This window comes from Opisthocomus hoazin, chromosome 8 (assembly GCF_030867145.1).
Source record: "Opisthocomus hoazin isolate bOpiHoa1 chromosome 8, bOpiHoa1.hap1, whole genome shotgun sequence".
NCBI classification, from domain to species: domain Eukaryota; kingdom Metazoa; phylum Chordata; class Aves; order Opisthocomiformes; family Opisthocomidae; genus Opisthocomus; species Opisthocomus hoazin.
In genome coordinates this window covers 3,907,304-4,180,220 of record NC_134421.1, presented here as the reverse complement: position 1 = coordinate 4,180,220, position 272,917 = coordinate 3,907,304, and the positions used below count along the sequence as shown (strand labels likewise).

At 47.1% G+C, this 272,917-nt stretch overlaps 3 protein-coding genes across 5 annotated transcripts; 2 read left to right on the top strand and 1 right to left on the bottom strand.

Moving 5' to 3' along the window:
* The first annotated feature begins 75,481 nt into the window (after positions 1–75,481).
* AMN1 (antagonist of mitotic exit network 1 homolog) lies at positions 75,482–102,569 on the top strand. The gene is given in 9 exon segments (XM_075428384.1): positions 75,482–75,764; positions 75,767–75,805; positions 75,808–75,910; positions 83,821–83,953; positions 87,849–87,993; positions 91,297–91,514; positions 95,174–95,230; positions 98,615–98,726; positions 99,386–102,569. Coding segments are annotated over 9 exon segments (1,149 nt in total). The 5' UTR covers positions 75,482–75,496; the 3' UTR covers positions 99,460–102,569.
* Positions 102,570–103,249: 680 nt separating this feature from the next.
* Positions 103,250–111,947, bottom strand: ETFBKMT (electron transfer flavoprotein subunit beta lysine methyltransferase). Its single transcript, XM_075428385.1, has 4 exons — positions 111,901–111,947; positions 108,010–108,461; positions 104,912–105,042; positions 103,250–104,150 (listed from the first exon to the last, which is right to left on the bottom strand). The coding sequence occupies exons 2-4, from the start codon at positions 108,327–108,329 to the stop codon at positions 103,786–103,788; spliced, it is 816 nt and encodes a 271-aa protein (XP_075284500.1). The 5' UTR covers positions 108,330–108,461; positions 111,901–111,947; the 3' UTR covers positions 103,250–103,785.
* Positions 111,948–126,694: 14,747 nt separating this feature from the next.
* DENND5B (DENN domain containing 5B) lies at positions 126,695–255,931 on the top strand. Of its 3 annotated transcripts, none has more exons than XM_075427878.1 (22): positions 126,695–126,824; positions 178,541–178,606; positions 187,167–187,276; positions 193,060–193,726; positions 206,912–207,099; positions 210,290–210,826; positions 212,225–212,456; positions 214,686–214,836; positions 226,219–226,312; positions 229,553–229,684; positions 230,763–230,915; positions 231,431–231,509; positions 232,759–232,840; positions 239,485–239,613; positions 240,971–241,092; positions 244,465–244,610; positions 246,100–246,218; positions 247,905–248,092; positions 249,719–249,801; positions 249,965–250,091; positions 250,890–251,064; positions 251,936–255,931. In XM_075427878.1, exons 1-22 carry the CDS (start codon positions 126,713–126,715, stop codon positions 252,117–252,119), a joined length of 3,876 nt encoding a protein of 1,291 aa, XP_075283993.1. In that variant the 5' UTR covers positions 126,695–126,712; the 3' UTR covers positions 252,120–255,931. The 3 variants fall into 3 exon arrangements, with proteins under 3 accessions (XP_075283993.1, XP_075283994.1, XP_075283995.1); XM_075427880.1 differs by lacking the exon at positions 126,695–126,824 and adding an exon at positions 135,997–136,048; XM_075427879.1 differs by lacking the exon at positions 178,541–178,606.
* The last annotated feature ends 16,986 nt before the right edge of the window (positions 255,932–272,917 follow it).

The window sequence follows — 272,917 nt, the reverse complement described above, 5'->3', positions numbered from 1 at the left end:
TGAGCCTTGAAATGCAAGTCTCGTGACAACACGGCACCCCGGAAGGAGTTCAGTCAGACAACGTGACTCACTTCTTGAACAACCTCATAGACACTTGGGCCAAGGAGCATTGCTTGAAGTGGGTGTATCACATCCCCTATCATGCATCAGCCTCCAGGAAAATTGAATGGTGCAATGGACTGCTAAAAACTACACTGAGACCAACGGAGGGTGGGACCTTCAAACATGGAATACACATCTAGCAAAGGCCACCTGGTTAGTTAACACCAGGGGATCTACCAATTGAGTTGGCCCTGCCCAGTCAAAGCTGTTACGTACAGTAGAAGGGGATAAAGTCCCCATACTGCACAGGAAGAACATGTTAGGGAAGACAGTCTGGGTTAGTCCTGCCTCAGGCAATGGCAAACCAACCCATGGGATTGCTTTTGCTCAAAAACCTGGGTGCACTTGGTGGGTGATGCGAAAAGATGGTGAAGTCCAATATGTACATCAAGGAGATTTGATTTTGGGTGAGAATACACAATGAATTAAATTGTATTATATTAATTGCTAAATAACCTTGCCACTCTATGTCATCACTACTACACTTGCTACATGCCATATCAAAGGTACTACAGTGAGACCCACCCAAACTAACGAAGGATGAACTTTCGTGAAACTGAGCAAAGTGCAGCAGTGATGGAACTAGAACTGGCTTCAGCAACTGGCATCCAGCAACCTTCTCAAGATCGGCATCTTCAACCTACAGACCGTGGGCGTGGGCCACACCAGATATGCCAGCTGCCAGCTCCGGATGCAGCATGCAGCAGTCCAACACCACACATCATGTCCCCTGCTCTGAAAGACTGTTATGACAGATAGAGCCTAAAGTAATGGATTAAATGGACTCAATGGACTTTTCAGAGGGATGCCCCACAGACTAAGGGAAAGTGATACCTGCAAATATGGATAAGAAGTTATGAATTCAAGTCATTAGAATCATTGCACAACAGATGTAACCAAACAAAAGTAAATTTTTATGAATATCTAGGACAGCTGCAAGATATGAAGTTCCTGAATAATCCCACTTTAGACAGCTCGGCCTTGGGAGAGCAGATGCGCGGAACTATAAAGATAAGAAAGTTGGAAGATGACCACAAGACCAGAACAAACTAACCTTCAAGGACATGGTATACATGATCCCAGAAATCAGTTCACGCAGAAGCAAAGGTCAGTTGGCAGACACCGTAAAGAAGAGTACGAGCCTTCATCTGAAGACCCCCAACAACCACCCAGAGGTGCCAGACATGCACGAAGGACATTAACATAAGCTAATGAATTCCCAGAAAAAAAACCCAAGAATATTATAAATATTTCTCAGAAATATAATGAATATGTATGTTAACGTAGTATAAATGCTTAGTAGTTACATCTTTTCAGCGGGCATATTAGAAGGAATTAACCCCTCTGCATCTGGTGCTGTAATAAAGAATGCCTGCTTTCTGAAACTGCAAAATTAAGTTTTAGAGAGTGAATTATTTTGCCACGTTCCAGTAACAGATTTAAAGATGTCTCTGTGTGTGTCTATATACCTCAAAGACAAGAAAATGGTGGTGATTAATTGGAAAGAGGGGGACCCACGCGTGACAGATGGTATAGAAGAAGGAGTGGATAATGTCCTGGTTTCTGCTGGGATAGAGTTAATTTTCACAAGAGGCTGGGAGGGGACACAGCCAGGACAGCTGATCCAAACTAGCCAAAGGGATATTCCATACCATACGACATCATGCTCAATATATAACTGAAGGAGCTAGCTGGAGGGTAGGGATTGCTGCTCAGGAACAGGCTAGGCATCGTGTTTCAGGCAGTGAGCAATTGCATCGTGCATCACTCACTCTGTATATTCTTTTGTCAGCATTATTGTTATGATTTTTTTCTCTTCCTTTGCTATCCTATTAAACTGTCTTAATACCAACTCACGACCCTTACCTTTTCCTTCCAATTCTCCTCCCGATCCCACCAGGGGGAAGGAGTGAGCTAGCGGCCACATGGTACTTAATTGTCAACTGGGGCTAAACCACAACAGCTGATAATGGTGCCAAGCATTTCACTTACAGGTGGAAATTTAAGTTAAAATTGTGATTTGAGCTCCCGCTTATTTTTCTTAAATCAAACTGGACATAAAAGTTCATTTATACATACATAGAAAAACCTAGGAATATAAACTAAGTATCTTCAACTTCACTGAGAGTATCTCCAACTTCACCTTTCTGAGTTTACTCATGTAAACTGTTAACCTGAACAGCCAGTACAATGGCATTACAAAGCAGTCTGTGTCTAGGCACTAGTTGTACACGGAGGGCTTATGCATCTAGTAGCCACGCGTACACTCAGAGCATGCAAAAACGAAACTGTTGTAGGGAAATTAGTTCAAATGGTGCTGTCACAGTCAGACCCTCTGCTGCTACCTACCCCATGGTGGAACAAGGTTCCGAGGCACAAAGTGAGGTTTATCGAGCTACGGCACTCAGTAAGTAGGTAACAGTTACACCATCCTGTGAGTGAGGGCTATCCTGCTTCTATTCTAAATTCCTTGTAAGCTGCCTAATAGGTATCACTCAATTCCCAGGAAAGTACCCTCACCCGGCATCCCAAGTTAGGGGAGATCACTGAGGTGCAGGCCAGCCATTCCTCAGGAGCACTCCAGGCATGGGACTCTCACAGAATCACAGAATCACAGAATAGTAGGGGTTGGAAGGGACCTCTGTGGGTCATCTAGGCCAACCCCCCTGCCGAAGCAGGGTCACCTACAGTAGGCTGCACAGGACCTTGTCCAGGCGGGTCTTGAATATCTCCAGAGAAGGAGACTCCACAACCTCCCTGGGCAGCCTGTTCCAGTGCTCCGTCACCCTCAGAGGGAAGAAGTTCTTCCTCATGTTCAGACGGAACTTCCTGTGCCCCAGTTCGTGCCCATTGCTTACTGCGGTCACTGCCTCGCAATGCCATTTTGCTGTTGCCCAGAGAGCCCAGGGACCCACGCTTGGTCTGGATTATCTCCTCACAGATGCCTACAGGTTTGGGATCTCCAAGGTCCTGGGTAGCCAGCGCACAGGCTTAAGGTCCAGATTCCCACTGAGACACACAGATCATGATAGTCAAACTCAAGAGTCTTATTTGACAGAAAATAAAACACAGGAGCATCCATATACAAGCATACATAGTTTGTTACAGGGCTCCTTAAAAATAGTTGGTGGTGTGTCAGAAATTATACTACTGAAGAATCGTATCTTTAGTCAGCTCTTTGAGAATCACTAACTAAACATCAAATAGGGGCTAATATCCCCAGAAATACCTCTGACAAAGGGGTCCCCCAGAACCTGGGAGGTTATCCAATTCCAATCTAAAGAAACTTACAGCAAGGAGGAGTGATTGAAGAGTGATGTCTCTTCACTTTCATTAAAAAGAAATTAAGTGTGAGAGAGTGGGAGCAAGCCAGCTTCACTTTCTCATGAGTGATGTGAGGAGAAATTTATACCTGTCCTTAAGTTCGTGGTGAATGAACTCAAGGTTCCTGGTGTGGGATTTGGACCTGCCAGCTCTCCTTCCTTCCTTCTGCTATTTACATTAATTCTTATTAAGCCTTTTCAGGTTTACAGGCATTACTAGAAAGGGATCCTTAACTTGGAAGCGGTGTTTGGGGGAGCACTAGCAGGCAATCAGGGATGGTGTCAGTCCTGGGCTGGTAGATGGCTGCTTGTCCTGGAAACAAAAGGGAGACAACCAGAGAGGGCAGGGGCCTCAGCAGCCGACAGCTCTTTCAGCAGCCAACAGCTCTTCCTAGCTCACTCCAGGCACTTGTGCCCCCAGAAGGAGACTGGGGTACCATGCCTGGAAGGAGAACTGCACCATGATGCATCCCCAGCCCATGTCCATCACGGGTGCTAGGATCCCTGAACTGCCAGGGAGGAGGGTCCAGCTGACTCAGAAGCACTTGAGCCTGATTGCCCATCCAGCCCATTTACTTTGCTCTTGTTGCCTACAACTCCTGCTCACTCACCCCTCAGGCACAGCTGGGCAACCCTTCCTGCTTGACCCCTGCTGCTTTGGATCCAGACTTCTGAGAGTCAGTGGGTTGCCTGGGAGCAAGCTGGAGCTCTGCACAAAAGCACACAAAATACACAAGACCAGCACCATCTGCAGTGCACTTAGTTGCATCACCTTCCTGTCTTCCCACCAGAACTCCGTAGCACAGTCAGGAGAGAGCCCAATTCTCTGGGACAACATCCAGTTTTAGCCCTACAAACTATCCTTCTACACCTCCGCTTTTTCAGTTTCAGTCATCCCGGATTTCACAATTCCCGAAAAGAACAGAGCATTTCCATTTCAAAGAGAAACTACAGACAAGGAGACTCCATGCCCAACCTCTTCTCTGCACCTGACACCCTTGGGGGGTGGGTGTAGCACAGCCATCAGTCCCGGCATTGCACGGCGACCACACTTTCCCTCACTGGTCATGTAGGAGGGGGTGGAAATGTGGGGCTAGTATTGTATCCTGTGGTATTTCTGAGCACACAAAGAAGCAGCACAGAAAGGAACAGAGGTGGGACACGATACCCGGTTAGCAAGTCCAGATAGCACTTCAGTGACTCAACAATAAAAACAGGACAGTCCAACCTGAACATTTTTAATTCCCCAGGCCCGTGGGCTGGTCGAGCCGCTCATCTGAAGAAGCCCTGCCCCGCTTCCTGCTGGTCCTGACTGGACCCCCCTTTCGGGTCTGGAATTCACCTACAAACTCTGTGTTCCTCAAGGGGAGGAAATCACATCAAGATAACAAAGGAACGACCAGGGGGATGGGGGAGAAGGAGATAAGGTCCCCAGAAGGTAACCTAAGGCTAATTAGCACACCCCTGGGAGTAGACCTTATATGTTGATGGAGGACCACCTTGTATAACGAACTAATCCTTAATCAGAAGGTGCGCAGGAGTACACCAGTTTTGTAACCAGAAGTTGACCAATGAGCAAGTATTGTGCAACTTCTTCTTTGCTGCAACCTGTACGAAAGCCTCCAGCTTCTCCAAAGAGGTGTGCTGGTTTTCGCGCATTATCGCCCAGCACCCCTTCCTGTACACAACTGCGCTCACGGTTAGAAAGTGGATCTCGACTCCGTGTGCTCACTGGCTCCAGCACACCGGGCACAATCCTATTCCCAGATTAAGGGACAATAACTCCAGCAGAAAATACAGACTACCTTTCGGGTATCACTAGCTTGTGCTCAAAGGTAAAGGCCCCGAGATGACCGAGACCCCCTGACTATTCCCTGGGCCATTCCCACGCATCTGGGATTAAGTACAGCTGGGCCGGTTATCAACCACACTTTCGATGTAGCCCCTGTGGCAGATGAAGCCCTACCAAGTTGACATCCCTCTGAGGTCCAGCAGCACCCACCAGTCCAGAAGGCTCCTGGTCCACTCAGAGCCCATTACTGTCAACAGGCATTAGTCTTACAGGCACAGTGCCCAGCAACACATGGCCCCAACTATTAGTAAAGTTCGTTTCTGCTATGCTCATTCCGCCATCCTCCCTCCTCTGTGAAGATGCAGCTACAGTTACCACCAAATGCCCTTGGGTCAGTTCGTTAAAAATCCCCCTAAGCCTGTGGGGGAAGCCTGTTTGGCCCCAGGCATTCCCAAACAGGCAGTCCACAGAGTCCCAACATGTGTTTTACTGCCAACAAACCTCATCATGCCACATCTTTTCTCACTAGAGCCTTAGCAAGCGCCCTGGTGCCTCTCTGTCGTGGTACAACGCCCCTGCCATCGACCACGTGGTGATCTTAGAACCAGTCCACACTGCATTACTGCCTTTGAACAAGAGCAACGAGCTGGGACAACTCACCATTGTCCTTGCCTTTGTGTAGGAGCAGTGAGTCGGGACGGTCAGGTGCCCCCCAACCGTACCTGCAGCTCCTGCTGCCCGTTTGATAAATGACAGAACTGCACAGTCTGGGGAGCACCGAAATTGTGCTGCTGTTGGCAAGATACCAGGTTTGCTTCACACAGATTGCAGCCAGGGTGGAATTGTACTGATGGCCAAGGTGAATCATCTTGAGACCCTGTAAGCAGCAGTACCCAGTGAGGCCCTCTGAGCTCTCCTGGACCACAGCGGGCTGTGCCCAGTATCTCCCTCTGAGTGAGGCATCTCTTGGAGCCCTTGAACTGTTCGAAGTCACCGTCACCGATGGAACCTGAGCTGAACTACAGGGATCTCTCACTCCTTGAGGTTCAACCTTCGCCTGTTGAGAAAATAACTGGAAGTATTTCGAGTGGAATTTTTAACAGGTACCTTTATCTATGCATATTGTCCGTGTGTGTGTGTGAATTCAAATCATAATATTCTACTGTTGTGGTTGTAGTGAATTCTTTTTAATCACTTTGTAAATGCTAAGTTAACCAATGATCAATTACTGCTAAATTCCTGTGATTCTCTCTCTTTAACTGTGAACAAGCCTTAAATTGCTGCTAGACATATCCTTTAGACATACACCAGTGTGGTCTGAGGCTGTCTGGATCCAGCCGCACCCAGGCTCCTCTCTGAGAAGTTTCGAAAGCAAGGGGGTCCATTCTGAACCTTGTGACTCAGCAGGAGGGTTTCCCTTACCCCTCACCTCCTTCAATCTCTGTATAAATCTTTCCATCTCAATCATACCTTGATCTTATATTCCATTTCTTTACTAAGTAATAGATTGGACTTTGTTAAATCAGCTATTAAAATCCCTTCTTGCAAATACCTTTGACAGTGATTCTTTAAGCAACCTAACCACTCATTTGCGACACTCTCGCACAACTTCATCAGCTGGAAACCAGAAAAACCCCAGTCCCTGGTTACCCAGAGTTATCAAACATACAATTAGCACCCCAAGGGAGCCAGCCAGAACCCACCGATTCCTCTCAGGCGGCACGGAGGGTGCAGCTTACAGGGATTTCCCATCCAGAGGTAAATGCCACCACCAAGGATGCCATCATCTGAGTGTCCTCACAGGCACTCAGCATTCTGCCTTCAGCTGATCACACCGGAGGGAACCACTTCCCTCGCCCTCTGCAGCAGCCCACGGGTTCCCAGGAGCCTCTTCAGCCCTTCCCATGGTCAGTCACAGGTGACCTCCCTAACAGACAGATGGCCCAAGGATCTGCAATTTTGGGGAGATTCTAACAGCCACTGTGGAGCAACCCAAATGCAGTTCTGGTCAGGTCAGAGCAGCAGCAGTTTATCACTGTAGCTGCAGGGGACAACACAGAGCAGCAGAGTGACACCCTCTGCTGACAGGAGCTCTGCCCCACTGGGGCAGCGACTGAGTTTATATACCCCTGGGGTACACAACTTGCTTTTCAAAGAACTACAGCTACGTGACAAATAAGCAGGATGTAGTAAGTTACCACAAAGAACAGTACCGTACAGATTACTTCAGATAAGCTCCAGACAGTAGATCCTTTTACAAGTATTTCACACCAGTACTTACTCAGCAAGTCACACTTACTCAGTGAGGCCATCACATAACACTGCAGATATTTCTTCACTAGAGAGGCCTGCAAATGTCTACGAGGCACTAGCTATTTTACTTTCACATACAGAACTACTCGGAGACTGGACTTTCCACGATGTTCAACGGAAGGTAAAGTCTCCTGGTATTTCTGAAACTAAATTCCCCCTAGTTCGGGCGCTCCAAGAAGCACCTCCTCTACCTCCAGTGACCCATGCCGTTAACACCCTGTGAACCTGCAAGCCTCAAAACTCATCACCTCCCTTCTCACAGAACTGGAAACACAGGGAGTATTCACTTGCACCCACTCGCCTTTGAACAACCCCATCTGGCCAGCACACAAACCCAGTGGGTCTTGGCGTCTGACCAATGACTACCAAGGCCTAAATTCTGCTTCCTCTCTGCCTCATACTGCAGTCCCAGTAGCTGCCAAAGTCATCAGTGCCATTTACTTTTCCTCTTACCTACGCGTAGCGGGTTTGGACATTGAAGACATGTTCTTCCAGGGTCCCATCCCCTTAGATGACCAAGCTCGCTTTGCTTGTACTTGGAATGGCATTCATTGTACCTTTACTCACTTACCTCAAAGCTACTGCTATGGTCCTACCACTGCTCATGGCATCTTAGCATCAATATTAGCTGAAATTCCTCCCACTCCTGATGTCTCTCACTATCAGTATACTGATGACATTTTCCTAGGCAGATATAGACAGGAACCTGTTACACAAGATATGATCCCAGATTTTAGCCCTCAAAGAACACCGGGAACTTTATATTCCTCCTGGCAAATGCCAGGGTCCTGCCCAGAATCGGAGGTGTTTGGGTTCTTTTCAAAGGAGTTGTCTTGTACGCCATTACCAAAGGTATTCCTGAAAGTGTCTTGCAATCTGTCTTCTTTACCCAACTTACTCCCTCCTCCGAAGGCAAACATCAGAGTCTCCTAGGCTCTTTAAACTTTTGTTGTGACAAGGCCCAGGTTTTAGTTAGCAAGCCCATCCTTGCACTAGACCAGGTTGCTCAGAGCTCCATCCAAACTGGCCTTGAACACTTCCAGTGAGGGGGCATCCACAGCTTCTCTGGGCAACCTGGGCCAAGTACCTCACCAGCCCCGCAGTAAAGAATTTCTTCCTAATGTCTAATCTAAATCTGCCCTCTTTCAGTTTAAAACCGTTCCCCCTTGTCCTATCACTACACTCCCTGATAAAGAGTCCCTCCCCATCCTTCCTGTAGGCCTCCTTTAAGTACTGGAAGGCCACAACAAGAGCCTTCTCTAGGCTAAACAACCCCAGCTCTCTCAGCCTGTCCTCACAGAGGAGGTGTTCCAGCCCCCTGATAATTTTTGTGGCCCTCCTCTGGACAAGTAGGTGCTTATGTGATTCGGAAAAAGTCATATGCAACAGCGACTTCTGGATCCTAACTGGTCCTTAAAACAGGCAGAGTTAACACTGCTAACCAGAGTATCTAGACTGAACCCAGTGTGCCCTGCGCCTTGTCTACCACTTACAGAGGATGACCAGCCTGGCTTCACAGCTGTACCCTACCTCAGGAGAACATCCCACACACAGAGACCTTACAGGCTATTCAGAGTGCTCAACAGTATGGGTGCAGAAGCCCCAGACAATAAGCTAGACACAGTGATCACCTCACTGCAAAAATCTTCACTTTCTCTTACAGTTACCATTACTTAAATTGGGATTAGGGCAGTGGTTGACCACAAACACTTTATGGGAATGTCCAAAACACAGCAATTGCATGTGATTACTAAACCTTTAGGGGTAACTCAGGTGTTTCCTCAGCTCTGAGTTGCCTTCAAGCCCAATCAAGGGTCCAAGCTGCAGCAGCTGTAATCTTAAGAGAAGGTGACAGCAGAATCCCACCGCTGAAGCTCATAGAAGTTTTCTGGAATAATGTCACTGGCACCAAACGACACCTGCAAGGCTGGCAGCTCTTGGTAAACTTTACATGTAACACAAACACAGACTTAGATGTTGCCTACGTATTGACTATAGGAGACGCTACTATACTGAGTGAACCTATCCTACCATATCCCTGGTTTTACACCAATTCAGATCTGTGATCCATTCCATGGATCATCGACAACAGGCCTGGCAGAGAAATACAGGACGGCAACAGGTAGACATTGAAGGTGGCATCCCTGATCCAGGATGGGGCTCTTGTGTGAGGGAATTCCTCTGGAACCTCCAAAATGTGCCTTAATTCCCCTAGGGGAGTCTGACTTTTCCCAGTACACCCCGATGAACATGCTGAGACAGTATTCATCTGTGTCAGCAATGCCTGTGTATATTTATGATTCTGAATGGTGATCAACAGCAACTGGAGCTTTGAATTTGATGTTACATCAAGTTGCAGTTTTGTCAGTTTTGACCTTACTGTGCTTATTGCTTATAATCATTCTGTATATCAAAGTTGGGCAAATAATGAAACAAATTGTGTTAAGTCAACACGTAAAACACATGCAATCAACTGATTCTGTATGTGCAATGCTATATAATTAGCATTAATTGTAACTCTCAAGCTAAGCAACTCATCAAATAATTGCACCCCTACCACTGATCTGCAATACGCTCCATATTCATGAGAGGCAAAAGGTAGTCGTACTACTACTCTATGAGTTGATAAAGTGGATTGACTGTAGTCACGGAGTGGAATGTGATGGATACTCTCAACTCCTTGACCAAATCAGTGATAGCTTGGTTCAGGCTCCCAAGGAAGTAAAGGCCTAGGCCATGACCGGGTCAAGAACTTGTATAGTTCCAACCTGTTCTTTGAAAATCCACACAGGAACAGGGTGACACTGTGAGCTTTGATGCCCATGAGCTGGGAAATCGGAACATCGATCACACGATTAACACATGAATAGCAGGTGGTTCTTCCAAGACTAATTTTTCAAAGAACAAATGAAGTTGTGGTACAAGGAGTCTCACGTCCACCTTTTCCAGGGCATGTAATTTGACTATGAGCCAACCACTTTATTCCATAAATATGACAGCCTGAGTGAGCCTTTTCAAGCGCTCCCTGCTAAGCAGCTCCCTGCATGGCAGAGATCTGCCCTCGAGGGACACCTCTTCAGGTTGCTCCTCAAGGTTAAGCGACCCTTTACAACTGCAAAGCTTTGGTAAGTGACCGATCTAACGCATAACCCCGTATCATAGGGCATTAAGATCTTGTATTGGCATTTTTGAATTATTATTTTTGAATTCTCCTCTGGACAGTAAATAATAGATCGAACCTTGCCATCAGACTTTCTTAAACCTCACTTGTACAACATCTTGCTTCAGTAAAACCACTTTACTGCTACCTGTGGCAGTGGTTCTTTAAGCAGTCTGAATCTCCCCTGTGACAAGTGTAACTGAGGCACTCACAACAGTTACAAAATATTCTTATTCCTTATTAAAAGCTTTCTTTCATTGGACCTAAACTCTAAACACCAAACATATGTATTTCAATAGCAGCCACTCTGATCTCCGTTGTTTCCCACCTCTCCAGGACACGGAGTTCAGCAAACACAAGCTTCCAAGAACTGAAAGTACAAAAGTCCAGCCGCGAGCCAGGATAACTTTGTTCCCTCGTTTCTGCTTCTGGACTCCCAGCAGCCAGTCTCAGTTAACAGAGTTGGGGAAGATATGCCCCACGCACTCTCACCAGCAGCCAGCACCAGGCACACGGGCTGTGACACACAGTCCCACGCCAGCCACCAGCGCTGAGGCCCTCGCTCACGCCCTGGTGAGGCTCCCACCCACCCCGAGTGCAGGCACCGCAGGCCAGGGGTGCCTGCACCCCCAGTCTGACCCCAGTTGCTGGCACCAAATCCACTCGTAGCTGGCACTCCAGACAGAAAGTCTGTGGGACCTGTGGAGACACTCCCAAGATAGATGGTCCTTCTAATTACCGATGCGGAGACACCCTCTCGCTCCAGTCGCTCGCGCCGCAACCCAGCGGTGCCTACACCTCCAGTCCAGTTCTACTTGCCGGCCCAGAAATCAGCTCACATTGGTGTCCTCAGTAGCTGGCACCTACTCCTTGCAGCGCTCACACACGGCTGACAGAGTGAGACTCCGCAAAGGCGTAATTAACAAAGGGCTTGAGAAGATCGGACTGGCTGCAGGGATCGGGCACAGGGCTCAGTCCAACAGACCTCACGGCCAGCCATGGTTTAGACACGACTGGCCCTTTTTACTCCCTCTTCTGCCTGTTCCTCCTCTGCATAGTTCCACCATCCTCTTCCTCTCACCAGCACCCAGGCTCACAGCTTTGCACTCTAATCAGTTTAAGTTTGCCTGCAGTTTCTCAACGGCCCGTTAATTAGCAAGACTGACAAGGTTTGTTTTTTCTGTCTCCTTCACATTTGCCTGTCAGGTTTGTCTTTCAAGTCTTGATAATTGCTTGCCTCCTTTTCCATACAATCCCATCTGATCAGTTAATGTCGCTGAAATGAACACTCTCCCATCCCACATACTCTTATCAATTAGTGTAGCTGAGGAGGTTTGCTTGTTATCCCCAGTATTGCTCGTCCATCAGGTCTGTGTCTCTGTACATTTGATTTATTCCTTCCCCTACTCCCATACTCGTGTGTCATTTGTGTACACAAAATTGGTCAATCAAATGATTAACTGCTAAAAATCTTGGCCAATTTTCTCCAGTTTATGCTGAATGTAAGATTTATAAGACAACAACTGATAAATTTAATGGGTGCCTTACACTACACAGACCTCTGCATACTACACTGCCCATAATGATTTAATATCCTTCAGACTGTACTAAAATTGTGTTTTCTTGTAGCAGGCTGTTAGTAACAACTTGAGAAATTACAATTACATAATTCAATTTTCAAACTTATTCAGAGATAATACAAATAACAAAAAATAAGGAAAAAGCACTCCATGGCACTTGGCAACGGACCTGATCCACAGTCCTACAGCTACAGAATCACACCCAGCAACACTGCCGCAAGAGTCACAGGAACTGCGGTCACAGCCAGAAGGGCAGCAGTAGAAAGGCCGTTCTTCTCACCAGGAACGAGATAACACAGATCAGCACCACGCCACATATCAACAACCGGAAGTGCAAGATACAGAAAAATCTGAATTTGCCATAAACAGCATCTAAACCAAGCTCAAAGAGACTATTCTGAAAGGCAGAAAGTGAATCTGTGCAAGCACCATGGACTCCAGGCATTTGGAAGAGCCACGCTTCACAAGGAGTTTTAAAATTCTAGTTCTCCATGATATCAAGCAACATACCAACATCAGCAAAAGAGACGTCACTGTTCAGAACAAAATGAAATCTTCAAAACTGTGTTTGATTGCTTAATGGTATCAGCCAAGTACTTACTGCTTACACTACCCAGAGGAAAAATTATGTTCACTTTTGACAAATAGCCATAAGCACAGGACAGCAATTTTTAACACAAAATCAGCAGAATTGCAGGGGAAAAGGCATTGGGAACAGGGATCAGATTGATCACGCAAATTAACATCTCCTAATATTCTATTCAGAAACCTACAGATGAAGGCTTTTCTAACACGAGCATCAGGCTCCTTCACATGGGAGTAACCTTGCCTCTGCAGATCACAGATACCATTGAAATACATACTTGTAAGTATAGAGCTGTAGCTCATGCTTTTTAGTTGTATTACGACAATGGAAGAAGTCAGCTAATGATAAAGCAGAAACCAAAGCTGCTTTTTCTTGAATGGAATGACATTTTTTGAAGACGTCTACACCCCTATGCTACAGCTGCAGATTTCTACTTATCATACTTCATGGAAACCACCGTGAAACGCAGAGCAACCATCAAACGCGCTTCAATCTCTGAAGACTTCCCAAGTTCCCTCCAAGTTTTAAGGCACATTCAAAGAAATGTCTTATGTCCTCAGTAGTTCTACCTCCTTGCTGCGTTATAAGGGATGGAGTAATTGCTTTCTGACTCTCCTCACCGGAGTGGGACGCTAGGTGCAGCTAGGTTTAAATTCTGGGTGACGTCCAATTTGCCACCACCAGTCCAGTCACGTTTAATACGTGTGTTAAACTACCACGATTCTGGATACACTCACAGCGGTCTGCACCTTCGGTCCAGTCGTGCTCATGAACTAGCACATCTGCGCTTAGGGTTCAGTCACGTTCAGTGAGAAACCGTGACAACTGGCTACTTCCAACAGTGCAGTTCTACTTGTGCAACAGGTATATGGGTTTTTTGAATTGCCGGTGATAGCGACTGTCTGCAAGAAAGCACGTGCAAATATGACGTTATTAAGTATAAAATGCATGAAAAGGTTATAAATAATACAGCCTGGCTATAAACGTTAGGGAGTAACTCTTTAGAGAGATTTCTAAGATTCCCAAGAAAAGCGCTTAGTTGAAGTCTCACCCCAGTCATCCCAAGGGGAGAGAAGCAAGGCTCAGCCCGTCGGCCGATCCCGGTAGTCAGAGGCAGTCTGAGGTGGAGTTTCCCTTGACTTGCTCACGGTGACATCTTCTCCAAAAATCCCCTATTTCCCTGGCTATTTTTATATCCTTTCCACATTCAAGGTGGAGTTTGAGTGACTGTAGTCATACATAGCTTTTATCATGATTGGTGTAAAATTCTCTCGCTTCACGTTTAAAGGTATAGTTTACAAAAAATCGAGGGTGCAGACTCAAAGAGGGGTGGTTGCACCTCGGAGGCGGGAAGCCTTCGGGATGGAGGTGTGTTTTGGTATTAAAACCACACTAAAGCAAGCAAAGTTCACAAAAGGATAGCACTTTGGCAAGGTCTCGAAAACCTGTTGGCTTGGGGGACCAGATGGGCTGCTTATCACGTCTAGAGAACCATCTCTTCCCGCTTTATCATCACAGAGCATGGCCACGGAGTCTCCACTCCGCTCCACCCTCTACGGTGTGTTGCAGGGAGTTGATGTGTTGGTGGATTCCTCGCACGCCTGCTGCAGCTGTGTCCCATCCTCAGAGCTCCTTTTGATGTTATACTTTTCCTCAATGGGTGAACAATGCTAGGTTTTCCATATAAACCTTAATTTTCAGATGTAAACCTTAATTTTACTAATAATTCCACACTCCTTTTACAAATATCTCTCTCCAATCATTCAACACCTAATGACTACTGATTGCAGAAAAGTTTGCAATCTATGCACAGAATACTGGCTGAAGTGCAAATTAGGAAGCTAACTGAATTTCAGTCACGGAGAATAATTGTTATCTTTCACCAGCACATACCAGGAGAGTTCTTCAGCCTATTTGCGCTTTATGGAGAACCCTTATAGCAGCAATAAGGCATATTACTAGCTTCAAGATCCTAGAAGTGTTTTTGAAAAAAAAAAGTATAACTGTGATAATGCCTTCCTACTCTGCTGCTTTGTCAGGTTTCCTGTATACTGCAAGCTACATTATCAACGCTTCCACTCTTTAAATTGTCTTTTTGCAATTCCCCCAAATATTAAATTCTGCAGCTTTTTTTGTTTTACATTTTCACTGCCCTTTGCAGTTTCAAAACTGTTGAGAACTTACAATTCTCACGTTTAAGCAGAAACACAAGTAATAGTCAGAAAGATCCTAGTAGTGCCTGGCAATCAAGTGAGTGAAAACGCAAAAACTCATTCCCTGTCAGCAATGGGAAAGTATTAGAGTCCTTCGAAAAACTGTGGCTTTAACAGTATGAACTATAGCTTAGAAATACTTTGAGTAGCAAAGCCAGGTTGAGAAGTTTACATTTTCCCCAAACTCATATTCTTTTTCCCACTTCTCCATCTTCAGTCTCACCGATGCTGCTATTTGTGGTGCTTCAGGATGGACCAGACTACAGATAACGAAACAGCTTCCATACTTGCAATTTTTTTTTTTCAAAAGTAAGATCACTTACTTCAACAATCCTGTCAGCGTGTCTCTGCAGACAGATGTGTAGCACCCACTGGAAGAGTAGGAACTCCTTACTGGTCTTTGCTCCTAGAAGGGACAACAGTCGTTAAGCTGCATGTGCTGCTTTTACAGAAGTAGTGATGACCTGTACCAACAATCTCACTGAACAGTCTCCAGTGTCCCTGATCACTCATAACACATCAGATCTCCTTCCAGGTCTTGAAATTCAATTTGCTGTGAAGCGACAGCTTCCTATTATGAGTGCCCAGTATCAGTTCCCAAAGGCAAAGAATAGCAATCACCTAACACTAACAACCATAATGTGTTTTCACCCTTTTTCCTCATTTTTTTTCCTCCTTTCCTCCTCCTACGACTCAGCAGCAGACTACAGTTTCTCACGAGCCCTCATAGTCAGGCTTGGCAAAGCATGAGTTGCTCTAGGAATTAAGACAGCCGAATGGCACATTCTTGGCCTTCTGCTCCCTTCACTCTTCCTTTGCTGTCTTCAGCCTTCCCTCCTGATCCCTTTTAAACCAGGAGGTGAGGGGTACCCATCTCCCTCCTGTGCCCACTTGTTGATTACTAATCATCAACAAAGAGAAGGAAGGCTCAGCATCAACCTAACAGGTTAATTATTGCACTGATTAGGACCAGGAGAGATCACAAACACTGTGACAGACATCTCCAACCCACTGACACGTTGCTTATGGTTGCAGCAAATGAAATTGAGTAAGCTCAGCACACGCAGGACTTAAGAAACCCCTCCCCTTGTACACAACCCACAGCCAAAAGTCATAGACCCAGGTGGTGGCTCAGAAGGTTGCAGCAAGCAGGCAGCTGGCCCCTCACGGGCAAAAGGCCTGGCAAGGGCTGCCTGAGGAGCACACACCCTCACCTGGCCAGGTACACAGTCCCACCTCTACTCCATCACAGGTGACTAAGCAAACACAACAGGCCCCTTCTGATCATTTTTCCTCACAAAAAAAGGCAAACAAAGGAGATGGGAAACATTGCTTCACGTAATTTTTAGAAACAGATACAAAAATCTGCTAGTACCATAACACATTTGCCTGCAGAACACATGCAAGGTAAATAACTTGCTGGCTTTTAAAAAGCTGCCATTTGAAGAATGGCATCACGCAGATCTGAGTATTTTACTGATCTACAATTATTTTTGTTGAACAGTGGCAGGAAGGGGGAGGAGTGAAAAAGCATCTGTGCTTTAAGTAGAAAGCAAAACTGAAACAACAAAATAAACGTTCCTCTAAAAACCTGGCAGACCAATGAACTGGAGAAACAGCTTCACAGAATATTCAGGGTTGGAAGGGACCTCTGTGGGTCACCCAGTCCAACCCCCTGCCAAAGCAGGGTCACCCAGAGCAGACTGCACAGGACCTTGTCCAGGCGGGTCTGGAATATCTCCAGAGAAGGAGACTCCACAGCCTCCCTGGGCAGCCTGTGTTTTGCCTGCTATTAAGCAGGCAACTAAAACATCCTGTAACTGACTTGGTAGGAAGCATGCTGGAATGCTTTCTTCTGCCAAAACATCAGACAATACACTATTTCCTGAAGCAAAAGTACTGTTTAAGCCTGAACTACAGAGAGGTCTTTGCCTTTTTAGTCTGCAGCACCACCCGACTCACCACCACGAGCCACACCAACAGAGCAGCAGGCCAACGGCTCCCGACGAACACCTTCAGAACAACCTCGGCTCGCCGGCTGAGGCCCCGCTTTGAGACTCAAGGGAACCTCCACACCGGCACAGCTACTGAGGGCAAAGGATTTAATTTTGTGGGCGGTAATACAAAAGCGATCATTAACACAAGTCCGCTTTCTCCGCCAGGAATGTCTACCCACGTATTTTGGGACGCTGGCTGATAAATTCAAGGAAATCAGGCAGTAGGAGACCAGTTAGGGAGCTTTTGATGTTAGGGACAAGCTTTACTCCCACCACTCCCAGATGCAAGAGCTAGAAAATATTTACCAGGAATCACGATGAGCTGGGTTTGTTTTGCTCTGCTTTTCAGTCGTCCCAGGAGGCTAGTTAAGAGCGGGGGAAGGCCCGGCGTTATCACCGAGCTCCTAGAAAGAGTTGAGTCAACCTCATAACAACTTCTAGGAAAACAACCCCTGGCATTCCTATGGGCTTCTGCAGCACACCCAGCGCTGGGAAAACCTACTCGCCTTGTACCTGACGCCTCTGGTTCGCACCGATACCGACTGCATCCACGGCACATTCCCCAAAGCGTAGGCAGAAAGGCGATGAAGACGTGTCGATGGGGTAACTGCCTTTTTTCCTCACATTTCCATCCGTCTTTGGGGATGGAATAAGCCAGGCAACTCGTTCAACTATGCTACTCGGACAGCCCAAAGCAGAAAATAGCGACCTGTACCTCTTTAAAAACATATTTTGTTTCCCCTTCAGTTATATAAACGGGTTGGTGGGTCCAACCACGGCACTCAGCTCCCGGCTCCCCACCGCTCGCCCCCCCGAAAGGCTGAGGCCAACACCGCAGCCAGACTCCCGATGTCCATCGCAGAGCTGAACGCAGCCGACAGCCCGCAGCCCTGAGAGCTGTTTCTGTTTTCTCTCCCCCTCCTTTTAATAACATCTTTCAGCCCCGTCTCCCTGCACTGCCGTGCCCTATGGAAGGAAACAGCACACCGCCCTCCGCGGGAGGGGGCTGCTGCTGGCGGCGAACGGCCCGGCCTGCGGGCCCCACCGCCCGCTGCACCGGGCTTACCCGGCTCGGGGAGCCGGGCAGCAGCCCCGCCGCCGCCCCGCCCGCGGCCTGCCCCGCTCCCCAAGGGCGAGCAGCCGGGAGCGGCCTCCCCGGCCAAGCCCGTGCCGAGCTCCTCCGGCGGCGGGGAGGGGAGGGACGGCGCGGCCCAGACCGGCGGGACGGCAGCTCCCCCCCCGCCCTGCTCGGCGGCCCCGGGAGCGGCTCTCGCACCGCCCGCTCCCTTCCCTCCCCTTCCCGCCGCCGCCTGTCCTCACCGAGCCCGCCGCGGCCGAGTCCCTCCGTGCGCAGAGGCGGAGCCAGCGGCCTCCGGCTCCGGTGAGGAACGGGAAGAGCTCGCGTCCGCCCGCGCTGCCGCTACCGCCGGCGGCCAGGGGCGGTGAGGCCGGCGGCAGGGCCCGCCCCGGGGCAGGGCCCTCCGCTGGTGGGGGGGGGGGAGGCGGGGCCGGGGGCGCTGAGTGCCCCGCTGCGGGCAGGGCCGTGCGGGGCCTGCGGGCTGGGGCCGCCGGGAAGGGCGGGTTCGGCGGGCGGGAGCAGGAGCCCGCCGGTGGTTTCAGCGGGCCGCCGTGCAGCGCGGTCGGGTTGGGCTTCGGGCCGCTGGATCCCTCCAGGCTGAGCCCTGCCCGCCTCCCCCTTGCCTCCGCGGGCCCCCCGCGAGCTCCCGCAGCTCCCTGCTGCGGCCGCATCCCACTCTCCGGGGAAAATACAGCGGTGCTTTGAGCCCCCGCCGGCAGCGGAGAGCCAGCCGGGGCTCCCGGGGAGCCGGCAGGGACGGGGGACGGGGAAATGTAACGGCTCCGTAGCAAAAACTAGGTAGGTGGGAAAAGAAAAAAGATACTGAACGTGCGAATAAAATGCGTGTAAGCAGTCCAGTACTTACAGATAAATTTCACATCACAAAGTCACCAGAAGGCTATGAACTGTTTAAAAGATCTGAGTTTAAAACAGGTGGCAAGGCTATGCTGAACAGATCTCAACAGGAGGAAGAACTTCTTCCCTCTGAGGGTGACGGAGCACTGGCCCAGGCTGCCCAGGGAGGCTGTGGAGTCTCCTTCTGTGGAGATATTCCAGACCCGCCTGGACAAGGTCCTGTGCAGCCTGCTCTGGGTGACCCTGCTTCGGCAGGGGGGTTGGACTGGGTGACCCACAGAGGTCCCTTCCAACCCCCACCATTCTGTGATTCTGTGATCTGAAGTTCTGTATGCTGAGTAGCGGTTTGGGGAGCAAAGGTCTTTGCATGTAGTCAGGGCAAGTGATTTTTATTAAGTGTTATAAATGAGCTGACCGCTCACTCACGCAAGCATCGGGGTGCACATCTCCAGGCCGGCTGGTGTGGCGCGTAGGATCAGGGACTGGCATGGGATGGAAGACGTGGCAGCTACTCGGATCCTCTCTGTACGTCCCAAGTTCCCCCCCACTGCTGGGAACAGACTGCTTTTGGATAGGCCTTATGTATACATATATGGCCTTTGGGAGTCAACGGTGACTGTGATCGCTCGTCTCCACGTGAGTTCTAGGAAACACGGCTGAGTCAGTGCTGTGCTTTTGGTTTCCCTTTCTAGCTACCTTCTGGCTCCGGGCCAGTTGTCACCCAACCCCACGGTGACAGGCAGGTTAAGGATCCTCGGCAGAGTGAGAACTGGCCACAAGTTTGTAGCTATAAGCAGAGCTTATGATTGTATAAAGATTTTAGCAAATCAGCGTAGCTTATTGTTACACAGAATTTCTAGCAATTGGCATAGATTTTCTATTACCTAAAATTTCAGTTAACTAGACTTTTCAGTCACCTGGACCCCCTCTGCAGACCGGGTCAAATTCCTAATAGTGAGTGCACAATACAACAGTCATAATCTAGATGCTGACTTTTCAAAGTACACGAGTCCCTGTGGTGGTACATTCCCCCCAGCCCACCCAGGACCACCCTCAGGAATTCCCATCAGGTCTTGGCCTTTGTGCGATGGGTTTGGCGATTCAGCGTCCCTTGACCGTACCAGGAACTCTTGCCTGGCCAACGTGGGAAGCAGCACTGACCGTACCAGGAGCTCCGGTTGCCTGGCTACAGTGGGGAACGAGAGTGGGAACAATCAGTCACCTCCTGACAGCCTTGGAACGTACCTTACCTGGATCGTAACCCATGTGGAACGGTACCTTACCACCCTGGATTGTGGCCAGGATGGAAATTTACTGATGACTAAAGCCAATCTTCTGGTGACCCCATAAACAGCAGTCCTAAGTGAGGCCCTCTGAGCTCTCCTGGACCGCAGCGGGCTGCGACCAGCATCTCCCTCTGAGTGGGACGCCTCTCGGAGCTTGTGAACTCGCAGGTTTGCAAAGTTTGGAGGACCGTCACTGAAAACCGACGATGGGACCTGGGCTGAAACCCTTCGCTCCCTGAGGCTTAACCCTCGCCCGTTGAGAAATGCTGAGACATTTGAAGTCAATATTTGACTGAACTTGACGGGAATTTTTAACAAGTATACCTTTATACGTTTATATATCTTTGTGTGCGTGCGTGTAGATTGATTTAGGTACCTGACAGCAAGTATAGTAGAAATATTGCCATCTCAAATCTGTAATTAAATCACTGTTGTGATCAGAGTAAACTCTATTAACTCACTTTGTAAATGTTAAATTAAAAGTTAATCAGTGATTAAGTGCCGCTAAAAATCTTGTGATCCACCTTCAAACTGCGAATAAGCCCTGTATAAATCATTCTAACTCGCTTCCAGCTCAATATTCCCATGTGTGCTCCATCCATGTAGTCAGCAATAGGGTGAACCTTGCCACCGAACTTTGTGAAGTCACACTTGTATAAATTCCTATTAGAACCACTTTTGCTAACACCTTTGAGGGTGAGTCTGTAAGTGGCCTAAACCACTCATGCGTGACACTCACCCACTCAGCCCTCGGAGGAAGACAAATGATGGAGGCTGGTACTCCAGCGGATGGTGAGAATGCCGGCGTTCCCTGTGCCTGTGGCGGACTGGGAAACATGAAGGCCTCACCAGTCTGGCTGCTGTTGGATCCACTTCGAAAACCTTTCGGATGAACTGATCTATTTATACCTCTCAGTTTGAGAGTATGGTCTTTACCGCTTCCGTTAAGTAGTGGATTCTGAAGAGGCTGCCAGAAAATCAACACGCAAGGATTTCAGCTGCAGGAGACAGCACGCTGCGGATGGTAGCGGCTGCATAATGATCTTTATCTCTTTCTGTCAAGTGCGTCCTGCGTAACTGGTGTTGCTCTGTCTTTGACCTAACGGTGCTGCTCCCATCATATATCAGGTCTTAGTGTTATAGAAAAGATTAGTTGAAATGTAAGAAGAGTCGCTGGTTTGTGTTCTAGTACTCTAGTCACATATATTTGCATAACTAACCTGCTTAGCATTAGCAGTCAGCTTCACAGAAGCCTTAGGCCGCACGCTGTCAGTTTGTCCCCTGGACACAGTGACCTTTCACTGAACCCCTGCCAAGCTCGGTGAAGGAGGGCCCCAAGGATCCAGACGCCACTAGAAGATAAGGCAATTATAGATCATCGATAGACAGCAGCAGGGCCTCTTCAAAGATAAGAGAAGAATCCTCAGTCCACCCAGGGATAATCAAGGGGCCCAATGAGGAATGAAAAGACCCCAGACCCAAATTGTTAGAGATTGATTATAAAGAAGATTGATTATAGAATAGAATAAAATCATAGAACTAGAACATAGATTCAACTGTGTAAACGCAGCTGTGTTAAGAAACCATACAATCGGTGTGTTGCAATTGGGATAGAAACCAATTGTATGGATTGTATCAAACAGAATTCACAAAAGAAGATGAAGGACAGACGACGGCTCCGAGACGACCCTGAAACCAAGCCAGGCCTGAAACCAGCGAGGGAGAATTCTACGAAGACAGAAGAACAGAAAGAACTTAATAAATGATGTACTTCAAGGAACGGAACGGTTGCTTAGAAACTTATGAAGATTCCAGACTTGATGTAATCGGTGTAATAAATGTCTATAAACTGGTCTAGCGAGTTAAGCTTTGCCACTCACTGAGGTGATGGCCCAACTCTGAGTTGTGAATAAAGCAATACCTAGTGTAACCCACTCGTGTGAGAATAAAATCTTCAACACAAACACTGTTGGATCATCTGCCATGTGGACACCATGAGGAGAACTTGTGCAGGGCACAAGGGTGTGATTGCCCAGAGATTTCTTCTTTTGGTGCCCCTCTCTGGAGGCACCCAGCTCAAGCTGTTTTACACCGCTGTACCACTCAATAAATCCATCTGGCATACATCAAGTTGGAGACTGTGCTTTGGGAAACCTAGGGTTGAGCCTGAGGGAAGAGGAAGTGCCTGAGAGTGAGAGTGTGCGTGTGAGGAGTTGAAAAGGGGCACCCGTGGCCTCACTGCAGTCACCCGCTGCGAAGGGACTCCGGTCCCAGCAGTTGAAGTCTCGGGTGGTGTCTGTGGGACTCCTGGAATGGCGTGTGAGTGCTTGGCAGCAGCTTCTCCCTTAGCATCAGCATGAGCTGTGTGTTAGACAAAACCTGGGCAACAGTTGATTGAGCAGTCCCTGGAGGCATCCCTGACCACCCATCACGGGTCTTGCCATCCAGGATATCTCACATACTGTTACGCTTCGGTGTTCCGTAACGGGTGTCACCATGTCCTGGCACAATCCTGTACCAGCTGTCAGGAGCAGAGGATACCAGCCACATGGCTTCATTTTCTTGCTGTCTGGTTACGGAATGAAGATGTGTGTAGCTTGTGCTGTGATCCAGCTGAGCCACTGTGGTGGTGCAGCTGCCCGGGGCCACTATGACACATCAGGATAAGCTCCACTGTGCCATTATCTGTTATCTTGATTACAAATGCGGTGATTTGGGCCTCAGGCACTCTGTGGCCACACTTGGCCATCTGCTGCCTGAAGGACCCATCAGAATAAGGCATGAATGCTTTGGGAAAAACTCCGGTTGTGAAGTTATCTTGGTCCCAACCGCAGTAGCCTGGAGCTGGGGTGGCCAGGCAACCCCCGGCCACACCTAGGCCATCTACCGCCTGAGTTGTCTGCCAGAACAACTGAGCACAGATAGTGGCCAGAAGTGAAAGTACTGAGCAAAGTCAATCATCTCGAGTTCCTCTAAATAGCAATCCGAAGGTGAGAGCCTCGGAGCTCCCTGGACTGCAGTAAGCTATGTGACCCAGTGTCTCCCCCCGAGCTGGGAGACCTCAGGGTAGGTTTCACAAGGATTGAAAGACTGTCCATCACTGATTTTACGAGGACTCAAAGGCCTGATTTCGCGGGGTTCACCAACCGTCCGTTGATGAATGCCGGCACATAAAAGCGCGTAATCCATGAAACTCATGGAAAGGGAAATTTTGATCAGAATTTAACATCTGCGTGTGTGTGCGCACACGCACAATTTGGTTGAGAACCATCTGCCTGTCTGCATGCAATTTGATTCAGAATTATTTGTCTGCCCGTATGTGTGATTTGATTTAACCTTCATGGGTGTATGCAACCCTGCTGTAAGTTTTGGGTGGCCCTTGCCATTCTTGAATCTTTAACTAAGTCACTATTTCGATTGCCACAAATTCCATTGAATGCTTTTGTTAAATTGGCAGGTGATGAAGTGCTGTCAATAATTATACCACCTAATCTTGTGATCTATCTCAAAAATATTAATAAGTCCTAAATTGCTGCTAAACCAAAGCTGTGCAACAAAATCCTATTCGTAACAACCACCTACCTCAGGTAACAATGCGTCATCCCCATTTTATTCAAAACAACCTCAAAATTTCTCTGACAAATTTCTATGGTCCCACATGCAAGAGGAAATCTAAGAATAGCCAGAGGCCACAGACTCACAGTAGGGGAAATGAGACCATGTACCACAGCAGGACGGTGATCAAACTCCCAGCACAACACAAACCATTTAGCATTTCTTGTGGTGAGACAAAGACCAGCTTGCTGGTTTAGCACATTTAGGAGACTGCTGATTTAACATCTGGAGGGCAACAGGGTAAGCAGTGTAACAATGCCGCGCTTAAGAAAGCTGCAGGAGAAGGGTGCAGTGACCCTGATGATCTCTGATTATCTCTGGGCTGGTTATACAAATTGTGATTTGCCAGGGATGATTAGCAATTTATCTAAAGGATATGAGGAAGAACAACGGGCCACACATCACAGAAACAAACAAAAAAACCCCCAAAAAAGCATTAAAAGGCTACTCAGAGACTGAGGTGGCACCAGCAACAGAGAATCAGCATTGAAGGCTCCACCATCTCATAGTATCCTTCTGGACAAAATGTCCAGCATACAGCTAGACAAGCCAATCATATGTTGGGTGAGCAATTGGCTGACGGGTCGGGCTCAAAGAGTTATAGGAAGTGGGGTTACATCAGGCTGGTGGTCAGCCACCAGTAGGCTCCCCCAGGGCTCAGTTTAGGGTCAGTGCTCTTCAATATTTTTATAAATGATCTGGACACAGGAGTCAAATGAGATGAAGTAAGTTTGCCACTGATACTAAATTAGGAGGAACTGTGGACTCCCTTGAGGGTAGAGAGGCATTACAGAGATATCTGGATAGACTGGAGAGCTTGGGCAATCACCGACCATATGAAATTTAACAACAGCAAATGCTGGATTCTCCACCTGAGACGGGGTAATCCTGGTTATATGTACAAATTGTGGGATGAGAGGCTGGAGAGCAGCCCTGTGGAAAGAGATCTGGGGGGTTGGGTTGATGACAAGTTGAAGATAAGCCAACAGTGTGCCCTGGCAGCCAAAAGGGCCGACCGTGTCCTGGAGTGCATCAAGCACAACACAGCTGGCCAGCCGAGGAAGGTGATTGTCCCACTCTACACTGCACTGGTGCAGGCCCACCTCAAGTACTGTGTTCACTTTTGGGCTCCTCAATATAAGAAGGACATCAAACTATTGCAGTGTGTCTAGAGCAGGGTGACCAAGATAGTGAAGGGTCTCGAGGGCAAGACTTAGGAGGAGCAGATGAGGTCCCTTGGTTTGTTCAGCTTGGAGAAGAGAAGGCTGAGGGGTGACCTCATTGCAGTCTACAACTTCCTCAAGGCGGGCAGTGGAGGAGGAGGTGCTGATCTCGCTCTGGTGAGCAGCAATAGGACACGAGGAAATGGCACGAAGTTGCACCAGCGGAAGTTCAGGTTGGACATTAGGAAAAGGTTCTTCACTGAGGGGGTGGTCGGTCACTGGGACAGGCTCCCCAGGAAAGTGGTCACAGCACCAAGCTGGTCAGAATTCAAGGAGCGGCTGTACAGCGTTCTTAGTCATATGGTTCAGTTTTAGGTAGTCTTGCGAGGAGCAGGGGGTCGGACTCGATGATGCCTATGCTTCCAACTGAAGATATTCTATGATTCTGTAATCTGAAAATCAATTGCTAAAGAAGTCAATATCCTTCTCCAGGCCACTTCAACATGCCAGGGAAGTTTCATGAGCCCAACAGATGCAATGCAAATGAGGAACTCAAACTTGTTTCTTTACTAAAACAAGCTCAATATCATGCTATGTTTCTAATCACCCTTGCACACCTCCACGTACACTCACGGGCACTGCATAACTTCTCATTACAGCAGAGAGATCACGAGTCTGTTGCAGCAGATGGCCTTGGGGTGCTTATCACTTATTGGTTTTCTTGTTGCCCAAGGCTTTATGGTTTATTTGCCACTCAGTGGTTGATCTTTCGAGGATCCTTGACTTTTGCCTTCTTGAGATTCGGAGCTACCAGAGCATGCCTCCCAACCTAATGCTGTTTGTGTGGCATCCCTGCCCCCTTCCTCCACTGTCAGGCATGGCCTCTCCTTGGCCAACATCTGGCTGTACTACACAAACAGGAGCTGCCTATAATGAGGTGTGGCCAGCAGGATGTGAACAGGATCTGGGTGTGACGAGCCTTGGTGTGTGCCGCGGCTGAACTACAGAGAAGAGAGCACTCAGAAAAAGTAAGGGAGTCAAGGATAAAGTGAAATCATTCTGTTTAAAAAGCATTGAACATAAATGAAACGTAATCACCATGAATTAAGTGTTGGAAGGTAGTGTCAGGATGCAAGCCTGCTCTGCTTGTAGGCTGACACAATCCAGCAATTACGTCAGTTACACTGCATTGGGCCAAAACTGTCTGGGTAACAGTGCTGAAAACACCAGGCTGAGAAGCACGAGTAGCAAAATTAAGGCCAGTGAGGAAGAAGTAATGTGGGGAGTGTTGTTTATTTGGGGAGGAATGTGGGCAGAGACAAGAAGGTATGTGTGGATGTTGTCCAAAAAGCGGATTCTTTACCGGTGTGTAGGAAGCCAACTCTCACAAACTCGGGAGAGACACTGTTTTACTCAGGGCTGAGTGCTCGGTGGATTTTCCACAAATCAAGCACATCCAATGCCAGCTTCTACATTACATTTATATATTGAAATAATGCATATTCTATCTATCTAATAAATATTCATTCTAATCTACAGGACTTGCATAACTATGTGGCATCATTCTTCACGGCTCCTCTTCAGACCCTTCTGCGCATGTCTTCCTCCTTTTGGGACTCTTTGGTGGTCCTTGGTGGTCTTCCCAGATGAAGTACCCTAACTCCTTCTATCCATATATGATCACATGTCACCTAGGGACAACTTAAGGCTACTTAATTCTGCCAACTCACAGAATCACAGAATCACAGAATCACAGAATAGTAGGGGTTGGAAGGGACCTCTGTGGGTCATCTAGTCCAACCCCCCTGCCGAAGCAGGGTCACCTACATCAGGCTGCACAGGACCTTGTCCAGGCGGGTCTTGAGTATTTCCAGAGAAGGAGACTCCACAACCTCCCTGGGCAGCCTGGGCCAGGGCCCCGTCACCCTCAGAGGGAAGAAGTTCTTCCTCATGTTCAGACGGAACTTCCTCTGCTTCAGTTTGTGCCCATTGCCCCTTGTCCAATTCTCCTTTGTTTCTTCCAAGAAGAGCATTTCTCCTTGATTAAACAGGTAGTGCAGATGGCCACGATATTCTGTCTTTAAGCTCAGGTTGAATTATGTTGAACATAATTCATGGGATCCTGGGGTGCATCAAGAGGAGTGTGGCCAGCAGGACGAGGGATGTTCTCCTTCTCCTCTACACTGCCCTAGTGAGGCCCCATCTGGAGTACTGTGTCCAGTTCTGGGCTCCCCAGTTCAAGACAGATGAGGAGCTACTGGAGAGAGTCCAGCGGAGGGCTACGAGGATGATGAGGGGACTGGAGCATCTCTCCTGTGAGGAGAGGCTGAGGGAGCTGGGCTTGTTCAGCCTGAAGAAGAGAAGGCTGCGAGGGGACCTGATAAATGCCTACAAATATCTGCAGGGTGGGTGTCAGGAGGACGGGGCCAGACTCTTTCCAGTGGTGCCCAGTGACAGGACAAGGGGCAATGGCCACAAACTGAAGCAGAGGAAGTTCCAGCTGAACATGAGGAAGAACTTCTTCCCTCTGAGGGTGATGGAGCACTGGAACAGGCTGCCCAGGGAGGCTGTGGAGTCTCCTTCTCTGGAGATATTCAAGACCCGCCTGGACGTGGTCCTGTGCAGCCTGCTCTGGGTGACCCTGCTTTGGCAGGGGGTTGGACCAGATGACCCACAGAGGTCCCTTCCAACCCCCACCATTCTGTGATTCTGTGAAAGGGACGCTAATTAAACACAGACAATACGTCTTCCTTGCAAGGGAGGAATTGTTCTGTTACATCGTGACAGAGAAAAGGTGAGCTCAGGGAAAGAGAAAATGGGTAATTAGGTATAATATGAGGTAAAGAACAAAGAAGGGTGGGACCTTTTGGCACTAGGACGGCAAGTGCTAATCGATGGTGGTGTTAAAAAATGGAGGTACCATGGACTAAACACATCCTGGTTTCAATTTCTACTCTGTCCTAGGGTCTCACACTCATTTTAATCTCAGTTCATGGCATGTTTTTTTAATGTGTTTCAGCTCATCTAGATGTCCAGATTCCATTGTAATTGCTCTGTGTTATGTCGATTTTAACAAGATTGAGTCTGAACAAACTCTCTGGGTCAGGTTACTATCATTTTTAGTCCACACAGAGTTCATTTTCTTCCAGACAAAAACCTCCATCAGTAACAGTGCTGTTCCCAGCATCTTGAAACAGAAACAATATTACTGACCCCTTGCTCTGACTTTCCATAGTTCTCAGAGTAGTGAAGGCAGATGCACTTGTTATTTCCATGTTCATCATCAATAATAGGTGCAAAATCTATTTTACCAGAAAGAAACAGGGTTTCTCTCATAATAGAGATACTGTCAAACTGGATCAATTTTTTCTTATTACCTAGATCCGTGTCAAGGACCTGAGGGCACCAGCAGCCCTGAGTGTCCCTGCCTAGCTCCCCAGGGGGTCCCCCTACCCTGCCCATGGCCCAGGACCCCACTTCAGAGCCCTCCCAGGGCAGACAGTCCCCACCCCAGTGACACTGCAGCAGGGCTGGTCTCCAGCTCCCCACAGCCCTGCCCTGCCCGGCCATGGGATCCACTGAGATGTGCCAACTCACCGGTTGATGTTCTGGCCCAGCCTTGGCCTGTCCGCAGGGCCCTGCCCGGCCATCCAGGGCTGTGTCTGACCGCTGGGCCTGACCCTGACCCCCATTGATGGGCTGATGTCCTGGCAGTGCCCAGTGCCGGGCACTGGGACTGCCCCTGCTGCCCTGCTCCCCAGCTGGGGTGGTGAGACAGCCCCAGATGCCAGTCCTGCCCTGCTGCCCCAGGGAAAAGCAGACAGTCGGGGCAGGCGCCCAGTTGAGGCTCACCTCAGGGATGTCCCTGCCTCCACTTACATACTCTTCTTTTTGACAGCAGATTATGTGTTATCAAGCTCACGTGGTTGCACATGAAACAATTCAATGTTACAGTAATTAGAATCTGGAGTCACTGTGGACTGCTGATTATCAGCAAGGGGAGGATGTTTGCTTTGTGAACTGGGACTAGGTCATGCACACCAAGCCATGTCCTTGACTCCTCGACAATCTTCCAAGTCCTCCTTGCAACGAATAACATTGCTATCTATGGGATGTAAACGAGCAGAATATTATTAGTCCATACATTTGAAATTTGATGCACGTACTCATTTTTCATTATGGCATTTCACTGATTTGATACGACAGAGGACCTGTCCTATTTATAGTTATAGATAGACCTTCACCCTCTGTCCTGCAAACTGTATTCTGTCTACAAATACAAAACTGTGTCCCCAGCCTCTACATATATTCATATTCAAAGGGGCACCTTCACTTCGATCATTCCTACTCTTTCAATCTTCTACTTTATTTTCTTTTGTGTCTGTGACCATTCCTGATGCATCTCTGTTATCCAGGTCAAAATATCTCCCTCTGAAGAAGTTTCTGGTGAAGTTAAGGGCACAATGAACAGCATCTTCATTCCAAAAAAAAGTTTGGCAGAACTAAATCCCAGATGCCGATCAACTGGAGCTTCCTAAAACTGTCAGGATCAGGGATAACTGGTAATTTCAGTCCTTCCCGCTCTTATTCACTATCTTCCATAATGCTTCAGTAACAGCTTGGTTTTTCATGCACCACTTTTGCAGTCAGGATGACTGAAGGTCACCCAGCACTTGCAACCTTTGCTTCATCCTCAGACCTTGGAGGCTAGTCATGGTCACTAAACCCTTGAAACAAAGGCCTCCAGCTGAATCAGTGACTTGTGGAGTCATGCATGGGGGGTTTGTTTCTAGTTATCATGTAATATATGTTTATTTATTCCTCCATCTTCTTCTCCCTTCCCTGTTTTCTTGATCTTTATGCTGCCCAACAGCACTGATATTTGCTGTTACTGATTCTATCACATGCGTTAGGCTGGCAATTTCTCTAACAGGCATATCTACTGTTCTTTCATTCAGTTTCCTCATCCTGTTCCTCCGACGAGTTTTCACATTTCTGATCCACAAATGGTTCCCAGACTGACTCATCCATTTATCAGTCTCTTTACATGGATCCTTATATATCTCAATAGGTGTAAAACTCACGGAGTCAGAAATGGAGATGCTGTCAGGAAACTATACGTTGACAGTCTAGCCTTGTAGCCCAGGTAAAGTGGTGTTGCCATTGCTGGTACAGAGGCCAGAGGCTGTGGTTTAGTTTTATACTGCTTCAGGGCTGGGATTTGTCAACAGCTGCTTTGTCTGGGCTTGCCTTGGCCTGCCTGGGGCTTTGCCTTAGCTTGTTTAGCTGTACCTGCAGTTGCCAAACGATCAGATTCCCTATAGAATTACCTAACCTATTTTAACTTTAGTTAGCTTTGTGCAGTTGTGTGCTATAGTGTTGTTATAGTAGTTTTGATGTATTTGTGTAACTTTAGTTAGTGAAAATAGGTCATTATTCTGTGTAGAGGGAACTGTCTGTGACCCAGAAATGCAGAGGAGTACAAGTGCAGAATGATAGCAGAGGCCTTGAAAGTACAGCACCAGATGATACCAGAGGCCCCAGGGTTATAAACAAATCACTGGTGGTCAATTACTGGTGACTGAAGGAATGCAGCCTTGGGAGCTGGATAAAACTGGTTTTAAGGATAACAAAGAGAACAAAGAGCAAGTATCCAGCATAATATAAACTAAACCACAGACAGTGAATTTTGTTATAATAAGGAACTGTGAAGCAATACAGAAAGAGGAAGATGTGGTGCATGTTACAAAATATCTAAAAATCAATCCAAACACAGACCCTAGAGTGAGGAAGAAGTCCCAACCATCAACATCAAATTCTTCCCAGTGAAGAACAAGGAGCACCAAAGAATCACCATAACTCTCCTTTTCAAGTAAGAGTTGTCACTGTCAACCTTTGGGACCAGAGGGGCAGTGGAAGGGCAAGTCTAACACCAGTGAACAGGAGTGGGTACTAGGAATTTTCTTTACGACTCTTTTAACTGTTAATTAATGTGGCTTTTTCTGTAATATGAATCGGACTATTAATGTTGTTAACATTATCACCAGACTGAAAACAATGCATTGCTGTTAAGACTTTTTAGTTATGCAAAAAATGAATTGCTTGTGCTAGTAAAGTGAATTTCTTCAGTCCACACAAACGGTATGTGCTGCAGCCTAATATTGCAGAAAACCAAAACCCTGCGATTCAAACATTGCAGAAGGGACGTGTAACTTGGCCATGCATAGAATCTGCTGAGAATGCCAGTAACTGATACCAGAACTAGAACCATCTTTGGATGTGCACCTAAGACTGCAACAACAACAGCAACGAAAAACACAGCCCACTAGCAGGATCAGGGCGGTAACTCCAATACGATAAATACGAACGGTGCGGGCAGCACTGCCTCAGAATCAGGTGCGGAATCAATCACCGCCATTCTACGGTGCGATGGAATTCAGTTTTGTCTTATTAAGGGCAAATATACCTCTGATGTTTGTGCTGCCTCTGATTACTTCCACACGAAGCCTGTTTTAATATGGATGCAGCAATGGGCCAACAGATGAGCTTTGGGAGTGTTTGCTGGTTCAGACAATACAAGTCTAAGAAACTATTTCCTGCCAATGATCCCGACAAGCTGTGCCTTAAAAGGGAATTGAAGCATCTCTGACAATATCTACCTGGAATATTTGTTCTGTCCAAACATTTCTAAACATGGGCTGTATAATCTGATTCAGTGCTGTTTGGGTTTTGGATTTGCAGCTGGGACCAGCCTGCCTTGCTGATGTTTTTCGCATCAAGGCTATTGCCTGTGCTGCTGGTGTGGTGGCTAAGAAGGAAGTGTCGAATCTGACATTTTTAGCCCTGCAGCTTGAAAAGTTGCCAATTTTAATTGTTTTACCGCCTTTTCCTGCCTTGGATTCCATTCCTACTCTGTTTCCTTCTTCAGCAATTGTGTTAGCAGATGAGCTATTCCTGTATATTTAAAAGTATGCAGGTGCAAAATGGTGGTGCAGCTCTCCCAATACCATTCCCAGCAATTTTCTACAGATACGAGCATTTCAAGCAAAGTTTCTAGTTTTGGTTTTGGTTTGGGTTTTTTTTTTAAATTGTTTAACGTTCCTGATGTAACAGTTGTATTTCCAATCATTTGACATCCGTCTGCACTAACTGAGCTTTACTTCAATTGGTTTTCAGTTTGCCTTTTCAATCAGTTCTAACACCCTGCTAGTCCTTGTTGATGCCTCTTGCTTTGTAGCTCCTGTAGCTCTGACTCTGCTAAAGCCTTACCTTCACCTGCACAGGCCTGTGCCCTAGCATAGGCTAATGACAGATGCCCTCGCCAGTCTCCCACGTGCCCCATAAACTTTTTAAGCTTACACTTACAGTTGTAGAGAATCTTTTGCTGATGTATAGGATTTCTACGTACATCATTTGCGGTGGCAGCCTGTCAGACTATTGTAAGAGAAGTTAGTGATCCACATAATACCTCATAATGTCTAATCGAGGTGTTTGCCCTTGTACCACGAATACCATGTGACTGTTGCTCAGCCCTAACAGACGCATAATTAACCATTGTGTAATTAATCAATGTGTCTAATCATAGGCACATGTGTAGTATATTGTTCTGTCTACTTGAAATATTGTGTGTCTTTGAACACCAGTTGCATATACCGATCCCAGGAACTGTAGGTTTATTAATGTGATACAGATATTAGGGTATATTGCCAAGGGACTTTTCAAACCTAAGTCCACATCCCAGACTTGATTGCTATTGGGGCTGATGAATTTGTATCGTGAGCAAAGCTCTACAAAGAGCGCAGGTGAGCACCTAGCTGGCCAGCCTCACCATGGAGGGGATCTGTACAGTGTGCCGTGCCATCACCAGAGGTCCAACCAATGCTGTGTCATCTCAGGGTTCCCAGCAGCAGAAGGGACGTGAGGTTTTATAACTTGCTATCACCTTTTCTGGGACATTAATAAAATAACTATTTTTCTTGAGCACGTTTGTGCCTTTCTTGCTGGGAATCAAAAACAACTGACACCTCCTGATACAAAACAGCCATTAGCTTTTTAAGAGAAACTGCTATTGATTTGAAAACATTGGTATGAAACTAGCATGAAAGTAGGATGGCACTGTCTTAACAGAGAAGACTTTCATGCAGTGAGGCAGCAAAAAGGAGTTAATGCATACATGGCAACACACTGACATAAAAGAAGGTAACCCCTGAAGAAAGAAAAGAAAAAGAAGAACCTTTTATCAAGAAACTGCCCTTCCCTGCAGGAAGACCAGCACCTGACTAAGGACTCATTTGGTTCGGGTGAAACTGATGTAAGATCTCAGCCTCCTCATAGCTTATGTTTTGCTTTACTCAGACACAGTGATATTATTTAGCAAAAATTCATTGTGCTTTATCTGTTGTAGTACCATCATCTTGGGTTTCTGTGGTCAACTTTTTACATCAAAACTGGCAGACTTGCCACCTGCAGTTCACTGTACCTGCAGGTCTATAACTTCATCTTGTATTCCCTGGTTTGGTACCCACAGAGTGCAATTACGACGTTGTATTTCCTATTTGACTGTCTCTGAGAGTGGGCACACGGTCTTTTCCTCTGAGAGGGAATATGCTTTTGTATAAGGCATAAAACAGATGCTATTTGCTTCTTTTAACTGATTTTGTATAAAGTATGATATCTATCTAAACTTTTCTCAGTGTCAGGTAGGGCTGCACTGTCTAGTCTCATTTTATAAGTCAAATGACTAGGCCCCTGCTCTTGAATTATCTTCAGCAGAATGGACGGGTGCTCAACCACATAACTTCTATTTTCTTTCCTTTATTTCTGAACCTATTTATCGTCAGCCAACACCTACAGCTGGTCTGCCCAGAGCTATCATTTTCCTTACCCAGTAAGCCACCCGTCAGTCTATGTTGCGGCTAATGTAGCAAAATGAGAAGGGGAAGCTGCTTTTTGTTTTAAAAAATACTGATTTCATTCATACTCATGCTCTTACAGCATCAAGCTCACAAACACTAAGAGTACCTGTAAAATTCAAGTCATCTTGGCCAGACCACTAAGAGGGTTTGTGGCAATAGGCCTATGCCAAGGAGGACGAGGGATACCACCTGGAGAGCGGTCATCATATCTCTCTTGACTGGGGAACATGAACTGGTTTTTGAATGTGCCTTTCACTCCACAAGGTGCTTCTGGAGTTGACAGTGGTTGTAATCTTTTGTCTTTTCATCCTGTCCAAACTTCCTAAACTAACTCTGCTGACTGACTCCTCTTTGTGTCTCCCTCTCTGGATATTTTATGGATCAAATTCTATTCTTTGTCTTCCTTTATCTTCACATCTTCAGTTCTGTCCTTCATTTTCCCAGTATGCTCACCAATGTTCTGGGATCTTGGCAGCAATCTGATCTCCATCCCACCAACACTCACGATTCTTTTAACCCTTCTGTTACTGTTTCTGCTGGTGCTTTCAGACACTTGTGTGTATTTACCAACCTTGTCTCACCTATTACAAATCTCTTCATCAATAGACCCAGCTAAACCCTGGCTTTTTTTCCTCTGTCATCTAAACTGTCAGTCGCTGTGTGTAGTTCCTACCTTTTTCCTTTTCCAGTGAATGGATCCAACCACTTCCTTTCACAACAAAGAGGCAATGGTGGAATGATTTCCTCTTGCTTTCCCACCTTGGATTCTCTGCCAACTAATGCAGCAGTTAATGAAACAAGACTCCCTGCAAGACCATGCAGATAGGGAAAGTGATTTTTACTAAACTTTGTAAATCAGCTGACTCTGTTTACCCACATTTTCACCCGCAGAAGCATCAGGATGTCTGTGTCCAAGTAATACAGCAAGGACAACATGTGCATGACATGTAGGACAAGACATGCCAATACTGAATCCTCTCTACATGTCTTAAGATCCTCTTCATTGCTGAGAACAATCTTCTTTTGGATAGACCTTATATAGCCTGTAAAAGTCAACAGTTACTGTGATCTTTTGCCTCCATATCTAGTTTCTCTCCACGTGAGTCTTAGGTAACATTGCTGAGTTAATACTCTGCTTTTGTTTTCCCTATCTAGTTATCTTCTGGCTCCGGGCCAGCTGCTTTATCTTCCTGTCATCTTATCTAATGGTTTCATTTCTTTCCTATTTGGTTATTAAATGAAACCATGCTGGGTTGTGCTGCAATCCAGGTGAACTGGCGACCTTTGATAATGCCATTATTTTAGTCCTTGTTTTACTGTTTTTTTCTCATGTTTCCACTTGCCCAAGCACATTTCCACTCTCACTTACTTCAGAACAACTGGAGTATTTATGACATAAATGTCTGCATAAGTTCCAAATAAAAGTTTGGAGTTCATTTGCAGATTAGGATTTCAAGTTGTTTTCTTTTTGTATGTTATCAATCACTAACATAGCATATGTAACTTAAATTACTAATTTTATTTGTCTATTCTGTTGGCAAACAAATTCTAGCTGGACTCAGTGTAGGAAAGCTCTTTGCTCCTGACGTGTTTTGTCTGTTTCTTTCCCGATTCTTCTGTATCTTCTTAGCAAGAACATTTCTGGTATAGGCTAACATACTGTCATAAAGCTTGCTAAGGCACATTCAGTATTTATGGACCTATCAACCTAGGATCGTGCAGTGTCTTAAGAGTTGAAGCTTATCCAATGCCCTAAAAGTAGGTGTTGTGCGTTTGCGTGGCAAGGCTTGGGTAGCAGGGGGCTACAAGGAGGTGGCTTCTGTGAGAAGCTGCGAGAAGCTTCCCCCATGTCTGATACAGCCAACACCAGCCGGCTCTAAGATGGACCCGCTGCTGGCCAAGGCCAAGCCAATCAGCGACAGTGGTAGCGCCTCTGTGATAACAGATTTGAGCAGAGGAAGGAAAAAAACTGTGATGAGATGGCAATTGAGAGAGAGGAGTGAGACGATGTGAAAGAAACAACTCTGTAGACACCAAGGTCAGTGAAGAAGGAGGGGGAGGAGGTGCTCGAGATGCTGGAGCAGAGATTTTTTCCCTGTAGCCTGTGATGAAGACCATGGTGAGGCAGGCTGTCCCCTGAAGCCCATGGAGGTCCACGGGGGAGCAGATCTCCACCTGCAGCCCATGGAAGACCCCACACCGGAGCAGGTGGATGCCTGAAGGAGTCTGTCACCCTATGGGGAGCCCGCAATGGAGCCGGCTCCTGCCAGGACCTGCAGACCCATGGAGAGAGGAGCCCACACCGGAGCAGGTTTGCTGGCAGGGCTTGTGACCCCGTGGGGGACCCACGCTGGAGCAGCCTGTTCCTGAAGGACTGCACCCTGTGGGAAGGACCCACACTGGGGCAGTTCGTGAAGAGCTGCAGCCCGTGGGAAGGACTCACGTTGGAGAAGTTTGTGGAGAACTGTCTCCCATGAGAGGGACCTCGTGCTGGAGCAGGGGCAGAGTGTGAGGAGTCCTCCCCCTGAGGAGGAAGGAGCGGCAGAGACAACGTGTGATGAACTGACCGCAACCCCCATTCCCCATCCCCCTGTGCTGCTCAGGGGGAGGAGGTAGAAAATCAAGGATGAAGTTGAGCCTGGGAAGAGGCAGGGGTGGGGGGAAGGTGTTTTAATATCTAGTTTTATTTCTCATTGTCCTACTCTGATTTGATTGGTGATAAATTAAACTCCCTTTTCTCCCCACGTTCTGTCTGTTTTGTCCGTGACAGTAACTGGTGAGTGATCTCTCCCTGTCTTTATCTCCACTCTCAAGCCTTTCATCACATGCTCTCTCCCCTGTCCAGTTGAAGAGGGGCAGTGATAGAGCAGCTTTGGCGAGCATCTGGCATTTATCCAGGCTCAACCATAACAGCAGGCCTACAGTTTTCTTGGCTTACCGCTCTGAAGAACACGTGTGTCATTCACAATGTTGCAGAGAGCTTAAAGTCTTACAGACTGTTTTGTGACAAAACAAGAGCAGAGCCAAGGCAGTGACTATCGGCTGCAACAGTCCCACGCACCTTTTGTTCAGCTCCTCCCCTGGGTTTCCATAACTTTCAGATGGAAGAGTCCCAGTCACATTACAGTCTGACGGAAATACTTCATCCCAAAGCTAGGCTGGTAATGCCTTGACTGTGCAGGGCTAGGTTCAGAGGTAACTTATAGATCTGCCCCTTTGCTGCCTTCAAACCCTCTTTAACATTCTTGATTTTCACCTGAATGCTAAACAGCGTGCTGTCTTACATGTGTCAGCCTGCAGCCTAGTTTATTTGCAAATTGGTCTCTCTGGAGAAGAATCTGAGGTTGTCTGGAGTACCGCAGCTCTGAAGGGTACCTTTGCCACTTAGTCGTTGATTCATACAGGCTAAGCTTGGCTGAAGCATTTGTAGGGGCTCAGCCTTTGGGGTCTGTGTCAATTTAAATGTTGCAGTTACCGTTTCCCTTCAGGTTTTTGTAACGGTTTGGTTTGATTTCTCTGCATTCCCATCAACTTGAGGATTATCTAGTACCACAAAGGTGTGTTTTATAACCTGTTATATACAAATCAGTTGAACTAGTTCTTCTGTGAAGTCTGATTGGATTTTACAACACTGAAAGTGCCTCGTTGGAAATGATGTATTCTGTCAGATACGGAAGTGCATAAACCTCTATGCTATCCTTTTCTGGGAAAGAGTTTCAATCTAGTCGGTTAATGGTATCGACAAAGACAAGTAGATAGTCATTTCTCCTTGCTGTGGCTTGCAGGAACCCTGCCTAAGTGATGCAAATGTCACGGTGATGACCATGGTTCTTGTGGTAATGAAGATGAATTTTTATTCTCCTTTGGCTCATTAAGGCTGTGGCATATCTGATTAATCGAGCCTTGGAGCATTTTCTTTTTTCTTTCCTGAGCATTGGTATTTCGTGCTTGTTTGCAGGATTTTCAGGATTATTGGATTAAAGCCTGCCCGCAATACAGAACGCTTCATGGCCAGTACAGCTAGCTTCCTGCTTTTGTATCGGGAGTACTGCTGCTTCTGCAAATTTCCTGCACTTTTCAAAGTGATGCCTTACGTGCACGTACTTCATGTCATATAGGAGTTCTTTTATATCATTTGACTAATCTTATGGTGTTTGTCACAGGCAAACTTAACCACAAAGCACCTACTTTAACCACATAACTTCATCAAATTACAGCAGTTATAAGTGATTTAGGCACAAAGTTCTGAGTAGACGAGGAAGTAGAGGTATGTGGGGAGAATATGGCAGGGTGCTTGCTGTCTCTTGCCACACAAGTTTGCATGAGAGATGCCTTGCTCTGGAGTCACATGAACATATGTTAATCACGGTCTGAAAGCGACCTCCTGGAATCCATAGTGACTCCTCTCTCCTCCAACCATGAGGTCAGGTAAAGTTATACAACTCTTGCCCCAGGCACTAAGCAATACAGGAGCTTCATGTTAAACTAATGACTGCTTAAGGTCACCGCAAACACTCGTATATAGTATCAACATAAACCATAAAATTCACATGACCCTTTTTCATTGGTTACTCAATCATTAAATATCTCTGTAGCTATACTAGATTCATACTATAAAGTTCCACCATAGACTGGCTTTTGCATGTAACCTTCTTCCTGTGCATAGCTAAAGCAGTAGATGATGTTTTTTACCATTTGCGTCCCACTGGAACACAGCCTTATGAGTAGCAGCGTGAATTCTGAGCTCACTCTCGGTTGAACATCATGATTCTAATTTTCTAGACACTGTAGGAAAAAGTCTTTTTTTGTGGGGCACATTTCTTTTGCAGTTCATCCTGTCCCCTTGATGTGCATTTCACCTGTGTCTCAGCTTTGTCTCAGCTCCATGCCATGAGGAGCCCTGTATATTGATTGTCCCTATGCATATTGCAGTTTCCACTTTAAAATCCACTGTTGGAAATTGGTTTAATACAGAGGGGGGTATTGTGGGGGGATGGCAAGGCTCGACCGAATTGCTTGTTGTAGAAAATCCATTTTAAGCTTAGCACACGGTGTCCTTGACAGAACAAGGAATTTAACAAATCAACTCTGTGGTTAGCAAGAATGTGAAAAACAGGATGCAGCTGGAGAAGAATGAGGGAGTATGGGCGGAGTTGACATTTAGCTGGCTAGCCAATAATGAGCTCTAACTTTGCAATATGTAGTAGCTAATTAATCACTCTATAAATTGTGTAACCAAACTGTAATAAACGAAGCTTGCTTATCACTCACATTGAGTTGGCTGCATTCTTCCGCCGTCTCTCCAGGACAGCAACCCTCGGGGTAGAACTTCGCCCCGACAGGTATTTACAACAGCAAAAATACCATGCCAAACATAAGTTAGCTAGCTGTTTTCATCAGCTCCCACTGAAACTAGAAGCAGCAGTGCAAGGGTGAGGTTGGCACCACATGGGTAGGAGGCAGGGTGAGGTCTGGAGGAGTGACACCTACTCCTATCCCCTCACCTCATCTGCTTGTGAAACCACAGCCAGAAGGTAAAGTTGCATGATAGGACTGAACCACTCTAACAGCTCATCATCACCTTTAATTTCAGGTTTATTTTGCTGTAAGAATATGTAGTGCATCTTTGGGCTAGGTTCTTCCTTTGGTAGTGTGGGGAACATGACTTCACAACTGCCAGCAGTTTTGCTTATCAGTTACGTGACTGAAAAATTGTGACAATACTTTTCATAAGTATATAGTTCTGCAGATCTTGCTGGCTGTGTGCATCTTTCTACCCCTTCACAATTTGTTTTTACAAATACATTAACAACAAAAAGAGGGCCAAGGAGAATCTCCATCCCTTATTGGATGTGGGGGGTAATATTGCCAAAAAGGATCAGGAAAAGGCTGAGGTACTTAATGCCTCCTTCACCTCGGTCTTTAATAGCCAGACTGGTTATTCCCAGGGTACTCAGCACCCAGTGCTGGACCATAGGGATGGAGAGCAGAATAAACCTCCTGCAATCCAGGAGGAAGCAGTTAATGACCTGCTACGCCACCTGGACACTTACAAGTCTATGGGGCTGGATGGGATCCCCCCAAGAGTGCTGAGGGAACTGGCAGAGGAGCTGGCCAAGCCACTCTCCACCATCTGTCAGCAGTCCTGGGTAACAGGGGAGGTCCCACATGACTGGAGCATCGCCGATGTGTAATGCCCATCTACAAGAAGGGCCGGAAGGACGATCCTGGGAACTACAGGCCTGTCAGCCTGACCTCGGTGCCGGGCAAGATTATGGAGCGGTTCATCTTGAGTGTGCCCACTGGGCATGTGAAGGACAACCATCGGATCAGGCCCAGCCAGCATGGGTTCATGAGAGGCAGGTCCTGCTTGACCAACCTGATCTCCTTCTATGACCAGATGACCCGCCTAGTGGATGAGGGAAAGGCTGTGGATGTTGTCTACCTGGACTTCAGTAAGGCCTTTGACACTGTTCCCCACAGCATCCTCCTGGAGAAACCAGCTGCTCATGGTTTGGATGGATGTACTCTTTGCTAGATAAAGAACTGGCTGAATGGCCAAGCACAGAGAGTGGTGGTGAATGGAGCTACATCCAGCTGGCAGCTGGTCACGAGAGGTGTTCCCCAGGGCTCAGTATTGGATCCGGTCTTGTTTAACATCTTTATCAATGATCTGGATGAGGGGATTGAGTGCTCCCTCAGTAAGTTTGCAGATGACACCAAGTTGGGTGGGAGTGTCGATCTGTTTGAGTGTAGGAAGGCTCTGCAGAAAGATCTGGACAGACCAGATCAATGGGCCAAGGCCAGCTGTATGAGTTTCAACAAGGCCAGATGCCGGGTCCCACACTTGGGTCACAACAACCCCATGCACTGCTACAGGCCTGGGGAGGAGTGGCTGGAGAGCTGCCCGGCAGAAAAGGATCTTGGGGTGCTGGTCAACAGCCGGCTGAACATGAGCCAGCAGTGTGCCCAGGTGGCCAAGAAGGCCAAGGGCATCCTGGCTTGTGGCAGGAATGGTGTGGCCAGCAGGAGCAGGAAAGTGATTGTGCCCCTGTACTTGGCCCTGGTGGGCCACACCTCGAGTACTGTGTTTGGTTTTGGGCCCCTCACTACAAGAAGGACATTGAGGGGCTGGAGCGTGTCCAGAGAAGGGCAGCGAGGCTGGTGAAGGGTCTAGAGAACAAGTCTTCTGAGGAGCGGCTGAGGGAACTGGGGCTGTTTGGTCTGGAGAAGAGGAGGCTGAGGGGAGACCTTATTGCTCTCTACAGCTACCTGAAAGGAGGTTGTAGTGAGGTGGGTGTTGGTCTCTTACCCTCACTAACTAGCAATAGTATGAGAAGCAATGGCTTCAAGTTGTGTCAGAGGAGGTTTAGATTGGATATTAGGAAAAAATTCTTTAAAGAGTGGTCAGGCATTGGACCAGGCTGCCCAGGGCAGTGGAGTCCCCATCCCTGGAGGTGTTCAAAAAATGTGTAGATGTGACACTTCCAGATATGGTTTAGTAGGCATTGTGGTGTTGGGGTGATGGGTGGACTTTTCCAACCTATGATTCTATGACTCTATGATTCACAGTAGTACAGGCATCTCACTAGGGCCAAGACAGGTAATGCAGAAAAAAATAAGTGAATCTAAATACACCAGATTATTGATAGACATTTATTGCCTGATCTGCATAGCCCAAGTACAGTATTAAAGAACTGAGAAATCATTAAAATCCTGACAACACTATTCTGGAGAGGCACCTTACTGGAGGGGAAATGAACACCCCCACAAAAGCCCTGGATGAAAGCAATTGCTATGTAATGCAGAGCTCCAGCTTGCTCCCAGGCAACCCACTGACTCACAGAAGTCTGGATCCAAAGCAGCAGGGGTCAAGCAGGAAGGGTTGCCCAGCTGTGCCTGAGGGGTGAGTGGGCAGGAGTTGTAGGCAACAAAAGCAAAGTAAATGGGCTGGATGGGCAATCAGGCTCAAGTGCTTCTGAGTCAGCTGGACCCTCCTCCCTGGCAGCTCAGGGATCCTAGTACCCATGATGGACATGGGCTGGGGATGCACCATGGTGCAGTTCTCCTTCCAGGCATGGTACCCCAGTCTCCTTCTGGGGGGACAAGTGCCTGGAGTGAGCTAGGAAGAGCTGTTGACTGCTGAGGCCCCTGCCCTCTCTGGTTGTCTCCCTTTTGTTCCCAGGAGAAGCAGCCATCTACCAGTCCTCAACTCAGCCCAGGACTGACACCATCCCTGATTGCCTGCTAGTGCTCCTGCCAACACCACTTTCAAGGTAAGGGCCCCTTTCTGTTAATGCCTGTGAGTCTGAAAATACTCCGCAAGAATCAGTGTAAGTTTCGCACATAAATATGGGGTCTCCACAGGGCAAAAAATTAACAGAGAGAGAGAAACAGAGAGAGAAGTAGAAGAAAAGAAGGGTGGAAGCAGAACAGGTGTGTCCAAACCCCACACCAGGGACCTTCAGTCGACTCACCACAAACTTAAGGGCAAGTATAAATTCTCCTCACTTTACTCATATGAGAAGGTGAAGCTGGCTTGCTCCCACTCTCTCACACTGAATTTCTTTTTAATGAAAGTGAGGAGACATCACTCTTCAGTCACTCCGCCTTGCTGTAAGTTTCTTTAGATTGGAATTGGATAACCTCTCAGGTTCTGGGGGACCCCTTTGTCAGAGGAATTCCTGGGGATGTAGCCCCCTGTCTGATGGAACTGAGAGCTGCTAAACTGACAAAGAACTGACTAAAGATATGCTGTTTTGTTTGTAGTAGAAATCCTGTTTTACCAGCAATGATTTTTAAGAAGCTCTGTAGCAAACTGTATGCTTGTACATTCATGTTCCTGTATTTTATTTTCTGTCAAATAAGACTCTGAATTTGACTGTCATGATCTGTGTGTCTCAGTGGGAATTTGGACCTTAAGCCTGTGCACTGGCCACCCAGGACCACGGAGATCCCAAAAACGTAGAGACCATTTGAACTAACTTCCCCAAACCGGTTTCATTTCGCACTCTGAGTGTATCTGTGGCTCTTAGTCACACGTGAAAGCCCTACACGTAACATTTGATGATCTGCTGGGGAAAGACAGAGCTCTGAGGGCTCGGTGGGACTCCTTGTGTCAGAGGTGGCCTCTTTCAATGAGCTCATGTCTCTTGTAATGCTAGAGATAGCCATGGTCTTGGCTGTGATTTCTAATGAGTAGCTCTTTTGCCTAAATATAAGCAACTCACTGAAGGCCAACTAACACAATTCATCCTTAAATGAGTTCTCAAAGCACAGTGTAAACTGTCCTGCCTTGATAACAGAAAAACAAGGTAGGGAGGCAAGGTCACGCAGAGAAGCTATGATTTACTTGTATCTCGTGGGAACAAACGAATAAAATCCCAGTGTTTTCCTAGATACATATTATCACTGAAGTAATTAGGGAGGCACTGCCATCAAAATAGTACAAATAGTACAAAACAAGACATTTTTCTCACACAAAGAGCATTTAGTCAGATCAGGTGTAAAGGAGAAGCAGCCCAACAATTTAAATGTAGATTAACTAGCCAATTATTCCATGCTAAACTGTTGTTATCCATATATCCACCCACCTAAACCTTCTGCAGCCTGTTAACCACTGTCATACATTCCCAGAATGCTTCGCACATATGCTAAAATGTAGATATATACAGACAGTATTCTCAGTCCTTTACCATCTCACTTAACCAATAAGCAAAATTACTGGCAGGTGTACAGTCATGTTCTCTACACCAAATGAAGAATCTATCCCAAAGATGCACTATATGTTCTTACAGCAACATAAGCAGAGGAAAAAAAGGCAGATGAATAGAACTTCTTTTCTCAAGGCCGAACTTTCAAAATGTGGAAAAGCTGCAATACAAAAATATAGAAGAGTAAAATCTATGGATCTATACAGGTTCACGCCTTTAGATAAGTAGTAACAGCAGGTTCAGCAATTTATATCTAATTTTGAAAAAAAGACAGCACCATCAGTTTCTCAGATGTTGGACCACCTGCCTTTTCAACTCTGCTGGTTGGTTCTCCAGAGTTACACTGGCCTGGGTTACCTGTTTCAGGCTGTAAGGGATAGTTGGTAGCATACGATGTCATGCTTAGTATATAAATGGGGGGAGTTCGCCGGCAGGCAGGGAACTCTGCTCTGAAAGGGGCTGGGCATCAGGTTCCAGGTGGTGAGCAACTGCATGGTGCATCACTCTATGTTCTTTTATTAGTATTATTTTTCTCTTCCTTTGCTGTCCTTACAATCTGTCTTTATTCCAACCCACGAGTTTTACCTTTTTCTTCCGATTCTCCTCCCCATCCCACTGGGCAGAGGGGAGGAGGAGCGAGCAGCCCTGTGGTACTTAGTTGCCAGCTGAGGCTAAACCACCAGAGCAAACAACCAGCAAGACAGGGTGTCCTGGGTTGGGCTGAGATAGGGTTAATTTTCAGAAGCCACCAAGTGGGCTGAACCAAACTAGACAAGGAAACAAGATATTCAACACCACCTGAGGTCATGATCAGTATTTAAGTGGGGAAGCTGGCCAGGGGAAGATGATTTGCTGCTTGGGAGTAAGCTGAGCATCAGACGGTGAGAAAACTGTGCTTTGTATATGGTTTTTATCAGTATTATTGTTGTAATTTTCTTCTCCTTTTGCTGCTCTATTAAACTGTCTTTAACCCAACCCACAACTTTTGCCTTTTTCTTGCGATTCTCCTCCCCGTCGTCCCACGGGGAGTTGAGGAGTGAGAGAGCAACCTTGTGGTTCTTTGTCGCTGTCTGGGGCTAAACCACAACACAGGGAGAACAGACACTGAGAAGTAGACAGACCTTGCCTATCTGTGTATTCTGCAATGTTTCTATGGTCAAGCAAGATTTACAAAGTTTTTGGGGTACATATGATGGTGACCAGCAACACTGAACGAGAAACCAAAAGCAGCAGAGACATTTCTGGATACTGCATCTAGAAATGGGGGGTGGGTCAGTGAAGGAGGGTCATTTTCAAGCTGTCTGTGTAGTTTCCCTAATACCTACTTCAAGCTACAGTGAAAAACAACTAATAGTGATGCTTGCTGTACAACCTTTCTTTCTAGCACGTAACAGGGTGATCAGATACAGTCCTTCTCAGCCAGAGAAAGAGGTTGAGCCCAGAAGAATCCATCCCTGATCTTACAGCGAACTCAGTATATCAGAAGATGGATTCTTGGCACTAAATCACTTCACTCCTATGATAAAGTTCAGACAAAAATCAATACAACTGATAGTTCTTCCCCATACTACCATATGTCAGTTGTTTGATTCAAGGTGACCTAGGCCCTACAGAACATGACTGAAAAGCAACTCCCTATTTTTAGCCATTGTTACTATACGTAATAACTGTTTAAAAACAACTGAGATACTTAGAAGAAAAGGACTAATTAAAACATCCGATAAACTCTGCCCTGCAACTCAATGGTTACAGTTCTTCAGATTAATCTTGCAAAACTTTTTCCAGCAAAGGAGAATAATTTTATTTTAATAGGTGAATAAAATGTCTAACTTCAGCTACTACCTTTATTGTGCTCACAATAAGTATCATGTACATCCATTTAGAAATGGACTGGCTAGCAAATCAGGTCCACTTTCCAAGATTAAGTAAAGCACTTGAAGATTCTGTGATGGAAGAGGGATGCACCTCACTCAAGAGAGAAGCAGTAATATGTTTTATTGAGGTAGATGAATGATTTGACATAGTTTGATGGAATTTGATGACAAAGTTCACCTTATTAATTACTGCATGGAGAAAACATACAAAGAAAAATTGAGCTAGAATGGCTCATACAGGATTGGAGGCCTGAAGAATAAAGAGGACCCTCCCACTGAGACATAAGGTTCAGAGTAGACCCCCTTGCTTTCTAAAAGTGTTTTTGGAGCCTAGGTGGAGCTGGATCCTTTCTTAGTCTCAGACTTGGTCAATGGTTCATGGCTAATGGAATTATTCATACAATGTTTAGAACACCTGAACAGCTACAGAGATTAGTAATGCTTCATAGTATTAATTCAGCATGCTATCAGTCACTTCATGAGGATCCCTCACAGGAAGGGGATCTCTCAACTGAGGTCTGAAATTGATGGGGATAAGCTTAACTAGTTTGCATGCTTTGCTAATCACAAAAGAACTTGCAGGCCTCATTAATCACTTATCCTCAAAGGAGGAACCAAAACAAGGAGCTTCAAGGACTGATAAAGGAAACATCTTGTTACAAGGAAAACTGCCTGACTGGAAGATTGCTACACCATGTGAAGTCAGCAGAATTTACAGTAACTGGGTGAAAGTCAAAGACTGTAGGGGGAGATTGCAACCACTGACTCAATTCAGGACCAAAAGACTCACCTCCCCACACACACACACCTCCCTTGACCCTGCACAGTAGATTGAAAATGCACTATAACTTTAAATTGAAGCAAAAGATGTATAGAACAATAGGAAACTGCCATGCATAACTGATTACCAACAGTATCTTTAGGTGGAGTTTAGAAAATGCATACATATGAATAAACATTAGACTTGTTCAACTGAGCTTGGAGCTGGATTTATGAAATACCACCCAGCTCCCAGCTTTGCACGAACTTGTGATAAAAGAAATACCTTGACCCCATGTGTTTTGGCTTGCATACTGGGTAAAGATCTCACTTTTTGGATAACAACCTCAAGGAGTAACCTTGAGAGGCATCCCTGCTCAAGGGAAGATGACTGCCGTGCTGCCTGCTGCTTCAGGAAGGAGAGCTCAAAGTTTTCCACAGCCTGGCCACATCTGTTATAGAGTGAAGCAGCTGGCTGCTGGTCAGTAGTATAGACAAGACAGATGTCTTGTTTTAACTCTGATATCTTGTTCTGTGCTTTTGGTTATCTTGTATCTTTGGGTTTTAAAATCACCTTTCAAAATACTTGTCAAGATACCTTCACTCCCTTGTACGTGAGCCAGGGGCTTTCCAGCTCACAAGGTCACCATGAGGGCATGAGGCCTGTTGCTTCTTGGCCAGCCTGAACCAAAGTATGGCTGGGAGTCAAGCGTGTCCGTCACATTTTCCCATTGCTGCAGGGTAAACCTGAGAATATCAATGTGTACTATATTTATGCTCTTGTAACTTAATAATACAAGTAAAATCAATATTTCTGCTAATTTTAAGACACAAATCACTGTAACAGGTAATGTGGCTTTGCACAATACAAAACTAGGCAGCAGTTAAAGCAAACTGTAAGGAAGTCTGTGGGTGGTTCCGAGTCATAAGACCTGACTTCTCTAAAATTATGTTGGCTGAATCTACTCTGAAGTAGAAGTAGCCTTTTTCCATTCGGTTTTTGTGGTTAGTTTTTGGTAAGCTACATTTAGTTCTGAAATTTTTCATTTGTTTTTATTTTCCCATGCCAAAGAGGAAGACACTTGAAAGAAATTCTTCTCATAACAGTTTCACTATTATATAACTATGTAGTTAACATGAAGTTTCTCCTGATTTAAGCTAAAATAGATTAGATTAATTCTTGCATATCTCATAGGTGTCTAAGCAGCCCAAAGCATCTCTTCTGTGACCTTCATTCTCACATCTCCAGTATCTGTGATTTCTTCCCATGACATACTCTGCTGTTGTCTCTTACCTGGTGTAGGACATACATGATTATTGGCGAGCACATCCCAACTGCTTTTCCTACAGCAACCATTAATGAAACATCCCATGGAAGCTGTTTCTGCCAGCTTTTCTTTTGCTTTAAAAAAAATATCCCAGAAACTAGTCAATGCTTTAAAAAGTTTGTGTTAACATCTGTCACAGAGTACATTCTTCTGTGTGGCATAAATGGGCAGGATCATCCATCTCTCCCTAGCTTGATGGTATGTTATTTCCTCAGCAGCAAGTTTGATGCCAACTTAATATCAACAAATCAATCTGGAAGCATGGTTGATGGTCATGCAATTTCTCTCAATTACATAACACATGCAGGCTAATGGGGTGTTGAAGGGGAGGACAAGGACAGGATAGCCAGGCTGGCAGTCTCAAAGGGTTAAGCTGAACCTAAGAAATGCTCTTGTGGCAAAGCAGAGAAAAGGGGAGACAAGTGGAGAAATGCCTGGTGGATGCTGTCATCAAAGCAGCAGTGAATTTGAAGAGCGTGTTTCTCTCCTTCACGTGTTTCTCTCCTTCACGTGTTTCTCTCCTTCACGTGTTTCTCTCCTTCACGTGTTTCTCTCCTTCACGTGTTTCTCTCCTTCACGTGTTTCTCTCCTTCACGTGTTTCTCTCCTTCACGTGTTTCTCTCCTTCACGTGTTTCTCTCCTTCACGTGTTTCTCTCCTTCACGTGTTTCTCTCCTTCACGTGCACACCCAGCATCCATGGCTTGGTCAGCCAACAGAATTTGCCAACAATTACCCTGCAATCACTTGTAGACTCTGGAGTGTCTGGTGAAAGTTTGGTTTATGTTAATTTTGAGCTCATTTAAAGAGCAGAACTGTATTTGCAGGAATTTTCAAGCTTTGTCATCTTTGACAGTTTCCAAATGAAGCACAAAAAGCGGAATGCAGAAAAGATTTGTTGCAAAGACTTCAGTTGCAAGTGAGTTATTTTGATCAACATCAGGTCCTCAAAATGTTTATTTTGCGTACAAAGTGAGCAGCATTCCCTTGCTTGTGTTTGAGACTTGCAAACCACCCAGAAGATCTACATTTGCTTCACAAATAGTTTCTGAACTGCTACCTCTTGTCATTCACAAGCACATGAGGAGCAGGGACATCTTGTTCAGCTGAAGTTAACCTGCTTCATCAACCAACCACTAGCACTTACATAGTGTGACTCCACTGGCAAAATTAGGCAGCATCTAGCCATATCTAGGCCACAGTTTAGCACACAAAGCTTTGTTTATTGCTCAGCACTGGGAGTTTATGTCCACCAGCTTTGCCCAGGACCTAAACAACCTCCTGCAGCCAGGGAGAAGTGCCTTGCCAAGCCACCCCCCTCGCGCTTTCCTGGTGACATGCACAGCATTCCCATCGCCACAGAGGCAAGGAGACACATGTCAACCAGCTCCAAGCCCTCACTGGACACCACAAATCTTCTAATGTTCATAGATATTCATCTTACACATTATCCCTTCTCACCTCTGTCCCATTTACACCATTTTTCTTCAGATTTGTTGTCCTTTTACACTACAGGCAATTACATTGTTACTCTCCCTGGTAAAGCCTTATTTCCTCTCCCTCTTGCTGTACTTCAAGATTTGACTGGTTGTACAGATCAACCCCCAACAGACAGGTTCAAATAAAATGTAAACATCTACAGTGCAGACCAGTCCTGAGACAGTGATAGTCGTCATCTTGCATGCCATCATTTCAGAGATACCGTCATTTGCCAGACACAAAATCAATGGGCTTGTGAATTAGTGGGTGCTCATGGAAATTAATTACTTCTTCCTACCTATACAAAGCAATTGAGCACTTCTAGCTATTTTTTGTGAATGAATTGAACATGTGCTCAAGGGAAGCAGAGCATCTTAAGGGAGGGCTACAGGATGAGAGGTGAAACACCCGTAAAATAGCAGGAAACAAGAACAGCTGGAAAATGTCTGTTAAAGAAGATGCACAAGGGTGATAAATGTTGGTTGGACCATTATGAGGAGATTATGCAAAAATACAGCATGTGTCCAGGACCACTGAGGTGAGCACAAAACTGCAGAAAGGAGTCCAAGGGCAGCACACCTCCCAGGTAGCACTGGGAAGACGAGTGAAAAGAAAACCAGAGAGAAAAGCTACTCCAGAAGACCTAGCTCCACCTCCTCTGAAAACATTTTGCCATGCCAACACCACTCACTGCCTCAGGGTGGCTGACCAGCTTCTGCCCCAGCAAAGCCTTCACTCACTCTGCTTGAGCCCTGCCCAAGATCTGTCTCAGTGCCACACTTCTCTGCTTTGATGCTGGTCTCATCCCAGTGATGCCGTGAAAAGCCAGAGTTGAATACTCAATAGTCAGAGGCTATTAAGCAGGTATTCTTTATTACTGCGCCAGGCACACAGAGATCTCTTCCAAACGTGTGCACCAAAAGGACACAATTACTAGGTATTTATGCTATGTTAACATACATATTCATTAGATTTCCAAGAAATGCTTATCATAGTAATGGTTTTTCCGAGAACCCATTAGTAGGTGTTAATGTCATTCCATCGTTGGGGGTCTTGAGATCATCTTGCAGCCTCCTTATCTCTGTAGCTTGCATACCTGCTCTCCCAAGGCCAAGCCGCCTAAAGGGATTATCCAGGAGTCTCTTATCTTACAACCGTCCCAATTCTTCACAAAGAACCAAGACTTGCTTTGCTTGTGCAATGATTCTGACTGCCTGAAGTGGTAACTTTTATCTACATCTGCTACAGCTGTTACATTTGCTACATTCACAGGTACCACCAGCCCCTTCTCCAGGCCAGCCTCAGCTCTTTGGCTCCCTGAACTATTCTTGCCCTAACTTCATACCTGAACTCTTAACACTGCAAGCAAGCCAGGGTTAAGCAACTCAGTAGTGCTTGGTTTCCTGTTGTCTGCTAGTCAATGATGTTGACCTAAATCCTTCCACATAAACCTGCCTTAAGTGAACTTGCAAAGCAAGCATGGACTGTGCACTCAGTGTAAGGGAAGCTTACAGTCACACATTGCTTAAAATCCACAATACTAAACAATGAGCACTTTCAAACTGCAGGCTTCTACACAAGGTTTAAAAACCTGCAGAAACTTGAGTCCCAGTGGCTTCATACTGGGATTGCAAAACAAATGTTACTTACTCAATCTGACTGCAAATTCTTGCCAGCATATTGAGCAAGTCTCTTAAATGACACCATCTAGCCAGCCCTCTGCAGCAGGTCGTCAAACTTCACGCCCTTAACTGAAAGCCTTACACCTTTGGTAAGGCATCTAGGATACTTGCTGGTTAGCAGACTGCTCATACTCATCCTTCCTGATTCTGAGCTTCTGCCTCCAGGTATCCAAAGCTGCCTCCAACCTAGATCTTGACAGTCTTGTGCAGAACCACCATTTTAAATAACACTTCTTGCTTCACTTCCAGGAGCCTCCTGCCATTTATCAACACCCATCAACCTCTTCAAGGCTTATTCCATCTACAATTTGCAGCTGAACATTTTTTATGACGCAGATAGCCAGTAACTGCGCTACTACAGAGTAGGCAGACTCCTCAGGAGCACAATGACTAGTCATTCAAACCAGCTTCCCCACTAGTCAAAGAAATACACTAAACACTGCTTGCCTTCAACACCATCATCTTCCACCTCAAATTCCAAATTATCACACTTCCCTTCTCCACATTTCCTCCCTGTATGAACTAACGAGGTCCTCATGCTCACTGACAGTTCTGCCTACTTTCTCTCTTTATGTAAGACCATTTCTGAAATTGCTGGAGAGAAAGAACAGGAAACATTGTTTTTGCTTCACCCACTACAGAATTCACTGTACCCCAGCATTGCTTGTGGTCACCTACACAAACACCACCTCAGCTCCAGCTCTGGAAGGGAGGCTGTACACACCATCTTCCCCTTACCTGCCCATTCTGTGTGATTTGGGCCCGCCACCACTCAAATCAGGAGATTAGTGTATTAACACTTTTCAATCATCCTTTGAAGGGACAAAAGCAGGACACAAGGTCTGCTCTCTTACTGACATGCATCAAGTCCACTTATAAGTGACAGAGTCCACTGATCAGGCACAAACTACACTGGCTAACATCATCAGATACTGTGTCCTAAGAGAAATACTACACTTGCAGTAGTATTACTTGTATAGACAGAGGATCTTGCAATTCATACAGGCTAATGAACTGGAAAGCAGGAACAGTTAGTGACTGTTGGGCAAAGAAATCTTCTGGCATCAGAGATAAAGCACATGCTGTACCCCTTAACTATCAGTAGTTGGAAGCCAGTGTAAGCCAGCCTAACAGAGCTCACCCACCAGTAGATATTCAAGAATTAATTGCTTGCTTAATTATGGTACACACTGCTGCCTTATTTTTAATTTACAGAAGCATCCAGGAACTGATTTATAAAATACATTATCTAACTGTCGTAAGCCATTAATACAGGAAATAAATGTAACTCAGCTCATTGAGACATTATGGAAGGGGAAGGTGCTTTTACTTGAAAGGTTATTTTGCTTCTACTCCTTCTTTCATACACTTCAAGCACCACAGATGTATGTATCAGAGTGGACTCACCAGGATCACCTGCATGACACCTGGAGGACAGATCCTGTAGGAGTCAGCAGTAATTCTAGCAAGAGCTATTAATTGCCTTGGAACCTTGCCCCCTTCAGCATCCCTAGGCCTTCAGTAAAGTTGCTGCCTATCATCTTTGTTTCCCTCTTTTGTCAGGCCTATCCTGACAAAAGCAGGAATATCTTCAGGGCTATAGTTTATCTTGATGTTGGTCTAAAAGGAAGGGAAAAAGTACAATGCAGCATGCTGTAAACTTGTTGCCATCCTCCTGCTGCCAGACTACATATCAGGAAGCAGCAAGGGCAAGGTGGCTCCCCAGGGCACAGGCACCCGGGGGATCCTACAGCCAGCAGCTCACAGCCCCCACCAGCCAGAGCCCAGGCCCACAGTACCTGAGCAACGGTAGCAGGCCAGACCTGGAGATGGCAGCCAAGGGTCCAGAGCACAAGCCAACATCACAACAATGATACAGGTTCAGGGTTAAGCCAGTCCATAGGTTGAAGGCTAGATCAAGGAGCTCCATAGCTGGGCATAGGTACACCTGTAGCTGAGCTGAAGATCAGCACTCCTCCAACACAGCTTAGACAAGGAACAAAGGCCCGGGGCCCAGCTTAAATACAGTCTCCAAGCCCTTGCTGTAGGGATGATGTCTCAGGTGAGGTTGATCAGGTCTATTAAGGCTTATTAGCATCCTCAGGGCCCTGACATTGCAGATTTTCTGCTGATAAGTTGTATGTGTCATGGCCCTGTTGGAGTGCAGGTCTTTGGCTGTGATACAAACAGCACGCTCGGTGCTTACCACTTTTATTGATGTTAATCACGTCCCTAGTTAGGGACCAACACAAGGCATTCTTTTAACCATTCCTCGATTGTTTTTCCTGCTGCTTTTACATGCAAATATTTCCATTCGTAATCCATTCGCATTGATCTTAATACTTTTACTACAAACCTCTGTGTTAGGAAGTCAGAGCAATAAACCTACATGTGTGTTCAGCTTATACAAGTAAATGTAAAACGGACTCTTTTCTAAAATCCCTACTTTTCCAAAATCCCTATGAACAGTCATTGTCTCAGTGGTAAATATCTATTGTTCTAGTGGACTAATGCTATGTCTGTATTGTTGTATATTGCAATAATAAAGAAGCAGGTACTTTTGGAAAGGACATTTTTAGATGGCCTTCTTTCACTCTTCATATCACGTGACCTTTCCTGCAGATTGTAGGGAACTGTAATCAACATTTTTCTTTTTCTAAAGAGAAAAGGCCTTATTATAGTGCTTGCTTTTTGCAGTCACTTCTAGGTGAGCGACACCTTTTTCAAAGCCCAAATCATTCATGTGGATTCAGTGGATGTAGTGTAATCAGGACCAATGTAGTTTTGCCTGGACCGGAGAGAATGTGGAGCTAAGTAGACATTAGAAGTGATAACGGATCAAGTTACGACACTGATACTAAGAGAGCAATTGTAGAGTCATAGGAAGTAATTAAGCATAGGGTGACCTGTTTGTACTTTATATTGCCAAAAGAAAACTAAGTTGCCCAAGCTAACTAGTTTTTCAAGCACTGTCTTACAATGATATTTCTAAGGATGGTGAGGATTGCCTTATCGATTCATCAGGCCAACACAGCTGCGGCCATGTGATTTGCATTGACAAGAACTGCGATGAACTATCCACAGAAGCATCATAAATATTGTGTGTGAAGAAATCAGTCGGACTTTTTCTTTTCTGCAATCTGGTTTCCTTTATTCCGACGCCAAGTAAGCAAGCGAGCAAGCACACAAGCGAAAGAAGCAGAACCCTTTTCAGCAGTCAAGAGCATATATTTATAACCACAGATACAGATCTGAGCTGAGGCCAAACAGGATGATTCCCTCCTTCCTAACACTCCCTAAACAGAGAGTTATTTTCTAACACAGTCATCCCTTGTGACTGTCTTCAGTCCATACAATCATCCAGATGCTTCAGGCGGTTTTCCAGCCTGACCCATTCATGCGTATAAGAACTGTTGTCCCGTGTGGCCTGCTGAGATCTCTGTATTCCCATGATTATTCTTGATTAATCTTCCATATGTTGTGTATAGCTCCGTCAACGTTGTCCCAAAAGTGGGATCGTTTACCTGGTGTGCGATATGCCAATATATACACAGAGCGGAGGTATTGTCTTTATTGCATGTTTGAGCAGATATGGGTGCCGGGTGATAATTCCACAAAGGTAGCACCCCGCTTAGCAGAGTCACAAGGACTATATACTCTTTCAAAACCAAAGAAATTACTCATTACTTGCTGATTGGTTCATCGTGTTATACACTCATCTTCACGGTATATTCCTTCTTTATTTCACTACGCACGCTCACAAGCTGGAGGGGTTGTAGTCTTTCTAATTCTGAATTGAGTCAGTGGTTGCGATCTCCCCCTGCCACCTTTACCTTTTGCCTACTTACCCCAGATTTTTGTCATCCTTCTCTGGCAATCGTCCAGCTTTCAGCGCCTTCTGGGCAGGATGTTCCCCTTTTATCAGCCTCTTAGCTCCTCTTCAAGCGCACAGTCGTTAGTAAGGCATACATTGTCTGCACAAAGTACTCAGGCCTAAATTAAACCTATGCCATGAGACCGCTCTGCTTGACATCAAAGTACATAATTGAATGTGTTGAAGTAGCTGCATCACTCTGAAGAACTCAGAGTGGTTTTATATGGGATAGTCCAAGAAAAATCTGAACTTCTATAGGAAATTAGAAATTCCTTAGTACATCTTATGGGCTAAAAGGCACCACGTAATAAAAATACTGTAATGTGTAGATAGTGAACAGCCACAAGATCTGTAGTATAAAAAAAATGGAAGCCATTCTGAAGGTTTTAAGTTGAGTGTGATAGACGAGTAAGATGTAATCTGCAGTGTAATAAGTCTACCAGTTGTAAATAAATAATCAATTGAAAATTACTTTGGGATATCTAAATGCATCTTCTTTGTGGTACCTGTAAATGTAAAATATCCACTTACTAGAGTGATTGTAATTAAACTAAAGTAGATCCTTGCTGTTCTGAGAAGACGGGAAATCTCTAAGATAAAGAGGCTCCTAAATAACACTACTTAGACAAACTTGACTTGCTGTTTTGGGGGGGACAGGAAAGCTCTAAGATAGAGAGACTCCTAAATAATGTTATTTGGACAGCTTGGCCTTGGGAGGGCAGATGCACCAAGCTACAGAGATAAAGAGGCACCAAGAGGGCAACAAGACCGGAGCAAAACAACCTGGAAGGACACGGTATACATGATAGTGAACACTGTGATGAGGAGTATAAGTCTTCATCTTAAGACCCCCAAAGACGCTAACAGACATGTGTGAAAGAATTAACATATGCTAATTAGGTCTCAGAAAGGTCATGAATATGCTAAGCATTTCTCAGAAATATAATGAATATGTATATTGTGATTATATTTAACCTGAAATGACAGGGTGTTTGGCACGCACATTTGGAGGAGAGATCCCCCTTGTGCCCGGTGCTGTAATAAAGAATACCTGCTTAATAGTATTCCAACTACTGAGCTGCCGAGTTTCAGCATCCGTGCAGGGACAGGAATGACTCTCACACACTGACACAATGCACAGTCGATTCGATTTATTGCTCCACTTGCGTGGTTATATACATTTTTCATATCTGCACACGCGATCACGCTTATTCGGATAGGCTACAGACATAAATCACGCGCTGTTCACGCACCCCATATTCCCTTATGATGGGCAGCTATGCACTAACGCTAATCGCAACAGACCGCCTCCGTGTCCTTGAACACATCTTGTTTTTGCTAACCCACATCATGTGCACTATCAGAACTTTCTCAATTGTTATTCTTAGCTGTCGTTTCCAGCGGCCTGTCCAGCTATGCTGTTTCGCTTAAGCGGCCTAGTCATGCTAACTCTCAAACTACATCGACCCCAACACTGAGCCTTCAACTCCGGCTTTTCACGGCATCATTTGCTACAAGGCTATTTAGCCAGACGGGCTTCTCTGTGTATCTTATTCCGAGACAGGAAATGATTTCACCCTTTACAATGAGGTATTCAAGGCACCCTGTATACGTGATGCATTAACTATGTCTGAAAACTGCAGTTTCTCACACAGAGATGTCTATACGGATCTGTTAAATCTGTCATTCTAAAGCTCTGAAGCTGCTCTGAGGTGGCTACAGCTCACCTCCCAAGATCTCCCACTTGCTTATCAGACTCAGAAGAGGGAACTGAGACTGTAGCTGTTTTTAGGAATCCAGGCCATCACTGCAATCTTGCTATCTTTCTCACCCTCACAGTTCTACTTGCTGGATCCCTTGGCTAAAGATCTGCAGCGTAGTGTAGAACATCTGCATTAGAAACCATAGCTGTTTCCTTCCTGCTCCTCCTTCCCATGGAAAGATTGACAGAAACCAGATGCTTCAAAGTGGGATAAGAAAATCAAAGGAAATGTTGTGTGTTCCTAATAATTACTGGGAAACAGAGACTTAGCTGGTGCTTCCATAGTGGTAAAGTGCTGTCACCTCTTGGTATCCTGTTCATCTGTAGATCACCCATCAAAGTACCTAACAGTCTTCATGCATGCTTGAGAATCAAGATAAGTTTGTTTACTTCAGATGCAGACTAAGAGTCTTTCTGATGTTGCATAGGTGTGATGTTTTTCCAAGTGTGGTTCCAGATAGCCCTATTACATTCTTTCTTTTGCATGCATTCTTAGTTTAGGGTTCCCAGATTTCTCAGAGTTCCTAGATGTTCCTATTACAGAAAAATGGAAAGCCCCTCTCTGCATACGCATATATACACGGGTGTATGGGTTTAAAATGCATTTAAAACTATTTATTATTGACATCCGTTCTTGCTACAGTGAGCATGCCTCAGTGCCTAACGAACTGCAGCACAAGTGTCCATGGATACATGCACAACACCGTAAGTACTGTGGTAAATCCTCTCCTCATATGAAATAATGAATTGTGGGTGAGGATAAATACGTTTAGTTGTGGACGGCTGTCAAAATTTTATCAAGTTAAAATCGAAACTCTGAAAGATGCCGTTCATCTGTCACTACACTTAAACACTTCTAAACTCAAACAGGCATTTTTTATGGTTTAGGCAGTCTCCCTTCCTTTTCTCTTTCTTCTTAGGTCTTGGACAAGAGAGATGGAGTAGTAGCTTTGTACACAGCACCAGTTGTTTTGCGAAAGGAGAAACAAAGGGAATTTTCAATTGTTTACTAAGGTACACATGACTCTGCTAGAGTTGTTCATGTAGAGGACATATTTTTGGAAAATTACTCTGGTATCTTCTTCAACACAGCATGTACGTTCAAAATACTTGAAAATAAAGTGCCCCCGAGAGAATCCTATCATCTTTTGTGCCTGGAGAACCAAGCCATAATGCTGTGTCACTAAATGGAATAAAAACACAAACAAAAACCAAACTGCTGTCAAACAAGACACAGCAGAAATTATAAAATTGTTTTACTGATATTTAAACTCATCTTCCAACCTCCTTTTTTACAGTTCAGTGACCTCCTGGCTCTTTAAGTACAAAACAGAGCTCTGAAGTGCAAGGGAAGCGAGATTCGTGATTACTTTACTTCAACATAAGTCCATCTGGTGTCACAACCTGAAGGGAATTGAACATTTAAGTAAACCTTGATAGATCAATGTGACAGCAACACTGCCATAATTAGACAAATGCTAATAACCAGTATAACGCAAAAGCATTGTGTGTGTGTATATATTTTTTCTTAATGAATTTAGCATGTGCAAAGATTGTCAAGATGCCACATCTGGAAAACTGCTTACGTTATCAGAAAGGCGTAACCTAAAGGACATCTAAGAAAAAAGGAACTGCCTGTTGGAAAATCAGCCAACCACTGTACAAGAGTCACATAACTTTTTGAACATGAATAATTGTATAACAACTGATGGAAACAGTATGATCTTTAGACTGTGTACACGGCCGCAACAAAATGAACTAGTCATGCGGGTGCCATTGTTTCAGAGCCAGGTATGCAGAATCAATCACTCTGGCATTCTTTAATGCTTTGTTTGCAAGTATTACCTTGCCATCATTAAAGAAAACAAACCACAAATGCTTGTGCAGGATCCAGTATCCCGCTCTTGAGGCCTTGTCGTAAGGTGGGTGCAACACTGGATTATGAGACATTGGGACTATGGTCTAGCTTCACAATGGATTAAAACGCTCTCTTACAGCTGCAGTTCTGATCTCTTCAGTTTTACCTAAGAACGTCTTCCAGAATCATGACCTAAATCTTAAAAAATGAAATGTAGCGACGACTTTGGAAACCAGGTTTTAATCAAATAAAATTGACCTCACAAAAGCTAGACACAAATCTCTGTGAGAAGTAGAGCAGGGTAGCCTGGTAATTGCTGATATCTTTGTCAAATAACATACTGAGTTCCTAGTTCTCAGAAAGAGGAAAGGAACACGAAACAACACAATGGACAAGTTCAATTAATTCAACAGCCCAAGCGATGGATAGGCCGTGCTAAGGAAAGCTTCTCACTCTCCCACACACAGACACAAACACACATCCCATCACCTGGGACGACCCCATCCGCCACTCTGACCAGACGGCGCGGTGGAGCCCCGGAGAACCGGCCACCCGCTCTGTCTGACCTGGCTCCCTGTCAGGCTCTCGGGCAGCAGCGCGGCTCCTGCTCCTGTTCCACCTTGCACCCTCTGCCTGTACCCGGTGTCAGACATCCCCCTAAGGATCTTCACTGCTAAGGGGGTTTTGTACCCAGGTGTCAGCGCAGACCGCCCGTCGGATCAGTTCATGACAATATTGCAATATACTGTTCCAGCAGTTTCAAGTACTGTTCTGTAGGAGGAATTTAAAGGCAGCAGGAGGTCACAGGTTCATGGTTATCGGAACCTTTGCACTGAGATGGTACAGTAAGCAAATTGTCAAGCAAGCACAAATATACAGAGAATTTTTGTGTTGAGACAATAACTGTGTCACTGATTTAGCATAAATTAATTGCTGGTTTAGGAAAAATGTATTCAGCATTTGGCAAGCTATATGGAAAATAATGTAACCGTTAAGTCAGCTGCATAAGGAAGACAGTATTGGATACAAAGGGACTGGGCATCTCCAGATCAGTCTCACATCATTCTCATAGCTTGTTCCTTACCAAATTAGTTCTCAGTCAAGCTAATACTGAGCAATAGCAAGATTTAACACCATTGTTAATAAAATTTAGCAGTCACAAAACCTTCCTTGGAAAGCACAGCTAAAAAAGGCAGTGAATAGTTGGTGCAGTAGTTTCTAGGCTCCTGCTTCTAGATCTTCTGGGACCTTCTTCTGGGATCACTGTCAAAAGACCTCTGGGAAGGCTTTTGGAAAGCCTTTGAGGAGCTTGAGGGTGCCTGCTGCTGTTGGGAATAGATAGCTACAGGAGGTCTTGACTTCTAGCAAGGTCTAGCAAGGCTAAAGAGCTCTGTCAGCTGTCCCTGATCAAAGGGCCCTTGGAGGTTTTGTTCCAGCTGATGCTGATTAGGGAACATCTGGCACTATTTCAGCCTGTGCTCAGAAGAGGCCTATATAAGAGCTGGGCCTAAAGCACAGGTCCTTGAGAGCTGTTTGTGCAGGAAGGCTTAGTGCCTTATCTTGTGACAGCATGTGTTTCCTCAGTAGTGGTGGGGGTGTGCTGCAAGGCACTGTCCTTAGCAGCTGTTGGAAAAAACTTTAATGTTGGAGCTCGCATCTCTGACAGAGCTTCAGAAGCAGAATGCTGGTCTGGAGCAGGGGAAGATCCTCCTCTAGCCTGATGGGAGATACACAGTTTCTGAGGTCTTTTATTAAGTAAAGCAACTGCAGGAGGAGGTCAGCATACTATGTGTCATCAGAGATTGTGAAGGAGACTGACTGGATCTTCTCTGAGACCCTACAGCTTCAAGAAACCATGCAGGTATGTACTGAAAGAGGGGCAGGCTGAGTCTATCGGGGTGAGAAGTAGAGACTCCTGAGATGGTGGAATCTGGTGACTCCTGGTAGTAGGAGGAAGACTGTTGCTCTGTCTGAAGACTTATAACTAAAAAATATGTTAGGTGCCATGGTCAAAGAAAAGATGCTGGGAGTTCTACTAAGTGAGGTATCTGAGCTGGCTGAGCCTGAGCCATGCAGGAGCACCAGAAGGAAGCACTGAGGGTTAGTAGTTGGTGACTCCTCTGCTGTAGGAAGCAGGCATGTCTGCTGATGTTAAGGGAGAAGCTGCTGCCTGAGATGTTACACACCATGCCAGGAGTCACACAGATACCACCCGAGACTTTAACTGCTGGGACTGGAGTCCCTTCACAGTGGGTTACTCCAGTGAGCCCACGGGTGTCCCTTTTTGCCCCTCACACACTCTTGGGTGCTTCCTCTTGTAACCAAGGTGATGGAATTAATTAATCATAAAGCACGAACAATGCTGCTATGTCCCTTGTACAGCCCTGCCCATCTGGACATTAGGTCTGGGAACAGAGGGTTTAGTCCCTAGGTAATCATTAATGTTAAACAATAATGGTGAAGGGGGATTTTTAATAGAAATAGCGTTACCAAATGGTTGCAGGTGTATTTGTGGTACCTATCTATTGTGTGAATTAATTGAAGCAAAAAGTCATGCATCTCCCCCCAAAGAAGTTAGTTTTAATTAAAACCAGCAGGTGCCTAGAACTGGTCAAGACGACCCGTGTCGCAGGGACAAGAGCCAGAAGAGGACTGAGTTTGAGCAGAAACTGTGATGAAGAGGATAAGCCTTCATCTTGGGACCTCTGACGATCACCACTAGGAGGCACTGCGCAAGCGCGGGTGGGAGGTGTGTATGAAAATGGACTGATTTGACTATGAAAGGAAGGGCTTATGTAATCAGATGAATATGTATATTTTGATCTATATAGACTGCACAGAAGGGGTATGGGGTATGCACGTTTGGTGGAATTATCCCCCGTGCATCCGATGTCGCAATAAAGAATGCCTGCCTTTTAACACTACATTGGTGTTACAGGGTTTATTCCCGGATTTTTGGTGACACTCTTCCCTCAGGTTTGACCCCAGGTTTCCAAAAGCAGAGTCTCTGACACAATGTTTACCAGATGAATTTGAGTGGTATAGTGGTGTAAAACAGCTTGAGCTGGGTGCTTCCAGAGAGGGACTCCAAATGAAGAAACCCCTGGGTAATTATACCCTTACACTCTAAGCTCCTGCCCTGCACAAGTTCTCCTCATGGTGTCCACATGGCAGATGATCCAATGGTGTTATCTGTGTCTGGGGTGTTTTTGTTCCTCATTGGGCCCCTTGATTATCCCTGGGTGGACTGAGGATTCTTCTCTTATCTTTGAAGAGGCCCTGCTGCTGTCTATCGATGATCTATAACTGCCTTATCTTCTAGTGGCGCCTGGATCCTTGGGGCCCTCCTTCACCGAGCTTGGCAGGGGTTCAGTGAAAGTTCACTGTGTCCAGGGGACAAATCGACAGCGTGTGGCCTAAGGCTTCTGTGAAGCTGACTGCTAATGCTAAGCAGGTTAGTTATGCAAATATATGTGACTAGAGTACTAGAACACAAACCAGTGACTCTTCTTACATTTCAACTAATCTTTTCTATAACAGCTGACTGTTGTCTGGGGGCCTTTACTGCTTTCCAGAGGCTCCAACTCATGATATCATGGAGCATCTGCAGAGGCTTCTCTGGCTCTCTGATTATTGTTCCGTGCTGCTTTTCACACGAGCATCAATGATATTGCAAGGGAGACTTGGAAAGTATCAAATATAATACATATAGCTATGGGGTGATGGTCAAGGGCATAAGGGCCCATCTGGTGTTTCCTCAGCCCTGCTGGTGAACAGCAATGGAGTTTTGGTTTCTATGAACATGGCATGCTCTGAGGACTGAATACTGCTTGGAAGAGCTGGGATCCACTGGGCTAAAAGGCAGGAGTGGGAGCGTCTTTGCCAACAGGATGGTCAACCTGGTACAAAGAGCTATAAGCTAGGAATGATAGGGGAAAGAGGATGACAATCAAGTGAGGAAGTGATGGCTCAGGTTATCGAGCAAAGGGTGTGGCTTCATGTAAACAGAGGGGACTATCATCACCTAAGCAGGGCTGAAGTGGGGTCAGCCAAGTACATGCATACAAACAAGTGCCTACAGGACAGGATTGTAGGGAATGCTTTCATACCCTTGCTAGAAAGTCAGTATGACTGGGTGTTTCTCTAAAGCATCTGTACACTAATGCATGCACCATGGGGAACAAATAGGAGCAATGAGAGCGCTGTGCAGTTATAGGACTACAATATCATTGGCATCATGGAGAGATAGCTCATATGACTGGGTACTATGATGGATGGATATAGGCTAGGAAGGTGAGGAGGGGGAGTTGCATTTTATGTGAGAGGGCAGTGAGATTGCATGGAGCCCTGCCTAGGGCCAGACAGTGAGCCAGAGGAGAGTTTGTCTCAGGATTAATGGGTAGACCAACACAGGCAATGTGGTTCATGTCTGCTAAAGGCAACCACTTCAGCATGGAGTTCTGGATGAGGCCTTCCTTGGGCAACTAGAGGCCTCATATTTGTGGGCCCTGGCCTTCATGGAGGATTTTGGCCACCCCGGTGTGTGTTGCAGTGACAAGTAAGCTAGCAGATTTGAGTCCTTTGATAACTTCTCAACACAGGAGATTGAGGAGCTCATGAGGGTAGATGTTCTGCTGGTGGTGATCCTTACAAGCAAGTTGGAGTCAGTCAGGGATGTGAAGGTTGGGGCAGCCTTCAAATGGACTTCAGGATCATGAAAGGATAGAAGGCAAAAACCAGGATCGTGGTGCTAGACTTCAAAAGGCTGGACTTCAGCCTGTTCAGGGATCTATTTGGATGAATCCATTTGATATGATACTGAAGAGAGGTCCAGGAAAGCTGGTTGGTTTGGTTTTTTCCCCCCAAGAATCACTTCCTAGGAGCTCAAGAATGGTCCATTCCAGTGTGGAGGGAAAGCTGCAAAGGTAGCAGGAGGACCTGCACAAATGAACAACAAGATTATGACTGAACTCAAGCACAAAAAGGAAGCATACAAGAGGTGGAAGCAAGGACAGGTGACCCAGAAGAAACAGAGCCACAGTCCAAGTGTGTAAGGATGGGAGTTAGGAAAGCCAAATCTATCTGGAGTTTTGAGTGGTCACAGGCAGGATGCAGGAACAACCACAAACCCACAGAAAATGCAAAGAGTATATTTACCTTTGTTACCTTGCCAGCCAGAGGATCCCTGAAGCAGCACCCAGACAGAGGCACACAAGTGGGGATGCAGGCACCATGGAACTCAGTCCATGCTGGATGATCACCAGCCCTGCCGTTTTTGCCTGTTTATCAAGGATTTATGCAGGAGTAGTTTACCATTGTGCTTTGATCTTCTCCGTAGCAGGGCAGGAATTTCAAGCATGTCTGACAGGGCGCCTCTGAGTCTATCATAGGCTGATGTTATCTAAACACAGATTTTCTACTTCTCAAACACAAAAGGATAAACAACAATTCATAGAATACACATTTTCTACATCCCAGCTGCAGGTCACTTGAGTGTGTTTATAATCCTCCTCAGCAATCTTGTTTTTTAACCCACTTTCCACACCTCAAGGGACTACTTCTGTTGGGGCTGGCAAAGCTGGAGTTGTCCATTTGGGTTTGTGGGGTGTAGGGCAGGGTAATTTAGAGGCATATAGTAAATGCATATAGAAAAAGGAATAAACATATCCCTACAATAATCCTTTGAACCAGGTGGCTCAGCCATTCTGTCAGGGAATTCAACCACTTTGTTAGCCAGGCACTGCCAGTAGATGATTTCATTTGATGCATTAAGTCCTGGAGATGTTGAATGTCATCCTCTACACTGGCTGATTCATCAGTTAATTTGAAGTAATGCATGCTTTCAAAGTTGGAGCAGCATTTATGGTGTTGAGGGAGACAGTCCACTGCCAATCACTTTTATAATATTCTTTGGTGTGCAGCTGTTACCTCCAAACTCAAGGCAACAATTGCCTTTGTCCAATTTAAATAAATCTTGTGCTAGAATACACCAAGTGCTCTATATCTACTACTGAATACAACAGCAAACCATGTGCTTCTAGTACAAGACTGCAAAGGATGATGAGCCAATCTGTGATGAGGGAGAACAGGAGTGTCATCTCCTTCCAGTAACATATACACTGTTGCTCCGGCTCCTTTAGCTAATATTGCTCCTGGTTTGATAACCTGATGTGGAGAAAGTGCCCACACAGATTGAAGAGCTATGGCTTGTGCTTTTTCAGATTGTACTTCAGTTCAACGTTGGGTTTGCAACACCAGTAACATCACTTCAGTGCTATCTCCTCTAGATAAGGCACTGGTATTCATCACAGATAGCTGAAATTCAAGAACTCAAGAATCTGATATCAACAAAGGATGTAAAATAAGAGGAGAAGCTGGGGTACATAACCATATGGCATTCTCAGGGGTTATCATATGAATCTTCATATCTAGACTAATAGGTCATGGTTCAACCACACAATCTGTCAGTGTAAATAATTCCATTTCCCCTGTAGTTAATATTTTGGGAGAGATACCATCTGGAAGAATTACAAAATATGCTGAGAACAGAACTGGAGGTGTTGTTACACAATCGTAGTGTGTTTGATTATGAATATTCTGGCTGTTTAATGAAAAAAAAACCTGCTTTAGTTAGATGTGAACTCCAATGTTGTAAAGTTTTAATACTGGTTAGCTTTTTAAATTGTTCTTTCAACACCTCATTCTTTCAATTAAGCCATTAGCTTGGGGATGGTAGGCAATGTGGAATATCCAATCTACCTCTACCCCTTGAGCTCAGTCTTGGAGATTATGTCCACGAAAGTGTGTTCCTTGGTCGCGTTGTATTTGGTTAGGAGGTCTGTATTGATGAGTGAGTTGGTTTAATGCTTCAGTTGTGCTATGTTGATTAGCATATTTGGTGGGTTTACCAAAAAACAGTCCTGACACTGTATCCACAGCAGTGAATACATATTGCCACCGTCTCAATGGGGGCAGGGGGCTCATGTAATCGACCTGCCAGATATTCAAGGGCCACTGATTCTGTTATATCTTTCCCCATGGCCTATATAAGGCCCCTAGTTGTAGCTGTGTGCAAATAGTACATTTATGTGCACATGCTTTATAAATATGTAATGACAGAGAGGTATGATTGTGAGCAATGTCCCACATGTGTGCAGTGTGAGCTGATCGATGTCCACAAGCTATATGCGCGTTTATAGCTTGAGCATGTACTTCGGCAGAGGTCGTATCATCTACTTCCCTATTATTTTGTGACTCAAGCGAATCATCTTTTTGATGAGCTGAGACATATCTTTCTTTTAAAAAATACCTTTGTATATATTGCCAAACTTGTTGCCGTATATCTGCCCCCATATAGGGTATTTTTGTACGTGCCACCCTCTTGAGCCCAGCGAGGCAACCACATTTTGAGGTTTTTGTATACAACCCAAGTGTCAGTGTATAAGTAACATGCCTTCCCTTCCAGGATGGCAAGAGGTGCTGTAATCAATTCAGCCCACTGACTAAATGCCTGTACGCCTGTTTGCCATAATATAGTTCCTGAAACTGGAGCATATGCAACTGCTCTCCACTGTCTTTGTCCAGTTGCCCTGTATGTTGCACTTGCCTCAGTAAACCAGGCATCTGTTTTGTGCTCTTCTGTTAACTCGTCGTGAGGGGGAGCTTCCTTCACAGGAGATGTAGGGAAATCTCCAAGGGGAAGAATTTCTCCTAGTGTGAGCATATGATTAAATGATAGTTCCTAGAGGAGTGGCATGTAGAGTGGTTACATGTGGTCTTCCCAGTAGAAATTGTTGTTGCAAATAACGTTTCCATTTCCCATGTGTAGCTGCCTGAGCTACCCCTGCATGGGCCCTAATGGAATCATCGATTACCCACCCACAGACTCACAGAATCACTTAGGTTGGAAAAGACCTTTAAGATCATATAGTCCAACCCTAAACCTAACACTGCCAAGTCCACCACTAAACCATGTCCCTAAGCACCATGTATACACATCTTTCAAATACCTCCAGGGATGATGACTCAACCATTTCCCTGGGCAGCTTGTTCCAGTGCTTGATAACCCTTTTGGTAAAGAAAATTTTCCTAATATCTAACCAAAACCTTCCCTGGCACAACTTGAGGCTGTTTCCTCTCATCCTATCACTTGTTACTTAGGAAAAGAGACCGACACCCACCTGGCTACAACCTTTTTTTCAGGTAGTTGTAGGGCAATAAGGTCTCCCCTGAGCACCCTTTTCTTCAGACTAGACAACCCTGAATAGGCACGGGTGTGGTACAGTCTCACTATCTTGGCCTGTGATTCTTTCAGTTTCCTGTAGTGCCCAAACTACAGCTAAAATTTGTTTTTCCATTGAGGTATAATGTATAGTTGAGCCTTGTAATTCCTTGGACCAAAATCCTGCAGGTTCTTTCTATTCTTTTGGCCCAGTCATCTGCCACAATCCCTATGAGATTATACCATCTAGAATTGTTACTTCTAATTCAAATGGATATCCTTGCCGAGGAGTGTTCAATTGTGCATGCTCAATGAATGCATTTTTGCAGGCATCAGAGGCTTCTTGTTGCTTGGTCCACTGCCAAACTATCTCCTTCCTAGCTAATTTCTGCAAAGGGCACGTTAATACTGCCAGATGTGGGATAATACCCTATCCCAAGAAGGTCCGTAGCTGTTTTACTGTGGTTGGTATAGGAAGTCACTGGACTGTTTGCTGTGGCTTGTTTGTTATTTCTCTAATCTGTCCATGCCAAATTCTTCTCAAAAATTGTACAGTAGTACCAGGGCCCTGTATTTTCTTTGGATGAATTGCCCAGCCTCAGTCCTGTAAATGTGCTTTCAGTGATTCAGTAGCTACCTCAATTTCTTGTTGTCACTGCCATAATCAATAGATCGTCAATGTAATGGTAAACTGTAATAGTACCTGTAGTACTGTTAGTGCTACATCAGCTGTTAGCTTTTGGTGGCAAATGGATGGTCTGTGTTTGTGTCCCTGAGGCAATACTTGGAAAGTATATTGCTTTGTGACAGGTAAAGGCAAACTGGTCTTGGCTTTCTGAAGTAATGGTTATCGAAAACAAAGTATTAGCAAGATCTATCACCACTTTCCAGAGGGTTGTAAACTTTCGCTAATTTTTTCCTATAAGAGTAACCACGTCTGGTATGGTAACTGCAACTGGAGGGGTGACTTTATTCAATTCTCTGTAATTTACAGTCATTCTCCAAGTGTGGTCTGGTTTTCAAACAGGCCAAATAGGATTATTAAAAGTGGTCATGGCTTCCTTAACAATTCCCACTTGCTGAAATGCCTGAGTGGTTTGAGTAATTTCCTCCTCTACCCTTGGAATACGATATTGTTTTACAGTTACCACCTGGGCAAGCAAGGGCAGTACAACAGGATCCCACTTCTGGAGCCCACACAAGACAGTTGTAGATCAAATAGCAAATCCTGCTTGTGAAGTCCTGAAGCAGAAGTGACCATTTAAAGTTTCAACTGTTCGTCCTGCCAACATATCAATATCCAAGATACATTTTTTAACTGGGGCAATTAACACTATCATGGTAAATGTAGTGGCATTTCCTATTGTTAAGGTAACCTTAGCTGGGAGGGCAGGGGCTGGATTTCCCCCTAATTCACAAATCTGTGATGTGTCATCTTTAGTATTACTATGTAATATAGTAACTTCAGTTCCAGTATCCACCAGAGCTAACGTATGTAAAATTTCCCCAGACCACTACTTTATAGTTAAAGGAACATAGAGGTATCAGTCCCCCTCTCACAGTAAGAGGTTACAGTGGCAGTGATTTTGGGGGACCTGCAAAACCTTCACTTCTGCTGTCTTTGTATTTGCCAGGTAGTGCCTTGCCTTGAGGTGGCGGGCAGCGCTGATGGTATTTGACTGTTCTTCTGTGTAGGCGCTTATTTTTGCTGTCGGCAATACATTTATGATGATGTTATCCCATTTATTTCTGATCATGGGACACTGGCTCGTGGTCATTCCACATCTGTTTCCTTGTCACCTGTGATGTAACTCCTTTCGGTTTTGCAGGGTTTCCTTTATCCACCACCCGCACAGATGGTCCCAAAGTTACAGCCCCAATTTCCCTCAAGGTATTTGCTAGGACACCTACGTTACCAGTAGCATTTGTGACTGCTGCTATATAATCAAGGGTTTTAGCGAGTCAGGCACCCTTTTCAAAAGCTGCATTTTGATACTTCTCAGTACTGCTACTCTGGATTGGATCCTGTAATCAATGTATGAGCCATCCCCTTGTGCCGCACTAAATTACTACCCTCTTCCACCGTAGAACAATTTCCGAGAGAGACAACACTAATTAGGCAGGTTCAGCATATGCTGTTAAAACTGCTGCACGCAGCCATTGATATAGCATAGGTGCAGTAAGATCTTGCCCATCTGATTCTGTGATATTTTGCAGCTGAGCATATCCTCATTGTATCTGATCATCACTGGCTATAGGGCTTAATAAACCCTTTTCACCCATTAATAAAGGGATAGATGCAGCTCCGCTATCCCAAGCTCACAAAATCCATGCCAGTATGTCCTCCCCACTCTTTTGCTGATAGATCTCTAAAGATTCCCTTAACTCTTCTGGGGTGTAAGTACGCATGACCTGCACTCCCCCATGCACTTGTTCCTGCTGCCCCTTCATTTGTATGAGGGGTCATGCTTCTAACACCTCCCTGCTTTGTAAATCCAACTCAAACTCAGCCTCGGAGTCAAGGACTCACTCCAGATATTTCCATCCTGTTCCTTGCGATCCCAGGAAAGTTTTGTGGTGAGAGCAAAAACTTGGGAAATCGAAACCTTGCTTTTTCCATAGCTGTCCCTTTGTTTATTAGCAATATGCACTACCAACCACTCTACAGTACCTTGCAGCCCGTGCACTGCTCTGCTTTAGTAATCACTTCTTGTGCAACAGCCTTTGCATCTTGTAAAGTCCCAGACTCCCTTTCCAACTCTCTCATTTTCTCCATAATGCAACAACTTCACGGCCAAGAGCTCCAAGACTGGTAACTTATAACCATCCCAATCTCCCTGCCAACTTGCGAGAAGACTCCAGTGCCACTTTCCATGGCAACCCGTGCATAGCCATTTCAATAGTCTGTGGGTTAGCCCCCACCCCGTCATCTGTTTCAGGCCATGCTTCAAGTGGAGCCAATGTAGCCAGGAAAGTGGCTGTGGGATTCCAGCACTCAGTACTGGGCTGTCCCGGAACAGGAGCAGTCACTGTCATGGACTCCCCAGTCCCTGACTTTTGTCGGCCATGGCATGGCTGTTCCTGGATCCTGCTAACTATGCCACACGTGTGAGCCGGCACAGGCAGGATGCAGGAACAACCACAAAACCACAGATAACAAAAATAAATACACTGTGTATTTTACCTTGCCAACCAGGGGATCCCTGAAGCAGCACCCAGACAGAGGCACACAAGTGGGGATGCAGGCACTGCTGAGCTTGGTCCATGCTGGAGGATCACCAGCCCTGCCGTTTTTGCCTGTTTCTCAAGGATTTGCGCAGGCGTAGTTTACCACTACGCTTTGATCTTCTCCGTAGCAGGGCAGGAATTACAAGCATGTCTGATAGGGTGCCTCTGAGTCTATCATAGGCTGATGTTATCTAAACACAGAGGTTCTACTTGTCAAGCACTCAAGGATAAACAAAAATGAGTAGGTTATATGTATTTTTCTACATCCCAGCTGCAGGTAACTTGAGTGTGTTTATAATCCTCCTCGCCAATCTTCTGTTACTATCCCACAGTGCTTTGACAACTTCTTAACACAGGAGATTGAGGAGCTGATGAGGGGAGATGCTCTGCTGGCGGTGATCCTTACAAGCAAGTTGGAGTCCCAGTCAGGGATGTGAAGGCTGGGTAGCCTTGAAATGGACTTCAGGATCATGAAAGGAGAGAAGGCCTTCAAGAGGATGGACTTCAGTCTGTTCAGGAATCTAATTGGGTGAATCCATTTGATATGATCCTGAAGAGAAGAGTGGTCCAGGACAGCTGGCTCCCACCCCCAGCAATCGCTTCCTAGGAGCTTAAGAATGGTCCATCCCGGTGTGCAGGGAAAGCTGCAAAGGTGGCAGGAGGACCTGCACAGATGAGCAACGAGATTCTGACTGAATTCAAGCACAAAAAGGAAGCATACAAGAGGTGGAAGCAAGGACAGGTGACCCAGAAGGAACAGAGTCACTGTCCAAGTGTGTGAGGAAAGCCAGATCTATCTGGAGTTGAATCTGGTGATGGATACAAAGGGTGACAAGAAGTGTTCCCACAAGAGAAAATGTGGGCCCACTGCTGAACAGGTCTGGGACCTGGTGAAAAAGAATACTGTGCAACCACAGAAGGCATTATAAAGAAGTGTGATTTCAAGCAGAACTTAGGCAGAGTTTAACTGTAGTTTTTGAAGGTAGAGATGCATGTGTTAGCATGAGCGACTGCTGAACTTGAGCATATAACATGACATTAGTATCTGCTGGTATTAGCAATGCAATCTGTATGTGCTCTTTATAAGAGCTTGTTCCCACGGGAATGTGTAAAAGCGTTAATGCTTTCAGCAAACCTAAGTGTACCCTCTAGAACATTTAGTATTGTACAAGTAAAAGATTGATGGCTTTTTTTTTACTTGGAAGGCTGCTGTAAAGATGTGATGAACAATGAGGCCATTGAACTTCACCACAGAGGAATTCTGCACAGCATCGGCTCTACCAGGAAGGACGGTCCAATGCTGTATTACTGCATGTTTTCCAGCATTGGAAGAGGCATGTAAGACTTCTCACTGTAACTTCTAAAAACATCTTTTTCTCTGAAGAGTCATGTGCCTTTTTCTCAAGATCCAACAGAACCAGAACCTCACACTGCAAAGCAGACACAGAAAATTCTGAGGTCCTCAATGCCTTCTTTGTCTTAGTCTTCACAGAATCATAGAATAGTTTGGGTTGGAAGGGACCTTTGAAGGTCATCTAGTCCAACCCCACTGCCACAGGCAGTGACATCTTCAACTAGATCAGGTTGCTCAGAGCCCCATCCGGCCTCGCCTTGAATGTTTCCAGGGATGAGGCATCTATCACCTCTCGGGGCAACCTGCTCCGGTGTTTCACCACCCTTGCTGTAAAAAATTTCTTATAGCTAGTCTAAATCTCTCCTCTTGTAGATTAAAACCATTATCCCTTGCCCTATCACAACAGGTCCTGCTAAAAAGTCTGTCCCCATCTCTCTTGTAGGCCCCCTTCAGGTACGGGAAAGCTGCTCTAAGGTCTACCCGGACCCTTCTCTTCTCCAGCCTGAACAGCCCCAACTCTCTCAGCCTTTCCTCATAGCAGAGGTGTTCCATCCCTCTGATCATTTTTGTGGCCCTCCTCTAGACATGCTCCAACAGGTCCATGTCCTTCCTGTGCTGAGAGCTCCAGAGCTGCATGCAGGACTCCAGGTGGGGTCTCACCAGAGTGGAGTGGAGTGGCAGAATCACCTCCCTTGACCTGCTGGCCAGGCTGCTTTTGATGCAGCCGAGGACGCGGCTGGCTTTCTAGGCTACGAGTGCACATTGGTGGCTCATGTCCAGCTTTTCATCCCCCAGTACCCCCAAGTCCTTCTCGGCAGGGCTGCTCTCAATCCCTCAGCCTGTATTGGTACTGGGGATTGCCCCAACCCATGTGCAGCACCCTGCACTTGGCCTTGTTGAACCTCATGAGGTTCACACAGGCCCACTTCTCAAGATTGTCCAGATCCCTCTGGGTGGCGTCCCATCCCTCAGGCATGTTGACCGCACCACTCAGCTTGGCATCATCTGCAGACTTGCTGAGGGTGCACTCAATCCCACTGTCTCTGTCATTGATGAAGATTCTAAACAGTACTGGTCCCAATATGGACCCCTGAGGGATACCAGTTGTCACCAGTGTCCATCTGGACATTGAGCCATTGACCAGTACCCTCTGCATGTGACCATCCAACCATTTCCTTATCCACTGAACAGTCCAGCCATCAAACCCACATGTCTCCTATTTAGAGAGAAGGATGTCATGGGGGGGACCATGTCAAAGGCCTTACAGAAGTCCAGAGAAACAACATCTGTGGCTCTTCCCTTGTCCACTGATGCAGTCACTCCATTGTAGAAAGCCACTACGTTGGTCAGCCAAGACTCGCCCTTGGTGAAGCCATGCTGGCTGTCTTGAAACACCTCCCTGTCCTCCATGTGCCTTAGCACAGCTTCTAGGAGGATCTGTTCCATGATCTTGCCAGGCACAGAGGTGAGGCTGACAGGTCGGTAGTTCCTGGGGTCTTCCTTTCTACCCTTTTTAAAAATGGATGCAATGTTTCCCTTTTTTCCGGTCACTGTGGACTTCACCTGACTGCCATGACTTTTCAAATATTGTGGAAAGTGGCTGGACAACTATATCAGTCAATTCCCTCAGGATTCTGGGATGCATCTTTTCAGGTCCCATAGATTTATGTATGTTCAGGTTCCTCAGGTGATCACAAACCTGCTCTTGTCTTACAGTAGGAGGAACTTTGCTCCCCCGGTACCTACCTTGTGATCCTGCCTTTACTGGGAAGACCTGCATTGAAGAATCCTGGGTCTCTGAGACTGGGGTGGAAGTCTAGAGAAAGGAAGACTTGTTCTTGGTAGAGCAGGATAAGGTTAGGGAATGTCCAAACTGGACATAAATAAGTCCATGTGACCTGATGGGATATATCCATGAGTACTGAGGGAGCTGGCTGACGTCACTGGGAGGCCACTCTTGATTATCTTTGAAAGGCCTTGGTATGCTAGAAGAAGTTCCTGAGAGAAGACAGCAATGAGGAGGAACCAGGAACTACAGCCTCACATCCATCATAATGGAGGAAATCCTCCCCAAAACCATTGCCAAACACATGAAAGACAAGGTCACTGGGAGTAGTCAGCATACTTTTATGAAGATTAAATTGTGCCTCGCTAATTTCATAGCCTTCTGTGATGAGATGATAACTGACTCAGCAGATGAGTGTAAAGCAGTGGAGATGTTTATTTTAATAAGGCTTTTGGCAGTCTCTGTTAACATCATAGAGAAGCTAATGAAGTATAGAATCATAGAATAATAGAATAGAATCATAGAATAGTTTGAGTTGGAAAGGACCTTTAAAGGTCATCCAGTCCAGCCCCCCTGCAATGAGCAGGGACATCTTCAACTACATCAGGTTGCTATCCAGCCCGGTATGGGCTGGATAATTCAATAGTGAGGTAGATTGGAAACAGCCTGAACTTCTGGGTTCAAAGGCTTGTGACCAGCAGTACAAAGACAAGCTGGAGACCAGTCCCTCGTGGCCAGTGCTAGGGTCTTACCACTTAACTTCTTCACTAATGACCTTGACAATAGGGCCAAGTGCGTGCTCACAAGTTTGCAGATGATCTAAAACTGGGAACAGAGGTTTATGTACCTGATGATGTCCCTCTGAATAGAGACAACTGACAGGTTGGAGAAATGAACAGAGAGGAACCTCATGAAGTTCAGCAAAGGGAAGTGCTGTCCTGCACCTGATGAGGAATAACCCCATGTACCAGTACGAGCTGAGGCCCGACTAAAAGCAGCTTTGCAGAGAGTCTATGTTCAAGCACTTCCCGAATCACCGGTTACAGCCTGGTGTTTTATCAGTACTGTTTCTCACCATGTTTAGGCTGATGTGACTGAAGTCCTTTCTGCAGCTGCCCGCAGTCAAATCCGTGTAAGAGCAGCATGTAACTGCTCCCTGAGATAGCCTGGTGCCAGCTGCAGTCTGAGATACAGCACGGATGTGGGAGGTTTGGCAGTTCCTGAGCTGCTTCAGAAGCAGCTCTTGAGGTGAAACAGTTAAAGACTGTCACTGGGCTAGTAACTGGTCCCAGCCCACAAGCTGAGGAATAGTAAACCTACCCTCAGCACAACCCTAGCCTCATTGCTACCTGCTAGCCTTTACCCATTGCCAGACTAGCTCATGGGAGAAGCAAATGTGGTTAACTGAAATCTGCGAAAACAGCAAGAGAATCGGTTGCTTGTCAGCCAGGGGTGCCTGCTGGTTAGGTTCATCACGCAGGCAGACAAAATTTCCAGTACTGCACAGTCTGCTGCAGCTTTACCGTGTCTCCTGACCCCAGGAAAGCAATCTCCAGGGATGCCTGCTAGCACTCCCTGCTCAACCCAGCACCTCCCACTGGCATGGGAGTTTCTGCCTTCCCAATGCTAAAATAAACATTTTTAATGTCTTTATTTGCAAACCTGTTTTGTTGGAAAAATGTTTTCCTAAACTGCCAAGAATCCCATCAATGATTTTGATGTAACAGAGTAGAAAGCCACAGCCTGCACATGTGCTCTGTGAAACCTCTCCTCCCCGTCACCCTCCTCGGAAGCATCACATCTCCTCCTGCTCGTGGCCGTGTCACGTCCTCGCAGGGAGCTGGCCCTCCAAGCCACCAGCCCCTCGGGGGACCTCTCGCTTGCGCCGTCGAGGGGAAAGCTAAAACCAAGCTCGCTCTGCCAGCTTCGCCTGCCTCCTGCTTTTGTCACAAAATTCATAACCGGCCCACGCTGACTGAATAGAATTACAATGGTAAATATTTATTAATGTGCATGAGGTGTCCCAGGCAAACCAGGCGCATCCGAGTGATTTTTCTTTAGGGATTTTATAGCTTACACTGTAAGGGTATGATATGAATCATCCAGTTACCTACTAATGCATGTTTCTAATTATCCAGTCATAAAAAAGTATATTTTGTAGGACTTGCAGCGTCACGGTCCACCCGCACCCTCACGGTTTACCTGTTAATCCAGGCGTTTCAGTCAGTTATCGGGCACCATCAGCAACCCCGTGCTTCTCTCCAGTACAGATCCTCCAGTTAATTTGGCAAGAACAGAGGTTTCCTGATCTCAGTCGATCGCCTGTTCTTTTTGGCAGGGGTAGGTGACGGGTCTTGGGTCTGCAGGTAATGACGCAGCAATTACACGCTAATAATATTATTAGCTCCTAAGGACTGTGCGGTCTCAATTTGTATCACATTATCCAGGCAGAAATGTAAAAAGATAGGGGGAGGGGGAGGAAAGCGAGAGTGAGGAAATGCAGTGCAGGTAGAAGGCTGTGGCAGACAGCGGGCTCTCGTCTCTGCAGAGTAATGGAGATCAGGAAAACCGGTGCCGTGGTGCGACTCCACCGAGGGCAGCGATGAGGGAAACCGCCGTTAAACCAGCCCTGCCCTGGCCCCTAACTTCACCAAGCTCCTCTCTGCTTCCTCCCGGCTTGGGCAGACACTCCGTCCCGAATACGAAGCGCTGGAAGCGGCGGGAGACAACTCCTTTGTGCGAGATTTGCGGGTTTGCCGAGCGCTTCAGGCCGCTCCATGGTGCGCTCCTGCCGCTTCCCGCCACAACGCCTGAGGCGATGGCGGGGGGGGCCGGGAGCAGGACTACATCTCCCGTCATGCCCGCCCGCGGAGGGAGCCGCCGCCATTTCGGCACCGTCCCCCGGTCGGAGCCGCTGGGTCGGGCCGGCGCCGCGTTCCCCGCTCCCCGCCACCGCCATGAGCCGCCTCAGCGGTTGGGACGGCGCCGGCGAGGGCGTGCAGCTGCTCCTGGACCTGTGAGTGCCGCCCCGACACCCTGCGGGAAGGCCGGCGGGTGCCGGGCCGGCCGGGCGGGTCAGGCCGCGGCCCGCACGGCGGGGCCCTCCCGTGGGGAGCCCGGACGGAGGGGCTGGCCGGGGTGACAGCGAGGGGACGGCGTTCGGCAGGGCTGCGGCGGGAGGGCAGAGTGAGCGGCAGCGTTTGGGAGCGGTGGCAGGGTTTGGCAGAGCCCAGCAGGAGCTACAGGAGAGGTGATGGGGTGGCAGAGGTGACGGGGTTTGATGGGGTGGCAGGGCAGGTGACGGGGTTTGGCAGAGGTGACGGGGTTTGGTGGGGTGGCAGGGCAGGTGACAGGGTTTGGCAGAGGTGACAGGGTTTGGTGAGGTGGCAGGGTTTGGCAGAGGTGACAGGGTTTGGTGGGGTGGCAGGGTTTGGCAGAGGTGACAGGGTTTGGCAGAGGTGACAGGTTTTGGTGAGGTGACAGGGTTTGGCAGAGGTGATGGGTTTGGCAGAGGTGACGGGGTTTGATGGGGTGGCAGTGCAGGTGATGGGGTTTGATGGGGTGGCAGGGCAGGTGACGGGGTTTGGCAGAGGTGACGGGGTTTGGTGGGGTGACAGGGTTTGGCAGAGGTGATGGGTTTGGCAGAGGTGACGGGTTTTGATGGGGTGGCAGGGCAGGTGACGGGGTTTGGCAGAGGTGACGGGGTTTGGTGAGGTGGCAGGGTTTGGCAGAGGTGACGGGGTTTGGCAGAGGTGACAGGGTTTGGTGAGGTGGCGGGGTTTGGCAGAGGTGACAGGGTTTGGTGAGGTGGCGGGGTTTGGCAGAGGTGACAGGGTTTGGTGAGGTGGCGGGGTTTGGCAGAGGTGACAGGGTTTGGTGAGGTGGCGGGGTTTGGCAGAGGTGACAGGGTTTGGCAGAGGTGACAGGTTTTGGTGAGGTGACAGGGTTTGGCAGAGGTGATGGGTTTGGCAGAGGTGACGGGGTTTGATGGGGTGGCAGTGCAGGTGATGGGGTTTGATGGGGTGGCAGGGCAGGTGACAGGGTTTGGCAGAGGTGATGGGTTTGGCAGAGGTGACGGGGTTTGGTGGGGTGGCAGGGCAGGTGATGGGGTTTGGTGGGGTGGCAGGGCAGGTGACAGGGTTTGGCAGAGGTGACGGAGTTTGGTGAGGTGGCAGGGCAGGTGACGGGGTTTGGCAGAGGTGACGGGGTTTGGTGGGGTGGCAGGGCAGGTGACAGGGTTTGGCAGAGGTGACGGGGTTTGGTGGGGTGGCAGGGCAGGTGACAGGCTATGGCAGAGCTGATGGAGTTTGGCAGAGGTGACGGGGTGTGATGGTGTGACACTGCAGGTGACAGGCTATGGCAGAGCTGATGGAGTTTGGCAGAGGTGACGGGGTGTGATGGGGTGACACTGCAGGTGACAGGCTATGGCAGAGCTGACGGAGTTTGGCAGAGGTTACGGGGTGTGATGGGGTGACACTGCAGGTGACAGGCTATGGCAGAGCTGACGGGGTTTGGCAGAGGTGACAGGGTTTGGAAGGAGTTACAGGACAGGTGGCAGGGTTTGGCAGGCAGATAACTGGGTGATCCCTGACAGATCTGAGCGCGGAGGGGTGGTTCAGGATCCCTGGCTTTGTCTGGTCCCAGTGAAAGCCCTGAATAGTGTTTTGCTTGGAGTTTTTCGTGATGTCAGATTCCTTTGTGTTTCGGAGGGAGTTAGAGACAGCATAGGGGTAAAACATTTGGTTTGACAGGCAGAAGAAAAATAACTAATAGTCAATACAGTCTTAGACTTTTATTCTTCTTTTAAAGCACTGAAGATGAGATTATAGTTGCCCTGGTGTAGCCAGTAAGTGTTTTATTGTTTCCTATAAAGTACAGTAACAGTAAAAACATATATAATTTAAATGATTGTTTAAACTGCAGATCAGTCATGTACTCTGAGAAAATCAGTCACCTTTTTTGAAAAGAACGTGATTAATCTTAAAATTTTCTGTCAAGCTAAATTTATAATTTTGTGGCAAGAGACCGTTAGATGTAACTAGAAGATTTGGCATGGCTTACCTTGTTTTCCATGTATCTACATTGGTTTTCAAGTATTTTCTGCAGATTTGAACTCATTAGTCAATCTAGATTTGCAGGTCCCTATTCAAGCATGGCTGCATTAGCCACTTAGTATCTTCAAGAGAAAAAAAATTATCGTACATTTGTACTAAGTTTTTTAGATACAACTGTTTTTATGTACTATAGCATATGGTGGTGACAATCTGCCTCCTTCAGGATGAATTGCCAGAAAAGTTCATTTATCCAGTGGCCAAAATGTAGGCGTCGTGATAAATAGGTGTTTAGCACATAACTGAAGTGCGTGCCCTTGTATGACAGAGGATGCTTGCCCATTCACATGGCTCAGTAGGCATCCATCATGGGAGAGGGAACAGTCACACCGGAGGTTTGCACATAGCCCACCCAGAAGGCTTCAGAGGTCTGTCTGACTCGCCCCAGCCAAGGGCAGGGTGCTATGCTGCACCGAGGAGGTGCTGGTGCGTTTGGGATCTCGGTAGGAAAGGCGTGGGGTCTCAAGGCTAGTGAACTGGTTTATTGCATAAAGAATAGTAGTAGTAGTAGAAAACGTGATAGCCATCTTATGTCCCTTCTGATGCTGAAGAGCCCAGCTATCACAGCATGAGACAAGCCCCTTGATGTTGATGGGCGTGCTGCTCAGATCCTGTCTGTGGTGAGGTTCACATTCATTGTGGCCTTCAGAGCTTTGATGGGATTTTTTTTTAGAAGTAAACAACTATTCATCATTTCTGTGGTCAAGTAAAGGAATATTACATGTAGAATACTCTGCTTAATCTCAAGACAAAGAATGTGGACGGTGTAATCTACTTGTACATGTACTGAGTTGGAGCTATGTACAGGCTTCTCCATTCCAGTCAGTCAGCCAAGTTCATCCGGCAGTCATTGAGTTTCAGCGAAGGAATTGCATTCTTACACATCTCCAGAGGAACGAGTTAAAGGCGATCGTGGTGTGCGCTCGGGCTATGTAATTGTCACTCATGCTGACATATGGGTTTCTGCAGCCGAGGCCTGTGGTTAAACTCTGCCCAGGTTCTGCTTGGAATCGCTGTCTCCTTCCAGTGTCTTCTGCAGTGACCTGCTACAGCTGCCCTTACTATGCTGTCCTAACCTTAGAGGTTTTTTTAATGTGCTTCCACACTGGAAATCTTGCTTCTTGCCTTGCTTAAATCTGTACTACACTTCAGATTATAGAGTCTTAATATTTTCACTTCTTGAGAGTTTTTTAATCGGTGTGAGTTTAATTTGCTGTGATTTGGTGGCGTTCTGGTGCCAGACAAGGTTCTGTTGCCAAGAAGTTTTCTGTAGGGACTCCAGAGTATATATACTATATACTAAATCTATTTTGGCATAATTGTAGGGTGCTGCTGCCCTCAGCCACTTGTTTTGGCAGAACGATTTTGTGACCTCACGGTTCTAGTCACGGGAATTTTGATTCAGATCAGATGCTGTACAGCTCGCTATGCAACGTGAATTTCAGAGCCAGCATGAGGAAGGCGCAGTACAGAGTGGCTGGGGAGACCAGGGGAGTGGAACTAGCCTTTTCAGTCTCTGGACATTACATGTGGTTAGAGTGGTGTGTCATGACAGCTGGGCTGCTAATAGTAATTAATTACAAGGGCTCTGTCTTGCTAATAACTTTTATCTTTTTGCAAAGCTAAAACAGTACCCATGAGTGATCTGTTAAAATTACATTTAAGACATGCATTACACTACATGCTTACGTTCTCGTGGTTAGCCTTGTATCTTAGACCTAGTAATTTCTCTTTACATGTACTGTAGCATTTGATACCATGAACAATTTCTACTTTTGATTGGTTACGAATCTTTTTTTACACTACTTTATTAGTACTGCTGCAGTAATTTTCTCTATTAATATAACAATATAATTATTACAGCAGTAAGATTAATACTTGAAACAAAAAATTACACAACTTTTTAACAATGTGTTTAATTTTAGTGTATTGTTTCTTGCGTTACACCAGTCAGGTGATTGCTAGGCTGCACTTTAAGTTTCTTATTTATGCTAACCATTAGACTTCTTGTTTAAGTAGCAAAACTTACAGCGGAAACTAAAAACTGACACAAATCTATTAGTGTGTGGAGTAGTTCTTTTGGAAAGGTCATTATTTTTAAGATTTCCAAACCTAACAGAAAGTGCATTTATTAAGGTGTTGCTGCTGCTTGATGGGATCTACTGGATGTCTGCCACTTGTTGGCCTTTGCCACCTGCTCCAAAAGAGAAATTAGCACTCCAAAGGTCACACAGACAAGAGCATCATATTGGAAATATTTGGAAACATTCTTTTTACTTTTTGTTTTTTGGCTTGTTACGTCTTATATTAGCTTCTGTTTCCTGAAGTTACTGTTCCCAAGATGAGAAATGACCGACTTGCACGTGCACTTGTAGCTGATGCAGTTTTAAGGCCTTAATACTGAGGTATGCCAAATTTGTAGATGGTTTATGTAATTATGCTTGGTTGCAAACTGACAGCATAGGAGTTGCAGGGCCTGCCAAATAGAGTGGATGCCTGGCAGCAACAGTGCTTGCTAGAGAGGTGGTGAAGGCAGCTGGGGCAGGTAACAGCTTTAGCTGTCAGTTTTAGGAGGCTGCTGTTACAAATCTCTCGGAGCCCTGGCAGGTGTTCTAGGCTGACTTGTTAATGCCCAGAGCAGTGCAAATGGAACATCAGATTTAAAGGTGTTTAAATTAAGATGGTCACTGGTTGATAAAGAAGTGTGGGCACATGTAAGTTGTCACGAGTATGTAGTTAGGTGTTTCTTAGGTTTGATTGTTCATGTGTCGTTGATAGATAGCCCCTGTGTAACAGATACCATTAACAGGTAGCCAGCCTAATGCAGACTAAAGTGTTACCTAACCTGTCAGTGTTGTGGAAAACTAAGGTCCTACACAGGCGTCAGAACATTTGGAGGTGGATACATCTGCATGAACAAAAACTGAGGACGGAAGTAGAACATCACTTTCAAAACAGAGCTTCCTTTTATGGTCTTGCTATGAATATAAATTATCCAACCCTAAAGAATGCAGGAAGATGTATCTATTTTGTTATTTGTGACTAAAACTATTTTAGTATCCGTTTTTCTGATGTATCCCACTTCTAACACCTGTTTTTCTGTTCTGTTTCATGTGACATGACTTAATATGAGCTGCACTTTGATGTAAGTTAGACTATTTGTAGTGTAATTAGTTATAAAGATCTAATTTCTGGTTTGTGTATTGAGAATATACACATTTGCTGTGTCATAAGGCCCTAACCTTGTCATAAAGCTTAAGGGTAAAGATTATAAGTAAAGATCATCATGTGTTCTGCACCTCTTGACACATTTGCAACAAATGAGTGTGCTGTTTGACACTTTGTAGGTAACTCTGAACTATAAAGAGCTGGTGTAATAAGTCTGATAATGTGGAGCAGTGAAAAAGCAGTTTGAGGTTTTACAAGAAGGAATGATCTTTTATCAGGTCCTTACGGGCATGAAGGACGACTCAGTTTTCCCTGCCCATGAAAAACAGGATTCATGGTTTTCTTTTGTTAAGTTAGACTGGGAAAAAATCTGTCTGGCAGGTGAACATATTAAACTCTTTACTTACCAATCTTAGTTATTGCTGTGTGTATCCAGATCACATAAAAGTATAGATGCCAACTACAGTAGAGAGAGTTACGGTGCAGTTATAGCAGCTGCTCCAAGTTTACTAGCAGGGTGAGTTAATGGAAAAACGTTGATTCCACAAAAGCAGAATGTTTTGTAGGACAGTAATGTTTTCTTTCAACATTTTGGATAGGATTAGAAAGAAAAGTTGGCCTAGGGAATCTAATTCAGGTAGCTATGATCAATAGATAATAAAACCTCCAAAGCACTCCATCGCTTATGCGGACTTATGTTAGGTTTCTAAGCAAGAGGGGAACAGTGGGGAGTTACCCTTCCTCCCCCATTTCAACTCCCTCCATTTTAGTTTGGCTGTAGTGTAATGCTTTTTAAAGTCTTGGCATTTCCTAGGCAACAGAATGTTACCTTTTCAGTTATCTCTGGATGTTGATTAGCTTCACTCTAGTTTATGTTCCTGATTTACCTTGGGACCTTGTTTTTTGATAATAAAATCTCCCTTCAGAAAGTTGCAGTTCCTTCCTTAAGGACCAGCGGTTGTCTTTTGGCATATTAGCGAGCGGTGATTGCTCTGAAGGTCAGTGTGCTCAAGATGCTTAGAAGCTATTAATAAATTCTTCCTGGAGTTGCCTCTGGTGTTTCAGTAAGCCTGGGATTGTAATTTAAAATTGCAGAAGTTGGGACATTAACATTTTATATATTCTATGATACATTAAAGTGCCTCAGGAATCTTAAAAAAATAGGATTACATGATTGGTGTCCCTCTATAGTACTCTGTATTGCGTGAGTACTTTTCTGTATATTTGACCTTGAAAAGCATTATTCCAAATGTTCCACCTGGGTCCTATTGCACATGTATCTGGATAGTACTGATCTCTTTGTTTCATTTTGCTTAAGTAAAGTTTTTAATGTTCCATCTGGAGTCTCATATTCTGACTGAAATGATCCCTTTTTCTTGCATTCATACAGATACAATTTTAGGATTTCAAATCCTGTCTTAAAACATCACCCAGCATTCTGTGATTCTAGCAGGCCTATTAATATTTATTTCTGCCTAGTCCTTCCTTTTCAGATGAACGCTGCGCTGTGTATCTTTGAGATTTGTTTGCAATTTCTCATGCAGCAGTATCTCATGGTGGAAACTTCGTGCAAGTCAAATTTCAGTGTCCGACAAAGGGAGCATGTTGCTTGGAACAGGGAAACAATTTTGACCCTGAACACAAGAGGTGCCCAGAGAGCAGGGTGTTTCTGATGTATAGAAAATGCAGTGTGTGTTGGCATTACTGTTAGTTCAAAATCTCTAGCCCAGTGTGTATGATAATCGGGCTGTTTCCTTCAGGTTGATAAATCGTTCTGATGAATAAGCATGTAGTGGGAAGGAGGCCTAAAGTACTGCCATTATAAGAAAAGAATGGCTATACTGAGTCAAACCAGTCAATGTTTCTGATTGTGATAGGATTTCAGCCAGCTGAACCTTCCCTTCTCATCCCAGGGCAGCTTAATTTCTTAAAGAACCATTGTTGATGAGGCTTTTTGAATGCCTTGTAAAAACCCAGGTGGATTTATCCTCCCGATATATTATATTTTCCATGTGTCCACTAGTTACTTTATTTGCCTGATCTACTTTGTAGGACCACAGGCTTGTTGATTTGTGATTTCCTGGATGCTACTAAGACGGAAGAATTTTTGCCTCATGTGAAACTCCTCTGCAATGAAATTAGGTCAAAAGGGTTGAGCTCAGGGTTACATAGCACAATTCCTATTAAAAGATTACTATAAACTAGATGGTTTATAAACAAAATACTGCATCTGAAAGTAACTCCTTAATGTTTTAACTGAGGTGAAAGAGAGGTGTCCTTCCTCTGGAACTAGCTGTCTCAACTAAAGATTTTACTGCCTACTGAATGGAGGCTCAGCTGGTGAAGGGGCTTGTAGAGCTGGCAGATGTGCTACCAGCAGACTCATTTTGTCAGCTGGGTTGGTGATTGCAGTGAATGAGGCTGCAATTTTTGCCTACAGTTGGTTGGGGAACGCATGCACAGAAGAATCAGCTGATTGACCCAAAAGGGCGATAACTGAACTGATGGTAGCGTGGAGCAGCTGGAACTGGCAAGATTTAAAGGCAGCGTAGCTGGGTGTGGAAGCTGATATCTTATGGCTTGATTGTTCTAGTTCTAATGTGTAATGCCTTTTTTCTGACTGTACTGTACCTTTCCTTTATTTCAGGAGCCTTCAATGTCTGACAAAGAACCTTTCCAGATTCACTGCGGATATTAAGTCATTGCCAGCCAACATAAAGGATAAACTGATTAAATTAATGAGTAGGCAAGGGCAGATAACTGATTCAAATATCAGTGAGGTAAGAACCCATTCAAAACTATTCTGTCAGTGGTAGTTAATACACAAGGATGAACTAAACGAAAAATGTCTACATGAGACAACAGATAAATTCGGGCCTGCTTACTCTGTCCATATATTGACATTTTTTTCTTAAACTCTATAATGCTAATAGTCCTCTATTAGTAGTAATAAGAGTATGTTTGTGGTGACATGTAAATTAAAAATGTGCTCCCTTCAGTGGTAATTGACTCCTGTGTCATCAGCTGACATAAATTATGCCTTTTCAGTATGGGAAAGAAGGCTCTTATTGCAAACCAGTCTCTGTTCATGAAGGTATTATGTTTCAAGAAGGTAGTGCATAATTTAGTAATTAAAAGATTTCAGGAACTTCTTAGATTTCTCTTACATTCTGTCGCCATTATGCACCATATCTCCATATAATTTATTTAAATCTTGGTTCTTTGAAATATGATGATGCTAGGGCTAGAAACTGGTAGTTCAAATTCTTTTTCCCTTTTGCTTACTGATGTCTGTCAGTGTTTCAAAATGAAACCAATTAATGACTTTTCTTTAGCTGTAAGTTCAGGGGCACATCTGTTTTGTTCTCTGTCTACTAGTTATCTTGTTTAGCCTCAAAGGGAGGAGTGAGAATTGAGGAAAACTAAAGGTTGGCCTTGGTGAAACAGAAAATGAATGACTCCCTGTTCATTCCTGCTTTGACCTATAACTCAGAAGAGGCAAATAGTATCAGTTTCTCAGAGTCAGAATAGTGAAGCTAAGACTAGAGGCAGAGTCGGAAGTACTGTGGAAAACTCAGAAACAAAATTTTTGATCTTTAATGTGCACCATTTTTTGATTGTAATAAAATAAATTTTAAGTAAAAATCAGAGTCTTAACTCATTTATCTTTTTTTGGCAAATTTGAGCTGACAAAATTTGATTTTGGCTTTCTTTTCAGTCAGTAATCTTTTCTAGGCATCCTAAGAGATGCATATAATTAAAATCATATGAGTGTGTGTGTAAATGCGTAAAACTTATTAGAATATCTTTAGTCTGGAAAGAAACTAGACAGTTTAAGTTACAATCTTTCCTCTGGCTCTTTGCAACTTTTCATCTGTCTTTGTCCTCATTCAGCAGTTGATCAGTGCCTTCTCTTGGAGCCTGTTTTCCGTCTGACACTGGGATATTCTGTTCCGGTTCTCTCTCTCATGTGTTTTTCGTTGCTCTGTTCCTGCAATTTCCTACAATTCTATCCTTAGCTGTCATCACTTTTCTTGGGCGTGTTATACCATAGCTTTCTTTGCTAGCAGTTTCCAGGTTTATCTCATTTGCATTTTAAAAAAAATGCTACTCACCTCTTGAGTTCTGAATTCATACTGTTTTTTCATACTGTTTAGCTCTTCAATTTTCCTGTTCTTTCATCTTGCGGATATTCTTGTTGCTTGGCATAGCAAAAATGGCTTATGTTGTTTAACTCTTCTTACTATTCCTGGCTCACATCATGTGCAACAGAAGTATTCTGTATGGCACTTTCGCAATGTCTAGTCTTCTGTATGGATAAGGAATTTTTTTTCTTTGCTGCTGCTTTCCTCCTCCTCTTTTCTGTTGTAGTCTCCACAGTATTGCAGCTAGACAGTGTATTCTATTGCAATTTTCCAGGCTATGCTATCTGATTTGCTTTCATGCATGTCCTTTCTTTGGTGTTGTTTAAGCATTGTGCTTAAAGTTAAATTTCTTGCAGCTGAGATTCTGTTAATCTGCACTTATGTATAAGGTTCTATTTCATCTCTTACCTCCCTGTTCTTGCACAGATTTGTGTTATCATACATTATTTTCCCTACTCTGCTTTTTGCTTGGAGCAGATTTCCATGACATGCATGCTAAACTCCTTATTCCAACTCACTTTTACCGTAAAGATCTATAAAGCCATTCAGCTTGTGTCCACAGGATAGAAGTCTATACTTTAATCTCCTGTACTCTGCATCCAAACCATCCTTACTCTAGCTGCAATTCCACCTCCTCTGAGATGGATTGGTATATGCATGCAGTCAATATGAGTCTGTGAATAACAACAGAAAGCAAACCTCTAAGTAATACCTGAGCTTGTGAACAATCATGGGCTAGGGAAGCTTAATACTCTAGCTGCTTTGAATAGGCAGTATTCTGATAGTACTGTTTGTGCTCATTTAGACTTCCTTGCATATAATGGATCTTTTTCTCATAAGATTTCTCATGTGGCTTCAAAATCAGCACTTTGCTCACTTTCATTGCATTTTGGGCAATTTGGAATTGGGAAAGAAAGCCAACAGTCAAGGAAGGCATCTTGAAAAATGTTACTGGTAACTTTGGCTATAAGCACGTCACCTCTGGGTTTGACTGTTTTTGGTCCTTAGGTATGACTTCAGAAATATGAGTGAAATAAGAGCTGAATGTTATCTTGTGAAAACTACTCAGAAGTGTATTGTGGGATATGTTCGTGGTTTTGTTGCACAAAGAGGCATATTTGAGACATTTAGCATTTGGGGGAAAAAAGCTGTTGAAGCTGTCTGAGGTCTCCCATTCATTTTGCAGAAAAGGTGCAATTATAATCTAGAAGTTTTTGGTTCTTTTTCAAAAGGCTTATTTGATTTTGTCAGTAAAGATTTTAGAATCTTAAGATATTTGCAAAACAGAAAAACAGTATTTCTTGTAGTATCTTTATTATACCTGTTGGAATGGTGAACCTGAGAAAGGAGCAGGCCTTTAACAAGCCTGTCAGCTATGCTGTTATCTTTGCTTGTTCGTGGGAATTTTCCGTATGCTTTTATCCTTGTGCGTTAAGGAAGGGAATGACAAGCTGAAGGGAGTGATACAAGGTAATGTGAAAATCCCATCCAACACTTGCCTATTGGTCTGAAGGACAGCTCAGCAAAGGTATAGATGTTTGCACAAGAGGGAGCTATAAACAGTATTTATTATAAAGTAGTAAGAATCCTTGAAAATTACATTAGAGGTAAGATATATGGCTATTGTTACTACAATCTGAGGCCTTCCATTGCTTTGGGTCTAAATTTCATAAGTGCCCTCTTGGGGAGAAGTTCACAAAAACTCCAGTCTGTGTTCCTGGGGGAGTGAGAGAGTCTATTTAATGAGCATTTGATATCTCCTCGTGGTATGATAATGAGATTGCTTGTTTATGAGAAAAAGAGTGTGTGTGTAGGTGAGAAAAATACTCTGGGGCAAAACGTCTTTCAAATCTTACCCTTGTCTGTTCAGTGGATTTAACTTTTGATCACAACGTGTGTTTACACTTCAGGAAGCATTTCTTTACTGAGAGGGTGGTCAAACACTGGAGCAGGCTTCCGAGAGAGGTGGTTGATGCCCCGAGCATGTCAGTGTTTAAGAGGCATTTGGACAGTGCCCTTAACAACATGCTTTAACTCTTGGTCAGCCCTGAATTGATCAGGCAATTGGACTAGAAGATCATTGTAGGTCCCTTCCAACTGAAACAGTCACGTCTAGTCTATTCTAGTCTAGCCTATTCTAGTCCAGTCTATTCAGATTTCTGCCATCAAAGTTGTGGTAGTAAGTTGGAGGGTATTATCCTTGATAAACAGACCTGTGCTGGCAGAAGCACTAGTGTTAGCAACCGTACCGTCAAAATAGTACTTCTGCTGTTTAAATAGTAGTGTTAACGTGCTCCTACTCTAGATGTGATCACAGAAACTGAACGTTCGTGCTGTACGAGATGAACTGTTGTGACAAATATACCGTATTTTCTTTAGAGTTTTTAGTTCCTAGGACTGATAACCCCGTTATCTAGTGAATATTTCCTGAAAATTCTCTGTGATGCCTAACGTGAAAAGTATTTTAGATTCAACTATGCATGTTTATGACATAGCAGAGTTTGACTGAAATGGTAGGTTTTCGTTACAGGTATTGCACCCTGCTCTAGAGTCTCTAGACCTCCGAGACTGTGATATTTCAGATAATGCATTATTGCAGCTTTATAACTGCAAGCAATTGAAAAAAATCAACTTAAATTCTTGCAAAGAAAACAGATTGGGAATCACTTCAGAAGGTATGTTATCTGTGTACAGATAACTGGGATTTTATTTCTGTTTTATTTTTCTTGTTAGATTGGAGTAAATTGTGAAAAATATCTAGGGTAAATATTGCTTAAAAAAATCCCCAGTGCCATACCAATACTAATTAAAAGTCACTTCAGTGGTGCAAATTATAGGCCTAGAGCACTGATTATCTTATGAAAGAGCGCTATCAGGTTACTCTCATGCTTAGTTTCTGGTAAACATTTGATCATATTTTCCACTTCATCTGAATTATTCCTTCTTCAAAACTTGTTTCTGAACCTTACCAGTACCACTGGGGTTGAAGTTTCAGGTTTGTGATTTCCTAAATTGCTTTCATCCCCTTTTTCAATTAAATGTATTTGTTATTGTATAAGCTTATAGCATCTTCTCTGATTTAAAAGACTTTACTTGCTTTAGGACTTCAGAATTTCAGGTGTTACTTTTAACCTCCAGTTTCAGGTTGTATCAGGAGCTATTAGCTTAAAAGAATTAAGCTTGCTGAGTTTTATTTCCCAAAAGTTTTATTTTGTCTTTTGATGGCACTTACTCCTTTGCTCCATCATTAACTCATCCTTATTGAAAATTGATGCAAAATATTATTTCAGTATTGAGTTAATGTCTACTGTACTTCAGATCAGTCTTGGTTTGTATTTTCTTACCACTTGTTTTGGTTTGGCCTGGATAAATGCCAGGTGCCCACCAAAACCACCCTATCACTCCCCCTCCTCAGCTGGACAGGGGAGAGGAAATATGATGAAAGGCTCGAGGGTCGAGATAAGGACAGGGAGAGATCACTCACCAATTACCGTCACGGACAAAACAGACTGAACGTGGGGAGAAAAGGGAGTTTAATTTATCACCAATCAAATCAGAGTAGGATAATGAAAAATAAAGCTAGATGTTAAAACACCTTCCCCCCTCTTCTTCCCAGGCTCAACTTCATCCCTGATTTTCTACCTCCTCCCCCCGAGCAGCACAGGGGGATGGGGAATGGGGGTTGCGGTCAGTTCATCACACGTTGTCTCAGCCGCTCCTTCCTCCTCAGGGGGAGGACTCCTCACACTCTGCCCCTGCTCCAGCACGAGGTCCCTCTCACGGGAGACAGTTCTCCACAAACTTCTCCAACATGAGTCCTTCCCACGGGCTGCAGCTCTTCACGAACTGCCCCAGCGTGGGTCCTTCCCACAGGGTGCAGTCCTTCAGGAACAGGCTGCTCCAGCGTGGGTCCCCCACGGGGTCACAAGCCCTGCCAGCAAACCTGCTCCGGCGTGGGCTCCTCTCTCCATGGGTCTGCAGGTCCTGGCAGGAGCCGGCTCCATTGCGGGCTCCCCATAGGGTCACAGCCTCCTTCAGGCATCCACCTGCTCTGGTGTGGGGTCTTGCATGGGCTGCAGGTGGAGATCTGCTCCACCATGGACCTCTGTGGGCTTCAGGGGGACAGCCTGCCTCACCATGGTCTTGTTGCAAAGGAAGACTCTCTGCTCCGGCGCCTGGAGCACCTCCTCCCGCTCCTTCTTCACTGACCTTGGTGTCTGCAGAGTTGTTTCTTTCACATCGTCTCACTCCTCTCTCTCAACTGCCATTTCACCGCAGATTTTTCTTCCCCTTCTCAAATCTGTTACCACAGAGGCGCTGCCACCGTCGCTGATGGGCTTGGCCTTGGCCAGCGGTGGGTCCGTCTTAGAGCCGGCTGGCACTGGCTCTGTCAGACATGGGGGAAGCTTCTCGCAGCTTCTCACAGAAGCCACCCCTATAGCCCACCCGCTACCAAAACCTTGCCATGCAAACCTGTAACACCACTGCACAGTGATACACTTATGTTTTTTTCTTAAGTAGTTGGTTAAACTTTTGAAAATCAATTTTATTTATTTTCAGTGTCATCTCATCGTTACACTTTTTGACCCCTGAGTTATACTTTGCGATGGTCTTCCCTCCATGCCTTTATCTGTCCACTGATGTCTAGTACGGTTCTTAAGGTACCAGCTCAGCCTGGAGCTCTTTATGTATACTTTTCATCTGTTTGGGTAGAGATTCCTGATTATTGTGCAATTAAAACTGGGAAGTCTATTTCTTTATTGGCACATTCCTAGTTCATCCAGCTTTACTGACTTTTCTACTTACAAGCTGAGAACCAATTATGAAGTCTTTAATTTAAGCTGGAACAGTTCTTTATCGCTCATCTCAATTCATACAGAAAAAAAGACCCAAACCCACCCCAGTTTAGAGCAGTGTTACCTTTTACTAATCCAGTGACAGGTGGGGCATTTTTGGTTGGCTTGTTTGGGGTGTTTTGTTTGGTGTGGGTTTTGTTGTTTTGTTTTGTTTTTTTTAAGAAACTTGTTGGCTACCACATCCAGAAATACCTGAGCCCTGTCATTACCAGGAAGCATTTGCTCTGTAGGTCACACATGGAGCGTTTAATGTCCTTCAATACAATGTCCAGTGGTACTTCTCTGTCATATTCAACTACCACTGCTGTCTCTTCTGTCATTCTTTGCAAAGTGGTTCTGACCCAAGCAACTACTATTTTATCCATCTTTCTTTGAAGCACTTACGTAGTAACATATCTTCATGACATTCGACTTTATCCAGAAGTGATGTGATTTTCTGTACAGCTGGAATCCTCATGTTTTCCGTCATCCTTGAAATAAATTCATTTCATGAACTGCATCTGTAGGTCATGGATTTTTGTTTTGTTGACTACCTCCTGACACTTCTGTGGGAAGATTTCGGTTATTGCTGTCAGGGCTCTGAGGGCACCAACGGACGCTAATGGCCATGACCTGTCCCACCTGCACCAGCTGTCTGTGGACCTTCAGTCCCGGCCTGAGCTGTGTCCTAGGTGTACCTGATTCCTGTCCTGCTTCAGAACTGTTGTTTTGGTTTCTTGAATTGACCTAGGACATGACCTCTTACTTTGCTTTTTGTCTGATATTCACTGCACCACCAGTGGGACCTAGGGCGATCAGTCTGCTTTCAAGCCGTTGGCCTTTTTTCATACACTTACTGAGATGATGCCTCATGTATATAATATCCCTCAGGTATCCCTCTGCAGTATGGAGGGCAATTCAGCATTTAGAAATTCTTGTCAGCTCTGGCATTGTTCATTGTCATTTTCACTTCCTTGAATTAAAAGAAACCAGCCACAAAATTATTTCCTTTTACAGAGTCTTGGTGGCATGGCATGAGATGAAAGTTGAGCAGCCAGTGACCAGGGGACAGCATACTGGATTCAGCATGGTGGTTATGTTAAAAAATGAAAAATTCTTTAAATTGCCCTGTTTCTTTAACAGGTGTCATAGCGCTGGCCTTATCCTGTCCTTACTTGCGTGAAGCGTCTTTTAAAAGGTGCTGCGATATAACTGACAGTGGAGTTCTTGCTCTCGCGCTCAACTGCCAGTTCCTACAAATAGTGAACTTGGGCAGCTGTTCAGGCATCATGGATGCATCTCTGCAGGCACTGGGAGAAAACTGCAAATTTCTTCACAGTGTGGACTTTTCGTCTACTCAGGTAACTATGGTGGCAATTGGCTAATTGACTTCTGTTTGTTTATTTTTTAAGACTGTCATGATAAAATTGAAAGGGGATCTTTTTTAGCTGTACTCTTGCAAGATTTAGGACTACAGTTCACTTCCAATTTCCTCCTTTCAAGGAAAAGGAAAGATGTATTTTGCATCTTGATAACCAGAAAAATACACATTTTGATATTACAGCATGTATTACGGACCAAAGATAAACTTTTATTAGAATCTACCTAATATTGGAGATTTTTTTCAGTATCTTTATTGAGTGCAATCATTTTCTTCAAGAAATAATCAAAAATACTTCATTTAAAGAAAGTAGAGTCTTGGACAGATTATTGCCCGCTTTTAGTTAGGACAAACTGACCTGAATAATAATAATATATGATGTCAAACAATGTAAGCCCCTAGTAGAACTAAACACTCCATAACTAGTTCTAGTTCAGGAGTGACTGGGCTTTCTGAATGGCTTGTCAGAGTTATGTTACGGAGTCAGCATGGAAAGAATGACATTTAAAATGTCAGAAAGGGCAGGTAAGAAGATTTAACAATATTTAGCATGAGAAGGAGGAAATCAGCTGCAGCAGCAAAACTGTAACATACTTCATAATTACAGTAAGATAATGAAGTGGGGGGAAAGGATTTTTGCAGTAGCATTCGGTTGACTGTGATGGTGACTGAGTGTGTTGAACGTGAGTCAAGCACAGAGCGTTCGTAATGAAGTGTCAGATTGGCAAAGAAGTAGCAGGTTCTTATTTTAGATGCTAATACTCTTTCAGTTTTTGCGGAATTAGGGCATCAAAAGTAATATTTATCTTTTCTTTGGTAATTTTTATTATTAACATTTAACTCTATTTCTTCAAACTGATTAATTTTTTGTTCCCTTGCCTTTCTCTTCCTTTATGTGAAATAGCAAAGTTTCCCCATATATGTTTTAGATGAGATGAAAGCTTCTTGAGTAGCTAAACAACTTCCACATTTCTTTTTTCTTTTTGATAATAATAACATGATGTTATGCTAGAATTCGCAATTTCATTTGACTAAAAATAAACAGAAACATTTATTAGATATAAATTAAAATAAGTTTAAGATGAAGCAGAGAAACTACGGGTGGCTTGTGCCTGTAAAGATCGCAAGGCCTAACCATATTCTTGTGTTTGATTGCCAGAATGCACAGTAAAATTATCAGCTGGAACTGGCAAAGCTGTGTGTAAGAGTAGAACAGTGAGAACGCTGGAAATAAATGAACAGGGAAAGAAGGGCCCAGCTCACTTGCAGGAGCAAGGAAGCAGGTGTGAGTTCGACTACAAAGGGGCCAAACGCCTCAAGGTGATGTAGCCAGTTAAAAACAGGCTCATCTAGCAGCTGCAGAGGTGAGGTACGGTAAGCAGAAGGTGTACAGGTGGTGCAAAGTAACAGGAACCGGGGCAGATGAGGCAAGGGGAGGGTTGAACTAAGAAGGAGATGTAGCTCTGTGTCCCCTGGCTGCACACAGAGAGCGTGAGTGGAAGCTTGGCCTGAAGAACTCTGCTACAATGGCCCAGGACCACATAAGGAAACTAATTATGTTTACTTATCAGCATGCATGTGTTACCATTCTGAGGAGGCATGTTTTATACATAAACCCTGTGCTTACTGCTCTACTGCCAGTGTGCTCCAAATCCCAGCACTGTTAACAGGTGGAAACACAGGCTGACGAGTCCAAATGCCTGCGTAATTCAACAGGACATTTCCTCTCTAGTGTTCATTGACTTGGTGGATGGCAAAAATGGTGGGAAGCGACTTGCCTGAAAGGGCTCTGTAGACTGCAGCAGTTTTCTGTGTAGGATGCGGGACAGTTTAGTTCTCTGCAAAATGTGTTGGCGAAAGCGGGAGTGTTGCGAGTTAGGCGTTTTATCTGCCCAGACGCTGCTCGTGTAGAACAGAGCTGGGTTGCTAATGTATGTGACTGGGGGTACTGGGCTGTGTAAGCCTTTGCTGGAGATGCGTACAGAGTTTGGTGACAGCTGCTCTGCACCGAGAAGCTGGTGCATTTGTGGCTTGGTACTGACTGCAGGGGGTTTATCCCCAGTAGAAGAGTGTATCCCGTGATGAGGATGGGCAGATGTGGCATTACAGACAGTGCACATAGATACTCAATAGAGTAGGAAGCAACACTGCAACACTGTAGTAATAGTGTAGCAGTGGTTACCGTGAGCTCGTGCAGGGAGGTGAGGGGGCTTTGTTTTAGTACAAAACTGGTTTCATGCTCTCACACTGTCATAACCAGATACTCACAAGCATCAAGACAGTGACATTCAGATGGTCTCTCCAGTGTTGAGGCACCAGCCAGGCAGTCTGGTCCAGGTTAGTTTTGATGACATGGAGGAGAAGGGACACAGGCTATCCAGTCACTCTGCTTGAGTTGGTCTTAGGTTGGTGACCATGCACTGGTTTTGGATGTGCCATTTTATACCCTTTAGGAACTGGCAGTGATTACTCCCTCCATTCTATCCCACCTATGGGAGTTATTAGAATTTATTCATTTACTGCCACTTGTCTCCTGGTCTGGATGTCTTGAGGAGCTAAATGTCCTGTCATCTTGATGACCTGCTAAGCTAGGTACTGCCAATACCTGCCATTCTTACAGGCCTTTGTGTGATACTTATTCATTCTCCATTTGTGCTGATCTGACCCTTTCTATTACAGTTCTGTACAGTAGACTTGCAATAGAGGGCCAGAAGGCAGTAAGACAATTTGTGCAATGGGAATAATCAAATCTTTAAACAGAAGTGGAGCTTGTGGTCTCTGGATTCTGGCTGTCAAACTGAGCTGAGCCTTGCTGTGTATATTTGATGACTACTATTCCTGCCATCTAATGTAAGCTCTATGAAAACACCTGTGTGACAGATGTGAAATCCAATCCAGCGTTTTGAACTGGGGAGGAGGTTTAATGAATTTGGTTCCCGGAAGCAAACGAATAAATTGGCCTTTCTTGCCTTTCTAAGGAAAGGAATGCCTTTTGTCTCTCTCCTCTCTCTTGCAGGCGAACATTGCTTTGTGGATGGCTGTAGCCAATCACTTTGATAAACCTTTTAGTGCGAGTGTGTGATGACTGCTGTAAGACTGCTTGTTTGAGGGATTTCTGTCTTGCATAACTGGTTTGCTTCAAGATAAGTAGAAGTAAGACAGCTGATGAAACACTGCTACGATTACTTTTTTTTTTTGCCCAACCTAAGAAACTTCCTTCAGGAACACCTCCAGCAGTCCTGAAAACGGGAGAAAAATTGGTCTAGGTAGAGCAGAAGTGCTCTAAGCCTTATAAATTAGAAAGTGCCGTGCTCTGACTGTAGTTGTGTATCCACTGTTAAATGAGACAAGGAAGCTGCAGAAATAGAAGTTACGCAGTTGGAAACATCGCGGTAGAAAACTAGGCTGGATCACATGGCAGTAAGATGCAGCAGTGTTTAATAGACTGAAAAAAATAGATACTTGGATAATTTTCTCTACAAGCTTAGTTGGCAAGAAAATACTGCAGTGTTAAGTGTATTCAGTGACTGCAGGGAGTGAATAAATGAATATAATTTTTTTTCCCCCCGAATAGCTGTGTTTGAAAAAAAAATGAGCTTGAATCCATTGTGTTCATAATGTGGTTTTTTTTTTCTCTAGGTAACAGATGATGGCGTTGTAGCACTAGTGAATGGAACATGTTCAAAGAATTTGAAGGTAACTTAATCTAATAACAAAGAAATGAGCAAAAGGAAATACCTGCATTTCTTAATTATTATTATCAGCATGACTTCTGAGGGATGTTTTTTACTGACTGACTTTTGCCTTTGTTTGTGTACACACTTGCCCTGATTTTGGTTATGAATTTAATATTTTCTGTTTCTCTGTAGCAATACTCCAGACCAGCTTTTTGAGAACCTTGGTCTTTTCAAAATGAGTTTTCATCTGTTGAATGTAGTTTGCTTATTTTAACTCATGTTGTTTAAGAGAGCTGTATAATAAATATAAATGAATGCTTCACTTTTTCCCTTGATTTCTTTGGAGTTATTTCTTGATTTCTTTGAACACTGGGGGATAATTTGTAATGTGGATAATGGAATGGATTTAAGAAATCAGTTAGCACCTCTGCAGAAGTAAATCTCTAACTGATGAAAGCAACTGTGAAAATGAAGTTGTCTTTGCAGAAAGATTCTCTAGGCACTGAGACAGGGATAAAATGATGGAGAAGAGGCATCCCATCCCTCTTATCATAAATGATCTTCTACTTTTCTGTATACGACATTTCTTATCTGTGCGTGGTTTTGCTTTTATAAAGTCTGATTCTGAATCAAAGCTATTCATCTAAGAACTAAGATGGGAAACAAGTCATACTTTTGCTAGTTTGTAGTTTTTAAGAAGAAAAACAACACTGAACAAAACACCAAATCTGGGTCAACTGACAGTGTTAATAACCTGGAAAAACAGAACTGTTACTGTTCTTTTGGAGGGAAACAGGTTTGGTTTTGGCTTTTTCCAGCTGATGTTGTCTATTTTGGACAATCATTTTGGTCTTGAAAACTGTTGTGGTACAAGATGAAATTGCTGTTGTCTGAAAAATAGTGATGAGAGGTCTTTTTTTTTAATATACTAGAACTGACTTGAAAATAGCTTTGTCTTTTAGCTGGTTACACCTTTAGCTGTAGCAAAACATTGATTCCCAACTTTCTAAATAGCCCTGAGACTATGCAGGTAGTCTTCATAAAGACACCTCTTGTATCCAGCCTGCAAATGTAAAGCAGTGCCTATCACTGTGGTTTGGATTAGGTCATTCGGACTAGGTCACTCTCAAAAGTCCTCAGTACATATGTCTTAAAACACAAATATTGTAATAAGTTTTCATGAGTTTATGGTAAAAAGTTTTGGGCTTGCTGATAAATAGAGTGGGGTTCTGTAAAGTTCCTAGAGGCACCCTAGTGGGTTTTGAACAATGTTGATATAATTACTTTCTCAGTATCATGTTTAGTTACTCGGTCAGTATTATCTTCCCTCTTCTGTATCATTATTGTCCACAGTTCACAGAGAACTTTATTCTTATGTGCAAGCCCTTTTTCTTAAAACCAGAGAAATGCAGTTCCATGTATTTTTTCAATAAAAATTTCCAGCTTACAAAATGTGGCCTTTGGTATTTCCTGGTCACGTTGCTGTAGTTACTATTTCTTTGTAAGTGCACAGGCTTTATTTCGTGCATGAGGTGCATAGATGCCTGTGGAAGCTGTACTAGATCAGGAAGAATGAGTTAGGTAGCGCACATAAGACCTGCTTCATCTTTAAGTGTTCGAGGAAGTAACGTTGCAGTGGTGGGCTTGGATTTCAGAAGAACTAATGGCAAATTTCAGTTATGCCAGACTGAATAGTAGTATGGATTTTGCTTTTCCTGTGCTGGATTGTGCTTTTCCTGGGCACAAACTGAAGCAGAGGAAGTTCCAGCTGAACATGAGGAAGAACTTCTTCCCTCTGAGGGTGACGGAGCCCTGGCCCAGGCTGCCCAGGGAGGTTGTGGAGTCTCCTTCTCTGGAGATATTCAAGACCCGCCTGGACAAGGTCCTGTGCAGCCTGCTCTGGGTGACCCTGCTTCGGCAGGGGGGTTGGACTGGGTGACCCACAGAGGTCCCTTCCAACCCTTACTATTCTGTGATTCTGTGATTCTGTAATACTTGTTTCCACTTTCTTAAAAGCCATGTATTTAAGTGCTTTTGCATTTGTTTTTTTGGGTGGGTTTTTTGGGGTTAGGAGGGAGTGGTCTGTGCAGTTTGAATACGGCAAAATTTAATAGGTTTATGTGGAATGACAATTTTTAAAACTAAAGTTGTGTTCTATCAGTTTAAACAGCTAGAAAGGTTTAGGTCGCTTGGTTTACAAGCAGTAAGAAAAAGAAAATTGGTAGAGAATGTGGAATTATTTTCTCCAGTCTCTTCTTCAGTATAACTCTTTTCCTTGTCTGTGTCACAGTCCTCATACCTCTGTTTCACGTCATCAGAGTGAAGCGCAAATTTATAGTGATCGAACGTCAGGTACACGGTGAAAAACGTGGAGTCTTAAAATTCTCAGACTGTAACTAGCAGGCAGATTTATACATCTTTTTAGTTCATTCAGAGGCATTCAGATTCCACATTTCACTTATTAAAAATGAACTAAAAACTGTACATATATCAGCTTTTGTATATCGTGTTTCTCTGAATACAGTTCTTGTTTTCTGTGTCGTCATTCTGTACAAAGTTGCATTTATTGCAAAAGGTCCCTTTCATTTTTGTGCTCTTTCAAGATCCTGGGAGTTTATAACTTGGAAAGATGCTCTTTCACAGTAGAACAATGAGGGTTTTTTATTTTTACCCCAGGATCCCCAAAGTGTATTTTCCCAAATTCTATTTTCATTAGATTTCGTAGTCTCTTTTCTGCATTTCTTCTTGTATGTTGCATTTACTGATATGTTGGACAGTTTAGAGAACAGCCATTTTACAACAGCAACAAAAAAGGTTGGTAATAATCTGTTAATTTAATCTGAGTTTATTATTTCTCTAGCACATACGATAGGTACTAGTTATACAACTGCACAGAAATGAAGAAGAGAGCAGGTTTTAGTCTAGTCTTGGAAGTTCTTAGACTTCTTTTAGGAACTATGTAGACAGATAGATAGATAGGTATTAGGAGCTTCAGCAGAGACTGAATCCTGCCTGTTTTGGGAAAACCCAGAATTAAATTTGGGTTCTGTTCTCCTGGACAGCAAATTGCTAGGCGAATGAGTGTCATAGGAAAATGGATGAGACTCAAACACGGTAGAATCTCGCTGAAGAGCTTTCTCAGTTGTCTTGAATAATATAGGTGTTTTGGGAAAACTGGGGTTTATGTTTTTTGTTTTGACTCTTCACAGAAAAGCTGTCTCATTTTTACTGAGGTTATTTTCCTGGTCTGTACAGGACCACATATGGGGTCAGTGCACAGAGGAGTAGTAGGTCATGATTTCTTCTGGATGGGGATCTCTGAGCATGGTTGGGCAAAGGAAAGCTCTGCCTCCAAAACTGTGGATTTTCTGACAGGCTTTTGTTACTACTGTTTTCATAACAGGAGATCCACATGGAACGCTGTGTGAATCTGACTGATGTTGCTGTGGAAGCGGTCCTGACTTGTTGTCCAAAGATACACATTTTTCTGTTCCATGGATGTCCATTGATAACAGGTAGGTCAAATCACGCAGGGAGTAAAGAAGAGCAATTATTTCTTGATAGTATCTTCTTGCTCTCTGGAAAAGCACACTATACTTCGTAAATAATCCCAAACAAATAATAACTTCCTGGATAAAATAATAATCATACACTGAAATTTTCAAAGCAAGGTGAGAGTTTTGATTTGAAACACGACAGCCTTCAGAGAGGGATTTTGTTGTTGTTTTGGAGTTTGGATTTTTTTTCTTTCCTTTTTCTCCCCTCCTCAACATGCTGGTGAAGACCTCAAGTTGATGTTAAGACTTCAGAAAAATGTGTTAACATCTTAAATGCCTCCTCTATTCCAAAAGTATGGAACAGCATCCATTCAAGAAACAGTAGAATGGAGCAGGACTGGTCAGCCTGGAAAATAAAAAAACAAACTTAAGAGAAGTTAAGATCTATCTTGGGTGTTTCAAGTTCAGTTGGTTGGTGTTGCTTTACAGTTATGTGATTGGAGAAAGAACCGAGTTGTTTTTAATTACTAGAGTTATATCTGAAGTGTGATATTGTAATAGCAAGATAAGCATAAATGCAGATGCATAATTAAGTTATTTTGCTGTTTACCTGATTTGTAAACACCACCTGTATATACTCGGAATGAATAACAAGAAATTCCTTGGTTCTTTTGCAGATCGTTCCCGAGATGTTTTAGAGCAGCTAGTCATATCGAACAAAATCAAGCAAGTAACGTGGACTGTCTACTGACTGTTCATCGTGTATGTATGAGTGTAAAGTTTACAGATGGGAGAGCTCTTTCAGAAAACAAGCACCTTGGAGAAAGAGCGGGTGACTTCTGTAGCACCAGTTGCTTCCCTCCCTGTCCCCACGAGAGGTCTCCATCGCCATTCCAGTCCTTGCCTGTGAGCCCGGGCTTCCCCATTTCCTCCGCTTAGACCCCTGTCTGTGTTGCACAGCTGATCGTGCTTCATTAAGAGGAAAGCTGAACTATAATTAATATTACATTGTCATCGCTCAGCCTCCTGGAAGTATCAGATTTGGCTGCTACTGAGCATCTTTTAGCATCTTAGCTACATATACAATCCCAATTTAAGTAAATCTGTGTTTGGAGTTTGTAGTCTGAGAGTGTCGTCGTAACTAAAAATACCAAGCCCAGACATAGTATTGACACTTGTGAAAAAGTGTCTGTAACGTTGGGACTTTAATCTGGCGAAAGTCAACAGGCAGAACTGGTGAGTGGAAGTGGCATTAATAGCAATGCAAATGTATTCTGAGTAGTAACAAACAGTCTCCTTTCACCGTGTATTTTTGCTAGGTCTGGAGGAAAAACTGTAGGTACCTTCTTTGGATGTTACTGATGCTGCACGTTTCGGTTTTTATTTACCATCAAATGCTTGCTGGATTTTTACACATCCAAAAGTACAGTCTGTGAACATATAAACATAAAGTTGCTTTGAAATTATTGTGGTGACTTGGCAAATTGCAGAGCAGTAAGTATGAACAACAAAAGAATCTCGTATATGGGCAAATACTTACTTGCTCTGGCTTTTACCTATGTTCCTGCATGAGAATGCTTTTAGGGAACAAAACATTGGTCCTCATAAGCATAACTGTGAGTGGAATAGGACCAAATTTAGTGTCTGAGTACATGAATCTCAGGATGGTAGAGTTCAGCAGACTGTGTGTTCTGCTCTATGCGGTTTATTATCTCTCCGGTGGCCTCCAGAAGCTGAAAATAACAACCATTTATATGTTGTTCAATTGTAGTCATATTAAAGGAAAAAACAATAATGAGAAGCGTAGAATGAGTTTATTACATGATGGAGCAGTGGTCTCATCACAATTGTAAGTCATGTTCATTGGCTTTCTTGAAACAGCATAACCTCTAGTGAGACTTCTATGATTTCTGCATTAAACTTTTTAAAATGCTAGCAATTTTAGCATTATACAGGGCAGGTAGCACACTGTGTTGATGCTCTGCATCTGGAAGTAGCAGGGTTTAGCTGGGGTGGTCTTACGTGGGTTTGAGGACACTTGGAAAGCCATGAGTTTAGTCAACCATAAGGAATATGTTTACTTTATAATTTAACACTTGTCATAGCCACAATTATCTCAAATGTTGCAGAAATAAACCAGTATTCTACTAATTTATTTAAAGTTCAGGTCAAATTGCATGTAAGATGATAATATAATACGTGTTGCAACCAGTAATATTAAAGGATATTATGATGTCTGACAATAATTTTTGTTCTTCTGTTTGTTATATGGTTTATGGAAGAGCAAGTCCGTTTAGAAGGTTTGTTCAAGTGTAACTGGAAGCATAATTTTCAAACTCCAGTGCCCAAATCCCTGACTCTTCTTGCATGCAGTCCTATGGCCCAGTGATGAACGTTTTCCTATGATACCTATAGGTATAGCTGCACCAGTACAAACCGTTGCTGCCAACAGAACCTGGGCTTGCTGCATTAGCAACTAGCACCTGAAAGCTGTAATTACAGAAAATCCTTGGACCAGGTAGAGGCCTAAGAACCTAATCTACCATGTTGTATTCCCTTTTTTTGTCGAAAGACTACTATATTGTTTTGCTCTGTGGAATCCCTGGTATCAGTCAGGGGCCATCATTCCTTTGAACTTTTGGACATGAGTTGGCAATAAATTTGTTTTGCACTGTTTTCATACTGATCCATCTGGCTGCTCAGGCAGCAGCAATGACGCCTAAGGATCAGGCTGCCAGCCCTGGTTTCAGGAAAGGTGCCACAAAAAGCGTAAGTAGACTTGTAAGTGAACTCAAGTGGGAAGGGGCCTCGGGGGGGTTTCTAGTTTAACCTCCTGCCCAAAGCAGGGCCAGCTCCGAGCTCTAATCAGCTTAGTCAAGTCTATATCCAGCTAAGCCTTGAAACACTGAAGTGTCGTGTTCACAGCCTTTTGAGGCAACTTGTTCCACTGCTTGACTGTATTCATGGTGGGGGAAAAAGTTTTCTTCTGTCCAGTTTGACCCTATTTTGTTTCAGCTTAGACTTTTTCTCACTGGAAGAGCCTGGCTGTCATCCCGACAACCTCCTCATAGGTATGGGCAGGCTGCTCGTAGGTCCCTTGAAGCCTTCTCCAAGCAGAAGCAGCCCAGTTCCCTCAGTCTGTTACTGTAAGACGTGTAACTATAACATAGTGTGGTCATGGTCGCCAGACTCTTAAGTGCTACATCCAGAGAGAAAATTATAAATGAAGATAATGTAAAGCAGCTAAAGGTGGAAGACCACCAAATCTGTAACGGCAAAGGACACTTAAAAAAATCCACTATCTTAACTACTGCTTACCTCACTGGCAAGGTTGTCCTACTTCTCCTTGCTAATGTAGCCTTGGATTTGTCATGTTGAAGGCAACTGCAGCTTACACTGTGTCCTTAAATGTGCACGTAGATTTACAGTCTTCTCCTGTAGCCGCTTCTAAATGTGTAACTTAGTGGTATATCCTCACCTCGTGCTTAAAAATCTGCACAGCACTGCAATGAATTACACTGTTTTGAAATTAGAAAGTTTAGTGTAAGTCACGTTAAAGCCCCCACTGTCAGAGCTTGAGTCTGCTCTCTTACGGGTTTATTAGTAGCATATCTCTACTGGAATATTTTTTGATTCAGGTTAAATCACAGTCATTCTGAACAAATGTTTACAAGCACTGGGTGAAGTGACAGAAGAACAGCATGTATGCACTTACCACGTTATATTCTGTGTTGCTTGGATATTGTTATTGTTGTAAATTGTTGGGAAAGCACTGCTGAATATTCACATATTGCCCTCGAGATTAAAGTTTGTAAGTGTTCTGTTTGGATACTTCTGAAAACTTGTTACATCGTATTTTATGACCAGGTACATCTCTTACTTCATAAACACCACGGTTTTCTGAGTGAGTACCACATACTTTTTTACCTTTATAAGCTTCCACTGCATTACCTGCTGTTTGCATAGTTGTAGGTGCACTGTGTTCCGTTCTGCAGTTATTGGTTCCCCATCACTGCTTGTTCAGTTGTTAACTGCTAAAGGTGGCAGTTCCTGCAAGACTGCTCTCGAAACGTTAGGTTCTTCGTTAAATGGCTACATTTACAGCCTCTTACCTGTGGATCAAATTTTCTTTTTTTTTTTCTTTTATCCTGCAGAGGATTCTTCCTTGACAGATGTAGCTGAGAATGATGTTGGAGCTTGTTGTCCAGCATCGCCTCAAAAGTAGAGAAAAATAATTGTATCCGACTCTTATTCCCTGTTTTTATTTAGTTACCTTCTGTTCAGAAACAACATGGAAGGAAAGATTTTTTTTTTTTTCATCCCTCAGCGATTTCCCATGGTGATAGATTGCGTTTTTTACCCCTGCAAATTTAGGGAATGTAAATTACTTGACCCTACCCTCTAGGGGATAGTTACCCTATACCTATTACTTCTTAGTCACTTTCCACTTACTAAAAACTTTTACTTTGGCTAGAGTTCAAGAAGCGTATTTTAGATTTGTGTCCAACTCCTAAATAACCACTCTGGTAGCTTCAGGGGAGAGTAAACTTTTATTATAGAGGGGAAGATTCAAATTAGTTACTCTGACATTCAGAAGAGATACCCAGAAAAAGAGGAAGGCACTTTAAGTTGAGCATAGTATGAGCTAATAATCTAGTGGAGCGTCCTGTGAAGGACAGCAATAATTTTCTCAGTAAATAAGCTGCAGAAGTCTGTGAAAGCAGTGCAGTAATCTTTCAGCCACCGCTGTCTCGGCACAGCAGTACGCTGAACGTCCAGAACATTTCACAGTAGTGTCAGAGAGCTGTACATGAAAAACATCGAGCATGCAAACTCCTAGGTGTAACTTGTCTTTGCATTTGCACTCCAGTGCAGGCCCCTGTGAATAGAGTTTGCATGTAGCTTGTACCTCAAATGGAGCGAAAGCCTCAGTGAGTATGACCGAAATCAGTACAGTGAAGGTACAGGAATCTACTTTGCATCAACAGATATTTTCCATGTTTAATTCCCATTTTCATTCTACATGCTTAGAAAAAAAATCCAACCCAGTGAGACAAAATTCATTAGAAAGCCAGCTTCAGCAGTTTTCTAAGCTATTTGAGGGCTGGTAACTCCAGACGATACTTGATGTCAATCCATTGTTTTCTTGTCTGGTATACTCGGGAAGTGAATATTCTATAACTTTGTGCAACTGACTGCAAATGCTGTGGCTTAAAAACTGATGCCTGCCGGGGTCACCAATCAGCACTTCAGTTTGCCGTCTCCTGATGCATTTCCTTAGCCAGTGATGCAGACCGTCAGCAAGTTGTTCATCGTAAAACATATCTCCTAGAACAATGAGGTCCCAGTCGCCGGCCTCTGAATTAATGATGTTCTTAATGGTGATGGGGAAGGGATTCAGGTGGTTCAGTTCACAGTTCAAGATCATTGCCATTCCTGCAACTGAAGAAAAGTCAAAGTAAAATGAAAGGTGCCTTTAGGATTCTGCCGTTCAGCCCCCTTACAAATTTCCTTCACATGTCTTTCAATTTCATCTCTTAAATATTTTTGTTTATCCTATCCAGGGACTTCCACAGTTTTCATTACAGAACAAAATCTGCCATAAAGTGTTGGAATTTTATCATGACACAGGAAAGAGCTATTCCTGGAATGGAATAATTCCAGTGGAACTACTTCCAATGGAAACCAGTCACAGAATCAAACCAGAATATCCACAACTGCCTTAATCTATAGATATACTTCCTCCCTAACCAGGGAGTAATTAAGTTATGAATAAACTGAATTTGTAAGTCAATTACGGGAAAACAAAGTCTGGGGGGAAAAACACAAAATCTAGGCCTTAACATATGAAAGTGCAGGAAAATGCTATGGTCCTACAGAGAAGCCAACTCGCTGCCTGCGCTTGGCGTTCTCTTCCAAACCAGCCGTGATGGTGCATAGGCAACATTTGATAAAAACTTGGCCATTTGTTCATTCTAAGGAGCTCAAAAGAGCTCTGGAGATACACTCAGTGCAGGAGAGGCTGGTGCAATGCAGTTTCTAATGCGGGCAATATCCCTTCATCTTCTTGGCATTCTTAGAACTCTCTTTGGAACCCGAATTGCTCCCAAATGGAGCAAAGAAAATTCAATGTAAAATGTGCTTTAAAAAAACAATAAATAACTTTACACAGACTTGGAAAAAAAAAAAAAAAGAGGCCTTACTAGGGTCGATATCATTAGCAAGGACTTGTGATGCACCACTCATCACAGCAGCTATTGCTGTTGCTCCACATCCACTTCCAAGATCCAAAACTGATCGTCCTTTAACAACGCATGGATTATCTAAAATATACCTAAAAAGAAAAACTGTTAAAGCAATGAACAAGATTGTGCAAATTTCTTAGTTTTGCATTATGCTGCGTAAGAGTTCTTATCATACATGTAATGAAGTGTGGTATCTTAAAAATACTATTCCACGCATGCAGCTGGTAGATAGCTCCTTAGTTGTCTCTGCTGATACAAAAATCAAGAACCACCATCCTTCTTCCTTACTCCTCCACTGTCCCCCAGCCAAACAAAAAGAAATCCAGCCACGTGAGCAACATTTAATTTCCTTCAGCTCCTTCTGACAGGCGAGCTTGCCTAATCAACGGACACAAACTGCAAGGTGGCTTAACATGCTTGGCATCAGAAACAGGAAAGTAAGCTGTGGGTAAGGATTTGTAGCAATTAAAAGCAATCCGACTGAAGAAACGTGAAGATGTATTCACCCCTCGGAAGACAAGGCCTACCCATTGCCCTAAAATACTGCTTATGCAGCTGCTTAGAAGAAGAGGAATTTCTCCTCTCCTTTCCTGAGCCGTGCAGGCACAGATGCAAATACTTCTGATCTGCTTCATGTTGTTCCCGAGCAGCAACACGAAAACGAGAGCAGGGCAGTGGCGAGCAGAAAGAGTCATCTCCATCTCGTTGCTGACACTTGCCAAGAGGAATCAGCAAGCGAAAACCTCTAGGCTGGAAGTGGAGAAGAGCTGACAGAAGGCACGCAGCGGTGGTTGTTAAACATTACAAATCACAGAGCCATTAGTGAGGGTTCAGAACTTTAACAATTGCCTTGAAATTTAATCTTCTGCGAAGGGGAAGGCCCTAAGTGACAGGGGGAAGAGCCTCATGTGACCTAAATTACTGCAGATTGCCATAAATTTACTACCAATTGCCACAACTTCTGTTCAAGTAGAAACAGGAAAGGATTCCACATTTGTGTTGCCTTCTGGCATGGTGGGTGATGGCTGACTCTTCACGCAGGGCTCCTGGTAAGCACAGCTTTTGCAGATGCATTCCAATGCAGAGAACTGTAATGGAAATGTTAAGATTGGCGTAAAATGGTGAAAGAATGGATGGGAATGTCAGCCTGGAAGCCCCAGCAGGAATAGCAGCAGGCGGCCTAGTGAGTGTCAAGTGCTGATGGCACCTAGATCCCAGCACGTCTGCATACAGATTCCCAGGAGCCCAGACTGGGAGAACAAAAGACAACCTACCCTCAAACTAACCAGTTGAAGCTATGGAGAGAGAGCAGCAGGCAGGTCAAGACCAGGACAGGAGATACAAAATACGCAGATCAGAAACCCAGGAGACATGAGGAGGACCTGACATTGCACGCCTCTTGTCCTGCAGGTCATCACAAGGAATCCCACCAGACAGCTTGGACAGGCACAGCTTGGTGCTTCTGAGTATGTGAGTGAAACTGGCTCAGTTTTCATGAAAATCACCTTCTCCTAGGAGGTCTGGCACCCGGCTTTGTTACACGGTTCCCATAATGCTGCAGCATTATTTGCTGCTTTGAAGATCTGCAGATGCTCTCTTTTCTGAGGGCACCCAGGCAGGACATTTGTGCAGAGGCCCAGCAACTCAGCTGAGGACAGTCCCTAGTTTACCAACAGGTGGAGGACAGGGGTGGGACCTCCACAGAAAGTGCTCCCTTCCTAGGGGCTGTGCTTGGGTTTGCAATGTCTTTCCAGCAGTAACTTGGCGTAGAGCAGGATCTGGCCTAATGCTGCAAGTGCCCCGTTTCCAGCTGAGTGGTTCTCCAGTTACCGCTAATGATGGTGGGGACTTCGGAACCGACTGTACCCCCTGACACATTAGGCCGCTGTTGGGGACTGCCGTCTGCCATGCTGGGTGAACGAGGTACTGAGGTTACACCAAGAGGAACAGCTTGACACAGAGTCTCCTGATGCTGTGGAGATGCCAGCTGTGAAACGAGCAGAGTTACAGAAGCAGCATGTTTTCATGCTCCCTTTTTCTTTTTACTTTTCCAGATTATGCGGCTAACTTCTGACATTCCCAATACATCAAAACAAGTGCATAAACGACAAGTCAGTAAAGGGGTGAAATGCCAGATAATTATTATTGCTACCCAAATGTCTGGGCGTATGAATCATATGATAACAAAATGTAGAGATTACCTTACTGGATTTAATTACACAATGTTTAGGAGTACTGTAGTTCATCTACGTGGCAGGCTAATCAACTCACAGTTTAACTGTAAGACTCATCATTTTCCTCATCAAAAACGCCCTTCCTATTTATGGTTTCTTGAAGAAAAATGATAAAGCCGCAGTTCTGATCCTTCCCTTTCATCTACCTGGGGAACGTCTGACAGCTTCTTTGCTGTAACAATTATTAATTTTTTCTGCTGCTCACAGTGAGAGATTTGATTTTACAGAATAAAAGAACTTTAACTAGTTGCTGGGAATCTGGAACGCTAAAGGCATTTTGACAGTAAGTGGCCAAAATCAAAACGTGGCTTCTGATGCGACTAGAAGACAGCCCCAATAAGGCTGCTGAGATCCCAAGTGGGAGAGTGACTCAGGCTAACCAGCACTCCGGGTGCATCAGCATAAGCCTACTTTTCTTAACAGCCCAGACACACATCCACACTCCTGTCTGCCTCCTGCAAAAGAAACCCCCCCGTGTCACGACAAAACGGCTGTCGTTCTGAGTGGGGCGACAACGTGGTGGAATTAAACACCTTGCTAGGTTTTGATGGCAACCGCACAGCCCCTCCACAGGCTTCCAAACTCAGCCCCGTTGTCAGCCACATGCCATGGCCACTGAAGACAAGAGATCTCAGTGTAAGAGCCATCAGTTATTCTCTATGCAGTGGGTGCTGAAACTTCACCGCCAGCCAGCAAAGATTGTGTCTCTCCTGCATCAGCAGAGAGGAGGATGGAAGGAGGAGGAGGAATCGCTACGAGCAGAGCCACATCTGACATCCCGGCCCACAGCAGACCGGATTTATCAGCTTTGGTGTTGCGTACCTGGAGAGGGCTTGACCTCCTGGCCAGTAAATTGCCCAGAACGGGTCCCCGTAAGGCCACAGGTCCAGCTTTTCCCTCCAGAACCTGCAGCGAGGGGTGAGGAGGCGCAGCCGTATCTCTGGCGTGAGGTGCCCGCTGCTGGTGACCTCCGTGTTCTCCTCCAAAAACGCTCTCACCTCGGGGTCCAGAGCCTTGCCGGCGCTCCAGTGGCAGCAGCGCTTCCAGCGCAGAGAGGGGCCTCCCCTCCTGCTCCTCCAGGCCTTGACAGAGGGGTTCTGCCCGCCCACGAGGAGCAGCCGCTTCCAGCCGCAGAGGGCCATGCCTCCCCCAGGACAAACCCTCCCGGGCAGAGCTCGGAGCACAGCTTATCTGAGGAGCACAGCAGGTGACGAGGCAGAAAGCTCGGAACGAACTCACGGGGTGTTGTTCTTCATAGTGATGGATGGCAGTTCCTGAAAGGAGAACAATGCTACGTAAGTGATGTTTCTTCAGTGACTTCAAGGCTATGCACCACCAGGGCTGTAGGACGAGGAGGTTTTGTGACCGTGTGTGCCTTGCCCCTGCCCAAAGGGCATCCGAAGTCCGAAAGAAACGGGATTTAAGGAAGAAGCAATGAAGTGACCCATTCAGGAGAGCGGTATGAACGTACCCCGTCAGAAACAACTAGTTAGCGGGACAGCTGACAGAGCTGAAAATTCAACGTGCAGCCTTTCAACATCTCCCTCCCTCTGCCTCGGAGACATACGCACAGCAAGCTACTCCCGTTTCAAGTTTTTCCATTGAATCTTAGACTTTGCAGTAGGGTGCCGGCATTGCAGGGCCTCTGGGCATAGCAAAGGTTATCAGTAGGTTGCTTGAGAAATGCCATTAATTACTAGTTTTATAATGGTGATGAGTCTTTTACGTGAAAGCATCTTTCTGAAGTCAAACTGAGGCACAGGAAGTTCCGTCTGAACATGAGGAAGAACTTCTTCCCTCTGAGGGTGACGGAGCACTGGAACAGGCTGCCCAGGGAGGCTGTGGAGTCTCCTTCTCTGGAGATATTCAAGCCCCGCCTGGACAAGGTCCTGTGCAGCCTGCTCTGGGTGACCCTGCTTCGGCAGGGGGTTGGACTGGGTGACCCACAGAGGTCCCTTCCAACCCCTACTATTCTGTGATTCTGTGATTCTGTGAATGATTTCCTCAGAAGACTTTCCTTTCTCCCTCAGATTTCTCAGGCTGCCAGCTCCAAAATGTAAAAAAAATTAAAAAAAATAAATAAAAATCCCAAAGAACTGATCTTGCTCAGAACACTCCCAATTTGTTGCATGCCAGTCCGTATTTTAAAGGATCGCTTAGTCTTATGGTGCAGTAGTCTCACGTGGATGCTCTCAGCTGTAGAATAAAGTAGACTTCCATCACTGTAGCCCACTCCCTGTGAGAAACCAGGCAAACGTGCTGCAAGCTGTCTAAAGAGAGAGAAACTGAATTCAACACGTGTTAAAAAACCAAGTTTTTAAAAGGTGAGACAGGCAGACTGGATGAGCTCACACTCAAAGGCCCTCTGACACCACTCAAGGCCAGTTTTCAGGCCACAAGCAGTGAAGAACAGGAGAATGGGAGATTGGTACGTCGGAGTTTAGACTCACTTCAGGATCACGAGAGCGGAGAGCCCCAGGACTCGGCTGAGAGGCGAATGAAGAGAAGCCTCTCAGCACTTTGTCACCATCACCAGGTTCTTCTCCACTGTCTCTCGCAGACCCTGGGTCTTTCTTAGGCCGATGCTGTACCCTTACTGAGTGGTGGCCTGAAGAGAGCGCAACTGTTCCCCTGCCTTCCTGCTCAGACCTCCCCCTTCATCCATCCTTTACTATTTCTGTATCTTTTTTTTCTTCCTCATCTTGCTCCCTAATTTCTTTTCAGTAACTCGGACTTGCTTGCTTCAGGGCACAGCTTCTGAACCTCGCCCTAAGCTGATGGCCACAGAAGCATTTAAAGCCCGTGCTTCCACAGCAGCAGGACCGCAAGTACGAACAGACACAAGAGAAACTGCACTCTTTCTGTGAATGTTGTCTCTCTTCTGCAGCGGTTTTCATGAAAAAGCAGAATGCTGCATGAAGAGAACCGACCTCAGCTCACCCCTGCGGCCAGCTTCACCAGCTAGAGCTGTGCAAGTCGTGATTAACAAAAACAGACAACGGGAAAAATATGCTAATACAACAAAGTCTTAGCGCTTCATATTCCGTGACTTCAGTTTTTCTTTATTTGTTTGTATATTTAGTAAAAGTTCATATGTGTTTGGCGGCATTTTTGCTGTGTGCTGGCCTCTGCTTTAGGCGCTGGGTTTCGTTTGATGGCGTACTGACATGTTAAGCTGTGACCTTCCCTCCTGCAAGGCTCTGGGCTGTTTGGGCTGATACTCTGGTTAAGTCTTTGTTTGAATTGCTGGCTAGAGGCATTGCATTTCCATTACAAATAAACACATGGGACTGAAAGTTTTGCATTTTTCCACATTTGAGAATGCCATTCAGCACGGTCCATGTAATTAATGAATGTAATTAACGAAAGCCTTCCTTGTTGAAGGCAGAGCCATACAGAATCACAGAATGGTAGGGGTTGGAAGGGACCTCTGTGGGTCACCCAGTCCAACCCCCCTGCTGAAGCAGGGTCACCCAGAGCAGGCTGCACAGGACCTTGTCCAGGTGGGTCTTGAGTATCTCCAGAGAAGGAGACTCCACAGCCTCCCTGGGCAGCCTGGGCCAGGGCTCCGTCACCCTCAGAGGGAAGAAGTTCTTCCTCGTGTTCAGCTGGAGCTTCCTCTGCCTCAGTTTGTGCCCATTGCCCCTTGTCCTGTCGCTGGGCACCACTGAAAAGAGTCTGGCCCCATCCTTCTGACACCCACCCTGCAGATATTTGTAAGTACACATTAGGTCCCCTCTCAGCCTTCTCTTCTCCAGGCTGAACAAGCCCAGCTCCCTCAGCCTCCCCTCGTAGCAGAGATGCTCCAGTCCCCTCATCATCCTCGTAGCCCTCTGCTGGACTCTCTCCAGTAGCTCCTCATCGTTCTTGCACTGGGGAGCCCAGAACTGGACACAGCACTGCAGATGGGGCCTCACCAGGGCAGAGCAGAGGGGAAGGAGAACCTCCCTCGTCCTGCTGCCCACACTCCTCCTAATGCACCCCAGGATCCCATCGGCCTTCTTGGCAGCCAGGGCACACTGCTGGCTCATGGTCACCCTGTCGTCCCCCAGCACTCCCAGTCCCTCTCCACAGAGCTGCTCTCCAGCAGGTCCGCCCCAAGCCTGTACTGGTGCCTGGGGTTGTTCCTCCCCAGGTGCAGGACCCTGCCCTTGCCTTTGTACGATCCCCACCCGCCTAAGGGAAGCACAAGGTTAACCGGAACCCCTCAGCGACGGACACCGCGGCAGCTGGTGCTGCGCGCTGGTTCTTCCCCACGAACCGCCGCGAGTCAGCGGGGCTGAGACTCGGCATTGCCTGGCGCGACGCTCGCTCCTTTTAAGTCAGCCGTCGGGGGAGATTCCCCCGCCGAGAGCTCCGTGCCCCGAGCGCCGAGCTGAGCTTCGGGGCTCGGCGCGGGGAGGCATCGGGACGGATCCCCTGGCGCCGGACGGCCTTGGCCTTCCCCCCTCACCGGGAGCCAAACCGGCGGGCGAGCAGGACCCGCAAAAGGGGGCAAAACCGAAAAGCGGCAAACCCCACCCCAAACCCCCCCAAAGCCCAAAACCGATTCCAGCTTCGGGGAGTTTTTCCCGAAAGCAGCAGGCGCCTTCGAGCGCAGCCCCCCCGCCGGGCCGCCCGCCTCACGCCGGCCGGGGAGGGACCGCGGCCGGGCAGGGACCGCGGCCGGGCAGGGACCGGGGCCGGGCAGGGACCGGCCCACCCCCACCCTACCTGGCGCTCCCGGCTGCGGCCGCGCCGCTCCGCCCCGCCGCTCGGGGCCGGGCCGGGCCGGGGGGGGCCGGGCTCCCCGCCCGCCCTTAAAGCGGCAGCGGCTCGGGGAAGCCTTCGGGCGCGGGCCTCGCTGCGGCTGCGGGAGGCCGGGCAGGGCCCCGCGGCTCCCCGCCCGCCGGGGGCCCGCCGCAGCCCGCAGCGGTGTTTGCGGGCCTTGCGCTGTCCCACGGCAGGGCTGGCTCTCGGCCTTCGCAGAACCGATCCCCAAGGTTCACGGAAAGGCGTGGACCGAGGCGGTTTAGGCCCGGGAAGGGCGTTGTTTCTTGGAGCCCTCAGGGGAACCGTGAAGTTTCAAAAGTTTGGGGTCTTCCAGCAGCTCTTGCTGGTCCCCTCCGCGGAGGGAGACGTTGAAAACGCTCGTAGTACCCCAAACTGTGCAGAAAATGTGCGGTTCAGGACAGAGGGCTTTGTGCCCTCCAGATACTCACCATGGTGCTGGGAATAAAGAACCCGGTAATGTAGCAGCAGCATCAGCTCCGGACACCGCATGAAATGCGGCTGGTGACAGCTTTAGGCACGCTGACAGGTGCCCAGACACCTCCACCTTGCATGCTTTGTTTTGTCCCTGAGAAGGTTCTCGGAGAAATCTGAGGGGACAGCTTTCTCGCTTGGATCTTCAGCCTCTTCCACTGGTATTTTAACAAGTAACTTCTCGGGTCTGGTTTTCCCAAACCCCTGACGTGTGACTGCACCAGTACAGGCTTGGGGTGGACCTGCTGGAGAGCAGCTCTGTGGAGAGGGACCTGGGTGTCCTGGTGGACGACAGGTTAACCATGAGCCAGCAGTGTGCCCTGGCTGCCAAGAAGGCCAATGGGATCCTGGGGTGCATCAAGAAGAGTGTGGCCAGCAGGACGAGGGAGGTTCTCCTTCCCCTCTACACTGCCCTGGTGAGGCCTCATCTGGAGTACTGTGTCCAGTTCTGGGCTCCCCAGTTCAAGAAAGATGAAGAGCTACTGGAGAGAGTCCAGCGGAGGGCTACGAGGATGGTGAGGGGACTGGAGCATCTCCCCTACGAGGAGAGGTCGAGGGAACTGGGTTTGTTCAGCCTGGAGAAGAGAAGGCTGTGAGGGGACCTTAGAAATGCCTACAAATATCTGCAGGGTGGGTGTCAGGAGGATGGGGCCAAGCTCTTTTCAGTGGTGCCCAGTGACAGGACAAGGGGCAATGGGCATAAACTGAAGCAGAGGAAGCTCCAGCTGAACATGAGGAAGAACTTCTTCCCTCTGAGGGTGACGGAGCCCTGGCCCAGGCTGCCCAGGGAGGCTGTGGAGTCTCCTTCTCTGGAGAGCCCCGCCTGGACAAGGTCCTGTGCAGCCTGCTCTGGGTGACCCTGCTTTGGCAGGAGGGTTGGACTAGATGACCCACAGAGGTCCCTTCCAACCCCTACTATTCTGTGATTCTGTGATTCTGTGACGTTCCTCGGTCGCCGTGTGAGCCTCGGAGGGGTCGCTGCTGTCCGATGCAGGCTAGCATGGCGCTGAGGCGGTTAAACAAAAGGTTGCGTGGCTGCTCCCAGCTTAGGGATTGCTTCAGCAGAAAAGAAGGGGTGAAGGCCTTGCTTCCCAGTAACATCGGCTGTGACGTTAAAACCAGAAATCCCCTCTCTCTTATTTAACTACAAAGGTTCCGTTATTGTTGTATGGACTCCTGGCGTGACATAAGAAAGCTCTGAGGCCAGTGACAGCTGCCATCCTTCTGGTGAATCACAGAATCACAGAATAGTAGGGGTTGGAAGGGGCCTCTGTGGGTCATCTAGTCCAACCCTCCTGCTGAAGCAGTGAAAGTCCAGGGGAACCGCTCAGACTTCCAGGAGGTGCCTTGTGCTGAGCACTTCAGCAAAGTATCAAAGCCTGTGCCCCGTGGGGAAAAAAATGTTTAATTTCCAAAGGCTTTTTGCTGTAGATGGTGGCATCTTGAGACTTTCTGCTGCTCAGGTGTATGGTATGCAGTGCAGCCAGCGACCATGACTGTGCTGGACTTTGCCTGGAGGACAAGGACGTCTTTGATCACAAGACGCCATCGATTCGGTGTATCGTGGAGTAGTGCAAGACCTGCAAAATGCAGTAGCAGAGCAGCACACGAGGGACCCCTGCGTGTCCAAGGGAGTTAGCGGATTCCTGGCTGACGATACAACTGCCCGAGTCTCGGAGGAAATCTTGTTTGAGCCAATTAACAACAAAGAAACGGAACTGCACAAGGACAGAGAGGGGGGGAAGGCAGATTGGAGCTACCTTCACGTTAACCAGCCCACGACTCACCAGTCTTTGGAGGTGCAAAGGTTAAACTCAAAGGAAGGCGGTTCAGCAGCCAGGTGATCACCCCAGTTCACTCCTCCTCTTCCAGCTGCTACAACCCCGATTTCCAGACCTCTTTTTTGCAAGGTCATAGTTTGCTGCGGTGAAGGGACCTCGGTGCAAATCAACAGAAGGGAAGACGGATGGATTCCGAGCCCTGTTGATTGGTAAACAAGCACCCCAACAACTCAGTATCAACAGCCAGGGGCTTTGCACATCAGGATCAATTTGTCGTTAGCCAGAGGCTGTGGAAGCAAGTCATTACCAAAACGTAGCTGGCACATGAGCCAGCAGCTGAGGTAAAACTGAAGATGAGAGCCCTGGTTAGGTAAGGGAGAGGCAACCCAGTCATTCTGCTGCGCCCTCAGCTACAATCCACAGCCACTCGTTTCAGAATCAGGGTACAACTTTTGCAGGTGAAGAAGAGACATCCTAACAAAACGCATCACACATTACCCGTAATCTGTCCCTAAAGCCTTAGTTGTGTTGCTCACAGGATTGCCTTCCCCGCTGCCTTGCCAGCTGCAGGAGGAGGAGCAGGTCAGGAGCAGGAAGGGGCAGCAGCTGGCAGAGGTGAAGGCATCAAGGACCTTCTGACAGTGGATGCAAGAAGGGGAATCTGCAAGATGCAGCTTGGTTTTTTGTTTAGAGTTTTTTTGGAGGAGCGGGGAGCATGATGAAACGAGGAGAAGCCGTATTAATCTGACCCCTGTGCCAATGCAGACAGAGTCCTCCTGCTATGAGGAGTCCCCGCAGAAGCCTTGATGGTAAGACCACGAAGTTGTAAACGATCATCTCTGAGGTCATTCTTGATTTTGTCTTTGTCTGTATGTGTAGTTTAAGGGTGTTTGGCTGCTCATGTTAGCACGCAGTCAGACACGGGAGCGTTTTTGAGTGCAGACAAAGCCTGGAAAGGCACACAGAGTCAGATGGTTTGTGCTTCTCTTTGTGGGTATTGTCTGGACACTTATTTTGATGTTAAAACTAGAGGATACGCATTTTCAAGCCTTGTTGTTGACTGGCTGAAGCATCCTCAAAATATTGGGACGTTGACTGTCATATATCTCTCAAAATAATGACACTCGGGCTCCCAGGTTTCAGGTCCCACCAATATTTTGTGACAAGCAGCCAGCATGAGTGAAACTTCACTGTGGAGGAAAATCAGACAGAAAGCCGTGCAGCCCGCTGAACGTGTTTGTCGCTAACGAAGGTGCCCAGAGGCGTCTCCTGTAAAAACAGGTGCTCTGGTGCTTTTAGCTGTAAGGCAAGAAGATTAAAGCACAGGCAGCAACTAAGGGGAAGCAGCCACCACGTTGGCACGGCCGCTTTGAGGTGGTGCAACTACCCCTAGAAGTACTCTGAAAGTGGAGGCGGGTAGCTGGCAGTGGGCTTTGTTCAGCTCTCCCTTCGGTCTTCCACGAACGGAGCCATCCCCGCTGTACTTCTTGTACAGTTGTGATGCTCCTGTGGTCCTCTGTAACAGCTTTCTGGATGCCAGTGTCCTGCCTTGGGTGGCCAGGAGTGTGGGGACACAGCAGTCTGTGGGAAGCTTTTGGGTATCACTGAGGCCTGGGCCAGCGTGAGGGGGGGGACACAGCTGCAGGTGGAAGGGAGGGGGACTGTAAATAGAGGTGAGCAATGGCTGTGCCTGGTGTCACAGCATTTATTTGGGGTTTATTCTTCTTGTTTTGTGTTAGTAATTTTTTTTCTGGGCTTCCCTGAAAATCCCTGAGAGAGGAAGACGGTGGGAGCTGAGTGAAAATGGGCAGCCAGGGAAATGGGCTGCATATATACTACAGACCCTTTCCAGTCCAGTCTACAGAAAATCTGTAGCTGCCTAAGTTTTCCTGAATGAAATCAAGATATTCTCCATGTCCTCATCCCTCCTGGCCTCCTGCGGCAGGAAAACCCATCCTGTCTGCCTTCCCCGCATGGCTGAGTCTCACGTCCCCTCCACGTGTGACGTACCAAGGGTGATATCCAAGCCTCAGGACTTCAGTACGTTTATCAGGCCCTAGCTTTCCCAAGACAGGCAGGAACAATGTCAAACAACAGAGCTAAGCCAACATTTAGTCTGGAGTGTGAGATGGGGACCCTAATGCAAGTGATGCTTCCCAAGCTTAGCTCTCTCTGTTGCCAGGTAGGCTGGATTCACTGCTGTGTTTAAGCATATGGCTAATTCCTTCTCTCTTCTCCAGGCAGAGAAAATTGCTCTAGCTTGCTCCAGAAATGAAGGATGAAGCTGTAGTGTGTTTGGTCATCTGATTTTAAGGATCATGCTAACAGCCACTGGTGCCAGGGATAAGGTAAGCGAGTCAAGTTTTCAAGGAGCTACATCAGTTCACAGCAGCCCATTGATTTTGTAATTCAAATTCTGTGGTTTTCCCCTGGTCCTCAGAACCTGGCACTGGCTGAACTCTTCCTTTTGCCTTCCACATGGTAGTCTGCCAAACATCTGGACTCTTGCAGGGACCTGGGGACAGAGGAAACGATGGAGATGTGAGACAGACCCAAGGCAGACAGGTGGTGCTTACCCTCTAGAGCTCCGAGAGGAAGCCGTTTGCCAAGGACCTGATACAATATTCCTCCTCTTTTGGCTGGTGCTTGCTGCTGCATCTTGGGAGGGTTTCGAGGTCCTTGAGCAACTTAGTGGTGAGTCAGGGTCATGCCATGTCAGGACCTTTGCTCTTCACTCTTTTGCAGTAGTATACAGAGGGCATGGAAAACAAGTGATATCACTGCAAGAATGCAAGAGGAACGGACACACAGCTCCCTTGAAACACCAGCCAGCTGCCTCACATGATCAACAGGCTGGAGCTGAAGTTCAGTGTGACCAAGGACAGAATAGCTACTATTTATGCACATGGAGGCATGGGAAGCTCACAAGGGGCTGGAAAAGGACCCAAGTCTTTGGACCTTTTATCAGTTTTCAGTGGTGTCCTACAAAGTGATAGTTCCTGGCTGGCTTTCCCATCCGTATGATGTTTGGCACAGCTCTGCTCTGGGACAGAGGTGACTCTGCCACGTTTGTATCAACAGGTTTCAAATACACCCATGAGCAGATCCATGGGGTTTGCTTACAGAACGACTTAAACTGACATTAGCCCATGTACAATGTCTTGGTGCGTTTCAAGCTTCTCCAGGCTTGGTGCGTTGGCAGTGCACTGCAGTTCCCTCCACCGCAGCAGAGGACACGGTGCAGAGGCACCCAAACGGCTCAGTGGGAGCCGGCTCGCTTCCAGCCGGACCTGTTACCCACGGGGCTGGGCAGAGCTCCTCAGATACCTCCTTGTCACAGCCCCAGGGCTCTTCGTACTGAAGGCAGCCCGAGAGACCCCCAACGCCGTGCTGTGCCATCTTGCTGCTTGGGTTTTATCAGCTGAGGCTTCGTGCCAGCAGCGGCGCCCAGCTCGAGTGTGACCCTGCAGCACCACGAGCCGGCTCCGAGGGAGCCAGGGCAGGAGCATCTGCAGGCAGGCTGATCCTCAGACGGAGTAAATGGCCCGAGGGTAGCAGAGCAGACAGGATCTGCCATCTTCCAAACACCAAAGCAAGCACTTCCACGACTGAAAGCTGCACCTCTCGGCTATATGTGGTGGGTGTCAGGGCTTTGAGGGGACTACTGGGTCTTGCTGGCCCTGGCCACCCTTTGGGCCTTCCCCCACCCTGCCCGCAGCCCAGGACCCCATTTCAGCACCCCTGAGGCTTGTCCGCCCCTGCCCCAGCCATGTCACAGCAGGGCCGGTCTCCAGCTCCCTACGGCCTGGCCCTGCCTGTCTGTGGGCCCCACCGGGACATCCCCCTCCCCACAGCCATCCTGGGGCTGTGTTCCCAGCCTGGTTCCCCTCGCCGGGCCTGATCCTGCCCCCCACCCCTGGGCTGACATCGGAGTCAGAGCAGTGGGACACGCTGACAGCGCCTGGCACCAAATGCTGCTGCTCTCTTGCCTTCCCCCCTGCCCCGCAGTGCTGAGCGCTGGGAAGTCAATGGCTCTGATTTAGCCTGGGAAACACTGTTTACTGGGATCGCTCAGCAATGGTGGAAGCGTTTTGGCCTGGAGGGAGGCGCCGAGCTAGCTCTTTGACACATCAGACGGTGTCAAACGCTCCCACCTCCAAAGGATGTGCCTGATGGGAACCGCCGGAATCGCCCAGCGTGGATCCGGGCTTCAGTAACTTGTGGCTGTTGGTTTGCGAGGAAGTCGCCAAGAAACATGATCCTCAAGGAGAAGTGAATCGCTTTGATCTCTGTCCTTCTGTTTGGTGTGAGCTCAGCGCTGATTGCCAGCTTTTCTGAGCTAAAGCAGGAGTGCAGTAAGCCAGTGCAGAAGAGCTACAGTCTAGCTGCTGTCAGTAGTAACTGTCCTAAGCAGCAGGTACTTCAAGGTGATGTGTTGTTATCAAGCATGAAGAACGAGTGGCAGAGGGATAAGGCGGAACCTTTGAACATAAATGTTGAGACTTCTGCTAAAAACACTAGCAAGGAAGTCGAAACAGACCTTAGAGTGCTTCAGTTTGCAACTGCTTTTTTTTAGATTCTTAATATAACATTGCTGCCATGATGTGAACGTGTAGTGGAGCAGAGCACGCAGCGAAGCAGCAGTCCTTTCTCAGTGAGGAAACAATCTGCAATGCATATTCATTGCAGGAAATACTTTTCACCTGTCCTTGATCTTCTGTTGTGTATTGGCTATGGATTCGGTTGATTTGGATTTCTTCAGTGAGAGCTTGGGCTTTCAAGTGTGCTAGGATGCATTGTAATGTAGATGCGGGGTGTCTGGCACTTCTCGGTGAGTAAGGCTTCAAAGGGAAGTTGGGAAATTGAAATCGGGGAAGTTGAAATCAGACTCTAATTACATCTGTACAGAGGCCAAAGGCATTTTGACAAAGAGCTTACCTGCTCTTCACGGACAGATTTTGTCCAGAGCGCATGAAAACGCAGGGTTGGTTCATGCTCCCACTGGTATCACAGAATCACAGAATGGTTGGGGTTGAAAGGGACCTCTGTGGGTCACCCAGTCCAACCCTCCTGCCGAAGCAGGGTCACCCAGAGCAGGCTGCACAGGACCTTGTCCAGGTGGGTCTGGAATATCTCCAGAGAAGGAGACTCCACAACCTCCCTGGGCAGCCTGTTCCAGTGCTCCGTCACCCTCAGAGGGAAGAAGTTCTTCCTCATGTTCAGCTGGAACTTCCTGTGCCTCAGTTTGTATCGGCAGACAGAAGAGTGCCTGATTTTTGGAAACCGAGATAAAGGAAACCAATATTTATGACTAGGCTTTGAACATAACACCGTTTCTCAGGTAGATGTGGCAGCTGGAGTGCATCTCCTCTGGAAGCCTTCCCAGCACCAGAGATCAGCTCACTGGGAGCACCAACCACTGGCACGGCTGTGCCCAAACCCCTGCCACCGCAGACAACATTGCTGCGGGGACGTGGAGCTCCCCAGGCTCTCCTCCTGCCTTTTTCCTTGCCGCAATGTGTACCTGTGAAGCTCTAGTGTTCTTGTAAAAAAGGCCACAGCCCTTTCCTCATGCTTTACGTGGGCAGGTGGGCTGCAAGACTCTTTTACCTCCTTGGGTCTTTCCCGAGCAGACAGATTGTAAGGTACCGGGGTCCTGGGCACTGAAAACAGAGGAATGGGAGTTTAGAGGCAGGGAAACAAACACCCTCAGCAGAGAGCAAAAATTATTCCAAAATGAAGAACTTGGCTTTGCTGTCCACACCAAGTAACCGCTCCGTCTCAGGCCTGGTGTGAAGGGCATCTGTCAGCAGACGACGGCGTTGGGAAGCGTGGGCTGGAAGGACTGGGCGTTGGGGCTGCTGCCCACGCCGAGGTGCATCTGCCTCCCGGTGCGACGCCAGCGGGGCCGGCTTTGGGAACAATGGAGCTTTGTGCCTGGCAGATGTTCAGGCAGAGGAGAAGCAGCATTTGCTTTCTTTTCCTGGGGGCGGCTGAAGCCCGGGGAGCGCGCTGACCTGATTTCCAGGAGGCTGGTGCCGCTGCAAGCCAGGCTACGAGCGATTTGGCCAAGGTCATGCAGCGAGGGAGCGATGCTGTCAGAGATGGATGGAAATCTCTGTGTGGGGGTGCTTTAGCTCGATGCTTCCAGCACAACACCTCCATTAGTGCGTGACACGCTAGTGATTTATTCAAGCAACGCGCTTTGCTGATTAGGTTTTATCTCAGTAGCGGCTGGAACAGTCTGTGCGTCTTCTACAAGTAAAGAGCAGAAGGCGTACCTCACTCCGAGCAAAATACGGTCTTTGACCTCTGGGTCTTGGCACTGAATCATACAAAAGGTAATGGTTGTGTACGGTCCTACTCCTGACTTTTGGGGGGGGCCGGAGGAAGGAAAGCCCCCCTAATTAGTTGCTCAGCAGGAGGAAGCGCATCTCGCAAGCTCAATATAAAATCAGAGGCAGGAGTGGCGTGAAGTGGCAGGACTTGACCCTGCTTCAGCAGGAGGGTTGGACTAGATGACCCACAGAGGTCCCTTCCAACCCCTACTATTCTGTGATTCTGTGATTCTGTGACTTGCCATGGATTTTTGCCGTTCCGTGCCACTGAACACGTGGAAAGGAAAGGGCAGGGTGGCGAAGGACACGCACCTCTGGAAACCAGGCATGGCCACTGCTGGACTTGCCTGGGAGTCGTCTCTGAGGCGATGTTCAAAGTCCACGTGCCCTGCCTGCCTGGGGCGTCATTGCCACTTCCCCTCCGAGATCTGCACCCCAGAGAGGGCTGACTCAGGCTGGGAGGGGAGGTTTGAAGCACGGGAGAAGAGGCCAGCCCTGAACAGGAGGTGCCTTCTCAGCGGAGGGCTGAGTTGCTTGGTGTGAACCCTGGCTTGCAGCACAACGACCACGCGGCTGGAGACAGGCAACAGTCCTGCCCCATGCCCATCCTTGCCCGTCTGGTAGGACGGTGGTGGGGAACTGGACGCACTCACCCAGGAGGCAGACAAGACTACGGATTTTTTAGGAAGGAAGCAGCAGGAACATAGGGCCAGTCATGGGAGGGGGGGTGGGAAGAAGGTGCAATTAGCTGTTAAATCATTTCAGTTGCCTCGTGAAATGTCTCCCCCAGAGATCCTCACTGAAAGCAGACAAGAGTGGAATGTGCCTATATGTGTTTGCAATGCAAGGGTGTGCGTGTGCTGGATGTACATAAAATAAATAAAATGCAATCAGCTACAACAGGGGATTAGAGATTTTAAACCTTTACATTTTAAATCACAGAAGCTTCAGAGATCCTACGACAGAGATGCAGGAAAGTAGTCATCTTTTACTTTGTTATCTATAATTCTGCTGTGTGAGTAATAATTATACAATGTGACAGAGGAAAGCCGTGTGCTTTTGTTCAAGCTTAATCTTTATAGATATGAGGCCAGTATAGAAGATGAGCTACTTGCTTTAATGGTATTATAATTTGATTTAGTATTAGAATATGTGCCTGCAGTATCTGCTTTCTAAGCGACGATGAACTGCACTGGAGGAAATGTTCTTTGCTTTATGTCTTATGGCGAGTGATCTGGTTTACTTGGTTTAAAACCCTAAGGCAGCCAATGCCTTTCCAGCGCTTTAAACAGTCTTCCTGCATAAGCTCAGAGAATAAACATCATTTTCTTTACGAACACTGCCATGAAATCTTCTGCTGTTGTTGTTTTTCTTCCCACTTCTGCTATACGCTCTTCTCTGTGCCAGAATGACTTCAGTTTCAGTCTTACAGTCCGTCCTCATCCCATCCTTATCCCTTTACTTTCAGCTGCCTGTTCACACTTAGCTTCTCGTGAAGTAGCTCACAGCCCTGTGAACTGCTCAACTGAAAGTCAGCCGTAAGTAGGAAACTCTTCTTCTGTGCGTCACAAACATCCGTATGGCATCTTAGTTGTTTTCCCTCTCTTCCATCCTACGGGGTCTCATGACCACGCAGATATTAGAGCCAAACAGGAGAGGCTTTCAGTGGAAAATCAATGTGGCTTGGCAGCTGGTGAAAGGTCCTCCACAGGAAGCGCTCGAGCTGGGGGAAGGAGTTGAGCGAGCCATCACCAGCAGCACGATTTCCAATTCATTGAAGAACGCTGAAGAAAATGAAAAGTGAAGCAACAGTGTCACAGCAAGGAGAAGGGATGTAACCTTTAAAGAGCAGGCTTTTGCCACCTCTCTGAGGCGTCGGGCATCGGCTCCTTGCAGCACAAGTAGGACAAAGAGCTTGACGGGCGTGTAGCCTGATCTTTTATGGCAGGTCCTAAGGGCGAGGGGGGCTGACACGCTTGTTAGCATTTGACCCAGTTTAAACTAACAGGTTCTGGGGAACAAAGACTCACCGAGAGGTTAAGGAGTAGGAAGGCTGAACCAGCTTGATATTGAGATAAATATTCACTGCAGCTGAAGACACAAGTACCTTAGGAAGAACAAAATCCAAGCCCAAAACCTTCCCTTGCTGTGTTACACCGCTGACAATCCAGCTGGTGATGGGAGAAAGCTGCTGCCACAGGAGAGCACATCAAAATGAGAGGACCCGGGCAGGTCTGGTCTATGCCAGTAAGTTTTTTGTGCTCGTCCCAGTCTGAAATTCTCAATCCTACCTTATCCCTGTTCCTCAGAGGAACATGTAAGAAGCTCCTAGTGCTCTGACGCTGCTTCGTGCTCCGCTGTGCCAGGGACAAGCCTTATCTCCCCAGGATTATTGGTAATATGCTTTGAATAGGGGACATCAAGCCCGTCCATGCCCCTTGTGGAGCTTTAAAACATCCTTTGTTGGGGAAAGGAGAAAATATTCGTAATCCCACCCAGTTACCTCTGATCATCCCCGATGTGCCTCACGGCACAATCCTACCCATCACTGCCTCTTCCCAGCCTGCACAAATGCTTTTTCATGGCATTTGGCTGATTAGTGAGCGTGCGCGGCAGTGCGTGATGCTTTGGGGCATCATCTTCGTTATCCTCTCACTCTTGCAAGAAGCTTCCACAGCCGCTTTGTGGACCTGCCTGTGACCGCTGTGGAATTTAAGCAATCGATCTTGCAAGTAGAGCTGAAGCGTTCGGTCTGTCTTTAAACCAGGGTAGCCTCTCTAGAGAAGCACTGGTTACCAGTGCAGGGTGGGTTTGGATGGTGAAAAGACAACCAAAATGCCTAGGTTCTGGAAAAAATGTAGTGCCAAAAGTCACAGTATGGAGAAAAGGCAGTTATGGACGTTGAGGGAACACCTTGGTGCTTTCCTGTGCAGCAGACCATGAGATAGCATGCCTCAAGCGATGGCGTGCGACACGGTGCACTTTGCTCGCACCTGATGTGGGAAGATTCCGTGGCACAACAGAGCACGGGGTGGGCACAAAGCGCTCCTGGGTGCTGCGAGCCGACTCTGCTCTGCTGTGCGGGCGCGCTCCAGCCGAAGGCGAAGGCCTCTGCTGCCTTTTCCCGGGAGCAGTTGTTTATACCGCGGTAGAAGAGGAAAGCGGCTTACAACGGACTCGGTTGTGCTCCTATCCATTTTGTGCTGACGTACGTGTAGCTGAAGAGTGAAAGAGGACAAATGAAAAATTAGTCATAAGTGGGTATCCAGACACACAGAATCACAGAATGGTGGGGGTTGGAAGGGACCTCTGTGGGTCACCCAGCCCAACCCCCTGCCGAAGCAGGGTCACCCAGAGCAGGCTGCACAGGACCGCGTCCAGGTGGGTCTTGAATATCTCCAGAGAAGGAGACTCCACAGCCTCCCTGGGCAGCCTGGGCCAGGGCTCCGTCACCCTCAGAGGGAAGAAGTTCTTCCTCACGTTCCGATGGAACTTCCTCTGCCTCAGTTTGTGCCCATTGCCCCTTGTCCTGTCGCTGGGCACCACTGGAAAGAGTCTGGCCCTGTCCTCCTGACACCCACCCTTCAGATACTTATAGGCATTTATCAGGTCCCCTCTCAGCCTTCTCTTCTGCAGGCTGAACAAGCGAAGTATTGCCACTGGGCAGGAAGAAAAGGGTCTTGATGTAACTAAAATCGCTCAGCTGAGGTCTGAAATTTTTGATTGTAATTGATATTGTTGTCCAGCGAGCTAGCTTTCAAGCCTACTTTCATTGTTAAAATCTCCAAAAAGTTACTGATTCCTTGGGATGAGAGCCACGAGCATGAAGAAGAGCTCCTCAAAGGCAGCACGCAGTGTCTAAAGCTAGACCAGCTTGGAGGGAAAGACTGGAACAACTCAGATGGAGGAGTTTAGATGAGAAACATCCAGGCCTGTGGGCATAACATGGCTGACCAGAGCCCAGACATGGCACAGTCAGGTCTGCTGGCCCTGCAGAGGGGCTGAGTGGCCTCATTGGGATGATGTTTGTGCCCAGAAGATGCGTTATATTAGATGAAGAAATCACTGCCCACATGAAGCTCCAGTGAGGGTGTCTGTGGGAGCTGTACGCACAGAAGCGGGAGCTCAGCCTCACAGCTGCTCCAGGAAGAGGAGCGAGTTTATTAGATTTTATACCTGCAACCTCATGCGTTGTGCTTTGTCTCCTTGTTTAACTCTGTATGTGTATCTGATTTTATTGAGACTGAAGTGTCTGTGCACTGAACTTCATTCAAGCAAAAAATACTGCCCTGTACAGAAGACAGCTAGGCCAAAGCAATCTAGAGCCACTTGCCACCCAAGGGAAAAAGGTCAGAACCGTTGTGTTAAATGTTGGGTTAATCTTAGAAGCAGTCCTAACTCATACACCCTTTAGAGGGGCTGGTGAAGCCTCTGTCTTGGCCTGCCTGGAGACCCCCGTGCCATCGGGCCTCCAGAAGAGAAGCCTGCGATGAGAGAACAAGATGGTGCTCCTCCACAGTAAGAGCAATGAGTTTGGAGTGAGTGTCCGAGACTGACTTTGCTCTTATCATCTGACTTAGAGCTGAGTAAGCAAACACATACAGTTAATAAACAAACCAAACTAAATAAAATAACCTAGCTCTCAGTGCAAAGTCGAGAAAATAACCGGTCTCCTGGCAGACTCCTGTGTGGATCCAGCAAGGTTCGGCGTGTTATATCCAGTGCTGCAACCACCAGAACCGGTGATCGTGACAGATGGCTCATCTTTTTTCTTGGGTATTGGGGATATTGGGAAGTGGGGAACGTGATCTGGCTCTTGTTTGCTTTCAGTAGAGCACTACAGGGAGCATAAAACTTGTTAATTCAAAGGGAAAAAGAGAGGGAGATGCTGATCCAGGTTGCCTCCAGGTAGGAAGGAATGGTTACTCCCCACACCTCCACAAAATGACCCATGCTGGATGAAATATCGAGTTGCTTGCACGCGTTTCCTGACCAAAGGCGCTTGTTGAATAAGGACAAATAAATCACGGCAATAAAAAGCGTGGCTCACGCTGCTGAGCGATAACTGGAGGAGGTCGTAAGAGCCCGCAGTAAGCAAAGGGTGAGACTGCACGTGCTGCCTGGACCAAGACCTCTGAAGAGATAGACACAGAAGGTGAAGGCAGACAACCTAGATGACCCACAGAGGTCCCTTCCAACCCCTACTATTCTGTGATTCTGTGAACCTTCTTAAAATGTACAGAAGGCAGAATTATCTGACATCATCATTTCGGAGGAGAAAATCTCAAAACTTGAAGAGAATTCATCTGTTTCCCTTCAAATGCAGGTGCTGCTCCCGATGGGCGGGCCGGTACCTTGGCACCAGGTCATAGCAACTGGGGGGTGTTCGGCAGCGGGCATAAACCAGTAAGAATCACAGAATGACAGCATGGTCGGGGTTGGAAGGGACCTCTGTGGGTCACCCAGTCCAACCCCCTGCCGAAGCAGGGTCACCCAGAGCAGGCTGCACAGGACCTTGTCCAGGCGGGGCTGGAATATCTCCAGAGAAGGAGACTCCACAGCCTCCCTGGGCAGCCTGGGCCAGGGCTCCGTCACCCTCAGAGGGAAGAAGTTCTTCCTCATCTTCAGCTGGAACTTCCTCTGCCTCAGTTTGTGCCCATTGCCCCTTGTCCTGTCACTGGGCACCACTGAAAAGAGTCTGGCCCCATCCTCCTGACACCCACTCTGCAGATATTTATAGGCATTTCTGAGGTCCCCTCTCAGCCTTCTCTTCTCCAGGCTGAACCAGCCCAGCTCCCTCAGCCTCTCCTCACAGGACAGATGCTCCCGTCCCCTCACCAGTGAGCGCGGTTCTCTTCCCGGGGGCGGCGGGACGGTGCTCGCAGCGGGGGAGCTCCCCTCAGCTCGCCCTGGGGGTCGCCGCGCCCACCCCCTCCCCCTCATTTTTAATTATCATTATTATTTAAACAGAAGCCACGCCCCCCCCACCGCAGCCCAGCGTTTAAATGCCCCGCGGGGGCGCTGCCCGCCCCGCCCCGCGCAGCTGACAGCGAGGCCGCCCGCGCGGCCTGCGCGCTACCGCCGGGGATGGGGGGGGGCGGCGCGCCGTGACCGTCCCGCGGGCGCGCCCCCGCCGCGCAGAGCCGCGCCGCCGCCGCCGGGATGAGCGGCAGCGGCTCCGCCGGGCCCGGCGCGGCCCCGTGCCGCTTCGCCCACTACTTCGTGCTGTGCGGCATCGACGCGGAGAGCGGGCTGGAGCCCGACGAGCTGGCAGGTGAGCGGCGGGGTGGGGGGGTCGGGCGCGTCGCCGAGGCCTCCTCGCCCCGCACCGCTGCGGCTCGCCGGGGAGCCGCTGCTTCAAAATGTCCGCTCCCACCCCCTGAGGGGGGGTTCGTCTCTCTGCTCCGCCGGCCCCGGCTGGGGGAAGGGGCCCGGCAGCCGTGGGCAGCCCTCGGCCCGGCGGGAGAAGGGGTCGGCGGGGGCCGGCGCTGGAGGAGCCGGGTGACCGAGCTCTGCGGGGGGGAATGGGGGGGGGGGGGGAGATGCGTTTCCTTCCCTGGGAAGGGGGTGGGGGGACCTGGGAAGCCCCGCATGGATTAACGGGATCGCGTCTGTAATTACGCTGCTTTATTCCCGTGTTAGGTCTGGTCGGGAACAGGCTTTCCGCATCCTTCCCTCCCCCCCCACCCCCCGAAACGGCTACAGAACCAAAGAGCAAAATTAGTGCTGCGGGGTCGAACTCATTCTCCACAGTATTTATTCTCTGGAGGGTTGGATTTGAGCTGACTATGTTGGGAAGAGGCAGTATTCCTTCCTAAATGTCGCTTGTGCTTAAATAAAAGGAGCCAAGTCATTTATTTTTTTTTTTTTTTTACACATCAAATTAATAACGGGGCTTAATTGCCGAATGAGGAGTTCCAAAGCCTGAAGCACCTACGTTTGACCGTCCCTGTGCGTGGGCACTGCGGGCGCTGGCAGCGGCCGTCGCCGTCGGGGTGGGCACCGCTGCCCGGCGATGGGCTCCCGGCGGGGTCCCCGCTGCCGCTGCGTCCGGAATTCCGGCGCCTTCTGCTCATGCGAGGGAAGGGCTTGGCGATGGCCACCGCCGATCGATGCGCCTGCGTTGGAGTTCGGGTTGTGGCCACCTCTCAAAGGGACATCCCGAGGAGCTGTGTCTTAGCGTGGGCACCTCCACCTCTTCCCCTCGCGGTGAGCACGCGGTGGCCCTGGGATCTCCCAGTCGAAGCGTTAGCCAAGTGTGCTTTAGTCTCTGTTTGTGTTTTCACACGCGTTCGTGACCGCAGTTGTGTGTTTTTGGTTTTGCCACTTTTAGTAGAAAACTCCTGGCTTGTGAGACATCTCCCAGCTGATGGCGTGCGGGGTTAGATTTGCATAATGTGACCTAGTTGGGGTTTCAGCTACTTAAACTTTGAGCCATCTCTAACTCTCCTATCTGACAAGAAACTATTTTTAAAGCAGTGTTGGCTGGCAGGCTGCGTCTTCCCTGATGAGTGCTCAGACTTTCAAACTCGTCTCTTGCTGGTTTCTGCTCCGTTTCCTGGCAAGGTGTGCAGGCGTCCGCTCGGGGAGCGCTGCTCGAGGACAGCCCGAGCGCGGGGCGTTCGTGCGGCGCGGTGGCTCGACTGCTGTGGTCGTTCAGTAGGTTTGGCTGAGCTGTTCCAGCAGCGTTAACCAGATTTCAAAGCTCGTCTCCTCTCTTTTCACTGTGAAACGTTTTTCAGTAAAAGAAGGGCATTTTGGCACATCTAGGCTGTGCCCATTTATAAAATACAATGCAGCTGTGAAGAATTTCAAAGAGAAATTACCACAAGGACTTGTTTTTAAAACAAGTGGGGCTTTTTTTTTGTTTTCTCCTTCCTCCCCCAGTAGGAAATTACAAATCAAAATGTCTTTGCAACTGTTTTAAACTAGGCACGGTCCAGCGTATGGTTTGATCAGACAAAAAAATTTTGTAATGCAGATTTGGGAGGTATCCTCAATACCTCGGAGGGTTGGGATGTGATAGGGGAAGAAGTGGAGTAACAGAACTATGATGGGACTTAATATTGCCGCTGAGCAGTGTTATATTTTTAGGGACTTGTGACAAGAGCTTTCGTTATCAGCTGGGAGCTCAGCAGTTGGAAATGTTAGAGCAGAACAGGGAGTGCTGTGAACCACAAATATAATGCAGCTGTGGAAAAATTAACTCTGCTTTTAGATGTAGCTGAGAAAACATTTCTGATAAAGCCTGGGGGCTATTAATGCCGCCGTAGGCAGGCGCTGGTGAGATGCCATCTAGAAATCTGCGTTACAAGTTTCAAAAACCAAGCTACTGTTTGAATTCATTACTGGAATAGGTGGGGAGAAAGATGCTCGAGGGAACAGAAAGTCTGTTGTGTCGCAGGAAACCCACAAATGAATGCTGTGTCTTTCCAAAATTGCTCTGACAACATTTTGCAGAAAGAAATGATCCTGTTCTTTTAGTTTCGTGCTACGTAGCTGTGATTGCTTTCCATCTTGCTGGCCTTGTGCTTAAAGATGTTGTTGAGGTCAGTCACGGCGTTAACGAAAAGTTGCTGCGACTTAAGCCGCCGTGCAGATCATCCCCAATTTAGCAAGAAAGTAATTAAGAACCTGCTTATCTCCAAACCTGTGAGTCCCTTTGCAGCTCGCGCACGCAAAGCTGAATGGGGCTGCGCGGGAGAGGAGGTGAGAGGAGCTCCTCTGCCACCCCGGAGCCCCTGGGGCCTCTCCTGGGAATGGAGAAGCAGGAGGTACAAAGTCCTCAAGGGATTTCCAGCTTCCAGATGGGCTTGCTGGTGACCGGCTGAGGCACGGACACCTCGCCGGGGCACGTGGCGTGCTACGGAGCTGCCGGCGAGTCAGCCCCTGCGTCAGCTGGAGCTCCCCGACCTGCACCCTCCCTTTGCTGGGGGACAGCCTGGGACCCACCCCTGCGTGAAGGCTTGCCTTGCCTGATGGGGTAAACCCAAAACCTCCTTCCATGTAAACCCTCTGCAGTAAAAAAAAAAAACCAAAACCAAACAAAAAACCCAAACCAAAAAACCCACATACCAATAAACCCTCACCTAATGCATCAGGCATGAAGTGAAATGTTTCGATGATGCTCTTGGAGGCAGGACAAAGAGCTACCTTTTGAATTCTTATTGTAGGGTTCTTAGGTCTGTCCACAGAATGAAATAAAATCAAGATTTTGAAGTTAGATAAAGTTTTGACAGTGCTTTTAGGGAAGCGTGACTTGCTATATAGTTCTTGTTCCTGTGGATGCTCAGAGCTTAAAATAAATTTTAGATGTGAATTATTTCTTGCCATGCAAATATTTGTGTTTGTTTTTCTCCTGCATGTATGCTATTTTCTGGTGCAGATTTTCCTTTTTTTTTTTTTCAATTGGAAATTGCGGGCTTTTGAAATGGACTCCTTTTGATTTAAGTGAATTAATTTTGAAAAGTAAAAAGCTGTTTGCCTATTGCTCAACTTGTTAGCATATCCAGGCATGCAGCAAAGTAGCATATGGATTATAATGCTGTCAAAACACTGGTTACCCTATCACAAAGCTCTCAGTCAAGGACGGAAGAAAAAAAAAATGTTTCTAGGGACTTGAGGGAGGGAGGGAAACTATCTAAGGATTTCTTAGCACTTCGTAGTTGAAGAGGTCAGAGAAGAAAGGTGGTGTATTTGATGTGAAATATTTTGAAAAGCATGAAAATTTCAGTATTGGTTTCTGTGCCCTGTTGAACTCCACTAAAATAGGATGAAGGGAGCTTTTCTCTCATGTTCAGGGCTGATGCAAAAGACATTTCAGTTCACTTGTATCTTCATGCCTACTTCTTTCAGGTAAAGCCATTTTGAGACTGTCAGCCTTGGAACTGCATGGGCTTAAATGAACTTGTTATAGTAAATACGTAATGTTACCTAAAACAAAAAGACCTAATTCTTCATTAAATTGTTTCTATTACATATTTTGTTATACCGTATGAACTTCAGAAGTGTGTGTGCAAGGCACAAGATTTTTCTGGCTGTAGCAGCTTTTGTGTTTTGCTTTGAGAGCTTATTAATTTTTGTAGTGTCTTGTTATAGAGCGTCACAAGCTACAATCTAGAAAAATCCAGAATATACATGACTCGAAAAGAAAATGCAATGTCTTTTATAGGGGAAGTAATTTAGTGCTCTGGAGGAAAGCAGAGAGGGAGTTGGAGGTGGGTGTTTCGTTCCCACGTGGAAGGACTGGTCTGTGCTCCACTGAGGATGCCGTAGCCGGCGCGGGTTGGAGGGAGAGAGGATGCGGTAAGCCAGCACGGGAACTGGGGCCTGAAGGACCACGCTGGATGATGCCTTCTGCATCTCACACTGTCAATATTGGTGGAGTTGTGGCAGCCCTCTCGCTGTGTGAAATGAGAAGTTTTATGGCTTTTTTTTTTTTCTCCACATAAACCTTAACATTTTACCTCAAGACTATGCTTATAGTGAGGAGACATTTTAGCTATCGTAGTTTGTCTAGCAACATATTTTGCACTGTCTAGTTTGGCCATTGTGTAAAGATTCGCTGGCTTGTCGTCCTGGTTCAGTCTATACCTTAGAGCTGTAGAGAGCTTCATTATTTTTAAGATAGCTGGCCATAAAGAAAATAAAATCAAAGCTGAGAGTGCTTACTGGTCGTGTTCACTGGAAATGTTGAGTATCTTGGGGAAGATAAACGCTACTTCTACCTCATGCTCTTTCCTTACAAATATCCAGATATTGGTAATTAGTTTCCCCCTACAATGAAATGTTACTTGGGTTCGTAGCGTTGAAAACAGAGGAGTGCGTGTTGCAGTGTGGCTAACTGTGCTGCTTACCTAGTAGGCTTATTTTTAGAAGGCTAAAGGACTTTTTTGTCCTTGTGTGAGCTTGGCACCCACACGCTCTCACCTTGCGGCGTCTCCCCACGGCCCGTGCGGTTCTCCATCGCGCTTCCTTCATGCCAAGTCACCCTGCAGTGCCAGAGGACTTGGTGGCATTACTACAGCCAGACAATGTCCCGTGTGCATGGCTTTTCTGAAAATAAGTAATTGGGTTTTTTTCCTAGTTTACTGGAAATAGACTGAGACATTTCCCTTGACCAAGGAATATCTAAACAGTTGGGGCTCCTGTTCATGACTTAGCTGCCACAAATGACAAGCAGGCTACAGGAGTTGTGTTTTTCATTTTTGAATTACAATCCGGAGTCGAGCAAAGCATTTTTGGAGGGATTGTCCAGGTTCAGTAACCTGGATGTGGGTGAGAGTGGTGCAGGCAGAGGAGAAGATGGCTTATGCCGTACAGCTGATCAAACTTAACGTGCACCTGAGAAGCGGTTGGAGCAAGTTGCTTGGGATTTCTGGTCCTTGCAGCGCTTGGGGAAGGGGTGGGACTCGAGCATTTCTCCTGCCCCCCATAAGAAGAGATGCTCAGCTGCAGCACTAAATCTTCTGGCTTTGTGGCTGGAATAAGCACGTCTCATGGATGAGGGACTGGATGGAGTAGCCGGCTCGCTGAAGTAACTCGCTTTTTGTAACTTGTCGTAATAAACAAGGAAATGCTGGGTATACATTTGGGAAATCTATTTGACAAAAGTCTAAGCTGGCTTAATATTTTGTTTGATCTTAGTCTGCATAAGTAAAATGTTTCTAGTTAAAGGGAGTATGGAGATAATCCCTGCTTCTGTGCCATCTCAGCTCGGTGCTGAAACAGAAATAATGTTTCTGCTGTCTTCTGCACCTCTAAAGCTGGGGGCATGGGTAGTTGCTGTAATGGTTTATTCTTAAACATGGTTGTGTGTTCTGTTTTGTTTTTTTGCTGCTGGGGAAAACCAGAATTACATTGTAACACCACATGGGTTGGTGGGTTTTTTTTAAAACAGATTTCTGAATTATACATTAAAGACTTAGCTCATGTAGGAGGATTTCTGCAGCCAAAGGAAACAGTGCTTTTTATAAAGAGTTGACAATATTATTGACAAGTGTCATCTCCAGTTACAATAATCTTTAATGAGGAGTAACTCTCTTGCTTACTTGGAAGACAGACCATTTGTGGAATTGCTAATGGCTGTGCCGTATTATTATGCTTTAGTAATAGCACTTTTATTCTCTATCTGTGCCAGAAAGACACTGGATTTAAATGCTCCCCCAACCCTGATGTGACTATTCTGTTATACATTTGTCTTCATCTAATTTTTTTATACTGTATTCCCCTATAAATAAGGTATTGATTGGATTGGAAGAACATCATTATTCCTATCAATGGCACTGACTCACTAATGGTAAACCAAAGAGAACGTCTTGTACTTTTTTGCCAGATAAGCTGCTGTTTTCATTTCCACTTAGAAAGACTAAACCCTCGTGCGCTCTTAGAGGCTGTTCTGCTGCCGGTGGCTGTTGCAGTGGCACAGAAGACGATGGTGTGACCACGTACGCGAGGGGGTTTTCAGTGAAAATCCTGGTGACCGGTCCGTTGATGTTGTGGCAGGTTGCCTTTTCCCTTCACGTGGTGTAAGCCGCAGCAGTAACCGAAGTGCTGGCAGGCAGAGTGGCTGCTCTGCTCTCCTCTGTAGGAATGACCTAAATCCAACCCTAACTAATCTTGTTCCTGCGCATCGGGCTTGAAGTCACCGCTGGCCTCATCCCGACGGCTTAGCCGTGCGGCGGCCGGGGAGAGCCGGGGACCCCGGGACTGCGGCCGCCTGCCGGACCCCAGGACCAGCCTTGGGCGACGAGCACCGAAAGGCAACTGCGAACGTCCTGCAGAGCCGGACCAGGCCTCCACGCTGGGTGTTGGTGGGGAGCGTGAGGGAAGGGGGTGTTTCTGAGCCCACGTTGAAGGTGAACATCCCTGTTGCCAGCGGAGAGGCTCCTGTGTCGATGCCCGCGTGCGCGGTGCTGCTGACGGCGCCGGAGGATGGCCGCCCTTCTGAAAACGGGAGAGCAGGAGCCGTAAATGTGTCGGAATCGCTCAGCGCAGTGCGTGACTGTAGTATTGATTTCTCTGCTCAGCTGTTTGCCCGTGGAGCCTTTCTGTCCTCGCCAGAGTGATTTTCCCAGCGCCGCGGGAGCTGTGCCAGCGCCCTGACGCCGTGCCCATGGCGTGCCAACGCGCAGCTCGCCCTGGGAACACCTCCACAACGGGCTGCCTCAGCAGAGAGGGGCTGAGCTGCACGCCAGCCAGCAGGACAAGGGGGTCAGGGCTCTCCTGCCTGCCTGCTTTCACCTGCTTGTCATGGGCTGATCAAGTTGTCCTCAAGGCCAGCTCGTCCCTGAAACGTGCTGGCAGCCGTACAGCCCGCAAAGCCTCTGCGTGGGCTGGTGCTGGGTAAGCGGCTGGCACGCTGCTCCCCGCTGCAGTTGCTGCTCTGCTGCAGTGAGGGTTGGAGGGAAAGAGAAATGTGAATGAAGGAGGAAAAAAAAACCAAACAAAAACCCCAAACCCCAGCGTGTGTGCTTTGATCCGGTTAATGCGGTGGTGCTTGGCTGGGGCTGTTTGAGATCATGTAGGACCACTCAGGTGTGTAGAAGATGACATGTAGCTTGTTCAGCTGGATGTTGTGTGTATGGAGACAAGCTGTAGCAGTCAAAATATATGAACCTTCATGTAGTTTTTGAGTACAAATAACCTACGAAATTTCTTTTTTCATTATCTACCCCTTTACCAGAAAATGGCAAAAAATAGGTATGGTAGGAAAAGTTACATTGAGGAAAAAAAAACTTGGTCAGGAAGCAGTAGCCTTCACTGTGATACTTTGGTCACATTAGCCATATAGATAATCTCAAAAGTAATTAGGGATGAAATGATGATGGGCTATCACAATAAAAGACACATACTGTGGAGATGACTAATGTGTAACAGACTGCTGGGGTGTCAGATACTGGCTCAAAGAAGCTTCTGTTACATTACCGGTATGAAAATATAAACAATTCAGTTTGTGCCCCTTGCTTGGAGTCAAAGATAGTCTTACTCAGCTGTCTGATCATTAGATCTTAACTGAGAGCTGTCTCATTAGGACATCCTAGGCTTGATGAAAGTGCCTGGCTGGAAATGTGAAGTCATGCTCCTTCAAGGTGTGGGGTTCTGCTGCTTTTGTCCTCCACCTACCAACCCAATCCATGACAAATAATGTCAGAACATCCAAATGGATGCTTAAAGGATGAAAAGGAAAGAGTATTCCCTTGCTAATATATAATCCCTGTAGAGTAGTCTTGAGGGACCTTGGTAGATCTCTGTGACTCTTTTCAAGTTAACAATACAAAAATTAACTCCTAGTAGAATATAATGGGGGGGGGGGAATATCTGGTTTTGGTGGATCTGTAAAGAAATGTCATTCTCTCACTGGAGAACAACCTTCACAATTTCATACGAAAATGTCAGCAGTTCTTGTTTTGTGTTCAGAGGCAATGTTTAAACGTGTCAGTCTTGGAGAGTGAGCTTGCTGCTCCGCCTTGGAGCGTGAACTTGGTTTTGCTTTACAGTCATTTTATTGATTAAATTGCAGTAATAATTCTGGAACCTAGTAGCAATTTTTTTTTTTTTTTTTTTAAAAACAAGCTGTATAACAAATGGAGTCAAACCGTGCTTTGAAGCTGTGCGAGTGATAGGTTGCACAGCATGAAAGCCAGGAGAATCCTCTGTCCACCCCTTTCTTGGTATTCTCTTGTCATGTTAAAGACAAACATGTGGAAGGGTGAGGGGGCTTAATCTCAAACAGCATTCTGTGTAACCAATGACAGGATTAAAAAAAAAAAAGCAAAGCTCAACTGTCATGGGCGTGTGGTGGCTGCTGCTTTTCATGGATGACTGCAGTTATCCGTGTAAATTTGCATTTTCCCCTTAGCATCTCTATAAACCTGTGCTCATTTCCATGCATCGCGATTTTCGCGGGCAAACTGATGGGCGTGCGGTGGCACGCGGCGTAACGCGGTGCAGTGCTACCTGTCTGAGCAGTAGCTGCAGTGACAAGGGAGAAGCCGGTGTCACCGTGGGTGCTCCTTACACGGGGCCGCCCAGGTGTCGGAGGTGCTTTGGGTCTCTGCTGACTGACTGGAAGGAAACAATGAAACCCAGCGCTCGCTCAACTGGTGGTTTCCCAGTGAAATGCTGATCAGATGGGCCGAGAGGTCTGCTTGGGCCTGACTGACGTTCGGGCTGCAGCTGGAGCCCGCTGGGAGGGGAGGATGCTGCCACGACCCAAACAGGTATTGCTGACACTGGCTTTAGAAGTCTGATGGGTCCTGGAGCCCAGGTTCTCGCTGACCTGGAGACTGCTTGGAGGGTCCAAGTCCCTGATTCCAGAGCCCGCCTCTCCTGCTGTTTTTTTCCAGGTTGCTGCTGAGATGAATCCGGCCAGATGGTGTAAATACCTGCTGCTGGGCCCTCTGGTCTCCCATGAGCTGCTCAGGAAAGAGACTCGAGATTTATTTTTCTAAATTCAAACTATGAAGTATTTGAGCAAAGAATGCAATATACAATTGAGTAAATATTTGGCTTTTCATTGCTGAGGGAGGGGAGGATTTGCTGATTACTGAGTTGTTCACACAATACTACTTTTCCATCAGTATTCCCACTTGGTATTCTTATTTGCTTTATGCTGCGCAATACTCTACATGAATTCAAAATTAAGAACAATTTTATGCTTAAAAACAAAACAGCAGCTCTGGTCGCAGCTGACAGCAAGTCTATGCTGTGCTGGCTGGTATGGGAGAGAGGAAGGGCTGTTGCAGAGTTTCTAGGATGGGAGTTTTTGTAATGTAGACATTGTGCTTTCTCATTTTGTTTATTCTTGCAGTAGAACAATTTGTAAATACACAGCACCAAGTATCTGGGGCAGAATTCCCACATTTTATTAAAAAAAACCAAAACCCAAACCAACCTCCGTAAAACCTCAAAAAGACCCCAAACCCTAAAATTTTGTGTAATTGCATGAAGATGAAATAGCTGTTTGTGACTCCCAATGCTTAAAAACTGTCAGGTGCTTTGTAAAACAGCTGATGGTGGATGTATGCGCTGTCACGGAGCTTTGAATGTCACAGAGCTGCGCATTTTTGCCTTGTAAACACTTCAAGAACGTCAGGGCCGGGAAGGATGGTACTGCAGTGTCTCCAGCACACCCCTTTCTGGGTTGCCAACCTTTGTCTCTAAAGATTATGGCTGTGTAGCTATTAAAGAAGAGTATTTGTCTCTGGAAATCAGGATAGCAGCTATTCAGCCCAGATAAATGAGGTGTTTGGCCTTTTCCCAAGGTGATGCTGTTCAGGATGGGTTTGTCTGACTAGCATTTGCAAATATGTTGACTCCTTCTGGCTTTAGTGAGTGTGATGGCAGATGTTGTTTGACTCTCTTGATTCAAGCAGGGATGTGTAGTCTGATGTTTCTGTCTCAAATCAAGGAATGACTAAGAGCTAAAGAATCCCGGTATAAGGAATGCTATGAAGTAATCATTTTTTTCCTGTATAAATGCGAACATCTGCATAGGGTGAGGCGGCTGTGGCTGTGGTCTGCTGTCGTACTTGGCGAAAGGGGAATGGTGATGGGAGATGTTCACTTTCACAACAGCAGTTCTTGGTAATAACTTACTATAATTTCAACGCCTGTGTCTGTTTTCTTTCTGCTTGGAGCTGCCCGCAGGGTGGCGAGTTGGGAGGGGGGGGGAAAAAAGAGCCCTGCTGAAAATTGCTCAGCCTAACACACTGTTAAAAACCCCAAACCCAAGCAACAAAAAAACCCCCCTCTAGCTTAATGTGGGATGAACTTTCTATGAAAACTCTGCCTTAATGAGCTCAGATCCCTCAGCCGTGCTTTGTCCGAGTCAGCAGGTGAGGAACAGCAGAGGTCCCGAGCGAGGGTACCCTGGCTGTGACCCGGGGGCTCGGGGCCCCGATTAGTTCAGCTCTTGTGCTTTCAGCAGGAATAAGAATGAGAAAACATCTTGTCTTGGGGCCTGGATGTGCTCGGGCTTCTCGCCTGCAGGTCTGTGCTGGCGCTGGAAGAGGCGTTTGTCCGGGAACTGAGGAGAAAAGGCACAGATTTAGGTCTCTCCTAGGGCTGAGAATGAATTGCTCAGAGCAGCTGTCGCAGTGGAGTGTCCAAGATATATCATATTTGATAGTGGTGAAGATCGAAGACTATTTGCAATTCAAAATGCATCACAGAATCACAGAATAGTAGGGGTTGGAAGGGACCTCTGTGGGTCACCCAGTCCAACCCCCCTGCCGAAGCAGGGTCACCCAGAGCAGGCTGCACAGGACCTTGTCCAGGCGGGTCTGGAATATCTCCAGAGAAGGAGACTCCACAACCTCCCTGGGCAGCCTGTTCCAGGGCTCCGTCACCCTCAGAGGGAAGAAGTTCTTCCTCATGTTCAGCTGGAACTTCCTCTGCTTCACTTTGTGCCCATTGCCCCTTGTCCTGTCACTGGGCACCACTGAAAAGAGCTTGGCCCCATCCTCCTGACACCCACCCTTCATATATTTGTAGGCATTTATAAGGTCCCCTCGCAGCCTTCTCTTCTTCAGGCTGAACAAGCCCAGCTCCCTCAGCCTCTCCTCGTAGGGGAGATGTTCCAGTCCCCTCATCATCCTCGTAGCCCTCCGCTGGACTCTCTCCAGTAGCTCCTCATCTTTCTTGAACTGGGGAGCCCAGAACTGGACACAGGACTCCAGATGGGGCCTCACCAGGGCAGAGCAGAGGGGAAGGAGAACCTCTCTCGTCCTGCTGGCCGCACTCTTCTTGATGCACCCCAGGATCCCATTGGCCTTCTTGGCAGCCAGGGCACACTGCTGGCTCATGGTCAACCTGTCGTCCACCAGGACACCCATCTTGGGTTTCAGTTATTGATTAATATTTTGTCAGCACTTCGTGGCAATGACTTCTGACTGTGTCTCGGCGTTGCTCGTGCTACACTGAATAGCTCAAAATGTAGGCTGATGCTAAGCAGGAGACCGTCTGTGTTGTTAATAGTGTAGCGTTATCACACGCAAAACTCAAGCTTATGTGATCACACTAGACCTGTTTCTTGTCTTTTTTTTCAAATAAGTCAAAGAAACAACCCACCAAACCAATCTGTATCCTTATCTACCAACTTCTGAGCCCACAGGTCAATTTAATTTTGTCAGAGGTGAAACTGAAAAGATACGAAATTTTTTTTGGCGAAGTCCCTGCAGCGAGAGCCAAGATCCTAATTAACCTTCCAATAACACAGAGGCTGCTGGAAAAGCAGCAGCGCTGCATGAAGCAAGAGAGGCCCCTCCACGTGGGTACCCTGGCAGCCGCGCAGTGGGATGGGAGCGGAGCGGGCATTGCCTCCTGATAGAGGGGATTGTAAGAAATGTGAAACTATAACAAAAAGCCTTAATATTTTCTAGTTTTTAGTAGTCTTTAGTACTGTCACTTGTATTTCTGCATGCATAGTGATCTAACAATATAACTGTTACACTAATCCCTGTTTTCTCATTAAGGAATGTAGTGGAAGGACATGGGCACAAGCTATCACTTAGTCGTTAGACAAAATAATTAAGTGAAACAAAAGTGGTCTTGATTCTCAGCAAATAATTGGGATAATTGTGGGATAAAAGAGACTCCTAAATAACTCTACTCCAGACAGCTCAGCCTTGGGAGGGCAGATGCACCAAGCTCCAGAGATAAGGAGGCACCAAGACAGCAACAAGACCGGAGCAAAACAACCTGAAGGACATGATATACGTGATGCTAGAACTGAGTTTGCGCAGAAACAAATGTCAATCAGTGAACAGCGTGATGAAGAGGATGGGCCTTCATCTTGGGACCCCCGAAGACCACCCAAAGATACTAACAGACATGTGTGAAAGATATTTACATATGCTAATTAGTTCCTAGAAATATAATGAATATTTACATGTGTGATTGTATTTAACCTGAAGAAACAGGGTGTCTGGCGTGCACGTTTGGAGGAGAAATCCCCCGTGAGCCCGGCGCCGCAATAAAGAATCCCTGCTGAACACCAGACGTGGTACTGTTAGGTTCTTCCTACCGGATCTTCGGATCACTCCGGCCCGTCGGGTGGGTCGGGGAGTGAAGGGTGGCTCCTGGTACCGAGGGGGAAGGAGGGAAGATCAGAGCTAACAGGCTTGTGTGAGCAAATGGAGCTGCGGGTGAGAAGAGGACTGTGATTTCTGCCCTGGCATCCTGTGGCGGAGCTCCTAGCGCTCTTCGCGCAGACCTGTGAAACCGTGCAGCTGTGTTAATGCCATCTTGCTTCGTCTTTGCTTCTGAGTCTCAAACGAAGAATATCTGCTAGGGGAGCAATTCTGCTGCAGCTCCTACAACGGAGTAACAGGCAGTGGGAGCAAAGCTACGTTTGGCGGTACATAGCGGTGCGAGGATGGCTGTTTGCTGCTCCTGGTCCTTCCTCGAGCTCAGTGAAAGGATGGAGCAGCTCGGCTGTGTTAGTGCTGTTGATGCATCTGTGGAGAAGCACTTTTTTTTTTTTCAAAATGCACTGAATGGGAGATAGAGCAGCAGAATGTGTTGGGGGAGGGGGTCGCTGCTTCCTTTATCCTTCTTAATCTTCCCCCTCCCCGCATTTAAAAACAAATCAGCTCGTCCTCGTGCTTTATTGCTTTAAAAAGCTATTCTGACCTTTCCAATAGTGTTGTTAAGAACCAAAAACTGTATGCTGATGTGTGAAAGCGCTAATGATGCGTAAGGAGTCCTAAAACTGTATGAAGTGCATTAAATTTTGAGTAACTTCAGCAAAAGGCGCTGCAAGGGCTGGCTAATCACTCCGCCTTTATGAGTTGTTTTGGAAGTAAATGGCAATATTCAGCTGAATCTGTCCACTGAAACGGCCTGGAAGGAGGTGGCGTGGCGTTGCGGTGCAGTGGGAGGTTGGCAATCCACGCTTGATTAAATTTGCTCATACCAAAGCGGCATCGCTCCATGCCTCCAGCAGCTTGTAATAGATGAGTGCATTAATGAGCCCCTGGGTAACCGAGACCACGCTCGGGGGCCGGGGGGGGGGAATCAGAAAGGATAAACATTGCTGACTCAGTTTCTCTTTCTTATGTTACCTCTACTTATTTGTTCCGAGTGGTGCTTAAATGATTCCATGTTAAAATAAGCATTTTAAAATGCCTCTCGGCGTTGCTGATGGTAGCAGAGCTGTTTGCTGCGGGTTTGGCTCTGGGTTATTTAAGCCTTTTTATCTCCCTGAAGTTTCTCCACCTGCAAAATGTTGTGATCTTCAGATGTGAAAGACTGACTCTTGGTTAGTCGCTGCTAGACTGTGCTGAGTCTTAGGACGTTAGGGAGGGGTTGGGGCCAAACCTCCCTCCGGGCTGGCCGGGTGGTCACAGAATCACAGAATAGTAGGGGTTGGAAGGGACCTCTGTGGGTCACCCAGTCCAACCCCCTGCCGAAGCAGGGTCACCCAGAGCAGGCTGCACAGGACCTTGTCCAGGCAGGGCTTGAATATCTCCAGAGAAGGAGACTCCACAACCTCCCTGGGCAGCCTGGGCCAGGGCTCCATCACCCTCAGAGGGAAGAAGTTCTTCCTCCTGTTCAGCTGGAACTTCCTCTGCCTCAGTTTGTGCCCGTTGCCCCTTGTCCTGTCGCTGGGCACCACTGAAAAGAGCTTGGCCCCATCCTCCTGACACCCACCCTGCAGATATTTATAAGCATTTCTAAGGTCCCCTCGCAGCCTTCTCTTCTTCAGGCTGAACAAGCCCAGCTCCCTAAGCCTCTCCTCGTAGGAGAGATGCTCCAGTCCCCTCACCATCCTCGTAGCCCTCCGCTGGACTCTCTCCAGTAGCTCCTCATCTTTCTTGAACTGGGGAGCCCAGAACTGGACACAGTACTCCAGATGAGGCCTCACCAGGGCAGTGTAGAGGGGAAGGAGAACCTCCCTCGCCCTGCTGGCCACACTCCTCTTGATGCACCCCAGGATCCCATTGGCCTTCTTGGCAGCCAGGGCACACTGCTGGCTCATGGTCACCCTGTCGTCCACCAGGACACCCAGGTCCCTCTCCGCAGAGCTGCTCTCCAGCAGGTCCACCCCAAGCCTGTACTGGTGCATGGGGTTGTTCCTCGCCAGGTGCAGGACCCTGCACTTGCCCTTGTTGAACCTCATCAGGTTCCTGTGAGGTCTGCTGAGCCAGCTTCTTTTGAGCGGGTTCAATGAACTGGTTGGTAAAGGTGCGTAGAGGTCTCTCAGGGCTGATGATAGTTTTCAGTGCAGAAGGTTTGGAAATCACTCTAGTGTTAAGGGAAACCATTTCAGGAGACTACGTAGCTTTTGCAGGGTTGATTGGTTAAATTTAGCTGCAATCCCTTTTTTATTAAATATATTCAGAAAGCGAAAATAAAAGGCAAACTCTTGCATTCAGTACTTAAACTTCTTGCAGTGGCTTTCTTGCAGTGGCTTACTGCTAATTGTCTTGCTAATGCATTTAAATTCTGGTCCTTAAAAATGTATTATCTGGTTTATTTTGTGGGGGGGTCATCAGTGTCACATTATTGTATAAAACTGAAACCAAATCCTGGTGTCTGCAGCTGCAGTGTTAAATAGAGCATCATTGTCGCGTGGTGAGCATGGCTGTCAAAACACTGCGGGCAAAGTGGGTGACATGAACAGTTCTTCTACGTTAAATATTTATGGAAGAAAATGCAAACTCAGAAGGCTCAGGCATGCTGCTTAAATACATGGTTGTGTTGGTGAGGGCGCGAATCTTCACGCTGCAGCTTTAGGAGGAAGACGGTAAGTTCTTCTTGCGCACGGGCGCAACGCTGTACTTTTTCTGCACGTCAACACATCAGCAAGGGAACTGGAAGTTTTAAAACATCTGAGTAAAACCAATAGTCCTCTGGTGCAAACAGGTGGTGAACTACAAACGGCGAGTTGCTGAGGAGAAAACCATGTAATTAAATCTGGCACTGCAGTATAATAAATCTCCATTGTATTCTTTAGCTTCCTAGACGCCTTTCGAGCAATACACAATGGCTGTGATTAATGACTATTGTATTGTCTTAAATAATAAGCTTGAGCTTTCAGATAGGTGACATAATTTAGCCATAATGAGCGTCAGCTTCATGTGTTTGATCTCCACGCTTTGAATTTCAGCGTCGTCGTTGCCATGTCCTTGAGAGATTGCTTTGTGCTGAAGAGAAGGGGGATGGGGGGCAATTTCTGTGGGAGTGTGAAGAATTCAACCGATCTGTTGCTCTGAGGGTGTTGACTGTTTTGTTGTATCGCATTTTTAAATATGCAAGATAAAAGCAGTTGGATAGTTCATAAACTGGACTCATAGTTGTTAAGAGAGAATTTCTCTTTGACAGCAGTATTCCTTGCTGGGAGGTGTCTGCTGGCAGTCCTGGTGATGGGTGTTTGCTTTTGTGTGTCAAGATGCACCAAATACCCATAGCGGGGGAAAAGGCTCTGCGATCCGTTCCACACCATTGCCCCATCCGTCACCTCCTCAGCGGGCTGCTCTGGTGTTTCCTCCTGTGAGTGAAGGCAGCAGCTCTTTGATATGAGCTCCTGTCTCTTCACATTTCTCTTTCTATTGCCTGCGTTCAGCTGACACAGGAGAAAGAAAAAAGAAAATTCTCTTCCCTGCAGCTACCTGGGAAGAGCTTTCTGTGTCTCTGCACAGCATTTTGGCAGAGCTGGGAAGGGATGGCTGAGAAACCACAAAGCACATCAGACCTCTTTATCCAGCTAGCAGAAGGGCCCTCCTTTCCCGCTCGGGATGGTCGCTCTGGACCGTGCAGGTAGTTGGACTGACGTGGTGTGCTGGCTTCAAAGCCATCACACAGCGCCGCGTAAATGCTTCCAACCCAAATCCGTCCTCCTTCGGGCAGCCTGGCCCAAACGGGCCGCCCGAACGGCAGGGTTTGGCGGGGCTCGTCAGTGAAGGGTCAGCGCAGACTCTCCCCCCTGTGGTTATTTTTGTGGGGATGGGGGGGGGAAAGGGATTTGGAATCCCTCACCCTTTCCTACAAATCCTGACTCATTTTGTCTGGTTTAGCGTTGTGGTAGAAAGAAACACAATGGATTTGTTAGGGTCAGCGCCTTGCAATGCGACGGTTGACTTTGATGGGCAACAGGACCTCGTTTGCCACTCCAGACAAAGGATTTGGAGGTCTTGCAGGCTGCCATCTGTTTCTAAAAGCAAGTTTTTGTGGAGAAGGGATGCAGTTTGCATGCTGAAGAAGTTGGGGTGTTTTTTCTTCAGGACTGCTGAGCCTTTGTGTTTGAGCTTTTAATTTCAAAATTAAGCATGGTTTATTAAGAGCCCTTCCCCAGGTGAGCTGGACATCCAGATCTCCTTAGTGATGGGTTGATGTCTTCTAAAATACTAGCGTTTTAGAATACACATCCTCCAAGTGCTCTGTTCTGCTACCTGCCCCCACCCAAGCTCTCTGAAATGCGATGTCTGGCTGCATTCAGGTTGTTTGCATTTATTCTGATACATAAGCATAGAAGTCATAGATTGGAGAAGGAGTAACGTTCAGCTGTCATTTGACTTCTGTCTTGTGCTGTCTTAAAAACAGCAGAAAAAACGGTTGGTTACACTGTTCCCTTAGAATCCAAACTGGAAACTCCTACTTTTCGTGCAAGGTCTCTCAAATAAAATGGCCAGCCGACCTGCAGGGCTTAGACATGCTGACAAGTACGATCTGTTTATGTGCCACGAGTCAACCTGACTGTTAATTGATTGTTTCTATATATAACTCCTGGAGGTAGTGCAGAGCTACCAGGTCCGGAGGGCAGGAAAACATCCTGCTGTAGGACTTAGCAAAAATAATGAGTAAAGCCTCTGCAGTTTTCTCCTTTCCAGCTGGAGACGAACAGGGCTGCCAGCACTGATGAAGAGGTCCTGGCTCGCAGTCCTGTCCTGCCTGTTTGTTCAGCCAGTTGCTCTCCCGATGAGATATGGGGGGGGAGTTGATCCAGCTCTTCCTAACATTCTTAGGGTACGTTTTTCTTTTTTATTAAGGGGAGTGACTAGCGTGGCCACTGTAGCTGCGCAGGTACACACGCACATCGGTGAGCGTGGGGCTGGAAGTTCAGTGCTCCCCTCGTCGTGGCCGGTGAGTTAATACGCTGCCGATGAATGTCGCGTTGGAAATGTGGTGGCAGCCAAAGGAAACTGGCACCTTCCGCTCTCCCCCGAGCCTGTGCACCGTGCCAGAAACGCCGGCCTCCGTAGCCATCCCGTGTGCCTTGGCACCCTCCTGCGAACCAGCAGTTGCCACTGATGCTTCTTCGTTGTTCCTGCCGGTTGCCGGTCCCTGGCAGAACGCTGGCGAGCGGCGTGGGGACTCGTGCTCTCACTGCCCGAGGGCCGTATTTCTGGCTGCTCCTGGGACTGACCTTTTCTCCGAACTCGCTCCCAGCCCCGGCGAGCGGCGTGGTGCTGGGGTCTGGGGTAAGAGAGGGGGCTGCCCGCCCTGCCCTGCCCTGCCTGGGCAGATGGAGACATGGCCGTCAGCTGGTGAGCAGCAGGACCAACTCCGACTCCCAGCTCCACACCTGAGCCAGAGGTGCTTGGGCAAGGAGAGGTTTTTTTAGGCAGCTGTGAAGAGAGGAGGCTTTTTTTGAGGGAATTGGAGTGAAATGGCCACCTTTGCGGTGTCGGTCTGGTTGTGTACCAGGCCCTCTGCGGTGGGAGGTGATACCCTGCCCCACTGCCAGGCTCTCCTCCCGAGTCCCTTCATGGCTCCTGCAGAGCAGCCCCTGACTGCCTGTGGAAGCCATGCCAGTGGTGTGGCTTTGCCTAGGTCCGTTCTTCCACTTCTTCCCAGCTTCCGCATTTAATCCACCAGGGTGGGACTCTTCAGGCTTCGTTCTGAGAGGTGAAGACAGCATCTGTATTCCTTGGAGACACAGGCAGGAAGATCTTTGTCGGAGGTGGCTCTGCAGCCGCTGCGGAGCTCCTGTGCCGGGGGAAGGCTGCGGCAGAAGTCCCTGTCTCCCTTCTGAGCGGCTGAGGTCTGCGAGGTCCAAAGGGCAGAGCAGACCTGGAAACGCTCCAGGTAAATCCCTGAGGCCCGGAGAAGCAGCGTTCCTGGTCAATGGGGCTGTCTTCACAGACAGCGTACCCAGCTCTTCCAAACAGGCCAGAGCTCGTGCGGAGCAGGCAGTCGGAGCGCAGGCTGCTGCTGCGAATACAGGCTCCTAGGTGCTTTACCTGGCCATTTCGTGGAGTTTAAATATCTTGCCAGGATAGGGCATGTCAGATCCTAGCACCTATGTGAGACCCTTGGAAATGTGCTTGAGTAAGACCACCATGTTCATGCAGTTAACTTTAAATTACCAAAGCTGAGAATCTCTTGGTTCTCTTCCACTAAAATATAGGGTGACACCCAGGCTTCACCGAAGTGTCTTCATTAGCTTAAGAGAAGCAGATTAAAATTGGAAGGGTTTTGTTTAAGGAAAATTTTCATAATGAGATGTGGTAGTCGATGATGATGCATCAAGTACTTCCAGGTGGTTTTCTTATCACTATATTTAAAATGAGTGGTGAGTTTAAGAAGCCAACGTGCTCTTTATGGTGCGTTTGTGGCCTCCAAGCTTTTGGCAACATGTATAGACTGCTCACTGAGAGCTACTGAACTTGCTACAGTGGTAGCTGTACAATCCTCTGTGACTTCTCTTTTTATGTAGTCTTGGTATCTTCTGCATCTTTAAAAAAATCGGGGAGTGGGGGAGGATACACTTGAGATACTTAAGAGAAAAAATGGTGGAAACGTCATTCGTAGAAACAGCAGTTGATTTAGTCGGTTTAGCCAAAGAAGCTTCAGCTCTGTCAGAGAAGACTTTTCTGCTGTACTTGATAGAATTTGCCAAGCTGGAACAAGCCCTGGCGTAGCAGTTTCAGCCCTTGCCTTTGCTAGTCAGCAGCATTCAAAGCTGCGGAGAGGCGAAGAAAAACGCTGAGCAAATGCTGCGTGAACTGGAGAGTCAGCACTGAAATGCCACCTTGACCTGGTGGTGATGGTGGGTCATCCTCTGCTTCCGAGTCAGTCTGGGACATTTGGGCACGTGTCCAACACATAAAAATGAATTGCTTGCCACAGGCAGCACGGGTTGCCACCTCAGGGATGACTTTCTCTGCAGAGGTCGGTGTGTGTGCGTACTTAGCGCTGTTGGGGCTGGTGCTTGCCCAAGCCAGGCTCTGGAGAACGTGTCTGACCCAATCAAGCCTTTATGAAGAAGGAAAACTTGGGAGCTGCGAGAGGAAGCCAAGAGTTTTCACGTCCCATTACAGAGCAGTGTTATTTATGTCTGGAAGAACAAGCGTCTAGTAGGGGAGTCTAAATCCTGAATTTTAATCCTGGCGTGGCATTGACTGTAGGTCCTGAGGAGCTTTATGTTCTGTCCTTCCTGCAGTCTACTGGAAAAAATGTGTTATTTGTGCAGGGCGCTGACAGCGTTGGCTGTGAAAGCTGCAGTTATTTACTCGTACAGTGGGACGGTTCCGAACCATTTCAGTGCTGAGTGGTTTCAGCCTGCCTAATGGGATGGCGGGGGACTAACACCCTGCCAAATTAGTTGTTGCTTTAATTGGGAAGGGGAGGAGCGGCGTGCAAATGAATGCCTTCCATTTGAGTTAATTTGGAACCGTGGATGTAGGAGCTGCTGGTTTTGTTTGATAGACTTGATAAACCTCATCTGCTGTAACAGTGATTTCAATTGGAGGAAGATAAATTGAGGTGGAGAAGGAAACTGGAGGGCACAGGCTCAAGCCTGAGCAGGAAGGCTGTTTTAATAACCTTGTAAAAGGCGTGTTGCTTCGGTTTGGGAGGAATGCCAACTCTTGAAAGCTTTTAAGGTAAAAAGGCAGAGACCCCAAGTTGTTCAGATATATTTGTATATAATATTTGAATGTATTTGAGATGCCTTTGAGAAGCAAGCCAAATTTCAACCAGCAGAGCAAGACAGAAGACTCTAACTTCCTCGTGTAAACTGGCAGGCTCTCTGCTGGGTTTGTGCTCTCCGTCTGAGAATGAGAGCTTTCTGGTGCTATCCAAAATCCTGGTTGGCGAGATGTGCAGGCAAAAAGGAGGAATTCAGTACAGTCAGGGGAAGAGTGATGTGGTTTATGGGTGGGCATGGGTGTGCCTGTGTGTGCCTGTGAGATTCCTGCCCTGGATTAAGGGAGGTGGTGTGGGCTTCTGTTGGACCCAGAGGAAATGACTTCAAGTGCAGTGAATAGTCTTTGGGAAGGGGTGAAGAACAGGAGGCAATGAACACAAATCTCTTTCTAACTTAAGGTTGTCTTTTGCGTTTGTTTTTTGTTTATTGTATGGCATTAAAATAGCCCAGATGCAAAGCTTGAGGTTAAAAAGCATGCTAAAACTGGAAAACAGACTGCTGTTTGTAAAAACTAAACTTGCAGAAATTCATAGGGGAGGAGAAGTCTGTAGCCTAAGAAATGGGCAAAACCAAGAAGAGACCTGATAATCTTTATTCCCTTATAACCTGGAAAAACTATCAAACAGAAGCCATGAGTTGGTGATGCTGAAGGTCAAACAGTTTTACGACGCGGTCAAAAATCCTTAAAGCAAAGATGCACAGTGCCTGGGAGGCTGAGGGTGGTGGTAGCTGTTCTTTCTCCAGATCAGTGGGGAAGTGTGCCTGTGTGTGTACACATGCATGTGCAGGTGATGTTTCTCTCTTCCATTGCAGCTGACAGGACCCCAAATATCCCAGACTGTTAGAAAATAGAGTTTCTGCAGGCTCACAACTCTCCCTTTTCTCCTTGCTAGATGAGAATTCAGAGGAGTTTTCTGATAGTCCTAGGTGAGGGATGATGACCTTAATGGCCAACAGCTTCAAGAATCATCATGGAAACTTAATGGCTTCTTGTCTGTGTTTTGGGTTTGTTTTTTGTTTTTCCTGCACCAGATCTGAGAATTAAATAACTAGAGCCTTTTGCATAGGGTATCCAGTCAGTAGTCACTGAGAGCAACAAAATCTACTTCATTTGATGTCGGCACCTTTGCAGATGAAGGCTGTGCAGTGGCTTTCTTCTTTGTGGTACATGACAACTGATCCTAATACTTGTTCAAGAGTTTCTTAACCATAGTATTCCACCAGGAGTGATCCTCTAAATCTCTCCACACTTTTCACTCATGTGAAGGGTAGAAATTTTGACACCTGGTTCCCTCACTCGGTCCCTCAGTTGTGGAAACAGGAAACAAGAAACCAGTCTTTTTTGTGTGTGTGTGTATGTTTATGTTCATGAGAAGTAAAGATAATGTTCTTAACTTTCTCAGGACTCTGAATATAAAATCCATATTTCAAGATCTATGAGAGAAGAAGTAAAAAAACATAAATGGGAGTGCTTTTGATAAATGTTTCTAAGAGGATTTGTTGAGGTAGGTGATGTATAGGGATTACCCCATATATATATTTGTACTACAAGATAAACTATTGTTAAACCTCTGACAGACCAAATAGCAGTATTTCTTATGTGGGTACAGCATTTACATTTTTCTTGCAATATGGCTCTGATGTACAGTCATTCGCCACAGCTTGCCCAGGAGGCTTGGTTTGTTCTGTGAAAGCACACGCTCAGTTCCATCCAACTTCACCAAAATCTTTGGTGGTCTTAGAAGTGACGAATGACTGACAGCTGTCTTTTTTTTTTTTTTTTTTTTCCTTCTGAAGTGAACAGGCAGAGTATCATCAGCCAGGGTGGTGATTTTCAGGGCCGCCTGGTCTTTGTCCCTGCAGTGCGGGTGCCACGTGGTTCGGCAAGGTGATGGGTGGTGGCTTCTGAAACAGGCTGCAGAAATTGCCCTGCTGTGGGAGCAGTGACTGAGGACTGGGTTAGCCATTTCAGCCCGGCAGTTAGGGTTATGGCAGCACTGGGAAAGCATGAGTGGAGGAAGACAAGGGTTGCAACTGTTCGTGACAAATTGTAGGGAGATGCATGACTTGATCAGGACTGGCATGTCTGGTGACACTCAACTGCACAGAAAGACTTAGCTGAACACTAAAATTCTTGTGACTGGGAGCACAGAATGAATTCTGAAGGTTTTCAAACACTGACGTCCATTCACTGATATCTAAACTTCTTTATTTGAAAAACAATTCTCAAAATGAGTTTTCTTATTGTTCAGCCTTTGACCCTTGTATTGGAGTATTAACAAAAAGGAGAGGGTTATTTAGAACCCCTAAGGTGTGTTTTTTGTTTTTTTTGTTTTTTGTTTTTTTTTTTTGCAAGTGGGAGTGTGGTGGAAAAAGCCTCAGAGGTCTTCCTCTGACAGAAGTACATAGCCTTCAGAAGAATCCTGTGCTCTGAAAGCTTCATCTTTCTCCACAGTACTTGATCTGTCTATTAGGAAAAGGTCTTACAAATCTCTTTGCCTTCTGTCTTACCTTGTTCCATCTCCAAAGAAAAGTAGTTTCCTTTTGAAACGTACCAGTTTGATGTAAGGCGACTAATGAGTTGTTTCCATATGTTGTATTACTGGTTTAAATTTAGCTGGAAGGCTGAATTAAAATCTAGGTTGTCTCATTCAGGCAATGCCACGTGTGGATTAAGTAGCTTGAGCTGCAAATGCCGTTCCATGCTGCATATCAATGTCTGTCTAGATCACCAAAAGATCAACGTGATGCCAGAGAGGATTTGGAATGCTTCCTATTCCCCAGTCATGGTGGGTAACTCATATATGGCAATTCCTGTCCTGGTCAGATGTACTGTCCATCTTGTCTTATAGCTGATATATGCTGTTGCTAAGGAGTATGATTCCGTAGACTCTGTTATAAAATAGCTCTCCCTAAGGGGGTAACCCTTTGGAAAGGTTGATTTACATACTGAAATAGTGGGGTGCTTGTCTGTGTGCACGTACGTCCTTCTGCTGAGCCCGATGAGCCGTGGTGGGTGGACGTGGGCAACTGCCAGTCAGCTTTTCGTCCTCTACTCGTATCAGTGAGTTTTTGTTTGTCTCCTATGCGCTCTCCCAGAGTGCTTCTCTTCATGAGCATCCCGCCTGTGAAATAATTCAGGTGATGCCTGTATAACTTTGTTCAGTTCGATGGATGGAATTTATCCCCATCACTGTATTACATCTCAATTTCAACTTTTAACTTTATTTTTGGAAAGTGGTTTAGTCGGTTGGTGGGAAGGGAAGTCCTAGCTTGTTGAGACGTGATGTGATGTTTTTGGAAGTGAGAGAGGAGGATGTAGTTTTTGGATTGCTTCCTTGAGGCTGCCAGATTGACTTTCTGAAGACTCTACCAGTGCAGGCAGATTTGGCAGTTTTGGAGAATACGCTTTCTGCTCTTTTACGCAATATTGGGAAACTATTCCAGCTGAGGAAGAAGAGGGGCCCCTCCAGCAGTTGAAGAAACTGCAGCAGCAGCGTGTGCATTGCCCCTGAAAGGGAGCCGGTGCTCCTTGCCCTTTTGGAAACCCGTCTCAAATGGTACAGCAGCCTCTCGGCGCGTGGTCGCTCATGCTCACCAGGCAAGCCATGGTTCTTCAGATGGAGGCAAGAATATGAAGAAAGAAAATATTAAGCAGCCTGAAGTTCAATGTCATCACTGCCTTGATCAAAATCGGCCTGTTGCTTAGCACAAAACCAGTTGAAACGAAGTAATGGACTCATCGATACGGATTTCATTCATTTGCAAATGATTCCATCAATACTTGGCTCTTTGATGTATTCGTTTATCTGGTTCACTGGTTGCATAGCTGTTGTTTCTCACCAGTCTCAGCCCTCTGTAGGAAGCAACTTGCTAAGGCCAGACTTGGTTTATCAGCGTGCTTGCTCACTGCAGCTCTGCCGGTGAAGTCTATAGGTAGTTGTTTATAGGCCTCAAGTTTGGGCTTGCTATAGAAAACTCCTGGGAGAGCTCCCATAATCCTTCTAGGAAGAGTAAAGGAGAGTTTCTAGGTCGCATCTTAATTTGTGTTTTTATGTTGTGGTGGGCGGAGAGTTCAGCAGATCTGCCTCTGCGAGCAGCTGGGAAGCAGCAGGGCAGGCTGGCAGCGGAGGTTTGGGGGTGCTCCCCTCCCGAGTCCGGCGCTCAGGCTGCACGCTCTGCCCTGCTGTTCCCTGCTCCTCCCTCCTTGCTAGGCAGCAGCCCCTAGCTGTCCCTCAAAAGGAGCAGTGATACTAAAACCTCATCTTCTGAGGAGAATTGATGCAAAGTGTCCGTGGGGTCAAGGAAGGAGAAAGTCGTCTTGCTAAAACTCTCCTCACAAAGGGGATGTTAAGTACTTTGGCTATTTAAGGAAAACTTAAGGTGCCACTATTTATTGTGGTTACCTCCAAATCTCATGTGTACAAAAAAAAGGGGCAAAAAATAAAAATTTATTTGAAAGTTGTGTGAGCACATGGCATGAGTAGGACTGGATGCTATGTGGCTTCTGAGTAGCTGCTCCTGGACTAGTCATTGTTGATGAGAAAATTAAATATCCTTGTGGTGTAAAGCACGAGTTGATGTGTCTTTTAAATGGGATCCTGTGGTTCATATTCCAAGGTCCTATCACAGCTTTGGTTTACAAGGACAAACCTTTTGGTTGTATTGCAAGGTGGGCAGCGGCTCTACGAGGCTGTGTGGAGGAGTCGCTGCTTTGCTGTGTTTTGGAGAACTGCAGTGCCTGGCTAAATCCAGAGCTTTTGCAGGCTGCATAAAGTATTTGGTACAGCATGGCACAAAGTAGTGCAGCACTTTGTGAAATATTAATGTAGAACTTAAAATCTTGCTTTAAATGCTGGTTAAACCTTAAGCGCAACAAGCATGGTTTAGACACCTCATTAAAATGTTAGAACTTAATGTTCAGTGTGTGAGTTCAAGCAGGAGAAGGTTATCCTGAAATATGCAGGCAAACAGGATCTCCCCTGCTCTTCTCCACCTCCAGCACAGTAGGGAGGAAGCACTGGGGACCTAATAAATGCTTCTAAATATCTGCAGGGTGGGTGTCAGGAGGATGGGGCCAGACTTTTCAGTGGTGCCCAGCGACAGGACAAGGGGCAATGGGCACAAACTGAAGCAGAGGAAGTTCCGTCTGAACATGAGGAAGAACTTCTTCCCTCTGAGGGTGACGGAGCCCTGGCCCAGGCTGCCCAGGGAGGCTGTGGAGTCTCCTTCTCTGGAGATATTCCAGACCCGCCTGGACGCGGTGCTGTGCAGTCTGCTCTGGGTGACCCTGCTTCGGCAGGGGGGTTGGACTGGGTGACCCACAGAGGTCCCTTCCAACCCCTACTATTCTGTCATTCTGTGATCAGAAAGTAAAGTGTGACATTAGCAGTGCCAGCTACAGGAATCTGCATGGACTGAAGTCACAAGGTTCGTACCTGTGAGACAGCTTACCCAAGGGAGTAAAGAGCAATTGCTCACCTTCTGCTTGATGGGGCTCGTAAATCTCTCTGACCCAATGAAGGCTGCAGAGCACAAGAGGAACTTTGGTTCTATAACGCAGTTGCAAGGTTCAACGTACGAGTGAAGTCGTCCCTGTGCCCACTCCCAGGATTTGTCCCTGTGTTTTATCCAAGTGCAGGTGTGTCAGGCATTTCACCTTCCAACACTGAGCCACATCACCCTGTCAGATGAGTGGTGTGACTAGGGAACTACAGAGTTCTAGTCACCTCACGGGTCTTGTCTGTGGTCATTTTATGAGCTTCTTGGCTTAGCTAGGCATGACGTTTTGCCTTTACTGAAGCGTTGTCGGTGGCATGGCACCATCTGAAGCAATGCGTGAGCCTTGCTGTGGGCTCTGAAGGACAGTCTGTAGCGATCGACGTGGCGATGCCTTGGAGCACCCCGTTGGCAGCCAGGTGGTCCATGCCTCTGATGTGGAGGACTCGGGCACTGTTGCGTACATCTCTGAGGGCCTTTTGTTCCTAGTTGCGGCGGTGCAGTGGTTCTGTAAGACTGGTAGTTCTCTTCATTTGATCCTTTATTTAAAAATAATGAATACATTTTAAAACAAGTAAAATATCCCCAGCTGATTGCAGGGGTGACTATTCCAAAGCAGTGGAGAGCCTCGGGCTCTTCAGGTGCAGGCTTCTCTCACTGCAGTAGTTGCCTTGGTGTAAATTATAGATGCAGTCACGTCGAATTGCCACGTGTTATTGGACTGCCTTGCAGTAGTGTGTGTGGGAGGGAGGGCAGAAATGAGCAGTGTCCTCCTAAGAGGAAGTCTCTGGCTACAAATTTGGAAAACCCCACAATTACCCCTTTGTAAGCCACCTTTTGGTAAGGTAGCGATGGGAAGCTTCCTTCAAAAAGAGGTAATTAAATATTTTTCATCATCCTCCATTTCAGGTTGGTTTTCATGTATTTGATTCTTTCCTTCCTTTCTTCTGTGTCCTAAAAGTTTTCCAGTTTGGATCTCAAATGCTAGATAGAATATCTGTCTTTTATTGTCATTTTCTGAATCAGTGCACACTGAAATCTTTCTTCCTTTACATAAAAATTTCCACTCTTCAGAAATTTAAGAATTCTTTTGCCTGTGAAACCAGGGACAGTTTACCCAAACCATTTAAAGCTGGTGCTGCTTGCTGCCTTTTCCCCCTGTCCTCCCCATCCTCCAGGTTTCTTGTTAACAGAAGAGACTGAAACCACCTCCGAGGCATCGCTAGCCGACCATGCAGTGCACTGGAGCTTGTGGAGATTTTTGTCGTCATTAACTTGCAGATGTTTAACATGAAAATTTTATATGTGGATCTGAATGCAGCATCATTTACCATCTGTAAATAAAACAAGGACAGGGCATAATGAGGAGTCTTGTTAGTCAGAAGACATGTGAAGATCTGAAACAGAGATGTCTGAGAGCCTTTTGTGATGCTCATAGCCAAGTAAAGTGACTCAGCTGCACAGGTGCTTAGGACAACAAGGACGCAGGAAATAGAAAACTTGGATTCCTCTCTTGAAATAAAGCCAAAATTAACTACAAGCACAGCTTGTGGTGCCTATTTCTAGCCGGTATAAACCTTCTTGGTAGACCACCTGCAGTCTCCTCCTGACTACAGTCCAGCACTAAAGGCTGCTGGCTCTGGGTTAGGTGTGAAGATCTTGAAGTGACATGAGCCTAGGTTTTATTTGGTTTCTCTGGTGCTACAAAGATCATAATACTGAAATTCTGATGGCAGTTAGAGGTGGCCAATGTTATACAGAGAAGTACTGCCGTTTTTCCATGTTACTTACCACATCAGCTGTACTTTTGGAGGAATCCATGGGGTCCCAAGCACTCCTGAAGATCTGATTACTACGGGCACAGCAGATAGTGGCCTGTGGGGACAAAGCCTCGGCGTTAGGAGTGAGTGTGTAAGGCAGACTGAACACCGTGTCTGAGCAGTAGCGGTAGACAGAAAACCATATAACTCATGATCAGAGTTACAAGAAAAAGCATATGGATGTGTCTGATCCTTGCTAAATACTTGACGAGCGATGCCAAGGCGGCTTGGAGAACAGAGCGTTCGTCTCCCCCTGCCTCCTCCCCAGCCCGAGCCTGCGGAGCAGGGACACAGGCGAGAAATGAAGCAGAAGACTGAAGCCACTTGAAGGAGAGCAAATCCTCTTCCCTAAAATGTGCGTAGATGGTTACTGAAGCTTCATTTTATATTCGGCTTCATCTCTGATGTGACCTCACAGAGATCCTGTAATTTTTGTAACTGCTTGAAAGATTTCAGTGCTGCTTCTGAATTAAGGCAGCAAATTGCACAGATGGGTACCAAAAGATTATTTACTGCTTTAGATTGTGGATATAATAATTGCTTAAAAGTTACTGTGTTTGCTAATTTATAAAAAAGGGACATTTTGCTTTCTTGTTATGTGCATTCATTACATGGGACAGGTCTGTAACATGAACATGTTCCCATCTTTTTTGTCCAGTTGTTTATTGCAGTAAAGTGTTTTAAATAGCTGGTACTGAATAATTGAACATGTCTCCAAGTACGCTTTCAGATGAGTCTGATTGCTAATACGTGATAAGTAATAGATACTTCAGGGTAGCAGCTACCTTGATGTTCTTTACAAGAAAGGTGTAAGTGCACAGGCGCAGGGTGCCTAGGTACACCTTTTTGATCCATAATTTTTATTTCACCTGCTCCGAGTGCTCCCTGTAACATCCCTGGTCTGCTTGGGCTGTGCATTTGGTTGGCTTTGTTCCTGTGACTGGATTTCTTTTATAGTAGCTGACTTGTGTTTGTTCATATTTCTTGAAAGATGATGAGCCAGAACTGAGTAGTTTTATACTTTGAAGGATTAAGTAAAATTTGGGATATTAAATTTGCTGGTTTGGGTGAATGTTGCGGTGAAGTTGTCGCGTTACTGAGGACCGTCACTGTTCATCTGCTCGTCTTGCTGCGGTCCGTTAAACCAAACGACAGCTACAGAAAACATATGGTTTCAGTTTTAGCCACACAGTGTGTTAAGCAGCTCAGGATTTGTGTTCTTAACCTGTTTATTGAGCCCAATTTTTAGCAACCTCCATCAGTAGGGCTTCTTTGTTCTAGGGTGGCTGGTGTCAGGCTTCCCCTCGCCAATTTATTGGCAGGGCACCGCCTCTGTTGACAACACAGATGTCTGTCTCCTACAATACAGTCATACAGTTCCCATTCAAATGGAGCTTTTTTTTTAGAGCCGTTTGAATGTTTTTAATATTCAAGCCCACTGCAGTCTCATAACTTAACCTAGCAGCTGAAGTGAAGGCTTTTAAATGAGACTCTTCACTGCTGTTCCTATGGTTACACTGGAACAGAAACCTGCTAAATAGGAGCCAGAAGGGCACGGAAAATCTTCTAGTAACAGTTGCTATCATTATTGCAACTTTACGATTTCCAATTTATTCTTTCATTTTCTTTGCAAGATTTTCTCGTTAAGTGGAAGCTTATCTTTCTGCCCATCAGTGGCTGCTACTGTTGGAAAATAGAAGACGATGGAGACAGACCCCCTGGAAACAGGTTTTTGTTCTTCTTGCAAGTGGGTTTATTTCCCCCCCTCCTTCTATCAGGGTTAACTTAAATTGCAAAGTGCTTTTTATGTGCAATTGGAAGAGATGGTTCCTGGGTTCACGCAGGTGACTTGCATGCAAACTACAAACCGGCGTCAACGTGCACCTTCCTATTGGATGGTGGGAGTAAGAAGTGGTGCGTTAACTGCTTTTGTGGGGAAATAATACATATTTAAAGCAAACAACCAGCAGTTCCTTGAGTGCCGGGACAAAGGGAGCCCGGGTCTCCTGTGGATTTGCCTTGTGCATGATTGAATTTTACTGTCTGCAAACGAGCGCGAGCCTTTCCTCGCAGCTGGGGCGCTTCGCGGCGTTCCCCTCGCGTCGTGTCTCCGGGGCTGAAGCTCACACGGCAGCGCTGGTGGGAGCTGTGGTGCCCACCTCCCTCTCATCCCCATCCTACGCCCGCCTGCGGCTTGGAGCATGGGGGTCTCCCCAGTTACCCAGTCTCACCATCTCCTTTTGCCAGCGCGGGAGCGTAACGGGTGACCACTGCCGTCGCTGGGTGCTGGTCCCTTGGCTCGGGCGCCAGGCTGAGATGTGGCCGCCGTCGTCTCGCTCCCGCCGGTGAGCGCGGCGTTTCCACCGGGGAGTGGGGTGAGCGGCAGCGGTGGGAAGGCTGCTCACCTGCCCGGGAGCTGGCCTCCTGGGGCTTGTTCTGGTGCCCCTTGGAAAGCGTTGCCCTTGTGAGAGCATCCTCAAGCCCTGCGACAAGAGAGCGGGCTGAATCACAGAATCACAGAATAGTAGGGGTTGGAAGGGACCTCTGTGGGTCATCTAGTCCAACCCTGAAGTCGGCTTTTGTACTGCAAAGAGCCCAGGGTTATTAGACATCTATATAAATAACACTTGGGGGGGCATTAACAGAGAAGAATGTTTATTCTAGCTGCTCGCTGGATATGTGAGTTTGCCTTGTGTTTTAGATTATTGTAAAGAAGATCATCGTAAAAGAGGAGCGAAGAAAATCAGACCGTAATAGCATAATGCAGGCTTTTTCTCTTAGGTTTGCGACTGAAGTCATGTGCAATTTGTGGGAGCTGTCAAACCAAAGAAGAAATTAGAGTAAAGAAGAAATTAGAGTAAAGAAATATGGAGCTGTAACAGAAGTGGTTTGGGAGAAACTGAAGGGAAAGTGGCAGGACTACAAACTGTGAATTTGGGGTCTGCTGCTTGTTCTGAAGAATTTCGGGCTGTGTGATGCAGCCTGGTGCCTGCTGGAGCAATCCTTGCTTGTATCTGGGTGGTAAAATGTCAGCAATAGCTGGGGCCAGTGGGGTCAGAAATAGGAACAAGCTGTCGGGGCGCTGGGAGGGAAAGCAGCAAAGCAACAAACTGCAGCAATATACAGCGATTTTGCAACTGTGCTTGGTGAGAAATGAATCGCTTTTGATAGCGGACTCTGCCCTTGGGGTCAGCGGCTCGGCTCTGGCCTGTGGATGTCACCTGGCACCAGGCTTGGAGCTCCCTGGGGGTTCGCGTTGAGGCTACCTGGGGCTTGGGGTGCTCTCCCCCCATGTCCTGGTGCTGCCAGGGAGCCAGCCTGGCTGTGTCCTGCCCCATGCCTCCTCCTCAGCGCCGTGCCCCTCTCTCTGGGATATCCAGAGGATGCAGGGTTCGGCGTGGTGATGCTGCTCCTGTGCCCTCGTCTCTGGGATAACCACCGTGTCCGTCTCTTCTCTGTTGTGAAGCAGCTTGAGGCACAGTTGCAAAGCTGAGAAAAACGCACGAACAGCGATGAAAGGAAAACTAGAGCTGTCGTTTCTTGGCCTACCTTCTGCCAGCCAAACAGCTGGCTGTTCTTCCCTGCTCTGGAGATCCTCTAACCCCCTGATCTCCCCAAGTTTCCCAGGTCTGCTACCTGGCTAAGCCTGTGTGCTGGAGGGCTGGTGGAAAATCACTGGTGTTTTCCATACGAACATTATAAATGTAAACAGAGTGTAACCATGATCACAGAATCATAGAATGCTTTGGGTTGGAAGGGTCCTTCAGAGGTCATCCAGCCCAACCCTCCTGCGGTGAGCAGGGACACCTTCACCTAGACCAGGTTACTCAGAGCCCCGTCCAACCTGGCCTTGAATGTTTCCAGCTGATCAATGCACCTTGCGTGCTGTGAAGTGTCACCTCATACTAGCAAAGACAGTGGGCACAAACTGAAGCACAGGAAGTTCCGTCTGAACATGAGGAAGAACTTCTTCCCTCTGAGGGTGACGGAGCCCTGGCCCAGGCTGCCCAGGGAGGCTGTGGAGTCTCCTTCTCTGGAGATATTCAAGCCCCACCTGGACAAGGTCCTGTGCAGCCTGCTCTGGGTGACCCTGCTTCGGCAGGGGGTGGGACTGGGTGACCCACAGAGGTCCCTTCCAACCCCTACTATTCTGTGATTCTGTGATTCTGTGGTCAGTCACTCGGGGCGACGGTCGGTTTGAAGGTGACTTGTGAAACTTAGCCATAGGGAATAGTGTAGCAAAGTGATTGACAGAAACTCGTTTGGGTGCCGTTTCTCTGAGGGATGGTGGAAGGACGAACGCGCTGTTTGTCGTGTGCTGGACCTGAGACTTTGGCTGAGCTTGGTCCGTAAGTGTGTTTTAGTGGAGGCGAATTTCCAGCACTGGTGCAATAAACTGTACCATGGCAGATTTGCTGAACCCTTTAGTGAGAGCTGCTGGCTGCTGAGGGACTGGCCTTGCTCCCCGGCCTGCTGCTTTCAGGGAAGTGAAATTATTGTTCCACACCCAGTGGTTTATTCGTGTTTCATCTTGAGAAGCTTCAGATCACCTTCAGTCTTTGATACGGTTATCTTTGTGTAAACACAGTAAGTCTTGGAGATAAAATGGGGAACTTCAGAGAAGTTGTTAACTGCATGAATAAATTCTGAATTTTAAATTAGTAACACTTCTGTCTTGTCAATGTATAGACATATAGAAGCTCACTTTGTACTTCCCCCTCCCCTTCTGTGTCCAGTTTTGCCTTTTAACAAAGTTTTCTTTTTTCCTTCTCGGCATCAGCAGCGAGCCTGGCTTTTTCTTTTGCCTGTGTGTAAAAGCTGTCTCCTGAACAGCCGGCGAGGGAAAGGTGTTTGAATTGTGACATGAGGCTGGTTTCTGCACGGCCAGGGGCTTCCGCATGAGTTCCCCAAATGGCTTTAAATGGAGAGTTCCTTTGGTCCACATCTAGACGTGGAGAACTACTGAGAAATACCAATTCCTTCTGTTCTCCTACTGGGCAAGATTTAAGTCTAAGACAGGCCAGCAAGGAATTTAGTGAAATTGCTTCTTTTGGCAGGATTTTGATGGGAGTTGCTTGCGGGGATGATGAAGCGGCAGCTTGTAGCTCTGGGAACCTTGTTGTGATACCGAGAGCCCAGTGGTCCAGGTTTTCAGCCATGCTTTCTTCTTGTGCAGGTACCCAGATAATTGGAAGACACTGTTCCTGCCAAAGATAGATGGCAAAGGCCTGCAGGCACGGGCTTGGTTTGCTCTAAATATTTAAAGTGCAGAAAGGCACTACCTCTTTAGTCAAGGTGCTACAGTTGTCCTAGAACTTGGGTGCTGTACCTGAGTGGACAGGAGGGACATCTTTTTAAAAATGAGTAAGATGGAAGAAAATAGGTTGATTAAGCTTTGAAGTTTGATTGATTTAAGCTTAAAGTCCCTGGTGACTGCAGAGGGAAACATTGCATCCATATTTTAAAAGGGTGGAAGGGACAAACCTAGGAGCTACCGACCTGTCAGCCTCACCTCTGTGCCTGGCAAGATCATGGAACAGATCCTCCTAGAAGCTGTGCTAAGGCACGTGGAGGACGGAGAGGTGATTCAAGACAGCCAGCATGGCTTCACCAAGGGCAAGTCTTGCCTGACTAGCGTAGTGGCCTTCTGTGATGGACTGACTTTGTCAGTGGACAAGGGAAGAGCCACAGCTGTTGTTCCTCTGGACTTCTGTAAGGCCTTTGACATGGTCCCCCATGACATCCTTCTCTCTAAATAGGAGACATGTGGGTTTGATGGCTGGACTGTTCAGTGGATAAGGAAATGGTTGGATGGTCACATGCAGAGGGTACTGGTCAATGGCTCAATGTCCAGATGGACACTGGTGACAACTGGTATCCCTCAGGGGTCCATATTGGGACCAGTACTGTTTAGAATCTTCATCAATGACAGAGACAGTGGGATTGAGTGCACCCTCAGCAAGTCTGCAGATGACGCCAAGCTGAGTGGTGCGGTCAACGTGCCTGAGGGATGGGACGCCACCCAGAGGGATCTGGACAATCTTGAGAAGTGGGCCTGTGTGAACCTCATGAGGTTCAACAAGGCCAAGTGCAGGGTGCTGCACATGGGTTGGGGCAATCCCCAGTACCAATACAGGCTGAGGGACTGAGAGCAGCCCTGCCGAGAAGGACTTGGGGGTACTGGGGGATGAAAAGCTGGACATGAGCCACCAATGTGCACTCGTAGCCTAGAAAGCCAGCCGCATCCTCGGCTGCATCAAAAGCAGCCTGGCCAGCAGGTCAAGGGAGGTGATTCTGCCACTCCACTCCACTCTGGTGAGACCCTACCTGGAGTCCTGCATGCAGCTCTGGAGTTCTCAGCACAGGAAGGACATGGACCTGTTGGAGCATGTCTAGAGGAGGGCCACAAAAATGATCAGAGGGATGGAACACCTCTGCTATGAGGAAAGGCTGAGAGTTGGGGCTGTTCAGGCTGGAGAAGAGAAGGGTCCGGGTAGACCTTAGAGCAGCTTTCCCGTACCTGAAGGGGGCCTACAAGAGAGATGGGGACAGACTTTTTAGCAGGGCCTGTTGTGATAGGACAAGGGATAATGGTTTTAAACTACAAGAGGAGAGATTTAGACTAGCTGTAAGAAATTTTTTACAGCAAGGGTGGTGAAACACCGGAGCAGGTTGCCCCGAGGGGTGGTAGATGCCTCATCCCTGGAAACATTCAAGGCGAGGCCGGATGGGGCTCTGAGCAACCTGATCTAGTTGAAGATGTCACTGCCTGTGGCAGTGGGGTTGGACTAGATGACTTTTAAAGGTTCTTTCCAACCCAAACTATTCTATGGGTATGTGATTCTTTGTGGTTTCACTAATTTATGGTTAGTGTGTGTGAAGCAGAAGTTCTGTAGCCTCTAATAAACTTATAAGAAGGGTTAATTGATGCATTTCCTTTTCACTCTTTCAAAGACACAATTTTTTTCCCCCCTACCTCAGCCCTCCTGGTGGTCTTGAACAAAGTGAACTGAAGAGGTGAATTTTTTCTTCCCTTGCTCTTTCTGCTGCTCAGGAACATGAGACCCAAATCCTGTTAACAGGAAAAAAGTTTTGGGTTTTTTTTTTTCACCCAAGTGACTTTATAATTAAGATGCATATTGCTCTTTTGGAGGGTTGTAGGTGACATTTGAAATAAACCTAAAATAAGGAATATCTTTGTTTAGATGCCTTTAGTTGCCTAAGTTGTTAGCGATCTCCTTTGTTGGCTAGACACATCACTTGGGAGATAACACCCAGAGCCTTTTCTACAGCTGTCTGGGTGCCTGCTCCTGCTCTCACACTGTTACTTAAGGGCTGGTTAGGAGGATCTCCATGCATGTGAAGCTGGGCAGGGAGTAGACCCTAGGAGTATTCATGCACTGGCTGAAAACCTGGACCACTGGGTTAAGTTTGAGATCCTTCTTCCACGTCTCCTTCCAGCATATTAACGGTGCACTTTTTTGTGCAGTAAGCCATTTTTGGTTGATATCATCTCTTCTGGGAGATGGGAGAGTGAAATTTAGACCCAGTCTCTTCTCCGCTCCAGCAGGCAAAAAAAGAAACCCAAGTTGAACCAATCTTTCCTGCGTGAAGGCAAGTGTTCTACCCCTTATGCCGTGTTAACGCAGATCCTTGCTGTTCCCTTAGAAAGAAGCTATAGCTGCATTTTGTGAGGATACTGTGCTGGTGAGACACTTGAAGCTTGCTTGCTGGATTAGGCCATGCAGGGACTGGAAACCAGGCAAAGAGGTTCCTGAATGCCGTGGGTGGGAGCTGTGTCTCTGGCAGCTGAGGGAGGTGAAGCGGTGGGAAGGAGCATCCTGTAGAGCTAGAGGCACCCAAGGAGTTCTCAGGCCAAAGGAGGAGTTACTTGATGAATCTGTAAACCCCCAATGGATAAGCAGTCAACCATGTGAGTGCCAAAAACCAGATTTTTCACGTATATAGAAGGAAATTCATATGGTGCTGTATCCACTTTTGGATATGGGTTAAAGTTTTTTCAAAGAGCAGAGAGCTCGGCGGTGTTCCTTTTCTGTTAAATCCATTTTGTAAGAGCCTGAGCAATACCAGCCTTGCTGACGAGAAGTTGGAGAAAGCAGTTCACATGCAAGTGTTGCCTCTGTACACGTGCTGCCTCTGGGAGTATGACGCATTCTGTAATTCATGTCAAGAGATCTGCACATCAACCTGCAAACAGAGGTGATGCTTCAGATCAAATCAATATATCACTCCTGAGCAGGAAACCTTCCAGGCAGGATACCTTCTGCATTTTGAAAACAAGCATCATAGCTAATATTGCTATACAGGTACTTATTGACAGCATGCTGGTCAGGGCACCTTAGTTTAGAAACTTCCATAGCTTTGTAGATGCTCTTCAGAAGCATTTTTGAGGTTGGTGAGTAGCTTTGACATGTGGAGAGCCAGGCCATAGTAGCCCAAGGTGCTCCCCAAGGAGGGGAACGAGGAAGTGTATGCTGAAGTGATGATGGAAATCTCCCTGCAGACGACACCAACAACCAAAAAGCAGATCCTTACCCTCTTGATATTCAGGCAACTTCCACAGCTACATAAAAGGCAGTTTTAGCCAAACGAGAGAACAGGTGAATGAGGCAGATATAACCACCTTGTCAGAAAGTAACTTGGTTGTTTCTCTTTGGATTGAATCTTTCTTGACTCTTCCTTCTTTGCCTATTTCACAGAATCACAGCGTGGTGGGGGTTGGAAGGGACCTCTGTGGGTCACCCAGTCCAACCCCCCTGCCGAAGCAGGGTCACCCAGAGCAGGCTGCACAGGACCTTGTCCAGGCAGGGCTGGAATATCTCCAGAGAAGGAGACTCCACAACCTCCCTGGGCAGCCTGGGCCAGGGCTCTGTCACCCCATCTCTAAACCAAGAGCACCAGTGATCTATATGAGTCTTTCCTCATACTGCTTTTCTCAATCTGGATGCATCCTCATTTTAATTGTGTTCTGTGGCCTGAGCAGTAAATGGTTTTGCACCTAAAGACCGTCTTGTCCTGAAATACGTACCAGAGTGACTTTAGGAAGCGTGTTGGGTTTTCCTTTGGCAGCAGCCTGGAGATGCCTGTGTGCTTGAGAAGCTTTACAGTGCTGCCCAGTACCACAGCACGAGCATCTGAAGTTAGCTGGGTAAGCGCAGATTGATTCCAGCCTTTCAGCACAGGAGAAAATCAGACCAAAAGGAAAAAGTAGTGAGAACAGGGCCAGGCACTGCCTTAAGAGGGCACTGGGGAGACGGGGGGGCTTATGGAGGCTGGAGGCTTCTCTTTCCCTAGAGCTGGAGGAGGAAGAGATGGGGCAAAATGGGTTCCAAGTAAAGTATAAAGTGACTGTCTCTCTGGCTCTGCAGAAAACCTGAGGGCATTCTGCTTGTAATCTTCCACCCCTGCCATCCCAAATCCTTGCTTTTTAAATCTCTAGCTCTTACCTGGGCTGGCGGGGGGAGGGATTCACTTTACACAAAGCTTGCGCTTCCCTTGTGGCTTATTTGAGCCCAAGCGATGGGGCCTGACCAAGTGGCATCTTGCACCTTCAGAGCCAGGTTGGCACTGCTGGCACTTGGGCTTTGCTCGGTCCTTCTGTCTCATGCTGGGCTAATTTAGCCCCATCTCTCTAAACAAGAGAAGGGTCCTCATTCAACAGATTTGAGCTGGAGTGACTGCAGCTGTCGTCTGGCCTGTGCACAAACCAATTTTGTTCATTCCCTGGCCTGGCAGGAAGCCGGCACCAGAATTGTGTCGGGACTAATCAGCATTAAAGCGATGTCAGGCAGGCTGCCCTGTAGCAAGGCAAAGAGGCTGTTCAGGAGGGATTAGCCCAAGTCCTGCCCTGCCCAGGATGCAGCTGTGCAAGGAAAGGCACAGAAGCCCCACGGAGTATTTCTCTTGGGCCTTCTTGTTGTGAGACTCCATAGCCAACTGCTAAAAAAAAAAAAAAAGTGGCTTCACAGTGAGAGATCAGCATGATTTGCTGTATGTGACTGTAAATATGAAAGCCAGGAGAAGGTGTGGCGTCTGTGGAGCTGTAATATTCAGGAGATACAAGTGGTGCCTTTGAACGTGTGGGGCTTTCTCCTCCCACAGAGGCAAGGTGGGGGGAATGAGTAAGTTCAGTGTGTGGTCTCCAGCCAAAAGATGATGTTGGTGATGCTGCTGCCAGTCTGATGTTGTGCTGTAATAGATGTGTTAGTGCTAAGCAACATGAAGGCTGGGAGGTGGAAGTATTTCTGAGAAGACCTGAGGCTTGGCGAGGGATGGTTCATCACTCTGATGCTTCATAGTGTCTGTTTTCCTGCCTTGTATGCACACTGCGGGTTTGAGAGTGCCTCCTGGTTCACCCTGAAAGCATTAAATCAGAGACATCCCAGCTTATGCCTTTTGCTCTAAAGATGCTGAAATGTTGACGTCTTTCTTTGCTCTCACCTCCCTACAGCCGTTGAGTTGTCTTTGCAGTTTTTTCATCTCAAAAGTAATTTTTTGTCTGGTTCCCTAGCACCGTGATTCAGCTTTGAAGTCAGCCCTGCTTTGACTGGGGGCTTGGACCAGATGACCTCCCAAGGTCCTTTCCCACCTGGTTATTCTGATCCCCCTGCTTTCACAGGTACATGTTTTGGGTGATCCCATGCCCAGAATTCTCCAGCTGCCTCTCCAGCTCTGTTAGGGGTCCATCTGTGTATCTGCTCAGCCTGAGCCATCCCTTCTCTGACTGTAGCTAGAACAGTTCATTGTAGAACCACGTAAAACTGGTTATGCTCCTGTATTATCCACAGTGGGCACAGCCACGCTCTAAGGGTCTTTTAGGCAAATCTGCATCTGCCTAAATTTACACATCAGAACTGTTTTCTTGTGCAGGGTGAAGCCCAAAGGAACTTTTGAACCACGTCCCTGCTGCATGTTAAGTGTGTTTTCGTTGTTTAGGAAGCTGGCAAGCAGCCCTTCTGGTCCAAGATGCCCCAATTAATTATAAGCTAACAACGTAAGAAATCCTCCTGCTTAGGGAAAAATCATTAACAACAAACTTGTCTGAGATGAGTGAACAGAGACCCAGGAACAGAGCAGCTTTCGAAGCAATCTCATCACTGGAGAAATCCTTCAGGCATCGATGGAAAAGGGGCCAAAGTCCCCAACCTTGCCCTGTGCTTACTCATACGTGGGAGAGCGCCGGTGGGGAGCTTGGTGAGACTCTGGCTGCTGTGGGTGTGAGGGTGTGACAAGATACAGCACTGTGTTACCAAAGCTCATGTAAAGCCCAAACACCTCTCTGCTGAGGTCTCCTCGGGCGGTGTCTGATGGCATGGAGCATTTGGTGGATGTCATGTTATTAATTAGGCAGGAGAGTATCAGCTACCATCAGCGCTTTCCGGAGCACCGCTTTCCTCGAGGGAGGTGAAATGGTTTGAGGAGTACTCTTAAGTGGGAGCAAAAGGTTAAAAAATACAAGCAAAAAGAAACCCCAATTCTTTTGAAAATGTGGTTTCCAGCTAGGCACTAACAGAAATGGATGGGCTTTCAAAGGAGCCTCCAATACACATCTTGGAATAGTCACTCAAGTGGTTGGTCCTTACACATGTGAGTGGAAAATATGAACCTCTCCAATTCTGGTATCTCTGAGATATATATATTTTTTTTTTTTTTTTTTTTTTTTGGTGATGGTGTTTTGAAGGGTTTTTTTTTTACCAGGCCTGGGTGAGAGAAGCCTGGCTGGGGTGGGCGTTCTGCAGGCGGGCAGGGCAGACGTGGAGGGCTGGGGAGGATCTGGTCCCCCATCGCTCTTCGCCTCCTGCACTGAGGGCAAACCAGACCGTGCCATGCAGAGCACATCTCCTCTCCCAGTCGTCTTCTAGCAACGTCTTACCTGCTGTGTTCATGCTAATGGTACATCTCATTCTTTGCCTGACAAAAGTGATAGAAAATAGCTGTTGAAAACAGGGACAACCAGTAACAGAAACTAGATTTGCTGTAACCCAAACTCCCTTTTATCTTCTATCCTTAAATGCTTGTATTTTTTCCTAAACAAGTGATACCTTTTTCAGAGTTTCTCTGTTAGCTTCTGGGTCTTCAAAAGTGACTTTCCCAAATGCAGTGTCACTCTTGGGATTCTGGGGGCCTATTTTTCATGCTTAATCATATGCAGTGTGCTCTGCTGACGGCCAGTGGCTTCAGGCTGTTAGCCTGGATTTGCCACTTCTTGACATTTCTAATGCAAGAGGTAGCTTATTTTTTTTTAATTCAAGGCATTTGACAAGTTTGAGCCCCCTCCCTGTGGGAGCACAGATGGCAGCTAAAGGGATGCTGGAATGGTTTCACTCCTACCTTGGTGATGACAAACCGGGTTTCAGGAGAGAGCGACAAGACTCTGTGAATCTGTTTGAGCAGATCCCTTCTCTGACAAGCGTGGAAGGGATTCGATGCTCCCTGTGACAGCTAGTGCTGTGGTCTGAGGTCCTCTTCTGCTTGATCATTGTGTCCAGGGCTCCCCTCCTGTCCAGATCTCAGTTGCTTGGTTTCCAATGCTCTTATGGAGCTTGCACATGTAATGTTAAACCAACCTCTTCTTAGTTTTGTGGGATTTTTGTTTCCTTTCTTCCCCTTTGTACAAAACTCCAAGTGTCACAATTGTCTACTAAAAGGGGATTTTTGCGCTTGGTGACCTTTTTGAAATTATGAGGAGATGGGAGAGGAAACAAAAGGTAGTGTTTTTAAGACAGAAGCTGGTCTACCTTAGAGACCAGCGAGGCACCTTGGTCTTCTAAATAGAGTTGGGGCTGCAATGGAAGCGCTAGATGAAACAAGCCTGAAACCCTGTTGAGCCCGTCTGCGTGATGTCCCGGCTGGAAACCCCTTTTTTCATGGTGCGGGTTTACCCTGCAGCAACTCCCGAGCTGGTCCTGGAGGAGCTGAAGCAGCCTGCAGGGCTCTTCTGCCTGAGGGCATCCAGTGCGCAGCGCTGCTTTGGTTGTCAGGGAATTAATTATTCATCTGTGAGGAGAAGGGCTCTTCAGGAAAATTTGACCTGCTGCAGCTCTTTTCTCCATCTTAAGGACCAGGTGTGGGTTTCTAGTTTTGTGTGTGTATGGCTTGCATAGACCAGGGGTTTACAGAAAGGGACTTGAAATATCCAGAGGCACAGTAAATTCCAGATTCGTGACCTGACTTGGGAGTTTTGCTTTCTGAATAATACTGGGGAAAAAAAGCTGTGGTCAAAAACTTTTCTGCTGCTTAAAATTATGTAATATATAAAAAAAAAATGTACACACACATGCACATTCATGCTTTTTGCTGTAGTGCACGACTGTTGTATTGCTCAGCTTTCCTGTACTTTGTGAGCTAGATGGGCTGGTGCTTAGAGGTTCATTTTGTAGATGTGCAGATTGTTTTTTCCATTTCGGAGGCATTGTGGGTTTGCTGGACTTTGAATATATTCCCTTGTTCTGGGTAGTAGTGCCAGTGCATGCAGCCCTTGTTCCTCCTGCTTTGCTTCACCTCCTGTTTCCCACTCTCCTACAGTTTTTGCACAGATGTGATGAACTGGATGGAAAGATGAATCCAGGCTGGGGGTGTGAAGCAGCGCTTTCCCCTCTGTTCTTCACTCCTCCATCCTTCCCCCAAGTATCCTTCAGCGGGCTCAGCTCGCTTGTGTGGTTCCCAGTTGGAAACACCTAAGCTGGTGAACCAGAAGCTTGGATGTGGGGCTGGGAATAAGCAGAGGTGAGAGGAGCAGCCGGGAGCTGCTGACGGTGCCTGAAGTGTGGCTGCCGCTGCCGGTGGCTTCCCGGAGCCCTTGGCCCGTGGGCTGCTGGCCAGCCGCTCACCAAAGCCCCTGACCGAGCTACAACCAGGGAGTTCTGTGGGGCTGATGGGACGCAGGCTTGATGTTAAGAAATAATCCATCACAGTTTTTTCTGTTGTAGCCACCGAGGTTAAAGCTGTGGAGGGACTCAGGCAATTTTCTCCATCTCCTTTTTCTGCTAATTACAGGTGTAGGTTGTTCTTAGAAGACGCTGCAGAAGTTTTCTGCTGGGTACCTTTGAAAAATTTAGTGTTATTTTGTGATTGCAATATGTTTCTGCTGTGGCTTTCTTACTGAACTACAATCACATAGGGTACAGTCTTTCTCACAAGAGCACTATTTACAAAACATGACGTAAAAGAAAGGTTAGGGATAGGGAAAAGCTGACCTTGTGTCAGGACAGAACATGTACTGAAATAAATACTTTTGCTTCTACAGGTTGATACAAGGTTGTGATTAAACATGTTTTCAAAGCAAAAACTAAAAAGGCTTAGGAAACAGAAGTTATTTTAGACCGTGTTGGTTATGTGGCGTCTTCGGCATGCCCTGACAGTCCAGGGAGATGAAGCAGTGTTGTTGTTTTCCTAAGGAAGGGCACACCTCCGTCAGAGTCCACCTGGATGACCGCTGCGGAGTCGTGTGAGTCTGTGCATTACCATTTGGGTGGGGCGACCACACTTGGATCTCACCTGGAGAAGGAGCTGTACCCGCGCAGGGCTTGGGTTTTGCTGCCGTTAAGTCAGCCGCGAAAGGTCTACCCCTGCAGGCTGCACCAAACTCCAGCGTCTCTTGAGACATGGCAGAAGCAATGGAGAGGTGGGAAGGTGGTGAGGGACAGTGCCGTTGTAGGATCGTCACCAGGGCGTCCTCCACCCTCACAGCATCACAGAATGACAGAGTGGTGGGGGTTGGAAGGGACCTCTGTGGGTCACCCAGTCCAACCCCCTGCCGAAGCAGGGTCACCCAGAGCAGGCTGCACAGGACCTTGTCCAGGCGGGGCTTGAATATCTCCAGAGAAGGAGACTCCACAGCCTCCCTGGGCAGCCTGTTCCAGGGCTCCGTCACCCTCAGAGGGAAGAAGTTCTTCCTCATGTTCAGCTGGAGCTTCCTCTGCTTCAGTTTGTGCCCATTGCCCCTTGTCCTGTCGCTGGGCACCACTGGAAAGAGTCTGGCGAAGTGTTGCTGCCCGGAATGAAACGGGGCTCAGCGCTACCCTGCAGCCTGAGCTGGCTTTGGTGGAAAGCACCCGTGTAAGATGGGGAGGGACATACCTGGATAAACACGCCAAAGAGTTCAGATTTCTGGGACAGGTGGCAAAAGGATGTTTCTTTGGGGAAGGGTTAATCTGGGAAGGGGGTAGCCAGAAGCACCACCAGAACTGGTACTGCGCTAGTTTTATAGCTGATTTAAAATACCTGTTTCCTCAGGCTGTTTATAAATTGATACTCTGATGCCACAAAATACAGATTCAGGTTGAAGTTTCATATTTCTGTATTAAAATAAGTCACATTCAGGCTGTCGTATTGGTATAAACAGAGAATAAAGCTTGCTGAATTCAAAGCCCAGTGTGGACTTCTGCTTTAACAAGCAGCCTTTTTCAGAGGCAGGAGAAGTGTATTTTTAAACCTTTTTTGTTTTGGCTTGGAAATAAGCTTCTCCAGAAGTTTGAATGTTTTGTAATTCTCTCATGGCCCCTGAGTGTGCAGCTGTAGGATGCGTGTGAGTGCTCAGATCCCGTTACTCTGGTGTACGTACGCACTCTTTCTGATTTCAAAGGGGAATTCTGTTCCCAACATGCACCGCCGCTTCTTGGGACGACTCGTGAGACCAGCCCTGCTGGACTGATTCTCTGTAGATATGTGAAGCCCTTGAAATATTCATTATAGTCTGTGGTAATCTAATACGAGTGACTTGTCTTACAGTCCTTTACAAGAAGGTATTTTTTTCAGGCTGAGAATAAAACTGCAGGCTTTGTTTAAAGAAATATCCAGTGATACTTGTGCTTAGCTACCCTCTCCTTTAGCTTATTGCTAGGTAAACTCACAGCTGTGCAACTGCTGTGATCTGCATCGTTTGTTGTCACAAATATTTATAGTTTGGGTCTTCCTCTGGTGTGTGCTTCCCATGCAAGTACCCAAAGCAGTTTGCTTCCTCAGCGTAAATAAAAATTTAATCCAACACATGGAGACCTGGTAACCTCTGCACTGAGGAGGTACCCGTCAGGGATGCTCGCGGTGGAGTCCCGTGTTGGAGAATAAATCACCAGAAACCTGTCAGACCCTGAAGAGACACGCAGATGCCTGTGTCTCTTTAATCTGGCACGTGTGTATGCTGTCTGATTTGAGATGGGAATTCTCATCCCGTGGGAGCAATGCAGGAGCTCCTGATGCTGCCGCAGAGCTGTGAGGGATTACGAGCCAGCTTGTGTCTAGGTTTGAGGACCATCCCCGTTGTTGCTCGGGCCGTTTTGTGGAGCTGCAAAGAGCCCCAGGTGCAGGGGGCAGCTTTGGAACCTGTATCAAAGCATTCCTGCCAGTCCCCTCTCTGGGAGAAGGGGAGCGTGCGCACGTATGTGGCTGTGAATACGTCACACGTGAGCTTTCGCTTGCGTGGAGTAATGCCCTTTAGTTGGTAGGCTGATGTATGACAGGTAATGTGAGTGGTGACTGTTGAAACCTATCCTTATGCACCGTAAATAACTCCCTTCTGTCTTGATTTGAAGGGAAAACAACTTCCTCCTCCACGCAAAATGATTATGCGCTTGTTTTCTGTAAGCAGATGCTCGGATTTAGCATTGTCACACCAAGACACCGTTGTTAGCAGGGTCGTGCTGCCGTACCGATATATTTTGTTAATTCTCTTTTCTTTTGCATGTACTTCCCTGTGTTTATTAGACCTCTTGGACCCTCATAGACTCGGAGAGACCGTAGGTACTAAAGCGTGTTCAGCTCTGGCGCGGTCCGTGCCTAATCCAGCCTTGATGCACTCCGTGCAAAATACTCTGGTTCTAATGTATGCTCAAACAGTTACTGAGGTCTCCAAAGCAGCGTGGTATGGCTCGCTCCACCGTGTGAAACCATTCTATTTCACTCCACAAAATTCCCCTTCCTGCAAAAGGAAAGTGTGAAATATCACAACGTAGCTCGTGTTGGTTTTGCGTGAGATGTGTGCAATGGCCAGGAGGGCTCCTGTGTCTGTCTGGGGTGGCTCCAGATGATTTGATTTGGAATCAGCCTCTTCATAGTCAGTGACAACTCAGAATCACAGAATGGTCGGGGTTGGAAGGGACCTCTGTGGGTCACCCGGTCCAACCCCCCTGCCGAAGCAGGGTCACCCAGAGCAGGCTGCATAGGACCTTGTCCAGGCGGGTCTCGAATATCTCCAGAGAAGGAGACTCCACAGCCTCCCTGGGCAGCCTGTGCCAGGGCTCCATCACCCTCAGAGGGAAGAAGTTCTTCCTTGTGTTCAGCTGGAGCTTCCTGTGCTTCAGTTTGTGCCCATTGCCCCTTGTCCTGTTGCTGGGCACCACTGAAAAGAGCCTGGCCCCATCCTCCTGACACCCACTCATGCTTATTTAAAAATGAGAGCAGCAACTACATGCCTTCTACCTATGTGTTGTTAATGTGCCGATCAACCTGAGATCCAGGCACTAAAAGATCAGTGGGTTAGTGGTAAAGAGGAAAATTTTGCTTAAATACCAGGTAATTTTAGGGTTATTTAGATCTCTGTTCTCTGCTGCTTCCCTCTCTACTAGCAGGGCGCTAAAACAGCAAGTAAAATATGCATTTGGGCTGAAAGTGGGCTTCAAATTCTTCTTCACCTTTTTGCACATCTCTCCAACCGCTCTTTCGGAATTCCACCAGCTCCTCTCAACCCTGTTTCAGGCCAAGAAATATGCCCTGTTCCCTTTTGTGGTTCGCCATGGTCTTTTTACCTGTAGGGTCTAAAAACATCCCGGAGATGTGTACTGTTTTTACACAGCATTTTTATTAGACTGGCAGGGGAAATTTGGGAGGAGAGGGGGCAAGACACTGGTTTTTGTTGTTGGGTTTTGGCAAAGGAGAGACTTTGAAGATACAGAGCTCTCTGCACTGACCCCTTTTGCCTGTTCTGTGGTATTTTACCTGCCGCCTTCAGCAGCTCTTGTGGATGGCAGTGGGAGGTGGATCCGGGGGTTTAAAGCTGGGAGAGCAGGCAACCCCAAAATAAACCAGGGGTGAAATTTGATAGAAGCCTTGAAGTGGTACTTCTGGGAGGCGCGGGTTAGGAATGCACTTGCAGAATCGCCTCCATTCCCAGGTGTCTGTGGGGACAAGTGGGACAAGGGAAGAAAGGGTCTGAGATGCAGGGGCTTTTGTGAGCTGAACCCAGAGACAATTATTTTTCTGGCCTTCTCAGTGGAGATCCACCTTTACAGAGATGCTTTGACACCTAGTGCTCCTCAAGGCATTAAGGGAAGCCAAAGGATTTTGTTTCTGGGCTCCCAGTTGTAGAGATCTGAAATAAATCTAGAGGCATGGTAGAAACGCTGCTGGGCTTTGAGTTTTCCATCTGGAGTCTAGTTTGGATGCAGAAATTGGTATCGGTCCACGCTTTTGGATTTGAATCCTGACACTTCACTGTGGCGTGATGATGGAGTCCTGGTTTTGGCTTTCTCTGTTTTCAGTAGGCTTGGAAACTGGCCACAAAATGGTCAGCAGTGATAAAGCATAACTGGTTGTTTATGCTTTGAAAGATATAGACCTCTGCTCCCATGAAAAAAACTAAAGCTGTATCTAACTAGTCATGGTTTATTTAAGGTTTACTTAAGCATAGAGAATATTTTTCATGTGGCTTTTATGTGCAATTACGATGCACTGACAGCTTCTTAATGATCCCTTGTGTAAATTCACTGGCAGCAGCCTGATCTTCACTTTCTAAATGCAGGTGGTGTTGACCAAGACATGTAGGTTCTTGCAAAGATGTTCGTGCCAGGAGAGATATTTTAACTGAATAGTTACGAGACATGATCTTTCTTTCAATATGATGATATTTTTGCCTCTTAAGAATGTTCTAATGTTTGTTCGTTGTAGCTTTTTTCAAGAGCTAAGAACAAGTGCATCATCCAGCAGGTGGGATAAGTGTCTTGTTCCTTCGGTGGCGGTTTTGCCCACGGTGGAAGCATTTGCGGCAATATGCTGCTCTCCAATTATTGGGCATACAGCTAGGTTCAAGCAACTGAAAGCATTCTCCAAATAGAAATAGTTTCTTTGGTAGCTTTTAAGCTCTGAGGACTGATACGGCTGTGTGGGCAGTGGATCCTCATCTGCCTGTACTTTGATGCCTGCTTGACCACCCTTTGTCCATCCGGGAGCTCTGGTAACTTCAAGCCTTGCCTGCGGGTGCCTGTGACTTTTCAGTGTGTAGGAAGTTTTTGTCTTTTCTTTTTCTAAAAGGGTTCAGTTGTTGAAAACTGGCAGAAGACTGGCTCTTGGAGACTGTTGTAAGGACAATTATTTGTTGGCAGCAGTTTCTCAAAATCCTCTAAACAAAATCCGTTTGTGCTACACAAGGGAGTGTTTCTGCTTCATGCTGATGAAAGAGTTTTCCTGACTACAAGAAAGGAAACTTCTTTCTTTGCTGGACTCCCTTCCCAGCAAAACCACATATAGCTAAGTTTTCATAAAGCTTGGTAGCTGCAGCCTTTGATGGGTGAGCATTGCCTTGCTGTAACCCTTTGCTTGTAAAGGGCATGCCAAAAAAGTAACTCACGAAACTGGGAAATGGTTTCCTTCTGGAGAGTCCTGATGGATGTAGAAGACCAGGTTTTACAGGCTGGGTTCTGCCTGGCCGATAAAAAAATGACCCAGGAGTGGTTTGGTTCCTCTTTGTGGCTCAGCACACCAAGGGACAGCTCCTGGGGCCATCGGACAGCAAGGGCTTCCTTGAAACCAGAAGAGCCTATTGCCCGGTGTAACGGTGCAAAGTCCAGGGAACCGAGGCCTCGAGCTTGTGCAGGATGGGTGAAAAGGGGGTTTTGCTTTTTTGGTGGCTTTAAATCAGGCGCAGCTGACTGTTCAAGCTGCGGGACCCGCGTCTTTGTGCTCTGTTTGTGTCAAAGTTGATTAGTGCTGAAAATGGTCCCGGCCAAATTAAGCTGCTTACTTTTCTTGTACTGATTTGCAAGCCAAGCTTAATTAGGGTGGCAGAAGGTGTTATCAGTGAATTTATTCACACTCTGCTGTTGTGTAAATGCAGCTTTGGTGAGACTGCTGCTAACTTCAAGTAACAAAACACCTGGAACTTCCCATCCTGGTGAGTCAAGGGGACTAATATTGGTACATGATATTGCGTGCATTGCAGAGTGGTTCAAAAAACAAAAATCTGTCTTAATACAGCCTGGTTTAAAAGATAACTGAATTCACTGTAGTTAGAAAAATAAAGAATAAAAATAAAGCTGCTTGTTCTTGTACTAAAAAAGCCCCAAGCCAAAATTTACTGAAAACTTCCCCTTTGTTTCCTGCATTCTTACGCGCAGACCAAAACGGTAATAGTACAGGGATTTTTAGGTTTTTTAGGATGACAAGTTCTGGCTGTTTGCTGTTTGTTGTTTTTTTTTTTTTTTTTTTTTTTTCCTTTTCTCATCTCCAGAAATACCAACTGTAATAAACCAGATCTTAGTCCACTGGGACAGAGGCAGTACAAGGACAAAACCCGCTTTAAGGTTCATCTCAATTGAAAATGAGGGTTGTGAGCGTGCGTTTCCAAAACCGGTCTGAGAATGTGGCGTCACGTTTTAACGCAGAAATCGGGTGCTCTTGAGCTTGATCCTGCCCTTGTAACTTAACAGAAAATGCAGGTGTGAAAGGAGTCCTGCGCAGAAGGCGCGACTGGATGCCTCATTCCGCATTCAGTCCGTGCAGGGAGGTGAACGTGCGAAATGAGGAGTGGGAAACGGGTGTTGCAGTGAGCAGGAAGCCATCCGAACTCCACGGAGGGTGTGATGGCATCTAAAATGCCTTTTCTTCCTTGGTGGGTCAGCCCAAGCCTGCAGGCAGGTGCCCTTGCTCCGAAGCCGGGGACCCTCTTCGCCGTACAGGCTCTGGCATCCTGCTGTGTTTGAGGACCAGAGCTGGTGTCTCGCTCTTGCTTGAACATTTTTGCTCTGCCATTGTTAATGTTCTTCGGGGAACTGAGAGATGGATTCCAAACCCTTCAGCTTCATTACTCACTTGCTGTGTAACTAATCAAAGAGCAGGCAGGTTAAGAATGATGATGTATGAAACTTAAATGAACTTTTAATTATTGCTGAAGTTGTCTTCTCTATGGGTATGAATGCTTATTCATTCCATAGCAAGGATTCAAAAAGAACAGCAGATTTGAATATAAAAATGCAATTAAAAAGAAAAATACGCCACTTGTTGTATACAAACAGGATAGACCAAGGATCTCTGGGGCGCGCTCTCCGCACGCTGCCCAGCAGTGGATCAGGAGCCCGTGCTTGGAAAAGCAGCACCAACAGTCGAAGTAAACTCCACACACCTTAATTTCTAGAACAAATAAAGGCCCGAGAGGTAAATAATTCCTGATATTTAGAAGTATGGGTCCAGTTTCATACCCGCTCCGCTGTTTCCTCCTAATCCATTCCAGCCTCTGGGGACAGACCCTGAGGTGGTCGTGTAGGAGCCCTGTGCCTCTGGTACCTTTTTATTAAACTCCCCCCACCCCAGTGCAAAAAGTCACCGAAACTGATATAATCTAAGTCACAATTTCACGAGACTATGGTGCAATTTTCTGTGAAAGGGATGGTGTAATTCCTGCTTCTTTGCTAGTGTAGTGGGGTGCCTGTGGTCTGTTGGCAGCTGGGACTGGGGCTATTTTAAGAAGCTGACAGCGTGGGGGCTGTATAATGTTACTCTGTAGGCAGAGAGTAAGATTTTAACCAAGGTCAGAAGGAAGGGCTGATGGCAAACTGCTGGTTATTTTTTAGCATTTTTCTCTTTATTTAGACCTGTGCGGTAACTCAGGTGAACAAATCTCCTTTTTAAAAGGACTTTTGAAATACTGAGCCTTTTCCAAGTGTAATTAGTTTGCAGCAATAGTCGTATTCCATTACATTGTGTTTGTATAAAGAATTAGACGGTACAGCAGTGTTCGTAGCTCCGTATTTATATTGCCATTGTCAATGATATTCTGTCACTTCTATTTCTTGTGCAGAAGTTTACATCACTTTTGTGACTGATTAGCTATGATTGATGACTATGGGTAATGGGTAGCAAAACCAGAATCTGTCCTGGTGCATCTGGCTGGGAATCCCTTCAGGGGTGGTTACGTCTTTCCTTTTTGCTCTTCCAGTTGCAGAGGTGGTGGCGAAGTCCATGGAAGCTCGGTGCCAAATTCCCTTGCAGTGATAGATTTGTAAAGGACTTTTGGGGGTAGCTGTGCGGGCAGCCTGGCGGAGAGGCTCCTAAAGGCACTGTGGGTATAAGCCATTAGCAAGGGGAGTCTCCAGCTTTGGTACCTGTTTGTTTTGTTTCCTTCACTTTAAATATTTGTGCAACTTTTTAGTTCAGACAGCTCAGAAGTAGAGTGAAATAGCTTAAGACACCTGGAGTGGAAAAACCTTGTCCTGCAGACTTGAATATGGGTTATCTGTAGGTGCCTTCTGAAGAAATGAAAGAATTATCCTAAAATACAAATTGAGATCTAAAAATCTTTATTGAAAGAGCTCCTGTGCCCTCTGCCAAGGGCTGCCTTCCCGGAAAATACAGCCTTGGCAGAATTATCTGGGTCCTCTGAACTGATCCCTGGATTAACAGCTCAAGTAGGAGGTCGTAGAGGAAATACTCTGCATTTACACCTACAAAATGGGATGGGGCCAGACTCTGTTCAGTGGTGCCCAGTGACAGGACAAGGGGCAATGGGCACAAACTGAAGCAGAGGAAGCTCCAGCTGAACCCAAGGAAGAACTTCTTCCCTCTGAGGGTGATGGAGCCCTGGCCCAGGCTGCCCAGGGAGGCTGTGGAGTCTCCTTCTCTGGAGATATTCAAGCCCCGCCTGGACAAGGTCCTATGCAGCCTGCTCTGGGTGACCCTGCTTGGGCAGGGGTTTGGACTGGGTGACTCACAGAGGTCCCTTCCAACCCCGACCATTCTGTGTGATTCTGTGAAAATGAATGACCAGAGAGTTCAATGGTATTGCGGCTTTAATATGCACTCAGGCTTATAAAAACAGATTTAACTTGAGGAGGATTGTGTAATGCCTTTGTGTAGCACACAAATGGGATGTTTTTTTTTTGATGAAGGAATGCTGTGGCATCTGTGAAAATGTTTCTTTGGAGGAGATGAGCAAACCAGTTGGGAGAAGCCTCAGTTAGATGTACTAGTGGGAAGCTCTTCCGTTACAAGTGCCTGTTGGGGCAGCTGTTACTGGAATAGATTAAAGTTGTTCATCGAAGTTATAAACACAGCTTATTTATTCAAATCTTTGTCTAAAAACACCGAATTATGAGACAAAAATGACGAACTGTTGGGTAACTTTAGAAAGTCCTGAAAATGCCATGCAGGACAGCATTGAAGGTGTAACAGCTTGGATAACAGTATTGTACTAAAGAAAGCCTCTTGGGTTTAGTTCAACACCAGTTAAAGAACTGGTGGCTTTTCCCCCTGAGTTTCACAGGCTCTGCAACGGCTCAAGATATGAACAAAGCTGTCTCTCATAATAGGGAAGCTGTTTGAAGTACCGAGAATTTAATCTTGTTACTAATTTTGACAAGTATTTCTACGATGTCTGTCAATGCGTTCAACACCTTTGTAGTAATGTGGTTGTGGAGGGTTTGATTTACCCTGTGGCAGCAGTGGGGGGAACAGAGGTTGCGAGGGGGAGTGTTTAATGTCTGCCTCACATTTTTCCCTTCCCCAGTACATTTGTATGTCTTTTCATTTTGTTCACACTTGCTTTTTTTTATCTCTGTTTGTTATGTTGTGTAGTCTTGTACAAATGGCTAGAAGCAGATCTCCATGGCAAGAGCTCAGATACTGCAGACAAAACCTCAGGTAAAGAGGGGTTAAGGACAAAACAATCACCAGGCCCTCTCTCACTCTATTTTCTGTCTTCCAGCTCCCCTTGAATCAAATTAAGATTCAGAGTTTATAAACAAAACCAAAAATCCTCATCTTTTTCATCCTTTTATGTAATTTAAATCAAGATCTGATAAATTTTAATCTTTTTCTTGAAGCTCTCTTGGCAGGTGTGCTTCCCCTCTCCATCAAAATGCCGCTAGCGTTGTCAGGTATATTGGTGGATATACGATATGGTAGATCTTTGTGTGCCTGATAAAGACTGCACAAGATCTTGTGTGAGGCTACATTAGAGGATACTGATCCAGAAATCTGACTGGACTTAGTTATGTGGAGTTGTGGACAAAGGGTACTGGAAGGCCCAGCTCCACCAGTTTCTGCTGCAGAGACCCAAAGGTTCCTGACACCTCAGGGAAGCGTGTTTTGCAGGCTAGATTTAAATAGCATTATTAATGAGGTTCGTTCAGACCACCATCCCCCCACTCAAAAAAAAAGCACCCAATTACGTAGATGTACGGCTAGGCTATACAACCCATTACAGCTTCCTGCTCGAGTATGATCCATCAATTCCTTTACATATTGACAAGCAAGAGGTAGGTTAGACCCTGCCCCCCTCCCCAGCCCCTCAAAAAAGCCACCATCGTCTTACAGATAACCCAGATTTTAAAATTTTGGGACCAAACCCGTTTTGTCTGCCTTGTTCCAGTCTTCCCTTTCATCTAATTTCCCTGCTGTGCTGTAAGATGATGAGAATACGCGGTCAGAAATAATGCCTTGGAGGTCATGTCCTTGAACTCGGGCTAGCCTGCCACTGCCACCTTGGCGTCCCGGTGAGGCGCAGAAGCAAAGCAACAGAGCAGGGCTGCTGAGCTACTTAAACTGACCAGTTCCTGAACCTGACAATGAAGAGCTTAGTTGCTCCCCAGCCAAGCCCCGTTACTCCTGTTCCCATGTTGTTTCCTCACTCGCACGTGGTGCAGGACTTGCCTCTCGTGCAGGGACGTCCAGTGACCCAAGAAGCTTAACAAAGTTCAGTCTGCAGGGAAGAACATAGCTGGATGTGCACTTTTAATTAGAAATAGCCATGAAAGAGGCTGTCGCCGTGAGGTGCAGTACTGTGCATAGTTGTGCTCCCAGTACGTTCCTCCAAAGGAATAAAAGATATTTTTATTGCTGTGGTCACAAGCATTCCTGTCTACGTTCCATAGTGTGGAAGGAGCGACAGATAGCTCGCATTCCCTGGACCAGAGGGTGTGGGTGGAAGATGCCTCTGCCTATTGGGTACATGTTTTTGTATGCCTCTATAGCTGTGATAATTAACTGAAACAGATCTGCTTAAAACTTAAGAGCACTAAGTTTTTAAATATGATCACTCGTATGAAAGCCATCATGACTGATGACCTCACAGCCGTAGCTGCATTTCCCTAGTAATTGCGTCCTTTATCCAAAACATAGATCATGCTTATTTTCTAATTTTGAGAAATCTTTTCACTTTGAAATGAAATTAGCATGGTTTTTCTTGATCTAGCATCTGTCACTTCACCATTTGCTTTTAATTTGAAACTAAGCATCCCTTTAAAAATGACTGCCTTAAAGGGAGGGCACAAGTTTTTTAAAAGTACTGTTACACAGGATGTAGTATCCAATTGAAATGGAACTTGTCTAACACATTTTACACAATTTTGAAAAATACTTGAATGATTTTTTTTTTAGATATCATGAAAGCGAAAGAATTCCATTCAGAACCAAATTTTTAATTTGCCTCAGAGGCAGCTTGCACTGAGATGTGCTGTTGCATGAATGGGTACCACGCGTCAAATACGATGTTTCTGTCTGTATTCATAGTACTGTTGTCTGGCCATTAATATTTTAGAATATGGATTCAATTCACACTTGATTCTTGCTTCATTTTTAATGTGCCTTGCTAATCGTGTTTGGGAAGTTAGCAAGCGAACACTTAAAAGCACAAAGTAGATCTAATGAAAATTTACTGTTTGCGTGGAAGAACAGCTTAATAAATTTTATTTGCCACGTGTGACTCAGCAGTTCAGAACTACCAAGGCTGAGAGCTGATAATATCAGGCACCCTTCAGCCCAGATCCCTTCTCTCACATGCCAAGAAGGTTTTGCTTGCTGTGGTTCTCTTCCAGCTGCTTGTCAGCGTGGAGCTGTCACGCTCCGTGTCTCCCGTCTCGTTTCGGTGAGAGTCAGAGTCTTTCCTGCTAGTTTGGCCGAACGATGACATTTCACCCTGACATGCGGGCTGCTTTCTGTCGTATGCTTGTACTGTTTCTTCCCAAAATTACGTATCTCCTCAAAAAGCTTCCTCTGCCTGGTTTCCCAGGAGGCAGCTTGGTGTGGAGGGTGTGATATCGGGTCCTTTCGAGCTAATGACCGATTGATTCACTCCAGTGTGATTTCTTGGCTCTTCTCTCTTGTCTTGTGATCACTGATTGAGAAAACTGTATTTTCTCTGTGTGTGTTTTACCTTTAATTTATATTTTTTTTAAAACCACCGGAGTAGTAAAATGCAAACCCTGCAGAGACTCTGCAAAGGTAAGTTATTGGTGCCATTTACTTCTCTGGATAAAGTAAATCCGTTTTGCCACCCGGCTAGGACAGTGTTACTGCTGGTTTTGGGAAGATGGATTTCTTAAAGCAATGCTTGTGCTTCATAAACAAAACTTTTTAGGCGAGTCTGTCATCTGAACAACCGCAGGAGTATTTGCAACAGCATAAAAATTACTGGTTAGTTCCAAAACCTGATTGAAACCCTGAGTTTTTCATGATTACGGTGGTTTATTGGCAAACACGCCTTGTTCTTCTCCACTGGTTCCAGACGCTGCCAAGTATCTCATATTGCCTGTCAAGATGGGGGGTGGTTTATAGAGAAAATGAGATGAAGGATATTTAATAGCAAGAACAGCAAAAAATCAAGGCCTTCCCCCTCTGATGTCCTCAGCGATACAGCTTTAGCTTGGAAAGAAGCACAACTTGATCTGGTGGGGCTGGTTGGTAACTGAGCCACCGAACTAGGAGAGAAGGGAGTTTTCCCATGGAGAAGCCTTCCAGGAGCTCTCTGGGCAGTCTGTGCTTCCAGAGCCTGCCAGTGCTGCTCTGATGTCAGAGGACAGGTTAAAGGCGAGGCAGCACCTGGCTCTGCCCCACCGCAAGCTTAGGCTGTGCTAGGAGGACAGTCAGGTAAAGCTGTCCCGTATGTAACGCTCCGCTTCAGGACGCACGTGGAAGTTATTTAGGTGAAAGCCAGGTGGTTCGCTGTCCCACTCAAACGTCCCTCGAGATGCCACGTGTCTTTGGCGTGCTGCAGGCGGGGCTTTCCCGAGCACGAAAAAGGAAACCTGTAAAGAAATTTGGGCTCCAGCAATGACTTTCTGTTAGCGGTGGAGAACTTGCAGTCGTCTAGATGGTCTTTGAACTTCTAGTAGAAGCAACCAAACAAATTTAGCGTCAAATATCTGCCTTTCTGCTAATTCACAGTTGCAAGGTAAACTGTGTCAGATGTGAGAAAGATTGAAGGCCTAATTAGGAAATAACCCCATGCATATTTATTTGATTATGCAAGCATGTTAATTACTGTTTGATATTAAGAATCAAAAATGTTGCCAAGTATGTTTAAGTGCATACCTGGCGAGAGAATTTTCCCTGGCTTTGCTGGTTGGGATCTTTGTTTTGTGCAACTTGAGGAATTGATGGGTGACATTGTATCTTTAATACCTCTGCAAAGAACTTCTGGACCCAAATAAGAGGTTATTCTGCTGCCACGTTCTGTAGTAGACTAATGGTCTCTGGTTTTGTGTGCTTCAGTCCAAGCTTTGTAACCGAGCGTGGAGAGCATCTCCCTGGAGCTTGTGCTCTGGACTGCCGCAGCAGCTACTGGCAAGTCTGGTGCAGTTTGGCAGATATGACAAGCTAATCGGCTAAATCCCAACGTGTCTTTTAATTTGATCCAGTTGAGCTGATACCTGCGCTTTTCTTTATTTCTATGATGCATGCGCTTTTGCTGGATTTCTGGTTTGCCTTCAGCAATTGTAGAAGTGGGCTGGATTCCCCTGGCAGAGCTCCTCACGTCTTACTGCTTCCATTTATTCTTGCCCCAGGAAATACGGCTGCAGCACTGCGTCATCTCGGACCTTCTCTCCTCTCAAGTACAAAATGTCCTTGTAGAAGCCTATTTTTTTTTCTCCCCCTTAGTTATCCACCAAAATCAAGTGAGGCAGAGATAGCGCTTGAAAAGAATAATGCTGCAGTGTGTCTAAATCCTGTGTTAAAAATGAGCCATTTGATAAAAATACCTGTATCCTTAAAATCTCGGAGCTGTCTTGGGTAGGAAAAGACTTTGACACCCTTTCTCTGATGGCCTTTGGAAGCTGGGTAGCTCTCCTGCAGTGGGCTCCCCCGCTCACGGGGCGCAGCGGCTCTTGCAGCGGGCCGAGGTGCAGTCCCAGCGCAGCAGACCAACACCTCTCGAGGAATCTCCGCCTGGCTACGCGCGTCCTCACGGAGGGGAGATCCGGTGTAAGCCTCCGCTTCCCATCCCTGCCCAAGCGGCCGGCTGGCGTTGGTGTGAGCAATGCCTGTCCTTGGCCTCCTCTTCCTCCACCTGCCCCTGGTGTGCACTGCAGCCCCAGAGAGACAGTGCGGGTTCTGCCCTCTGCCTGGAAGATGTTTTAGGGATTTCATAGAATCACAGAATAGTAGGGGTTGGAAGGCACCTCTGTGGCTCATCTAGTCCAACCCTCCTGCCGAAGCAGGGTCACCTACAGCAGGCTGCACAGGACCTTGTCCAGGCGGGTCTGGAATATCTCCAGAGAAGGAGACTCCACAACCTCCCTGGGCAGCCTGTTCCAGTGCTCCGTCACCCTCAGAGGGAAGAAGTTCTTCCTCCTGTTCAGACGGAACTTCCTGTGCCTCAGTTTGTGCCCATTGCCCCTTGTCCTGTCACTGGGCACCACTGAAAAGAGCTTGGCCCCATCCTCCTGACACCCACCCTGCAGATATTTGTAGGCATTTATAAGGTCCCCTCTCAGCCTTCTCTTCTTCAGGCTGAACAAGCCCAGTTCCCTCAGCCTCCCCTCGTAGGGGAGATGCTCCAGTCCCCTCACCATCCTCGTAGCCCTCCGCTGGACTCTGTCCAGTAGCTCCTCATCTTTCTTGAACTGGGGAGCCCAGAACTGGACACAGTACTCCAGATGAGGCCTCACCAGGGCAGTGTAGAGGGGGAGGAGAACCTCCCTCGCCCTGCTGGCCACACTCTTCTTGATGCACCCCAGGATTCCATTGGCTTTCTTGGCATGGCAAATGGTTTTCAATATGCTGTTCAATATCTTTGTCGGCGACATGGACAGTGGGACTGAGCACACCCTCAGCAAGCTTGCCGACGACACCAAGCTGTGTGGTGCGGTTGACACGCTGGAGGGAAGGGATGCCATTCAGAGGGACCTTCACAGGCTGGAGAGGTGGGCCTGCGTGAACCACATGAAGTTCAACAAGGCCAAGTGCAAGGTCCTGCACGTGGGTCGGGGCAATCCCAAACACAAGGACAGGCTGGGTGGAGAGTGGCTCAAGAGCAGCCCTGAGGAGCAGGATTTAGGGGTACTGGTGGGTGAGAAGCCGGAAAGCCAACCGTGTCCTGGGCTGCATGAAGAGAAGTGTGGCCAGCAGGGTGAGGGAGGCGATTCTGCCCCTTTACTCTGCTCTTGTGAGACCTCACCTGGAGTCCTGCGTCCGGCTCTGGAGCCCCCAACATCAGAAGGACATGGATGTGTTGGAGCGGGTCCAGACGAGGGCCATGAAGATGATCAAAGGGCTGGAGCACCTCTGCTACAAGGACAGGCTGAGGGAGTTGGGGCTGTTCAGCCTGGAGAAGAGAAGGCTCCGGGGTGACCTTAGAGCAGCCTTCCAGTACCTGAAGGGGCCTACAGGAAGGATGGAGAGGGGCTTTTCACAAGGGGGTGTAGTGATAGGACAAGGGAGAATGCCTCTAAACTAGAAGAGGGCAGATTTAGATTAGATATTGGGAAGAAATTCTTCCCCATGAGGGTGGTGAGGCACTGGCCCAGGTTGCCCAGAGAAGCTGTGGCTGCCCCCTCCCTGGCAGGGTTCAAGGCCAGGCTGGATGGAGCTCTGAGCAACCTGGTCTGGTGGGAGATGTCCCTGCTCATGGCAGGGGGGTTGGAACCAGATGATCTTTAAGGTCTCTTCCAACCCAAACCATTCTATGATTCAACCCTCCTAAAGCTTTGCCTGGGTAACTTCTACCTTGTGAGTTGCAACTGTGTTGTTCACTGTTATCTTGCGTTCCCCTCGATTATCTGCAGATCCTAAGCTCTGCCGGGCAAAGGCTGAGCAGCTCTGCCTCTGAGTATCAGTTAGTATAGAAATGTCCTTGGATGAATTCACTCTGAGCCAAAGGATTGTGTAGACTGTGCTTCGCAAGGAGCAAAGGGCACGTGCCAAGTGGCTGTGGCATCAGAAACCTTCAGGTAACTCTTGACCTATGAGTTTTGCAACATCGCTCGAAGGCTGCTGGCTGCCTGTAGGCTGAATTGTCAAATGTAACTCAGCAAGCACAAATTACACTCCTGCAGTCCGTGTTGCCTTCAGAGAGGGGTCAGGGATGTTAGTGACTCATAATTTAACTTTTCTGCAGGAGCACTGGATTGCCTTTAGAGCTTGCCAAGCAATTGAATATTTTTTCATCCCAAATAACCTCTCATTAAAAACATGAATGAAATATTGGTTCTGTCTTTAAGTATAAAGAGAAATAATAACTTTTTTTTTAAAGAAAAGAGAATTATATTTTTAAAAGTATCTAGGTAACACTAGGAAGACCCAAAGGGAGCCTTTGAGTACAAAATAAGGTTTGGTGAAAAACGTTTGACATGGTGAACTTAAGGCTTTCACCCCATTCACCTCTCGCAGGTGAGGAAAGAACTGAACAGGAAAGACCTACCTGTAGTCTTTAAAGCAAGAAGCCTGACAGGTTGACCGCGAGCCAGCAGTGTGCCCTGGCTGCCAAGAAGGCCAAGGGGATCCTGGGGTGCATCAAGAAGAGTGTGGCCAGCAGGGCGAGGGAGGTTCTCCTCCCCCTCTGCTCTGCCCTGGTGAGGCCTCATCTGCAGTGCTGTGTCCAGTGCTGGGCTCCCCAGTTCAAGAAAGATGAGGAGCTACTGGAGAGAGGCCAGCGGAGGGCTACGAGGATGAGGAGGGGACTGGAACATCTCCCCTACAAGGAGAGGCTGAGGGAGCTGGGCTTGTTCAGCCTGAAGAAGAGAAGGCTGAGAGGGGACCTTAGAAATGCCTATAAATATCTGCAGGGTGGGTGTCAGGAGGATGGGGCTGGACTCTTTTCAGTGGTGCCCAGCGACAGGACAAGGGGCAATGGGCACAAACTGAAGCAGAGGAAGCTCCATCTGAACAGGAGGAAGAACTTCTTCCCTCTGAGGGTGACGGAGCCCTGGCCCAGGCTGCCCAGGGAGGCTGTGGAGTCTCCTTCTCTGGAGATATTCCAGACCCACCTGGACAAGGTCCTGTGCAGCCTGCTCTGGGTGACCCTGCTTCGGCAGGGGGTTGGGCTGGGTGACCCACAGAGGTCCCTGCCAACCCCGACCATTCTGTCATTCTGTGATGTCTGAGATAAGTGTGGTAGATGGTAATATAATTAATAGATTTTAAGAACTTCTTATTTTGACTGCTGTGTTCTGTACTGTAGACTGTCCAGCGGTGGAAACTCCATTACCAATATCGCTGTGAAAGACACTATTTGTATGCTGATAACTGGATGCATTTCTGCTTGAAACTGTAATTTCAGTTTTCCTCTTTGCACTTGCTGGATTCTTTGTGTGGAAAAAGCCTGTCCTTGAAATTTGACTCAGGAAAAAAAATCTTCAATCTCTACACAGGGTTTGTGATACAAAAAAGATCTGTAATGAACCCTTGAGTAACTTGTAGTAGTTGGGACGTGCTCATACTTTTTATTGACTGTAAGACAGTTTCTAACAAACTTGCGGGAAAGTGCTCATTCTGTGTCTAAGTCATCTCTAGATATTGAAGCTGTAGGGGAAGGTGGAGAATTCAGTTGGTTGCAGGGTCTCCTTCTATAAAACTCCAGCAGTAATTCTGCCGTGCAGTGAATGCTAAACTGGAAGCTGTGTTGCACCTGTAGTAAGATTTTGTGGGAAGGAGTCTTGAATGTCTCCTCCTCTGGAGATATTCAAGACCCGCCTGGACAAGGTCCTGTGCAGCCTGCTCTGGGTGACCCTGCTTCGGCAGGAGGGTTGGACTGGGTGACCCACAGAGGTCCCTTCCAACCCCTACTATTCTGTGATTCTGTGAGGGTAAGATCAGACTGAAAGTGCATCTTTTCTGTTTCTCTTTTATAAGCAGTGCATCTGTTAGGAGTGAAAATGCCCTTCAGATTTCACAAAAACAACCCAGAGTGAAAGCAAGCTGCCCAGGCCAGCTCGCTCTCAACCCTCACTGCTGTGACAAGTCATTGTTTCTTCATCTGTTGCAGGAGAGAATTTCGACCAGAGTCCTTTAAGAAGAACCTTCAAGTCCAAAGTTTTGGCCCATTATCCTCAGAACATCGAGTGGAACCCCTTCGACCAGGATGCCGTCAACATGGTAGGCAGAGAAACTCCCTTTTCAAGCTGTTTTCTGACCCCTTCAGCTCTCGCATCGTTCCTGGGTTGTTCACAGCCATCCCTTGTGATGCGATGAACAGACACCGCTGCTGGGACTAAGAGCACCCACTAGGTATGCTGGTTGGAAAGCTGTAGGGGAAGAGGTAGTGTGAAAACACACAACACTTTCGGGCACAACCAAAGTAAAATGCTGCGTTTCCCTCATTCGTTCTAGTGAAGTCTGCTGCGTGATGGAACAAGTCTAACCGCCAGCTCAGTGACTGGGTCAGAAGGGGTGTAGTCACCCAGCACACACATCCGTGGCTGGGAAGGGGCAAACCAAGGAGTTCTGAAGATAGTAATATGTGTGAAATTTTTCAGTATAAGAAAACTTCATGCTGCATATAGCAAGGGAGAGGGGAATCTTTATGGAGAAGCTGGAACTTACCTAAACCACGGCTTTTGTTGGGTGGTCACTTCTAATGACACCTCTGCATCAATGTGTTTTCTGTACATCTCTCTCCACTAAATTTGACGTGAGTTTGTCTGCGTGGCTAAATCCCATGAACAGGGGAGAGGGAAGAGAGTTACTGGCATTTTATCTGCGGGTAGTGACAACTGAAAGATGGATGATCCAGTGAAATTTTTCCCAAAGAGCTGATATTCAAAGGATCTTCCCAAAATCACCAAAGCACTTGTTAAGAACAAGTCCTGCCAAAGGCAACAGCTTACTGGTATTTGAGGTAAGCTTCCCAGTACAGAAAATGCTATGCATTTTATAATTTAAAAGTAACTGGTTGTAATAATAACATTAAACAATATTAACATTAAACAATATTACCGATTCCACCTGTATTGGGTCTAACTCAAAATTGGAAAATGAGTGAACCCCTTCCCCTCAATCTATCTGAGATGTGCTTTGCATTTGAGGAGGGCAGGGCTACATACTAGCTACTTCAAAACAGAACCAACCTTACTGTATGGTGCGGGTATGAAGTCAAGAGAACCTCCTGGCCCTGACCCAGGAGATGGTGAGACGGGGGAGCACATAAAACTCACAATAAAATGGCTTCTGCAAATGCAAAAATGCATTTGCAACTTCTACGCAGTCATGAAGATGTAGAAATCTGAAGTTCATCTCAATTTCTGCTGAGTTTTATTTTTTAACATGGTGCCAAATATTTGACATAAAAACCCAGGAGCTGGAAGTAGCAGTGACACAGAGAGCTGATACTCTGGCCCTGCACATAGATCGAAAGGCAGAGATGAGCCTGCTACCAGTGTCAGTCACTTTGCTCGATGGCAGCCGGGGGTTTCTGTCCTCTGCTTCCAAATATGCTCTGATGGGAGAAGGTGCTGTGTTTGGGCGGGTCTCCACATCACTTTGCGTACGCAGAAGGCATGAAGGACTCGCAGCAATGCTTCATCAGCACAGTTAAGATGGTAATAACTACCAAGGCTACTTATGCCTTTGAATTGGGGGTGTTCAGAGAATTGATGTGGGATGTGCACTGGGAATGTGACAGCAAGAGGTAATAGCTGGCATTGCTGCGGTATTTGTCTCTCACATTACAGTTGAAAATGTCTGGTATTCATGAGGTGTGATCATATTATTGGACAAAAATGGAATACCAAAGCCAGCAAGAGACCTATTAAAATAAAATAATTGAAATGAGCTGCATTCAGCTGAAATCAAATAGATGAAGAACACATCTTTCATTTGCAATGTGTCTTAGAGAAAAGAAAAAAGCGTTTACTAACAGTAGCAGTATTTAATGGTCTTTTAAATCATCTTTGGGAAAACTTCTTTATTGTTTTGATCTGAAACATCATTTAAAGTAATATCCACCTCCGCAGAATCCCTTGAGGCAATTATTGGCCTTTCTGATCTTGCCTTGCTGTATTAGTTCTGCCTATGTGTTTGCTTTATGTGAGCTTCCAGAAGCAATTTTCCTCAGAGAAAAATGCATAAATCCTTGAAGGTTAACTTGTGAGAACTCTGGCTTTGCTGGATGCCTGAGGAATTTCAATTGCCTTCTGAAACCATCCTGTCGCTTTAAATATAACCCCCCGAAGTCCCAAGAAATTACTCTGCCTATGAGTCATGTTTTCTCTCCCTTTCAAAGCACAGAGAGTTTTCTTTAATAGGGAAGCATTTCTTCCTGCCCCCCCTGCTTTTTGTGATTGTCCCTGCCTAATGTCACATACTGTCTTCTCTGGCCATTCCACAAGAAATGTGTTGTACCAAACTGAAGCTCTCAGGAGAGAGGAAAGTGAAATCTTTTTTGGAAATAAACTTCCTATTTTAGCCCTCTGGTTCATCCCGGTAGATAAATCTTTGCCTATATTTCTAAAGTCCAAGGAAGCATTGTCCGTTTAACGCGTCATGTACTGAAATAAAGAAATTAAAGGTTCCCTGGTGTAATTTGAAGGAGCAGGCTTGAATACAAACAAAAGCAGCTTTCTCTCCACCCCCTCGCCCGCGGCGCAGTTCGGGTGTGGAGCTTGCTGCCATGGCACCTTGTGAACGTGAAAAATACACAGGGGCTTAAAAAGTGACCTAGAGGATCTCACTGAGAAGAGGTGAACTGGTGCTAATGGGCAGTGGTCTGGAGGGGACCTTTGGTTCGGAAATATCTGCAGCTGGTGATGGCTGGGAGGAGAGAGGGAGGGATTGCAGCCTGTGTGTGCACACTGCCTCTGGGTATCTCCTGCTCATCACTGCTGGAGATGTGGTGTGGACTAGTTCATACCTTTTTGCCTGTCCTTGTGCCAGCTTCCTTTTCTTTTTACAAGCCACGTTGATTATAAGCCTTATTGCAAGTACGATTGAATTCCACATTTTTCTGCTGATAGATATGTTCAAGTATAAATATAAAGTGCTCTGAAAACCAAAATCCTGTCCTTTGATCAGTAACCCTGAATAGTTTTCTGTGTTTATACACAGATGCAGTAAAGGTGGCTGGCTGTCTTCTCGCTGTTACAGCCAGCTTCACCAGCAGGCAAAGCTTTCACCCGCCCAGCACCTCCCAGGCTGGCCCAACGCTGTCCTGCGGCACGTGTGACAAACACAGACGAGATGGGAAGTGATTGATGTCCAGGGCGCGAAGATGAAAGTTTTCATGCATTAACTGCAAATTCGAAGCTTTCTGTATTACTGGAAAATGAGCACAGAATCACAGAATAGTAGGGGTTGGAAGGGACCTCTGTGGGTCACCCAGTCCAACCCCCCTGCCGAAGCAGGAGCACCTACAGCAGGCTACACAGGACCTTGTCCAGGCAGGTCTTGAATATCTCCAGAGAAGGAGACTCCACAGCCTCCCTGGGCAGCCTGGGCCAGCGCTCCGTCACCCTCAGAGGGAAGAAGTTCTTCCTCATGTTCAGCTGGAACTTCCTCTGCTTCAGTTTGTGCCCATTGCCCCTTGTCCTGTCGCTGGGCACCACTGGAAAGAGCTTGGCCCCATCCTCCTGACACCCACCCTGCAGATATTTATAAGCATTTCTAAGGTCCCCTCTCAGCCTTCTCTTCTTCAGGCTGAACAAGCCCAGTTCCCTCAACCTCTCCTCGTAGCAGAGATGTTCCAGTCCCCTCACCATCCTCGTAGCCCTCCACTGGACTCTCTCCAGTAGCTCCTCATCTTTCTTGAACTGGGGAGCCCAGAACTGGACACAGTACTCTAGATGAGGCCTCACCAGGGCAGTGTAGAGAGGAAGGAGAACCTCCCTCATCCTGCTGGCCACACTCTTCTTGATGCACCCCAGGATCCCATTGGCTTTCTTGGCAGCCAGGGCACACTGCCCTTCCTTTTGATCTTGGCTTCTGAAGTGACTCGTGGTGGTTCTTTCCTGCCTTGGTGCTTTCCCAGCTTCTTTCTTTCTCTGCCTTTTCTTGCGTCTGCTTGCAGGGCTCACGACAGCGCCAGGCTGTGTGCCGGGGTTTGCAGCCAGGGTCTGGAAACGCCGGTGTCCTGCGTATGCCGGGCTGTAGCTGAGACGCAGTCGAGGTGTCCCTGTGTGTGCGTGTACTCAGTATGTAACGGGCGAGGGAAGAAGAATCAAGACTTGGAGGAAATGTATTTAACGCAGCCTTCTGAAACTGTCTCGGCTGCTCTGAATTTCCCTGAAGCTTCTTTGTTCTTGAGTGTACTAGTATGTATGATTTGCATATAGGTATCTTTCTGTAAAGTGAAGAAAATACAATCTTTGATAGTGTTGAGACAAAAACCTCTGATTTCAGGCTGATCAGATTTGAGAAGGCTATAGCTGCTGTCGAATGCACACATTCTACAAATAAATTTTTATTAAGCAAACTTGCCAAAAAATGAGGTCGAGATACTGGTTGTGCAGAATAAATTTAAATGAAGTGTGAAACAAGGATTCTTTACTACTTTTTTGTTGGAGAAGCCTTAACCGTGGCACTACTGTTAATGCCTCAATAAAAACTATAAACCTTTTGAATGAAAATGTGCCTGCGATTCAAAAATGATTCAAGCTGCAATTTCATGGTTTATGTCAGCAAAGCCCATCAATTGAGTTAAGTTCTTCTACCAAATCCAGGCTACTTACTGCCCTGTACGTTACCTTTAGAGCAATACGTGAGAGCTGTCCTAGATAACGTAGGGTCTCGCTAGCGTGGTGTGAAGTGAGTCTGGATCACCTGCCTCAATCCCAGCTGGGCTGGCAGCAGCTTTATCAGGTTGTCGAATGGTCAGTGCCAGGTGCACTGGTGAAGTTTGGGATAGGATGTGCCTTCAAATGTATAATTATTTCTCTTGACCTCTTCCACCATCAGAAGAAATTACTCCTGGTCAAGGTGAGACGTTAGGGGAAGCGTTCAGTCGTGTGTAGGTTCACATCCCTTGCCGAAGGTGGCTTCTAGCATTGCTTTTTGGAACAGCAGGAGCACTGTGAAGGCTCTCCCTCGCTTCTTTTCTTTTCTTCGGATGGAAGGGACAAAGGAAGCTTTAGTTCTTTGTTTATAAACGTATCGGTTTAGCTAGAACATAGGGAGTTTCGTGCTGACGCACATTCAAGCATGTTTTGCTGGATATTTGTTATCTTGTGTTAGATGGTTGATAGAATTCCTGAGGAATGCCTGGAAAAATGCCTCGAGTTCTCACTGGGGCTGCGTTTCAGAGAAACGCCCAGGGTAGCAGAATCACTGCAAAAGATTTTGCTGAGTGGTAAATCAAAAACAAGGCTTTCATAGATTTTTGGGTGTTTCTCTTCCCCTCTCCTCTCCTGCTTCTTCCAGTCTAAGCTGGCTTGTAGTACTTAGGGGAGAAAGCAGATGTAATAGCTGCTAGTCAATTGTTTTATTTTTTTGTAAGAAAATTAGGGAAGATCAAAGGACTTCAAGAAATCTGTGTAATTTGAATTCGGTGGTGCAAGATGCTCTCTTGGCTCTCTGATTTTAGAGTGCTGTAGTCATAATGTGTGCGAGTGAGAACAAAACTGGATGTTTTTATATGATGCTTAAGTAAATGAGACAAAGGCTATTCAGCAGTGAAAATAATTTTACAAAGTAATGAAAATAAGTGGTAATTAGATAATAGATGGGTGATTTTGGAGGCGGTTTTCCTTTTTTCAGGCATACATTTCTCTTCCTTTAAGTGGCACCAGTTTTAGGCTATTTGTTCTTGGGCTGCTTTTCGGGGGGATTATGTTTAATGATAAATGGCTCGTTACGGTGGGGTGGATAAAAAGAATGTGCCTGTAAAGCAAAAGTAACAAAATGAAAGTGTATGTTAGGTAACTCTTTCCACTTCTTTTCTCTTTTCTTAGCTTTGTATGCCCAAAGGGCTGTCTTTCAGGACGCAGGCAGATAACAGAGACCCACAGCTCCATTCATTCATCATCACCAGAGAAGATGGCTCTCGCACGTATGGGTTTGTGCTCACGTTCTACGAAGAGGTCACAAGCAAGCAGATCTGCACGGCCATGCAGACGCTCTACCAGATGCACAACGCAGAGCAATACAGCAGTGTCTGTGCCTCCTCCTCGTGCAGCATGGACTCCCTGGCCAGCAGCATTGACGAGGGCGATGCCACGTCCCTCGCCAAGCTCCAGCGGTACAACTCCTACGATATAAGCAGAGACATGCTGTACGTCTCCAAATGCATATGCCTCATCACCCCTCTGCCCTTCATGCAAGCCTGCAAGAAGTTCCTGATCCAGCTTTATAAGGCGGTGACCTCCCAGCAGCCACCGCCTCTTCCCCTGGAGAGCTACATCCACAACATCCTCTATGAGGTGCCCCTGCCGCCCCCGGGCAGGTCGCTGAAGTTTTATGGGGTTTACGAGCCCATCATTTGCCAGAGACCTGGGCCCAACGAGCTGCCGCTCTCTGACTACCCGCTGAGGGAGGTCTTCGAGCTGCTGGGCCTGGAGAACCTGGTCCAGGTTTTCACCTGCGTTCTACTGGAGATGCAGATCCTGCTGTACTCACAAGGTGGGCGCTCGTCCGGTGATGCACGTTGGGTCTGTTCCCAGCGGGCAGTTCCTGGGCAGCTGCAGCCACAGGAGCTGATATAAAGCTGTTGATTTTTAACAGATTTGTAAAACGTGAGAATGTGATGAAAAAATGTGAGAGAAATGAGTTTGTCCTAATGAAAGCACTAAATAATTATTTCCTCCAGGCAGTCTAGGTGCCGCTTGTTTAATTATGCATTGTATTTATCACTTGTGACAGCTAGCAATAGAATTCACTTAATTATTATCCTTACATTGCCCTTGATCATGCTGTGAGACGGCGTGAAACTAATCCTATCTTCTGCAAAAACACCAGCAGACGGTAATATGTCTTGCAGAGAACATTCTTGCTACTTTCTTTTTCAAATTTCAGCAGCATACTGAAGTTTGGTGAGATTTCCTCCCTCCCGTATTATGGGTATGTTCTGGTTAGAGCACTGAGAGTTTTCTTAGCACATAGAGGCTGAAGTTTCAATGCTGGGTTGGAACTGAGCAGAGTTACAGGGCATAGTCCTACCTGAGATATTTGGGAACTTTTCTGACAAGGGTGCTGGTACTTCTTTTTGAGGCGCTGCTGTGGTTTAACCCAGCAGCTGACACTTGGGACCTGACAGCCGCTCGCTCACTGCTTCCCGTCCCCCAGCAGGATGGGGAGGAGAAACGGACAAAAGGGAAAACTCGTGGGTTGGGATAAAGACAGTTCAATAAGGCAACAAAGAAAGGACTACTGCTAATAATATTAATAAGAATAATGATAAGAATAATGATAATAATGAATATGCAAACCAAACTATAGCCAATGCGATTTTCTCACCACCCAATGAGCGAGTTGCAGTCAGTCCCCGAGCAGCGACTGCGGAACCCCAAACTCACAGATTTTTGCAAACTTCACAAAACTCCCGAAAAAGACTGAACTCCTGGAAAAGTTTGAACTCCCAGAAAAGAGAGGATTCAAACTCACGCAAAAGAGAAGCTCAGGTTCCTGCCCCCTGGCCAGCCCCCATTGCTAAACTGAGCATGACCTCTATGGTATGGAATATTTCCATTGGCCAGCTTGGCTGTCTGTCTGTGCTCCCACCCAGCTCCCGCATACCTGCTCGTTAGCTGAACATGAGAAACTGGAAAAAAGTCCTTGATTTCATAGCAACAACTGAAAACATCAGGGTTATCAACATTCTTTTGGTACTAAATCCAAAACACAGCCGCTGCTGGGAGGGAAATGAACTCCATCCCAGCCGAAACCAGGACAGACACTTAAGGCTGCGGTTGGCAAAGGCTTGTTGCGTTGGCAGAAGTTGCTTGCACAGAGCCTGTCCCGCTGAAGGATGCCATGGTGGCCTTGGTGGAGTTGGGGTACCACAAGGTGTACGCCACAACTGTTGCCATGCATCAGAGTGCCGCAACAAGTCAAGTTTCCAGGTTCCTGCTGACTTTCAAGGGGTTGTCCAGACTTTTTGGAGGTTCTTGTAAGTCTCGTTGGATACTTGTCCTAATTTTTTGCATTCCCAAATGGCTTCTGTGATGCTGACCTTAAATTAGTAAAATGTGCCTCGGGGAGAAAGTTTGGGGAGGGTGGTGTCATCAGGCTAGAATGAATGACGTGAAGCCAGCAGGGACACGTACCTTTGAATGAAAAGATGGTGAATACCTGGACTACTCAAGAGATACGGTTCAAGCAACATCTCAAAAATCAGACAGCTTGAAATGGAGAGGAGGGGGAGGATGGGAAGCTGTCTAAAATGAGTACAGGTAATGAACCTCAGGCTGCAAAAGTGAGTGCTTGGGTTTGCCATAACAGAAAAGGTCAGTAAGTGTGTAATAGTATCACTAATGAGTAAATGACTGAGAATGGGAAATACGTTCGGGGGAGGTGGAAGGAGGGTGGAACTACTGCAAATGACTGAATTCAAAGGATTGTCAGGACTCCAGGGGTTAGCTTTCAGGAACTGAAAATGAAGGGCTTTATCTCTTCTCGGTTTGAAGTATGAGCAGAAGTCCTGCTGCTAGGTTTGATTAGGCTGCTTTTCCACTCGCTTCTGCTTCGCTGTGTGTGTGCTTACCTCGTTATTCCTCGGTTTGAACAGTGCTGCATTTGCCACTTGACACTGGGGTTTGATACTAAGCAGCGGCACCACTGGGATGCCTCCCCATCCCTGCTTGTCATTCCCACCCTGGTCCCTGGTTCTGGACTCGCTGAAAATAGAATTTTTACTTCAGCTGGTAGCATGAGGAAAAATCTTCTTGTCACGTTACATTTTAGGAATGTTTTCTGCAAATGGAGGGTAACCTGCATATGCATTATTTTTGTAGTAGTCCTTGAGATGGATACAAAATATCCACTAAATAAGTTTGACTCAATTTTCAGTACCACCAGAATTTAGATAAATCGGTGTTTTGTTTCCAATGTCTGGCTATAATTAAAGGGTTTACTTGTTTTGTTTGTTTTCACTGTGGGTTTTTTTTAAAGAAAAATGTGATAGTGAGAATTAATCCTCTCCACCCTCTAAAACTCAGATTTATTTCCCCCCCCCCCCTCTCCTTCTATTATTGGTGAATCCAGGGATGTCCTTGACATGACCTTTACTTCCCTATCTAATACAGACACAACTTGATGGTGCATGGGGAAGAGCATACAGCTGCCTTCGGGAAATTCTGTGATTATGTAAATAGCATCGTAATGCTGGTTCCCAGAGGTGGGGAATGTGGAGTGGAGGTCAAGTGCAAAGCCTCAGTTTTGGCATATCCTGAGAGCTGAGTGCTTGGCTTCGTTTCAATGTCAGCTTTGCGATTCCTGAAAGAGAAACCAAAGCGTCTCTTTTCCTATTTGAGATACAACTAGGCTAGATGCTGCGGAAATCTCCTCTCTCTGCTTTGAGAGCCATCGGGGAGAGCCACTTTCTTAATTCCCAGGTTCCTTCAAGGCAAAAGATGAAAAGAAGTTTTTGGCTTAGGTCTCTTGTTCCAAAGTAACAAATGAGGGAGTGATTGTGCAAATTTGTCCTTCCTTCCCTTGCTGCTTTAAAGAGGATGGACTCGCTGGACTGTGTTTCCAGTGGCCTGGCCTTGCTGCAGCCTTCCCAAACTCAACAAGAGATTAGTAGGAGATGGTCTTGCATCCACAGGGTGCAAGATCAAGCAAGACAACATTATTCACCCAAGGTCAGAATTCACTCAAATGCTACAATACTCAAGAAATCAGAGCGCTGGACCAAAACCTACTTCAGTTCACCAGACTATTTCAGTGAGAGAGCTGCTAAGAACATGTATGGGAAATGTAAGATGATTTTCTTGCGGTTCTCCTAGCCCTGTTGGAAGGAAGCTTTTCATTCAAGCTTGCCAAAAATTTTGCTCCCCTTCTTAGAGAATAAAGACTTCTTTTGGAATGTTGAGTGAAAAATAGAAATTGTTGCACAACCCTGACCATACAGTGAGCCTGCTTGCCATCTGCTGGGAACCTGAAACTTCTCACTAAACATCTGTCTGCTAAAGGCAGGTACTTTTTGTGGCCAAGAATGAGCAGGAGGGTTATAAAGACTGCAAACACTGAGAACAACTGGCTGAGCAGCTTTAGTTCCAAACCTTATACGCAAGCACGGGTAGTGGCGAAAGGATGGTGGTCAAGTGGAGTTGCACCTGGTTGCTGACAGAGTTGGTGATAACAGCAGGGAAGGGCTGGCAGGAAGGTTGCACAGAGACTGGACTGGCTTTTCTGGAGTGTTTTTTATTTATAGTGAACTAAAGAGTTGATGATGAAACAGTTTATTTTTAACCCTGTAGCTGAGGCATAGTGTTTCCAGCAGCCTGAACAAAGACATCCAACTAAATGAAGAGGTGCGGGTGTTGGGTGACTTTACCCAGCTTGCCCTGGACGCGTTCCCAGCACAAGATGAGAGTGGCTCTGCAGTGGGGACAGGACCAATCGGTAGCTGTTTGTATTGTGGCTCCTACTGTCAACTTTGGGTATCTAGTTGCTCTGTTCATGGTGTTTTATGGGTGAGTGGTGTCCCTTCTCTTGGGAAAATGAAGGGATTGCAGTGGACTGTGACTTCCCTTTGCAGCTGTGGTGGTCAAGTGGAGTGGTGGAGAGACTGATGTGAAGGAATGTTAAGCTCATTTTTTGACCTCCCTTTTTAATCTTTCATTCCCAAATATTTTGGACTGCAGGCAGCTACCTTAATCCTTAATTTCTCTCCAGTTTATGGTTTAAACTGTAAAGTAGCCTGGTGCGAAGGAGCCATCACAGTGGCTTTACCAGCCGGAGTTAGGGAAACGCTGGTGTGGATGATTATGTCCTTCTGGGGAAAAATCCCCTATGGCCAAAGCATTTCAGCCTGAAGATGTGGGAGCTGCAAACGGTGCTGTGGCAGCGTCAGGGCGAAGCGCAGAGCAAGGCGAGGACAGCTTGGGAACCTGTGCTTGCGCCTAAATGGTGAGGCTGAAAAGACGAGTCCTTGCTGTTAACGGAGACAGCGTGGACTTCCAGGGAGTTCATCAAAAACCGTGGTTGGTGGGTGGATGTAACTGCTCTGAGTGCCGACTTCGGCCCGCAAAGGTGATGGGGAAAGCTGTACCTGAAAGCGCTAGGAGCAGAGCTCCTGTGGCTTCAGGGTACATCTGCCTGCATAGAGAGAATACTTTTAAGCTTAAGTAGGGCCAAATTTAACCAGCAGCGCTTTGAAAATGAAGGGGAAGGATTAGATATCTTTTCCCTGCAGTTCTTCAGCGTGCAGTCTTTGGATTGCAGCCTTAGAAAACTTCATCCTCTAAAAATCAAAGCTTGGATAATGTGTTCCTGTGACTTTCAATGGAAGCGTATAAGAACTACGAGACTCGCAATAAAGGAGTAAAAAATGATACTCGTTATCACTAAACAAGGCAACGCTGTAGCACATACATAGCGTTGTGTCAGCTTGCAGCTTACAGGCTTCCATTTATGAAAGGATTTTCAGTTGTAGTTTAATTACAGTTTATTCAGTCATGGAAATCAATACTCTTGCAAGTGCCCTGTATTTTGTTCAGAGCACAGCTCTCCTGTGCAGCTGTATAGACGTAAGGGTACTGTGAACGTCCAGGCTTCCAGCAGTGTCCAAGTTCTGAAGGCTCCGCGATAGCTGCTGGAATTTCCCAAGGATCAGTAACAAAACACCACCAGTGTGAGATGTCTGCTGGAGAGAGAGGAATTAAACTGTGGGCTCTGCAGAAGCCTCAGCAATCCATTTTGTATGTCTGCCTTTCGAGGGATTTAAACAGGAGAAGGGAGCATGTGGATGAGACAAAGATAAACTGCTTAGAGCTTGGACTGTTTCTACTCATTATAAATTTGAGCATTTCCCGAGTCGTTTTCAAAGGGCTTGAGCAATTGCTCCTCAAAGCTTGAAATATTCTTTGCATTATTTTTTTTCGGTCTTAGAAATTATAATACAAATGACTATGCATATGTATAGTTATTGCCTGGGAGAAGGTAGTGTCTGAAAGATCTTTCTTCCAAAGTCTATTTTGGGGGAGGTTTTTTAAAATGGGTACATGCATGATGTGTGCCTTTTAAGGCATTTTTATACCAAATAGTTACGTAGAAAACCTTTGCTCTTCCCCTCGTTATTTAAATAGTTGCACTCCACACTAATATTCGTTACAACCAGTGGGAAGCTGTTGTGGAGAGCAATTTACACGGGGACAAAATGTCTGTGGTGTGAACAACACCCAGGTTTAGGGCCTCAGCAGTACCGCAGCCAGAGGAGACCGCAGTGCGTGTTTTCCCGGGAAGGGGAGAAGTCCTTGGACAGGATAATTGGAGAATCAAATATACTCTTTGTTTTTAACTAAGGTGAAAAGATGAAACTGCTTTTTAATTAAAAGTTGCTCTATTTGGTTAGCTGAAGTAATAAAGCCTCAAAAGTCAGGTTTTTAAAGCATCTGGAAAGAAGGAGAAGGAGCTATAGTACCAGTCTGTACCACTGCTCCCCTCCAGTTTATATTCACTCCCCCTCCCCCCATCCACTTTGGTTTAATTGGATCTTATTAGTTTCCACTATAAAACATCTTTTCCTTTTGAGAACTGGGGGAAGAAAGTTAAATTAACCCTTTCCATTCCAGCTGTGGCTAATGCCAGATAAATAACATGGCGGGCAAAAGTGGTCTTGAGCTGGAGCTGCTGCCCAGCCGTGGGGATGAGCATGGGGCTCCCTGCGCCCGCAGGGGCATCTTCACGCGTCCCACTGCCGCCTGGTCAGCTTTGTCACAGACTTTTGCCCCGCTCTCGGAGGCTTAACCATGCTGATAGTGGGAGCTAATTCAGGTTTTCCTGTGAATTAATTCTTAAGGTGGCTCTTAATCATAAGCTAATTTATGCTGAACCACAGATGGCAGGCTGTGACACGGATATATTGTATAAATGGAAATTTATTGAAGTGGAAGTGTTTTTTTTTTTGCCATGAAGCACTTACCAGCACGGGAAAATGGGAAGAATTGGCCTTGGTGAGTATCGGCCTCGGGAGTTTTTGCTTAGGGCAGAGCTGACCCCCAGTCTGAGAGGCGAATTCTTAGTTCAGGCAATTAGACGCAGGCTCATCTTGATCATTCTGTTTAAGAAAATCTCTATTTTCAGATTTGCATAAATTGCCGCTCTGCTTTTATCTTGTAACTGGTGTGCTGTGTCAGTCGCTGGTGAATCCCCGCTTCTGTCGGGGATGAAGGGCGTTGAGATGCCGTGGGTCCTTCCCAGGACGGTCTGATGGTTACAGCCCCATGTCACCGTGGTGCAAGGTGATTTCTATGGTGAATAAACATTTCCTCAAGCATTTTTGTGCATTTTATCTGAACATCTCTTGAAAATCGCCTGGTCTGGCTTGTCAGTCATCACAGCTGCTGATACACAAACCAGATGGAAGCTTCCAGAGCGCTTTGATGTCTGCAACACCAATGTGTTGCTTCTGTGGAGCTGTTGACATCTGATTTGAAAACCTTTGCTTTCATAAACAATTTTTGCCTCAGATGTGAATTTCAGATTTCCTTTTTCATCTGCACTATGCTGTATGTAAACATTACAGATCTGAAGGTACCAAGCCACTAGACAGGTCTCATAGCTGTCATGCGCCCTTCCCGCCTCACAGTCAGAGCTCAAAGCAAAATATGAATTTTTATCTTCCAGTTTTTCCAACATACCTGGCTCAGTCCATACAGTGTTACAGTAACTAGCTGTTGAACAGCAATTGCTTCTCATACTTTGAATCAAGAGGGAGCATATGGAAAAGCTGTTAGTCACAAGAAGGTTTTGAAGGCGGTTCAGGTGTTTCCCACTGAAGAGTTAGCTCTGATTTGTTAAGGTTCATTGATTTTTTTTTTTATTCTTCTTCTTATTATTATTATTTCTCTGTTGTTGGCTTTGTTTTGTTTAAAACTATTGCTTATCATTGTTTTGTTCCTTTTTGATAAGGCACTCTTTGAGAACATCATCTGATTATCATCTTCCAGGATACATATTTTTAAAGATATGGCTTTGCAAAGCTGTAGGTAGACTTTACACATCTTCAAAAAGCAGTAGAGGAAAGGAAGTGGTGTCCAGGTAACCCATCTTTTCAAATGCTTCCAAGTGCTTTCAAATTGCGTGTGAAGTGGGACTTAAAGAAAGAGGAAGCATGGTCTATTTTTAAAGCATTGCGCTGGATTTGGAAGATCTAGGCTGAGACTCCAGCTGTGCAGTAGGCTTTCCACCTTACCTTTGGCAGGTGGCTGGAACGGAGAGTTGGAAAGCTGCCGAACTGTGCTTGCATCGGGAAGGCTGGGCGTGTTGAGACCAGAGTCACAGCGCAGCGAGAGCGCTGTCTCTGGTGCGGGTGAGCGTGCGTGCGCTCTTACACGCACGTTTGCTGAGAAGATCCCAGGTGAAATTCTCTTCTGTCTGGTTGCGACCGAAGATATGAACCTGTTTTGGAAGTAGCACCTGAATGAGGGAGGTCTTGGCTCTTCTGGGCGGGGGTAACTTTGATGTCCCTTTCCCCTTTCTGAGGATCTCGGTTTTGCTTTGCTGCAGCGTGGGGAGGATTTTGAGATACCGGACTGCTTTGTAGCAGGAAAAGTAATTTTTATGCTGAGCTTTGAATTGCTTAACATCTCCGAGCTTTTATACCCAATCTGTAAAATCAAAGAAGGATTATTTTGTTTTGTTTTCTCGATCACAGCCTGTGTTTGGACTTTATGCTCTTTTCAGATAGATATTTCTGCATGCACAGTGTCTGTTGTAATACCATGCTGATTGGTTATTGTCTTGTTATTATGTTACGGAGAATCAACATCATGATGAATATTTGTCAAATTTTGTCCTCTTTCAGAAAAACATTTATAGCGAATTGATGTTCAAATGTTGAAACCATTTCCATCTCCAGCACAAAATAGTAATTCATAATTATACTGGAATCTCTCAAGTTTTGCCTTTTAAGCATTATGTTGTATCTTGTGAGCCATGTGAAGATTGCCAGACCTTTGTAAAGCGTGGCTGAGACGTGGTGCCCGTGCAGCAGCACGGCCGACCCGCGACGGAGCAGGTCCCCGCTGCGGTTACCTGCCCTGCACAGGGAAGGGAGGTGCAGGGACTTGGCCAAGGGCTCCCAGCAGATGCTGCCAGGAGAAGGGGTTGGATCCAGAGTCTTTGAGCTCAGCTCTGTTGCCCCCTTCTTCACTTAGGGAGAAGGTGAAGTGTGAGACACAGACCCCAAGCCAAACCCAGCGAAGTGGCTGTTAGGAGACAGCGGTTGCAATAGAAGCCATAGGGGCCTCTTTGCCCTGGGATCATCCTCCCTGAGCAGTTGCTCTTGGGAAATGTTCTGTGTACAAAAAGATTTAACTCTGAATACGAAGAACCTGCTGTAGGGGCTGCCCTCGACGGTGTTCCCTGTCCTAGAGAACACAGGATAGTTCCCTGTCCCAAGAAGGCAGGGTGAAGGCTGCAGGTATAGCTGCCAAGCAAAATAAATACCGTGGTATAAACTATCATCACTTTGAGACTGGGGAGAAATGAGGTAAATGGAGGTAAAAAGGTGGAGCAATCGCATGGTAAGGAGAATCAGGGCAAGAGAAATTTAAAGCTCAACACCCATCTGCACACTGCAGAGCAGCACGTCTGGCGTTTGGGACATTCAGTGAGTCCCCAGAACTTCTGTGTCCTCTCTCCACTGTCCCGGGCTGCACAGCAAAGAGCAGGGGAGGTGGTGCCCCAAGTTTAGGTCTCCACTATCTGCTGCTTCTTTCTGTACCCAGAGGTGATTTTGCATGGGTCAGGTCTTTGCTCTGGTGGCATCAGCTGCTGCTGTGGGTCATCGCCGTGGGCTGCAGCCTTTGGCTCGTGCATTTAAAGCAGTCAGTAGTAGCCTTGGTGGCATCTCAGGGCCTTTCGCCGCACCAAGCGTGGCGTACACCACGTGAGGTGGGTGAGCCCCGAGAAGGAGGGTTTTATTTCGCAGGTCTCAGGAATTTGCCGTGATTTGAGCCACTTGTCACTCTGAGTTTGTGACCCAGACGTTGTTTTTAGTTTTGTATCTTTTCTGGGTGTTTCTTGATGTCAGATGGATGGGAAACAGGAGTGTTACGTCCTCGCTTTGCTCAACGAGCAGGCCTTTCTCAAGAGACACTCCCTCAACTGGTGAATACTATCTAATCCCCTGTTCTAGCTCAAAAGGCTGGAGGAGGATCAGAGAACAGTTTTCCTATCTGGGCCTGCCATTCATAAAATAACAGGCAAAACTTGACTTGCAGTTGGAGATTGTTATCGAAGCCTAGCAGCGATGGTGGGGCAGGATCTGGAAATGCTCTCCCCTTTGACGCAAGCGCACACAGTCTATACAAACCCTGTTTTTTCCGTCTGCTTCCATTCTTTCCCTTCTTCCTTTTTTTCTGTTCTGCCTCTCCTTTTTCTGTCTCTGGTTTGGGGAAATGGAGGAATCCCTTGCTGCCAGGTTGTCCTCAGTAGTGGTTACTGTAAGTTTCCCTCAAATGCTGATAGTACGAGAATCTCTCCATCAAAAAAGACTTTATGCCTTACAGGACAGGTGCCTAAACTTGTCCAGGCTTGAAAGTAAACATAAAGTGATTAGAGTTTCTTACTTCATTAAACAAATATCAAAGGAACCATTTCCAGAGGTTTGTTTTTTAATATTATTTTCCTGGAGGAACCTGGGAACTTCCTTCTCTTCAGTGAAAACTGTTGGGTACGTGAATGTTTCTTCTCTCTGCTGATCTTCTCGAGCTAGCAAGTGTTGCTAGATGGTAACAATTAGCCTAAGAGTTTGGTCATCACTAGTTTGTTGTTGTTTTTTTTTTTTAAAAAAACAGCTTTCCTCATCATAAATTGGCTACAAAACTTGTGCTAGTGACCATGTTAAATATTAACAGTGGCATCAAAGAAAATGGGCGTGCATCTCCAGAGTTGAATGCCCTTGTCCAAAAAGATACTTGCAGCTTTGCTGTGAAGACTTGCTATCTCGTGTGGCTGTGTAGAGCAGAACCGCCTTGGAGATCGTCTCATGCGTACTAAGACATGCTGCTTCCTCTGTTTGATTTCTGGGGTTTTTTTAACCTTTAAAGCTTCCAGCATTATGAAATGTTATGAGACACCTAAGCTTCTACCAGTAGGTGCTGTAAGTTGATCCTGTGTAAGTGCTCCTCAACAAGAAAGCCAATGGACGTGTGTAATTACGGACCATTGCATAGGAAGAGATTAAAAAATGGCTGATCTGTAGCTAGGAAAGGTTTTGAAATGTAACCTTGAGACTGACCTGTATGCGTGAAAATCGTTTTGAAGATTGAGTGAGTAGCTATTAGTAAGACAAGATGAGAAATGGTTTTGCCCTGCCAGCTGACCTTCTGCAGATCGAGGCTGGTTTTTCACAGAGAGGTGCTAGCGAAAAGGAGAACGGGCTATGCAATTTGTTGTTTTAATTTGCATATTTGTTCAAGTGCATCTTCCCAGTGACCTCCTCATAGCTGAGCAGTGGCAGATGACAGCGCTTTTGCTGTCGCTGATGTCTGCCAGGGTATCGGGCTGGCGTGTTCGGGGAATGGGAAGGGCCAGGCTGGGTTCCTGTCTGTGCGAAACCAGTCAGCGGGGCTATGGCAAAAAAGCCTGCTTACCCACCTCAGAAACAGAGTGTTCATACCTAGGTCTCTAATTTCATGGAGTGGGGCAGAAGGACTAGAAGAAATGGGCAACAGCCCAAGAGTTACCAAGGATCTGGTCTTAGTGAGGTTGAGAATCTTTTGGTTGCTCGAGCTAAAGCTTGTGAGACTTGCCCGGCGCTGATGAGAACTGGGTTTGGATGCAGCCATGGTGGAGACATCCCTTCCACTGCTCGTGCTGGTTACTGGTGAGGTACCCGCGCACTGGAGCTGGGGGCAACAACTCCTTTTGCAAATAATAAAGAGCAGCTTTCACAAGGGGCAGAGCCGCAGGACGGGGATTGGAACCGACTGCCCTGCTGGTCTGTGTGATGCAGAAGCTGCTGTAAGGTGGAGGAGAAGCGACCATCTGCGGAGAGGGACCTGGGTGTCCTGGTGGACGACAGGTTAACCATGAGCCAGCAGTGTGCCCTGGCTGCCAAGAAGGCCAATGGGATCCTGGGGTGCATCAAGAAGAGTGTGGCCAGCAGGTCGAGGGAGGTTCTCCTTCCCGTCTACACTGCCCTGGTGAGGCCTCATCTGGAGTACTGTGTCCAGTTCTGGGCTCCCCAGTTCAAGAAAGATGAAGAGCTACTGGAGAGAGTCCAGCAGAGGGCTGTGAGGATGGTGAGGGGACTGGAGCATCTCCCCTACGAGGAGAGGTTGAGGGAACTGGGCTTGTTCAGCCTGAAGAAGAGAAGGCTGCGAGGGGACCTTATAAATGCCTACAAATATCTGCAGGGTGGGTGTCAGGAGGATGGGGCCAAGCTCTTTTCAGTGGTGCCCAGTGACAGGACAAGGGGCAATGGGCACAAACTGAGGCACAGGAAGTTCCGTCTGAACATGAGGAAGAACTTCTTCCCTCTGAGGGTGATGGAGCCCTGGAACAGGCTGCCCAGGGAGGTTGTGGAGTCTCCTTCTCTGGAGATATTCAAGACCCGCCTGGACAAGGTCCTGTGCAGCCTGCTCTGGGTGACCCTGCTTCGGCAGGGGGGTTGGACTAGATGACCCACAGAGGTCCCTTCCAACCCCTACTATTCTGTGATTCTGTGATTCTGTGATCTGCTTTCGCATCCACCGGCAGCTTACAAGACCCAGGGCGCTTTACCTGTTCCCTGATGAATGGTCGGCAGTTTGAGATTTGCTGTAAGGGTGACCATCCCTTTAATACCAACATGTGATGATTTTAATTTTTTTTTTAAATGTGTTCTCAGATTCCCTCATTTATATTAATAAATAGGTTGTGGTACTGCATCATGCCAGATGGAGATTTGAGAAATAATTTGCTCTTATCCAAATTCTGAAATATTCTTGCAGCTCAGCTGGATCAAATTGAATTTTAATTAAAAGCATAATGTGTTTATTTGAACCAAAACATTGCAAAGAAATAAACTAGCGGATTAAATACATATTTGGGAAAATAATGCAATATAAATGTGCTAGCTATACAGAATATTTTTGAGAACTAAATTTCTGTTAGGCTTCTGTTTGGGTTTTACTTTAAAACAATGCTTTTAAGCACTTAGGGTCTGAAAACTTCTGCTGGTATGTGACCAAGGTGCATCTCCTGGAAAATCCACTTAGCCTGAGAAGTAGTAACAAGTGGAGCAGAAGCAGGCAGGCAGGAGCAAGTGAGAAAGTCTTACCAGAATGTTTCCTTGAAGTTCACTTATTTCTCCTCCTTTTCCCCATGTAAAAATACATGCTTTCTATAGAATCAGAGTATTATTATCCTGTACTTTAGAGAGAACTTTTGGTATACTTTTAATAAATGAATTTAATGATGGAATAGATCTAGATTAGATATGAGTATTTATGTTCAGCCGTTTCTTCCAGGGGGTAATGAGTTTTGATGAATTAAATAATGTTTAAAGCTTTTAAGTACTGTCTTACTTTCAAAATAACATCTTACTGTACAAACGTGGTTTCTGTCTTGTTTTCTCACTGATGTCCTTGCCAACCAGATTTCGGAAGCGAAACACAGAAAGATAATTCAACGTCTGTCTCTCTCCCTCTCTAGATTATCAGCGCCTGATGACGGTGGCGGAGGGGATCACGACGCTGCTGTTCCCGTTTCAGTGGCAGCACGTGTACGTCCCCATCCTTCCGGCCTCTCTCCTGCATTTTCTGGACGCTCCCGTTCCCTACCTGATGGGGCTGCAGTCCAAGGAGGGAACCGATCGCTCCAAGCTGGAGCTGCCCCAGGAGGTCAGTCTCCGTCTTTGGGGTTGCTACTCTGAACCATGTCAGTAATATTTGTGTGAATCACCACTGGAAAATGCCGTGCCTGGTGTTAGGAAGCTTCTCTGGCACCGTGAAGCATTTCATTTGGGGGTGGTCTTTATGAAGCTGGATCTCGGGGCGCAGTTGCCAGGTGGTGTAAACCTGTCCCTGTCCCCCTGCTGCTGAGAAGGAGCGTGCCGGGTCCTGCCAGCCTCGTCCCAACCGCAGGTGAGCCCACGTGTTCCTGGCTGGGTCAAAGCCTATTACTAGACCAGCATCCTGGCCTCAGACAAGCCAGATTTGTATTAATACTGTGCCTGGGGACCACGTAGAGGTGTGCACACACACACATATGCTTTTAAAATATTGACACACTCCGATGATTGCCTTTTGGACTGAAGATCTGTTCTCCCATGTAGTAGCAAGTGAAAACTTTGCCTGGTCTATCACATTTCCCCAGCGGGGGGGAAAAAAAACAAAAAGGAAAGGTTGTCCTCCTAGTCTAGGTGTTAAAACCACTGGTGGCAGAGTGTGAAATGGAGATTTTTCTCCTCAAAATCTGACCAAGATGATTATAACTGATTCGCATTTTAACCTGGCCACTGATCAGTCTCTACACTGCGAAGTCTTTGAGATATTGCTGGCCTGTCTGCAGTCGAGGTGGTGACTGGACCCATCTCTTGAGCGTGCCATGCATTTTGACTTGGGTTTCTTCTTAAACTCAGTGGGAACCTGAAGAATTACAGTTTGCATCTCGTGAGGGTGGCATCGCTGTGCTCGGCTCCGTGCGGGGCCCTCTCCTGGGGCAGGGTCCCGAAGGCTCGCGATTAGGTGCTCTCACTGAGAAGGCAGGTGGGAGCAGCCGCCGAGGAGAATATGCAGGAGGGGGTGTTAGTGTGTGGAAGTGGAGGGATAAACACAGGGCAAGGATAATACAGCTTTTAATAAAGGTCTATTTTAGGTATTAGGCGGAGGCGACTGGTTCTTAGCCTTGGTGAGATGTAACAGTGCCAATCAAATCTTGCCTCACGCGTACAATGGCCCAGCCACATGGAATTTGCACTGGTGTGGAAACGAAGCTGGTATCTAGCTATGCTTTTCAGTAAAACCATGCTAATATTACATAATTACTGCAATTTTAAAAATTATTAGTCATATGCTTTTAGTTAGCAGATTAAGCTGTCGTTTTCCTTAAATTAAAATGTTAATGTGATGGGCTTGCGGTATCGCTGGAATAACAAATATCAACCAGCGAGGGAAGACCAATAGTGGGGTGGAAACCGCCCCCCCCCATTTATAGTGTTTAACAAATGAGTGCAAAATATCAACATAGCATTTATGAACACCACAGGTCCAGTAGTTGTGAAAGAGGGAAAGAAGGAAGGGTATTGAACTGGGAAGGTCTTGAATCTCAAATTCCTCTAGGCCATAAAAAATGGAAAATCCTTCAACATGCAAGCAGTGGTGAAGCGCTGTTCACTTTAATGTCCCTTTATTGTTCAGGCTGGGGGCTGGTTTTTCAAGCTCTTGGTCTAAATAGAAACTGTTTGTTTGGGAGAGATAATTCCAACAACTGGCCATCATGCTGTCTTAAGGTTACTAATCTCTCTGCATTAACTTTAATCATCAGATGTTTTTGAACAGAGAAGTGCGACCAATTCCCCAAGGGTTTTCTGAATCCAAATCTCATTTTTCAAATTTTGTAAATGATATGCAGAGCTGAAATTAAAAAGCCTTTGAAATGGAATATTGATAGATAAGAAGACAGTCCCTGAGCTAAAGAACATAGTGATGTGTACCACAACTCTGTAATAGCTGTGTGGTTAACTAAAGTAAATTGTTTTGTATGAAGAAATGCTTTTCTTTGTACACTCCACACTTGCTACGAAAAAGTGAGCTGAAGGGACACTTCTGATTCACCAAATGAATCCCAATACCCTTTAAAGTGTCAGTGTGAAAGGTGATTAATCTCAAGCATGCCCCTGAAATATCCAGCATATTATAACCATGTTTGCCGTGGGATGTATTGTCCTGCTGAAAATTAACCTTTTCAGAAAAGGAGAAAAAGAAGTCCTTTCGGTTCACATAATCTGTGGATTAATCTGCAGTGTTTGGTGAGAAGAACAGTAACAGTGCCTCGGAAAAGGCAGAGGAGCTGTGCTAATGGCAGAGTCAGGCTAACAGAGACCTGCTGCTGCCCCGTGGGTTTCTGCGTCTCCTGTTCCGCAGCTTTACGCCAGGGTAAAACCCGTCAGAGCTCAGCACCTGGGGAATCTGACCTGGTTTAAGTCTTTATTCAGCACAGTGCACTCAGAGAATTTCAGATGTAAGCCGCAGTTCAGAAGATCAATTACTGTTTTTCATTCTGCTACTATTCCTGAGGGTGCATTTGCAATGTAATTAATTTTTATGGAGGGTTCTTCCATCCCCCCATCGACACTTTCCTAGTAAAAGTGTCTGCTCTGCTAGATTCATGTCTTCACTTAGCTTTAATCTTATGGGCTGAGATCCATCTCCATGTGTAGCAAAGCTGTCGAAGAGCACTCTGTTTAAACCTCGGGCAGAGGATTTGCCAAGATTAAAAGCCTCCATGGAAACAGGGGGTAGGGGGCTGTGGGGAAGTAGGGCTTGACCTCCAGTGGACGAGCTATGCTCAGACATGATCCCAAAGGATTTGCCTGGGACCCTTTATTGTAGCTTTGCTCATGGCAGCGTCACCTTTCTCGCTGAGCATCTCATTCCTTGGTAGCACGGCCACAGAGGCTTCCTGTAGTTGGCTCCTGATAAGACAAACATGCCCTTGAGATGCTGTAATTCATGCAGATGGTGTTTACGTGGGCTGAGAAGTGATGCTGCGCGTCGTGCTTGCTGGTGTGTCCTTGGCTGGTCTGGGAGGGGATATCGAATCTTTGCAGTGGGAGGTTTGGGATCTGCAAGCCACAGGAGAACAGGAGGGAGCAGGAGGCTTTATTTATTTGTTAAATCATTGCCATCCACTTGGCCCCCAGCTTTACTGAAATCTGAAGTGTCACAGGCTAGACGATACAGCTGAAGTCCTCTGCTTATCTGCGCTCCTACCCTTTTGTCTGGAAGCTCCCTGGGAAAACAGGGCTACTTAGCAGTGGAGCCAGTTCAGTGCTGAGCGTCCGTTTTGAAACCTTTCTCTATATTTCAGGCCAACTTGTGCTTTGTAGACATCGATAACCATTTCATCGAACTGCCAGAGGAATTCCCCCAGTTCCCCAACAAGCTGGAGTTCATCCAGGAAATCTCCGAGGTTCTTCTGCAGTTTGGGATCCCGCCGGAGGGTAACCTGCACTGCAGCGACAGTGCCACCAAACTCAAGAACCTGGTTCTTAGCGACTTGGTGAACGACAAGAAGAACGGGAACATCCCCGGCAATGCCCTCAACATGTACGAGCTGCTGAAAGGCAACGAGACCATCGCCCGCCTGCAGGCCCTGGCCAAGAGAACGGGCGTGACGATGGACAAAATGACCATCACGGCTCCCCTCGCGGAGAAGGAGAAGGAGGGGAAGCTGCCGTGTGAGGAGGTGGAGCTGAGGGACTACAAGCTGAACGTGCAGCTCCGCGAGGTTTTCGCCAACCGCTTCACGCAGTTGTTCGCAGACTACGAGGCGTTCGTCATTCAGGCTGCCCCCGATATGGAGTCGTGGCTGACGAACAGGGAACAAATGCAAAACTTTGACAAAGTAAAGACAGCCGTGTTTTCATTTTTTCCCCCTGAAAGTGCTTTTGGGAAGGGAGGAGAATAGCTATGTTATGTAGATATAGCCCGGGTACTCTTTAATCCGCCGCTCTTCATCTGCCTGGCGGAGAGATTTGTCCTCTTTGATTGCACAGCGCCAGATCTCCTGCCGGAGTAAATCGGTGTCCGTCCACGGAGCCGGTCAGAGCTGTCCTGGCTTGGACGAACCGAGCTGGCAGGCTTCTGCCCAGCTGCTGGGGCTTCTCCTGGGGGTTTGGTGCAAGCGAAGCGATAGCAAGTGACTTTTTTTATTTTTTTTTTCTTTCTTTCCTTTTTCTTTGCTGAGAGGAGAGGTGCACACGTGAGACAAAAACCAAATCCAGTCATTCTTGTTTCCTAATCTCACGGTAGAGTTTTTTTGTTAATGGGTAGTGTTGTTCGTAGAGGGTTATCACGTTGTTATGGCAGAAGAGTACTATTATGACTCCACTGTAGTGTGTACACAAGAGTGCAAAAGAAGCTGAGTTTAGAAATGGGGAAATAAACAGACTGTAGGCTAGCAAAAGGAATGAGAAATATTGGGAATCTTGCACAGTTGTTATTTCCAAGTGACTCTGCAAAGACGATAGCGCTCTTAGCCATCAGCTTTTTCAGACACAAGTCCTTCTCTAACGACAATGTTAAAGGGACAGAGAGTCAGGAACAGACTAACTATTGATCTGAGTCAGTTTTTGATCAAAAAAGTGCTGCCATGCCTTTTGTTGCTCTTGTTTGTATTTAGGTGTTGAAAGTGCAGCATTCAAAAGGAGGGGGCTGTTCAGGCAATCTGCTGCTACTGCTGCAGTAAAATGGGCTCTTAGGGTTGGGGTTTTCAAAGCTCAGTTCGAGACTTAGGCACACACTCCGTTCTAGCTGGAAATTCGCGACTAATTGCCCTGCACAACTTCACAAAAGTGCACTAGCTGAAGGGCACTGTCCACCCCTTGATGTGTGTGACGCCTCGGTAAGTGGTCTGGTCCCAAGCAGGGAAGCGCAGACCAGAGGTCCCAAGTGGGCACATGGGGTGGTGGTCTGCCACGGGTTGCACAGGGCTCGTTCCTGTGGGTGGTAGCTGCTAGGCTGTTTTGAAAAAGCTGGCAACGTGGGCACTGCTTCAGTAACTCCATATTCCCTTTATTCTAGCTGTCACGAAGCCTCCCCGACCACTTATTTCTCACAGTTGTGACCCAAGAACCAAACCCTTTTGTAGATGGCTTCACACCTCTCTGAGAGGCGTTTGTGTGGTGGGGAAGCCTTGTCCAAGCCTTCCCGTTGGCTGCTGGGTCGGTTCTCTGCCACAGGACGGGTCGTTCTGTCAAAGCTGGGCAGGAACACGGCACTAACAAGCTGTTCTGTATTGCAGGCTTCCTTCCTTTCGGACCAACCCGAGCCTTACCTCCCATTCCTTTCACACTTCATCGAAACACAGATGTTTGCAACCTTCATAGACAATAAGATAATCTCCCAGTGGGAAGAGAAGGACCCCTTTCTGCGGGTTTTTGACTCCCGAATTGAGAAGATAAGGCTATATAATGTAAGGGCCCCCGCACTGCGGACGTCCAACTATCAGAAATGCAGCACTTTGAAAGAAGCAGGTATGTTCAGACGGGCTGGTAAAATATTCAGAAGTACAATGTCAAGCTACAAATATAGGTCCTCAGTCATCTGAGTGTTGCAGCCGATGAGGAAGCCCTAGAGCCACCTGAGGAGAACTCAGTGGTGTCCTTATTTTCCCTAAGCAAAAGCTTCAGCATGCTTTTAAATGCTAAAAACAGCAGGAGCCTTTACCTTCCCTTCGAGCTCCCCTAGGCAGGTGCCTTTAATAACCACAAACCAAACCACAGGGCCGGGCTCGAGGTTTCTGATTTCGGGGAGCTCCTGTTCCACTGCCAGGAGAGCTTTCCTTCGCTGTGGGGGTGGGACCAGCGCCAGCCACACTGAGGAGCCGAGCCCCGGTGTCTGCTCCGCTGTCCTCATCTCCCTCTTCCTGTAAAAAGACCTTTTTTCGCCTCACGCCATTTGGTTGGAGCAGCAGGGGATGCTGGGGACGTGATCCTGTGTGGCATATTTAGTAGCTCCAGCAATAGATGCTCGGCGTTAATGAACAATATCCTGTGTACTGAAGGCTTGGGTTGTTTTTTCCGTTGCAGTCACAGGATGCATTTTCAAGTTATAGTTGAGTTCCTTACTGTGCAAGTATTTATTTCATTTCCAAGTCATACAGGAAAATTATATTCTTAAATTTGTTGGGACACAGATTAATGAACTGGGGAAAACACATTTCTCATGGGTTTTTTTTTATTTAATTACTTCAGAGTATTTTACTCATCACAAATGCGGCAGAAATAGAAATCCTGCGCCTGCTTAACTTTTTCTGTATAAACCCAATTCTAATTTGCAGGTCGACTGTCTGTTCAGCATCTGATTTTGGTAGATATTGTGGCACCGGAACCTCATTTTCTGTCTTGTGAAAAGCAGCAGACTGATAGTAATACCGACTTTCCTTTGTATTTACCATTCCCCATATATGTGACCCTAGCACCAATCCAGCACCTGTTTGTTTAACCTACTGGTTTCGGAACCCTTCCTACCCTCTGACCCCACACTACCCAGTCCTTTTCTCCAAAATAAAACCCTATGAAGTGATTTTTTTTTTTTTTTTTTTTTTTTGAGAGGAAAAACAAATCTGCAGTTTCTAATGATCATGTATGTAAATCTCATGACAGTTTCTTTCCCATCACAGTTTTATAAAATAGGAAGCGAATCTGGGTTGTTCTTGACAAATGGGAAATGGATTTATCTTCCAAATTTTGCATATTTATTCACTAGTTGCGATATGCTGAAAAGAATGGGCCTGCCCATTAATGGATGGGCTATGAAGAGCTGAATATTCAAGTTGCCAATTAAATGCTGATTTCCCCCATACACCTCCTTTCCCCTCTCCTTTACAGTGCATCTGACTCAGTGTTGAGAGGGTGACAGATTTTATTTTCATCCTGCTCAAGATTGGAGATGAAACCACAGAATCACAGAAAGGCAGGGGTTGGAAGGGACCTCTGTGGGTCACCCAGTCCAACCTCCTGCTGAAGCAGGGTCACCCAGAGCAGGCTGGACAGGAACTTGTCCAGGCAGGGCTTGAATATCTCCACGTACTTGAAATCCTCACGTACTTGAAGCAAACGACTGAACCACATCAGTCTCGGCGGTGCCGAGATTCCTGGGGAGCGCTCGCTGGTCTTGCCATAGCCTCCCCTGTTTCCAAGCATCTGTTCTTCGTCTTGATGCTGCTCGGGCCTCGCTGCAGTTAGCTGTGCTTTCTGAAGGCCTCTCATCCAGTAATGGCATATCTGATTCCAGGAGGAGGATCATTACAGGTGCCAGATGTTTGCAAAACTTGGGTATCGCCCCCCACGCGTCTGCCCAGGGGCAAAGTGAGGTGCCTGACCCCGCAGAGAGCTGCAGCCAGCCTCAGAGCTCTCCATTTTACCAAGGGAGCGTTAAAGCCAAACGCCGAATTTCAGGGAAAGGTTGCGCTGCGCTTGCCGATCCATAACCCATCTCACAGGCTCCCATAGATACCTGCTCGCTTAACAGCTAACTCACGCCAATGCTGGTTGTGTCGGGTGAAGAAACTAAAAGCAAAATAACGAAGTGACAGCGCAGATGTTTCGTCGCTTCTGTAAGCGACAGCTTTCTGGGTCTAAAGTCACTGTTTAACTACTTAGAGCGTTTTCAGGGATCGGAGCATGACCACTTGTGTTGTCGTAGCACGTGTCTTCAGGTGGTTGCTAATGCCGTTGTTCACCTGTGACTGTAACTTGCAGCCCAGTCCATCGAGCAGCGGCTGATGAAGATCGATCACACAGCCATCCACCCGCACTTACTCGATATGAAGATCGGCCAAGGGAAATACGAACAAGGGTTTTTCCCAAAGCTGCAATCGGATGTCTTGGCAACGGGACCCACCAATAACAAGTAAGCACAAGTTTTATTTTCTGCATTTGAAAGCAGGTTTCCCGTTTATAAGATTGGCATCATTGGACATTAGTCCTGTTTTTAGGTGGCTTCTGACCAGCCTAATGAACCCTAGCAACTCCTTCCATTTCTGATTTGTATGGGCTGCGGTTTTTGAAGTTATAGCTATGGGTTTGGGTTGTGTTGGAAAGCGTTACCTCTGGTTTTAGGAAGATTCTTCAGTATTGTTTTCTGTTGAGTGGTAAGTACTGTGTCTTCTCATACATATTTTCACTTTTACGATTGTCGTAATAAATGTAAAATTCATTTCTTTGCTGTGTTGCGCTGAACAGGATAATTTGCAAGCCTGAGCCAGATTCTGAAAGAAATGTTGGTATTGAAACCTCAACACCATTGTGCAGAAGGAAATTAATGCCCGCTCTGTTCCTCTTTTCTTTAGCTGTTTTTACGTGACCCTAAGATTTTTACAGCTCTCTTTCAGTTTTCACATGGGAATGACCTGGAAGAATAACTTGATGAGGGTGGAAAGTACGTGGTTCTGTACCTGAGTTTCTCTTCTGAGTCTGATGAGGTTCTGTAGTGCGCTTTGTGAAGACAGGGGTACCTACAGCTGTGGAATTAAGCATGTCCTTACGTAGTTAAGTTACCTAATGTAAAAAGAGAACTTGGAATACTGATACACTTTACATTTTTACAGTTACAATATAAAGGAAGTGCTGCAAGTTGCTTTTATTTTTCCCTTCCTTTCTTCCTTCAAAATCTAGAAATGAGGAGGGTTTTCTCCCCCTTCAAAAATGGAAGATTTGTGCGTCAGTGATTACTGCTTCATGAAATCATTAGCTCAAACCCTCACTTCCAGTTTCTGTGGTTGGTCAAAATGTGGGAGCACAGATAAATCCGAGAGCTCCAAAAGCTGCGATTGCCCAAATAGTGCAGCTGGCTCTTGGTTCAGCCATGTACACGCGCTTCTCTGAGCTCCTCTGTTAGATGCCCACTCGGTTCTGTTTATACACCTTTTGTGCACCCCAGTGCTAGCTAATCCCTTTTTAGTAGCCTACTAGGAATAAGACTTGCAAATGGTAAAATAAGATATCCTTAAGCATTGAACATTTAAAGAATTGCAATTCTTTATAAGAAGTAAAAAAAAACACAACCAAAAGGATGAACACGTGTTTCAAAGTCCCTTTGTCTGAAGTGTTCTTGCAAACCGAGACAGAAGTTTATGGGTAATGCTCCCTTGAGGAATGGAGGACTTCTTCATCCTGGGGGATGCTGTCTTTAGCATTCTGCCTCTTATCCTTCTGGTGGGTTTCAGTTTTACAGTGTCAGCAACAGTGTGAGCGTGCCCAGCCTGCTCGACACTGCTTGTGTCTTCTGGCTCTATTGCAGAATCTTAATGAATCTATGAATAAGCATCAAATTAAAAATAGTTTTCCTTATGCCTTTTAGGATGCTTCTGTTAGATTGGTTCCTATTCTAAAATGACTCTTTAACTCCTTGAGCGATAGTTTTGATTTAGAAAGCTGGTTTTGGTCTCCAAATCGCAGCATGTTTCAGAATTTGTAAGTACCGAAATCCCATTACTTACCGCAAAGCGGTGTCAAAGTGACAAATGTTTGGAATTCCTCCAGTTGTATATTGCCAAAAAGGTTTGTAATTGGAAGATCTCAAGACCATCTGTTTATATCTTTCTGCTGCCTGGCTCTTTATGTGCGCAGCTGAGCGGACACTCTCTCTCATTTAAGACACGAAATTCTGCTGAATTTACACCCACGTAGAAAACAGATAGTCTTTTCGTGCTCTCTGCAAATATAACATAATTCTTCTGACCACAAAATCAATTGAAGTATAGCCCTACATTAATTTGAATTTCCTGGGGTGTGCTTCTTGGAGATGCGTTATACTCGCGTGTAGAACTGGGCCTCTGCGTATGGGGATGGGGGGAAGAGAACATTTCAGCTCCGTTCCCCGGCGCTTCAGACGTAGCTATTGTGTGTTCATGAAGTTCATGCAGAGGATATTGCTATGTAGATGAGAATCACTTTTGTGAACTCCAGTTTCACATAGCAAATTTTGTCTGGAGTGTTGTAAGGAAGTGTGTTTGCAGGGGAAAAAAAAAAAATTTCTGTGCTCCAGTTGATTGCTGTTGGACAGCAGCAGGTAAACCAATTCAAAGCTGCTTTAATGAAAACCCATTCTCACTGAGCAGCAATCAGATTTTTATTGCTTCCCTTTCTGGACAGATAAAGCAACAAACAAATAACCAGAGCTCATAATGTTATCTAGCTCTTCCCTTCCTGTAGTCAGGCGAAGCACTGAAGGGACCTCTGTCAGCTGCTGGGCTGTTACATGTGTAATATATCTAAATCAGAAATATAACGCAAAGACCAAGCACTTTTAGTCCTACATCCTAGACGTGATCCCAGAAAACCACGTTGCCTAGACAGGGAGAAATTGTGTTTGGGAGAGGAGGTGTCCGGCTCTTGCTGGGCACGGGGAGCGGGGCCTGGGGACGGAGGGAGGATTGATGGTCAGGTTGGATCACTTCCACCGAAACGCAGCTGGAAACAAGTGCTGATCACGTTACCACGTGTAAGTGTTAAAACACCCAAGCCTGTCGCAGAAATGAAGTCGAATCATGATTCCTCTGTCAGCCCGCGCCACGCTCGGCAGCGTGCTTTGCCCCGCTTCTGTCCTCGGCTGTGCCTCCCACTCCACCCCGGGATGTCCCCTAAAAGATGGGACAAGGGGCTGAACCTGCGCTCCCCACATTTCTTGCTGCCTTTTCTCATCTGCTTGGTCATTTGTGGGTTGGGAGAGCCTCCTCTTGCGCCTGTTCTGGCCAGACTGCAGGTGCGTGCTGGGTGTCCTTGGGGCTTGTCTTTAGCCCGCCCTTCCCTTGGTCAGGAAACATTGACTTCTTCAGCTAAGCGAGAACATCACTGAAAAGAACTCCAGACTGCACTTCACTGAAAAGAAATCAAAAAGTTTAAAAACAAACAAAATAAAAAAAACAAACAACAAAAAGCTCAAACAAAATAAAAAAAAAAAACACCCCACCCCAAACCCTCACCTCTGTAAAACTGAAGAAGAGGGCCCTAGCTATACAGTTTCCTAATCATCTTTTTAACCAAAACTGCCAGAACATGGAAAAACATTAACTGCAGAATATGTGGATCTAATCTTCAGCAAAAAGTCAGGCAAAAAAAAATCAGGCAGCAGTGTCCCACTCGAGGGACTCCCTCTGCACTCCCTGCCTTTGATGCCTCCCGCGCTTCACGGGAAAACCACCTGAATCCACAGAGAGCGGCTGTGGCTTCCTCCGGGCTTGGGAATGGCCCCTACTCGTGGCTCCAACCTTGTAAAGCAGCAGCTTCTGCCAAAGTCCTCCTAGAAGGCATCCCAGGGGAAAACAGGCTGCAGGCTGCCGATTTATCTGGAAATGAGCGGTGGTTCCTGGAGTCATCCTCTCCTCCTTCAAACCCCAGCACCGCACTGTGGTTGCGACGTGTTCCCCTGTTCCTTCCCCGCGTGCGTTTGCTGCCAGGCTCTGGGAATTGTGGCTGGGGCTCCGCTGGCTGGTGCATTCGCAATGATCCGGGAAAGGAATTGGAATGACAAAAAGCCAACATACAGGAACACTTCATGGGTTTTGCTTGGCTAATTGTTAAATTAGGGTGAATGTGCTTGCAGTGCAACATTTAAACAATGAAACAAGCTGTGTTTTCAATCTAATTGATTACCTTGTAGCATAATTTGTACTAAGAAGCTCGATAAAGGAGATTAAATATTGCAGAGGAAAGCACTGATCGCACACCAAGCATGGGAGTGTACTTGCATCCTGGTGATTTCTAGTGAATGCCTGCAAAGAACAACTGAACTGATTTTTTTTTTTTCTCCTCCTTAATTTCTTTTGGTTTTCAAAGGAAGGTTTTGCTTTGCTACACATTTACAAAATGGCTTAAATTATCCTTTTTTTGACTTTCTCTTTGTTTAGCCCTGTTTTTCCCACCTTTTATTTGCTCCCCGCTCTCCTCCGTGCTTTGTCCCCTGTACAGCCTGTTTCCTCTCTCCCGCCCTGGCCGCTTCTCTCTCCCGAGCCCTCTCCCTCGTATCCCGGATTCCTGTGAGCTTCGCACTCCTGCCCGTCCCCTGCATCCTGCCTGACCTGCAGCGATCCCCAAAGGAGGGCACGGTCCGAGGCTTGGAGCGCAGATCCTGCGACGCTCGGCCTCCTGACCTCAGGCTTTGGCGAAGTGACACGCTCCTCTTACCCATAAAGCAGATTGCAGAAGTATTTTGTTGGCTTTCTGCAGGCACTTGTCCCTTTGCCGTGTTTTTTTGCTGACCTCACGGCTGTGTCAGTATTTGTATGGGCTGGGAGCGTACGGAATTGGTGCATTTTTGTGCTCCAGCTTATGGCACGACTTGCGTGGGCGCTGTCCTGTGGCCTCCGTCGCCAGCCCCCCTTCAAGCTGCGAGCTGCCCAGGGGTGGTTCGCCTGGTGCTCCTTGGTTTTAAACAGGACTACTGCTTGCTTATTCACTAATGTTAACATCCTTCAATGTTTTAAAGAAAATGTGATATATATAATGCAAAGCAATTGCTAAATCTCTGTATGATGATAGAATTCATTCTGGTTTTAAGGAAATTTATTTTTTTTTCATGGGAAAAGGTCTGTCTCTTGTACCAAATGCTTCGTATTATGTGTGCTTACTCTGCCTCCCTCCATGTTGGGTGCTGTTTTAAGGCTGGCTGGCTGTAATGAAGCTTTTTTTTTTTTTTTTTGGAAAAGCAATTGCATTTTCATGTAGTATGAAGCAGCATCTCTGCAGTGCATCTAAATCAGTGAGAAATGAGTCAGTGACGAGCCGTCCACGTAACACTGATGTTATTTAAACTTTGCAAGTAGTAAAAGCTCACCTTTTAAGTATGAAAAATCTGAAACAAGCAGTTACTATACATTAAGCAACCTAATATAGCAAACTACTGACAGGTGCAATGGCACTATTAACTGCTTGTATTCAAATACCTTCATTTTCAAGAATAAAGCGTGACTAAATTTGACAATCTGTGCGTAAAAATGGTTCTTGAAATAGGAACTATATGCTAGGGGACTTGAAACCTGGTGGCTGAGTCTCCTGCGTGCTGATCCTCTGCTCAGCTGGTGCAAGGCAGTAAAAGGACAATTAACTTATTTCAGCTAATATATCATTTTAAAATAGCTATGCCACGTTAAAGCTCACAGGGGAACATGTGTGTTGAATCCTTGCATCTTCTATTCTATTTACTCTCCCCTGGAGAGTGTTACTGTCTCAAGGACGTTTGCAAACTGAACACCACTTAGGACGGTTGTTCGTCAGGGCTTAAGCGGTGACGCTGGCAAATCGCTGCTGCTGTTCCTTGCAGAGGATGGCGGTTGTGGGTACCACCCTTTCCAATCACTTCTTTTCATGTAATCTGACGAGGCAGCCTGTCAGTGCAAGGCCGCTCTCTGCAAGGCATTTCGCTCATTTTTGTCCATCTGATCAGCAGTCGGAAAGCTTTCCTGTTCATCCCAGCAGCAGAGATGGAAAATGTGCATTTCACAGAATGATAGAATGGTGGGGGTTGGAAGGGACCTCTGTGGGTCACCCAGTCCAACCCCCTGCCGAAGCAGGGTCACCCAGAGCAGGCTGCACAGGACCTTGTCCAGGTGGGTCTTGAATATCTCCAGAGAAGGAGACTCCACAGCCTCCCTGGGCAGCCTGTGCCAGGGCTCCGTCACCCTCAGCAGGAAGAAGTTCTTCCTCATGTTCAGCTGGAGCTTCCTCTGCTTCAGTTTGTGCCCATTGCCCCTTGTCCTGTCGCTGGGCACCGCTGAAAAGAGTCTGGCCCCGTCCTCCTGACACCCACCCTGCAGATATTTATAAGCATTTCTAAGGTCCCCTCTCAGCCTTCTCTTGTTCAGGCTGAACAAGCCCAGCTCCCTCAGCCTCTCCTCGTAGGAGAGATGCTCCAGTCCCCTCATTTGTCTCTGTCTGAGCCTTGGTTGTCCTTACCATGGAGCAGTGTGTGCAGAGCAGTCACAGTGCAGAACCCCTCCCCTGCCAGCCCGTCCGTGAGCAGGTGGAGCTTGGTTTCACCCATCCTTTTAATTAGTTGGATCCGATGTGTGTTTGACGTGGAATCTCTGTCTAGTCCCGTGCAAACTGCTTCTGAACCCAAGCAGATGAGATGTTCAGTCTGCGTGTGTTTAACGTGTGCAGGGGGATTTGGTGGAGGGTGTAGTACAGCTATCTGCTAATTTTGGAATACAGAAACGCAGTCAGGTAACTCCTTTGATGGAAGTATATAGGTAAAAGAAACATTGTCATGATTTGGAGACCTAAATAGCAGTCTGCCTCAGGAGATGGTCTGTATGAGGAGATTTAGGCTCTGTCCTATAGGCAAGGGCATTTGTCTCCTTCGTTCTCTCCGTTATCGCTGTAATTAGATTGTAAATGACGATAGTGACTCTCAGCGTGATGGCAATGTTGGTTAAATCCACCTGTGAATGAAGTTCTCTAGCAGCGTGTTGCATGTATGGCAGCGTATGTTCTGCCTGTCAGACCCATGTCTGGTTCAGGTAGACATCATTTCTTCGTTTTTCCATGGAGCAGGGAGGGTGTTTCTCCGAGGGGGACAGGGAGGAAAGGTAGGGGGAGAGAGAGAGATGTACACATGGGTGCAGTACAGCATGGCCAGTTCCTGGTGTGAGGCTGCTGTTTTGCTATGTTGGTTTCTGACAGTTCAGGTTTGGTGCTGACTACCTTACCACTTTTATTACAGAAATTAAGCATCACAGGCTAATATCATCTTTTCCAAGTGTCACCTTTACATTTCCTCCAACCTCTGCAAACCTATTCCTGTGGTTGTTGGGTTTAACTTGGTACTAAACAATATTGACTTCACTGTCTTGATGTTAAAAGGGTCTTGGCTGGAGCTGCCTTCATGGCATTTCTCTGTATTGAACAGAGCAGTCTTTCCTGGTCCCTCCTCTGAAATACAAGTGGTTTTCTGCAGTCCCCGGAGGTGAAGAGTGTTAATCTTTGGACGTGAGAGTTAGATATGGGCAGACTACCGAAACGAGCCTTTTCTCCCTTCTCCACGTAAGCGGCTCATCCCTGGGCATCGCAGCGCCCGAGCAGCGGCGGCTTCTTCCCCAGAGACGTGGTGCTTGTAGCAACGCCTCCGCTGTGAGGAATAACTGAAACATGCCAGCTCTCCAGGCAAAAAAACAAAGAGGAGAGGGCATTTTTGGGGTCGGGGAGTAGTCGGGCAACACCTAGGTTGGGCGGCCGCGCTGTGTGTGCTCCCAGGTGCCGGGCAGCTCGGGGCTCGTCCCCCTGGCGCAGGGACCAGCCAGGAGGGCTGCGTCTCCTCTGGCACCCACTCCGTGGGGATGCAGGTGGTGCTGGTTGAGCTGAAAAGCCCAAGACTAAGGGCTGACAGCAGGCAGGCGTTTGCCCGCGTGAGTACAGCCTTCCTCGGCGCTTCGGCAGCGCCGGGGCTGGGGTGTGAATGGACGGCAGGGCCAGGAGAGGCACCCGTGTGGGATTGGGGCAACCAGGGGAGGTGGTGTGGCCACTGGGAAGGGCTTTTACCCCCCTTAGAGTCACTCTGAGAGACCAAAGGGAGAGGAGGGAGTAACTTAAAATGTGATCTCTGCTGATGAGGGAGGAAGGAATGGTTATTGTATTGCTGAAACATTATTTTGGGAAAATTCCGTGTGGCCCGGTAATGAAAAGGCTTTAAAAGATTTAGCTGCTTAATCCCGCTGATCTGCTGTTAGATCTTCACAAAATCTCCCGGAGAGATTTAGAGCGGCATCCGAATGCACAGACCTCGCCCTGGCAGCTCCCTCTTCCCTAGCTTGGAGACTGGGGAAGGGGGAGCGTGCAGCTCGCTGCGTGTGTAATTGCTCCAACTGATGAGCAGCAGTCTTTTTTTCATAAACAGCCACTGATCTTTACGATTGTATGCTGAAAATGTTTCAGTAGTTCCGATTAATAATCTGGAGAATGATCTGTGCCTTCCCCCAGATGGAGTACAGGGCCGAAATTAGCTGACAATGCTTTAATGATGGTGTATTAACTTGTAATTATTCTGTGGCTTTCGTTCTGCGTTCACCTTCGATGAGACGTATTCCCTCAAAGGAAGCTTGTGGCAATTCTCAAATCTTCCAGTAACTGCAGAAATGCAAGTGGAGGGGGGTCAAACCATTTATCAGCAGAAAAATATGATATGGGTAATAGTTGATCTATAACTTAACTTTCCAATGTGTTATTGGTATTCTATCGAATTAAATGTAAGCGTGGTACTAACTTGCAGTATATGGGAGGTCTCCAGAGCCAGGGAGCTAAAGTTGCTTCTACATCTGCTGTCCTCTGTTTGAGGACGTGTTTTTTCTGCTGCATTTCTACTTGTTAATGTAGGATTTTATTTCCTCCCTCTCAGTCATCTAATGAGGCATTGAGTGTTGCTTCTGGGAAAAAAAAATGTGGTGACTTATTAAAGTTTCAGACTGTATATTTTTAAGACTTCTGAGGAGGCGCAATGACACATCAGTAACGTGTTCCTCTGAGCAGGTATCGGCGTTCGCTGTGCAGACACCTATTGGGCTGTTCTGTTTAGTTACCAGAGACCTGAGGCTACGCTGCTTTAAAAATAAATTTCTTGTGATACGGGATGGCGAGGTGCTGAACCATAATTGCATGCAGACCCAGATGTTTACTTCTTCCTTTGTCCTTGTTTTCTTGGCATTATTTGGGAGGTAGGAAGGGACTTCGATTTGGCCGTAAAGACTTCATTCCTGTGACTTTCTTCCCTTCTTACCTGTGTGGTTAGTCAGAGCTTGGTCTTCGGTTGCCTCACTGGAGGAATTGGTGGAGATAGTTAGGCACACGTATGCGAAGTCTTCCTCTCTGGAGACAGGAGGGTTCGGTTACCAGGGGTCGCATCCCTGCACTCCTCTTGGGTCAGGCTCCCCTTCCTGCGCGTCCCCGATGGCTTGCTGGACACATCAGGACCCGAGTCCAGCTCTGTGCAAGGCTTTCCTCCTCCAGACATGCACCTGCCTACGGGTCGCCAGCTGAAACTCCTTGCCCCATGGTTCAGATCCCCTGTTTGCATACGCTCCTGTTCGGCACGCACACAGAAACGGATGGGTTTGGGATCTGGAGATTGCCGTCCTCGCCGATACCACCTGTGTGGAGGGCTCACCGAGCACACACGTCGTCTTTGATGGGGGCATCCGTAGGTTTCCTTCTGCAGAGATGTATCAAAGGCAGAGAACCCAGATCCCCAGGGGCTCTGTCTGCTGATCGCAGCTCCTGTGGAAGAAGCCGTCTCGCAGCAGCCGGCTGGCGTGGTGCCCAGCACGGACAGAATCACAGAATAGTAGGGGTTGGAAGGGACCTCTGTGGGTCACCCAGTCCAACCCTCCTGCCGAAGCAGGGTCACCCAGAGCAGGCTGCACAGGACCTTGTCCAGGCAGGTCTGGAATATCTCCAGAGAAGGAGACTCCACAGCCTCCCTGGGCAGCCTGGGCCAGGGCTCCGTCACCCTCAGAGGGAAGAAGTTCTTCCTCATGTTCAGAAGGAACTTCCTGTGCCTCAGTTTGTGCCCATTGCCCCTTGTCCTGTCACTGGGCACCACTGAAAAGAGCTTGGCCCCATCCTCCTGACCCCCACCCTTCAGATATTTATAAGCATTTATTAGGTCCCCTCTCAGCCTTCTCTTCTTCAGGCTGAACAGGCCCAGTTCCCTCAGCCTCTCCTCGTAGGAGAGATGTTCCAGTCCCCTCACCATGCTTGTAGCCCTCCGCTGGACTCTCTCCAGTAGCTCCTCATCTTTCTTGGACTGGGGAGCCCAGAACTGGACACAGTACTCCAGATGAGGCCTCACCAGGGCAGTGTAGAGGGGAAGGAGAACCTCCCTCGTCCTGCTGGCCACACTCTTCTTGATGCACCCCAGGATCCCATTGGCTTTCTTGCAGTCCAGAGTAGAGGTCCACAGGTTTTGGAGGGTCCCTTTGGCTCAAGTACTGAGGTTGGGGAGTGTGGGGTGCTGTTCTCTTGGTGGGTTTTTTTTTTCTTTTTCTTTTTTTTTTCCCCCAGATTTAGGTTATCCCTTCAGATTCCGCCAGGCAGTTTCCTCCCATAGGTAGAGCCGTGTTCAGACATCCCGCCTGGCACCGGAGCTGGAGTTGCTGCCCTGGGCGGGCTTTGTGTTCTGCTTCGCCTTGGTTTTGCTCTTTAACTTCTGAGTGCAGGAGAGAGGCGGAACAGATGACTTTGTGAAGCGGCTGAAAGGCTATACACGGAAAGGCGCTTTTTATTTTAAGCTATATTTGAAAGATATTTTTAATTTTAATAAACACAACCACAGGAATTAAGTAATGCCCTTCTGAAGATGTAGCCTTTATTTTTAATGCTTGATAAGTTGCTTTATAAAGTGTTATTTCAGCTTTCTTTTCTAAATATTAACTTCTTTAGTCTCTGCAGGAGTTGAGCATTTTTGTTTTTGAGGATTTGACAGAAGGCTATGGTATTGGAAACCCCTACAATCAGACCAGAAATTCCTTGGGACAGAATTATCTTGGTTTGCATTTTGTTATAGTGTCTGGCATGAAGGAGTTTGGACAATTCAGAGCTTTAAGGTTGTTCGCTTTCAAACCTGGTTACCAAGTGACTGCTTTCAGGCAACAGCTTCAGATGAGAACAAATTCAACTGGATATATATGAACACGTAGAAAAAAGTACAGGCTTTCTGTGGTATTTAGAAACTCAATGCAAAAAAAAAAAAGAAGATAACGTTGAAGATAGCGACGTGACTAATCCGAGGAGCATCCATACTGTTTGTAGCCTTTAGACATAGGTGCACCCAGTATCACAGTGTTCCTGCCGCAGTGAGCAGGTTTGCTGAAACAATTCCTGGCGGTACCACAAAGTGGAGAAAGGAGCAGCACCGCCTCTCACGAAAGAGGAAAATTTTGGAAGTTGTTACTCAAAATACATCACTGTATTTCATTTGTTCCTGCAGACGCCATTTTTATCCAGCTTCAGCAAATGCAGCAACCGACGGTGTTGGTATTGTTGGGCAGCCCAGTACGACGGTTTTCCTGGCGGCGGCATCCATGGTGTGCGTTTCGGGTAGCGCCGAAGCCCTGGCTGGGGAGCCCGGCAGGCAGCGGGCACGTCTCCGTCGGGGCGTTCGGCCCCTGGGTGCGCGCCGGGCGGTTTCCCACGGGAGGCCAGGCGCCAGCCTGCGCCCAAGTTGGCACCTTGGCTTCTCCCGACGCAGGGTTTCCCTCCCAGTATTTTCTCCTCACGCCTGTCTTCCCTCCCTCTGCCTCCGCAGCCGCTGGGCCAACCGCAGCACGACCGCGCAGCGGAGGAAGGACCGCCTGCGGCAGCACTCGGAGCACATCGGGCTGGACAACGATCTGAGGGAGGTAGGTGGCATCCTCGGCAGGCGGCACGAGCCCGTGGCCCGGGAGAGGCAGCTCAGACGGAGGACGTGTCGTTACTTCGGGTGGTCAGAACGTCTCCGTGGGTCTCTGCCGCCATCTTGTTTAGGCGCTGCTGGTCACGGGTGCCTGCATACGTTGCACAGCTTCAAAGAACACAACAGGAGGAAAATGCTTTTGTTATTTTGGAATAAGATAGCCCCTTTGTCATCAGGAAAACGGCTTGTTTGCTGGCACAGACCCCGGTCGTGCAGCCGCACGCGGAGAGCAGAGCCCTGGTGCCTGCCTGGCTGCGGCCGCCGAGCTCTGGCCAGGGTGAAGCTCTCTGCAAAAGTCCTCGAAGAAATGTCAGCCCTGTAGAGGTGAACGAGGCAGGACTTTTTTAAAGGATTTTTTTTTTCCTCTCGTGTAGATTCCTGGCATGAGTAAGTCTATCTGAAAGGTTAAGACTTTGGGGCCTTTTTGTGCCTAAAGCTTGGAAACTCCCGCGCATCTCGTAAATGTCAGTCACGTACACGCGTTTCTCTCCCATCTTTTCAGTTTCTTGTCCTTCACTAAATACTCTCTGCCCTGTTTTTCCGTTCATGTCCATGTGCTTCTTTCGTATGTCACTAGCAAAAATAAAACGTTCGTGCTGTTTTGTGGCAAACCTTGTTGAATAATGTTGGCGTTTGCACTCCGGAAGAACCCAGAGGAGTGGACTCTGGAAGCGCAGCCTCCCGCCGTGTTCCACGGAAACAAGCAAAACAGCACTTGTACACGTTTGTTGCTATTTTTGCTAATGTGGCTTTGCAAGTATATTTTAAACGTTGCCTCGTGTTACTATCTCAGCAGAGCCTTTTCGATACTTTGTCGTGTATTTACTTTCTTTTTTTTGTTTGGCTGTGGATCATATGCATGCTTCTTTTGCTTTGTCTCCTCTTTCTTTCTGGCTGTTCTGCCATTGGGGCATCTGCCTCCTCTTAGCCATCGGAGGAGTTTTTGCTTCGTCAGAACTCAATGGCCTTCTGGGAGTGGGATCAGGGACCACCCCCTCCTGCACGGCCTCCTAAAAAATCCTTCTCTGAATGCTGCCTGGTATGTTTGAGTTTTTCTTCTCGAAAGCTGCTTTTGAGATGTTGTTAGCATGAGGAACCGCTGTCCTCGCTGCGTCTGTCCTCTCCCTTTCTTGTAGAGTATCAGCACGTCCCCGTAGCGCTTGGAAGTGTGGTTATAATCAGAAAAGTAGCCGGAGACCAGCTCCAGGCTCCCACACCAGCTCCCTGGCAAAGATGAGGGCTCCAAGGCTGAAACACGAGAGTTTTGTTTTGCTTCCTTTTTCCCTGTGTTACTCGCCTGGCAATTCAGCTTAGGGTGTCGAACCCAAAAAGCATTGCTTTGACTGCTGGATCGTCAGGTCCCGGTGTGGGAGAGGGTGGTGGCACGTGGATGCTGATAAACAGGCAGAGGGCAATCAATTGGATCTTTCATCCCACCCTTGTTCTTCTCTTGAACTTACAAGAGTTAAAAAAGTTTTATTTTTTATTTTAGCATAATAACAAGGCATACAATGAATAATGTAAGGTTATCCGTTTTGTACTCTTCAGACTATAACCGCACTTTGCATTTTATTTATCCCTTTACATTTAAAAAGAAACACTAGATTTCCTAACTATATATTCCCTGTATTACTTTTTCACTGTTTTCGTTGCTAATTTTTGCACTGAGTGAGATGGAAGTCACTTGTGAGATTGCCTGCTGAACAACATGCTTTCATCATCTGTAATTTATTTTTTTTTAATTCCAACATGTAATTTTGCAACTATTTTGAAGTCCTTATGGTATCGGTGAAACTGTAATCGCCTAGCTGAGCACTTTTCTGGAAGACAGCTTTCCATGGCAGAACCTGACGTTCTTGTCTGACCTGTGGGACTGATGTTAAGTGGTTCATATCCAAATTTCATATTGAAAAAATCCAGATGTGTCAGAAAAACTGTACTCCCCCATTAAAAAAAAAAAAAGAGCAATTTCAATTAACTTCAATGTGTTTGGATTTTGCTTTTGCTAAATAAATAGTCTTCTCCCCAGACGGAAAGCTGTGAGAATGCAGCAGCTGTAGTGTCCTCTCAGGTCCCCAGAAAAGCCACCCCACAGCAGTGCTGAGTGGCTGGAGGGGTGCGATCGGCTCCTCTCGGGGGAAGAGCGGTCGTGTCACGTGCGGTCCCCCCAAAGAGGCAGCATTAACTGGGTGTAAAAACAGACTGGGGAAATGGAGCACTCCCACACCAGGCTGCCAGCGCTGTGTTATTAGGCAACATTCTCATATTTTACTCTTTTTAACAAAAGCTTTGTGAATAATCCTTGGGCAACGTTTTGATAGGCTTCATATTTGCACACCGAAGTGTGGCCAGCTTCTTGGCTTTGCTCAGCGTGTAGCCCTCTCACCGATGTCAGGGGCAGAGGACACTTTGTTGGTTGGTTTGGGGTTTTTTGTTAAGCAAAAAACCCAAACAGTAAAAAAAGCCCTGAACAATAAGGCAGTGCAGCAGGAAGGTTTAAAAGTCTCTTACTGTAGCTAGGATCCTTTTTTTAAAGAGCACCCTAATTTTTGTCCATGCTTCTCAGTTACCGCCCCGCAGTAAAAACAAGAATGATCGTAAATGTCAATTTTGTTGTAAACAAGCTTCACTTGTAATTAAGAAATTAGTTGAGAATAAGATCAAGTCTGATTTTTTTCTCACATAAACTATCCAGATGAAAGTAATGGATGAAATTTTTTTCCTTCAGTAAGTGTATTTCTGCTTCTTGTAATTTATTTTTAAAGGATTTTTTCAGTTCGTGTATAGTCTAGTCACAAATTAGACAAATGGCTTTTTTTTTATATATATATATTTTTTAGTGAGAATCAAATACCAATGGAAAGAAACTAGTATTTTTACTGTATTGCTGAATGAAGGTATCACACTGTTGTTCGCTTGCTGTGGCTAACTTTGTGCCAGTGGCTAACAGCACAGTTCACTAGCTAACGTTGACTGTTTTGGTCCCATGCGGGAAAATATCTTGCTTTTTCTGTTGTCAAAAGGGAGCATTCCACTTCTCCAGCCCGACACCTAAGCACCAAAGTCATGATGTTGTTCCTAGATTAACACTAGCTCATTCCTGTTCACCAGCATTTGCTTGCTTAGGATTAGGATGAGGAGAATCCCTCTGACTTGTGATATCTAAAATTATTCTGTTTGTTTTTAGAAATACATGCAGGAGGCGAGGAGTTTAGGAAAAAATTTAAGGCAGCCCAAACTCTCAGACCTCTCTCCAGCTGTGATTGCGCAGACCAACTGGAAATTTGTGGAAGGGCTGCTGAAGGAATGTCGCATGAAGGTAGGTCCAGGTCCTCCCCCTGCCCGATGCCTGCTCTCCCCTTGCTTACGCTGAGCCAAAACAGTGTCTGCAGGTCGTGTCCTGGAAGTCCTGCACAGCTGGAATGCCGTTGGTCTGGCGGTTGTACCGGGCTGTGGCAGGGTGGATGTCCCCTTAGTGTGACATTTTTCAACTGCTGGGAAAGAAAGGAAGGTATTATCACTCTTCTGTTCATGCGGTCAGAGTTGGTGAAATGAGTAGAAAGGACAGGAAGGAGAACCAGCATGATCAGGCGCCTCAGGGAGGATTTCCTTTCGTTGTTCGTATGTAAATGTAGCCTAAACATAACGGGCTCGAGACCCGCAGTCAAAAAAGGAAGCGTTCAGCCCGTGCGACTGTACATGTTGTTCTAATATTGAAGCAACTTTTATAGCCATCGAAATATCACAGAATCACAGAATGTTTGGGGTTGGAAGGGACCTCTGTGGGTCACCCAGTCCAACCCCCCTGCCGAAGCAGGGTCACCCAGAGCAGGCTGCACAGGACCTTGTCCAGGCGGGGTTGGAATATCTCCAGAGAAGGAGACTCCACAGCCTCCCTGGGCAGCCTGGGCCAGGGCTCCGTCACCCTCAGAGGGAAGAAGTTCTTCCTCCTGTTCAGCTGGAACTTCCTCTGCTTCAGTTTGTGCCCCGTTGCCCCTTGTCCTGTTTGTGTCAGTTGGAGTTGGTGGCATACTGCATTACTTGAGTTTTAAACTTTAATAACTGTAACAGGAAGAGAAACAGATAGTGGTAAGACTGAAAATGTATCTAGCTCTGTACTCTGCTTTTGATACCAGTTGGTAATAGATCAGCAGTGTAGGAATTGGACAACAGATAAAGGGTGTAGAAATAGGACAGTACCGAGTAATCTTGCAAGCTTTTTTTTTTAATTATTCTTTTTCATTTACAGTCTCTGTAAAGAGATTTGAAGTTTCTCTGGTCAGGCTGTTAGTGATGATCTCTAGATTAAGCATATTTAAGTAAACTCATCTATAAATTCTGTCCCTTGTTGGATAACGTTCCTAGAAACCTTTCAGGATTTTTTTTTTTTTTAATAGACTAAACGCATGTTGGTAGAGAAGATGGGCCATGAAGCGGTTGAGCTGGGACACGGAGAAGCCAACATAACGGGTCTAGAGGAAAATACACTGATTGCTAGTCTCTGTGATCTGCTGGAAAGAATCTGGAGTCATGGTCTGCAGGTCAAGCAGGTTGGTAACTGGAAACTCAGGACTTTGTGCCTACAGTACTCTAGCAAATACTGAATGCCAGCTCTACCTTTTCGGCTGATACTCAGTGATGTCATTCCAACATAAAATGAGAGGCGTCTTTGGGCTCAGAGTCCCTGGTCCAGATCTGGTGAGGGCTTGGGGAGTTTTGAGGGTTTGTTTCTGGGGGATTTGGTTTGTTGGTTTTTGGGGTTTTTTTTATTTGAGAGCTACCTCTGGGAATTGCAATGGTATTGTCAAACAGATGTTTTGTTTATTCTCTTTCAACCTTCAGAAGGGAAACACGGGGCGAGGACAAAGAAACAAGGCGGGTGTGACTGCTAGGTCAGTGAGATGGTCCTCTCCTCTTCCCAAGGTCTCATGGCCCAAGAGAGTTTGATTCTCACTGCTGAACGTTTGGCCCACTGAAATGCCATCCCATTATTTTCTGATGTTCACTGGCCTCTCTTCTTTTGCCTGATTTATTTAAAGCTCTTTACTACATATTCAATTTTCAGGGGAAGTCTGCGTTGTGGTCCCATTTACTTCAGTACCAGGAGAGAGAAGAGAAGCAAGAGCACAGTGCAGAGTCCCCAGGTGAGTACTTGGCAGCTGATGCCATGAAGGGTTCATCACAGTGAATGAACTTGGGCCTGGGAGGAACAGTGCAGCCACACGAAACCCATGCAGGATTTTTGGTGTGTTTTCTTGCTAATACCGCATTTACATTTTGAGAGCTTTCATAATCCTTATGAAGACACCTTGATGTCTGGACAAAGTAGGTGAACATCACTGGAGGCAAATGAACATGCTTACTGTCCTTGTCTGGAAAATCACTCGGTGTCTGTTCACTACCTTCATCCCTTTTTAGCCAGCCTCGAGTGAGGCGTGAGAAGCAGTGCTTCCACGAGAGGCGGTTTCTGAAGGCGCTGAAGGTGTGGAGCATTTCTGAAGGAGCTGAAGGTGTGGAGCTGTGGTTGAGACAGCTGATATTTTTCTTTCACTGAGCATAATGAAATCCCAGTGTGAATAACTCCATGTTCAATAGATCTTTATACTGGTGGACAGTACAGTTCAGAAGTTGTGTAATTAATCTCTGCCTGTCCGTCTAGGTGCTCAGTTTATGCTTTACCTTAGCCCTTTACAATCACTAAATTGTTTCTGTGTTGTGAGAGAGGTTGGCTTTCTGCTGACCCTGAGATCTCCCTGGCCAGTGGCTGCTGCTGGGTGTTGTAGTAAAAGTCTCTGAACTTTAGTGTGTCATCTTCTAGAACTCTCTAGTCCTTCAGGTCCTGCAGATGGGAACTTGTATGATCAGTCCTCAAAGGCGCATCTGTGGACAAACTACTCTCGCTGACGAAAAGACTTTTTAATAAGCTTCAATGAGGAATGCACTAAGCAATCTGGCTGGCAGGCACAAATTCCTGAGCGCAAAATGTGTCACCGCGAAGCAGTCTGATCGCAGTGGCAAAGTACAGAAACACGTGGCATTCTTAGCATCGAATATGCTACCGTGGCTTAATTTTATCTCAGTTATGAGCTTTCTGTAAAAACGTATCACTAATAAAACTCATCACTGTACAGATTTATGTTAATGTATTTCACATAGGAGAAAGGAAGCTGTTAAATCTCCCAAGTTCAGTGCTGGATTAAGGAAGGAACAGATAACGTATTAGGCATGTTTCATTTTGTCTGCTTCTGCATTTCCAGGATGGAGTTAATGATAATGTCCAGAAACATTGCCATTACCAGCCACTTAAGACTGTTTTCAGCTGTGTGTAAAACAAATGCGTTGCAGGGCATTACTGTCCTTTTATATTAACTTCATCTATTTTCTGCGTTGTAGTTGCTGTTGGAACAGAAAGACGGAAGTCTGATACAGGAATTACGCTGCCTACTTTGAGGGTTTCCCTGATACAGGATATGAGGTACACAGTTTCCTAAAGCATTAATTGCAGTTTTAATTGCATAGCATAAGGTGAAGATCCTCACGGGCTTTGGGTTTACGAAAGCCAAGAAGAATTAAACCTTCTCCTTAGCCCACATTCAAATCTACGAAGTGTTGCCTTTTTATTTTACAGAACTTTTTTGCACATATACTTGATTTATTTTAGCTGAAAGACAATGAAAAACACAGAAGTTTTACTAGGGTTTTTGTTTTCCCCGAGAGGTTCTTCTAGAATAAAGTCAACTTCTACAAATAATAGCAGATATGTTGAATTCCTTGGTACTTTGTTTCTTTTTGTTTGTTTTCAATTACTGACCAAGCAAGCACAGTTGATAGACAAAGCAAAGGGACATAAGAACCTGCTCTCAACGCCTGAGCAATATTCTTTCTTTTCAAATAGCATTTTATGCCCACTAGTAATAAATGTACAAACTTAGAAACTTATTAAAACCTAGTATGTGGGTGAGTTTAAAGTTGGGATGTGAAGTAAGAGCAGGTGCTCTGTAGGAGACCACAGCCTGGAGAGCTTTTTAAGCGGTGCTGGTCGGGAACTGGACAGATTAGAGAGTATGGAGGGGTGGAGGATGATGTGCTGATGTGGCAGCACCAGGCAGTTATTCCTCAGGGCATCTCCTTGATCAAGCCCCTGCCAGGTCAGGGCACGGTTTTGACATTTCGCTTGCCATGGCTAAGCATCGCAGTGGGGTAAAAGTGCCGTGAAAAGAGGGGAGGAGTAAAGCAGTAATGCTTCTCTGCAGGGAGCTGCTAGCAATTGCTAGGCATTTAATGTGTGAGACCACAGGAGTATTGTTTCTTGTAATACCGTGTCCTTCTAAGTTGGGCAGAGAGGAACCTGATGAGGTTCAACAAAGGTAAATGCAGGGTCCTGCACCTGGGGAGGAACAACCCCATGCACCAGTAAGGCTGGGGGGAACCTGCTGGAGAGCAGCTCTGCGGAGAGGGACCTGGGTGTCCTGGTGGATGACAGGGTGACCATGAGCCAGCAGTGTGCCCTGGCTGCCAAGAAAGCCAATGGGATCCTGGGGTGCATCAAGAAGAGTGTGGCCAGCAGGTCGAGGGAGGTTCTCCTTCCCCTCTACACTGCCCTGGTGAGGCCTTATCTGGAGTACTGTGTCCAGTTCTGGGCTCCCCAGTTCAAGAAAGATGAGGAGCTACTGGAGAGATTCCAGCGGAGGGCTACGAGGATGATGAGGGGACTGGAACATCTCCCCTACGAGGAGAGGCTGAGGGAGGTGGGCTTGTTCAGCCTGGAGAAGAGAAGGCTGCGAGGGGACCTAATAAATGCTCATAAATGTCTGCAGGGTGGGTGTCAGGAGGATGGGGCCAGACTCTTTTCGGTGGTGCCCAGTGACAGGACAAGGGGCAATGGGCACAAACTGAAGCAGAGGAAGCTCCAGCTGAACATGAGGAAGAACTTCTTCCCTCTGAGGGTGACGGAGCCCTGGCCCAGGCTGCCCAGGGAGGCTGTGGAGTCTCCTTCTCTGGAGATATTCCAGCCCCGCCTGGACAAGGTCCTGTGCAGCCTGCTGTAGGTGACCCTGCTTCGGCTGGGTGACCCACAGAGGGCCCTTCCAACCCCGACCATTCTGTGACTCTCCCGCGTAAAAATACAGCAAAAAATCTTATGGTAAAAATAAGATGAATTGTAGTTAGTTCACAAAAACGTGGTTACAGGGATGTGATTTTTACCATGTGTATTATTTACAGGTATTTTTTTTCTGATGTGAGATCGCACAGATCAGTCAGACTTTTCTGAAATAAAATGGCTGTACTTTCCACCTGCAGTGTGCAACCTTTTTGTTTGATGCGATGTAGTTTTGAGTCTTGTGCCCTGATTTTGAAGAATATGGCATGCCACGTAAGGCTAAAATGATGTGCGAAAGAGGGAGGGAGAATATATACGGTGTAATTAGGAGTATAATGCCAAGAGATCATTTTGGACACGTGTCTGTCCTTTCAGCATCCCTCTGGTGGGACGCAGCAGCTATTTACTTCATGCACTCTCGGTGAGGCTGACGGGCATGTCAGAGGGTCAGCCTGAGGGAAGGATGAAGGAGGATCTGGAGTGGAAACTCGCATGCTGGGAAGGGATTGCCAACAGCGGAGGCTGCGCGCACTCGCTGCTGCGTGCGTTTCGTCTCCCGCGTGCTTCCACTTGAGTAATGAAAGCCCGGCACGGATCTGAGCCTTTTGCTTGAATCACAAAAGCGTTTCTGCTGCTTGTCAGAGGAGAAGTACAGAAGCAGAACACTGCCTTTTGTAATATCTTGAGTATTTGTGACTGTCCGCAAACATGGCTGGTCATAGAAAATGCTGGGCAGATGGTTAACCATGAGCCAGCAGTGTGCCCTGGCTGCCAAGAAGGCCAATGGGATCCTGGGGTGCATCAAGAAGAGTGTGGCCAGCAGGGCGAGGGAGGTTCTCCTTCCCCTCTACACTGCCCTGGTGAGGCCTCATCTGGAGTACTGTGTCCAGTTCTGGGCTCCCCAGTTCAAGAAAGATGAGGAGCTACTGGAGAGAGTCCAGCGGAGGGCTACAAGGATGGTGAGGGGACTGGAGCATCTCCCCTACGAGGAGAGGTTGAGGGAACTGGGCTTGTTCAGCCTGAAGAAGAGAAGGCTGAGAGGGGACCTTATAAATGCCTACAAATATCTGAAGGGTGGGTGTCAGGAGGATGGGGCCAAGCTCTTTTCAGTGGTGCCCAGTGACAGGACAAGGGGCAATGGGCACAAACTGAGGCACAGGAAGTTCCGTCTGAACATGAGGAAGAACTTCTTCCCTCTGAGGGTGACGGAGCCCTGGCCCAGGCTGCCCAGGGAGGTTGTGGAGTCTCCTTCTCTGGAGATATTCAAGCCCTGCCTGGACATGGTACTGTGCAGCCTGCTCTGGGTGACCCTGCTTCGGCAGGGGGTTGGACTGGGTGACCCACAGAGGTCCCTTCCAACCCCTACTGTTCTGTGATTCTATGGTGAGGTGAAGTTGTCATCCGTAATCTCGTGGCATACTTTCTCCTGCTTGGAAGGAATGCTGCTTAATTAATGGTTGTTTGCACACACAGATTTGTGCTGAAGTTAGAAGGATGGGTAATTGTTAAATTGCCGGGGTTGCGGTGCTGACTGAACTAATGGCTCGAGCGCTGAGCGCTGCCTTAAGCACAGCTTGTTTTTGATGGCTCATGCAGGGTTATGCAAACAACTTAAAAAGCAGGGCTGAATCAGAGTCACGCTCTGAAGGTGCAGTGAGCCTGTGCTCCAGGTAACGCCGTGTGTCCTCTGCCTCCCTCGCAAAGCCGGGCGTCTCAGATGTGGTAAGGAAGATGCTCAGGTCGTTTACTTTGGTTCCCTGCGCGGAGAGTTTCTGCACAAGCGTGTTTGGGGTGCGTCCTTCAGCCTTTCCCCCGGGCGAGGACCTGCAGCATCTCTCCCTCCCGCCGCTTCCCGCATGGCCTCACCCTCGGCACATCGCTGCGCGTCCAGCCGGGCCAGCCAGCGCCAAGGCGGCTCCCCGAAACCTTTGGTCCCGCTGGGTTCCAATTTCGGGTCCTTCTCATTTCGGCCAAGCTCTTCCTCGCTACCAGCGCTCGCTTTCCAGCCCGTGTCGTGCCTCTCCTCCCGCAGGGAGCTTGCAGCGGAGGGTGCGAGCCCCGGGTGCTGAGCCCGCGGCGGTGATGCTTCACCTGCTGCTGGGTTAGCAGAGACCCGCTGCCTACACGGGGCGAGCTGGCACGGCTCCGCTCTACCGCGCCGGGGTCGGGAGCGGGCACAGCGTCCTCGGGGGCACGGCGGTGCTGAGCAGCTGTAACCTCCGCTGTCAGCGCTGCTGTTTGCAGAGGGTATGTCTCGCCGTACCCCGGGCTTACGTTTGACAGGGAAAATAGATTTATTTTTTTCTGTATTACTAATGGGATTAAAAGCAAGCCCCAGCCTAGGGAGTTGCATTGAAATTGCCGTTCAGTGCCCTGACAAGAAGAGTTTGCTGTGTGGTGGTGAGCATGCGGTGCTTGCACTGAGGTCACTGGTGAAAATAGAGCTGTGCTGATTCTCCCAGCTGAGAGCGAAATCAGTTTGGGTTCCTGAATGCTCTGTTACACTCTGCTTTTGCTGACAAGACTAATTACTGAATCTTTTTAATGTTTCTGGCAAGCTGCATGGCAGCAGACCCTTATTGCTCTCTACAACTACCTGAAAGGAGGCTGTAGTGAGGTGGGTGTTGGTCTCTTCTCCCAACTAACTAGCGGTAGGATAAGTGGCAATGGCCTCAAGTTGCGTCAGGGGAGGTTTAGATTAGGTATGAGGAAAAATTTCGGTACTGAAAGAGTGGTCAGGCATTGGACCAGGCTGCCCAGGGAGGTGGTGGAGTCCCCATCCCCGGAGGTGTTTAAAAAACGTGTGGATGTGGCACTTTGGGACACGGTTTAGTAGGCACGGTGGTGTTGGGGTGACAGTTGGATTTGATGATCTTAGAGGGCTTTTCCAACCTATGATTCTATGATCCTTATTTTTCCCAGATGCACAATTAATGCCAGTCTGGTCTGAGCCAGAAACAGGTAATGAAAGAGGTACAAAGCATGCGTGGAATAAGGTTGAGTCCATCCGTGCTTGAACCTTCTCACAGTAAAATAACATGTTCTACTCGGTGTTTTGTGTTCGACGTAATTCAGGCCGAGCACTGAGGGGGAGGGAGGGAGATGATAGTCTGTGCTTTGATCTTCCCATCTCGAAAGACTTGAAATGCCTGAGGAGAGTCTCAACGCCATGTAGTGGAGTGTAGTTCACCTCCTGGTTCTCAGGGACTCGGGATCACGTGCCCAGCTGTCTGGGCTGGAAGGTCTAATGCTGGCTGCCGCGCTCTGAGCCAGGAAGGGCTTTCCAGTGCCAGGAGCAAAGCTCTTGGTGGTGATCCAGCTGGTAGGCATCGCTGCTGACACAGGGAGGCTGCTGAGCTTGCTTAGAAAGGGCAGGCACTTGGATGCGAGTGTCATGGGTCCTCCTGGGCTTGTTTTACAGCTCAGTGAGAGTTAGTACTCCTCACTCGGTCCGTCAGAGAACTATCCGTGTGTCATGTTAGCAAACAGGAGGAAAGTTTCTTTAAAAAAATGAAAAAAAATATTTTTTTTCCTCTTTTTTTTCTTTTTCTTTGTTTTTTTTTTTAAAGGGGTTTTAAGTATCCTAGGTCTTGCCACTGGCATCTCCTGTTGATTGTTTCTTCCTGGTGGCGCTTCAGATACGTGCGCAGAGCCGCGTGGTACAGACCCCTCAGCTGGGACTGCAAAGGCAGACCTGTATTTTGAGAATTCGGGCAGGTTAGCCTGGTGGAGAGCAGTGCTGCCGAGCTGTCTGGTATCCACCTCGTTTGTTCAGAGCAAACACGTATTTCTGGACAGCACGAAGTGGCACTTTGCACACTTGCCCTTAAGGTCCTAGTCCTGTGATCTTAGAAGCTCTATAAACAAGAGAATATTTTTCTCAAATAATGCAGGGTCTAAAAATAACGTGAAGCACACGCTTGGGTATAACAGATGGGGGAAAGCACGAGACAGTGAGGCTATACTAGTCAACGTAAAAAGCATCGGTCACAGCGTGACTTTGTTGGATTTTCTTTGAAGTAAACCCTGCCACGTGCCCTAAAGCTCAGCAGCGCACGGAGGGCCTGCAAGGGAGACGCAGGAGTTGGTAAAGTAAATCGCAGCAGAGATCAGACTCGGCTGACGATACTTGGAGCCCGCCACGGAGGTTGGGAGGGCTGAATGGCCTGTGCACTTCACATGCAAACTGCGTGAAAATTAAGAAATTGCAGCCTTTTCTTTCCCCTGCTGGAAACCGTTACTCATTTTTCTTGCTGTTTGTTTAACCAAGTGGGGGGTTTTTGGAAGCAGCTTCACCCTGCCGTGGCAGTTCTCTTCCTCTTCTGAAGCTCCCTGTGCTCTAAAACTAGAGTTTCTGGCATTCTCCAAACTGAAATGTGGGAAGTTTAAAAAAAGAAAAGCAAAACCATACAAGAAAGCCCCTGTGGAACAGTTCTGCTTTTCTACAGAACAAGCATGTGGTGGAGGGCTGTTCAGGTTATCGCTTACACGATGGCCTCATGTCCCTGAAAATGTGATTCTGCTTATGACTGCCTGTCACTGCTTTTTCCCAGCAATCCTCTTTTTCTCAGATTTCTCATTGCTGCTGCCAGGAAGGGGTTTGCTAGAGCCTTCAGAGCAGATTGTGGTTTGGAGAAATTCTTAGGATGTGTATTTGCATACCCGTTCATGTATGTAGCTTGAGGGAGCGACTGTGATATGACTGGGGCTCACAGGTGGCTGCTTTTTGTGAAGTGTTAGCAGAGTCCAGGAGGACATCTACCTCGGGCAGCGCAGGGGTGAGCAGGTCTACCCCTGCTCCCCTTGGCCAAGCAAATGCCAGGACACGGAGCAGCTGAGACGGGCTGTAGTGTGTCTGGGTCGCAACGCGCCGTGCCGGGGGTCTCTTTCTCTAGAAATGATGGCAGGAGATGTTTTCCAGTTCAGCTGCTGCATCACACTGGATGTTGCCATTTGAAGCATGTAGGAGTTGTATTGTTCATCTATTACTTTTTTTTGCTTTTTCTTACCTGTTTCAGGCACGTTCAGAACATGAGTGAGATAAAGACTGACGTGGGGCGAGCCCGAGCGTGGATAAGGCTTTCTCTGGAGAAGAAGCTTCTGTCTCAGCACCTGAAGCAGCTGCTTTCCAACCAGGCACTTGCCAAGTAAGCAGGCTCTTTTACTCAAAGCATCGCTTTCACGTCTTCCTCCGTGGTGCGGCAAGGTGCTGTGCAGGCGCCGGGCGCAGCCAGGCGCCCTGTTTGAGTACGGTGGTTTCCAGCTAGAAGTGACTGAAGGGCAGAGGGTAGCTGGAGGAGGAGGTACCGCCCACCCAGGAGCGCAGAAATCTGCCTGGAAAAAAAAACAAATCACAATTTTCAGGAAGGAGGCATTGCCTTTCGGTGCATGGATCCGAGCCACCTCGGGGCCCTATAATCCCTGTGTCTTGTGCAAATGAAGCAGCAGGGCAGGAATGCCCCTTTTCTCACAGCAGCCCTGCGTCGCGTTGGCTCAAGCCAAACGCAGGCCCCCATCCCGACGGCCGATGGGCTGGGTTAGAGGCCAGCCCTCCCAGCCACTTAGCAGCTCCCCCAGCTTTGCCTGCTTTGGCCAGCACAGGCACTTATGGATCTGCCTGTGTAGATGTCCCCTGACTTCATTTTCTCGAAGCAATTCCTTTAGAGAAAAACCCCAAAGCTTATGAAACCAGAACGTCCTAGCTACTGCATGCTGTTCTGGCTCTGTGATGAGTTACACGCCTGATTTATGCCACCAAATACTCACATCTGCTAACGGGAAGGAAGAGGAGTAGCTGGAGACAGCCACCTCTTGGGTGATCAGCTAAAGGCATGGTGGCAGACCTGTCTTTTCCTGAGGTTTCATCTACATCTGTCTACCTCGGTGGCTTTTTGGGAGCCTGCTGCCTTGGGACTACAGGCAGTGTCACAAGCTCTGTGCTTTCCCGGCGCGGGGCCGGGTTAACTCCTGGTGTGCCTTTGCGCTGCCGTGGGCGGTTGGTGATGGTCTGCTGGGTTCACTGAACTGGAAGGGTGGCGGGAGGACCCTGCTGCTCCTTGATGCCTTCCCTGGTTTGGCGCCTTCTGCTTGGTTTTCTCGGTCACAGCAGGAGCAGAAGGAAGATCAGGTGGCTAGACAAGGCTGTTCCGTGGTGGGAAGATACAGGGGAGAAATGAGGTTGCTGTACGTCGGTGCAAGTCTGCTGTTGTGAGCAGTGTTAGTTTATATCTGTGCTTTGCAGCAAAACCAAAACCGACCCTTTCATGCGATGAACTCTGTAGCTGTGCTACAGTAGCATGGAGCCAAGAGTAGTCCGTAAAACGTGTGTGTAGCGTGGGGGGTAGATGCCTCCTGTGGGTTTCTAGCAGCTTGTGTTAGCTGGGGAATCTCGCTTCTCATACCTCCCGCGAAGACCAGCTCTTCGTTTGGTGTTCAGAGATTCAAAGGCCTTTTGAGACACATGGTGCTTTTTCAGTAAGAAAACCACGTATTTGTTTCTGCCAGGAAACTTTACAAGCGTTACGCTTTCCTGCGCTGTGAGGAAGAACGGGAGCAGTTTCTGTATCACCTGCTCTCACTCAACGCTGTGGATTACTTCTGCTTCACAAGCGTCTTCACCACAATCGGTGAGTTGGAGAATCGTTTTTTTTCTCCCCCCTGAATAAAAATTAGTTGCTGTCATGCTTTGTAAGAGACGGTGCTGCTGTTGCTGGTGCCTGAGTAGCTCAGCCCTTATCTGGAAACCTTGGTTGTTGCTGCAGGGCTCACGGGTGCTGGGTGTTGCTCTGGGAAACCGGCTGGAGAGCCAAGGTTGTGTGGGAGTGCTCTGGGTAAGAGCGTTGCACAAATAGGAGTAATCAGCAGAGAGTGCCGCTGTAGCACTTGATTTTCCTCACCGAGCTGTGTGGTTTCTCTCATCCTGGTGGACAACAGGTTGACCATGAGCCAGCAGCGTGCCCTGGCTGCCAAAAAAGCCAATGGGATCCTGGGGTGCATCAAAAGGAGTGTGGCCAGCAGGTCGAGGGAGGTTCTCCTCCTCCTCTACTCTGTCCTAGTGAGGCCCCATCTGGAGCACTGTGTCCAGTGCTGGGCTCCCCAGTTCAAGAAAGATGAGGAGCTACTGGAGAGAGTCCAGCGCAGGGCTACGAGGATGGTGAGGGGACTGGAGCATCTCTCCTGCGAGGAGAGGCTGAGGGAGCTGGGCTTGTTCAGCCTGGAGAAGAGAAGGCTGAGAGGGGACCTTAGAAATGCCTACAAATATCTGCAGGGTGGGGGTCAGGAGGATGGGGCCAGACTCTTTTCAGTGGTGCCCAGTGACAGGACAAGGGGCAACGGGCACAAACTGAAGCAAAGGAAGCTCCAGCTGAACAGGAGGAAGAACTTCTTCCCTCTGAGGGTGATGGAGCCCTGGCCCAGGCTGCCCAGGGAGGCTGTGGAGTCTCCTTCTCTGGAGATATTCAAGACCCGCCTGGACAAGGTCCTGTGCAGCCTGCTCTGGGTGACCCTGCTTCGGCAGGGGGGTTGGACTGGGTGACCCACAGAGGTCCCTTCCAACCCCCACCATTCTGTGATTCTGTGATCTTCCCTCCCAGACACGTCCTCTGCACCCTCAGTTGCTGCTTCTTGCAGTCCTGTCTCCTCCTGGCCTTTGCCCAGCCTGCATCCTACCAGCCTGCTCTCTGCGGGTGGAGAAAAAGATGGGAGTCTTGGAGGATGAAATACAAGGCCCTTTGTGCTTTGCTGTACATTTTACATCTCTTTTTGTGTCTCCTTAAATGCCAAAAAGGTTCCCTCTCCCTTCCTCTCCTGTAAGAAGGACAGCAGAGACTGGACCGAAATGTGGAAATGAGTCTTTGTCTCTCCAGCACCGGGCAGTGCGGAGCAGGCAGGACCCACGAGATGACCCAATTGTTTGGATTCACCTTGGTAGCCCTTGGTCTTCATTTCCCACCCTGTTCAGAGTGAAGTAAAGCAAGTTTTATGTGGCTGTCAGAACGGGCACTCATTCTACTTTTTCTCCTCTTAAAGCAACAAATCCCCTCAGAACCAGCGCAGCGCGGAGAGATTTATTCATCCTTGATTCCCTCGTTTCTGCGGGGCATCCCGCTTGGCAGCTTTCCCCCGCAGGATGAGCGCGTGGAATTTGGGGCTGGTTTTTTTTTGAGTGCTGATGCTGTAAGTCAGCAAAAACGAAGACCCTCTAAAGCTCGAGGCGTGCACACCGCGTACCGGAGCAGGCGTGCCTTTATTCAGTTTCTGGTCAGGAATTTTCAGCTCACGGGGCAGTCCCACCCTGCCGACGGGTTACATCCTTTACGCAACGTTCGGTCAGCGTTTGCACACTGTGCCTGTTCACTGAGTAGGGGTCTGGGGGTCTTTTCCCCAGGGGGTGTGATTTTTAGTATTGCAAGGTGTTATAATGAAGGACGGGTTACTTTCGGACGCTGCTTTTTGGCCAGAAGCAGCCACAACTAGCCAACAGGGAGTCTTCTCAGGGTGTTCTTGTATCTTTCAAGCACAGTCCCCTTGGTTTAAAGGCTCCTCTTGGCAGCTCGAAGGCGACGGTTTCAAACACGTTCCTACATCTTACCCTAGATAAGCAGCAAAGCCCTGCCGTTCTGACTATACTAATATATAGTAGTGATGCCTTCATGATGGCAGCGTGACATCCTCGTGGGGCACCTGGGAAGTCGGGACCTCACACAGTCAGAAAGGCAGCTCCTGAAATGGGAGGAGAGGGAGTCTTGCAGTGCCAGCCTGTGGTATCCGTATCAAAACTTGAACGGGAATGGGTGGCTGTCCTTCTCTTAACCACAGCATGACAGCATGGTGGGGGTTGGAAGGGACGAGGGAGGTTCTCCTTCCCCTCTACACTGCCCTGGTGAGGCCTCATCTGGAGTACTGTGTCCAGTTCTGGGCTCCCCAGTTCAAGAAAGATGAGGAGCTACTGGAGAGAGGCCAGCGGAGGGCTACAAGGATGGTGAGGGGACTGGAACATCTCCCCTACGAGGAGAGGCTGAGGGAACTGGGTTTGTTCAGCCTGGAGAAGAGAAGGCTGCGAGGGGACCTTATAAATGCCTATAAATATCTGAAGGATGGGTGTCAGGAGGATGGGGCCAAGCTCTTTTCGGTGGTGCCCAGCAACAGGACAAGGGGCAATGGGCACAAACTGAGGCACAGGAAGTTCCGTCTGAACATGAGGAAGAACTTCTTCCCTCTGAGGGTGACGGAGCCCTGGCGCAGGCTGCCCAGGGAGGCTGTGGAGTCTCCTTCTCTGGAGATATTCCAGCCCCGCCTGGACAAGGTCCTGTGCAGCCTGCTCTGGGTGACCCTGCTTCGGCAGAGGGGTTGGACCAGATGACCCACGGAGGTCCCTTCCAACCCCTCTTCCTCTGAGGAGGGGAAGCAGAGGAACTTCCTCTGCTTCAGTTTGTGCCCGTTGCCCCTTGTCCTGTCGCTGGGCACCACTGAAAAGAGCTTGGCCCCATCCTCCTGACCCCCACCCTGCAGATATTTATAGGCATTTGAGCATGATTAAGATTTAAGAGCACAATAACAGTAATGGGGGGGCCCTGAGGCGCTGGCCGCGCCTCTGGAGCGGGGCTGCAGCACCCCCGCGCGGCGCCGCCCGCCCTTCCCGCGCGCCTCGGGGCGGGGCCGCAGGAGGCCGCTGGGTCCCGCTGCCCGCGCGCCTCGGGGCGGGGCCGCAGGAGGCCGCTGGGTCCTGCTGCCCGCCGCCGTTCCCGGCCTGCGGGGAGTGCTGCCGGGACCCCCGCGGGAGGGATGAGGGATGGAGGGGCTCCGCGGGGCTGTCTCGTTCGGGGCGGGGGGAAACGAGGGGCCGCGCTCCCGGTGAGGCTGCCGGGGTGGGGGACGGAGCGTTCTTTCGGGGGAGAGGGGTGGTTCGCTGCAGAAACTGCCTTTGCTCTGAAGGGAGGGAAAAAAAAAATTAAAAGAATGGCGACTAACTGGCTTTTTTCCCCCCCCTCTGCTCTTAGTGATCCCTTACAGGTCAGTGATAATTCCCATCAAAAAACTGAGCAACGCAATAACCACCTCCAACCCGTGGATCTGCGTGTCGGGAGAGCTCGGAGACACCGGCGTGATGCAGATTCCTAAGAACCACCTAGAAATGACGTTTGAGGTGAGCGCGTGCGCTCCTTACGTTTCGCTTTTCGGTTGGAAGCGTGCTTCCGAACAGACACGGACTTGGCCAGGGTTTACTGCCCCGAGGCCGCGGCGTTTCAGGCCCTGCCGGGGTGTTCCGAGGTCTCTCTGCGTTCAAAGTCTGGAAAATTGTGCTGCCGGATGGACGTTTCCCGTGGGCACCTGAGTCCCAAGTTTCTTCTCCCCTTCATTTCTTCTGGCCGGTCCCAGATTTGCTCTCCTCCCATTCCAGCTCCTTGCCCGACGTTGCTTTCCTTCCACCAGCCGGTCTGACCCCGGTGTCCTTCAGCTTCCCAGCTTCGCGCGCTGCCCCTGGCAAAGCGCAGAGCCGCCGTCCCCGTTCTCTCCCTGCTTGCCGTGGTTTGCCCTTGGCGCTTGGCTCCCCGGCGTTCCCCTCTGCTCTCCCACCCGTCCTTTGGAGGCTGGCTCGGTGCCACCCCAAGGCCCCGTCAGGCTCTTGTAGCTCCAGGCTGAGCCGTATCCAGTAGGAAAACCTGCTGCTACAGCTAAAGGTGCATCCATTGAGCATATGCAGACGGATCTTCAACAACAACAGTGGAAAAAAAACCACACCAACTCCTCTTGCCAAGCATAGGTGGATTTTGACAGAGATAGAGAGGATATTTTCTTGATACAGTGGCTGCCTCTCGTTCAGGCATTAGTGTTTTGTAGAAAAGATCTCCAGGCTTCTAACAAGCAAATTAACCTATTTAGACATTTCCAAGGACTCTACTCGCACTGTTCTGGGGTACTCCTTTGGCTGAAGCTCTCCTGAAATACCTACTTGGGTAGCCGCCCGCTATGGAAAAATGTCGGCTTGTTTGGCAGCGTCGGGAGCGATGAAAACCGAGGTCTTGCGAGGGAAGTGTTTAGGTGACGTTAATCGATGTTGCTGCCAGCCCCACCTACGATTACACGTTGTGCTGGAATTCACAGTCCCGCGTTCTCCTTATGCTGTCTCTTTGTGATGGTAAAAGTCTCACGTTGGTGATTTTTGTCTTGCCCAACTATTGCAAATCAATCTTTGAAAATAATGAAGGATCTAGGGACCGCTTCATAGCGTAGAGTGAGTCAGTTGGAGGTCCGTATGCTCAAAATGCATTTTTTTAAAACCTGTTTGTACTCAAGATCTGTTTCTTCTACAAAAGCACCCCTTTTTATCACCTTAGCTCAGAAATTTGTAATTAACACTTGTCAGAAATATTCAGAGTGAGTGCTCACAACAAAGAATGTGATCTTTTCACAAGTTTTTAGTGGTTTTATTTCAAGGTATTTCTTTTCCCCTGTCTTAAAATAATTATTCTGCTTTTTGAAACACTCTGCATGTTTGGGTGAAAGTACTTGCTGTGTAAACCAAAGGGAACTGAATAAAAACATACATTTGAGACCATATGTGTGCATCTGGTGGGGGGGGGTGTTGCCTGTTGTTTTTTTTAAATTAAAGTGAAAACTGTTATTCATTGCAGTGCCAGAATTTGGGGAAGCTGACGACCGTTCAGATTGGTCATGACAACTCAGGGCTGCTAGCCAAGTGGCTGGTCGATTGTGTCATGGTCAGAAACGAAATAACGGGACACACGTACAAGTAAGCAACAAGTTTGAATTTTCTTTGTCTGAAATTCTTCCTTGTGAAATCTAGAGAAAGCAAGAAGGCGTTTGGGTTCTCCTCAGTTGATGGAGCACTGCGGGCAATTTGGGCGCCTGATAGGGTTGGGTTGGTGTCCCCAGTCCCCCCCCCCCCCCACCCTGGTTCTCTCATTTCAGAAGCCCTAGTTGAGCTCAAATAATCTGATAAATGTTAAATGAGACCTGAATGCCAGATTTTCTTTGCTTCTCTCTGAGACAGGAGAGGCAATAGGGATACTTTTGAGGCGATTCAGACGTTCGTGTCTAATAATTAAATTCCTTGAGTTGAAGTAGTGTGGTAAAACTGTGCACAAATGAACTCTTAAAACCCCCAACAGCTAGAATGATAGTTTAGGGCAAATCTTTGGTTTCTTTTAAAAAAATATTCAAATGTCTAGGTACTGTAACAAAGGTACAGAAACTCAGGTTGGTTTTGACGATTTCGTAATCTTTTATTACAGAATCACAGAATAGTAGGGGTTGGAAGGGACCTCTGTGGGTCACCCAGTCCAACCCTCCTGCTGAAGCAGGGTCACCCAGAGCAGGCTGCACAGGACCTTGTCCAGGCGGGTCTTGAATATCTCCAGAGAAGGAGACTCCACAACCTCCCTGGGCAGCCTGGGCCAGGGCTCCGTCACCCTCAGAGGGAAGAAGTTCTTCTTCATGTTCAGCTGGAACTTCCTGTGCCTCAGTTTGTGCCCATTGCCCCTTGTCCTGTCGCTGGGCACCACTGAAAAGAGCTTGGCCCCATCCTCCTGACCCCCACCCTTCAGATATTTGTAGGCATTTATTAGGTCCCCTCTCAGCCTTCTCTTCTCCAGGCTGAACAAGCCCAGCTCCCTCAGCCTCTCCTCGTAGGAGAGATGCTCCAGTGCCCTCCTCATCCTCGTAGCCCTCCGCTGGACTCTCTCCAGTAGCTCCTCATCTTTCTTGAACTGGGCAGCCCAGAACTGGACACAGTACTCCAGATGGGTACATATCTCTTGTGTCAAAACAATCTCCTAACTCATCATTGGTTTTACAGAACATCTGGCTAAGCAGACTTAATTTTTTTTCTAAATACGGAGTTGGAAAACTGTAATTCAGAGAGGTGAGCTCCAGAGCTCAGGGCTGGCCACAGCGTGTGGGGGGAAGCAGGAGGAAATGGGGTACCAGCACTGGGGGTATGGACATGTGCATGGATTTCATTAGGACTGTGGATGGGGTCAAAAAGCACAGCAATAAAACGTGAGATGAGGTTTGAGTATGAGGAGACGTCACAGCTTCAGCTGGGTGGGAACTCTGTGTGGGGATTTCGTTGTTAATCATCACAATATTTTTAAAGGCCGAATGTCGGTTGTGGTTGCAAGTGAAAAATAGCCCAGCAGAAGTCAAGACGTGGCCCGTGAACTACGTGCATAGCACCTTGTGTTGCCCCGTGCCCTCACGCAAGCTTTGCGTATTTCCCTTTTCTGAAGGCTGGAGGTGAATGTAGTTCTCTGGTTTGGTGCTGTCAGCTGTGGCGCAGCGGAAGCTGCCTGCTGAGTTCTGGTTTGTGGCTGCAGAGCGTTCCCTGCCCCTTAGCAGCTCTAGCTGTCCCTCTGGCTTTGAGATCGAGCGAGACTGCCTGTGTGGCTGACCTGTGCTTGCGCTGGCTGCACGGCAGGTTTCCCTGCGGGCGATGGCTGGGAAAGGGCGTTGACGACGGCAGTTTGGAGCGAATCCTCATTGGAGAGCTGGTGTCCTCCACCTCTGACGAAGAGCTGGGAAAGCAGTGCCGCACCCCACCCCAGCAGAAATCTCCTACCATGGCTCGACGACTGAGCATCACTTCCCTCACGGGGAAGAACACCAGTAAGTCCTTTCCTTTCTCCCAGGGCCCTAGACAAGGGGGCAGCAACTGCTGAGCGATAAAGCTCCTGTGAACAGGAGAGCTCCTGCGGAAGCAAGGCTTGGTGCAGAGGAACAGCTGCAAGCTGAGGAGTTTTTCCTGCCCTGGTTTGCGTGTCTGCAGCTTGCTCTATGACCGTACACGTTGCCTCTTTCAATGTCCCCATCTGACAGCTGAAAGATAAAAATCTCTTTCCTTGGAGCACGGAGATACGAGATGAGGGAGGAGGCGACAGCAGAATTTGCAGTAGCTGACGCTGCTCAGCTTCCCGACTCGCTTTGCAGTCAGCTGGAAGACAGTCCTCTCTGAAGGGCAGTTCGGAGCCTGATGTGGATGCTGTGAACTGCCTTCTGGAGGAGCACGTCTCCAGGAGACATCAACTTCACGTCCCTGGAATTAGTTTTTATGAGCAACTGTATCTGGCTGCAGTGGGGCATGGGACTGGAAGGGCCACGTGAGGCGTTCTCTGATGGAGCGCGCGGGTGAGCGCAGTGTGGATCCTGCTCGTAAACCTGTCCAGCTCCTGTATGATTAGGGGACATGACTGCTGAAATGTCAAGCAAGGAAAAACTACCCTCCAAGAGTAATGCAGCATTTAAAAACCTCCCCGGGACCACTGCAGCTCACACACTCAGTGTGTGAGTCTGTGTTAGCTGGAGGAGTGGGCACCAGAGCTACTGGCAGAGCATTTCCTTAGGTCTGAGAACACTGAGGCCCAATAATTCATTTGTCTTGTGAGCTGCATGAGGCTCTGTTAGTATCGTGTACTAAAATGATACTGAATTACTCCGTGCTCCTAAAATAACAACTGTAGGACAAGCTAAGAGCAACCTACGTATGTCTGAATAAGTAGGAAGGACTCACAGCAGAACCGTGAAAAAGTTTGAAGTCTGGAAAACATCTGCTTAAAATGCAGTTTTAAAAGTTCAGTCTGTTTTAATCGGAAAGTGAATGAGGGACTAGATGATTTGCTTCAGGTACCTGTAGAGGCAGATGAGGTGGCAGCAGGTGGAGCATGATTCACGAGCAGAGGCGTACAGCTAAGCAGATTCAGAGCAGAAACATGGCATACATTTTAAAACAGAAAATAACTTACTCTTGGGAACGTTAATAAGGAATATTCTCTGCCTGTGGCCCTTCACACCGGTACAATGTCTCTAAATGGATACTTATTTTGGCTCAATAAAACATTGGGGGTTCAAGTCAGGAATTAACGAGTGCTGCGTTTCCTGGCCTCTGTCACATAGAAGCGAGTCAAACGACTGGGCTGCAGCCTTTCAGCCCGTGTCTCTTCGTGTGAGGGCTGCTGTACTCTAAGTGATGAGCAAGATGTGATTAACTCCAATAAAATATTTATCAAGCCAGATCCTTGAGTTTTGCATTTTTAAGTGGGGTGATTTATTTGACTATTCCAGGGTTGCTCATCGGTTGCTTGTAATTAAGGCACAGGTTTACCCAAGACAAATGATTGCCTAAACTCTGTTAGAGATACAGAATAATTCCTGCAGTTCAGACGATGTCATCATGAGAAACTGATGAATGTTTTAAAGTTGGTGTCTTCATCTAGTAAGCTCTCCAACATTTCACAGAGCCTAATGCGGGACAGATCCAAGAGGGCATCGGGGAAGCCGTGAACAATATTGTGAAACACTTTCACAAGCCAGAGAAAGAGGTACTTGCTACTTTTCATTACTTGCCTGGTATCTACAATGTGTGTAAATACTTTTGTAGAGAAATGGAACTGAAGTGCTAGTAGAGACTGTTAACCTTTAGATTTGAAGCTTCTGACATGCAAGCGAGGCACGTTGTACTCACAGACTCTCTCTTTCCTGCAGAGAGGGAGCCTTACCCTTCTGTTGTGTGGAGAAAATGGTCTGGTTGCGGCACTGGAGCAGGTCTTCCACCATGGCTTCAAATCGGCTCGCATTTTTCATAAGAATGTCTTCATCTGGGACTTCATAGGTAAGCCAGTGTGTGGTTTGGAGGCAGAAGGAGAAGAAAGATTAGGGCAAAATGACTACTTGTGCACAGACCTCGGATTGTTGTCGGCTAGGGTGCCACTTGCTCCTGCCTAGCACCTGCTTGGGGTTGCTTGAAGTTAATGAGAAACAAGACAGAAGATGAGAAATACTGAGCTCTATATAAGGGATGAGTATGAATCTGTGCAGAAATTAAAGAACACTTCAAATTCTAGTCATTTATTCATAGATGAATGTTCAAACAGCTGCTTTTCTACCCAGAAAGAAGGTGGGCTGGAGGCTGGGGTAGAGTAGCACTCAGTGTTAGGGGGAGAGCTGGGAAAGGGCCAGGATTTCTAGTTGTTCATGAGAACTCTGCTAGTCACCGCACTGCTCTGCTGGCGATGCTTATCTGTAGGCCCATGTTGCAGTAATTTAAGACATACTTATTCCCTTAAAACATGCTCACAAGTTGAGATGCTTAGCCTGAGGGTAAGTGGTTACTCAGAAAAGGTGAAAAATCAAAGCTGGTGGTATCACTTACCATGAAACCGTCGCTAGGTAGTGTGGTGCGGCTCCTTGATGTCACCTAACCGCGCTGGACATCAGCCAGTCGGCTGACCGCGGCGGTGTAGCTACGCCGGAGATCGTCACCTGCCTATGGCGTTCAGAGTGAGGAATCCAGATAGAAGCTGTGCAGTAGCTCTCGGCAGGTTGTTTTTTTTAAGGATTCCCTGGTGTGATTCTATGTCACAACGAAGTACTTCTGCTCACTGGGTTCTGATTTTTCTCCCTGCCGCAGAGAAAGCTGTTGCTTATTTTGAAACCAGTGAGCAGATTGGAGACAACGAGGAGGCCCTTTTGCTTCAGAGATCTTCATGCAAAACCTTCTGTCATTACGTGAACGCCATCAATACAGCTCCGAGGAACATTGGAAAGGATGGCAAATTCCAGATTCTGGTTTGCCTGGGGACAAGGTACCTAACTGCTCTTTGTTATACGTGTCCTCTTGTGTTAGACTAGGAGAATATTTTTGCACCTTTGCTATTACCTTTAGTTTTCCATTTTAGGGCATCTCATGCCCATCTATTATTCGGTACCTATTTTAGGCAGCTTTAATACTACATGAAGAATTGGAGCAAAGAAGCAGTAATGATACATGGCTAGTGTCTAAACTGCTAAAAATGTTTTGAGCTGTTCTGTAACTGTTAGCTTGACAGTTGTATGTATGAAATCTGCTTTGAAATTGTATTTTTGTTGAAGTGCTGGCTCTGGGAATGCAGAGTTCCTTTGCAAGAGCTGGTGCATTCCTAAATCCTCAGTGAATCACTTTGCCTATGAAAATGGGATGTCTGTTGTAACTTTGACAAAACTATTCTAGATGAATCTTTCTTTCCTAATAGGATCCTTTCTGTCTTGGACTTCGGGGGGCACAAGGGGAGGAGCTTAGTTGTATTTTGGAGGGTGGAAGTTGGTATGTCTAGAAATAAGTACCGTTTTTTGTCTTGTCTGTCTGGATACATAGAAAGCCAGTTGGGAAGCAGTCTGTTGTTTTTTCCTGAATTTTACTTTCCCTGTTCCTGATCTGAAAATGCTGCTGAATTCTTCCACAGTCAGTTGTCTAATTCTGCTGGTATCTTTCCATCTTCATTCCTACGGTATGTTTGGCTACCTGTATTTTACTAACAAAATGGAGGGTTATGATTACACAGGAAACTTGTGTGTGCAGACAGCGTGCACCACCTGCAGAAAGAGACTGTGTGTTCTGGGTTGTGTTCTTGGAGAAGAACTGGAGTTTGAGATCTGTTGTGCTCAGTGCTAAAATAATTCCTTTCATCCCCTTTGCAGGGACCACTTGCTCTCTCAGTGGATCCCGTTGCTGGCAGAGTGCCCGCCCATTACAAGGATGTACGAGGAGAACGCTCTCCTGCGGGACCGCATGACTGTCAACTCCCTCATCCGAGTCCTACAGACATTGCAAGACTTCAACATCGTCCTGGAAGGATCACTCATTAAAGGAGTGGATGTTTAGCATGGCTTTGCTGAGAACTTCGTTATTCCTTTCCCAAGCAAGCAAACCACGGTTGGAGACCTGTCAGGACTTGAACGCGATGGTAGTGCACCACTGTAAGGCAAAGATGCCAGCTGAAGCGGGAGTGGGATGCCCAGTTTGTGCCCGATGGGGACTGTCCTCTAAAGCTGCAGAAAGCTAAGATGCAGTATTGTAGTTTATTTGAAACAGAAATTTAGTAAAAAATAGAGTATTTTCATGTGTTAGATGTGTGTAAATATGCTATCTTCTTTAAGAAATTATATTACTCTAAGAAATTTTTCTTAGACTGAATGTTCTTGTTCTGACTATGAGTAGCTTAAGCCCAGGGGAGGGACTGGGAGGAGGGAAGGACCGAGGTGGGAAGGGATGCTGCTACTTGCTTGCAAGGAAGAAGCCAAGCGATGTGTAAATACAGCGCAAACCCAGCAGGGCTTTTTTCAGGTATTGTGAATTAATACAGCAAATATCCCTGTGTGGCCATCGTGACTGTCTCACTCTTGGAGACGTTGTAAGCCCGTGCTCTTTTACCCCGCTGTACATGGTCTCCCTTAGTTTTCTGTTTGTTCAAAGACTCACCCAACCCTTTCCATGCACGGAAGTAGCGAGTCGTCATTTTTTTTTTTTTCTGTAAGGTCTTTTGTGTCACTTCTGTTGTTCTCCAAAAGGGGAAACGGGTGTTGAAATGCTTCAACGCTGGAGAGGAGGACCGCTGTCGGCCTGGGAGCCCGGCAGCGTGCGAGACCTGCGTCAGCTGCGCTGCTGCAGCCCGAGGTGGGCAGTGACGGCTTGCTTGGCTCGCTCGGTGTGCCCCTTGCCTGTCTGGGTGTTCTGATGATTCCCCTCACCCTCGGCCAGTTTGTGCTGTGGATTACTTTTTTTCTTTTTTTTTCTTTTTTTTCCCCATGTTGAGGAATTTGATTCAGACCGAATTCCTGGCTGTACTTGAGAAGAATCACTGCTGTAGAGCCACAAACACTGATGTTGCTGTGCTACTGAACTGTATCAGCTGGTTTTGAAATGCTGACAGGTTATGAGTCTTCCTTTATCCCGCAGAATGAGCGTTCCTAGGAAGGACAGGATCTTTCATTAATTTTCTTTTTTTTTCTTCAAATTATACAACTACAAAAAAAAAAAAGGAATGAAGCAAAAGGAGGGAAAAAAAGAATCCAACTTTGGTATTTTGAGGCTCCTTTCCTACTCTTTTTCCAGTTAATGTTAGTAATACAGTGTGTATATATAGATACAGCTTGAAGAGGATCTGGGAGCAACTGAAATCCTGTACATTACAAATTTAACAAGAGATTATATCAAAATTACCTTGTGGATACCATGCAGCAAATACAGGGTGTATTTTCCATTCTTGTGGATGGGAGTTGGAAGGATCCGAGGGCATCGTTAGCTTCATCTGGTTTTCATTTTTGGAGGTTGGTTTAAATACAGGTGTTTGTTTTCACTTGTTTATTCCCTATGGTCTTGGCCATTTGGTGAGTGGATTCCTGCGGACGTCTCGTGGTCAGCTGTGGCTTGGGAGAGGCACCCGACGGGTGCTGTGAGAAGTTTGTCGCCTTGCGCTGTGCTCTCAGGCGGCACAGGAGGGGCTGGGGAATGGTGGGCATGCTATAGGTCCTGCTATAGCGTGCACGTGGTGGAGAGCTAAGGAAAAGGAAAGAGGATGAAAATTAGGGTTTGCTTTCTCACCTGCCTTTTGTCAAGCTGCTCTACTTTCCTGTGGTCCTTCTGCTGTCTGGTTCTTATAACAGAACTCACTTCAGTGTCAAAGCTTCACATCGTATTCCCAGCCCGAAGAAGACTCTTCACGTGACTTTGTTTCGTTAGAAGGGAGGGGTTTATGTTGTGAAAGTTTTTTATTGTTTCGAAGAAAGCAGTAAAATAACACTGTGAGGGAGTCATTGACTTTAATGAGGGTTCCCACTTTTAATAACCGCTCTTTCCTCCTGGGCCTGTGCTTCCTTAAACTGCCCAAACCCATCGCAAACCCTGTAGGCAGCGTCGCTGCGTCACCGCTGTGGGTGTAGCTAACGTGAAGGCTGTGAACGGTGTCGTGCGTTCGCAGCCGGAGCCCACAGCTGCGTGACAGCTCAATGAACGCTTCCAGAAATGTGAAATTTGGGGGGTTAGGGTTTTCTGTGTGACCAGGCAAGTCTGCTTAAAGCCAGCAGAAGATGCACGACAACCCTTCAGCAGCAATTGGGAGATGTGTCCCTAGTATTTAACTCTTATCAGTAAATTACACATTCAGCACCAGAAACCATGTGGCAGCATTATGTGGTAATGACTGCTTAGGATGTTTTGATTTCTATTACAACTCAAGCCTTTTATGTCTAATGACTGCTGTACGTGATGTTCTCACGCCCAGCCCAGTCTAAGTGACTTTCATTTGACTGAAACAATAACCTCTTTAGTCCTTGGATTTCTTCGCAGCATCGTCTGCGTTTTTGCCAGCTGGATGCTTCTCAGAAGGGTACTGCGGCGTACTTCTCCAAAGACTATTTATGACTTGAGCAGACGTAACATTCATCCAACGTGACACGGGTTAAGTGCAAGCAGGAGAGAGTAGAAATGTGGGCACCTCTAAAGGTCAAGCACAGATGAATAAACCACACACAGAGAAAAGGGCGAATAACTGTACAAAGTCTTTCTTAAGTTAAAATAAAACCTGAGAAATTTTGGAATTCATAACAGGGCCTCCCTATTTCAAACTACGTTAAGGAACCTTTAGCACTTAACTTTAACACAACTTCACGTCAGTTTGTTTAGCAAGTCTTGACTTGTTTGGTTTGGTCAGGTTTCACATCATGTTAGTAGTAATACAATAAAAATAATGTATGTCTAATATTTCCTTGTAGGCAATAAAGCGCCCTAAGATACGATGAAAGGGGCAGAGCTGAGTGCCTCAGATTCCTAGAAGACTAGTTATTTGACACCCTTGGGAGTACGGTTCTTGGTAGTGAATTTTTATCCTACCATGCATGATTTTATTTTTTTTTTTAGTAGACTTGTGTTTATTGTAAACTGTGAGTTTTTTTTCTGTTAGGTTTACAGAAATCATTCTACCCACTAGAATGGTGAGAAACCCATCAGGATTCTTCTAACACAGTTTTTACTTCAGTGTTAAAGCACCTTCATGGGTTGAGAAAGGGAATCTTGGAAAAGACCAAAGCTCTCTGGTATCTTCTTTAAAAAAAAAAAAAAAGAAATTCCTATCCAATACCCATCTGCAGGTGTCTGAGTTCGCACAGTCCTGTTATACCAGCACCCAGCATGGTAACTTGAGGGAGTCAGAGAATCCAATGCCTCACTGTGTACAAAACCTGTATTTACAGTTCTCTGAAACGAATGAAGTTCCACTGTTCAGCGAGAAATCTGCTCATGTTTATTCCGAGTTGGTTTGTGTCATTAGATATCACTGTTCAAAAAAATGTCTTTCTAGAATAGTTGTGCAACGGCATATTTGAGAAAATTCCTTCTTTCAATCAAATGAAGGTGCGCATCTTAAGGGGAAATATTGTATGTTACACTTGAAATGTACAGATGTGCCCTGTATAGCTTAAAATGGTCTTTAAATGTCTCCATTGAGTATATTTTGTCTTTACATTATTACTAACTGAATAAGAACTGGATTATTTTCAAGACGACATTAGTAAAGGTATTGTTATATCAAGCACTTTAACATACATATCACAAACTGACATGGGTTTTTCAGGTTTTGAAGTACACTGAAATACAGCTTTTCATGCTCTGTCCTTTACAAATAAAACTGTGAGAATCAAGGTCGGTGTCTCTTTCTCCTTGCAGAGGAACCGAGAGGTGTGAGTCTCAAGCCGAAGAGCTGACCTGAGCCTGGAGGGCACGTTTCAGGAAGGGAACCAGTCGAACAAAATGATCCAGCTGATCATGGCTCCTGGGACTGGGGACTTGCTGGAGCAAAGAAGGGAGGGAAGGGGGTGTCAGGGTCCGCGCTCGAAACCTGCCCTGCTGCCTCCCCTGAGACGAAAGTCTGACTTCGCAGGGCGGCGTTCGCTGGGCGGCCTGGGTTGCTCTCCCTTGGCATCCAGGAGGAGTGGGGAGAAGGAGGGTGGGGAGAAGCAGAATGGGAAGTGCGGGATGAGCTGCAGCCAAGGGTCTCCCTCCCCTCTTCGCCTGGGTTGCTCTGTATTTGAACTCCAGGTTAAAAAGCCGGAATGAAGCTCGTGCCCTCCGGTTTGTGGGGTAGTGTGTCCCGTAAGGAGAGGGGTTCATCGAGAAGGGAGAGGTGGCTGCTAGCAACAGAAAAGGGGCTAAAGAATGCCAGTGAAATGCCCTGCTTAGTAAGTAAAGGCTTTTCGAAGTTGGACTGGATTTTCAGAAATTCCCCCCACCCTGTCCCTCCCAGCTCTAGCTCTGCTGGAATTGGCAAAAACAGGAGAATTTTTGAAAGCTGCATAGTTGAAATGCAGTTCCCTGCATGCGTGTGTGCGCACGGTGTGTGTGAGGTGGGGCACGTCGGTTCGTTCATGTAACTCCTGGTTTCCAAAAGGCAGAGAGTCTCTGGAGAGGACTGAAAGTCTCATCAGAGCTTGGGGCCGTATATGTGGAAATCCTGAAAAACACCGTGTGATGAGACTGACATTTGTCAACAGCGTAGCAGCAAAACTACAGGATCCCATAAATGTGAATAAAATCCAGAGAGCTGCTTGTGGTCAAATTTCAGGAGGAGGACTGGCCGTACTTAATACACCTCCTTATTAACTCTGTTAGGCTGAAGTATGTAAATTAGAGATAGTGGGATCTGGCATCTTAAAGGCAGCAAGTACTTGAAGTAAAGCAGGACTAAACCCGTCCAGATGAGGAAGTGCAAATAACTTCCTCTCCGCCGCGCTGTCATCGATGCGGTCCGGGAACACGGCAATGTTTTCTGCAAAGGGTAAGTAGAAAAAAAACTGTCTGAGAATACTTGCAGGGGTGGGAGTTGAAATGGCTCACCGACCCAGTTTGTTCCTTGCCAGCATTTCAGGTAAGCTTGTTGGGACAACTTGTACTTGGGTTAAGAGCGAAGCTGCTTCCCTCTCGGTCACCCGGTCAGCTCAGCAGTCGAGGCTCCTGTCACTGCAGTCGGGGAGCGTTTCATTGCTGCCATTCCTACCTTCTCTCCCGCTGTTCCATCAGACGTGGATCGTCATCAGCTGGTCTGTGCATGTGAAGGGAATGGGAAAATTTCTGTACAGGTCCGCTATCTGGTGGCTGGTTAAGGTAAACTGTCTGCCAAAGCTACCATGGGGCCGATTTGTCAGTGGAAAGCTGTAGTTCTGCAGGAAGACCGGACACTTTAATGGGCCCGTCTGTATTCCCTGCAGCCCTCACCGCACATCTCGGCTCCTCTGGAAGAACTTCATCTGGAAGAACTTCATCTGTCAGAACAGAATGTGGCCAGACAAATTATTTTCTCCTCTAACCAAGCCCACCTTTGTCTCAAAGGGGAAAAAACCAACCAAACAAAATAAAGCGAAGCAACTCCCTTACCCACAGCGTATTTTTCAAAGGAGTTTGTTGTAAAGGACTTCCGTGCTGTGTGATCTAGTGACAACCTTGTTACCATTCAATAATTAATTCAGTGGGATCCACAAACAAAATAATTGTGTTTTATATCAGACAGGCTGAACTATTCACACCAGTTACTCTAATACGAGCAACAAAGTCATCATTCAGCGTGACCTGGATAGGCTGGAAAGCTGGGCAGAGAGGAACCTGATGAGGTTCAACAAGGGCAAGTGCAGGGTCCTGCACCTGGGGAGGAACAACCTCATGCACCAGTACAGGCTGGGACTGACCTGCTGGAGAGCAGCTCTGCGGAGAGGGACTGGGAGTGCTGGTGGACGACAGGGTGACCATGAGCCAGTAGTGTGCCCTGGCTGCCAAGAAGGCCAATGGGATCCTGGGGTGCATCAAGAGGAGTGTGGCCAGCAGGGCGAGGGAGGTTCTCCTTCCCCTCTACACTGCCCTGGTGAGGCCCCATCTGGAGTACTGTGTCCAGTTCTGGGCTCCCCAGTTCAAGAAAGATGAAGAGCTACTGGAGAGAGTCCAGCGCAGGGCTACAAGGATGGTGAGGGGACTGGAGCATCTCCCCTACGAGGAGAGGTTGAGGGAACTGGGCTTGTTCAGCCTGAAGAAGAGAAGGCTGCGAGGGGACCTTATAAATGCCTACAAATATATGAAGGGTGGGTGTCAGGAGGATGGGGCCAAGCTCTTTTCAGTGGTGCCCAGTGACAGGACAAGGGGCAATGGGCACAAACTGGGGCACAGGAAGTTCCGTTTGAACATGAGGAAGAACTTCTTCCCTCTGAGGGTGACGGAGCCCTGGCACAGGCTGCCCAGGGAGGTTGTGGAGTCTCCTTCTCTGGAGATATTCCAGACCCGCCTGGACAAGGTCCTGTGCAGCCTGCTGTAGGTGACCCTGCTTCGGCAGGGGGGTTGGACTGGGTGACCCACAGAGGTCCCTTCCAACCCCTACTATTCTGTGATTCTGTGATCTGAAATCTATTGTTCCTCCTGCTTGCAGTGGTTATCCAAGACTTGTGCACGTCTGCTTGTCTTGCACAAGGGGCAAACGTAGAAGACAGCCACAACTTGTAATGCTTTCTCTTTGTAGAAAATAACTCTCCTCTCCCCAGCACAGACCCCTCAGTTTTGTACGACCCTTTCCCGGAATGTTCCGTTTGCTCTCAGACCCGGCCAGAGCAACGCGTTAACGCGGGGGAATCGTGGAGCGGTCGGCTCGCCCAGCCCCGGGTGTTGAAGCCCGGCCGTAGGGCGAAGCGCTAAACGAGGGAACGGGGCGAAAGAACAACTGAGTTTCATTTGCAAAGTGCATCTGGCAGGACTGCGCAGCAGACGGAAGTCCCCAGGAGCTCAAGTGCTTATCGCAGGGCATCTATTCTCCCGAGAGGCGGGCATGGAGAATGCAAGAGACGTCCCAGTCTTCACATAGCACATTCAGTGCCAGATTCTCTCGGGCTCCCACGGCCAGCTGATAGAAACCTAAACTAAACTAAAGCTCCTCCCTCGGTAGCAGCCAGATGTTGGGTTTGGTGCTCTGCAATCCTTGCGTTCTCCTGCTTTCACCAAGAGGTTTTCACAAAGGTTGGTGTTGGTCCAGGGAAGCCGTTTTCCTTACCCTGCCCCTGCAGCCAGAGGGAAGCGAGGGGTTCCTTCAGCAGGCCTTGTGAGGAGACACCTTGCTGGGCTGCTTTTAATTATGCCCGGAGAAGTCCAGCAGAGGCGGCTTGCGGAGGCTAAGCGAGCATTAATCTTTATGAATATCCCCCCAAGCACTGTCCTCCCATGCCGAGTTCATTTCTTCAGAGGCATCCAAGTGATATATTAGCATGTTCTTTAAACATCAAAAAGTAAAGAGTTTACAAGAGTGAAATCTAAGGGCGCTGGACTGAGGTAGTCATATTTTTTACATTATATTAATTATTTAGATATGAAGAAAAATTCCTTATTTGTCTTACAGAGGGCACAGGATAGAGACCAGAAAACGTGGCTTCAATTTCTAGGTCCCCTCGACGTCCACCGAGACCTTTCAGCAATTTGTTTATGGCGCGTCCCGTGTTGCAGCCGGGCAGCTGAGCTACAGAGCAGTGGGACTTTGCTTCAGCCGGTCTCTGCTCGGCTGTTCAGCCTTGGGGTCAGCCACTGCTCATCCAGCATCCGTCAGTGCCTGACCTGAGGGCAGCTTTTCAATGCTGCTGTGGCAGAAGTACCCTGAGGTCCCATCTGTGGTTAGTTCCCGTTTAAAGGCATTGCTAAAACCTGTTGATTTGCGGTGGTGCGGGCATGCACGAGTCCGTCTAGCTGTGTATGTTCGGGAGTTTTGTAAGAGTTAGGACAGAAGAACAGGCTTTCTTCAAACTTTACTACAATACGGTGCTGACGGTTACTATCTGCAGTGTGATTAAGCACTGGCAGAAATGCATATAAATACTTGCTGGGCTGTTGTGTGAGGACGGTAACTGATTCCCTACCAAAAGGGAGGAAGAGGAAACAGATGCTTTGCAAGAGCAAGTCTCCCTGGCTGTTCATCCTGAGTCCAAAGCTCTTCCAGGAGGTACAGCCATCCGTAAGTCCACCTCAGAAACTGCGGCTGCTGAGACCAGACAAGCTGTCCTGACTAAGACGATGTAGTTGTGGTTCAGTGGAGGTGATGGGGATGCCTGCAAGCTTAACTTCTCCTGGTCTGGCTCATGGCAGGGGAGAGCATGGGTCTGAGAATCTATGGAGACCTCCTTGCTGTCCTCAGCTACATCAAGTTAATCACCTCCCTTCTCTGCCCCATAACCTGTCCCTGCTCATTGCAAGCACAAATAGATCATCACCAATACCAGAAAATGCATGGTGGAAGACATCTGAAGTGCTAGCAAGAGATTTCCAATAGTAGTCAGAAATGGACAGTACCCTTGAGAATTAACTTTGATGTTGTTGTTTTTAAAAAAGGCATGGAATTAATTTCGAATTAACTTGGATGTAAGCCCAAAGACTGTGCTCCTGTACTTGAGATAGCTGTGAACTCTTGCATTCGGTCTCCTTAGCCTGTTTCTTCTGCTCAAAGCTCTCCCCCGAATTGAGTTTACCTGCTTGCACACGTGCAGCTTTTGAACTGGCATTACCCAATGAGAGAAATAGGATGTGCTCTAAATCAGACTGTGTAATGTGAACGCACCGGCTTGGAATTAGTGTGGCTATTGGCTCACCCAAGCTCCAGACCTCTTGCAGATGGTCTGTGGTTCCTGACTCTGTAAATAGTATGAAGTTGGCTGAAAGTGGGTGTGGTGTACAGGACATTACCCCCCTCCCAACGTCTTTTGTAAAAACTGCATTCAGGGAACATAAGTCAAAACATCACCCCGTGGCTCTACCCAGCTTTCATGTTCTTCAAGCTGTGGAAGAGGTTTCCGTTCATGGTAACGGGAACACAGGAGAACCAGGAAAAGCTTGCAGAGCAGAGAAGCTATTTAATTCATCCTCAGCATGGACTTTGTTAGAAGAGAATTTCAGATGTCAGCAGGAATTTGTGCTAGACAGGGGCAGTGTGGGTAGCTGTGATCAGTGAGAAAGAGCAGAGCTGTTCCGGGCTTAGTCATCGGCGTTTAGCTGGCACAGTGCTGAGAAGTGAGGAACGAACTAGCTGATCTTCAATTCAAATGTCTGCCCTGTGAAGTGCAAATAGAAGTTGATCCAGGATGGCTTGCTGAAGTCAGTGGAAGTTCCTAAAACCGATGAGTTTCGACAGACTTTCGTGAGCACTGTCGTCTGCTCACCTGTTTGTGCACGGAAGCAACTCTCTTGTGGGGAAAATAATAAAGTGACCGTTGTTGCTGCTTCAACACATGGCATCTGTTCAGCCAGTCCTACTCTCACGCCCAAGAGTTTGCTTCCAGGTGATCTCAGCATTGTAAGCACAACTGCTTATCCCCTCTACACTGCCCTGGTGAGGCCTCATCTGGAGTACTGTGTCCAGTTCTGGGCTCCCCAGTTCAAGAAAGATGAAGAGCTACTGGAGAGAGTCCAGCGCAGGGCTACGAGGATGGTGAGGGGACTGGAGCATCTCCCCTACGAGGAGAGGTTGAGGGAACTGGGCTTGTTCAGCCTGAAGAAGAGAAGGCTGCGAGGGGACCTTATAAATGCCTACAAATATCTGAAGGGTGGGTGTCAGGAGGATGGGGCCAAGCTCTTTTCAGTGGTGCCCAGCGACAGGACAAGGGGCAACGGGCACAAACTGAGGCACAGGAAGTTCCAGCTGAACATGAGGAAGAACTTCTTCCCTCTGAGGGTGACGGAGCACTGGAACAGGCTGCCCAGGGAGGTTGTGGAGTCTCCTTCTCTGGAGATATTCAAGACCTGCCTGGACAAGGTCCTGTGCAGCCTGCTGTAGGTGACCCTGCTTCGGCAGGGGGGTTGGACTAGATGACCCACAGAGGTCCCTTCCAACCCCTGCTATTCTGTGATTCTGTGATCTCTGTGAAGGACCAGGCTCATGCTAATGAAGATACTCAGAAGCCTTGTGTTCGTCTCTTAGGTTAAGATAGCCTGGGAGAGAGCAGTGGCAACGTGCAGCGGCTGACAAGCGGGAGACTGGCTCTGAAGACTGCCCGAGTGTTGACTCCGCGTAGCCTTGTGAGCAGCACGGTTCGTCTTATCACCCACCGCAGGGTGTCCTGGATCGATCCCACCCAGCCCAGTGTCACAGGTCGTGTTTGTGGGCAAATCCGCGGTGCCGTTCTCCACAGCAGAGCGGGACCGGGCAGTACGAGGCAGCGGTGTAGGCGTGCCCCTCTTCTCCCCTCCACGCATTTTGCCAGCCAGAGCCAGTCTTTTACTCACACTTGGCCCGTAGCCGAATGAAGCTTTGCTTTGACACTGGAAGTTAAATCTCTTTGCAATGGGACCAGCTCCTGCAAGTGTTCAAAGGGCTGGGAAATCTTCAACCAAAAAACGATGCAGGGCTACTAGCAAGTTTTCCCAAGCGCTGCAAGCCTGATGCCTTGTCTGGTCCTATTGCCATCCCGGCTGGCCACGTTCCTAGGCTGAGCTACGGAGTGAGGTCCCTCCTCACGGAGCTCTCTGCGATGCCCCTCTGTCCCTTGGACCTTGCTCCTTTCAGGTGTGACTTTTGTGCTGAGAAATAAGGGTTGGGAAGGGAAGGGAAGGAGAAGGAAGTGGCAGCAAGAGGGGGGAGCAAGGAGCCCATAGTTCGTTGAAATGGCTCTCAGCAGGCCATGTTTCCATAGAAGAACCCCCTTGAGTCCCCCCCTGCCAACAAAGTACTGCTTGGGGAGGATGGCGGGAGGGCTCGCACTGCCTTCGCTCCTCCCAAATCTAAAAGAGACTTTCTGCCTCTGGCTTACGGAATTCATCAGGTAAGGAAAAACTGTTGAGGGCTCCAGGCAAAACACACGCTGTAACATCTTAATCGATTTCCCCCTCGTTCGAAAAAATATTTGCCTGCGAGGGCCTGTACTATTTTCTCCTTGTTTTAGCTATGTTGGCACAGGAGCCACGGGTAAGGAGCTGGGAGATGATGGTAGCAGCTCTGTTTGTGTCTGTATAATCACTCGTGGCTCTCTTACTCAGCTAATTAAAGCCAAAACCCTCTAGCTACGCTGAAAAATGTAAATAACATTTATTAAAACGTTGTTCCGTGGTATAACCAGCACCCAAGTTACAGAAAAGATGTTACAAAACAGGATTTTGCTTGCAAAGTGGCGGATGGCTGCAAACCAAGCGAATGCCAGGCTTTCTTCATGAAGGCATTAAGCTGGGGACAAACAGAAGCGAGTACAATTAAAAATGCATGAAATGCATAAAGGCAAACAGCTGGCAGGGGCCAAAGCTGCCTGAACACCTTCGCGTCGTCCTTTGCCTGTCTCTGGAGTTAGCGCAGATACAAAGGGTGTGGTACACGCAGTCAAACAAGATTTTTCCAAGGGCATTGTGTTCTCAGCACAAGTAGCAAGGAAAGAGAAAGACAAAACACGTTAAAGCAGGAGAAAAAAGCTTGCGTGAGATAGGAAGGGGTTTGTTCTTGAATCTCTGTCTAAATGAGCAATGCGTGTTCAAGTGCAGGTTTGCTGTAATGTAAAGGGACAAACCACGAATGTGAAGCCAAGAGCAAAGTTCAGTCCAATATAAGGACACGCAGCTCTCGTGTGTTCACATTTATATCAAAACCCAAGCACGTTTTGTGCAAGCACAAAATAAACCCTCGGGGTGAAAACGAGCAAGTGAAACGTCTTGGTTGCTCCCCGCACCTGACCGATCTGCTCCAGCACGGGCCTGATTTCGTTCCGCTCCAGCTGCGGCCATGTCAGACGGGCTTGAAAGGATTCAGCCCAACTCCTGAGCCTTCTGATCAGAGTCAGCAAAACCTTTAAAAGTGGCTTTAAAGGTGACTAAACGAAGAACTCTGTGGCACTACGTGAGCGCGTAAAGCCAAGTGCGTGCTTCAGCTTTGCTGAGCTGAGCAGTGTGGGCTGGAGCGCGGCCATCCTGAACGCCCCAGGCCTCCAACGGGCCCCGCGGAGCTGCTTCGAGAGGTGGTTCTGCTTTCACGCAAGCCCTCACAGAGAGGCATGGCTCCCCAGCATGATTACAGAATCACAGAATCACAGAATAGTAGGGGTTGGAAGGGACCTCTGTGGGTCACCCAGTCCCACCCCCTGCCGAAGCAGGGTCACCCACAGCAGGCTGCACAGGACCTTGTCCAGGCAGGGCTTGAATATCTCCAGAGAAGGAGACTCCACAACCTCCCTGGGCAGCCTGTGCCAGGGCTCCGTCACCCTCAGAGGGAAGAAGTTCTTCCTCATGTTCAGATGGAACTTCCTCTGCTTCAGTTTGTGCCTGTTGCCCCTTGTCCTGTCGCTGGGCACCACTGAAAAGAGTCTGGCCCCGTCCTCCTGACACCCACCCTGCAGATATTTATAAGCATTTATTAGGTCCCCTCTCAGCCTTCTCTTCTCCAGGCTGAACAAGCCCGGCTCCCTCAGCCTCTCCTCATAGGGGAGATGTTCCAGTCCCCTCATCATCCTTGTAGCCCTAATTACGACGAAGGGCTGCAAAGAAGCGGGATGGCCAAGCAGTTATCAAACATATAAAATAAAAAATTAATTGGGGGGAAAAAAAAAAAAAAGAAGGTGGGAGGACAGTACAGGATGAAAATGAAAAGTAAAAGAAGGAGAGCTGAGGAAGCCGGGGCTAGAGAGGACCATGCAGGCTCTGGGGCCAGCACAGCAAATGGGGCACAAAGCGTTTGCCTCCTCTTCCTCGGCTGCTGCCCTGCGTGCCCCAGCGGCCCACCCCAGCCAGCCCGCGGGGATCCCGGGGGGCCGTGGCTGTGCGAACAGCGGGGGGAAAGCAGAGCCGTAACCTCTTCGAGCTGGCAAAGCAGCCATGGCTTTGACAACCCATGAGCCCCCAGGGAGAGGAGCACAGGGCGTCCAGCCCCTGTGCCAGCCTGAAGGAACCGCCAGCTAAGGCTGCCAGAGGGCAGCCCTCTCAAGCCGAAACAAAACCTTTCCCAAACCTTTTCACAACTCGGCTGACCCAAGAGCACAGGAAGGAGAGGAGCCTCTAATGGAAGGCACCTCCTGGTCCTCTTACCCGCTTGTTTTCAGTCTTCTTTCAGGACAAGGGGCAATGGGCACAAACTGAGGCACAGGAAGTTCCGTCTGAACATGAGGAGGAACTTCTTCCCTCTGAGGGTGACGGAGCACTGGAACAGGCTGCCCGGGGAGGTTGTGGAGTCTCCTTCTCTGGAGATATTCCAGACCCGCCTGGACAAGGTCCTGCGCAGCCTGCTCTGGGTGACCCTGCTTTGGCAGGGGGGTTGGACTAGATGACCCACAGAGGTCCCTTCCAACCCCTACTATTCTGTGATTCTGTGATTCCCACCAGTGAGGGAGATCAATAACAAAGTCCATATCTGCTCTCTGCTGAAAGGCCGGTGTCAAAACCCTGCAGGATAGGCAGCTCGTGGTGGTTCTTTCTTCCAAAGGACAGACGCGTTGCCAGTGAGGGAGGTGCTGCTCCGACACCTCCCACCAGCAAGGGAGGTGAGGGAAGACTGGCAGCCCTTCATCTGTGGGCTTTTTGGGTTAGGCTTCCGTTCTGGTCCTCGGAGGCTGATTCAACTTCTTATCATTTATTTGAATAGGAAGCATTTGCCCACCCGAAGCACTGAAGGCTCCAAACTGGTCGCAGACAGCTAGCATCAGCTTCTCTGGCATTAACAAACAGTAAGCCTACGTGCTTGTTTAAGAGGCAATTTCTGCTCTCTCTGTTTTGAATAGTCTTGCAGGATTTGTGCAGGCAGGTAAGTGCGAGCTGTATCTCCATATGGTTGGCGAGCTTTGGGAAACAAATCTTTCACAAAGGGTCTGGAAAAGTTAAACGTGAGGACAGATGTTTTAAAGCTTATTTTCTCTGAATCACCCACGAGTTCATCTCCTCGTATCACCTCAGTTTAAGTTACTTGTCCCAAAGTATCAGATCCACAGGCACAAATATTCTGCTGAATCAGCATCTCTGCCATCTTGAAAGCAGACCAGGGCCAAAGATACCACTGTACTCCTTTATCAAACCAAGAATCACAGCTTCTGTCTCGTTTCGATGTTGGGAGAAGAGTCGATCTCTGTGTCTAGTGAAAAACTTTGGTCTGAGATGTTGCTTTTTGGTCTGAATCCGGCTTTGTGTGCCGCTCAGCATGTGCACTGCAACCAACAGAAGTCCACGAAGAGTAAGCTGCTCACGGAGCTACAAGCTGCCCAGTCCGGAAGCAATACCAGCTAGTGTAGTTATCGGTGAGTTTTGCTGTTTCTATCACTCTCGCTTTCTGCCACACCCTGGCCATCCTGTGTTGGTGAAAAATATGGGATAAAAAAGCTGGCAATCGTTTTATGGCCTTCTCACTAAGCTACACCTGATACAACCTAGACGAGGTGGTTTTCATCCAGTCAGAGCAGTCTCCAGTTCCTCGACAGAGAACAACCAGAGTGTGCTTAGCTTGCTCCGTGCTAGAACCGACCTGCACACGTACAGGTACTGCTTTCTTCCATCTTCAGAAGCTAATCCCTGCTGACCTTAGCCACCCTATACATGGTCGTGCTGGTCAGAGACACCTCACAACCTGAGAACAAGGGATGGTCTGCGTGTCAGCCCCAGGTTCCTGGTGAGAGACCAGGAGAGGTTTTTTTGCTGGACACAGTGATGCAGTTTACTTTCCCAGGAAAGGAGATTCTCCACTCTGCTTCAGACATCATGTGTGGTCCTATAGCTCTTCTGACAGCTGTGTGGAACAGATGCTGTCACTCACTTGACGAATACTTTGGAAGATGTTTTGTTGTAAGATCGTTTTATGGCAAATGTACTACGCAGTTGGTTAGATCTGAGTACTATTTCTAATTTCTGTGAATGGTGTTATGGGCATTATCAGTCCCACCTGAGAGAGAAAACAGGAGTTTTCCAGGCACAGGTTATGGACTGACCTCAGAGAAGCTGGAGTACTCTGTCCAGTTCTGGGCTCCCCAGTTCAAGAAAGATGAGGAGCTACTGGAGAGAGTCCAGCGGAGGGCTACGAGGATGAGGAGGGGACTGGAGCATCTCTCCTAGGAGGAGAGGCTGAGGGAGCAGGGCTTGTTCAGCCTGAAGAAGAGAAGGCTGAGAGGGGACCTTATAAATGCTTATAAATATCTGCAGGGTGGGTGTCAGGAGGATGGGGCCAAGCTCTTTTCAGTGGTGCCCAGTGACAGGACAAGGGGCAACGGGCACAAACTGAAGCAGGGGAAGCTCCAGCTGAACATGAGGAAGAACTTCTTCCCTCTGAGGGTGACGGAGCCCTGGCCCAGGCTGCCCAGGGAGGTTGTGCAGTCTCCTTCTCTGGAGATATTCCAGACCCGCCTGGACAAGGTCCTGTGCAGCCTGCTCTGGGTGACCCTGCTTTGGCAGGGGGGTTGGACTGGGTGACCCACAGAGGTCCCTTCCAACCCGACCATTCTGTCATTCTGTGATTCTGTGAAGCTGGGTATTCCCATTTCCTCTGCCGAGAGGGCAACAACTGCTTACCTAGAATATAAGTAAATTTTAGAAGTCCTCAGTGCCAACCAAGAACTAGCAGTGGAGGGAACGTCATGCTTCTTCAAGAGGTTTATGGATGTTTTCAAGTCTAAGGCAGCTTACCCCACCATGTTAGACTAACCACTTCGTAGTGCTTCCTCACTGGTGGTAACAGCCTGCACTCCAGCAACTCAGTCTAAATTTCTATGAGGAACGTAGTTAAGATGCTGTAGCCAGCTTCTCTCAGTGTTTTGGCAAGGACCCTACATGAATTTCACACAGGCAGATGACATTTTCTGCTCCTGCCTACTAACCATGACTTGGAGAATGGAAAATGAATGACTGCTGTCAGAACAGTTGCCCTGCAAAGGGTCCTGGATCATTCAGAGTACGGCTTGCCTGAAACATGGCTGCGTGTGCCTGCTGGAGGGGGGTCTGTCTGTGCATTTGAAGCATTAAAGACACGTGGAGGAGGGCGCAGCGATAATGGTGGATCATACAAACCTCGCAGGGAGGTGTACTGTTGCGGAGCAGAAGCTGGCCAGCACGCAGACACACCAAAATATCTGGAAGGCAAAAATTTGTGGAGGCATCGCTGAGCGCCGCTGCCCCGCGGGAGGTAGGAAGCGGGTGAAAGTCATCTCAGGAGCATCACAGCCCTAAGGCAAGGGCAGCGAGAGCCTGGAACACGAGCACGGGAGGGGACAGCCACGGCACAGAGATTACAAAGCAGCACGGTATTTACCAGAGTTAAATAATCTGCTGTGAAGGACAGGGGAACCTATGCAGGAGGCTTGAAGGAAAGTGGACTACAGCTCTGACCTATTTCAGAGTCAGTCCCCAGGAAGCTGAGTCTCTGGCATGCTGTGCCTGCATGAGGTTCACACCAGACACTTGGGTCTATCGAGGCACAGAGAGAAAGGTGCCACCAAGCTGAATTGGGCTCCTGAGTTTAGCAGTTGGTATCTGTCCCCCACGCCTCCCAGCACACCCTCAAAATGCAGCTTCCAGTGCCCTGGTCAGCATCTACACGCTGACAGAGCAAGGAGCGTGCTGGGAGCCCATTTGCCACAGCTTATAAAAGAGGTTTTAAAGCGCTGATGCTGCCTGAAAGAATGGCACATACAAAGCCCCTCCTGTTTGGCAGGTCGCCTATGAATGGCTGCTTACTCTAATCTGCAGCACGATGTATTTTATAAGAGGGTAAACTTGGCCCGACGATTTGAGAAGCGTCTGAATGCTTACACACCCCATGGGGAAAGACCTGGGCCTTCACAGCGCGCACGCATCTCTGCTTGATGGGCACCAACATCCTTGCACCCGAGGGGTGCAGCTGAGCTGCTCCTCCTGCCTTCTTTATATGCCTAAATGTGTTGGGCCTCTCTGGTTTGAAACAGCTTGAGGATTTAGGAGTAGGGGAGACACCAGGCCAGTCGGACCTGCGGTCCTGGGGCTGTCTGAGACCACGGCTGGTACTAGATGTCACAGAGAAGAGCGCCTGAAACCTCGAACTGTTTTGTTTGCCATCGAGCAGTTAGCAATTGGCCTAAGTGGGAGGGGTTCAGCCCTTGCTCAAACTTTATTGCATGGCGTGGCTTAGATGTTCGTGGTGTCTCAATAATTGTCCCACTCTGAGTGCAAGTACTCAGCCCTGGCATTCGGAGGGCGAAGAAGGCTCGGTGCAAGAGGTCGCTTTCATCGCTATCTAGTCATCCTGCTTCCCTCCTACAGATAATGCAGATCAACCAGTAAATACTGCTCCTGTTCTTGAAGCCTTCAGTTAGGACCTGCTCAGCCACCGCTAAGGGTAGTTGTCCTGACAAGAAAAGTCAGTCACTTCAGCTACGGACAGAGATTTGTTCTGACAGCACGCTGAAAATAGCATCTCGGAAACCACACTGCCAGCTGGTTTTAGAAAGGCCAGTTTCTGAAGCATCTCTGACCGGTCAGCTCGCTACTTCGTAAACAGCAATCACTTTGTTGAGCTGCTTTTCATAAAGTGCCCATGCCTGAAGGGCAACGCCACTCCACAGCACCTCTTCGTAACCTGGCCATCCCTGCAGGCTGCTCTCGTCTGGCTTCCCCAGGAGCTCCTAAGAGGAGCAGGAACTCACCTGGGGGTGCCATGACGCGAGGAGCCACCCCACGTGTGCTCACCCGCCTTCCCCTGCGAGGCTGGGCTTCCCGCAGGCTTCAGAGCACTGCTGCTTGGCTGGGGCCTCAACCTGCTCAGGTGAGCTCGGTCCCAGCTGGAGTGTGTCCCTTCCCACAGCACCTAATCAGCCTTAACGCCGCCCACATAAGCCCAGTCGCCCTAGTCCAGGCCAGAGGGAAAGAGAAAAGTCCAACTGCGGCAGTCACCACTCTTCAAAGACATTTCTTTGGAAGCTGAAAGGTACGTGGTGTGGAAGTCCTAAACCCTCCTACTTCAAAAATTGGCTTCTCCTTACTGAGAGGCTTCATACCTCTCTCCTGGAGATGCGGCTAAGTTGCCAAATACCTCCCCTAGCCCTGCAGCGCCAGTACCCTCTCGCTTCCCCTCTCTCCCATACCCACGTGGCACTGCTGCTAGTTTCCTTGGTGGTCTCTGCATCACGGGGTTAGCGAAGACAGAGGACCTTTCCCGCTGGCCCCGAGATGTCTACCAAATCAACCCGTGCCTATCTAGCACGGGGCTCACGCTGCACGCTAGCTCTGTGGCTCAGGTTCTGCCCCTTCTGCCCCGGAGGCAGCATCTGGGTCCCCCGACTTCTCTGCGTGCTGGAATTTGCAATGTGAACGGGCAGGCAGACCTGAGGGAAGTCTTAAGGTCAGATGCACGTCCTGGTTTGGGTTTATTTAAGCCTTTTTCATCACCCTGTAGAGCTAATGAACCATGCACCTCCATTATGGCACCCAACTTGCTTTTGGGGATCCCTGTGATCAACATCTGCTCAAATTTTGACTGAAGCTTGCACACCCTGCTTCTGCCCTCCCCTTATCTACGTGGTTTTGTGAGTGAAGACTTCCTCCTGGAAAGTCTTTCACCTTTCCTTCTCTTCTTTTAATCTCCAGAATGGGATGCCTCCTCCCTGAGGAGGGGGGATGTATGCTCCGGCCTCCCCACTGCCTCCTCACTGCATGCTGCTTGCTCCCTGCCTGGGCTTTTCCTCTATCTGCCCTTGGCTTATTTTTTAGATGATGTTAAGTGTCAAATTTGGTTGATTTATTGCAGTCCAATTAGCTGATTCAATCCAATTATGCTATCTGACGTTATCTGTGTAATGTGGTGGCTTCGTTACCCAAATCCATTCCCTCTTACCCCTTGCAACAATTTTTGCCTCCAGCTCCTCCCTCCAGATCTCAGTGGTAGATTTTCACTTGGTTCTTGGCTGCTCGTTCAAAGCTTGTGATCGGGACTCCAGGTTCTGCAGCTTTCCTTCAGGGACCATCTCCTCCCACCGCCTCCTTCCCCTGGTTAGCCAAGTCTGCCCACAGCCCTTCTTCCCCGCCAGAAGACTTGTAAGTACTGTGTCTGACCTTGGCAGCTTGGCAATAAGGTCAGCAAGATGCTGTCCCCTCACAAGATCAGTCGCTTGTACTTCAGCTGGGAGAGGTATCGCTGTTCTCTGCCTTGTTTTGGCTGAGGAAAAACTCTGCCCACGGAGAGACGTGTTTTCTCTATCATTTCTGTGGCTCCCTGCAGTCAGAAGCTGAAATCTGAAACTCTGTCACCTCCTCAAAGTGCCTTTTTCCTTTCATAGGGCCATCTCAGTGCTAGGTTGATCTCATTTTTCAGCTAGCTCCTCCTTGATCTGGGAACATCTTTTTTTTTTTTCCCTAAAAGGCAACCCATGGACCTTTGTTCTGTCTGCTGGTACTGCAGATTAAAAAGCAGAGTCGCTGAGAACAGACCTGCAGGCTAGAAAATCTCCAAAGAAAGGATGGTGATGGGCAAAGAATTTAACCTGGAAAGGTAATGCCTCGGGTTGCTTGTTTTTATTTAGCGGAGTTCTGGGTGTGAGCCTGGAACACCTACACCTGTAAGAAAATCCCTCCTGGCAGCTCCCCCGGGAGTCCTGCTGCCCCCCACGCTGACCGTGCTGGCCGCTCCCCAGCAGAGGATTTCAGGCATCGGGATACAAATATCTGCAGGGTGGGTGTCAGGAGGATGGGGCCAAGCTCTTTTCAGTGGTGCCCAGTGACAGGACAAGGGGCAATGGGCACAAACTGGGGCACAGGAAGTTCCATCTGAACATGAGGAAGAACTTCTTCCCTCTGAGGGTGACGGAGCACTGGAACAGGCTGCCCAGGGAGGTTGTGGAGTCTCCTTCTCTGGAGATATTCCAGACCCGCCTGGACAAGGTCCTGTGCAGCCTGCTCTGGGTGACCCTGCTTCGGCAGGGGGGTTGGACTGGGTGACCCACAGAGGTCCCTTCCAACCCCTACTATTCTGTGATTCTGTGATTCTGTGATATGACCTCATTCCTGAGACACGACAGATATCAATTAACTTCCCTAGGTCCTTCTGTTCCCAGGCATCCCTGTTTGATTCCTGTCGAGAAAGGGGTCACGAGAAGACGCCTGTCATGCTGAAGCCCTGCCTTCGAGCCACCATGGGTGCTCTCCCAATTAGCTACCCTTGCTTTTCTCTCTTTCGCAGCCAGCTAGGTCTGTGTTCAGGGCCATGCAGTGGCAAAAAGGCTTAAGGAGGTGGATCTGCTTGGCCAGGAGTCTTAGGTTCAGTAACAAGTTTCAAAGAGCAAATTCTGTCCCCTCAATGATCCCATGTGAGACCAGGCCTACACAACACTCACCAAAGCAGTTCGTACCTTCCTCTTCCCTAAAGATTACTCTGAAATTGGCAACATAAAGTCTGGAACTTCTCCCCAGGCCGTTGAGAAAGATGCGGGTCTCGGTTCAGAGGGGAGATCTCTCCTGGGTTTCCAAATATTTGGTCTCCATTTTCAGAACCGCCCCAAGTGACGGGATGAAGGGGGATAACTCTCTCGACAGGGGAGGCAGGGAGTGCTGATCTTGATGGTGTCTTCAAATCGCCTTAATAGAAATCCTCATAGAATAGTCTTATTTGCTTTAATAGGGATGAAAGCAGTAGCGCTGCACAGAAGGGAGTCACGCTTGAGAAGCTGCACTAAAGGTGTTCAAGCAGTAACGGAAAACGATTACTTTGC

Bases quoted from the DNA above. Each gene is read 5' to 3' on its own strand.
- ETFBKMT (XM_075428385.1), bottom strand. From the start codon at position 108,329: ATGGCCCTCTGCGGCTGGAAGCGGCTGCTCCTCGTGGGCGGGCAGAAC. The intron at 105,043-108,009 runs GTACGCAACACC...TTTTCTTTTTAG, and splicing joins GGAGGTCAAGCCCTCTCCAG to GTATATTTTAGATAATCCAT. The intron at 104,151-104,911 runs GTAAGGCCTCTT...ACTTTTCTTCAG, and splicing joins TGCTAATGATATCGACCCTA to TTGCAGGAATGGCAATGATC.
- DENND5B (XM_075427878.1), top strand. From the start codon at position 126,713: ATGAGCGGCAGCGGCTCCGCCGGGCCCGGCGCGGCCCCGTGCCGCTTC. The intron at 126,825-178,540 runs GTGAGCGGCGGG...TATGTTGTGTAG, and splicing joins GGAGCCCGACGAGCTGGCAG to TCTTGTACAAATGGCTAGAA. The intron at 230,916-231,430 runs GTTGGTAACTGG...TTCAATTTTCAG, and splicing joins ATGGTCTGCAGGTCAAGCAG to GGGAAGTCTGCGTTGTGGTC.